At 41.9% G+C, this 280,414-nt stretch overlaps 104 non-coding genes across 104 annotated transcripts; all 104 read left to right on the top strand.

The window, feature by feature from the left end:
- The first annotated feature begins 9,197 nt into the window (after positions 1-9,197).
- TRNAC-GCA (transfer RNA cysteine (anticodon GCA)) lies at positions 9,198-9,269 on the top strand. Its single transcript has one exon. It is a non-coding gene; the product is annotated as a tRNA-Cys (tRNA).
- Positions 9,270-11,352: 2,083 nt separating this feature from the next.
- On the top strand, positions 11,353-11,424 carry TRNAC-GCA (transfer RNA cysteine (anticodon GCA)). Its single transcript has one exon. It is a non-coding gene; the product is annotated as a tRNA-Cys (tRNA).
- Positions 11,425-15,681: 4,257 nt separating this feature from the next.
- TRNAR-GCG (transfer RNA arginine (anticodon GCG)) lies at positions 15,682-15,753 on the top strand. Its single transcript has one exon. It is a non-coding gene; the product is annotated as a tRNA-Arg (tRNA).
- A 2,092-nt stretch (positions 15,754-17,845) lies between these two features.
- Positions 17,846-17,917, top strand: TRNAC-GCA (transfer RNA cysteine (anticodon GCA)). Its single transcript has one exon. It is a non-coding gene; the product is annotated as a tRNA-Cys (tRNA).
- A 2,084-nt stretch (positions 17,918-20,001) lies between these two features.
- Positions 20,002-20,073, top strand: TRNAC-GCA (transfer RNA cysteine (anticodon GCA)). The gene has a single exon. It is a non-coding gene; the product is annotated as a tRNA-Cys (tRNA).
- Positions 20,074-22,164: 2,091 nt separating this feature from the next.
- On the top strand, positions 22,165-22,236 carry TRNAC-GCA (transfer RNA cysteine (anticodon GCA)). Its single transcript has one exon. It is a non-coding gene; the product is annotated as a tRNA-Cys (tRNA).
- Positions 22,237-24,328: 2,092 nt separating this feature from the next.
- Positions 24,329-24,400, top strand: TRNAC-GCA (transfer RNA cysteine (anticodon GCA)). Its single transcript has one exon. It is a non-coding gene; the product is annotated as a tRNA-Cys (tRNA).
- A 2,092-nt stretch (positions 24,401-26,492) lies between these two features.
- TRNAC-GCA (transfer RNA cysteine (anticodon GCA)) lies at positions 26,493-26,564 on the top strand. Its single transcript has one exon. It is a non-coding gene; the product is annotated as a tRNA-Cys (tRNA).
- Positions 26,565-28,646: 2,082 nt separating this feature from the next.
- On the top strand, positions 28,647-28,718 carry TRNAC-GCA (transfer RNA cysteine (anticodon GCA)). Its single transcript has one exon. It is a non-coding gene; the product is annotated as a tRNA-Cys (tRNA).
- A 2,092-nt stretch (positions 28,719-30,810) lies between these two features.
- Positions 30,811-30,882, top strand: TRNAC-GCA (transfer RNA cysteine (anticodon GCA)). Its single transcript has one exon. It is a non-coding gene; the product is annotated as a tRNA-Cys (tRNA).
- Positions 30,883-32,974: 2,092 nt separating this feature from the next.
- TRNAC-GCA (transfer RNA cysteine (anticodon GCA)) lies at positions 32,975-33,046 on the top strand. Its single transcript has one exon. It is a non-coding gene; the product is annotated as a tRNA-Cys (tRNA).
- Positions 33,047-35,137: 2,091 nt separating this feature from the next.
- On the top strand, positions 35,138-35,209 carry TRNAC-GCA (transfer RNA cysteine (anticodon GCA)). Its single transcript has one exon. It is a non-coding gene; the product is annotated as a tRNA-Cys (tRNA).
- A 4,259-nt stretch (positions 35,210-39,468) lies between these two features.
- Positions 39,469-39,540, top strand: TRNAC-GCA (transfer RNA cysteine (anticodon GCA)). Its single transcript has one exon. It is a non-coding gene; the product is annotated as a tRNA-Cys (tRNA).
- Positions 39,541-54,733: 15,193 nt separating this feature from the next.
- TRNAC-GCA (transfer RNA cysteine (anticodon GCA)) lies at positions 54,734-54,805 on the top strand. The gene has a single exon. It is a non-coding gene; the product is annotated as a tRNA-Cys (tRNA).
- Positions 54,806-56,870: 2,065 nt separating this feature from the next.
- TRNAC-GCA (transfer RNA cysteine (anticodon GCA)) lies at positions 56,871-56,942 on the top strand. The gene has a single exon. It is a non-coding gene; the product is annotated as a tRNA-Cys (tRNA).
- Positions 56,943-61,208: 4,266 nt separating this feature from the next.
- TRNAC-GCA (transfer RNA cysteine (anticodon GCA)) lies at positions 61,209-61,280 on the top strand. Its single transcript has one exon. It is a non-coding gene; the product is annotated as a tRNA-Cys (tRNA).
- Positions 61,281-63,169: 1,889 nt separating this feature from the next.
- On the top strand, positions 63,170-63,241 carry TRNAC-GCA (transfer RNA cysteine (anticodon GCA)). Its single transcript has one exon. It is a non-coding gene; the product is annotated as a tRNA-Cys (tRNA).
- Positions 63,242-65,333: 2,092 nt separating this feature from the next.
- TRNAC-GCA (transfer RNA cysteine (anticodon GCA)) lies at positions 65,334-65,405 on the top strand. The gene has a single exon. It is a non-coding gene; the product is annotated as a tRNA-Cys (tRNA).
- Positions 65,406-69,672: 4,267 nt separating this feature from the next.
- Positions 69,673-69,744, top strand: TRNAC-GCA (transfer RNA cysteine (anticodon GCA)). The gene has a single exon. It is a non-coding gene; the product is annotated as a tRNA-Cys (tRNA).
- A 2,092-nt stretch (positions 69,745-71,836) lies between these two features.
- On the top strand, positions 71,837-71,908 carry TRNAC-GCA (transfer RNA cysteine (anticodon GCA)). Its single transcript has one exon. It is a non-coding gene; the product is annotated as a tRNA-Cys (tRNA).
- Positions 71,909-74,000: 2,092 nt separating this feature from the next.
- TRNAC-GCA (transfer RNA cysteine (anticodon GCA)) lies at positions 74,001-74,072 on the top strand. Its single transcript has one exon. It is a non-coding gene; the product is annotated as a tRNA-Cys (tRNA).
- Positions 74,073-76,165: 2,093 nt separating this feature from the next.
- Positions 76,166-76,237, top strand: TRNAC-GCA (transfer RNA cysteine (anticodon GCA)). The gene has a single exon. It is a non-coding gene; the product is annotated as a tRNA-Cys (tRNA).
- A 4,267-nt stretch (positions 76,238-80,504) lies between these two features.
- Positions 80,505-80,576, top strand: TRNAC-GCA (transfer RNA cysteine (anticodon GCA)). The gene has a single exon. It is a non-coding gene; the product is annotated as a tRNA-Cys (tRNA).
- Positions 80,577-82,668: 2,092 nt separating this feature from the next.
- On the top strand, positions 82,669-82,740 carry TRNAR-GCG (transfer RNA arginine (anticodon GCG)). Its single transcript has one exon. It is a non-coding gene; the product is annotated as a tRNA-Arg (tRNA).
- A 2,092-nt stretch (positions 82,741-84,832) lies between these two features.
- Positions 84,833-84,904, top strand: TRNAC-GCA (transfer RNA cysteine (anticodon GCA)). Its single transcript has one exon. It is a non-coding gene; the product is annotated as a tRNA-Cys (tRNA).
- Positions 84,905-86,997: 2,093 nt separating this feature from the next.
- TRNAC-GCA (transfer RNA cysteine (anticodon GCA)) lies at positions 86,998-87,069 on the top strand. The gene has a single exon. It is a non-coding gene; the product is annotated as a tRNA-Cys (tRNA).
- Positions 87,070-89,157: 2,088 nt separating this feature from the next.
- TRNAC-GCA (transfer RNA cysteine (anticodon GCA)) lies at positions 89,158-89,229 on the top strand. Its single transcript has one exon. It is a non-coding gene; the product is annotated as a tRNA-Cys (tRNA).
- A 2,092-nt stretch (positions 89,230-91,321) lies between these two features.
- On the top strand, positions 91,322-91,393 carry TRNAC-GCA (transfer RNA cysteine (anticodon GCA)). Its single transcript has one exon. It is a non-coding gene; the product is annotated as a tRNA-Cys (tRNA).
- A 2,089-nt stretch (positions 91,394-93,482) lies between these two features.
- On the top strand, positions 93,483-93,554 carry TRNAC-GCA (transfer RNA cysteine (anticodon GCA)). Its single transcript has one exon. It is a non-coding gene; the product is annotated as a tRNA-Cys (tRNA).
- A 2,094-nt stretch (positions 93,555-95,648) lies between these two features.
- Positions 95,649-95,720, top strand: TRNAC-GCA (transfer RNA cysteine (anticodon GCA)). Its single transcript has one exon. It is a non-coding gene; the product is annotated as a tRNA-Cys (tRNA).
- Positions 95,721-97,811: 2,091 nt separating this feature from the next.
- TRNAC-GCA (transfer RNA cysteine (anticodon GCA)) lies at positions 97,812-97,883 on the top strand. The gene has a single exon. It is a non-coding gene; the product is annotated as a tRNA-Cys (tRNA).
- Positions 97,884-99,975: 2,092 nt separating this feature from the next.
- Positions 99,976-100,047, top strand: TRNAC-GCA (transfer RNA cysteine (anticodon GCA)). Its single transcript has one exon. It is a non-coding gene; the product is annotated as a tRNA-Cys (tRNA).
- A 2,088-nt stretch (positions 100,048-102,135) lies between these two features.
- On the top strand, positions 102,136-102,207 carry TRNAC-GCA (transfer RNA cysteine (anticodon GCA)). The gene has a single exon. It is a non-coding gene; the product is annotated as a tRNA-Cys (tRNA).
- Positions 102,208-104,299: 2,092 nt separating this feature from the next.
- On the top strand, positions 104,300-104,371 carry TRNAC-GCA (transfer RNA cysteine (anticodon GCA)). Its single transcript has one exon. It is a non-coding gene; the product is annotated as a tRNA-Cys (tRNA).
- A 1,890-nt stretch (positions 104,372-106,261) lies between these two features.
- Positions 106,262-106,333, top strand: TRNAC-GCA (transfer RNA cysteine (anticodon GCA)). Its single transcript has one exon. It is a non-coding gene; the product is annotated as a tRNA-Cys (tRNA).
- Positions 106,334-108,425: 2,092 nt separating this feature from the next.
- TRNAC-GCA (transfer RNA cysteine (anticodon GCA)) lies at positions 108,426-108,497 on the top strand. The gene has a single exon. It is a non-coding gene; the product is annotated as a tRNA-Cys (tRNA).
- A 2,090-nt stretch (positions 108,498-110,587) lies between these two features.
- Positions 110,588-110,659, top strand: TRNAC-GCA (transfer RNA cysteine (anticodon GCA)). The gene has a single exon. It is a non-coding gene; the product is annotated as a tRNA-Cys (tRNA).
- A 1,888-nt stretch (positions 110,660-112,547) lies between these two features.
- On the top strand, positions 112,548-112,619 carry TRNAC-GCA (transfer RNA cysteine (anticodon GCA)). Its single transcript has one exon. It is a non-coding gene; the product is annotated as a tRNA-Cys (tRNA).
- Positions 112,620-114,507: 1,888 nt separating this feature from the next.
- On the top strand, positions 114,508-114,579 carry TRNAC-GCA (transfer RNA cysteine (anticodon GCA)). Its single transcript has one exon. It is a non-coding gene; the product is annotated as a tRNA-Cys (tRNA).
- Positions 114,580-116,467: 1,888 nt separating this feature from the next.
- On the top strand, positions 116,468-116,539 carry TRNAC-GCA (transfer RNA cysteine (anticodon GCA)). The gene has a single exon. It is a non-coding gene; the product is annotated as a tRNA-Cys (tRNA).
- Positions 116,540-118,429: 1,890 nt separating this feature from the next.
- TRNAC-GCA (transfer RNA cysteine (anticodon GCA)) lies at positions 118,430-118,501 on the top strand. The gene has a single exon. It is a non-coding gene; the product is annotated as a tRNA-Cys (tRNA).
- A 1,888-nt stretch (positions 118,502-120,389) lies between these two features.
- Positions 120,390-120,461, top strand: TRNAC-GCA (transfer RNA cysteine (anticodon GCA)). The gene has a single exon. It is a non-coding gene; the product is annotated as a tRNA-Cys (tRNA).
- Positions 120,462-122,349: 1,888 nt separating this feature from the next.
- On the top strand, positions 122,350-122,421 carry TRNAC-GCA (transfer RNA cysteine (anticodon GCA)). The gene has a single exon. It is a non-coding gene; the product is annotated as a tRNA-Cys (tRNA).
- A 1,890-nt stretch (positions 122,422-124,311) lies between these two features.
- On the top strand, positions 124,312-124,383 carry TRNAC-GCA (transfer RNA cysteine (anticodon GCA)). Its single transcript has one exon. It is a non-coding gene; the product is annotated as a tRNA-Cys (tRNA).
- A 2,092-nt stretch (positions 124,384-126,475) lies between these two features.
- On the top strand, positions 126,476-126,547 carry TRNAC-GCA (transfer RNA cysteine (anticodon GCA)). Its single transcript has one exon. It is a non-coding gene; the product is annotated as a tRNA-Cys (tRNA).
- Positions 126,548-128,638: 2,091 nt separating this feature from the next.
- On the top strand, positions 128,639-128,710 carry TRNAC-GCA (transfer RNA cysteine (anticodon GCA)). The gene has a single exon. It is a non-coding gene; the product is annotated as a tRNA-Cys (tRNA).
- A 1,888-nt stretch (positions 128,711-130,598) lies between these two features.
- TRNAC-GCA (transfer RNA cysteine (anticodon GCA)) lies at positions 130,599-130,670 on the top strand. Its single transcript has one exon. It is a non-coding gene; the product is annotated as a tRNA-Cys (tRNA).
- Positions 130,671-132,559: 1,889 nt separating this feature from the next.
- Positions 132,560-132,631, top strand: TRNAC-GCA (transfer RNA cysteine (anticodon GCA)). The gene has a single exon. It is a non-coding gene; the product is annotated as a tRNA-Cys (tRNA).
- A 2,093-nt stretch (positions 132,632-134,724) lies between these two features.
- Positions 134,725-134,796, top strand: TRNAC-GCA (transfer RNA cysteine (anticodon GCA)). Its single transcript has one exon. It is a non-coding gene; the product is annotated as a tRNA-Cys (tRNA).
- A 4,051-nt stretch (positions 134,797-138,847) lies between these two features.
- Positions 138,848-138,919, top strand: TRNAC-GCA (transfer RNA cysteine (anticodon GCA)). The gene has a single exon. It is a non-coding gene; the product is annotated as a tRNA-Cys (tRNA).
- A 1,888-nt stretch (positions 138,920-140,807) lies between these two features.
- Positions 140,808-140,879, top strand: TRNAC-GCA (transfer RNA cysteine (anticodon GCA)). The gene has a single exon. It is a non-coding gene; the product is annotated as a tRNA-Cys (tRNA).
- Positions 140,880-142,971: 2,092 nt separating this feature from the next.
- TRNAC-GCA (transfer RNA cysteine (anticodon GCA)) lies at positions 142,972-143,043 on the top strand. The gene has a single exon. It is a non-coding gene; the product is annotated as a tRNA-Cys (tRNA).
- Positions 143,044-153,071: 10,028 nt separating this feature from the next.
- On the top strand, positions 153,072-153,143 carry TRNAC-GCA (transfer RNA cysteine (anticodon GCA)). Its single transcript has one exon. It is a non-coding gene; the product is annotated as a tRNA-Cys (tRNA).
- Positions 153,144-155,233: 2,090 nt separating this feature from the next.
- TRNAC-GCA (transfer RNA cysteine (anticodon GCA)) lies at positions 155,234-155,305 on the top strand. The gene has a single exon. It is a non-coding gene; the product is annotated as a tRNA-Cys (tRNA).
- A 2,090-nt stretch (positions 155,306-157,395) lies between these two features.
- TRNAC-GCA (transfer RNA cysteine (anticodon GCA)) lies at positions 157,396-157,467 on the top strand. The gene has a single exon. It is a non-coding gene; the product is annotated as a tRNA-Cys (tRNA).
- A 2,092-nt stretch (positions 157,468-159,559) lies between these two features.
- Positions 159,560-159,631, top strand: TRNAC-GCA (transfer RNA cysteine (anticodon GCA)). The gene has a single exon. It is a non-coding gene; the product is annotated as a tRNA-Cys (tRNA).
- Positions 159,632-161,725: 2,094 nt separating this feature from the next.
- Positions 161,726-161,797, top strand: TRNAC-GCA (transfer RNA cysteine (anticodon GCA)). The gene has a single exon. It is a non-coding gene; the product is annotated as a tRNA-Cys (tRNA).
- A 4,258-nt stretch (positions 161,798-166,055) lies between these two features.
- On the top strand, positions 166,056-166,127 carry TRNAC-GCA (transfer RNA cysteine (anticodon GCA)). The gene has a single exon. It is a non-coding gene; the product is annotated as a tRNA-Cys (tRNA).
- An 11,532-nt stretch (positions 166,128-177,659) lies between these two features.
- On the top strand, positions 177,660-177,731 carry TRNAC-GCA (transfer RNA cysteine (anticodon GCA)). The gene has a single exon. It is a non-coding gene; the product is annotated as a tRNA-Cys (tRNA).
- Positions 177,732-179,823: 2,092 nt separating this feature from the next.
- TRNAC-GCA (transfer RNA cysteine (anticodon GCA)) lies at positions 179,824-179,895 on the top strand. Its single transcript has one exon. It is a non-coding gene; the product is annotated as a tRNA-Cys (tRNA).
- A 2,092-nt stretch (positions 179,896-181,987) lies between these two features.
- On the top strand, positions 181,988-182,059 carry TRNAC-GCA (transfer RNA cysteine (anticodon GCA)). Its single transcript has one exon. It is a non-coding gene; the product is annotated as a tRNA-Cys (tRNA).
- Positions 182,060-184,151: 2,092 nt separating this feature from the next.
- On the top strand, positions 184,152-184,223 carry TRNAC-GCA (transfer RNA cysteine (anticodon GCA)). The gene has a single exon. It is a non-coding gene; the product is annotated as a tRNA-Cys (tRNA).
- A 2,092-nt stretch (positions 184,224-186,315) lies between these two features.
- Positions 186,316-186,387, top strand: TRNAC-GCA (transfer RNA cysteine (anticodon GCA)). Its single transcript has one exon. It is a non-coding gene; the product is annotated as a tRNA-Cys (tRNA).
- A 2,092-nt stretch (positions 186,388-188,479) lies between these two features.
- TRNAC-GCA (transfer RNA cysteine (anticodon GCA)) lies at positions 188,480-188,551 on the top strand. The gene has a single exon. It is a non-coding gene; the product is annotated as a tRNA-Cys (tRNA).
- Positions 188,552-190,643: 2,092 nt separating this feature from the next.
- TRNAC-GCA (transfer RNA cysteine (anticodon GCA)) lies at positions 190,644-190,715 on the top strand. Its single transcript has one exon. It is a non-coding gene; the product is annotated as a tRNA-Cys (tRNA).
- Positions 190,716-192,807: 2,092 nt separating this feature from the next.
- Positions 192,808-192,879, top strand: TRNAC-GCA (transfer RNA cysteine (anticodon GCA)). The gene has a single exon. It is a non-coding gene; the product is annotated as a tRNA-Cys (tRNA).
- Positions 192,880-194,969: 2,090 nt separating this feature from the next.
- Positions 194,970-195,043, top strand: TRNAC-GCA (transfer RNA cysteine (anticodon GCA)). The gene has a single exon. It is a non-coding gene; the product is annotated as a tRNA-Cys (tRNA).
- A 2,090-nt stretch (positions 195,044-197,133) lies between these two features.
- On the top strand, positions 197,134-197,205 carry TRNAC-GCA (transfer RNA cysteine (anticodon GCA)). Its single transcript has one exon. It is a non-coding gene; the product is annotated as a tRNA-Cys (tRNA).
- Positions 197,206-199,298: 2,093 nt separating this feature from the next.
- On the top strand, positions 199,299-199,370 carry TRNAC-GCA (transfer RNA cysteine (anticodon GCA)). Its single transcript has one exon. It is a non-coding gene; the product is annotated as a tRNA-Cys (tRNA).
- A 2,090-nt stretch (positions 199,371-201,460) lies between these two features.
- TRNAC-GCA (transfer RNA cysteine (anticodon GCA)) lies at positions 201,461-201,532 on the top strand. The gene has a single exon. It is a non-coding gene; the product is annotated as a tRNA-Cys (tRNA).
- Positions 201,533-203,624: 2,092 nt separating this feature from the next.
- TRNAC-GCA (transfer RNA cysteine (anticodon GCA)) lies at positions 203,625-203,696 on the top strand. Its single transcript has one exon. It is a non-coding gene; the product is annotated as a tRNA-Cys (tRNA).
- A 2,093-nt stretch (positions 203,697-205,789) lies between these two features.
- TRNAC-GCA (transfer RNA cysteine (anticodon GCA)) lies at positions 205,790-205,861 on the top strand. The gene has a single exon. It is a non-coding gene; the product is annotated as a tRNA-Cys (tRNA).
- A 2,090-nt stretch (positions 205,862-207,951) lies between these two features.
- Positions 207,952-208,023, top strand: TRNAC-GCA (transfer RNA cysteine (anticodon GCA)). The gene has a single exon. It is a non-coding gene; the product is annotated as a tRNA-Cys (tRNA).
- Positions 208,024-210,113: 2,090 nt separating this feature from the next.
- On the top strand, positions 210,114-210,188 carry TRNAC-GCA (transfer RNA cysteine (anticodon GCA)). Its single transcript has one exon. It is a non-coding gene; the product is annotated as a tRNA-Cys (tRNA).
- A 2,090-nt stretch (positions 210,189-212,278) lies between these two features.
- On the top strand, positions 212,279-212,350 carry TRNAC-GCA (transfer RNA cysteine (anticodon GCA)). Its single transcript has one exon. It is a non-coding gene; the product is annotated as a tRNA-Cys (tRNA).
- Positions 212,351-214,442: 2,092 nt separating this feature from the next.
- On the top strand, positions 214,443-214,514 carry TRNAC-GCA (transfer RNA cysteine (anticodon GCA)). The gene has a single exon. It is a non-coding gene; the product is annotated as a tRNA-Cys (tRNA).
- A 2,092-nt stretch (positions 214,515-216,606) lies between these two features.
- TRNAC-GCA (transfer RNA cysteine (anticodon GCA)) lies at positions 216,607-216,678 on the top strand. Its single transcript has one exon. It is a non-coding gene; the product is annotated as a tRNA-Cys (tRNA).
- A 2,092-nt stretch (positions 216,679-218,770) lies between these two features.
- On the top strand, positions 218,771-218,842 carry TRNAC-GCA (transfer RNA cysteine (anticodon GCA)). Its single transcript has one exon. It is a non-coding gene; the product is annotated as a tRNA-Cys (tRNA).
- A 2,092-nt stretch (positions 218,843-220,934) lies between these two features.
- On the top strand, positions 220,935-221,006 carry TRNAC-GCA (transfer RNA cysteine (anticodon GCA)). The gene has a single exon. It is a non-coding gene; the product is annotated as a tRNA-Cys (tRNA).
- A 2,092-nt stretch (positions 221,007-223,098) lies between these two features.
- TRNAC-GCA (transfer RNA cysteine (anticodon GCA)) lies at positions 223,099-223,170 on the top strand. Its single transcript has one exon. It is a non-coding gene; the product is annotated as a tRNA-Cys (tRNA).
- Positions 223,171-225,262: 2,092 nt separating this feature from the next.
- Positions 225,263-225,334, top strand: TRNAC-GCA (transfer RNA cysteine (anticodon GCA)). The gene has a single exon. It is a non-coding gene; the product is annotated as a tRNA-Cys (tRNA).
- A 2,092-nt stretch (positions 225,335-227,426) lies between these two features.
- Positions 227,427-227,498, top strand: TRNAC-GCA (transfer RNA cysteine (anticodon GCA)). The gene has a single exon. It is a non-coding gene; the product is annotated as a tRNA-Cys (tRNA).
- A 2,092-nt stretch (positions 227,499-229,590) lies between these two features.
- On the top strand, positions 229,591-229,662 carry TRNAC-GCA (transfer RNA cysteine (anticodon GCA)). Its single transcript has one exon. It is a non-coding gene; the product is annotated as a tRNA-Cys (tRNA).
- Positions 229,663-231,753: 2,091 nt separating this feature from the next.
- TRNAC-GCA (transfer RNA cysteine (anticodon GCA)) lies at positions 231,754-231,828 on the top strand. The gene has a single exon. It is a non-coding gene; the product is annotated as a tRNA-Cys (tRNA).
- Positions 231,829-233,916: 2,088 nt separating this feature from the next.
- On the top strand, positions 233,917-233,991 carry TRNAC-GCA (transfer RNA cysteine (anticodon GCA)). Its single transcript has one exon. It is a non-coding gene; the product is annotated as a tRNA-Cys (tRNA).
- Positions 233,992-236,081: 2,090 nt separating this feature from the next.
- Positions 236,082-236,153, top strand: TRNAC-GCA (transfer RNA cysteine (anticodon GCA)). Its single transcript has one exon. It is a non-coding gene; the product is annotated as a tRNA-Cys (tRNA).
- A 2,092-nt stretch (positions 236,154-238,245) lies between these two features.
- On the top strand, positions 238,246-238,317 carry TRNAC-GCA (transfer RNA cysteine (anticodon GCA)). Its single transcript has one exon. It is a non-coding gene; the product is annotated as a tRNA-Cys (tRNA).
- Positions 238,318-240,409: 2,092 nt separating this feature from the next.
- Positions 240,410-240,481, top strand: TRNAC-GCA (transfer RNA cysteine (anticodon GCA)). Its single transcript has one exon. It is a non-coding gene; the product is annotated as a tRNA-Cys (tRNA).
- Positions 240,482-242,573: 2,092 nt separating this feature from the next.
- Positions 242,574-242,645, top strand: TRNAC-GCA (transfer RNA cysteine (anticodon GCA)). Its single transcript has one exon. It is a non-coding gene; the product is annotated as a tRNA-Cys (tRNA).
- A 2,090-nt stretch (positions 242,646-244,735) lies between these two features.
- TRNAC-GCA (transfer RNA cysteine (anticodon GCA)) lies at positions 244,736-244,810 on the top strand. Its single transcript has one exon. It is a non-coding gene; the product is annotated as a tRNA-Cys (tRNA).
- Positions 244,811-246,900: 2,090 nt separating this feature from the next.
- TRNAC-GCA (transfer RNA cysteine (anticodon GCA)) lies at positions 246,901-246,972 on the top strand. Its single transcript has one exon. It is a non-coding gene; the product is annotated as a tRNA-Cys (tRNA).
- Positions 246,973-249,064: 2,092 nt separating this feature from the next.
- TRNAC-GCA (transfer RNA cysteine (anticodon GCA)) lies at positions 249,065-249,136 on the top strand. The gene has a single exon. It is a non-coding gene; the product is annotated as a tRNA-Cys (tRNA).
- Positions 249,137-251,228: 2,092 nt separating this feature from the next.
- On the top strand, positions 251,229-251,300 carry TRNAC-GCA (transfer RNA cysteine (anticodon GCA)). The gene has a single exon. It is a non-coding gene; the product is annotated as a tRNA-Cys (tRNA).
- Positions 251,301-253,392: 2,092 nt separating this feature from the next.
- Positions 253,393-253,464, top strand: TRNAC-GCA (transfer RNA cysteine (anticodon GCA)). Its single transcript has one exon. It is a non-coding gene; the product is annotated as a tRNA-Cys (tRNA).
- A 2,090-nt stretch (positions 253,465-255,554) lies between these two features.
- Positions 255,555-255,629, top strand: TRNAC-GCA (transfer RNA cysteine (anticodon GCA)). The gene has a single exon. It is a non-coding gene; the product is annotated as a tRNA-Cys (tRNA).
- A 2,090-nt stretch (positions 255,630-257,719) lies between these two features.
- On the top strand, positions 257,720-257,791 carry TRNAC-GCA (transfer RNA cysteine (anticodon GCA)). The gene has a single exon. It is a non-coding gene; the product is annotated as a tRNA-Cys (tRNA).
- Positions 257,792-259,883: 2,092 nt separating this feature from the next.
- TRNAC-GCA (transfer RNA cysteine (anticodon GCA)) lies at positions 259,884-259,955 on the top strand. The gene has a single exon. It is a non-coding gene; the product is annotated as a tRNA-Cys (tRNA).
- Positions 259,956-262,047: 2,092 nt separating this feature from the next.
- TRNAC-GCA (transfer RNA cysteine (anticodon GCA)) lies at positions 262,048-262,119 on the top strand. The gene has a single exon. It is a non-coding gene; the product is annotated as a tRNA-Cys (tRNA).
- A 2,092-nt stretch (positions 262,120-264,211) lies between these two features.
- TRNAC-GCA (transfer RNA cysteine (anticodon GCA)) lies at positions 264,212-264,283 on the top strand. Its single transcript has one exon. It is a non-coding gene; the product is annotated as a tRNA-Cys (tRNA).
- Positions 264,284-266,374: 2,091 nt separating this feature from the next.
- Positions 266,375-266,449, top strand: TRNAC-GCA (transfer RNA cysteine (anticodon GCA)). Its single transcript has one exon. It is a non-coding gene; the product is annotated as a tRNA-Cys (tRNA).
- A 2,090-nt stretch (positions 266,450-268,539) lies between these two features.
- TRNAC-GCA (transfer RNA cysteine (anticodon GCA)) lies at positions 268,540-268,611 on the top strand. The gene has a single exon. It is a non-coding gene; the product is annotated as a tRNA-Cys (tRNA).
- A 2,092-nt stretch (positions 268,612-270,703) lies between these two features.
- On the top strand, positions 270,704-270,775 carry TRNAC-GCA (transfer RNA cysteine (anticodon GCA)). The gene has a single exon. It is a non-coding gene; the product is annotated as a tRNA-Cys (tRNA).
- A 2,092-nt stretch (positions 270,776-272,867) lies between these two features.
- On the top strand, positions 272,868-272,939 carry TRNAC-GCA (transfer RNA cysteine (anticodon GCA)). The gene has a single exon. It is a non-coding gene; the product is annotated as a tRNA-Cys (tRNA).
- Positions 272,940-275,031: 2,092 nt separating this feature from the next.
- On the top strand, positions 275,032-275,103 carry TRNAC-GCA (transfer RNA cysteine (anticodon GCA)). The gene has a single exon. It is a non-coding gene; the product is annotated as a tRNA-Cys (tRNA).
- The last annotated feature ends 5,311 nt before the right edge of the window (positions 275,104-280,414 follow it).

Here is a 280,414-nt window from a genome sequence, read left to right as displayed (position 1 = left end):
CTCTTTTTCTATCACTTTAACTCTCTCTAAAAAATGTCTGGCACAGGCCAAAGTGTTGATCTGTCCAAACTTGCATATGACAACCTTAGCTGGAAAAGAGCAAGGAGTCTCTGTATAGAGAGAGGTTTGAGTGTAGGGAAGAATCCTGCCTTGGAACTGTTAATTAACATGCTTAGAGAACAGGATAAGGCCATAGGTGCCCCATCTGTTGAAAAAGTACCTAATAGTTCCCAATCTGATTCAGGGACTCCCCCAGGAAAAGATTCAGGAAAGAAACTTCCTAGCCTGCCCATTACTAGACAATCTAGCATAGATGGTAATGATGATGAGCCACACCAAATAAACAGTGTTGTCTCACATCATAGCAAAAGCATTTATTCTCACCATACTGGTAGTAATGTTTCTGTAAACCAAGCTGTTAAGTTGGCTTCTGTAAGGGACAGGTCTCCTTCTGTTCATTCCCATCATAGCTCTGTTTCTAGAAATGTCCCTCCCACCAACCCTGATGACAGAATGTTAGAGAGGGAACTCAATAAGTTGAGGGTGGAACAAACCAGACTGAAGCTTAAAAAGCAACATCTGGATTTGGATAGACAGTCTTTTGAATTAGAGAAGGAAAGACAGAAGTTGGGTTTAGATACCCATGGTGGCAGCAGCAGTATTCCCCATAGTCATCCTGCAAAAGAGCATGATTCCAGGAATCTGCACAAGATAGTTCCCCCTTATAAGGAGGGGGATGACATTAACAAGTGGTTTGCTGCACTTGAGAGGGCCTGTGTTGTACAGGATGTCCCTCAAAGGCAGTGGGCTGCTATCCTATGGCTATCATTTAGTGGAAAAGGTAGGGATAGGCTCCTTACTGTGAAAGAAAATGATGCTAATAATTTCCAAGTTCTTAAGAATGCACTCCTGGATGGTTATGGCTTAACCACTGAACAGTACAGGATAAAGTTCAGAGAGACCAAAAAGGAGTCTTCACAAGACTGGGTTGATTTCATTGACCAGGCAGTGAAGGCCTTGGAGGGGTGGTTACATGGCAGTAAAGTTACTGATTATGACAGCCTGTATAACTTGATCCTGAGAGAGCATATTCTTAATAATTGTGTGTCTGATTTGTTGCACCAGTACTTGGTGGACTCTGATCTGACCTCTCCCCAAGAATTGGGAAAGAAGGCAGACAAATGGGTCAGAACAAGAGTGAACAGAAAAGTTCATACAGGGGGTGACAAAGATGGCAACAAAAAGAAGGATGGTAAGTCTTCTGACAAAGGTGGGGACAAATCTAAAAATGAGTCTTCATCAGGCCCACAAAAACACTCTGGTGGGGGTGGTGGGTCCAAATCCTCCTTTAATCAGAACAAGGAAAAGAAACCATGGTGCTATTTATGTAAAATAAAAGGCCATTGGACAACAGATCCCAGTTGTCCAAAGAAAGGCACCACAGCTCCTACCACTACAACCCCTACTGCTACACCTAGTGTCCCTACTAATAGCAGTGGTGGTGGGAGCAAACCTACTAATAGCCAATCCAAGGGAGTAGCTGGGCTCACTTTTGGTCATTTAGTTGGGGTTGGTCTGATTAGGGAGACCACAGAGGCTACTTTAGTCTCTGAAGGGGCTATTGATTTAGCCACTTTGGTTGCTTGCCCCCATAACTTGGAGAAGTACAAGCAACTAACCCTAATAAATGGTGTTGAGGTCCAGGCCTACAGGGACACAGGTGCCAGTGTCACAATGGTGATTGAGAAACTGGTGCACCCTGAACAACACATACTTGGACACCAGTACCAAGTAACCGATGCTCACAACATAACACAAAGGCACCCCATGGCTGTTGTAAATCTCAACTGGGGGGGGGTAACTGGTCCAAAGAAAGTTGTGGTAGCTTCAGATTTACCTGTAGACTGTCTATTAGGGAATGATTTGGAGACATCAGCTTGGTCAGATGTGGAGTTGGAGGCCCATGCAGCAATGCTGGGCATCCCAGGGCATATTTTTGCTTTGACAAGGGCTCAGGCCAAAAAGCAAAAAGGACAGGGAAGCTTGGATCCTGGAACAATGGACCAAGTGCTCCCTAAAGCTAGGGCTAGTAGAAGCAAACCACTTCCTACTATCCCTCCCTCTACAGTGGATTCTACTTCTGAGGAAGAAGAATTCCCTCCCTGTGCAGAACCTACACCAGAGGAGCTGGAAGCAGACACTGCTGAGCTTTTGGGTGAAGGGGGGCCTGCCAGAGAGGAGCTGAGTGTGGCACAGCAAACCTGTCCCACATTAGAGGGTCTCAGACAGCAAGCTGTCAAACAGGCTAATGGGGATGTCAGTGACTCTCACAGAGTTTACTGGGAGGACAACCTCTTGTACACTGAGCATAGGGATCCTAAACCTGGAGCTGCCAGGAGATTAGTGATTCCTCAGGAGTACAGAAAGTTCCTCCTAACACTGGCACATGACATTCCCCTAGCTGGGCACCTGGGTCAAATGAAAACTTGGGACAGATTGGTTCCACTGTTTCATTGGCCTAGGATGTCTGAGGACACAAAGGAATTTTGTAAGTCCTGTGAAACCTGTCAAGCCAGTGGCAAGACAGGTGGCACTCCAAAGGCACCCCTTATCCCACTGCCTGTGGTTGGGGTTCCCTTTGAAAGGGTAGGGGTTGACATAGTTGGCCCCCTTGACCCTCCTACTGCTTCAGGCAATAGGTTTATCTTGGTGGTAGTGGACCATGCCACAAGATACCCTGAAGCAATTCCTTTAAGGACCACTACAGCTCCTGCAGTGGCAAAGGCCCTCCTGGGAATATTTTCCAGGGTGGGCTTCCCAAAGGAAGTAGTATCAGACAGAGGAAGCAATTTCATGTCTGCATACTTAAAGGCCATGTGGAAGGAGTGTGGTGTAACGTACAAGTTCACAACACCCTATCATCCACAAACAAATGGACTGGTGGAGAGATTTAATAAAACTCTCAAAGGCATGATTATGGGACTCCCTGAAAAACTCCGCAGGAGATGGGATATCCTTCTACCATGCCTCCTTTTTGCCTACAGGGAGGTACCCCAGAAAGGAGTGGGCTTCAGCCCCTTTGAACTTCTTTTTGGACACCCTGTTAGGGGTCCACTCACACTTGTAAAGGAGGGTTGGGAACAACCTTTGAAAGCTCCTAAGCAGGATATTGTGGATTATGTACTTGGCCTCAGATCAAGGATGGCTGAGTACATGAAAAAGGCCAGTAAAAACCTTCAGGCCAGCCAAGAGCTCCAGAAGCAATGGCATGATCAGAAGGCTGTTTTGGTTCAGTACCAACCAGGGCAGAAAGTGTGGGTCTTGGAGCCTGTGGCCCCAAGAGCACTCCAAGATAAATGGAGTGGTCCCCACACAATTGTTGAAAAGAAGGGTGAAGTCACCTACTTGGTTGACTTAGGCACTGCCAGGAGTCCCCTTAGGGTGCTCCATGTCAACCGCCTGAAACCCTACTATGACAGGGCTGATCTCACCCTGCTCATGGCAACAGATGAGGGACAGGAAGAAGACAGTGATCCTCTACCTGATCTCTTCTCTTCCACAGATCAAGATGCTCTTGTGGAAGGTGTAGTTTTGGCTGATTGTCTTACTGCTGAGCAGAAAGACAATTGCATAAATCTCCTAGGACAATTTTCAGAACTCTTCTCCACTGTGCCAGGCACCACTTCTTGGTGTGAGCACACTATAGATACTGGAGACAGTTTACCTGTCAAAAGTAAGATCTATAGGCAGCCTGACCATGTCAGGGACTGCATAAAGCAAGAAGTTCAGAAAATGTTGGAACTAGGAGTGGTTGAGCACTCTGACAGTCCATGGGCTTCTCCTGTGGTACTGGTACCAAAACCCAATTCTAAAGATGGAAAGAAAGAATGCGGTTTTGTGTAGACTATAGAGGTCTCAACTTGGTAACCAAAACTGATGCTCACCCTATACCCAGGGCAGATGAGCTCATAGATACACTGGCATCTGCCAAGTATCTAAGCACTTTTGATTTGACTGCAGGGTATTGGCAGATCAAATTATCAGAAGATGCTAAACCTAAGACTGCATTTTCTACCATTGGAGGACATTACCAGTTTACTGTAATGCCTTTTGGTTTGAAAAATGCACCTGCCACTTTTCAGAGGTTGGTGAACACAGTCCTGCAAGGGCTGGAAGCTTTCAGTGCAGCATATTTGGACGATATAGCTGTCTTTAGCTCCAGCTGGGATGATCACCTGGTCCACCTATGGAAAGTTTTGGAGGCCCTGCAAAAGGCAGGCCTCACTATCAAGGCTTCAAAGTGCCAGATAGGGCAGGGTAAGGTGGTTTATCTGGGACACCTTGTTGGTGGGGAACAGATTGCACCACTTCAGGGGAAAATCCAAACTATTATTGATTGGGTTCCCCCTACCACTCAGACTCAGGTGAGAGCCTTCCTAGGCCTCACTGGGTATTACAGGAGGTTCATTAAGAACTATGGCTCCATTGCAGCCCCTCTTAATGACCTCACATCCAAGAAAATGCCTAAAAAGGTATTATGGACAGCAAACTGTCAGAAAGCTTTTGAGGAGCTGAAGCAGGCCATGTGCTCTGCACCTGTCCTGAAAAGCCCTTGTTACTCTAAAAAATTCTATGTCCAAACTGATGCATCTGAATTAGGAGTAGGGGCAGTCCTATCACAACTTAATTCTGAGGGCCAGGATCAACCTGTTGCTTTTATTAGTAGGAGGTTGACCCCTAGAGAAAAGCGTTGGTCTGCCATTGAGAGGGAGGCCTTTGCTGTGGTCTGGGCTCTGAAGAAGTTGAGGCCATACCTGTTTGGCACTCACTTCATTGTTCAGACAGACCACAAACCTCTACTTTGGCTAAAACAAATGAAAGGTGAAAATCCTAAATTGTTGAGGTGGTCCATATCCCTACAGGGAATGGACTATACAGTGGAACATAGACCTGGGAGTAGCCACTCCAATGCAGATGGACTCTCCAGATATTTCCACTTAGACAATGAAGACTCATCAGGTCATGCCTAGTCTTATTGTCCTTCGTTTGGGGGGGGGGGGGTTGTATAGGAAAATACCATCTTGCCTGGCATGTTACCCCCATTTTTCACTGTATATATGTTGTTTTAGTTGTATGTGTCACTGGGACCCTGGTAACCCAGGGCCCCAGTGCTCATAAGTGTGCCTGAATGTGTTACCTGTGTAGTGACTAACTGTCTCACTGAGGCTCTGCTAACCAGAACCTCAGTGGTTATGCTCTCTCATTTCTTTCCAAATTGTCACTGACAGGCTAGTGACCAGTTTTACCAATTTACATTGGCTTACTGGAACACTCTTATAATTCCCTAGTATATGGTACTGAGGTACCCAGGGTATTGGGGTTCCAGGAGATCCCTATGGGCCCCAGCATTTCTTTTGCCACCCATAGGGAGCTCTGACAATTCTTACACAGGCCTGCCACTGCAGCCTGAGTGAAATAACGTCCACGTTATTTCACAGCCATTTTACACTGCACTTAAGTAACTTATAAGTCACCTATATGTCTAACCTTTACCTGGTAAAGGTTAGGTGCAAAGTTACTTAGTGTGAGGGCACCCTGGCACTAGCCAAGGTGCCCCCACATTGTTCAGAGCCAATTCCCTGAACTTTGTGAGTGCGGGGACACCATTACACGCGTGCACTACATATAGGTCACTACCTATATGTAGCTTCACCATGGTAACTCCGAATATGGCCATGTAACATGTCTATGATCATGGAATTGCCCCCTCTATGCCATCCTGGCATAGTTGTCACAATCCCATGATCCCAGTGGTCTGTAGCACAGACCCTGGTACTGCCAAACTGCCCTTCCTGGGGTTTCACTGCAGCTGCTGCTGCTGCCAACCCCTCAGACAGGCATCTGCCCTCCTGGGGTCCAGCCAGGCCTGGCCCAGGATGGCAGAACAAAGAACTTCCTCTGAGAGAGGGCGTGACACCCTCTCCCTTTGGAAAATGGTGTGAAGGCAGGGGAGGAGTAGCCTCCCCCAGCCTCTGGAAATGCTTTGTTGGACACAGATGTGCCCAATTCTGCATAAGCCAGTCTACACCGGTTCAGGGACCCCTTAGCCCCTGCTCTGGCGCGAAACTGGACAAAGGAAAGGGGAGTGACCACTCCCCTGACCTGCACCTCCCCTGGGAGGTGTCCAGAGCTCCTCCAGTGTGCTCCAGACCTCTGCCATCTTGGAAACAGAGGTGCTGCTGGCACACTGGACTGCTCTGAGTGGCCAGTGCCACCAGGTGACCTTCAGAGACTCCTGCTGATAGGCTCCTTCAGGTGTTAGTAGCCTATCCTCTCTCCTAGGTAGCCAAACCCTCTTTTCTGGCTATTTAGGGTCTGTGTCTCTGGGGAAACTTTAGATAATGAATGCATGAGCTCAGCCGAGTTCCTCTGCATCTCTCTCTTCACCTTCTGATAAGGAATCGACCGCTGACCGCGCTGGAAGCCTGCAAACCTGCAACATAGTAGCAAAGACGACTACTGCAACTCTGTAACGCTGATCCTCCCGCCTTCTCGACTGTTTTCCTGCTTGTGCATGCTGTAGGGGTAGCCTGCCTCCTCTCTGCACCAGAAGCTCCGAAGAAATCTCCCGTGGGTCGACGGAATCTTCCCCCTGCAACCGCAGGCACCAAAAAGCTGCATTACCGGTCCCTTGGGTCTCCTCTCAGCACGACGAGCGAGGTCCCTCGAATCCAGCGACGCTGTCCAAGTGACCCCCACAGTCCAGTGACTCTTCAGCCCAAGTTTGGTGGAGGTAAGTCCTTGCCTCACCTCGCTGGGCTGCATTGCTGGGAACCGCGACTTTGCAGCTACTCCGGCCCCTGTGCACTTCCGGCGGAAATCCTTTGTGCACAACCAAGCCTGGGTCCACGGCACTCTAACCTGCATTGCACGACTTTCTAAGTTGGTCTCCGGCGACGTGGGACTCCTTTGTGCAACTTCGTCGAGCACCGTTTCACGCATCCTCGTAGTGCCTGTTTCTGGCACTTCTCCGGCAGCTACCTGCTTCAGTGAGGGCTCTTTGTCTTGCTCGACGTCTCCTCTCTCTTCAGGTCCAATTTGCGACCTCCTGGTCCCTCCTGGGCCCCGGCAGCGTCCAAAAACGCCAAACGAACGATTTGCGCCTAGCAAGGCTTGTTTGCGTCCTTTCGGCGGGAAAATACTTCTGCACGACTCTCCAAGGCGAGAGAGATACGTCCACCAAAGGGGAAGTCTCTAGCCCTTTTTGTTCCTGCAGAAACCTCAGCTTCTTCTGTCCAGTCGAAGCTTCTTTGCACCCGCAGCTGGCATTTCCTGGGCATCTGCCCATCTCCGACTTTTGGACTTGGTCCCCTTGTTCCACAGGTACCCTAGATTGGAAATCCACAGTTGTTGCATTGCTGGTTTGTGTCTTTCCTGCATTATTCCTCTAACATGACTCTTTTGTCCTTAGGGGAACTTTAGTGCACTTTGCACTCACTTTTCAGGGTCTTGGGGAGGGTTATTTTTCTAACTCTCACTATTTTCTAATAGTCCCAGCGACCCTCTACAAGGTCACATAGGTTTGGGGTCCATTCGTGGTTCGCATTCCACTTTTGGAGTATATGGTTTGTGTTGCCCCTATCCCTATGTTTCCCCATTGCATCCTATTGTAACTATACATTGTTTGGACTGTTTTCTAAGACTATACTGCATATTTTTGCTATTGTGTATATATATCTTGTGTATATTTCCTATCCTCTCACTGAGGGTACACTCTAAGGTACTTTGGAATATTGTCATAAAAATAAAGTACCTTTATTTTTAGTATAACTGTGTATTGTGTTTTCTTATGATATTGTGCATATGACACTAAGTGGTACTGTAGTAGCTTCACACGTCTCCTAGTTCAGCCTAAGCTGCTCTGCTAAGCTACCATTATCTATCAGCCTAAGCTGCTAGACACCCTATACTCTAATAAGGGATAACTGGGCCTGGTGCAAGGTGCAAGTACCTCTTGGTACTCACTACAAGCCAGTCCAGCCTCCTACACACTGTGACTGGCCTGTGTACTGTTTCCAGTGTGTTTCACTAGTATCACGCCAGCTTACCGTTACTAGAATGTACAGTAAGACCGGTACAATATGTATACCATATCAAATTGTTTTACCATAAAACAAAGATATAGCATTGTTAAAGACATTACCACGTGACGGACACAGAAATTGCATTTTAAAAGACATCTATGTGAACTTGCATCGATTAGAAGAGATAGTGACTGTGTGAGAGTTGTATGGTACTGCTAACCAAAGCACTGTTAAAAAGAAGTCTTTCCTCACTAGAGTTGTGTCCTGTCAATGTCTGAGGCAGTGGATTTTTAAATGAGCTAGGAGGCTTAGACTGGCTGAGTCACTGACAGCTTTGCACACTTACTGCAGAGAGTGAGCAGACGAGAGACTAAGACTGAAATATAGGGCACAGAGTGATTGCAGAAGAGACTAAGACTCACTCTCACTTCCAGCATGGTGAGTAGACAAGAGAGTAAGCTAGTCCCACAGCTGGAATCCCAGAGTAGGTATAACTCAGTGCTAGTCAGAGTCCATGGTATTATATGTGACGTCTGCACTCTACAGCCTGCTGCACGCAGTAATAAGGTGTGTGTGAAGGCATATTTCTGGAAAAGAGTATGTGTATAGCCCAGCAGTATAGTATGTGACTGCAGATCAAGAGGTCCCCAGTTCAAGTCTTGCTTCCCACTTCTCCTTTTAAGGAACAAAAAAAAAATTCTCTCTTACTTATTTTAATTTCTGGTGATTTCTCGAAAGTATGTCACAGAAAAACCACTAATTAAAAAGAGTTTTAGGTTTTATCTGCGTCCATAAGAGGGTTGTGTGAAAGGACCAGCAGCCGGTCTCCATAGCAGTCCCTGTGACTAGTGAAGCAAGAGTAAGCTTGAGAGTGAATTGGCACCCTTGGCCTAGGACCTGCTGTCATGCTATGTATTTTGGTGTGAATAGTGAAGCAGCAGGTGTGTTGAGTGTGTCCATCAGCTTGTAGCCAGGGGCATGAGACAGGCTCTGTCCCAGACCATGTGACTAATAAATCAGCAGGTGGTATAGAGAGCCTATCAAAGAGGAAGCCGTTCTGATGAGATCCACAGCAGCAGTTTCTAGTCCATCCAGTTCGAGATATTACAACAAGGGGGTATAGCTCAGTGGTAGAGCATTTGACTGCAGATCAAGAGATCCCTGGTTCAAATCCAGGTGCCCCCTTAATACTTTAAAGAAGCTGTCTATTTCTTTCTGTATCGCTTTTTTCAATTCTTGGGGATTTTTTGAAAGTATGTCACACTAAAACGACTAATTAAGCAAAATAGCTCAAAGTTTTATGTGCATCCTTAAGACTCTTGTTGAAAATTAACAGTTTTCACACTCACACCCAGTAACTGCACCATGGATCAATCTGGGTGCCCCCTTCACACATGAAAGAAGCTGTCAATTTCTTTCTATATCACTTTCTACAATTCTTGGGGATTTATTGAAAGTATTTCACACTAAAACGACTATTTAAACAAAATAGCTCAAAGTTTTATGTGCATTCTTAAGACTGTTGTGCGAAAATTAACAGTTTTCACACTCACGCCCAGTAACTGCACCATGGATCAATTCGAGTAAAACAAGAGTTCGTACATTGGCACACAGAGACAAATTGAAATTTGTGTACACAGCATGATACTGTGTACTTTAATACATCTTTCCACATTCTGTAGTGTGCAGCACACAGATAATGTTTTACGGCATGGATTTATTAACAAGCATTGCTTCTAATATTTGAGCATATAGCAGAAATTGCAGATGCAAAGAAAAAATACATGGGTAAACAAATCACAAGTTTCTAAATTCCACTGTATTTACCACAGCACAGCTGATTTGTTGTGCTTTAAGAAACACTGTGTGCCTGTACAGCAGCAAAGATGTGAGTGTGTGGACACTGTATGCCCGTAATGCTTTCACAAATGTCCTTATACTGTAACAGAAGTCTCTGCAGTTTTAGAACTGAGTTTGGACAGTAGCATGTGTGCTTACTGATAGTAATATGTGTAAGAAACAAATGCCTGCATGCTGTTACTTGTGTCTTTCTCCAGTAGCACACCTATTTACTGTAATTAGTATGTAAGGTAACGTCGGCTAGACAAAACTGGACCCAAATGCTGGTACACTGTGACTGGCCTGTGTACTGTTTCCAGTGTGTTTCACTAGTATCACGCCAGCTTACCGTTACTAGAATGTACAGTAAGACCGGTACAATATGTATACCATATCAAATTGTTTTACCATAAAACAAAGATATAGCATTGTTAAAGACATTACCACGTGAGGGACACAGAAATTGCATTTTAAAAGACATCTATGTGAACTTGCATCGATTAGAAGAGATAGTGACTGTGTGAGAGTTGTATGGTACTGCTAACCAAAGCACTGTTAAAAAGAAGTCTTTCCTCACTAGAGTTGTGTTCTGTCAATGTCTGAGGCAGTGGATTTTTAAATGAGCTAGGAGGCTTAGACTGGCTGAGTCACTGACAGCTTTGCACACTTACTGCAGAGAGTGAGCAGACGAGAGACTAAGACTGAAATTTAGGGCACAGAGTGATTGCAGAAGAGAGTAAGACTCACTCTCACTTCCAGCATGGTGAGTAGACAAGAGAGTAAGCTAGTCCCACAGCTGGAATCCCAGAGTAGGTATAACTCAGTGCTAGTCAGAGTCCATGGTATTATATGTGACATCTGCACTCTACAGCCTGCTGCTCGCAGTAATAAGGTGTGTGTGAAGGCATAACACTTGAATGAGGATCTGTATAGCTCAGCAGTAAAGTATGTAACTACAGATCAAGAGGTCCTCAGTTCAAGTCTTGCTTCCCACTTCTCCTTTTAAGGAACAAAAAAAGATTCTCTGTTACTTATTTCAATTTCTGGAGATTTCTTGAAAGTATGTCACAGAAAAACCACTAATTAAATTAGGTTTTCTCTGCGTCCGTAAGAGGGTTGTGTGAAAGGACCAGCAGCCGGTCTCCATAGCAGTCCCTGTCACTAGTGAAGCAAGAGTAAGCTTGAGAGTGAATTGGCACCCTTGGCCTAGGACCTGCTGTCATGCTATGTATTTTGGTGTGAATAGTGAAGCAGCAGGTGTGTTGAGTGTGTCCATCAGCTTGTAGCCAGGGGCATGAGTCAGGCTGTGTCCCAGACCCTGTGACTAATAAATAAGCAGGTGGCATAGAGAGCCTATAAAAGAGGAAGCCGTTCTGATGAGATCCACAGCAGCACTTTCTAGTCCATCCAGTTTTAGCTAGTACAACAAGGGGGTATAGCTCAGTGGTAGAGCATTTGACTGCAGATCAAGAGGTCCCTGGTTCAAATCCGGGTGCCCCCTTAATACTTTAAAGGAGCTGTCAATTTCTTTCTGTATCGCTTTTTTCAATTCTTGGGGATTTTTTTAAAGTGTGTCACACTAAAATGAATAATTAAGCAAAATAGCTCAAAGTTTTTTGTGCATCCTTAAGACTCTTGTTGAAAATTAACAGTTTTCACACTCACACCCAGTAACTGCACCATGGATCAATCTGGGTGCCCCCTTCACACATGAAAGAAGCTGTCAATTTCTTTCTATATAACTTTCTACAATTCTTGATGATTTATTGAAAGTATATCACACTAAAACGACTATTTAAACAAAATAGCTCAAAGTTTTATGTGCATCCTTAAGACTGTTGTGCGAAAATTAACAGTTTTCACACTCACGCCCAGTAACTGCACCATGGATCAATTCGAGTAAAACAAGAGTTCGTACATTGGCACACAGAGACAAATTGAAATTTGTGTACACAGCATGATACTGTGTACTTTAATACATCTTTCTACATTCTGTAGTGTGCAGCACACAGATAATGTTTTACGGCATGGATTTATTAACATGCATTGCTTCTAATAATTGAGCATATAGCAGAAATTGCAGATGCAAAGAAAAAATACATGGGTAAACAAATCACAAGTTTCTAAATTCCACTGTATTTACCACAGCACAGCTGATTTGTTGTGCTTTAAGAAACACTGTGTGCCTGTACAGCAGCAAAGATGTGAGTGTGTGGACACTGTATGCCCGTAATGCTTTCACAAATGTTCTTATACTGTAACAGAAGTCTCTGCAGTGTTAGAACTGAGTTTGGACAGTAGCAGGTGTGCTTACTGATAGTAATATGTGTAAGAAACAAATGCCTGCATGCTGTTACGTGTGTCTTTCTCCAGTAGCACACCTATTTACTGTAATTAGTATGTAAGGTAACGTCGGCTTGACAAAACTGGACCCAAATGCTGGTACACTGTGACTGGCCTGTGTACTGTTTCCACTGTGTTTCACTAGTATCACGCCAGCTTACCGTTACTAGAATGTACAGTAAGACCGGTACAATATGTATACCATATCAAATTGTTTTACCATAAAACAAAGATATAGCATTGTTAAAGACATTACCACGTGACGGACACAGAAATTGCATTTTAAAAGACATCTATGTGAACTTGCATCGATTAGAAGAGATAGTGACTGTGTGAGAGTTGTATGGTACTGCTAACCAAAGCACTGTTAAAAATAAGTCTTTCCTCACTAGAGTTGTGTCCTGTCAATGTCTGAGGCAGTGGATTTTTAAATGAGCTAGGAGGCTTAGACTGGCTGAGTCACTGACAGCTTTGCACACTTACTGCAGAGAGTGAGCAGACAAGAGACTAAGACTGAAATTTAGGGCACAGAGTGATTGCAGAAGAGAGTAAGACTCACTCTCACTTCCAGCATGGTGAGTAGACAAGAGAGTTAGCTAGTCCCACAGCTGGAATCCCAGAGTAGGTATAACTCAGTGCTAGTCAGAGTCCATGGTATTATATGTGACGTCTGCACTCTACAGCCTCCTGCACGCAGTAATAAGGTGTGTGTGAAGGAATATTTCTGGAAAAGAGGATGTGTATAGCCCAGCAGTATAGTATGTGACTGCAGATCAAGAGGTCCCCAGTTCAAGTCTTGCTTCCCACTTCTCTTTTTAAGGAACAAAAAAAAAAATCTCTCTTACTTATTTCAATTTCTGGTGATTTCTAGAAAGTATGTCACAGAAAAACCACTAATTAAAAAGAGTTTTAGGTTTCATCTGCGTCCGTAAGAGGGTTGTGTGAAAGGACCAGCAGCCGGTCTCCATAGCAGTCCCTGTGACTAGTGAAGCAAGAGTAAGCTTGAGAGTGAATTGGCACCCTTGGCCTAAGACCTGCTGTCATGCTATGTATTTTGGTGTGAATAGTGAAGCAGCAGGTGTGTTGAGTGTGTCCATCAGCTTGTAGCCAAGGGCATGAGTCAGGCTCTGTCCCAGACCCTATGACTAATAAATCAGCAGGTGGTATAGAGAGCCTATAAAAGAGGAAGCCGTTCTGATGAGATCCACAGCAGCAGTTTCTAGTCCATCCAGTGTGAGATATTACAACAAGGGGGTATAACTCAGTGGTAGAGCCTTTGACTGCAGATCAAGAGGTCCCTGGTTCAAAACCACGTGTCCCCTTAATACTTTAAAGAAGCTGTCAATTTCTTTCAGTATCGCTTTTTTCAATTCTTGGGGATTTTTTGAAAGTATGTCACACTAAAACGACTAATTAAGTAAAATAGCTCAAAGTTTTATGTGCATCCTTAAGACTCTTGTGGAAAATTAACAGTTTTCACACTCACACCCAGTAACTGCACCATGGATCAATCTGGGTGCCCCCTTCACACATGAAAGAAGCTGTCAATTTCTTTCTATATCACTTTCTACAATTCTTGGGGATTTATTGAAAGTATTTCACACTAAAACGACTATTTAAACAAAATAGCTCAAAGTTTTATGTGCATCCTTAAGACTGTTGTGCGAAAATTAACAGTTTTCACACTCACGCCCAGTAACTGCACCATGGATCAATTCGAGAAAAACAAGAGTTCGTACATTGGTACACAGAGACAAATTGAAATTTGTGTACACAGCATGATACTGTGTACTTTAATACATCTTTCTACATTCTGTAGTGTGCAGCACACAGATATTGTTTTACGGCATGGATTTATTAACATGCATTGCTTCTAATAATTGAGCATATAGCAGAAATTGCAGGTGCAAAGAAAAAATACATGGGTAAACAAATCACAAGTTTCTAAATTCCACTGTATTTACCACAGCACAGCTGATTTGTTGTGCTTTAAGAAACACTGTGTGCCTGTACAGCAGCAAAGATGTGAGTGTGTGGACACTGTATGCCCGTAATGCTTTCACAAATGTCCTTATAATGTAACAGAAGTCTCTGCAGCGTTAGAACTGAGTTTGGACAGTAGCATGTGTGCTTACTGATAGTAATATGTGTAAGAAACAAATGCCTGCATGCTGTTACTTGTGTCTTTCTCCAGTAGCACACCTATTTACTGTAATTAGTATGTAAGGTAACATCGGCTAGACAAAACTGGACCCATATGCTGGTACACTGTGACTGGCATGTGTACTGTTTCCAGTGTGTTTCACTAGTATCACGCCAGCTTACCGTTACTAGAATGTACAGTAAGACCGGTACAATATGTATACCATATCAAATAGTTTTACCATAAAACAAAGATATAGCATTGTTAAAGACATTACCACGTGAGGGACACAGAAATTGCATTTTAAAAGACATCTATGTGAACTTGCATCGATTAGAAGAGATAGTGACTGTGTGAGAGCTGTATGGTACTGCTAACCAAAGCACTGTTAAAAAGAAGTCTTTCCTCACTAGAGTTGTGTTCTGTCAATATCTGAGGCAGTGGATTTTTAAATGAGCTAGGAGGCTTAGACTGGCTGAGTCACTGACAGCTTTGCACACTTACTGCAGAGAGTGAGCAGACGAGAGACTAAGACTGAAAATTAGGGCACAGAGTGATTGCAAAAGAGAGTAAGACTCACTCTCACTTCCAGCATGGTGAGTAGACAAGAGAGTAAGCTAGTCCCACAGATGGAATCCCAGAGTAGGTATAACTCAGTGCTAGTCAGAGTCCATGGTATTATATGTGACGTCTGCACTTTACAGCCTGCTGCACGCAGTAATAAGGTGTGTGTGAAGGCATCTTCCTGGAAAAGAGGATGTGTATAGCTCAGCAGTAAAGTATGTGACTGCAGATCAAAAGGTCCCCAGTTTAAGTCTTGCTTCCCACTTCTCCTTTTAAGGAACAAAAAAAAAACTTCTCTCTTACTTATTTCAATTTCTGGAGATTTCTTGAAAGTATGTCACAGAAAAACCACTAATTAAAAAGAGTTTTAGGTTTTCTCTGCGTCCGTAAGAGGGTTGTGTGAAAGGACCAGCAGCCGGTCTCCATAGCAGTCCCTGTGACTAGTGAAGCAAGAGTAAGCTTGAGAGTGAATTGGCACCCTTGGCCTAGGACCTGCTGTCATGCTATGTATTTTGGTGTGAATAGTGAAGCAGCATGTGTGTTGAGTGTGTCCATCAGCTTGTAGCCAGGGGCATGAGTCAGGCTGTGTCCCAGACCCTGTGACTAATAAATCAGCAGGTGGTATAGAGAGCCTATAAAAGAGGAAGCCGTTCTGATGAGATCCACAGCAGCAGTTTCTAGTCCATCCACTTCCATATATTACAACAAGGGGGTATAGCTCAGTGGTAGAGCATTTGACTGCGGCTCAAGAGGTCCCTGGTTCAAATCCGGGTGCCCCCTTAATACTTTAAAGAAGCTGTCAATTTCTTTCTGTATCGCTTTTTTCAATTCTTGGGGATTTTTTGAAAGTATGTCACACTAAAACGACTAATTAAGCAAAACAGCTCAAAGTTTTATGTGCATCCTTAAGACTCTTGTTGAAAATTAACAGTTTTCACACTCACACCCAGTAACTGCACCATGGATCAATCTGGGTGCCCCCTCCACACATGAAAGAAGCTGTCAATTTCTTTCTATATCACTTTCTACAATTCTTGGGGATTTATTGAAAGTATTTCACACTAAAACGACTAATTACACAAAATAGCTCAAAGTTTTATGTGCATCCTTAAGACTGTTGTGCGAAAATTAACAGTTTTCACACTCACGCCCAGTAACTGCACCATGGATCAATTCGAGTAAAACAAGAGTTTGTACATTGGCACACAGAGACAAATTGAAATTTGTGTACACAGCATGATACTGTGTACTTTAATACATCTTTCTACATTCTGTAGTGTGCAGCACACAGATAATGTTTTACGGCATGGATTTATTAACAAGCATTGCTTCTAATAATTGAGCATATAGCAGAAATTGCAGGTGCAAAGAAAAAATACATGGGTAAACAAATCACAAGTTTCTAAATTCCACTGTATTTACCACAGCACAGCTGATTTGTTGTGCTTTAAGAAACACTGTGTGCCTGTACAGCAGCAAAGATGTAAGTGTGTGGACACTGTATGCCCGTAATGCTTTCACAAATGTCCTTATACTGTAACAGAAGTCTCTGCAGTGTTAGAACTGAGTTTGGACAGTAGCATGTGTGCTTTCTGATAGTAATATGTGTAAGAAACAAATGCCTGAATGCTGTTACTTGTGTCTTTCTCCAGTACCACACCTATTTACTGTAATTAGTATGTAAGGTAACATCGGCTAGACAAAACTGGACCCAAATGCTGGTACACTGTGACTGGCCTGTGTACTGTTTCCAGTGTGTTTCACTAGTATCACGCCAGCTTACCGTTACTAGAATGTACAGTAAGACTGGTCCAATATGTATACCATATCAAATTGCTTTACCATGAAACAAAGATATAGCATTGTTAAAGACATTACCACGTGAGGGACACAGAAATTGCATTTTAAAAGACATCTATGTGAACTTGCATCGATTAGAAGAGATAGTGACTGTGTGAGAGTTGTATGGTACTGCTAACCAAAGCACTGTTAAAAAGAAGTCTTTCCTCACTAGAGTTGTGTTCTGTCAATGTCTGAGGCAGTGGATTTTTAAAGGAGCTAGGAGGCTTAGACTGCCTGAGTCACTGACAGCTTTGCACACTTACTGCAGAGAGTGAGCAGACGAGAGACTAAGACTGAAATTTAGGGCACAGAGTGATTGCAGAAGAGAGTAAGACTCACTCTCACTTCCAGCATGGTGAGTAGACAAGAGAGTAAGCTAGTCCCACAGCTGGAATCCCAGAGTAGGTATAACTCAGTGCTAGTCAGAGTCCATGGTATTATATGTGACGTCTGCACTCTACAGCCTGCTGCACGCAGTAATAAGGTGTGTGTGAAGGCATATTTCTGGAAAAGAGGATGTGTATAGCCCAGCAGTATAGTATGTGACTGCAGATCAAGAGGTCCCCAGTTCAAGTCTCGCTTCCCACTTCTCCTTTTAAGGAACAAAAAAAAAATTCTCTCTTACTTATTTCAATTTCTGGTGATTTCTCGAAAGTATGTCACAGAAAAACCACTAATTAAAAAGAGTTTTAGGTTTTATCTCCGTCCGTAAGAGGGTTGTGTGAAAGGACCAGCAGCCGGTCTCCATAGCAGTCCCTGTGACTAATGAAGCAATAGTAAGCTTGAGAGTGAATTGGCACCCTTGGCCTAGGACCTGCTGTCATGCTATGTATTTTGGTGTGAATAGTGAAGCAGCAGGTGTGTTGAGTGTGTCCATCAGCTTGTAGCCAGGGGCATGAGTCAGGCTGTGTCCCAGACCCTGTGACTAATAAATCAGCAGGTGGTATAGAGAGCCTATAAAAGAGGAAGCCGTTCTGATGAGATCCACAGCAGCAGTTTCTAGTCCATCCAGTTTGAGATAATACAACAAGGGGGTATAGCTCAGTGGTAGAGCATTTGACTGCAGATCAAGAGGTCCCTGGTTCAAATCCGGGTGCCCCCTTAATACTTTAAAGAAGCTGTCAATTTCTTTCTGTATCGCTTTTTTCAATTCTTGGGGATTTTTTGAAAGTATGTCACACTAAAACGACTAATTAAGCAAAATAGCTCAAAGTTTTATGTGCATCCTTAAGACTCTTGTTGAAAATTAACAGTTTTCACACTCACACCCAGTAACTGCACCATGGATCAATCTGGGTGCCCCCTTCACACATGAAAGAAGCTGTCAATTTCTTTCTATATCACTTTCTACAATTCTTGGGTATTTATTGAAAGTATTTCACACTAAAACGACTATTTAAACAAATTAGCTCAAAGTTTTATGTGCATCCTTAAGACTGTTGTGCGAAAATTAACAGTTTTCACACTCACGCCCAGTTACTGCACCATGGATCAATTCGAGTAAAACAAGAGTTCGTACATTGGCACACAGAGACAAATTGAAATTTGTGTACACAGCATGATACTGTGTACTTTAATACATCTTTCTACATTCTGTAGTGTGCAGCACACAGATAATGTTTTACGGCATGGATTTATTAACATGCATTGCTTCTAATAATTGAGCATATAGCAGAAATTGCAGATGCAAAGAAAAAATACATGGGTAAACAAATCACAAGTTTCTAAATTCCAACTGTATTTACCACAGCACAGCTGATTTGTTGTGCTTTAAGAAACACTGTGTGCCTGTTCAGCAGCAAAGATGTGAGTGTGTGGACACTGTATGCCCGTAATGCTTTCACAAATGTTCTTATACTGTAACAGAAGTCTCTGCAGTTTTAGAACTGAGTTTGGACAGTAGCAGGTGTGCTTACTGATAGTAATATGTGTAAGAAACAAAGGCCTGCATGCTGTTACGTGTGTCTTTCTCCAGTAGCACACCTATTTACTGTAATTAGTATGTAAGGTAACGTCGGCTAGACAAAACTGGACCCAAATGCTGGTACACTGTCACTGGCCTGTGTACTGTTTCCAGTGTGTTTCACTAGTATCACGCCAGCTTACCGTTACTAGAATGTACAGTAAGACCGGTCCAATATGTATACCATATCAAATTGTTTTACCATAAAACAAAGATATAGCATTGTTAAAGACATTACCACGTGAGGGACACAGAAATTGCATTTTAAAAGACATCTATGTGAACTTGCATCGATTAGAAGAGATAGTGACTGTGTGAGAGCTGTATGGTACTGCTAACCAAAGCACTGTTAAAAAGAAGTCTTTCCTCACTAGAGTTGTGTTCTGTCAATATCTGAGGCAGTGGATTTTTAAATGAGCTAGGAGGCTTAGACTGGCTGAGTCACTGACAGCTTTGCACACTTACTGCAGAGAGTGAGCAGACGAGAGACTAAGACTGAAATTTAGGGCACAGAGTGATTGCAGAAGAGAGTAAGACTCACTTTCACTTCCAGCATGGTGAGTAGACAAGAGGGTAAGCTGGTCCCACAGCTGGAATCCCAGAGTAAGTATAACTCAGTGCTAGTCAGAGTCCATGGTATTATATATGACGGCTGCACTCTACAGCCTGCTGCATGCAGTAATAAGGTGTGTGTGAAGGCATATTTATGGAAAAGAGGATGTGTATAGCTCAGCAGTAAAGTATGTGACTACAGATCAAGAGGTCCCCAGTTCAAGTCTTGCTTCCCACTTCTCCTTTTAAGGAACAAAAAAGAAATTCTCTCTTACTTATTTCAATTTCTGGAGATTTCTTGAAAGTATGTCACAGAAAAACCACTAATTAAAAAGAGTTTTAGGTTTTATCTGCGTCCGTAAGAGGGTTGTGTGAAAGGACCAGCAGCCGGTCTCCATAGCAGTCCCTGTCACTAGTGAAGCAAGAGTAAGCTTGAGAGTGAATTGGCACCCTTGGCCTAGGACCTGCTGTCATGCTATGTATTTTGGTGTGAATAGTGAAGCAGCAGGTGTTTTGAGTGTGTCCATCAGCATGTAGCCAGGGGCATGAGTCAGGCTGTGTCCCAGACCCTGTGACTAATAAATCAGCAGGTGGTATAGAGAGCCTATAAAAGTTCTGATGAGATCCACAGCAGCAGTTTCTAGTCTATCCACTTCCAGATGCTGCAACAAGGGGGTATAGCTCAGTGGTAGAGCATTTGACTGCAGATCAAGAGGTCCCTGGTTCAAATCCGGGTCCCCCCTTAATACTTTAAAGAAGCTGTCAATTTCTTTCTGTATCGCTTTTTTCAATTCTTGGGGATTTTTTGAAAGTATCTCACACTAAAACGACTAATTAAGCAAAATAGCTCAAAGTTTTATGTGCATCCTTAAGACTCTTGTTGAAAATTAACAGTTTTCACACTCACACCCAGTAACTGCACCATGGATCAATCTGGGTGCCCCCTTCACTCATGAAAGAAGCTGTCAATTTCTTTCTATATCACTTTCTACAATTCTTGGGGATTTATTGAAAGTATTTCACACTAAAACGACTATTTAAACAAATTAGCTCAAAGTTTTATGTGCATCCTTAAGACTGTTGTGCGAAAATTAACAGTTTTCACACTCACGCCCAGTAACTGCACCATGGATCAATTCGAGTAAAACAAGAGTTCGTACATTGGCACACAGAGACAAATTATAATTTGTGTACACAGCATGATACTGTGTACTTTAATACATCTTTCTACATTCTGTAGTGTGCAGCACACAGATAATGTTTTACGGCATGGATTTATTAGCAAGCATTGCTTCTAATAATTGAGCATATAGCTGAAATTGCAGATGCAAAGAAAAAATACATGGGTAAACAAATCACAAGTTTCTAAATTCCACTGTATTTACCACAGCACAGCTGATTTGTTGTGCTTTAAGAAACACTGTGTGCCTGTACAGCAGCAAAGATGTGAGTGTGTGGACACTGTATGCCCGTAATGCTTTCACAAATGTTCTTATACTGTAACAGAAGTCTCTGCAGTTTTAGAACTGAGTTTGGACAGTAGCATGTGTGCTTACTGATAGTAATATGTGTAAGAAACAAATGCCTGCATGCTGTTACGTGTGTCTTTCTCCAGTAGCACACCTATTTACTGTAATTAGTATGTAAGGTAACGTCGGCTAGAGAAAACTGGACCCAAATGCTGGTACATTGTCACTGGCCTGTGTACTGTTTCCAGTGTGTTTCACTAGTATCACGCCAGCTTACCGTTACTAGAATGTACAGTAAGACCGGTACAATATGTATACCATATCAAATTGTTTTACCATAAAATAAAGATATAGCATTGTTAAAGACATTACCACGTGAGGGACACAGAAATTGCATTTTAAAAGACATCTATGTGAACTTGCATCGATTAGAAGAGATAGTGACTGTGTGAGAGCTGTATGGTACTGCTATCCAAAGCACTGTTAAAAAGAAGTCTTTCCTCACTAGAGTTGTGTTCTGTCAATATCTGAGGCAGTGGATTTTTAAATGAGCTAGGAGGCTTAGACTGGCTGAGTCACTGACAGCTTTGCACACTTACTGCAGAGAGTGAGCAGACGAGAGACTAAGACTGAAATTTAGGGCACAGAGTGATTGCAGAAGAGAGTAAGTCTCACTCTCACTTCCAGCATTGTGAGTAGACAAGAGAGTAAGCTAGTCCCACAGATGGAATCCCAGAGTAGGTATAACTCAGTGGTAGTCAGAGTCCATGGTATTATATGTGACGTCTGCACTCTACAGCCTGCTGCACGCAGTAATAAGGTGTGTGTGAAGGCATCTTCCTGAAAAGAGGATGTGTATAGCTCAGCAGTAAAGTATGTGACTGCAGATCAAGAGGTCCCCAGTTGAAGTCTTGCTTCCCACTTCTCCTTTTAAGGAACAAAAAAAAAATTCTCTCTTACTTATTTCAATTTCTGGAGATTTCTTGAAAGTATGTCACAGAAAAACCACTAATTAAAAAGAGTTTTAGGTTTTCTCTGCGTCTGTAAGAGGGTTGTGTGAAAGGACCAGCAGCCGGTCTCCATAGCAGTCCCTGTGACTAGTGAAGCAAGAGTAAGCTTGAGAGTGAATTGGCACATTTGGCCTAGGACCTGCTGTCATGCTATGTATTTTGGTGTGAATAGTGAAGCAGCAGGTGTGTTGAGTGTGTCCATCAGCTTGTAGCCAGGGGCATGAGTCAGGCTGTGTCCCAGACCCTGTGACTAATAAATCAGCAGGTGGTATAGAGAGCCTATAAAAGAGGAAGCCGTTCTGATGAGATACACAGCAGCAGTTTCTAGTCCATCCAGTTCCAGATATTACAACAAGGGGGTATAGCTCAGTGGTAGAGCATTTGACTGCAAATCAAGAGGTCCCTGGTTCAAATCCGGGTGCCCCCTTAATACTTTAAAGAAGCTGTCAATTTCTTTCTGTATCGCTTTTTTCAATTCTTGGGGATTTTTTGAAAGTATGTCACACTAAAACGACTAATTAAGCAAAACAGCTCAAAGTTTTATGTGCATCCTTAAGACTCTTGTTGAAAATTAACAGTTTTCACACTCACACCCAGTAACTGCACCATGGATCAATCTGGGTGCCCCCTCCACACATGAAAGAAGCTGTCAATTTCTTTCTATATCACTTTCTACAATTCTTGGGGATTTATTGAAAGTATTTCACACTAAAACGACTAATTACACAAAATAGCTCAAAGTTTTATGTGCATCCTTAAGACTGTTGTGCGAAAATTAACAGTTTTCACACTCACGCCCAGTAACTGCACCATGGATCAATTCGAGTAAAACAAGAGTTCGTACATTGGCACACAGAGACAAATTGAAATTTGTGTACACAGCATGATACTGTGTACTTTAATACATCTTTCTACATTCTGTAGTGTGCAGCACACAGATAATGTTTTACGGCATGGATTTATTAACATGCATTGCTTCTAATAATTGAGCATATACCAGAAATTGCAGATGTAAAGAAAAAATACATGGGTAAACAAATGACAAGTTTCTAAATTCCGCTGTATTTACCACAGCACAGCTGATTTGTTGTGCTTTAAGAAACACTGTGTGCCTGTACAGCAGCAAAGATGTGAGTGTGTGGACACTGTATGCCCGTAATGCTTTCACAAATGTCCTTATACTGTAACAGAAGTCTCTGCAGTTTTAGAACTGAGTTTGGACAGTAGCATGTGTGCTTACTGATAGTAATATGTGTAAGAAACAAATGCCTGCATGCTGTTACTTGTGTCTTTCTCCAGTAGCACACCTATTTACTGTAATTAGTATGTAAGGTAACATCGGCTAGACAAAACTGGACCCAAATGCTGGTACACTGTGACTGGCCTGTGTACTGTTTCCAGTGTGTTTCACTAGTATCACGCCACCTTACCGTTACTAGAATGTACAGTAAGACCGGTACAATATGTATACCATATCAAATTGTTTTACCATAAAACAAAGATATAGCATTGTTAAAGACATTACCACGTGAGGGACACAGAAATTGCATTTTAAAAGACATCTATGTGAACTTGCATCGATTAGAAGAGATAGTGACTGTGTGAGAGTTGTATGGTACTGCTAACCAAAGCACTGTTAAAAAGAAGTCTTTCCTCACTAGAGTTGTGTCCTGTCAATGTCTGAGGCAGTGGATTTTTAAATGAGCTAGGAGGCTTAGACTGGCTGAGTCACTGACAGCTTTGCACACTTACTGAAGAGAGTGAGCAGACGAGAGACTAAGACTGAAATTTAGGGCACAGAGTGATTGCAGAAGAGAGTAAGACTCACTCTCACTTCCAGCATGGTGAGTAGACAAGAGAGTAAGCTAGTCCCACAGCTGGAATCCCAGAGTAGGTATAACTCAGTGCTAGTCAGAGTCCATGGTATTATATGTGACGTCTGCACTCTACAGCCTGCTGCACGCAGTAATAAGGTGTGTGTGAAGGCATATTTCTGGAAAAGAGGATGTGTATAGCCCAGCAGTATAGTATGTGACTGCAGATCAAGAGGTCCCCAGTTCAAGTCTCGCTTCCCACTTCTCCTTTTAAGGAACAAAAAAAAAATTCTCTCTTACTTATTTCAATTTCTGGTGATTTCTCGAAAGTATGTCACAGAAAAACCACTAATTAAAAAGAGTTTTAGGTTTTATCTCCGTCCGTAAGAGGGTTGTGTGAAAGGACCAGCAGCCGGTCTCCATAGCAGTCCCTGTGACTAATGAAGCAATAGTAAGCTTGAGAGTGAATTGGCACCCTTGGCCTAGGACCTGCTGTCATGCTATGTATTTTGGTGTGAATAGTGAAGCAGCAGGTGTGTTGAGTGTGTCCATCAGCTTGTAGCCAGGGGCATGAGTCAGGCTGTGTCCCAGACCCTGTGACTAATAAATCAGCAGGTGGTATAGAGAGCCTATAAAAGAGGAAGCCGTTCTGATGAGATCCACAGCAGCAGTTTCTAGTCCATCCAGTTTGAGATAATACAACAAGGGGGTATAGCTCAGTGGTAGAGCTTTTGACTGCAGATCAAGAGGTCCCTGGTTCAAATCCGGGTGCCCCCTTAATACTTTAAAGAAGCTGTCAATTTCTTTCTGTATCGCTTTTTTCAATTCTTGGGGATTTTTTGAAAGTATGTCACACTAAAACGACTAATTAAGCAAAATAGCTCAAAGTTTTATGTGCATCCTTAAGACTCTTGTTGAAAATTAACAGTTTTCACACTCACACCCAGTAACTGCACCATGGATCAATCTGGGTGCCCCCTTCACACATGAAAGAAGCTGTCAATTTCTTTCTATATCACTTTCTACAATTCTTGGGTATTTATTGAAAGTATTTCACACTAAAACGACTATTTAAACAAATTAGCTCAAAGTTTTATGTGCATCCTTAAGACTGTTGTGCGAAAATTAACAGTTTTCACACTCACGCCCAGTTACTGCACCATGGATCAATTCGAGTAAAACAAGAGTTCGTACATTGGCACACAGAGACAAATTGAAATTTGTGTACACAGCATGATACTGTGTACTTTAATACATCTTTCTACATTCTGTAGTGTGCAGCACACAGATAATGTTTTACGGCATGGATTTATTAACATGCATTGCTTCTAATAATTGAGCATATAGCAGAAATTGCAGATGCAAAGAAAAAATACATGGGTAAACAAATCACAAGTTTCTAAATTCCAACTGTATTTACCACAGCACAGCTGATTTGTTGTGCTTTAAGAAACACTGTGTGCCTGTTCAGCAGCAAAGATGTGAGTGTGTGGACACTGTATGCCCGTAATGCTTTCACAAATGTTCTTATACTGTAACAGAAGTCTCTGCAGTTTTAGAACTGAGTTTGGACAGTAGCAGGTGTGCTTACTGATAGTAATATGTGTAAGAAACAAAGGCCTGCATGCTGTTACGTGTGTCTTTCTCCAGTAGCACACCTATTTACTGTAATTAGTATGTAAGGTAACGTCGGCTAGACAAAACTGGACCCAAATGCTGGTACACTGTCACTGGCCTGTGTACTGTTTCCAGTGTGTTTCACTAGTATCACGCCAGCTTACCGTTACTAGAATGTACAGTAAGACCGGTCCAATATGTATACCATATCAAATTGTTTTACCATAAAACAAAGATATAGCATTGTTAAAGACATTACCACGTGAGGGACACAGAAATTGCATTTTAAAAGACATCTATGTGAACTTGCATCGATTAGAAGAGATAGTGACTGTGTGAGAGCTGTATGGTACTGCTAACCAAAGCACTGTTAAAAAGAAGTCTTTCCTCACTAGAGTTGTGTTCTGTCAATATCTGAGGCAGTGGATTTTTAAATGAGCTAGGAGGCTTAGACTGGCTGAGTCACTGACAGCTTTGCACACTTACTGCAGAGAGTGAGCAGACGAGAGACTAAGACTGAAATTTAGGGCACAGAGTGATTGCAGAAGAGAGTAAGACTCACTTTCACTTCCAGCATGGTGAGTAGACAAGAGGGTAAGCTGGTCCCACAGCTGGAATCCCAGAGTAAGTATAACTCAGTGCTAGTCAGAGTCCATGGTATTATATATGACGGCTGCACTCTACAGCCTGCTGCATGCAGTAATAAGGTGTGTGTGAAGGCATATTTATGGAAAAGAGGATGTGTATAGCTCAGCAGTAAAGTATGTGACTGCAGCTCAAGAGGTCCCCAGATCAAGTCTTGCTTCCCACTTCTCCTTTTAAGGAACAAAAAAAAATTCTCTGTTACTTATTTCAATTTCTGGTGATTTCTTGAAAGAATGTCACAGAAAAACCACTAATTAAAAAGAGTTTTAGGTTTTATCTGCGTCCGTAAGAGGGTTGTGTGAAACGACCAGCAGCTGGCCTCCATAGCAGTCCCTGTGACTAGTGAAGCAAGAGTAAGCTTGAGAGTGAATTGGCACCCTTGGCCTAGGACCTGCTGTCATGCTATGTATTTTGGTGTGAATAGTGAAGCAGCAGGTGTGTTGAGTGTGTCCATCAGCTTGTAGCCAGGGGCATGAGTCAGGCTGTGTCCCAGACCCTGTGACTAATAAATCAGCAGGTGGTATAGAGAGCCTATAAAAGAGGAAGCTGTTCTGATGAGATCCACAGCAGCAGTTTCTAGTCCATCCGCTTCTAGCTATTACAACAAGGGGGTATAGCTCAGTGGTAGAGCATTTGACTGCAGATCAATAGGTCCCTGGTTCAAATCCGGGTGCCCCCTTAATACTTTAAAGAAGCTGTCAATATCTTTCTGTATCGCTTTTTTCAATTCTTGGGGATTTTTTGAAAGTATGTCACACTAAAACGACTAATTAAGCAAAATAGCTCAAAGTTTTATGTGCATCCTTAAGACTCTTGTTGAAAATTAACAGTTTTCACACTCACACCCAGTAACTGCACCATGGATCAATCTGGGTGCCCCCTTCACACATGAAAGAAGCTGTCAATTTCTTTCTATATCACTTTCTACAATTCTTGATGATTTATTGAAAGTATATCACACTAAAACGACTATTTAAACAAAATACCTCAAAGTTTTATGTGCATCCTTAAGACTGTTGTGCGAAAATTAACAGTTTTCACACTCACGCCCAGTAACTGCACAATGGATCAATTCGAGTAAAACAAGAGTTTGTACATTGGCACACAGAGACAAATTGAAATTTGTGTACACAGCATGGTACTGTGTACTTTAATACATCTTTCTACATTCTGTAGTGTGCAGCACACAGATAATGTTTTATGGCATGGATTTATTATCAAGCATTGCTTCTAATAATTGAGCATAAAGCAGAAATTGCAGGTGCAAAGAAAAAATACATGGGTAAACAAATCACAAGTTTCTAAATTCCACTGTATTTACCACAGCACAGCTGATTTGTTGTGCTTTAAGAAACACTGTGTCCCTGTACAGCAGCCAATATGTGAGTGTGTGGACACTGTATGCCCGTAATGCTTTCACAAATGTCCTTATACTGTAACAGAAGTCTCTGCAGTGTTAGAACTGAGTTTGGACAGTAGCATGTGTGCTTCCTGATAGTAATATGTGTAAGAAACAAATGCCTGCATGCTGTTACTTGTGTCTTTCTCCAGTAGCACACCTATTTACTGTAATTAGTATGTAAGGTAACATCGGCTAGACAAAACTGGACCCAAATGCTGGTACACTGTGACTGGCCTGTGTACTGTTTCCAGTGTGTTTCACTAGTATCACGCCAGCTTACCGGTACTAGAATGTACAGTAAGACTGGTCCAATATGTATACCATATCAAATTGTTTTACCATAAAACAAAGATATAGCATTGTTAAAGACATTACCACGTGAGGGACACAGAAATTGCATTTTAAAAGACATCTATGTGAACTTGCATCGATTAGAAGAGATAGTGACTGTGTGAGAGTTGTATGGTACTGCTAACCAAAGCACTGTTAAAAAGAAGTCTTTCCTCACTAGAGTTGTGTTCTGTCAATGTCTGAGGCAGTGGATTTTTAAATGAGCTAGGAGGCTTAGACTGGCTGAGTCACTGACAGCTTTGCACACTTACTGCAGAGAGTGAGCAGACGAGAGACTAAGACTGAAATTTAGGGCACATAGTGATTGCAGAAGTGAGTAAGACTCACTCTCACTTCCAGCATGGTGAGTAGACAAGAGAGTAAGCTAGTCCCACAGCTGGAATCCCAGAGTAGGTATAACTCAGTGCTAGTCAGAGTCCATGGTATTATATGTGACGTCTGCACTCTACAGCCTGCTGCTCGCAGCAATAAGGTGTGTGTGAAGGCATAATTCTTGAATGAGGATCTGTATAGCTCAGCAGTAAAGTATGTGACTACAGATCAAGAGGTCCCCAGTTCAAGTCTTGCTTCCCACTTCTCCTTTTAAGGAACAAAAAAGAAATTCTCTCTTACTTATTTCAATTTCTGGAGATTTCTTGAAAGTATGTCACAGAAAAACCACTAATTAAAAAGAGTTTTAGGTTTTATCTGCGTCCGTAAGAGGGTTGTGTGAAAGGACCAGCAGCCGGTCTCCATAGCAGTCCCTGTCACTAGTGAAGCAAGAGTAAGCTTGAGAGTGAATTGGCACCCTTGGCCTAGGACCTGCTGTCATGCTATGTATTTTGGTGTGAATAGTGAAGCAGCAGGTGTTTTGAGTGTGTCCATCAGCATGTAGCCAGGGGCATGAGTCAGGCTGTGTCCCAGACCCTGTGACTAATAAATCAGCAGGTGGTATAGAGAGCCTATAAAAGTTCTGATGAGATCCACAGCAGCAGTTTCTAGTCTATCCACTTCCAGATGCTGCAACAAGGGGGTATAGCTCAGTGGTAGAGCATTTGACTGCAGATCAAGAGGTCCCTGGTTCAAATCCGGGTCCCCCCTTAATACTTTAAAGAAGCTGTCAATTTCTTTCTGTATCGCTTTTTTCAATTCTTGGGGATTTTTTGAAAGTATCTCACACTAAAACGACTAATTAAGCAAAATAGCTCAAAGTTTTATGTGCATCCTTAAGACTCTTGTTGAAAATTAACAGTTTTCACACTCACACCCAGTAACTGCACCATGGATCAATCTGGGTGCCCCCTTCACTCATGAAAGAAGCTGTCAATTTCTTTCTATATCACTTTCTACAATTCTTGGGGATTTATTGAAAGTATTTCACACTAAAACGACTATTTAAACAAATTAGCTCAAAGTTTTATGTGCATCCTTAAGACTGTTGTGCGAAAATTAACAGTTTTCACACTCACGCCCAGTAACTGCACCATGGATCAATTCGAGTAAAACAAGAGTTCGTACATTGGCACACAGAGACAAATTGAAATTTGTGTACACAGCATGATACTGTGTACTTTAATACATCTTTCTACATTCTGTAGTGTGCAGCACACAGATAATGTTTTACGGCATGGATTTATTAACATGCATTGCTTCTAATAATTGAGCATATACCAGAAATTGCAGATGTAAAGAAAAAATACATGGGTAAACAAATGACAAGTTTCTAAATTCCGCTGTATTTACCACAGCACAGCTGATTTGTTGTGCTTTAAGAAACACTGTGTGCCTGTACAGCAGCAAAGATGTGAGTGTGTGGACACTGTATGCCCGTAATGCTTTCACAAATGTCCTTATACTGTAACAGAAGTCTCTGCAGTTTTAGAACTGAGTTTGGACAGTAGCATGTGTGCTTACTGATAGTAATATGTGTAAGAAACAAATGCCTGCATGCTGTTACTTGTGTCTTTCTCCAGTAGCACACCTATTTACTGTAATTAGTATGTAAGGTAACATCGGCTAGACAAAACTGGACCCAAATGCTGGTACACTGTGACTGGCCTGTGTACTGTTTCCAGTGTGTTTCACTAGTATCACGCCACCTTACCGTTACTAGAATGTACAGTAAGACCGGTACAATATGTATACCATATCAAATTGTTTTACCATAAAACAAAGATATAGCATTGTTAAAGACATTACCACGTGAGGGACACAGAAATTGCATTTTAAAAGACATCTATGTGAACTTGCATCGATTAGAAGAGATAGTGACTGTGTGAGAGTTGTATGGTACTGCTAACCAAAGCACTGTTAAAAAGAAGTCTTTCCTCACTAGAGTTGTGTCCTGTCAATGTCTGAGGCAGTGGATTTTTAAATGAGCTAGGAGGCTTAGACTGGCTGAGTCACTGACAGCTTTGCACACTTACTGAAGAGAGTGAGCAGACGAGAGACTAAGACTGAAATTTAGGGCACAGAGTGATTGCAGAAGAGAGTAAGACTCACTCTCACTTCCAGCATGGTGAGTAGACAAGAGAGTAAGCTAGTCCCACAGCTGGAATCCCAGAGTAGGTATAACTCAGTGCTAGTCAGAGTCCATGGTATTATATGTGACGTCTGCACTCTACAGCCTGCTGCACGCAGTAATAAGGTGTGTGTGAAGGCATATTTCTGGAAAAGAGGATGTGTATAGCCCAGCAGTATAGTATGTGACTGCAGATCAAGAGGTCCCCAGTTCAAGTCTCGCTTCCCACTTCTCCTTTTAAGGAACAAAAAAAAAATTCTCTCTTACTTATTTCAATTTCTGGTGATTTCTCGAAAGTATGTCACAGAAAAACCACTAATTAAAAAGAGTTTTAGGTTTTATCTCCGTCCGTAAGAGGGTTGTGTGAAAGGACCAGCAGCCGGTCTCCATAGCAGTCCCTGTGACTAATGAAGCAATAGTAAGCTTGAGAGTGAATTGGCACCCTTGGCCTAGGACCTGCTGTCATGCTATGTATTTTGGTGTGAATAGTGAAGCAGCAGGTGTGTTGAGTGTGTCCATCAGCTTGTAGCCAGGGGCATGAGTCAGGCTGTGTCCCAGACCCTGTGACTAATAAATCAGCAGGTGGTATAGAGAGCCTATAAAAGAGGAAGCCGTTCTGATGAGATCCACAGCAGCAGTTTCTAGTCCATCCAGTTTGAGATAATACAACAAGGGGGTATAGCTCAGTGGTAGAGCTTTTGACTGCAGATCAAGAGGTCCCTGGTTCAAATCCGGGTGCCCCCTTAATACTTTAAAGAAGCTGTCAATTTCTTTCTGTATCGCTTTTTTCAATTCTTGGGGATTTTTTGAAAGTATGTCACACTAAAACGACTAATTAAGCAAAATAGCTCAAAGTTTTATGTGCATCCTTAAGACTCTTGTTGAAAATTAACAGTTTTCACACTCACACCCAGTAACTGCACCATGGATCAATCTGGGTGCCCCCTTCACACATGAAAGAAGCTGTCAATTTCTTTCTATATCACTTTCTACAATTCTTGGGTATTTATTGAAAGTATTTCACACTAAAACGACTATTTAAACAAATTAGCTCAAAGTTTTATGTGCATCCTTAAGACTGTTGTGCGAAAATTAACAGTTTTCACACTCACGCCCAGTTACTGCACCATGGATCAATTCGAGTAAAACAAGAGTTCGTACATTGGCACACAGAGACAAATTGAAATTTGTGTACACAGCATGATACTGTGTACTTTAATACATCTTTCTACATTCTGTAGTGTGCAGCACACAGATAATGTTTTACGGCATGGATTTATTAACATGCATTGCTTCTAATAATTGAGCATATAGCAGAAATTGCAGATGCAAAGAAAAAATACATGGGTAAACAAATCACAAGTTTCTAAATTCCAACTGTATTTACCACAGCACAGCTGATTTGTTGTGCTTTAAGAAACACTGTGTGCCTGTTCAGCAGCAAAGATGTGAGTGTGTGGACACTGTATGCCCGTAATGCTTTCACAAATGTTCTTATACTGTAACAGAAGTCTCTGCAGTTTTAGAACTGAGTTTGGACAGTAGCAGGTGTGCTTACTGATAGTAATATGTGTAAGAAACAAAGGCCTGCATGCTGTTACGTGTGTCTTTCTCCAGTAGCACACCTATTTACTGTAATTAGTATGTAAGGTAACGTCGGCTAGACAAAACTGGACCCAAATGCTGGTACACTGTCACTGGCCTGTGTACTGTTTCCAGTGTGTTTCACTAGTATCACGCCAGCTTACCGTTACTAGAATGTACAGTAAGACCGGTCCAATATGTATACCATATCAAATTGTTTTACCATAAAACAAAGATATAGCATTGTTAAAGACATTACCACGTGAGGGACACAGAAATTGCATTTTAAAAGACATCTATGTGAACTTGCATCGATTAGAAGAGATAGTGACTGTGTGAGAGCTGTATGGTACTGCTAACCAAAGCACTGTTAAAAAGAAGTCTTTCCTCACTAGAGTTGTGTTCTGTCAATATCTGAGGCAGTGGATTTTTAAATGAGCTAGGAGGCTTAGACTGGCTGAGTCACTGACAGCTTTGCACACTTACTGCAGAGAGTGAGCAGACGAGAGACTAAGACTGAAATTTAGGGCACAGAGTGATTGCAGAAGAGAGTAAGACTCACTTTCACTTCCAGCATGGTGAGTAGACAAGAGGGTAAGCTGGTCCCACAGCTGGAATCCCAGAGTAAGTATAACTCAGTGCTAGTCAGAGTCCATGGTATTATATATGACGGCTGCACTCTACAGCCTGCTGCATGCAGTAATAAGGTGTGTGTGAAGGCATATTTATGGAAAAGAGGATGTGTATAGCTCAGCAGTAAAGTATGTGACTGCAGCTCAAGAGGTCCCCAGATCAAGTCTTGCTTCCCACTTCTCCTTTTAAGGAACAAAAAAAAATTCTCTGTTACTTATTTCAATTTCTGGTGATTTCTTGAAAGAATGTCACAGAAAAACCACTAATTAAAAAGAGTTTTAGGTTTTATCTGCGTCCGTAAGAGGGTTGTGTGAAACGACCAGCAGCTGGCCTCCATAGCAGTCCCTGTGACTAGTGAAGCAAGAGTAAGCTTGAGAGTGAATTGGCACCCTTGGCCTAGGACCTGCTGTCATGCTATGTATTTTGGTGTGAATAGTGAAGCAGCAGGTGTGTTGAGTGTGTCCATCAGCTTGTAGCCAGGGGCATGAGTCAGGCTGTGTCCCAGACCCTGTGACTAATAAATCAGCAGGTGGTATAGAGAGCCTATAAAAGAGGAAGCTGTTCTGATGAGATCCACAGCAGCAGTTTCTAGTCCATCCGCTTCTAGCTATTACAACAAGGGGGTATAGCTCAGTGGTAGAGCATTTGACTGCAGATCAATAGGTCCCTGGTTCAAATCCGGGTGCCCCCTTAATACTTTAAAGAAGCTGTCAATATCTTTCTGTATCGCTTTTTTCAATTCTTGGGGATTTTTTGAAAGTATGTCACACTAAAACGACTAATTAAGCAAAATAGCTCAAAGTTTTATGTGCATCCTTAAGACTCTTGTTGAAAATTAACAGTTTTCACACTCACACCCAGTAACTGCACCATGGATCAATCTGGGTGCCCCCTTCACACATGAAAGAAGCTGTCAATTTCTTTCTATATCACTTTCTACAATTCTTGATGATTTATTGAAAGTATATCACACTAAAACGACTATTTAAACAAAATACCTCAAAGTTTTATGTGCATCCTTAAGACTGTTGTGCGAAAATTAACAGTTTTCACACTCACGCCCAGTAACTGCACAATGGATCAATTCGAGTAAAACAAGAGTTTGTACATTGGCACACAGAGACAAATTGAAATTTGTGTACACAGCATGGTACTGTGTACTTTAATACATCTTTCTACATTCTGTAGTGTGCAGCACACAGATAATGTTTTATGGCATGGATTTATTATCAAGCATTGCTTCTAATAATTGAGCATAAAGCAGAAATTGCAGGTGCAAAGAAAAAATACATGGGTAAACAAATCACAAGTTTCTAAATTCCACTGTATTTACCACAGCACAGCTGATTTGTTGTGCTTTAAGAAACACTGTGTCCCTGTACAGCAGCCAATATGTGAGTGTGTGGACACTGTATGCCCGTAATGCTTTCACAAATGTCCTTATACTGTAACAGAAGTCTCTGCAGTGTTAGAACTGAGTTTGGACAGTAGCATGTGTGCTTCCTGATAGTAATATGTGTAAGAAACAAATGCCTGCATGCTGTTACTTGTGTCTTTCTCCAGTAGCACACCTATTTACTGTAATTAGTATGTAAGGTAACATCGGCTAGACAAAACTGGACCCAAATGCTGGTACACTGTGACTGGCCTGTGTACTGTTTCCAGTGTGTTTCACTAGTATCACGCCAGCTTACCGGTACTAGAATGTACAGTAAGACTGGTCCAATATGTATACCATATCAAATTGTTTTACCATAAAACAAAGATATAGCATTGTTAAAGACATTACCACGTGAGGGACACAGAAATTGCATTTTAAAAGACATCTATGTGAACTTGCATCGATTAGAAGAGATAGTGACTGTGTGAGAGTTGTATGGTACTGCTAACCAAAGCACTGTTAAAAAGAAGTCTTTCCTCACTAGAGTTGTGTTCTGTCAATGTCTGAGGCAGTGGATTTTTAAATGAGCTAGGAGGCTTAGACTGGCTGAGTCACTGACAGCTTTGCACACTTACTGCAGAGAGTGAGCAGACGAGAGACTAAGACTGAAATTTAGGGCACATAGTGATTGCAGAAGTGAGTAAGACTCACTCTCACTTCCAGCATGGTGAGTAGACAAGAGAGTAAGCTAGTCCCACAGCTGGAATCCCAGAGTAGGTATAACTCAGTGCTAGTCAGAGTCCATGGTATTATATGTGACGTCTGCACTCTACAGCCTGCTGCTCGCAGCAATAAGGTGTGTGTGAAGGCATAATTCTTGAATGAGGATCTGTATAGCTCAGCAGTAAAGTATGTGACTACAGATCAAGAGGTCCCCAGTTCAAGTCTTGCTTCCCACTTCTCCTTTTAAGGAACAAAAAAGAAATTCTCTCTTACTTATTTCAATTTCTGGAGATTTCTTGAAAGTATGTCACAGAAAAACCACTAATTAAAAAGAGTTTTAGGTTTTATCTGCGTCCGTAAGAGGGTTGTGTGAAAGGACCAGCAGCCGGTCTCCATAGCAGTCCCTGTCACTAGTGAAGCAAGAGTAAGCTTGAGAGTGAATTGGCACCCTTGGCCTAGGACCTGCTGTCATGCTATGTATTTTGGTGTGAATAGTGAAGCAGCAGGTGTTTTGAGTGTGTCCATCAGCATGTAGCCAGGGGCATGAGTCAGGCTGTGTCCCAGACCCTGTGACTAATAAATCAGCAGGTGGTATAGAGAGCCTATAAAAGAGGAAGCCGTTCTGATGAGATCCACAGCAGCAGTTTCTAGTCCATCCACTTCCAGATGCTGCAACAAGGGGGTATAGCTCAGTGGTAGAGCATTTGACTGCAGATCAAGAGGTCCCTGGTTCAAATCCGGGTCCCCCCTTAATACTTTAAAGAAGCTGTCAATTTCTTTCTGTATCGCTTTTTTCAATTCTTGGGGATTTTTTGAAAGTATCTCACACTAAAACGACTAATTAAGCAAAATAGCTCAAAGTTTTATGTGCATCCTTAAGACTCTTGTTGAAAATTAACAGTTTTCACACTCACACCCAGTAACTGCACCATGGATCAATCTGGGTGCCCCCTTCACTCATGAAAGAAGCTGTCAATTTCTTTCTATATCACTTTCTACAATTCTTGGGGATTTATTGAAAGTATTTCACACTAAAACGACTATTTAAACAAATTAGCTCAAAGTTTTATGTGCATCCTTAAGACTGTTGTGCGAAAATTAACAGTTTTCACACTCACGCCCAGTAACTGCACCATGGATCAATTCGAGTAAAACAAGAGTTCGTACATTGGCACACAGAGACAAATTGAAATTTGTGTACACAGCATGATACTGTGTACTTTAATACATCTTTCTACATTCTGTAGTGTGCAGCACACAGATAATGTTTTAGGGCATGGATTTATTAACAAGCATTGCTTCTAATAATTGAGCATATAGTAGAAATTGCAGGTGCAAAGAAAAAATACGTGGGTAAACAAATCACAAGTTTCTAAATTCCACTGTATTTACCACAGCACAGCTGATTTGTTGTGCTTTAAGAAACACTGTGTGCCTGTACAGCAGCATAGATGTGAGTGTGTGGACACTGTATGCCCGTAATGCTTTCACAAATGTCCTTATACTGTAACAGAAGTCTCTGCAGTGTTAGAACTGTGTTTGGACAGTAGCATGTGTGCTTACTGATAGTAATATGTGTAAGAAACAAATCCCTGCATGCTGTTACTTGTGTCTTTCTCCAGTAGCACCTATTCACTGTAATTAGTATGTAAGGTAATATCGGCTAGACAAAACTGGACCCAAATGCTGGTACACTGTGACTGGCCTGTGTACTGTTTCCAGTGTGTTTCACTAGTATAACGCCAGCTTACCGTTACTAGAATGTACAGTAAGACCGGTACAATATGTATACCATATCAAATTGTTTTACAATAAAACAAAGATATAGCATTGTTAAAGACATTACCACGTGAGGGACACAGAAATTGCATTTTAAAAGACATCTATGTGAACTTGCATCGATTAGAAGAGATAGTGACTGTGTGAGAGTTGTATGGTACTGCTAACCAAAGCACTGTTAAAAAGAAGTCTTTCCTCACTAGAGTTGTGTTCTGTCAATGTCTGAGGCAGTGGATTTTTAAATGAGCTAGGAGGCTTAGACTGTATGAGTCACTGACAGCTTTGCACACTTACTGCAGAGAGTGAGCAGACCAGAGACTAAGACTGAAATTTAGGGCACAGAGTGATTGCAGAAGAGAGTAAGACTCACTCTCACTTCCAGCATGGTGAGTAGACAAGAGGGTAAGCTTGTCCCACAGCTGGAATCCCAGAGTAAGTATAACTCAGTGCTAGTCAGAGTCCATGGTATTATATATGACGGCTGCACTCTACAGCCTGCTGCACGCAGTAATAAGGTGTGTGTGAAGGCATATTTATGGAAAAGAGGATGTGTATAGCTCAGCAGTAAAGTATGTGACTGCAGCTCAAGAGGTCCCCAGATCAAGTCTTGCTTCCCACTTCTCCTTTTAAGGAACAAAAAAAAAATTCTCTGTTACTTATTTCAATTTCTGGTGATTTCTCGAAAGTATGTCACAGAAAAACCACTAATTAAAAAGAGTTTTAGGTTTTATCTGCGTCCGTAAGAGGGTTGTGTGAAAGGACCAGCAGCCGGTCTCCATAGCGGTCCCTGTGACTAGTGAAGCAAGAGTAAGCTTGAGAGTGAATTGGCACCCTTGGCCTAGGACCTGCTGTCATGCTATGTATTGTGGTGTGAATAGTGAAGCAGCAGGTGTGTTGAGTGTGTCCATCAGCTTGTAGCCAGGGGCATGAGTCAGGCTGTGTCCCAGACCCTGTGACTAATAAATCAGCAGGTGGTATAGAGAGCCTATAAAAGAGGAAGCCGTTCTGATGAGATCCACAGCAGCAGTTTCTATTCCATCCAGTTCCAGATGTTACAACAAGGGGGTATAGCTCAGTGGTAGAGAATTTGACTGTAGATCAAGAGGTCTCTGGTTCAAATCCGGGTGCCCCCTTCATACTTTAAAGAAGTTGTCAATTTCTTTCTGTATCGCTTTTTTCAATTCTTGGGGATTTTTTGAAAGTATGTCACACTAAAACGACTAATTAAGCGAAATAGCTCAAAGTTTTATGTGCATCCTTAAGACTCTTGTTGAAAATTAACAGTTTTCACACTCACACCCAGTAACTGCACCATGGATCAATCTAGGTGCCCCCTTCACACATGAAAGAAGCTGTCAATTTCTTTCTATATCACTTTCTACAATTCTTGGGGATTTATTGAAAGTATTTCACACTAAAACGACGATTTAAACAAAATACCTCAAAGTTTTATGTGCATCCTTAAGACTGTTGTGCGAAAATTAACAGTTTTCACACTCACGCCCAGTAACTGCACCATGGATCAATTCGAGTAAAACAAGAGTTCGTACATTGGCAGACAGAGACAAATTATAATTTGTGTACACAGCATGATACTGTGTACTTTAATACATCTTTCTACATTCTGTAGTGTGCAGCACACAGATAATGTTTTACGGCATGGATTTATTAACATGCATTGCTTCTAATAATTGAGCATATAGCTGAAATTGCAGATGCAAAGAAAAAATACATGGGTAAACAAATCACAAGTTTCTAAATTCCACTGTATTTACCACAGCACAGCTGATTTGTTGTGCTTTAAGAAACACTGTGTGCCTGTACAGCAGCAAAGATGTGAGTGTGTGGACACTGTATGCCCGTAATGCTTTCACAAATGTCCTTATACTGTAACAGAAGTCTCTGCAGTTTTAGAACTGAGTTTGGACAGTAGCATGTGTGCTTACTGATAGTAATATGTGTAAGAAACAAATGCCTGCATGCTGTTACGTGTGTCTTTCTCCAGTAGCACACCTATTTACTGTAATTAGTATGTAAGGTAACGTCGGCTAGAGAAAACTGGACCCAAATGCTGGTACATTGTCACTGGCCTGTGTACTGTTTCCAGTGTGTTTCACTAGTATCACGCCAGCTTACCGTTACTAGAATGTACAGTAAGACCGGTACAATATGTATACCATATCAAATTGTTTTACCATAAAATAAAGATATAGCATTGTTAAAGACATTACCACGTGAGGGACACAGAAATTGCATTTTAAAAGACATCTATGTGAACTTGCATCGATTAGAAGAGATAGTGACTGTGTGAGAGCTGTATGGTACTGCTATCCAAAGCACTGTTAAAAAGAAGTCTTTCCTCACTAGAGTTGTGTTCTGTCAATATCTGAGGCAGTGGATTTTTAAATGAGCTAGGAGGCTTAGACTGGCTGAGTCACTGACAGCTTTGCACACTTACTGCAGAGAGTGAGCAGACGAGAGACTAAGACTGAAATTTAGGGCACAGAGTGATTGCAGAAGAGAGTAAGACTCACTCTCACTTCCAGCATTGTGAGTAGACAAGAGAGTAAGCTAGTCCCACAGATGGAATCCCAGAGTAGGTATAACTCAGTGGTAGTCAGAGTCCATGGTATTATATGTGACGTCTGCACTCTACAGCCTGCTGCACGCAGTAATAAGGTGTGTGTGTGAAGGCATCTTCCTGAAAAGAGGATGTGTATAGCTCAGCAGTAAAGTATGTGACTGCAGATCAAGAGGTCCCCAGTTGAAGTCTTGCTTCCCACTTCTCCTTTTAAGGAACAAAAAAAAAATTCTCTCTTACTTATTTCAATTTCTGGAGATTTCTTGAAAGTATGTCACAGAAAAACCACTAATTAAAAAGAGTTTTAGGTTTTCTCTGCGTCCGTCCGTAAGAGGGTTGTGTGAAAGGACCAGCAGCCGGTCTCCATAGCAGTCCCTGTGACTAGTGAAGCAAGAGTAAGCTTGAGAGTGAATTGGCACATTTGGCCTAGGACCTGCTGTCATGCTATGTATTTTGGTGTGAATAGTGAAGCAGCAGGTGTGTTGAGTGTGTCCATCAGCTTGTAGCCAGGGGCATGAGTCAGGCTGTGTCCCAGACCCTGTGACTAATAAATCAGCAGGTGGTATAGAGAGCCTATAAAAGAGGAAGCCGTTCTGATGAGATACACAGCAGCAGTTTCTAGTCCATCCAGTTCCAGATATTACAACAAGGGGGTATAGCTCAGTGGTAGAGCATTTGACTGCAAATCAAGAGGTCCCTGGTTCAAATCCGGGTGCCCCCTTAATACTTTAAAGAAGCTGTCAATTTCTTTCTGTATCTCTTTTTTCAATTCTTGGGGATTTTTTGAAAGTATGTCACACTAAAACGACTAATTAAGCAAAATAGCTCAAATTTTTATGTGCATCCTTAAGACTCTTGTTGAAAATTAACAGTTTTCACACTCACACCCAGTAACTGCACCATGGATCAATCTGGGTGCCCCCTTCACACATGAAAGAAGCTGTCAATTTCTTTCTATATCACTTTCTACAATTCTTGGGGATTTATTGAAAGTATTTCACACTAAAACGACTATTTAAACAAAATAGCTCAAAGTTTTATGTGCATCCTTAAGACTGTTGTGCGAAAATTAACAGTTTTCACACTCACGCCCAGTAACTGCACCATGGATCAATTCGAGTAAAACAAGAGTTCGTACATTGGCACACAGAGACAAATTGAAATTTGTGTACACAGCATGATACTGTGTACTTTAATACATCTTTCTACATTCTGTAGTGTGCAGCACACAGATAATGTTTTAGGGCATGGATTTATTAACAAGCATTGCTTCTAATAATTGAGCATATAGTAGAAATTGCAGGTGCAAAGAAAAAATACGTGGGTAAACAAATCACAAGTTTCTAAATTCCACTGTATTTACCACAGCACAGCTGATTTGTTGTGCTTTAAGAAACACTGTGTGCCTGTACAGCAGCATAGATGTGAGTGTGTGGACACTGTATGCCCGTAATGCTTTCACAAATGTCCTTATACTGTAACAGAAGTCTCTGCAGTGTTAGAACTGTGTTTGGACAGTAGCATGTGTGCTTACTGATAGTAATATGTGTAAGAAACAAATCCCTGCATGCTGTTACTTGTGTCTTTCTCCAGTAGCACCTATTCACTGTAATTAGTATGTAAGGTAATATCGGCTAGACAAAACTGGACCCAAATGCTGGTACACTGTGACTGGCCTGTGTACTGTTTCCAGTGTGTTTCACTAGTATCACGCCAGCTTACCGTTACTAGAATGTACAGTAAGACCGGTACAATATGTATACCATATCAAATTGTTTTACAATAAAACAAAGATATAGCATTGTTAAAGACATTACCACGTGAGGGACACAGAAATTGCATTTTAAAAGACATCTATGTGAACTTGCATCGATTAGAAGAGATGGTGACTGTGTGAGAGTTGTATGGTACTGCTAACCAAAGCACTGTTAAAAAGAAGTCTTTCCTTACTAGAGTTGTGTTCTGTCAATGTCTGAGGCAGTGGATTTTTAAATGAGCTAGGAGGCTTAGACTGTATGAGTCACTGACAGCTTTGCACACTTACTGCAGAGAGTGAGCAGACCAGAGACTAAGACTGAAATTTAGGGCACAGAGTGATTGCAGAAGAGAGTAAGACTCACTCTCACTTCCAGCATGGTGAGTAGACAAGAGGGTAAGCTTGTCCCACAGCTGGAATCCCAGAGTAAGTATAACTCAGTGCTAGTCAGAGTCCATGGTATTATATATGACGGCTGCACTCTACAGCCTGCTGCACGCAGTAATAAGGTGTGTGTGAAGGCATATTTATGGAAAAGAGGATGTGTATAGCTCAGCAGTAAAGTATGTGACTGCAGCTCAAGAGGTCCCCAGATCAAGTCTTGCTTCCCACTTCTCCTTTTAAGGAACAAAAAAAAAATTCTCTGTTACTTATTTCAATTTCTGGTGATTTCTCGAAAGTATGTCACAGAAAAACCACTAATTAAAAAGAGTTTTAGGTTTTATCTGCGTCCGTAAGAGGGTTGTGTGAAAGGACCAGCAGCCGGTCTCCATAGCAGTCCCTGTGACTAGTGAAGCAAGAGTAAGCTTGAGAGTGAATTGGCACCCTTGGCCTAGGACCTGCTGTCATGCTATGTATTGTGGTGTGAATAGTGAAGCAGCAGGTGTGTTGAGTGTGTCCATCAGCTTGTAGGCAGGGGAATGAGTCAGGCTGTGTCCCAGACCCTGTGACTAATAAATCAGCAGGTGGTATAGAGACAGCCTATAAAAGAGGAAGCCGTTCTGATGAGATCCACAGCAGCAGTTTCTAGTCCATCCAGTTCCAGATGTTACAACAAGGGGGTATAGCTCAGTGGTAGAGAATTTGACTGTAGAACAAGAGGTCTTTGGTTCAAATCGGGGTGCCCCCTTCATATTTTAAAGAAGCTGTCAATTTCTTTCTGTATCGCTTTTTTCAATTCTTGGGGATTTTTTGAAAGTATGTCACACTAAAACGACTAATTAAGCAAAATAGCTCAAAGTTTTATGTGCATCCTTAAGACTATTGTTGAAAATTAACAGTTTACACACTCACACCTAGTAACTGCACCATGGATCAATCTAGGTGCCCCCTTCACACATGAAAGAAGCTGTCAATTTCTTTCTATGTCACTTTCTACAATTCTTGATGATTTATTGAAAGTATATCACACTAAAACGACTATTTAAACAAAATACCTCAAAGTTTTATGTGCAACCTTAAGACTGTTGTGCGAAAATTAACAGTTTTCACACTCACACCCAATAACTGCACCATGGATCAATTCGAGTAAAACAAGAGTTCGTACATTGGCACACAGAGACAAATTGAAATTTGTGTACACAGCATGATACTGTGTACTTTAATACATCTTTCTACATTCTGTAGTGTGCAGCACACAGATAATGTTTTACGGCATGGATTTATTAACATGCATTGCTTCTAATAATTGAGCATATAGCAGAAATTGCAGATGCAAAGAAAAAATACATGGGTAAACAAATCACAAGTTTCTAAATTCCACTGTATTTACCACAGCACAGCTGATTTGTTATGCTTTAACCACTTCGCTGCCAGGCCTTTTCCCCCTCCGATGCCAGGCCTTTTTTTGCCTATTTGGGGCAGTTCGCGCTTAGGCCCTCATAACTTTTTGTCCACATAAGCTAACCAAGCCAAATTTGCGTCCTTTTTTTCCAACATCGTAGCGATTCTAAAGGTACCCAGACTTTGTGGGTTCCCCTGAAGGAGGCCAAGAAATTGGCCAAAATACAGTGAAAATTTCGTTTTTTTCAAAAAAATTGGAAAAAGGAGCTGCAGAAGAAGGCTTGTGGTTTTTCCCCTGAAAATGGCATCAACAAAGGGTTTGTGGTGCTAAACTCAGCAGCTTCCCAGCTTTCAGGAACAGGCAGACTTGAATCCGAAAACCCAATTTTTCAACACAATTTTGGCATTTTACTGGGGCATACCCCATTTGTGCAATTTTTTGTGCTTTCAGCCTCCTTCCAGTCAGTGACCGGAATGGTCATGAAACCAATGCTGGATCCCAGAAACCTAAACATTTCTGAAAAGTAGACAAAATTCTGAATTCAGCAAGGGGTCATTTGTGTAGATCCTACAAGGGTTTCCTACAGAAAATAACAGCTGAAAAAGAAAAATATTGAAATTGAGGTGAAAAAAACATCAATTTTTCTCTACTTTTTACTCTGTAACTTTTCCCTGCAATGTCAGATTATCGAAAGCAATATACCGTTACGTCTGCTGGACTCCTCTGGTTGCGGGGATATATAGGGTTTGTAGGTTCATCAAGAACCCGAGGAACCCAGAGCCAATAAATGAGCTGCACCCTGCAGTGCGTTTTCATTCTATACCGGGTATACAGTAATTCATTTGCTGAAATATAAGGAGTAAAAAATAGCTATCAAGAAAACCTTTGCATTTCCAAAAAGGGCACAAGATAAGGTGTTGAGGAGCATTGGTTATTTGCACATCTCTGAATTCCGGGGTGACCATAGTAGCACGTGAATTACATGGAATTTCTCAAATAGATGTCTTTTTACACACACCCCTATATTTGGAAGGAATAAATGTAGAGAAAGACAAGGGGCAATAACACTTGTTTTGCTATTCTATGGTCCCCCAAGTCTCCCGATAAAAATAATACCTCACTTGTTTGGGTAGGCCTAGCGCCCGCGACAGGATATGCCCCAAAACACAACGTGGACACATCACAGAAAACAGAGCTGTTTTTAGCAAAGTGACTACCTGTAGATTTTGGCCTCTAGCTCAGCCGGCACCTAGGGAAACCTACCAAACCTGTGCATTTCTGAAAACTAGAGACCTAGGGGAATCCAAGGATGGGTGACTTGTGTGGCTCGGACCAGGTTCTGTTACCCAGAATCCTTTGCAAACCTCAAAATTTGGCTAAAAAAACACATGTTCCTCACATTTCTGTGGCAGAAAGTTCTGGAATCTGAGAGGAGCGACAAATTTCCTTCCACCCAGCATTCCCCCACGTCTCCCGATAAAAATGATACCTCACTTGTGTGGGTAGGCCTAGCGCCCGCGACAGGATATGCCCCAAAACACAACCTGGACACATCACAGAAAACAGAGCTGTTTTTAGCATAGTGACTACCTGTAGATTTTGGCCTCTAGCTCAGCCGCCACCTAGGGAAACCTACCAAACCTGTGCATTTCTGAAAACTAGAGACCTAGGGGAATCCAAGGAGGGGTGACTTGTGTGGCTCGGACCAGGTTCGGTTACCCAGAATCCTTTGCAAACCTCAAAATTTGGCTAAAAAAACACATGTTCCTCACATTTCTGTGGCAGAAAGTTCTGGAATCTGAGAGGAGCCACAAATTTCCTTCCACCTAGCGTTCCCCCACGTATCCCGATAAAAATGATACCTCACTTGTGTGGGTAGGCCTAGCGCCCGCGACAGGATATGCCCCAAAACACAACGTGGACATATCACAGAAAACAGAGCTGTTTTTAGCAAAGTGACTACCTGTAGATTTTGGCCTCTAGCTCAGCCGCCACCTAGGGAAACCTACCAAACCTGTGCATTTCTGAAAACTAGAGACCTAGGGGGATCCAAGGAGGGGTGACTTGCGGGGCTCGGACCAGGTTCTGTTACCCAGAATCCTTTGCAAACCTCAAAATTTGGCTAAAAAAACACATGTTCCTCACATTTCTGTGGCAGAAAGTTCTGGAATCTGAGAGGAGCCACAAATTTCCTTCCACCCAGCGTTCCCCCACGTCTCCCGATAAAAATGATACCTCACTTGTGTGGGTAGGCCTAGCGCCCGCGACAGGATATGCCCCAAAACACAACGTGGACATATCACAGAAAACAGAGCTGTTTTTAGCAAAGTGACTACCTGTAGATTTTGGCCTCTAGCTCAGCCGCCACCTAGGGAAACCTACCAAACCTGTGCATTTCTGAAAACTAGAGAGCTAGGGGGATCCAAGGAGGGGTGACTTGCGGGGCTCAGACCAGGTTCTGTTACCCAGAATCCTTTGCAAACCTCAAAATTTGGCTAAAAAAACACATGTCCCTCACATTTCTGTGGCAGAAAGTTCTGGAATCTGAGAGGAGCTACAAATTTCCTTCCACCCAGCGTTCCCCCAAGTCTCCTGATAAAAATGATACCTCACTTGCGTGGGTAGGCCTAGCGCCGGCGACAGGAAACACCCCAAAGCGCAACGTGGACACATCCTAAATTTTGGAAAAAAACAGAGGTGTTTTTTGCGAAGTGCCTACCTGTAGATTTTGGCCTCTAGCTCAGCCGGCACCTAGGGAAACCTACCAAACCTGTGCATTTCTGAAAACTAGAGACCTAGGGGAATCCAAGGAGGGGTGACTTGCGGGGCTCGGACCAGGTTCTGTTACCCAGAATCCTTTGCAAACCTCAAAATTTGGCTAAAATAACACATGTTCCTCACATTTCTGTGGCAGAAAGTTCTGGAATCTGAGAGGAGCTACAAATTTCCTTCCACCCAGCGTTCCCCCACGTCTCCCGATAAAAATGATACCTCACTTGTGTGGGTAGGCCTAGCGCCCGCGACAGGATATGCCCCAAAACACAACGTGGACATATCACAGAAAACAGAGCTGTTTTTAGCAAAGTGACTACCTGTAGATTTTGGCCTCTAGCTCAGCCGCCACCTAGGGAAACCTACCAAACCTGTGCATTTCTGAAAACTAGAGACCTAGGGGGATCCAAGGAGGGGTGACTTGCGGGGCTCGGACCAGGTTCTGTTACCCAGAATCCTTTGCAAACCTCAAAATTTGGCTAAAAAAACACATGTTCCTCACATTTCTGTGGCAGAAAGTTCTGGAATCTGAGAGGAGCCACAAATTTCCTTCCACCCAGCGTTCCCCCACGTCTCCCGATAAAAATGATACCTCACTTGTGTGGGTAGGCCTAGCGCCCGCGACAGGATATGCCCCAAAACACAACATGGACATATCACAGAAAACAGAGCTGTTTTTAGCAAAGTGACTACCTGTAGATTTTGGCCTCTAGCTCAGCCGCCACCTAGGGAAACCTACCAAACCTGTGCATTTCTGAAAACTAGAGACCTAGGGGGATCCAAGGAGGGGTGACTTGCGGGTCTCGGACCAGGTTCTGTTACCCAGAATCCTTTGCAAACCTCAAAATGTGGCTAAAAAAACACATGTCCCTCATATTTCTGTGGCAGAAAGTTCTGGAATCTGAGAGGAGCTACAAATTTGCTTCCACCCAGCGTTCCCCCAAGTCTCCCGATAAAAATGATACCTCACTTGCGTGGGTAGGCCTAGCGCCGGCGACAGGAAACACCCCAAAGCGCAACGTGGACACATCCTAAATTTTGGAAAAAAACAGAGGTGTTTTTTGCGAAGTGCCTACCTGTAGATTTTGGCCTCTAGCTCAGCCGGCACCTAGGGAAACCTACCAAACCTGTGCATTTCTGAAAACTAGAGACCTAGGGGAATCCAAGGAGGGGTGACTTGCGGGGCTCGGACCAGGTTCTGTTACCCAGAATCCTTTGCAAACCTCAAAATTTGGCTAAAATAACACATGTTCCTCACATTTCTGTGGCAGAAAGTTCTGGAATCTGAGAGGAGCTACAAATTTCCTTCCACCCAGCGTTCCCCCACGTCTCCCGATAAAAATGATACCTCACTTGTGTGGGTAGGCCTAGCGCCCACGACAGGATATGCCCCAAAACACAACGTGGACATATCACAGAAAACAGAGCTGTTTTTAGCAAAGTGACTACCTGTAGATTTTGGCCTCTAGCTCAGCCGCCACCTAGGGAAACCTACCAAACCTGTGCATTTCTGAAAACTAGAGACCTAGGGAGATCCAAGGAGGGGTGACTTGCGGGGCTCGGACCAGGTTCTGTTACCCAGAATCCTTTGCAAACCTCAAAATTTGGCTAAAAAACACATGTTCCTCACATTTCTGTGGCAGAAAGTTCTGGAATCTGAGAGGAGCCACAAATTTCCTTCCACCCAGTGTTCCCCCACGTCTCCCGATAAAAATGATACCTCACTTGTGTGGGTAGGCCTAGCTCCCGCGACAGGATATGCCCCAAAACACAACGTGGACATATCACAGAAAACAGAGCTGTTTTTAGCAAAGTGACTACCTGTAGATTTTGGCCTCTAGCTCAGCCGCCACCTAGGGAAACCTACCAAACCTGTGCATTTCTGAAAACTAGAGACCTAGGGGGATCCAAGGAGGGGTGACTTGCGGGGCTCGGACCAGGTTCTGTTACCCAGAATCCTTTGCAAACCTCAAAATTTGGCTAAAAAAACACATGTTCCTCACATTTCTGTGGCAGAAAGTTCTGGAATCTGAGAGGAGCTACAAATTTCCTTCCACCCAGCGTTCCCCCAAGTCTCCCGATAAAAATGATACCTCACTTGCGTGGGTAGGCCTAGCGCCTGCGACAGGAAACACCCCAAAGCGCAACGTGGACACATCCACAATTTTGGGAGAAAACAGTGCCTACCTGCGGATTTTGGCCTGTAGCTCACCCAGCGCCTAGGGAAACCTACCAAACCAGTGCATTTCTGAAAACTAGAGACCTAGGGGAATCCAAGGAGGGGTGACTTGCGGGGCTCGGACCAGGTTCTGTTACCCAGAATCCTTTGCAAACCTCAAAATTTGGCTAAAAAAACACATGTTCCTCACATTTCTGTGGCAGAAAGTTCTGTAATCTGATAGGAGCCACAAATTTCCTTCCACCCAGCGTTCCCCCAAGTCTCCCGATAAAAATGATACCTCACTTGTGTGGGTGGCCCAGGTGCCTGCAACATAATAAGGCCCAAAACCTGAAGGGATAGAAGGGATAGCACAGCAAGTTTATAAGGGCATATTCTTTTATACATCTTTAGACGGACTCTGCTTTGGGGACCCACATAAGTGAGGTGTCATTTTACTTGGGAGACTGAGGGGAAAACTGGGGAGTAGGAATTTTGTGCTGGAGCGGTGATCCTACTAAGAAAAATCAGGAAAATATGCTTTTTTATGCAAATTGTGAGGTTTACAGAGGAGTCTGGGTAAGAAAATGTTGGGGGAGCCACACAATCCACACCTCCCTAGACTCCTTGGGGTGCCTAGTTTTAAAAAGTTTCTGGGTTTTGTAGGTTTCCCTACATGACGGCCGCACCCAGGACCAAAAACATAGGTGGGCCCTCCCCCCCAAACACAGGTATTTTTGGAATATATCACTTTGATGTGTGCACATACGTCCGTGATGTGCCAAACACTAAAATTGTGAAAAGAAACACACCTAGGTTATGTGAAGAAGACCCCTCACCCACCAACCAAGTTGGTGGCATGCTTCATCATCGGGGTCCCACCTGAGGCACCTAGCGTGTCTCAAGTGTGCTGCGACGCCTGATTACAGCGGAGCAGGTTTTGTCATTTGTACCACACATACTGGTTGGATTTGGCACGAGGGTGAGTGATGGTTCAGTAGATCAAATTTTATTAACAAGAGATTTCACAAAAGTGAAATGCACTGGTAATAACTGAAAGGCCAAAAAACTGAACCAATGACTCACAGCTCGTGAGCTGTAAAGCCACGACAAGGCACCAACCGCTTTACAGTCCATTCACACACCTTTCATACATGACATGCACTAGACCATTCACGCCGCCAGCCACGGGCCCAGCACATTACAAGACTCGCATCCACAGACAGCGCCAGTCAAGGGCCCATCACTTTCATACGCCCACATGCCTGATACAGCAATCACACCAGCTGATGAGTGTGTGGACTGGCGTTTGGCCGGCACTGCCAGCCAAGCGCCACCCCACCCACACCACCAGCCAAGCGCCACCCCACACACACCGCCAGCCCAGCGCCACCCCACACACACCGCCAGCCCAGCGCCACCCCACACACACCGCCAGCCAAGCGCCACCCCACACACATCGCCAGCCAAGCGCCACCCCACACACACCGCCAGCCAAGCGCCACCACACCCACGCCGCCAGCCAAGCGCCACTCTACACATGCCATCCCCTTTTTTTTGTTTTTAAACAACAAAGAAACCACTAATCATAAATTAGTACAAAACTACAAACACAAAAGCTCTAACTGAATACATGACTAATGCCAACCGTGAAACCGAACATATAAAAATATAAAACACCAGTTTACGCTCACGGAATTTCCCAATAATTCTTCTGTGTGTGGTAGCTCCTGAAACAGCCACCCACACACAGCCCAGGCTTTGAAGGACAATCAGGGCAGTACATCCTAGTCTCCTTCCTGATACCTCTTCGAGCACAGACTCTACATCTCTTAGCAGGAAAGTTTTTTTTGGCCGTGGGAGGAATGTGCTCAGCAAAGTGACGATCTTTCAATCTAGCCACATCCTCCACCACTGCTTCTCTAGGAACTCTTGCCTGTTCCAGCACAACAAGGCTAGCTATGATAGACTCCTGAAATTTCACAAATGTCATCCTTGACTCTGGAGAACTATCCTTAAACACAACAAAAGCATTAAAAGTTGCCAAGTGGAACAAGTGAAGCGCTAATTTCTTATACCACACATAAGACTTACGAGCAGCAGTGTAAGGTTCTAACCTCTGATCTACTCTATCAACACCACCCATGTGCTTATTATAGTCTAAGATGCACACAGGTTTGCGCACTTCGGCAACCTGACCCCAAACAGCCACAGGTGAAGTACTCTCATCATTATGGTGCTTAGCATGTATACATCCCTCTTGTCTACAAATTTCAGAGCTAGCAGCTCATCATTCCGCAAGGCACTGCACTGTCCCTTCTCAAGTTTTTTACAGACAAGCTCTTTTGGATAGCCTTTCCGATTAGAGCGGATTGTGCCACAAGCAACAGTGTCCACTCTGAACAACTCCTTGAACAATCGAACTCCAGTGTAGAAGTTATCTACATATAAATGGTGACCTTTGTTAAACAGTCGTCTACCAAGTTCCCACACAATTTTCTCACTAACTCCAAAAGTGGGAGGACAACCAGGGGGGTCAATATTGGAATCCCTACCAGTGTGGACCCGGAAATTATAAACATATCCTGTACTACTTTCTGACAGCATATACAATTTAATTCCATACCGTGCCCTCTTGCTAGGAATGTACTGCCTAAAAACCAAACGACCCTTGAACAGGACCAAAGACTCATCTACAGATATTTCTTTCCCTGGAACATAGATCTCTGAAAACCGATCTACCAAATGATCAAGGACAGGTCTAATCTTAAAAAGACGGTCAGAATCAGGATGATCTCGTGGCAAGGCTAAAGCATTATCTACAAAATGCAACATCCGAAGAAGAAGCTCATACCGGTTACGACTCATGATGGCAGGAAATATAGCAGTTGCCATCAAGGGACTAGTAGACCAATATGAAGACAGCGACGGCTTCCTTATCAGCCCCATCAAAAAAGTTAAACCCAAGAACTTTTTCAACTCTTCCAGATTTGTGGGAATCCACCGGCTAGCTCTAGAGTGTGGCCTAAGTCTGGCAGCGTTGTCCCTCAAAAACTGCTCTGCATACAAATTAGTCTGCTCAACAATCTCTTCCAAAAATATATCGTCCATAAACAACTCAAAAAAGTTGACGGGCAAAAAGTTTTCCGTATTAACTCGACACCCTGGAAAACCAGTAAACGCAGGCAACTGTGGCTGCTCCATGTTTGGTGCTACCCATGCGTCAGGTCTTCCAATGGGAAGCCTTTCAGCCGCTGGCTCCTGCACCATTGGCACATCACTGTCCTCCTCTAAAACAGGCCCTTCATCAGCACTGAGAGTGGCTTCATCATCAGATGATTCATCTCTGACAGAAAATTCACTTCCAGAATCCTGCACTTCCTCCTCTGCCTCAGATGCAGAGTCAGTCTCATATTCATGGTCAGAAGATGACTCAAAAAGCACACTAACAACCTGCTGAGCGGTCATCCTACGGCTGGCCATGATCCTTCCTACTAAAATTAACTGGACAAATACACCACCAACAACCAGCACTGTGTAAGATAAGTAACAAAGTATAGGTTTATCACTAAGAATTATAAACTCAAAAACTATACTGCTCACTTGCCTGAAAAAGCTTGACTCACCAGCAACTACTCTGCACAGCCACAGCAATCACCAACGATATCCCACTAAAAAGAGAAAAAAAAAAGCAAATTAGACATAAGACAACACAATAATCATTGTGCATAACTCTAAGGACAATTTCACACACAATCCTGCATTCAGTACACCACCTACAAACATGTCATTCATGCATTGCAACAATACTCACTTGGAGTAAATTTATTTACTTACCTAAAACATGCAACTACGCAAACCGCAGGACAACTACTGCCAAAACTGCAACAAGCCACAGCAAAGTCAGCAAAAGCTTTGAACTAAAACAAAAAGGAGAAAAACTGTTATTATCATAAAAGTAAATACTTCGCCAGTTGACAAACACTCCGCCACTAACCATTTTTTCATTTTCCCGTGTCTAGTCTTCTCTGCTTGGGGGAAGATGGGCCTAAAAAAAAAATAGGCCAATCTACCCCCAAGGGGAGGGGGCAGAAATCACCCAGATTACATTGCACCCTTTGGGGGGGGGGCGACCCTTGCCCAAGGTGCCACACCCCCACACAAAGCACACACACACATACATAGTATCCCTGGCGCTATGGGGATTCTGCCCCCCTTGGGGACAGAAAGGCCTAAAAAATAGGCATATCTGCCCCCTAGGGGGGCAGAACTGCCCAAAAATACATGTGGGCCCCTGGGGGCGACCCTTGCCCAAGGGGCCACCCCCCAACACAAAAAATAAAAATCAACAATAAAATCCCTGGTGTCTAGTGGCTTTCTGCCCCCCTTGGGGGCAGATCGGCCGAAAAATAGGGCCAATCTGCCCCCAAGGGGGGCAGAAACGACAATAAATACATTGCGCCCCTGGGGGGAGCGACCCTTGCCCAAGGGGCCACCCCCCAACACAAAGCACACATACATACATACTATTTCTGGCGCTATTGGGATTCTGCCCCCCTTGGGGGCAGAAAGGCCTAAAAAAAATAGGCCTCTCTGCCCCCAAGGGGGGCAGAACTGCCCAAAAATACATGAGGGCCCCTGGGGGCGACCCTTGCCCAAGGGGCCGCCCCCCAACACAAAAAATACACATCAACAATAAAATCCCTGGTGTCTAGTGGCTTTCTGCCCCCCTTGGGGGCAGATCGGCCTAAAAATAGGGCCAATCTGCCCCCAAGGGGGGCAGAAACGACAATAAATACATTGCGCCCCTGGGGGGAGCGACCCTTGCCCAAGGGGCCACCCCCCAACACAAAGCACACATACATACATACTATTTCTGGCGCTATTGGGATTCTGCCCCCCTTGGGGGCAGAAAGGCCTAAAAAAAATAGGCCTCTCTGCCGCCAAGGGGGGCAGAACTGCCCAAAAATACATGAGGGCCCCTGGGGGCGACCCTTGCCCAAGGGGCCGCCCCCCAACACAAAAAATACACATCAACAATAAAATCCCTGGTGTCTAGTGGCTTTCTGCCCCCCTTGGGGGCAGATCGGCCTAAAAATAGGGCCAATCTGCCCCCAGGGGGGGCAGAAACGACGTAAAATACATTTGCCCCCAAAGGGGAGCGACCCTTGCCCAAGGGGCCGCCCCCCAACACAAAAAATACAAATCAACAATAAAATCCCTGGTGTCTAGTGGCTTTCTGCCCCCCTTGGGGGCAGATCGGCCTAAAAATAGGGCCAATCTGCCCCCAGGGGGGGCAGAAACGACGTAAAATACATGTGCCCCCAAAGGGGAGCGACCCTTGCCCAAGGGGCCGCCCCCCAACACAAAAAATACACAGCAACAATAAAATCCCTGGTGTCTAGTGGCTTTCTGCCCCCCTTGGGGGCAGATCGGCCTAAAAATAGGGCCAATCTGCCCCCAGGGGGGGCAGAAACGACGTAAAAAGCATGTGCCCCCAAAGGGGAGCGACCCTTGCCCAAGGGGTCGCTCCCCTACACTAATATTCACTCACACACACACACATACAGAAATCCCTGGTGTCTAGAGGGCATTCCTGCTGCCCGATCGCATCGCGATCGGGCAGCAGGAATGCTCAAAGAGATATCGAGGGAAAGGAAAACCCTTTCCTTTCCCTCGATGCCTCTCTGAGAGCACCCCCACCCCGCAGGAAGGTGAAATACTCACCTTCTCCCTTGACGCGCTGGAAGCAAATGGCTTCCAGCGCGTCATTCCCCGTTTCCATGAAATCAGCGCGCGATCGCGCGCTGACGTCATGGGGGGGGGGGGGGTGGGGGGGGTGGCCGTGAAAGGGGAAGGGATTCCCCTTTCAGCCCTGGCCTGGGGGTGTTGGGGGGCGGCCCTCGAGGGAAGCGCTAGCGCTTCCCCCGACTGCCAGTCCCTGGACGTAATGGTTACGTCCATGGCGCCACACGGGCGCTGCCATGGACGTAACCATTACGTCCGTGGCGGGGAAGGGGTTAAGAAACACTGTGTGCCTGTACAGCAGCAAAGATGTGAGTGTGTGGACACTGTATGCCCATAATGCTTTCACAAATGTTCTTATACTGTAACAGAAGTCTCTGCAGTTTTAGAACTGAGTTTGGACAGTAGCATGTGTGCTTACTGATAGTAATATGTGTAAGAAACAAATGCCTGCATGCTGTTACGTGTGTCTTTCTCCAGTAGCACACCTATTTACTGTAATTAGTATGTAAGGTAACGTCGGCTAGACAAAACTGGACCCAAATGCTGGTACACTGTCACTGGCCTGTGTACTGTTTCCAGTGTGTTTCACTAGTATCACGCCAGCTTACCGTTACTAGAATGTACAGTAAGACCGGTACAATATGTATACCATATCAAATTGTTTTACCATAAAACAAAGATATAGCATTGTTAAAGACATTACCACGTGAGGGACACAGAAATTGCATTTTAAAAGACATCTATGTGAACTTGCATCGATTAGAAGAGATAGTGACTGTGTGAGAGCTGTATGGTACTGCTAACCAAAGCACTGTTAAAAAGAAGTCTTTCCTCACTAGAGTTGTGTTCTGTCAATATCTGAGGCAGTGGATTTTTAAATGAGCTAGGAGGCTTAGACTGGCTGAGTCACTGACAGCTTTGCACACTTACTGCAGAGAGTGAGCAGACGAGAGACTAAGACTGAAATTTAGGGCACAGAGTGATTGCAGAAGAGAGTAAGACTCACTCTCACTTCCAGCATGGTGAGTAGACAAGAGAGTAAGCTAGTCCCACAGATGGAATCCCAGAGTAGGTATAACTCAGTGGTAGTCAGAGTCCATGGTATTATATGTGACGTCTGCACTCTACAGCCTGCTGCACGCAGTAATAAGGTGTGTGTGAAGGCATCTTCCTGGAAAAGAGGATGTGTATAGCTCAGCAGTAAAGTATGTGACTGCAGATCAAGAGGTCCCCAGTTGAAGTCTTGCTTCCCACTTCTCCTTTTAAGGAACAAAAAAAAAATTCTCTCTTACTTATCTCAATTTCTGGAGATTTCTTGAAAGTATGTCACAGAAAAACCACTAATTAAAAAGAGTTTTAGGTTTTCTCTGCGTCCGTAAGAGGGTTGTGTGAAAGGACCAGCAGCCGGTCTCCATAGCAGTCCCTGTGACTAGTGAAGCAAGAGTAAGCTTGAGAGTGAATTGGCACCCTTGGCCTAGGACCTGCTGTTATGCTATGTATTTTGGTGTGAATAGTGAAGCAGCAGGTGTGTTGAGTGTGTCCATCAGCTTGTAGCCAGGGGCATGAGTCAGGCTGTGTCCCAGACCCTGTGACTAATAAATCAGCAGGTGGTATAGAGAGCCTATAAAAGAGGAAGCCGTTCTGATGAGATACACAGCAGCAGTTTCTAGTCCATCCAGTTCCAGATATTACAACAAGGGGGTATAGCTCAGTGGTAGAGCATTTGACTGCACATCAAGAGGTCCCTGGTTCAAATCCGGGTGCCCCCTTAATACTTTAAAGAAGCTGTCAATTTCTTTCTGTATCTCTTTTTTCAATTCTTGGGTATTTTTTGAAAGCATGTCACACTAAAACGACTAATTAAGCAAAATAGCTCAAAGTTTTATGTGCATCCTTAAGACTCTTGTTGAAAATTAACAGTTTTCACACTCACACCCAGTAACTGCACCATGGATCAATCTGGGTGCCCCCTTCACACATGAAAGAAGCTGTCAATTTCTTTCTATATCACTTTCTACAATTCTTGGGGATTTATTGAAAGTATTTCACACTAAAACGACTATTTAAACAAAATAGCTCAAAGTTTTATGTGCATCCTTAAGACTGTTGTGCGAAAATTAACAGTTTTCACACTCACGCCCAGTAACTGCACCATGGATCAATTCGAGTAAAACAAGAGTTCGTACATTGGCACACAGAGACAAATTGAAATTTGTGTACACAGCATGATACTGTGTACTTTAATACATCTTTCTACATTCTGTAGTGTGCAGCACACAGATAATGTTTTACGGCATGGATTTATCAACATGCATTGCTTCTAATAATTGAGCATATAGCAGAAATTGCAGATGCAAAGAAAAAATACATGGGTAAACAAATCACAAGTTTCTAAATTCCACTCTATTTACCACAGCACAGCTGATTTGTTGTACAGCAGCAAAGATGTGAGTGTGTGGACACTGTATGCCCGTAATGCTTTCACAAATGTTCTTATACTGTAACAGAAGTCTCTGCAGTTTTAGAACTGAGTTTGGACAGTAGCATGTGTGCTTACTGATAGTAATATGTGTAAGAAACAAATGCCTGCATGCTGTTACGTGTGTCTTTCTCCAGTAGCACACCTATTTACTGTAATTAGTATGTAAGGTAACGTCGGCTAGACAAAACTGGACCCAAATGCTGGTACACTGTGACTGGCCTGTGTACTGTTTCCAGTGTGTTTCACTAGTATCACGCCAGCTTACCGTTACTAGAATGTACAGTAAGACTGGTCCAATATGTATACCATATCAAATTGTTTTACCATAAAACAAAGATATAGCATTGTTAAAGACATTACCACGTGAGGGACACAGAAATTGCATTTTAAAAGACATCTATGTGAACTTGCATCGATTAGAAGAGATAGTGACTGTGTGAGAGTTGTATGGTACTGCTAACCAAAGCACTGTTAAAAAGAAGTCTTTCCTCACTAGAGTTGTGTTCTGTCAATGTCTGAGGCAGTGGATTTTTAAATGAGCTAGGAGGCTTAGACTGGCTGAGTCACTGACAGCTTTGCACACTTACTGCAGAGAGTGAGCAGACGAGAGACTAAGACTGAAATTTAGGGCACAGAGTGATTGCAGAAGAGAGTAAGACTCACTCTCACTTCCAGCATGGTGAGTAGACAAGCGAGTAAGCTAGTCCCACAGCTGGAATTCCAGAGTAGGTATAACTCAGTGCTAGTCAGAGTCCATGGTATTATATGTGACGTCTGCACTCTACAGCCTGCTGCTCGCAGTAATAAGGTGTGTGTGAAGGCATATTTCTTGAATAAGGATCTGTATAGCTCAGCAGTAAAGTATGTGACTGCAGATCACGAGGTCCCCAGTTCAAGTATTGCTTCCAATTTCTCCTTTTAAGGAACAAAAAAAAATTCTCTGTTACTTATTTCAATTTCTGGAGATTTCTTGAAAGTATGTCACAGAAAAACCACTAATTAGAAAGAGTTTTAGGTTTTATCTGCGTCCGTAAGAGGGTTGTGTGAAAGGACCAGAAGCTGGTCTCCATAGCAGTCCCTGTGACTAGTGAAGCAAGAGTAAGCTTGAGAGTGAATTGGCACCCTTGGCCTAGGACCTGCTGTCATGCTATGTATTTTGGTGTGAATAGTGAAGCAGCAGGTGTGTTGAGTGTGTCCATCAGCTTGTAGCCAGGGGCATGAGTCAGGCTGTGTCCCAGACCCTGTGACTAATAAATCAGCAGGTGGTATAGAGAGCCTATAAAAGAGGAAGCCGTTCTGATGAGATCCAAAGCAGCAGTTTCTAGTCCATCCACTTCCAGATATCACAACAAGGGGGTATAGCTCAGTGGTAGAGCATTTGACTGCAGATCAAGAGGTCCCTGGGTCAAATCCAGGTGCCCCCTTAATACTTTAAAGAAGCTGTCAATTTCTTTCTGTATCGCTTTTTTCAATTCTTGGGGATTTTTTGAAAGTATGTCACACTAAAACGACTAATTAAGCAAAATAGCTCAAAGTTTTATGTGCATCCTTAAGACTCTTGTTGAAAATTAACAGTTTTCACACTCACACCCAGTAACTGCACCATGGATCAATCTGGGTGCCCCCTTCACACATGAAAGAAGCTGTCAATTTCTTTCTATATACTTTCTACAATTCTTGATGATTTATTGAAAGTATATCACACTAAAACGACTATTTAAACAAAATACCTCAAAGTTTTATGTGCATCCTTAAGACTGTTGTGCGAAAATTAACAGTTTTCACACTCACGCCCAGTAACTGCACAATGGATCAATTCGAGTAAAACAAGTGTTCGTACATTGGCACACAGAGACAAATTGAAATTTGTGTACACAGCATGGTACTGTGTACTTTAATACATCTTTCTACATTCTGTAGTGTGCAGCACACAGATAATGTTTTACGGCATGGATTTATTAACAAGCATTGCTTCTAATAATTGAGCATATAGCAGAAATTGCAGGTGCAAAGAAAAAATACATGGGTAAACAAATCACAAGTTTCTAAATTCCACTGTATTTACCACAGCACAGCTGATTTGTTGTGCTTTAAGAAACACTGTGTGCCTGTACAGCAGCCAAGAAGTGAGTGTGTGGACACTGTATGCCCGTAATGCTTTCACAAATGTCCTTATACTGTAACAGAAGTCTCTGCAGTGTTAGAACTGAGTTTGGACAGTAGCATGTGTGCTTACTGATAGTAATATGTGTAAGAAACAAATGCCTGCATGCTGTTACTTGTGTCTTTCTGCAGTAGCACACCTATTTACTGTAATTAGTATGTAAGGTAACATCGGCTAGACAAAACTGGACCCAAATGCTGGTACACTGTGACTGGCCTGTGTACTGTTTCCAGTGTGTTTCACTAGTATCACGCCAGCTTACCGTTACTAGAATGTACAGTAAGACTGGTCCAATATGTATACCATATCAAATTGTTTTACCATAAAACAAAGATATAGCATTGTTAAAGACATTACCACGTGAGGGACACAGAAATTGCATTTTAAAAGACATCTATGTGAACTTGCATCGATTAGAAGAGATAGTGACTGTGTGAGAGTTGTATGGTACTGCTAATCAAAGCACTGTTAAAAAGAAGTCTTTCCTCACTAGAGTTGTGTTCTGTCAATGTCTGAGGCAGTGGATTTTTAAATGAGCTAGGATGCTTAGACTGGCTGAGTCACTGACAGCTTTGCACACTTACTGCAGAGAGTGAGCAGACGAGAGACTAAGACTGAAATTTAGGGCACAGAGTGATTGCAGAAGAGAGTAAGACTCACTCTCACTTCCAGCATGGTGAGTAGACAAGAGAGTAAGCTAGTCCCACAGCTGGAATCCCAGAGTAGGTATAACTCAGTGCTAGTCAGAGTCCATGGTATTATATGTGACGTCTGCACTCTACAGCCTGCTGCACGCAGTAATAAGGTGTGTGTGAAGGCATATTTCTGGAAAAGAGGATGTGTATAGCTCAGCAGTAAAGTATGTGACTGCAGATCAAGAGGTCCCCAGTTCAAGTCTTGCTTCCCACTTCTCCTTTTAAGGAACAAAAAAAAATTCTCTCTTACTTATTTCAATTTCTGGTGATTTCTCGAAAGTATGTCACAGAAAAACCACTAATTAAAAGAGTTTTGGGTTTTCTCTGCGTCCGTAAGAGGGTTGTGTGAAAGGACCAGCAGCCGGTCTTCATAGCAGTCCCTGTGACTAGTGAAGCAAGAGTAAGCTTGAGAGTGAATTGGCACCCTTGGCCTAGGACCTGCTGTCATGCTATGTATTTTGGTGTGAATAGTGAAGCAGCAGGTGTGTTGAGTGTGTCCATCAGCTTGTAGCCAGGGGCATGAGTCAGGCTGTGTCCCAGACCCTGTGACTAATAAATCAGCAGGTGGTATAGAGACAGCCTATAAAAGAGGAAGCCGTTCTGATGAGATCCACAGCAGAAGTTTCTAGTCCATCCAGTTCCAGATATTACAACAAGGGGGTATAGCTCAGTGGTAGAGCATTTGACTCCAGATCAAGAGGTCCCTGGTTCAAATCCATGTGACCCCTTAATACTTTAAAGAAGCTGTCAATTTCTTTCTGTATTGCTTTTTTCAATTCTTGGGGATTTTTTGAAAGTATTTCTCACTAAAACGACTAATTAAGCAAAATAGCTCAAAGTTTTATGTGCATCCTTATGAGTCTTGTTGAAAATTAACAGTTTTCACACTCACACCCAGTAACTGCACCATGGATCAATCTGGGTGCCCCCTTCACACATGAAAGAAGCTGTCAATTTCTTTCTATATCACTTTCTACAATTCTTGATGATTTATTGAAAGTATATCACACTAAAACGACTATTTAAACAAAATACCTCAAAGTTTTATGTGCATCCTTAAGACTGTTGTGCGAAAATTAACAGTTTTCACACTCACGCCCAGTAACTGCACAATGGATCAATTCGAGTAAAACAAGAGTTCGTACATTGGCACACAGAGACAAATTGTAATTTGTGTACACAGCATGATACTGTGTACTTTAATACATCTTTCTACATTCTGTAGTGTGCAGCACACAGATAATGTTTTACGGCATGGATTTATTAACAAGCATTGCTTCTAATAATTGAGCATATAGCAGAAATTGCAGGTGCAAAGAAAAAATACATGGGTAAACAAATCACAAGTTTCTAAATTCCACTGTATTTACCACAGCACAGCTGATTTGTTGTGCTTTAAGAAACACTGTGTGCCTGTACAGCAGCCAAGATGTGAGTGTGTGGACACTGTATGCCCGTAATGCTTTCACAAATGTCCTTATACTGTAACAGAAGTCTCTGCAGTGTTAGAACTGAGTTTGGACAGTAGCATGTGTGCTTACTGATAGTAATATGTGTACGAAACAAATGCCTGCATGCTGTTACTTGTGTCTTTCTCCAGTAGCACACCTATTTACTGTAATTAGTATGTAAGGTAACATCGGCTAGACAAAACTGGACCCAAATGCTGGTACACTGTGACTGGCCTGTGTACTGTTTCCAGTGTGTTTCACCAGTATCACGCCAGCTTACCGTTACTAGAATGTACAGTAAGACTGGTCCAATATGTATACCATATCAAATTGTTTTACCATAAAACAAAGATATAGCATTGTTAAAGACATTACCACGTGAGGGACACAGAAATTGCATTTTAAAAGATTTTAAAAGACATCTATGTGAACTTGCATCGATTAGAAGAGATAGTGACTGTGTGAGAGTTGTATGGTACTGCTAATCAAAGCACTGTTAAAAAGAAGTCTTTCCTCACTAGAGTTGTGTTCTGTCAATGTCTGAGGCAGTGGATTTTTAAATGAGCTAGGAGGCTTAGACTGGCTGAGTCACTGACAGCTTTGCACACTTACTGCAGAGAGTGAGCAGACAAGAGACTAAGACTGAAATTTAGGGCACAGAGTGATTGCAGAAGAGAGTAAGACTCACTCTCACTTCCAGCATGGTGAGTAGACAAGAGAGTAAGCTAGTCCCACAGCTGGAATCCCAGAGTAGGTATAACTCAGTGCTAGTCAGAGTCCATGGTATTATATGTGACGTCTGCACTCTACAGCCTGCTGCACGCAGTAATAAGGTGTGTGTGAAGGCATATTTCTGGAAACGAGGATGTGTATAGCTCAGCAGTAAAGTATGTCACTGCAGATCAAGAGGTCCCCAGTTCAAGTCTTGCTTCCCACTTCTCCTTTTAAGGAACAAAAAAAAAATTCTCTCTTACTTATTTCAATTTCTGGTGATTTCTCGAAAGTATGTCACAGAAAAAACACTAATTAAAAAGAGTTTTAGGTTTTATCTGCGTCCGTAAGAGGGTTGTGTGAAAGGACCAGCAGCCGGTCTCCATAGCAGTCCCTGTGACTAGTGAAGCAAGAGTAAGCTTGACAGTGAATTGGCACCCTTGGCCTAGGACCTGCTGTCATGCTATATATTTTGGTGTGAATAGTGAAGCAGCAGGTTTTTTCGAGTGTGTCCATCAGCTTGTAGCCAGGGGCATGAGTCAGGCTGTGTCCCAGACCCTGTGACTAATAAATCAGCAGGTGGTATAGAGAGCCTATAAAAGAGGAAGCCGTTCTGATGAGATCCACAGCAGCAGTTTCTAGTCCATCCACTTCCAGATATTACAACAAGGGGGTTTAGCTCAGTGGTAGAGCATTTGACTGCAGATCAAGAGGTCCCTGGTTCAAATCCAAGTGCCCCCTTAATACTTTAAAGAAGCTGTCAATTTCTTTCTGTATCGCTTTTTTCAATTCTTGGGGATTTTTTGAAAGTATGTCACATTAAAACGACTAACTAATCAAAATAGCTCAAAGTTTTATGTGCATCCTTAAGACTGTTGTCCGAAAATTACCAGTTTTCACACTCACGCCCAGTAACTGCACCATGGATCAATTGGAGTAAAACAAGAGTTCGTACATTGGCACACAGAGACAAATTGAAATTTGTGTACACAGCATGGTACTGTGTACTTTAATACATCATTCTACATTGTGTAGTGTGCAGCACACAGATAATGTTTTACGGCATGGATTTATTAACAAGCATTGCTTCTAATAATTGAGCTTATAGCAGAAATTGCAGGTGCAAAGAAAAAATACATGGGTAAACAAATCACAAGTTTCTAAATTCCACTGTATTTACCACAGCACAGCTGATTTGTTGTGCTTTAACAAACACTGTGTGCCTGTACAGCAGCCAAGATGTGAGTGTGTGGACACTGTATGCCCGTAATGCTTTCACAAATGTCCTTATACTGTAACAGAAGTCTCTGCAGTGTTAGAACTGAGTTTGGACAGTAGCATGTGTGCTTACTGATAGTAATATGTGTAAGAAACAAATGCCTGCATGCTGTTACTTGTGTCTTTCTCCAGTAGCACACCTATTTACTGTAATTAGTATGTAAGGTAACATCGGCTAGACAAAACTGGACCCAAATGCTGGTACACTGTGACTGGCCTGTGTACTGTTTCCAGTGTGTTTCACTAGTATCACGCCAGCTTACCGTTACTAGAATGTACAGTAAGACTGGTCCAATATGTACACCATATCAAATTGTTTTACCATAAAACAAAGATATAGCTTTGTTAAAGACATTACCACGTGAGCGACACAGAAATTGCATTTTAAAAGACATCTATGTGAACTTGCATCGATTAGAAGAGATAGTGACTGTGTGAGAGTTGTATGGTACTGCTAACCAAAGCACTGTTAAAAAGAAGTCTTTCCTCACTAGAGTTGTGTTCTGTCAATGTCTGAGGCAGTGGATTTTTAAATGAGCTAGGAGGCTTAGACTGGCTGAGTCACTGACAGCTTTGCACACTTACTGCAGAGAGTGAGCAGACGAGAGACTAAGACTGAAATTTAGGGCACAGAGTGATTGCAGAAGAGTGTAAGACTCACTCTCACTTCCAGCATGGTGAGTAGACAAGAGAGTAAGCTAGTCCCACAGCTGGAATCCCAGAGTAGGTATAACTCAGTGCTAGTCAGAGTCCATGGTATTATATGTGACGTCTGCACTCTACAGCCTGCTGCTCACAGTAATAAGGTGTGTGTGAAGGCATATTTCAGGAAAAGAGGATGTGTATAGCTCAGCAGTAAAGTATGTGACTGCAGATCAAGAGGTCCCCAGTTCAAGTCTTGCTTCCCACTTCTCCTTTTAAGGAACAAAAAAAAAATTCTCTCTTACTTATTTCAATTTCTGGTGATTTCTCGAAAGTATGTCACAGAAAAACCACTAATTAAAAAGAGTTTTAGGTTTTATCTGCGTCCGTAAGAGGGTTGTGTGAAAGGACCAGCAGCCGGTCTCTATAGCAGTCCCTGTGACTAGTGAAGCAAGAGTAAGCTTGAGAGTGAATTGGCACCCTTGGCCTAGGACCTGCTGTCATGCTATGTATTTTGGAGTGAATAGTGAAGCAGCATGTGTGTTGAGTGTGTCCATCAGCTTGTAGCCAGGGGCATGAGTCAGGCTGTGTCCCAGACCCTGTGACTAATAAATCAGCAGGTGGTATAGAGAGCCTATAAAAGAGGAAGCCGTTCTGATGAGATCCACAGCAGCAGTTTCTAGTCCATCCACTTCCAGATATTACAACAAGGGGGTACAGCTCAGTGGTAGAGCATTTGACTGCAGATCAAGAGGTCCTTGGGTCAAATCCAGGTGCCCCCTTAATACTTTAAAGAAGCTGTCAATTTCTTTCTGTATCGCTTTTTTCAATTCTTGGGGATTTTTTGAAAGTATGTCACACTAAAACGAGTAATTAAGCGAAATAACTCAAAGTTTTATGTGCATCCTTAAGACTCTGGTTGAAAATTAACAGTTTTCACACTCACACCCAGTAACTGCACCATGGATCAATCTGGGTGCCCCCTTCACACATGAAAGAAGCTGTCAATTTCTTTCTATATCACTTTCTACAATTCTTGATGATTTATTGAAAGTATATCACACTAAAACGACTATTTGAACAAAATACCTCAAAGTTTTATGTGCATCCTTAAGACTGTTGTGCGAAAATTAACAGTTTTCACACTCACGCCCAGTAACTGCACAATGGATCAATTCGAGTAAAACAAGAGTTCGTACATTGGCACACAGAGACAAATTGAAATTTGTGTACACAGCATGGTACTGTGTACTTTAATACATCACTCTACATTCTGTAATGTGCAGCACACAGATAATGTTTTACGGCATGGATTTATTAACAAGCATTGCTTCTAATAATTGAGCATATAGCAGAAATTGCAGGTGCGAAGAAAAAATACATGGGTAAACAAATCACAAGTTTCTAAATTCAACTGTATTTACCACAGCACATCTGATTTGTTGTGCTTTAAGAAACACTGTGTGCCTGTACAGCAGCCAAGATGTGAGTGTGTGGACACTGTATGCCCGTAATGCTTTCACAAATGTCCTTATACTGTAACAGAAGTCTCTGCAGTGTTAGAACTGAGTTTGGACAGTAGCATGTGTGCTTACTGATAGTAATATGTGTAAGAAACAAATGCCTGCATGCTGTTACTTGTGTCTTTCTCCAGTAGCACACCTATTTACTGTAATTAGTATGTAAGGTAACATCGGCTAGACAAAACTGGACCCAAATGCTGGTACACTGTGACTGACCTGTGTACTGTTTCCAGTGTGTTTCACTAGTATCACGCCAGCTTACCGTTACTAGAATGTACAGTAAGACTGGTCCAATATGTATACCATATCAAATTGTTTTACCATAAAACAAAGATATAGCATTGTTAAAGACATTACCACGTGAGGGACACAGAAATTGCATTTTAAAAGACATCTATGTGAACTTGCATCGATTAGAAGAGATAGTGACTGTGTGAGAGTTGTATGGTACTGCTAACCAAAGCACTGTTAAAAAGAAGTCTTTCCTCACTAGAGTTGTGTTCTGTCAATGTCTGAGGCAGTGGATTTTTAAATGAGCTAGGAGGCTTAGACTGGCTGAGTCACTGACAGCTTTGCACACTTACTGCAGAGAGTGAGCAGACGAGAGACTAAGACTGAAATTTAGGGCACAGAGTGATTGCAGAAGAGAGTAAGACTCACTCTCACTTCCAGCATGGTGAGTAGACAAGAGAGTAAGCTAGTCCCACAGCTGGAATCCCAGAGTAGGTATAACTCAGTGCTAGTCAGAGTCCATGGTATTATATGTGACGTCTGCACTCTACAGCCTGCTCCTCGCAGTAATAAGGTGTGTGTGAAGGCATAATTTTTGAATGAGGATCTGTATAGCTCAGCAGTAAGGTATGTGACTACAGATCAAGAGGTCCCCATTTCAAGTCTTGCTTCCCACTTCTCCTCTTAAGGAACAAAAAAAAAACTTCTCTGTTACTTATTTCAATTTCTGGAGATTTCTTGAAAGTATGTCACAGAAAAACCACTAATTAAAAAGAGTTTTAGGTTTTCTCTGCGTCCGTAAGAGGGTTGTGTGAAAGGACCAGCAGCCGGTCTCCATAGCAGTCCCTGTGACTAGTGAAGCAAGAGTAAGCTTGAGAGTGAATTGGCACCCTTGGCCTAGGACCTGCTGTCATGCTTTGTATTTTGGTGTGAATAGTGAAGCAGCAGGTGTGTTGAGTGTGTCCATCAGCTTGTAGTCAGGGGCATGAGTCAGGCTGTGACCCAGACCCTGTGACTAATAAATCAGCAGGTGGTATAGAGAGCCTATAAAAGAGGAAGCCGTTCTGATGAGATCCACAGCAGCAGTTTCTAGTCCATCCACTTCCAGATATTACAACAAGGGGGTATAGCTCAGTGGTAGAGCATTTGACTGCAGATCAAGAGGTCCCTGGTTCAAATCCGGGTGCCCCCTTAATACTTTAAAGGAGCTGTCAATATCTTTCTGTATCGCTTTTTTCAATTCTTGGGGATTTTTTGAAAGTATGTCACACTAAAACGACTAATTAAGCAAAATAGCTCAAAGTTTTATGTGCATCCTTAAGACTCTTGTTGAAAATTAACAGTTTTCACACTCACACCCAATAACTGCACCATGGATCAATCTGGGTGCCCCCTTCACACATGAAAGAAGCTGTCAATTTCTTTCTATATCACTTTCTACAATTCCTGATGATTTATTGAAAGTATATCACACTAAAACGACTATTTAAACAAAATACCTCAAAGTTTTATGTGCATCCTTAAGACTGTTGTGCGAAAATTACCAGTTTTCACACTCACGCCCAGTAACTGCACCATGGATCAATTGGAGTAAAACAAGAGTTCGTACATTGGCACACAGAGACAAATTGAAATTTGTGTACACAGCATGATACTGTGTACTTTAATACATCTTTCTACATTCTATAGTGTGCAGCACACAGATAATGTTTTACGGCATGGATTTATTAACAAGCATTGCTTCTAATAATTGAGCATATAGTAGAAATTGCAGGTGCAAAGAAATAATACATGGGTAAACAAATCACGAGTTTCTAAATTCCACTGTATTTACCACAGCACAGCTGATTTGTTGTGCTTTAAGAAACACTGTGTGCCTGTACAGCAGCAAAGATGTGAGTGTGTGGACACTGTATGCCCGTAATGCTTTCACAAATGTCCTTATATTGTAACAGAAGTCTCTGCAGTGTTAGAACTGAATTTGGACAGTAGCATGAGTGCTTACTGATAGTAATATGTGTAAGAAACAAATGCCTGCATGCTGTTACTTGTGTCTTTCTCCAGTAGCACACCTATTCACTGTTATTAGCATGTAAGGTAATATCGGCTAGACAAAACTGGACCCAAATGCTGGTACACTGTGACTGGCCTGTGTACTGTTTCCAGTGTGTTTCACTAGTATCACGCCAGCTTACCGTTACTAGAATGTACAGTAAGACCGGTCCAATATGTATACCATATCAAATTGTTTTACCATAAAACAAAGATATAGCATTGTTAAAGACATTACCACGTGAGGGACACAGAAATTGCATTTTAAAAGACATCTATGTGAACTTGCATCGATTAGAAGAGATAGTGACTGTGTGAGAGTTGTATGGTACTGCTAATCAAAGCACTGTTAAAAAGAAGTCTTTCCTCACTAGAGTTGTGTTCTGTCAATGTCTGAGGCAGTGGATTTTTAAATGAGCTAGGATGCTTAGACTGGCTGAGTCACTGACAGCTTTGCACACTTACTGCAGAGAGTGAGCAGACGAGAGACTAAGACTGAAATTTAGGGCACAGAGTGATTGCAGAAGAGAGTAAGACTCACTCTCACTTCCAGCATGGTGAGTAGACAAGAGAGTAAGCTAGTCCCACAGCTGGAATCCCAGAGTAGGTATAACTCAGTGCTAGTCAGAGTCCATGGTATTATATGTGACGTCTGCACTCTACAGCCTGCTGCACGCAGTAATAAGGTGTGTGTGAAGGCATATTTCTGGAAAAGAGGATGTGTATAGCTCAGCAGTAAAGTATGTGACTGCAGATCAAGAGGTCCCCAGTTCAAGTCTTGCTTCCCACTTCTCCTTTTAAGGAACAAAAAAAAATTCTCTCTTACTTATTTCAATTTCTGGTGATTTCTCGAAAGTATGTCACAGAAAAACCACTAATTAAAAGAGTTTTGGGTTTTCTCTGCGTCCGTAAGAGGGTTGTGTGAAAGGACCAGCAGCCGGTCTTCATAGCAGTCCCTGTGACTAGTGAAGCAAGAGTAAGCTTGAGAGTGAATTGGCACCCTTGGCCTAGGACCTGCTGTCATGCTATGTATTTTGGTGTGAATAGTGAAGCAGCAGGTGTGTTGAGTGTGTCCATCAGCTTGTAGCCAGGGGCATGAGTCAGGCTGTGTCCCAGACCCTGTGACTAATAAATCAGCAGGTGGTATAGAGACAGCCTATAAAAGAGGAAGCCGTTCTGATGAGATCCACAGCAGAAGTTTCTAGTCCATCCAGTTCCAGATATTACAACAAGGGGGTATAGCTCAGTGGTAGAGCATTTGACTCCAGATCAAGAGGTCCCTGGTTCAAATCCATGTGACCCCTTAATACTTTAAAGAAGCTGTCAATTTCTTTCTGTATTGCTTTTTTCAATTCTTGGGGATTTTTTGAAAGTATTTCTCACTAAAACGACTAATTAAGCAAAATAGCTCAAAGTTTTATGTGCATCCTTAAGACTCTTGTTGAAAATTAACAGTTTTCACACTCACACCCAGTAACTGCACCATGGATCAATCTGGGTGCCCCCTTCACACATGAAAGAAGCTGTCAATTTCTTTCTATATCACTTTCTACAATTCTTGATGATTTATTGAAAGTATATCACACTAAAACGACTATTTAAACAAAATACCTCAAAGTTTTATGTGCATCCTTAAGACTGTTGTGCGAAAATTAACAGTTTTCACACTCACGCCCAGTAACTGCACCATGGATCAATTCGAGTAAAACAAGAGTTCGTACATTGGCACACAGAGACAAATTGTAATTTGTGTACACAGCATGATACTGTGTACTTTAATACATCTTTCTACATTCTGTAGTGTGCAGCACACAGATAATGTTTTACGGCATGGATTTATTAACAAGCATTGCTTCTAATAATTGAGCATATAGCAGAAATTGCAGGTGCAAAGAAAAAATACATGGGTAAACAAATCACAAGTTTCTAAATTCCACTGTATTTACCACAGCACAGCTGATTTGTTGTGCTTTAAGAAACACTGTGTGCCTGTACAGCAGCCAAGATGTGAGTGTGTGGACACTGTATGCCCGTAATGCTTTCACAAATGTCCTTATACTGTAACAGAAGTCTCTGCAGTGTTAGAACTGAGTTTGGACAGTAGCATGTGTGCTTACTGATAGTAATATGTGTAAGAAACAAATGCCTGCATGCTGTTACTTGTGTCTTTCTCCAGTAGCACACCTATTTACTGTAATTAGTATGTAAGGTAACATCGGCTAGACAAAACTGGACCCAAATGCTGGTTCACTGTGACTGGCCTGTGTACTGTTTCCAGTGTGTTTCACCAGTATCACGCCAGCTTACCGTTACTAGAATGTACAGTAAGACTGGTCCAATATGTATACCATATCAAATTGTTTTACCATAAAACAAAGATATAGCATTGTTAAAGACATTACCACGTGAGGGACACAGAAATTGCATTTTAAAAGATTTTAAAAGACATCTATGTGAACTTGCATCGATTAGAAGAGATAGTGACTGTGTGAGAGTTGTATGGTACTGCTAATCAAAGCACTGTTAAAAAGAAGTCTTTCCTCACTAGAGTTGTGTTCTGTCAATGTCTGAGGCAGTGGATTTTTAAATGAGCTAGGAGGCTTAGACTGGCTGAGTCACTGACAGCTTTGCACACTTACTGCAGAGAGTGAGCAGACAAGAGACTAAGACTGAAATTTAGGGCACAGAGTGATTGCAGAAGAGAGTAAGACTCACTCTCACTTCCAGCATGGTGAGTAGACAAGAGAGTAAGCTAGTCCCACAGCTGGAATCCCAGAGTAGGTATAACTCAGTGCTAGTCAGAGTCCATGGTATTATATGTGACGTCTGCACTCTACAGCCTGCTGCACGCAGTAATAAGGTGTGTGTGCAGGCATATTTCTGGAAACGAGGATGTGTATAGCTCAGCAGTAAAGTATGTCACTGCAGATCAAGAGGTCCCCAGTTCAAGTCTTGCTTCCCACTTCTCCTTTTAAGGAACAAAAAAAAAATTCTCTCTTACTTATTTCAATTTCTGGTGATTTCTCGAAAGTATGTCACAGAAAAAACACTAATTAAAAAGAGTTTTAGGTTTTATCTGCGTCCGTAAGAGGGTTGTGTGAAAGGACCAGCAGCCGGTCTCCATAGCAGTCCCTGTGACTAGTGAAGCAAGAGTAAGCTTGACAGTGAATTGGCACCCTTGGCCTAGGACCTGCTGTCATGCTATATATTTTGGTGTGAATAGTGAAGCAGCAGGTTTTTTCGAGTGTGTCCATCAGCTTGTAGCCAGGGGCATGAGTCAGGCTGTGTCCCAGACCCTGTGACTAATAAATCAGCAGGTGGTATAGAGAGCCTATAAAAGAGGAAGCCGTTCTGATGAGATCCACAGCAGCAGTTTCTAGTCCATCCACTTCCAGATATTACAACAAGGGGGTTTAGCTCAGTGGTAGAGCATTTGACTGCAGATCAAGAGGTCCCTGGTTCAAATCCAAGTGCCCCCTTAATACTTTAAAGAAGCTGTCAATTTCTTTCTGTATCGCTTTTTTCAATTCTTGGGGATTTTTTGAAAGTATGTCACATTAAAACGACTAACTAATCAAAATAGCTCAAAGTTTTATGTGCATCCTTAAGACTCTTGTTGAAAATTAACAGTTTTCACACTCACACCCAATAACTGCACCATGGATCAATCTGGGTGCCCCCTTCACACATGAAAGAAGCTGTCAATTTATTTCTATATCACTTTCTACAATTCTTGATGATTTATTGAAAGTATATCACACTAAAACGACTATTTAAACAAAATACCTCAAAGTTTTATGTGCATCCTTAAGACTGTTGTCCGAAAATTACCAGTTTTCACACTCACGCCCAGTAACTGCACCATGGATCAATTGGAGTAAAACAAGAGTTCGTACATTGGCACACAGAGACAAATTGAAATTTGTGTACACAGCATGGTACTGTGTACTTTAATACATCATTCTACATTGTGTAGTGTGCAGCACACAGATAATGTTTTACGGCATGGATTTATTAACAAGCATTGCTTCTAATAATTGAGCTTATAGCAGAAATTGCAGGTGCAAAGAAAAAATACATGGGTAAACAAATCACAAGTTTCTAAATTCCACTGTATTTACCACAGCACAGCTGATTTGTTGTGCTTTAACAAACACTGTGTGCCTGTACAGCAGCCAAGATGTGAGTGTGTGGACACTGTATGCCCGTAATGCTTTCACAAATGTCCTTATACTGTAACAGAAGTCTCTGCAGTGTTAGAACTGAGTTTGGACAGTAGCATGTGTGCTTACTGATAGTAATATGTGTAAGAAACAAATGCCTGCATGCTGTTACTTGTGTCTTTCTCCAGTAGCACACCTATTTACTGTAATTAGTATGTAAGGTAACATCGGCTAGACAAAACTGGACCCAAATGCTGGTACACTGTGACTGGCCTGTGTACTGTTTCCAGTGTGTTTCACTAGTATCACGCCAGCTTACCGTTACTAGAATGTACAGTAAGACTGGTCCAATATGTACACCATATCAAATTGTTTTACCATAAAACAAAGATATAGCATTGTTAAAGACATTACCACGTGAGGGACACAGAAATTGCATTTTAAAAGACATCTATGTGAACTTGCATCGATTAGAAGAGATAGTGACTGTGTGAGAGTTGTATGGTACTGCTAACCAAAGCACTGTTAAAAAGAAGTCTTTCCTCACTAGAGTTGTGTTCTGTCAATGTCTGAGGCAGTGGATTTTTAAATGAGCTAGGAGGCTTAGACTGGCTGAGTCACTGACAGCTTTGCACACTTACTGCAGAGAGTGAGCAGACGAGAGACTAAGACTGAAATTTAGGGCACAGAGTGATTGCAGAAGAGTGTAAGACTCACTCTCACTTCCAGCATGGTGAGTAGACAAGAGAGTAAGCTAGTCCCACAGCTGGAATCCCAGAGTAGGTATAACTCAGTGCTAGTCAGAGTCCATGGTATTATATGTGACGTCTGCACTCTACAGCCTGCTGCTCACAGTAATAAGGTGTGTGTGAAGGCATATTTCAGGAAAAGAGGATGTGTATAGCTCAGCAGTAAAGTATGTGACTGCAGATCAAGAGGTCCCCAGTTCAAGTCTTGCTTCCCACTTCTCCTTTTAAGGAACAAAAAAAAAATTCTCTCTTACTTATTTCAATTTCTGGTGATTTCTCGAAAGTATGTCACAGAAAAACCACTAATTAAAAAGAGTTTTAGGTTTTATCTGCGTCCGTAAGAGGGTTGTGTGAAAGGACCAGCAGCCGGTCTCTATAGCAGTCCCTGTGACTAGTGAAGCAAGAGTAAGCTTGAGAGTGAATTGGCACCCTTGGCCTAGGACCTGCTGTCATGCTATGTATTTTGGAGTGAATAGTGAAGCAGCATGTGTGTTGAGTGTGTCCATCAGCTTGTAGCCAGGGGCATGAGTCAGGCTGTGTCCCAGACCCTGTGACTAATAAATCAGCAGGTGGTATAGAGAGCCTATAAAAGAGGAAGCCGTTCTGATGAGATCCACAGCAGCAGTTTCTAGTCCATCCACTTCCAGATATTACAACAAGGGGGTACAGCTCAGTGGTAGAGCATTTGACTGCAGATCAAGAGGTCCTTGGGTCAAATCCAGGTGCCCCCTTAATACTTTAAAGAAGCTGTCAATTTCTTTCTGTATCGCTTTTTTCAATTCTTGGGGATTTTTTGAAAGTATGTCACACTAAAACGAGTAATTAAGCGAAATAACTCAAAGTTTTATGTGCATCCTTAAGACTCTGGTTGAAAATTAACAGTTTTCACACTCACACCCAGTAACTGCACCATGGATCAATCTGGGTGCCCCCTTCACACATGAAAGAAGCTGTCAATTTCTTTCTATATCACTTTCTACAATTCTTGATGATTTATTGAAAGTATATCACACTAAAACGACTATTTGAACAAAATACCTCAAAGTTTTATGTGCATCCTTAAGACTGTTGTGCGAAAATTAACAGTTTTCACACTCACGCCCAGTAACTGCACAATGGATCAATTCGAGTAAAACAAGAGTTCGTACATTGGCACACAGAGACAAATTGAAATTTGTGTACACAGCATGGTACTGTGTACTTTAATACATCACTCTACATTCTGTAATGTGCAGCACACAGATAATGTTTTACGGCATGGATTTATTAACAAGCATTGCTTCTAATAATTGAGCATATAGCAGAAATTGCAGATGCGAAGAAAAAATACATGGGTAAACAAATCACAAGTTTCTAAATTCAACTGTATTTACCACAGCACAGTTGATTTGTTGTGCTTTAAGAAACACTGTGTGCCTGTACAGCAGCCAAGATGTGAGTGTGTGGACACTGTATGCCCGTAATGCTTTCACAAATGTCCTTATACTGTAACAGAAGTCTCTGCAGTGTTAGAACTGAGTTTGGACAGTAGCATGTGTGCTTACTGATAGTAATATGTGTAAGAAACAAATGCCTGCATGCTGTTACTTGTGTCTTTCTCCAGTAGCACACCTATTTACTGTAATTAGTATGTAAGGTAACATCGGCTAGACAAAACTGGACCCAAATGCTGGTACACTGTGACTGACCTGTGTACTGTTTCCAGTGTGTTTCACTAGTATCACGCCAGCTTACCGTTACTAGAATGTACAGTAAGACTGGTCCAATATGTATACCATATCAAATTGTTTTACCATAAAACAAAGATATAGCATTGTTAAAGACATTACCACGTGAGGGACACAGAAATTGCATTTTAAAAGACATCTATGTGAACTTGCATCGATTAGAAGAGATAGTGACTGTGTGAGAGTTGTATGGTACTGCTAACCAAAGCACTGTTAAAAAGAAGTCTTTCCTCACTAGAGTTGTGTTCTGTCAATGTCTGAGGCAGTGGATTTTTAAATGAGCTAGGAGGCTTAGACTGGCTGAGTCACTGACAGCTTTGCACACTTACTGCAGAGAGTGAGCAGACGAGAGACTAAGACTGAAATTTAGGGCACAGAGTGATTGCAGAAGAGAGTAAGACTCACTCTCACTTCCAGCATGGTGAGTAGACAAGAGAGTAAGCTAGTCCCACAGCTGGAATCCCAGAGTAGGTATAACTCAGTGCTAGTCAGAGTCCATGGTATTATATGTGACGTCTGCACTCTACAGCCTGCTCCTCGCAGTAATAAGGTGTGTGTGAAGGCATAATTTTTGAATGAGGATCTGTATAGCTCAGCAGTAAGGTATGTGACTACAGATCAAGAGGTCCCCATTTCAAGTCTTGCTTCCCACTTCTCCTCTTAAGGAACAAAAAAAAAACTTCTCTGTTACTTATTTCAATTTCTGGAGATTTCTTGAAAGTATGTCACAGAAAAACCACTAATTAAAAAGAGTTTTAGGTTTTCTCTGCGTCCGTAAGAGGGTTGTGTGAAAGGACCAGCAGCCGGTCTCCATAGCAGTCCCTGTGACTAGTGAAGCAAGAGTAAGCTTGAGAGTGAATTGGCACCCTTGGCCTAGGACCTGCTGTCATGCTTTGTATTTTGGTGTGAATAGTGAAGCAGCAGGTGTGTTGAGTGTGTCCATCAGCTTGTAGTCAGGGGCATGAGTCAGGCTGTGACCCAGACCCTGTGACTAATAAATCAGCAGGTGGTATAGAGAGCCTATAAAAGAGGAAGCCGTTCTGATGAGATCCACAGCAGCAGTTTCTAGTCCATCCACTTCCAGATATTACAACAAGGGGGTATAGCTCAGTGGTAGAGCATTTGACTGCAGATCAAGAGGTCCCTGGTTCAAATCCGGGTGCCCCCTTAATACTTTAAAGGAGCTGTCAATATCTTTCTGTATCGCTTTTTTCAATTCTTGGGGATTTTTTGAAAGTATGTCACACTAAAACGACTAATTAAGCAAAATAGCTCAAAGTTTTATGTGCATCCTTAAGACTCTTGTTGAAAATTAACAGTTTTCACACTCACACCCAATAACTGCACCATGGATCAATCTGGGTGCCCCCTTCACACATGAAAGAAGCTGTCAATTTCTTTCTATATCACTTTCTACAATTCTTGATGATTTATTGAAAGTATATCACACTAAAACGACTATTTAAACAAAATACCTCAAAGTTTTATGTGCATCCTTAAGACTGTTGTGCGAAAATTAACAGTTTTCACACTCACGCCCAGTAACTGCACCATGGATCAATTCGAGTAAAACAAGAGTTCGTACATTGGCACACAGAGACAAATTGAAATTTGTGTACACAGCATGATACTGTGTACTTTAATACATCTTTCTACATTCTGTAGTGTGCATCACACAGATAATGTTTTACGGCATGGATTTATTAACAAGCATTGCTTCTAATAATTGAGCATATAGTAGAAATTGCAGGTGCAAAGAAATAATACGTGGGTAAACAAATCACGAGTTTCTAAATTCCACTGTATTTACCACAGCACAGCTGATTTGTTGTGCTTTAAGAAACACTGTGTGCCTGTACAGCAGCAAAGATGTGAGTGTGTGGACACTGTATGCCCGTAATGCTTTCACAAATGTCCTTATATTGTAACAGAAGTCTCTGCAGTGTTAGAACTGAGTTTGGACAGTAGCATGTGTGCTTACTGATAGTAATATGTGTAAGAAACAAATGCCTGCATGCTGTTACTTGTGTCTTTCTCCAGTAGCACACCTATTCACTGTTATTAGCATGTAAGGTAATATCGGCTAGACAAAACTGGACCCAAATGCTGGTACACTGTGACTGGCCTGTGTACTGTTTCCAGTGTGTTTCACTAGTATCACGCCAGCTTACCGTTACTAGAATGTACAGTAAGACCGGTCCAATATGTATACCATATCAAATTGTTTTACCATAAAACAAAGATATAGCATTGTTAAAGACATTACCACGTGAGGGACACAGGAATTGCATTTTAAAAGACATCTATGTGAACTTGCATCGATTAGAAGAGATAGTGACTGTTGAGAGTTGTATGGTACTGCTAACCAAAGCACTGTTAAAAAGAAGTCTTTCCTCACTAGAGTTGTGTTCTGTCAATGTCTGAGGCAGTGGATTTTTAAATGAGCTAGGAGGCTTAGACTGGCTGAGTCACTGACAGCTTTGCACACTTACTGCAGAGAGTGAGCAGACGAGAGTCTAAGACTGAAATTTAGGGCACAGAGTGATTGCAGAAGAGAGTAAGACTCACTCTCACTTCCAGCATGGTGAGTAGACAAGAGGGTAAGCTGGTCCCACAGCTGGAATCCCAGAGTAAGTATAACTCAGTGCTAGTCAGAGTCCATGGTATTATATATGACGTCTGCACTCTTCAGCCTGCTGCACGCAGTAATAAGGTGTGTGTGAAGGCATATTTATGGGAAAGAGAATGTGTATAGCTCAGCAGTAAAGTATGTGACTGCAGCTCAAGAGGTCCCCCGATCAAGTCTTGCTTCCCACTTCTCCTTTTAAGGAACAAAAAAAAAAATATCTGTTACTTATTTCAATTTCTGGTGATTTCTCGAAAGTATGTCACAGAAAAACCACTAATTAAAAAGAGTTTTAGGTTTTATCTGCGTCCGTAAGAGGGTTGTGTGAAAGGACCAGCAGCCGGTCTCCATAGCAGTCCCTGTGACTAGTGAAGCAAGAGTAAGCTTGAGAGTGAATTGGCACCCTTGGCCTAGGACCTGCTGTCATGCTATGTATTGTGGTGTGAATAGTGAAGCAGCAGGTGTGTTGAGTGTGTCCATCAGCTTGTAGCCAGGGGCATGAGTCAGGCTGTGTCCCAGACCCTGTGACTAATAAATCAGCAGGTGGTATAGAGACAGCCTATAAAAGAGGAAGCCGTTCTGATGAGATCCACAGCAGCAGTTTCTAGTCCATCCAGTTCCAGATGTTACAACAAGGGGGTATAGCTCAGTGGTAGAGCATTTGACTGCAGATCTAGAGGTCTCTGGTTCAAATCTGGGTCCCCCCTTCATACTTTAAAGAAGCTGTCAATTTCTTTCTGTATCGCTTTTTTCAATTCTTGGGGATTTTTGGAAAGTATGTCACACTAAAACGACTCATTAAGCAAAATAGCCCAAAGTTTTATGTGCATCCTTAAGACTCTTGTTGAAAATTAACAGTTTTCACACTCACACCCAGTAACTGCACCATGGATCAATCTGGGTGCCCCCTTCACACATGAAAGAAGCTGTCAATTTCTTTCTATATCACTTTCTACAATTCTTGGGGATTTATTGAAAGTATTTCACACTAAAACGACTATTTAAACAAAATAGCTCAAAGTTTTATATGCATCCTTAAGACTGTTGTGCGAAAATTAACAGTTTTCACACTCACGCCCAGTAACTGCACCATGGATCAATTCGAGTAAAACAAGAGTTCGTACATTGGCACACAGAGACAAATTGAAATTTGTGTACACAGCATGATACTGTGTACTTTAATACATCTTTCTACATTCTGTAGTGTGCAGCACACAGATAATGTTTTACAGCATGGATTTATTAACAAGCATTGCTTCTAATAATTGAGCATATAGCAGAAATTGCAGGTGCAAAGAAAAAATACATGGGTAAACAAATCACAAGTTTCTAAATTCCACTGTATTTACCACAGCACAGCTGATTTGTTGTGCTTTAAGAAACACTGTGTGCCTGTACAGCAGCCAAGAAGTGAGTGTGTGGACACTGTATGCCCGTAATGCTTTCACAAATGTCCTTATACTGTAACAGAAGTCTCTGCAGTGTTAGAACTGAGTTTGGACAGTAGCATGTGTGCTTACTGATAGTAATATGTGTAAGAAACAAATGCCTGCATGCTGTTACTTGTGTCTTTCTGCAGTAGCACACCTATTTACTGTAATTAGTATGTAAGGTAACATCGGCTAGACAAAACTGGACCCAAATGCTGGTACACTGTGACTGGCCTGTGTACTGTTTCCAGTGTGTTTCACTAGTATCACGCCAGCTTACCGTTACTAGAATGTACAGTAAGACTGGTCCAATATGTATACCATATCAAATTGTTTTACCATAAAACAAAGATATAGCATTGTTAAAGACATTACCACGTGAGGGACACAGAAATTGCATTTTAAAAGACATCTATGTGAACTTGCATCGATTAGAAGAGATAGTGACTGTGTGAGAGTTGTATGGTACTGCTAATCAAAGCACTGTTAAAAAGAAGTCTTTCCTCACTAGAGTTGTGTTCTGTCAATGTCTGAGGCAGTGGATTTTTAAATGAGCTAGGATGCTTAGACTGGCTGAGTCACTGACAGCTTTGCACACTTACTGCAGAGAGTGAGCAGACGAGAGACTAAGACTGAAATTTAGGGCACAGAGTGATTGCAGAAGAGAGTAAGACTCACTCTCACTTCCAGCATGGTGAGTAGACAAGAGAGTAAGCTAGTCCCACAGCTGGAATCCCAGAGTAGGTATAACTCAGTGCTAGTCAGAGTCCATGGTATTATATGTGACGTCTGCACTCTACAGCCTGCTGCACGCAGTAATAAGGTGTGTGTGAAGGCATATTTCTGGAAAAGAGGATGTGTATAGCTCAGCAGTAAAGTATGTGACTGCAGATCAAGAGGTCCCCAGTTCAAGTCTTGCTTCCCACTTCTCCTTTTAAGGAACTAAAAAAAATTCTCTCTTACTTATTTCAATTTCTGGTGATTTCTCGAAAGTATGTCACAGAAAAACCACTAATTAAAAGAGTTTTGGGTTTTCTCTGCGTCCGTAAGAGGGTTGTGTGAAAGGACCAGCAGCCGGTCTTCATAGCAGTCCCTGTGACTAGTGAAGCAAGAGTAAGCTTGAGAGTGAATTGGCACCCTTGGCCTAGGACCTGCTGTCATGCTATGTATTTTGGTGTGAATAGTGAAGCAGCAGGTGTGTTGAGTGTGTCCATCAGCTTGTAGCCAGGGGCATGAGTCAGGCTGTGTCCCAGACCCTGTGACTAATAAATCAGCAGGTGGTATAGAGACAGCCTATAAAAGAGGAAGCCGTTCTGATGAGATCCACAGCAGAAGTTTCTAGTCCATCCAGTTCCAGATATTACAACAAGGGGGTATAGCTCAGTGGTAGAGCATTTGACTCCAGATCAAGAGGTCCCTGGTTCAAATCCATGTGACCCCTTAATACTTTAAAAAAGCTGTCAATTTCTTTCTGTATTGCTTTTTTCAATTCTTGGGGATTTTTTGAAAGTATTTCTCACTAAAACGACTAATTAAGCAAAATAGCTCAAAGTTTTATGTGCATCCTTAAGACTCTTGTTGAAAATTAACAGTTTTCACACTCACACCCAGTAACTGCACCATGGATCAATCTGGGTGCCCCCTTCACACATGAAAGAAGCTGTCAATTTCTTTCTATATCACTTTCTACAATTCTTGATGATTTATTGAAAGTATATCACACTAAAACGACTATTTAAACAAAATACCTCAAAGTTTTATGTGCATCCTTAAGACTGTTGTGCGAAAATTAACAGTTTTCACACTCACGCCCAGTAACTGCACAATGGATCAATTCGAGTAAAACAAGAGTTCGTACATTGGGACACAGAGACAAATTGTAATTTGTGTACACAGCATGATACTCTGTACTTTAATACATCTTTCTACATTCTGTAGTGTGCAGCACACAGATAATGTTTTACGGCATGGATTTATTAACAAGCATTGCTTCTAATAATTGAGCATATAGCAGAAATTGCAGGTGCAAAGAAAAAATACATGGGTAAACAAATCACAAGTTTCTAAATTCCACTGTATTTACCACAGCACAGCTGATTTGTTGTGCTTTAAGAAACACTGTGTGCCTGTACAGCAGCCAAGATGTGAGTGTGTGGACACTGTATGCCCGTAATGCTTTCACAAATGTCCTTATACTGTAACAGAAGTCTCTGCAGTGTTAGAACTGAGTTTGGACAGTAGCATGTGTGCTTACTGATAGTAATATGTGTAAGAAACAAATGCCTGCATGCTGTTACTTGTGTCTTTCTGCAGTAGCACACCTATTTACTGTAATTAGTATGTAAGGTAACATCGGCTAGACAAAACTGGACCCAAATGCTGGTACACTGTGACTGGCCTGTGTACTGTTTCCAGTGTGTTTCACCAGTATCACGCCAGCTTACCGTTACTAGAATGTACAGTAAGACTGGTCCAATATGTATACCATATCAAATTGTTTTACCATAAAACAAAGATATAGCATTGTTAAAGACATTACCACGTGAGGGACACAGAAATTGCATTTTAAAAGATTTTAAAAGACATCTATGTGAACTTGCATCGATTAGAAGAGATAGTGACTGTGTGAGAGTTGTATGGTACTGCTAATCAAAGCACTGTTAAAAAGAAGTCTTTCCTCACTAGAGTTGTGTTCTGTCAATGTCTGAGGCAGTGGATTTTTAAATGAGCTAGGAGGCTTAGACTGGCTGAGTCACTGACAGCTTTGCACACTTACTGCAGAGAGTGAGCAGACAAGAGACTAAGACTGAAATTTAGGGCACAGAGTGATTGCAGAAGAGAGTAAGACTCACTCTCACTTCCAGCATGGTGAGTAGACAAGAGAGTAAGCTAGTCCCACAGCTGGAATCCCAGAGTAGGTATAACTCAGTGCTAGTCAGAGTCCATGGTATTATATGTGACGTCTGCACTCTACAGCCTGCTGCACGCAGTAATAAGGTGTGTGTGAAGGCATATTTCTGGAAACGAGGATGTGTATAGCTCAGCAGTAAAGTATGTCACTGCAGATCAAGAGGTCCCCAGTTCAAGTCTTGCTTCCCACTTCTCCTTTTAAGGAACAAAAAAAAAATTCTCTCTTACTTATTTCAATTTCTGGTGATTTCTCGAAAGTATGTCACAGAAAAACCACTAATTAAAAAGAGTTTTAGGTTTTATCTGCGTCCGTAAGAGGGTTGTGTGAAAGGACCAGCAGCCGGTCTCCATAGCAGTCCCTGTGACTAGTGAAGCAAGAGTAAGCTTGACAGTGAATTGGCACCCTTGGCCTAGGACCTGCTGTCATGCTATATATTTTGGTGTGAATAGTGAAGCAGCAGGTTTTTTCGAGTGTGTCCATCAGCTTGTAGCCAGGGGCATGAGTCAGGCTGTGTCCCAGACCCTGTGACTAATAAATCAGCAGGTGGTATAGAGAGCCTATAAAAGAGGAAGCCGTTCTGATGAGATCCACAGCAGCAGTTTCTAGTCCATCCACTTCCAGATATTACAACAAGGGGGTTTAGCTCAGTGGTAGAGCATTTGACTGCAGATCAAGAGGTCCCTGGTTCAAATCCAAGTGCCCCCTTAATACTTTAAAGAAGCTGTCAATTTCTTTCTGTATCGCTTTTTTCAATTCTTGGGGATTTTTTGAAAGTATGTCACATTAAAACGACTAACTAATCAAAATAGCTCAAAGTTTTATGTGCATCCTTAAGACTCTTGTTGAAAATTAACAGTTTTCACACTCACACCCAATAACTGCACCATGGATCAATCTGGGTGCCCCCTTCACACATGAAAGAAGCTGTCAATTTATTTCTATATCACTTTCTACAATTCTTGATGATTTATTGAAAGTATATCACACTAAAACGACTATTTAAACAAAATACCTCAAAGTTTTATGTGCATCCTTAAGACTGTTGTCCGAAAATTACCAGTTTTCACACTCACGCCCAGTAACTGCACCATGGATCAATTGGAGTAAAACAAGAGTTCGTACATTGGCACACAGAGACAAATTGAAATTTGTGTACACAGCATGGTACTGTGTACTTTAATACATCATTCTACATTGTGTAGTGTGCAGCACACAGATAATGTTTTACGGCATGGATTTATTAACAAGCATTGCTTCTAATAATTGAGCTTATAGCAGAAATTGCAGGTGCAAAGAAAAAATACATGGGTAAACAAATCACAAGTTTCTAAATTCCACTGTATTTACCACAGCACAGCTGATTTGTTGTGCTTTAACAAACACTGTGTGCCTGTACAGCAGCCAAGATGTGAGTGTGTGGACACTGTATGCCCGTAATGCTTTCACAAATGTCCTTATACTGTAACAGAAGTCTCTGCAGTGTTAGAACTGAGTTTGGACAGTAGCATGTGTGCTTACTGATAGTAATATGTGTAAGAAACAAATGCCTGCATGCTGTTACTTGTGTCTTTCTCCAGTAGCACACCTATTTACTGTAATTAGTATGTAAGGTAACATCGGCTAGACAAAACTGGACCCAAATGCTGGTACACTGTGACTGGCCTGTGTACTGTTTCCAGTGTGTTTCACTAGTATCACGCCAGCTTACCGTTACTAGAATGTACAGTAAGACTGGTCCAATATGTACACCATATCAAATTGTTTTACCATAAAACAAAGATATAGCATTGTTAAAGACATTACCACGTGAGGGACACAGAAATTGCATTTTAAAAGACATCTATGTGAACTTGCATCGATTAGAAGAGATAGTGACTGTGTGAGAGTTGTATGGTACTGCTAACCAAAGCACTGTTAAAAAGAAGTCTTTCCTCACTAGAGTTGTGTTCTGTCAATGTCTGAGGCAGTGGATTTTTAAATGAGCTAGGAGGCTTAGACTGGCTGAGTCACTGACAGCTTTGCACACTTACTGCAGAGAGTGAGCAGACGAGAGACTAAGACTGAAATTTAGGGCACAGAGTGATTGCAGAAGAGTGTAAGACTCACTCTCACTTCCAGCATGGTGAGTAGACAAGAGAGTAAGCTAGTCCCACAGCTGGAATCCCAGAGTAGGTATAACTCAGTGCTAGTCAGAGTCCATGGTATTATATGTGACGTCTGCACTCTACAGCCTGCTGCTCACAGTAATAAGGTGTGTGTGAAGGCATATTTCAGGAAAAGAGGATGTGTATAGCTCAGCAGTAAAGTATGTGACTGCAGATCAAGAGGTCCCCAGTTCAAGTCTTGCTTCCCACTTCTCCTTTTAAGGAACAAAAAAAAAATTCTCTCTTACTTATTTCAATTTCTGGTGATTTCTCGAAAGTATGTCACAGAAAAACCACTAATTAAAAAGAGTTTTAGGTTTTATCTGCGTCCGTAAGAGGGTTGTGTGAAAGGACCAGCAGCCGGTCTCTATAGCAGTCCCTGTGACTAGTGAAGCAAGAGTAAGCTTGAGAGTGAATTGGCACCCTTGGCCTAGGACCTGCTGTCATGCTATGTATTTTGGAGTGAATAGTGAAGCAGCATGTGTGTTGAGTGTGTCCATCAGCTTGTAGCCAGGGGCATGAGTCAGGCTGTGTCCCAGACCCTGTGACTAATAAATCAGCAGGTGGTATAGAGAGCCTATAAAAGAGGAAGCCGTTCGGATGAGATCCACAGCAGCAGTTTCTAGTCCATCCACTTCCAGATATTACAACAAGGGGGTACAGCTCAGTGGTAGAGCATTTGACTGCGGATCAAGAGGTCCTTGGGTCAAATCCAGGTGCCCCCTTAATACTTTAAAGAAGCTGTCAATTTCTTTCTGTATCGCTTTTTTCAATTCTTGGGGATTTTTTGAAAGTATGTCACACTAAAACGAGTAATTAAGCGAAATAACTCAAAGTTTTATGTGCATCCTTAAGACTCTGGTTGAAAATTAACAGTTTTCACACTCACACCCAGTAACTGCACCATGGATCAATCTGGGTGCCCCCTTCACACATGAAAGAAGCTGTCAATTTCTTTCTATATCACTTTCTACAATTCTTGATGATTTATTGAAAGTATATCACACTAAAACGACTATTTGAACAAAATACCTCAAAGTTTTATGTGCATCCTTAAGACTGTTGTGCGAAAATTAACAGTTTTCACACTCACGCCCAGTAACTGCACCATGGATCAATTCGAGTAAAACAAGAGTTCGTACATTGGCACACAGAGACAAATTGAAATTTGTGTACACAGCATGGTACTGTGTACTTTAATACATCACTCTACATTCTGTAATGTGCAGCACACAGATAATGTTTTACGGCATGGATTTATTAACAAGCATTGCTTCTAATAATTGAGCATATAGCAGAAATTGCAGGTGCGAAGAAAAAATACATGGGTAAACAAATCACAAGTTTCTAAATTCAACTGTATTTACCACAGCACAGCTGATTTGTTGTGCTTTAAGAAACACTGTGTGCCTGTACAGCAGCCAAGATGTGAGTGTGTGGACACTGTATGCCCGTAATGCTTTCACAAATGTCCTTATACTGTAACAGAAGTCTCTGCAGTGTTAGAACTGAGTTTGGACAGTAGCATGTGTGCTTACTGATAGTAATATGTGTAAGAAACAAATGCCTGCATGCTGTTACTTGTGTCTTTCTCCAGTAGCACACCTATTTACTGTAATTAGTATGTAAGGTAACATCGGCTAGACAAAACTGGACCCAAATGCTGGTACACTGTGACTGACCTGTGTACTGTTTCCAGTGTGTTTCACTAGTATCACGCCAGCTTACCGTTACTAGAATGTACAGTAAGACTGGTCCAATATGTATACCATATCAAATTGTTTTACCATAAAACAAAGATATAGCATTGTTAAAGACATTACCACGTGAGGGACACAGAAATTGCATTTTAAAAGACATCTATGTGAACTTGCATCGATTAGAAGAGATAGTGACTGTGTGAGAGTTGTATGGTACTGCTAACCAAAGCACTGTTAAAAAGAAGTCTTTCCTCACTAGAGTTGTGTTCTGTCAATGTCTGAGGCAGTGGATTTTTAAATGAGCTAGGAGGCTTAGACTGGCTGAGTCACTGACAGCTTTGCACACTTACTGCAGAGAGTGAGCAGACGAGAGACTAAGACTGAAATTTAGGGCACAGAGTGATTGCAGAAGAGAGTAAGACTCACTCTCACTTCCAGCATGGTGAGTAGACAAGAGAGTAAGCTAGTCCCACAGCTGGAATCCCAGAGTAGGTATAACTCAGTGCTAGTCAGAGTCCATGGTATTATATGTGACGTCTGCACTCTACAGCCTGCTCCTCGCAGTAATAAGGTGTGTGTGAAGGCATAATTTTTGAATGAGGATCTGTATAGCTCAGCAGTAAGGTATGTGACTACAGATCAAGAGGTCCCCATTTCAAGTCTTGCTTCCCACTTCTCCTCTTAAGGAACAAAAAAAAAACTTCTCTGTTACTTATTTCAATTTCTGGAGATTTCTTGAAAGTATGTCACAGAAAAACCACTAATTAAAAAGAGTTTTAGGTTTTCTCTGCGTCCGTAAGAGGGTTGTGTGAAAGGACCAGCAGCCGGTCTCCATAGCAGTCCCTGTGACTAGTGAAGCAAGAGTAAGCTTGAGAGTGAATTGGCACCCTTGGCCTAGGACCTGCTGTCATGCTTTGTATTTTGGTGTGAATAGTGAAGCAGCAGGTGTGTTGAGTGTGTCCATCAGCTTGTAGTCAGGGGCATGAGTCAGGCTGTGACCCAGACCCTGTGACTAATAAATCAGCAGGTGGTATAGAGAGCCTATAAAAGAGGAAGCCGTTCTGATGAGATCCACAGCAGCAGTTTCTAGTCCATCCACTTCCAGATATTACAACAAGGGGGTATAGCTCAGTGGTAGAGCATTTGACTGCAGATCAAGAGGTCCCTGGTTCAAATCCGGGTGCCCCCTTAATACTTTAAAGGAGCTGTCAATATCTTTCTGTATCGCTTTTTTCAATTCTTGGGGATTTTTTGAAAGTATGTCACACTAAAACGACTAATTAAGCAAAATAGCTCAAAGTTTTATGTGCATCCTTAAGACTCTTGTTGAAAATTAACAGTTTTCACACTCACACCCAATAACTGCACCATGGATCAATCTGGGTGCCCCCTTCACACATGAAAGAAGCTGTCAATTTCTTTCTAAATCACTTTCTACAATTCTTGATGATTTATTGAAAGTATATCACACTAAAACGACTATTTAAACAAAATAGCTCAAAGTTTTATGTGCATCCTTAAGACTGTTGTGCGAAAATTACCAGTTTTCACACTCACGCCCAGTAACTGCACCATGGATCAATTCGAGTAAAACAAGAGTTCGTACATTGGCACACAGGGACAAATTGAAATTTGTGTACACAGCATGATACTGTGTACTTTAATACATCTTTCTACATTCTGTAGTGTGCATCACACAGATAATGTTTTACGGCATGGATTTATTAACAAGCATTGCTTCTAATAATTGAGCATATAGTAGAAATTGCAGGTGCAAAGAAATAATACGTGGGTAAACAAATCACGAGTTTCTAAATTCCACTGTATTTACCACAGCACAGCTGATTTGTTGTGCTTTAAGAAACACTGTGTGCCTGTACAGCAGCAAAGATGTGAGTGTGTGGACACTGTATGCCCGTAATGCTTTCACAAATGTCCTTATATTGTAACAGAAGTCTCTGCAGTGTTAGAACTGAGTTTGGACAGTAGCATGTGTGCTTACTGATAGTAATATGTGTAAGAAACAAATGCCTGCATGCTGTTACTTGTGTCTTTCTCCAGTAGCACACCTATTCACTGTTATTAGCATGTAAGGTAATATCGGCTAGACAAAACTGGACCCAAATGCTGGTACACTGTGACTGGCCTGTGTACTGTTTCCAGTGTGTTTCACTAGTATCACGCCAGCTTACCGTTACTAGAATGTACAGTAAGACCGGTCCAATATGTATACCATATCAAATTGTTTTACCATAAAACAAAGATATAGCATTGTTAAAGACATTACCACGTGAGGGACACAGGAATTGCATTTTAAAAGACATCTATGTGAACTTGCATCGATTAGAAGAGATAGTGACTGTTGAGAGTTGTATGGTACTGCTAACCAAAGCACTGTTAAAAAGAAGTCTTTCCTCACTAGAGTTGTGTTCTGTCAATGTCTGAGGCAGTGGATTTTTAAATGAGCTAGGAGGCTTAGACTGGCTGAGTCACTGACAGCTTTGCACACTTACTGCAGAGAGTGAGCAGACGAGAGTCTAAGACTGAAATTTAGGGCACAGAGTGATTGCAGAAGAGAGTAAGACTCACTCTCACTTCCAGCATGGTGAGTAGACAAGAGGGTAAGCTGGTCCCACAGCTGGAATCCCAGAGTAAGTATAACTCAGTGCTAGTCAGAGTCCATGGTATTATATATGACGTCTGCACTCTTCAGCCTGCTGCACGCAGTAATAAGGTGTGTGTGAAGGCATATTTATGGGAAAGAGAATGTGTATAGCTCAGCAGTAAAGTATGTGACTGCAGCTCAAGAGGTCCCCCGATCAAGTCTTGCTTCCCACTTCTCCTTTTAAGGAACAAAAAAAAAAATATCTGTTACTTATTTCAATTTCTGGTGATTTCTCGAAAGTATGTCACAGAAAAACCACTAATTAAAAAGAGTTTTAGGTTTTATCTGCGTCCGTAAGAGGGTTGTGTGAAAGGACCAGCAGCCGGTCTCCATAGCAGTCCCTGGGACTAGTGAAGCAAGAGTAAGCTTGAGAGTGAATTGGCACCCTTGGCCTAGGACCTGCTGTCATGCTATGTATTGTGGTGTGAATAGTGAAGCAGCAGGTGTGTTGAGTGTGTCCATCAGCTTGTAGCCAGGGGCATGAGTCAGGCTGTGTCCCAGACCCTGTGACTAATAAATCAGCAGGTGGTATAGAGACAGCCTATAAAAGAGGAAGCCGTTCTGATGAGATCCACAGCAGCAGTTTCTAGTCCATCCAGTTCCAGATGTTACAACAAGGGGGTATAGCTCAGTGGTAGAGCATTTGACTGCAGATCTAGAGGTCTCTGGTTCAAATCTGGGTCCCCCCTTCATACTTTAAAGAAGCTGTCAATTTCTTTCTGTATCGCTTTTTTCAATTCTTGGGGATTTTTGGAAAGTATGTCACACTAAAACGACTCATTAAGCAAAATAGCCCAAAGTTTTATGTGCATCCTTAAGACTCTTGTTGAAAATTAACAGTTTTCACACTCACACCCAGTAACTGCACCATGGATCAATCTGGGTGCCCCCTTCACACATGAAAGAAGCTGTCAATTTCTTTCTATATCACTTTCTACAATTCTTGGGGATTTATTGAAAGTATTTCACACTAAAACGACTATTTAAACAAAATAGCTCAAAGTTTTATGTGCATCCTTAAGACTCTTGTTGAAAATTAACAGTTTTCACACTCACGCCCAGTAACTGCACCATGGATCAATTCGAGTAAAACAAGAGTTCGTACATTGGCACACAGAGACAAATTGAAATTTGTGTACACAGCATGATACTGTGTACTTTAATACATCTTTCTACATTCTGTAGTGTGCAGCACACAGATAATGTTTTACAGCATGGATTTATTAACAAGCATTGCTTCTAATAATTGAGCATATAGCAGAAATTGCAGGTGCAAAGAAAAAATACATGGGTAAACAAATCACAAGTTTCTAAATTCCACTGTTTTTACCACAGCACAGCTGATTTGTTGTGCTTTAAGAAACACTGTGTGCCTGTACAGCAGCAAAGATGTGAGTGTGTGGACACTGTATGCCCGTAATGCTTTCACAAATGTCCTTATCCTGTAACAGAAGTCTCTGCAGTGTTAGAACTGAGTTTGGACAGTAGCATGTGTGCTTACTGATAGTAATATGTGTAAGAAACAAATGCCTGCATGCTGTTACTTGTATCTTTCTCCAGTAGCACACCTATTTACTGTAATTAGTATGTACGGTAACATCGGCTAGACAAAACTGGACCCAAATGCTGGTACACTGTGACTGGCCTGTGTACTGTTTCCAGTGTGTTTCACTAGTATCACGCCAGCTTACCGTTACTAGAATGTACAGTAAGACTGGTCCAATATGTATACCATATCAAATTGTTTTACCATAAAACAAAGATATAGCATTGTTAAAGACATTACCACGTGAGGGACACAGAAATTGCATTTTAAAAGACATCTATGTGAACTTGCATCGATTAGAAGAGATAGTGACTGTGTGAGAGTTGTATGGTACTGCTAATCAAAGCACTGTTAAAAAGAAGTCTTTCCTCACTAGAGTTGTGTTCTGTCAATGTCTGAGGCAGTGGATTTTTAAATGAGCTAGGAGGCTTAGACTGGCTGAGTCAATGACAGCTTTGCACTCTTACTGCAGAGAGTGAGCAGACGAGAGACTAAGACTGAAATTTAGGGCACAGAGTGATTGCAGAAGAGAGTAAGACTCACTCTCACTTCCAGCATGGTGAGTAGACAAGAGAGAAAGCTAGTCCCACAGCTGGAATCCCAGAGTAGTATAACTCAGTGCTAGTCAGAGTGCATGGTATTATATGTGACGTCTGCACTCTACAGCCTCCTGCTCGCAGTAATAAGGTGTGTGTGAAAGCATACTTCTTGAATAAGGATCTGTATAGCTCAGCAGTAAAGTATGTGACTGCAGATCAAGAGGTCCCCAGTTCAAGTCTTCCTTCCCACTTCTCCTTTTAAGGAACAAAAAAAAATTCTCTGTTACTTATTTCAATTTCTGGAGATTTCTTGAAAGTATGTCACAGAAAAACCATTAATTAGAAAGAGTTTTAGGTTTTATCTGCGTCCGTAAGAGGGTTGTGTGAAAGGACCAGCAGCCGGTCTCCATAGCAGTCCCTGTGACTAGTGAAGCAAGAGTAAGCTTGAGAGTGAATTGGCACCCTTGGCCTAGGACCTGCTGTCATGCTTTGTATTTTGGTGTGAATAGTGAAGCAGCAGGTGTGTTGAGTGTGTCCATCAGCTTGTAGCCAGGGGCATGAGTCAGGCTGTGTCCCAGACCCTGTGACTAATAAATCAGCAGGTGGTATAGAGAGCCTATAAAAGAGGAAGCCGTTCTGATGAGATCCACAGCAGCAGTTTCTAGTCCATCCACTTCCAGATATTACAACAAGGGGGTATAGCTCAGTGGTAGAGCATTTGACTGCAGATCAAGAGGTCCCTGGTTCAAATCCAGGTGCCCCCTTAATACTTTAAAGGAGCTGTCAATTTCTTTCTGTATCGCTTTTTTCAATTCTTGGGGATTTTTTGAAAGTATCTCACACTAAAACGACTAATTAAGCAAAATAGCTCAAAGTTTTATGTGCATCCTTAAGACTCTTGTTGAAAATTAACAGTTTTCACACTCACACCCAATAACTGCACCATGGATCAATCTGGGTGCCCCCTTCACACATGAAAGAAGCTGTCAATTTCTTTCTATATCACTTTCTACAATTCTTGATGATTTATTGAAAGTATATCATACTAAAACGACTATTTAAACAAAATACCTCAAAGTTTTATGTGCATCCTTAAGACTGTTGTGCGAAAATTAACAGTTTTCACACTCACGCCCAGTAACTGCACCATGGATCAATTCGAGTAAAACAAGAGTTCGTACATTGGCACACAGAGACAAATTGAAATTTGTGTACACAGCATGATACTGTGTACTTTAATACATCTTTCTACATTCTGTAGTGTGCAGCACACAGATAATGTTTTACGGCATGGATTTATTAACAAGCATTGCTTCTAATAATTGAGCATATAGCAGAAATTGCAAGTGCAAAGAAAAAATACGTGGGTAAACAAATCACAAGTTTCTAAATTCCACTGTATTTACCACAGCACAGCTGATTTGTTGTGCTTTAAGAAACACTGTGTGCCTGTACAGCAGCAAAGATGTGAGTGTGTGGACACTGTATGCCCGTAATGCTTTCACAAATGTCCTTATACTGTAACAGAAGTCTCTGCAGTGTTAGAAGTGAGTTTGGACAGTAGCATGTGTGCTTACTGATAGTAATATGTGTAAGAAACAAATGCCTGCATGCTGTTACTTGTGTTTTTCTCCAGTAGCACACCTATTCACTGTTATTAGTATGTATGGTAATATCGGCTAGACAAAACTGGACCCAAATGCTGGTACACTGTGACTGGCCTGTGTACTGTTTCCAGTGTGTTTCACTAGTATCACGCCAGCTTACCGTTACTAGAATGTACAGTAAGACTGGTCCAATATGTATACCATATCAAATTGTTTTACCATAAAACAAAGATATAGCATTGTTAAAGACATTACCACGTGAGGGACTCAGAAATTGCATTTTAAAAGACATCTATGTGAACTTGCATCGATTAGAAGAGATAGTGACTGTGTGAGAGTTGTATGGTACTGCTAATCAAAGCACTGTTAAAAAGAAGTCTTTCCTCACTAGAGTTGTGTTCTGTCAATGTCTGAGGCAGTGGATTTTTAAATGAGCTAGGAGGCTTAGACTGGCTGAGTCACTGACAGCTTTGCACACTTACTGCAGAGAGTGAGCAGACGAGAGACTAAGACTGAAATTTAGGGCACAGAGTGATTGCAGAAGAGAGTAAGACTCACTCTCACTTCCAGCATGGTGAGTAGACAAGAGAGTAAGCTAGTCCCACAGCTGGAATCCCAGAGTAGGTATAACTCAGTGCTAGTCAGAGTCCATGGTATTATATGTGACGTCTGCACTCTACAGCCTGCTCCTCGCAGTAATAAGGTGTGTGTGAAGGCATAATTCTTGAATGAGGATCTGTATAGCTCAGCAGTAAGGTATATGACTACAGATCAAGAGGTCCCCATTTCAAGTCTTGCTTCCCACTTCTCCTATTAAGGAACAAAAAAATAACTTCTCTGTTACTTATTTCAATTTCTGGAGATTTCTTGAAAGTATGTCACAGAAAAACCACTAATTAAAAGGAGTTTTAGGTTTTCTCTGCGTCCATAAGAGGGTTGTGTGAAAGGACCAGCAGCCGGTCTCCATAGCAGTCCCTGTGACTAGTGAAGCAAGAGTAAGCTTGAGAGTGAATTGGCACCCTTGGCCTAGGACCTGCTGTCATGCTATGTATTTTGGTGTGAATAGTGAAGCAGCAGGTGTGTTGAGTGTGTCCATCAGCTTGTAGCCAGGGGCATGAGTCAGGCTGTGTCCCAGACCCTGTGACTAATAAATCAGCAGGTGGTATAGAGAGCCTATAAAAGAGGAAGCCGTTCTGATGAGATCCACAGCAGCAGTTTCTAGTCCATCCACTTCCAGATATTACAACAAGGGGGTATAGCTCAGTGGTAGAGCATTTGACTGCAGATCAAGAGGTCCCTGGTTCAAATCCGGGTGCCCCCTTAATACTTTAAAGGAGCTGTCAATTTCTTTCTGCATCACTTTTTTCAATTCTTGGGGATTTTTTGAAAGTATGTCACACTAAAACGACTAATTAAGCAAAATAGCTCAAAGTTTTATGTGCATCCTTAAGACTCTTGTTGAAAATTAACAGTTTTCACACTCACACCCAATAACTGCCCCATGGATCAATCTGGGTGCCCCCTTCACACATGAAAGAAGCTGTCAATTTCTTTTTCGTATCACTTTCTACAATTCTTGATGATTTATTGAAAGTATATCACACTAAAACGACTATTTAAACAAAATAGCTCAAAGTTTTATGTGCATCCTTAAGACTGTTGTGCGAAAATTACCAGTTTTCACACTCACGCCCAGTAACTGCACCATGGATCAATTCGAGTAAAACAAGAGTTCGTACATTGGCACACAGAGACAAATTGAAATTTGTGTACACAGCATGATACTGTGTACTTTAATACATCTTTCTACATTCTGTAGTGTGCAGCACACAGATAATGTTTTACGGCATGGATTTATTAACAAGCATTGCTTCTAATAATTGAGCATATAGCAGAAATTGCAAGTGCAAAGAAAAAATATGTGGGTAAACAAATCACAAGTTTCTCAATTCCACTGTATTTACCACAGCACAGCTGATTTGTTGTGTTTTAAGAAACACTGTGTGCCTGTACAGCAGCCAAGATGTGAGTGTGTGGACACTGTATGCCCGTAATGCTTTCACAAATGTCCTTATACTGTAACAGAAGTCTCTGCAGTTTTAGATCTGAGTTTGGACAGTAGCATGTGTGCTTACTGATAGTAATATGTGTAAGAAACAAATGCCTGCATGCTGTTACTTGTGTCTTTCTCCAGTAGCACACCTATTTACTGTAATTAGTATGTAAGGTAACATCGGCTAGACAAATCTGGATCCAAATGCTGGTACACTGTGACTGGCCTGTGTACTGTTTCCAGTGTGTTTCACTAGTATCACGCCAGCTTACCGTTACTAGAATGTACAGTAAGACTGGTCCAATATGTATACCATATCAAATTGTTTTACCATAAAACAAAGATATAGCATTGTTAAAGACATTACCACGTGAGGGACACAGAAATTGCATTTTAAAAGACATCTATGTGAACTTGCATCGATTAGAAGAGATAGTGACTGTGTGAGAGTTGTATGGTACTGCTAACCAAAGCACTGTTAAAAAGAAGTCTTTCCTCACTAGAGTTGTGTTCTGTCAATGTCTGAGGCAGTGGATTTTTAAATGAGCTAGGAGGCTTAGACTGGCTGAGTCACTGACAGCTTTGCACACTTACTGCAGAGAGTGAGCAGACGAGAGACTAAGACTGAAATTTAGGGCACAGAGTGATTGCAGAAGAGAGTAAGACTCACTCTCACTTCCAGCATGGTGAGTAGACAAGAGAGTAAGCTAGTCCCACAGCTGGAATCCCAGAGTAGGTATAACTCAGTGCTAGTCAGAGTCCATGGTATTATATGTGACGTCTGCACTCTACAGCCTGCTCCTCGCAGTAATAAGGTGTGTGTGAAGGCATAATTCTTGAATGAGGATCTGTATAACTCAGCAGTAAGGTATGTGACTACAGATCAAGAGGTCCCCATTTCAAGTCTTGCTTCCCACTTCTCCTTTTAAGGAACAAAAAAAAAACTTCTCTGTTACTTATTTCAATTTCTGGAGATTTCTTGAAAGTCACAGAAAAACCACTAATTAAAAAGAGTTTTAGGTTTTCTCTGCGTCCGTAAGAGGGTTGTGTGAAAGGACCAGCAGCCGGTCTCCATAGCAGTCCCTGTGACTAGTGAAGCAAGAGTAAGCTTGAGAGTGAATTGGCACCCTTGGCCTAGGACCTGCTGTCATGCTTTGTATTTTGGTGTGAATAGTGAAGCAGCAGGTGTGTTGAGTGTGTCCATCAGCTTGTAGCCAGGGGCATGAGTCAGGCTGTGTCCCAGACCCTGTGACTAATAAATCAGCAGGTGGTATAGAGAGCCTATAAAAGAGGAAGCCGTTCTGATGAGATCCACAGCAGCAGTTTCTAGTCCATCCACTTCCAGATATTACAACAAGGGGGTATAGCTCAGTGGTAGAGCATTTGACTGCAGATCAAGAGGTCCCTTGTTCAAATCCAGGTGCCCCCTTAATACTTTAAAGGAGCTGTCAATTTCTTTCTGTATCGCTTTTTTCAATTCTTGGGGATTTTTTGAAAGTATCTCACACTAAAACGACTAATTAAGCAAAATAGCTCAAAGTTTTATGTGCATCCTTAAGACTCTTGTTGAAAATTTACAGTTTTCACACTCACACCCAATAACTGCACCATGGATCAATCTGGGTGCCCCCTTCACACATGAAAGAAGCTGTCAATTTCTTTCTATATCACTTTCTACAATTCTTGATGATTTATTGAAAGTATATCACACTAAAACGACTATTTAAACAAAATACCTCAAAGTTTTATGTGCATCCTTAAGACTGTTGTGCGAAAATTACCAGTTTTCACACTCACGCCCAGTAACTGCACCATGGATCAATTCGAGTAAAACAAGAGTTCGTACATTGGCACACAGAGACAAATTGAAATTTGTGTACACAGCATGATACTGTGTACTTTAATACCTCTTTCTACATTCTGTACTGTGCAGCACACAGATAATGTTTTACAGCATGGATTTATTAACAAGCATTGCTTCTAATAATTGAGCATATAGCAGAAATTGCAAGTGGAAAGAAAAAATACGTGGGTAAACAAATCACAAGTTTCTAAATTCCACTGTATTTACCACAGCACAGCTGATTTGTTGTGCTTTAAGAAACACTGTGTGCCTGTACAGCAGCAAAGATGTGAGTGTGTGGACACTGTATGCCCGTAATGCTTTCACAAATGTCCTTATACTGTAACAGAAGTCTCTGCAGTGTTAGAACTGAGTTTGGACAGTAGCATGTGTGCTTACTGATAGTAATATGTGTAAGAAACAAATGCCTGCATGCTGTTACTTGTGTCTTTCTCCAGTAGCACACCTATTTACTGTAATTAGTATGTAAGGTAATATCGGCTAGACAAAACTGGACCCAAATGCTGGTACACTGTGACTGGCCTGTGTACTGTTTCCAGTGTGTTTCACTAGTATCACGCCAGCTTACCGTTACTAGAATGTACAGTAAGACTGGTCCAATATGTATACCATATCAAATTGTTTTACCATAAAACAAAGATATAGCATTGTTAAAGACATTACCACGTGAGGGACTCAGAAATTGTATTTTAAAAGACATCTATGTGAACTTGCATCGATTAGAAGAGATAGTGACTGTGTGAGAGTTGTATGGTACTGCTAATCAAAGCACTGTTAAAAAGAAGTCTTTCCTCACTAGAGTTGTGTTCTGTCAATGTCTGAGGCAGTGGATTTTTAAATGAGCTAGGAGGCTTAGACTGGCTGAGTCACTGACAGCTTTGCACACTTACTGCAGAGAGTGAGCAGACGAGAGACTAAGACTGAAATTTAGGGCACAGAGTGATTGCAGAAGAGAGTAAGACTCACTCTCACTTCCAGCATGGTGAGTAGACAAGAGAGTAAGCTAGTCCCACAGCTGGAATCCCAGAGTAGGTATAACTCAGTGCTAGTCAGAGTCCATGGTATTATATGTGACGTCTGCACTCTACAGCCTGCTGCACGCAGTAATAAGGTGTGTGTGAAGGAATATTTCTGGAAAAGAGGATGTGTATAGCTCAGCAGTAAAGTATGTGACTGCAGATCAAGAGGTCCCCAGTTGAAGTCTTGCTTCCCACTTCTCCTTTTAAGGAACAAAAAAAAAATTCTCTCTTACTTATTTCAATTTCTGGTGATTTCTCGAAAGTATGTCACAGAAAAACCACTAATTAAAAAGAGTTTTAGGTTTTATCTGCGTCCGTAAGAGGGTTGTGTGAAAGGACCAGCAGCCGGTCTCCATAAAAGTCCCTGTGACTAGTAAAGCAAGAGTAAGCTTGAGAGTGAATTGGCACCCTTGGCCTAGGACCTGCTGTCATGCTATGTATTGTGGTGTGAATAGTGAAGCAGCAGGTGTGTTGAGTGTGTCCATCAGCTTGTAGCCAGGGGCATGAGTCAGGCTGTGTCCCAGACCCTGTGACTAATAAATCAGCAGGTGGTATAGAGACAGCCTATAAAAGAGGAAGCCGTTCTGATGAGATCCACAGCAGCAGTTTCTAGTCCATCCAGTTCCAGATGTTACAACAAGGGGGTATAGGTCAGTGGTAGAGCATTTGACTGCAGATCTAGAGATCTCTGGTTCAAATCCGGGTGTCCCCTTTATACTTTAAAGAAGCTGTCAATTTCTTTCTGTATCGCTTTTTTCAATTCTTGGGGATTTTTGGAAAGTATGTCACACTAAAACGACTCATTAAGCAAAATAGCCCAAAGTTTTATGTGCATCCTTAAGACTCTTGTTGAAAATTAACAGTTTTCACACTCACACCCAGTAACTGCACCATGGATCAATCTGGGTGCCCCCTTCACACATGAAAGAAGCTGTCAATTTCTTTCTATATCACTTTCTACAATTCTTGGGGATTTATTGAAAGTATTTCACACTAAAACGACTATTTAAACAAAATAGCTCAAAGTTTTATATGCATCCTTAAGACTGTTGTGCGAAAATTAACAGTTTTCACACTCACGCCCAGTAACTGCACCATGGATCAATTCGAGTAAAACAAGAGTTCGTACATTGGCACACAGAGACAAATTGAAATTTGTGTACACAGCATGATACTGTGTACTTTAATACATCTTTCTACATTCTGTAGTGTGCAGCACACAGATAATGTTTTACAGCATGGATTTATTAACAAGCATTGCTTCTAATAATTGAGCATATAGCAGAAATTGCAGGTGCAAAGAAAAAATACATGGGTAAACAAATCACAAGTTTCTAAATTCCACTGTTTTTACCACAGCACAGCTGATTTGTTGTGCTTTAAGAAACACTGTGTGCCTGTACAGCAGCAAAGATGTGAGTGTGTGGACACTGTATGCCCGTAATGCTTTCACAAATGTCCTTATACTGTAACAGAAGTCTCTGCAGTGTTAGAACTGAGTTTGGACAGTAGCATGTGTGCTTACTGATAGTAATATGTGTAAGAAACAAATGCCTGCATGCTGTTACTTGTATCTTTCTCCAGTAGCACACCTATTTACTGTAATTAGTATGTACGGTAACATCGGCTAGACAAAACTGGACCCAAATGCTGGTACACTGTGACTGGCCTGTGTACTGTTTCCAGTGTGTTTCACTAGTATCACGCCAGCTTACCGTTACTAGAATGTACAGTAAGACTGGTCCAATATGTATACCATATCAAATTGTTTTACCATAAAACAAAGATATAGCATTGTTAAAGACATTACCACGTGAGGGACACAGAAATTGCATTTTAAAAGACATCTATGTGAACTTGCATCGATTAGAAGAGATAGTGACTGTGTGAGAGTTGTATGGTACTGCTAATCAAAGCACTGTTAAAAAGAAGTCTTTCCTCACTAGAGTTGTGTTCTGTCAATGTCTGAGGCAGTGGATTTTTAAATGAGCTAGGAGGCTTAGACTGGCTGAGTCACTGACAGCTTTGCACTCTTACTGCAGAGAGTGAGCAGACGAGAGACTAAGACTGAAATTTAGGGCACAGAGTGATTGCAGAAGAGAGTAAGACTCACTCTCACTTCCAGCATGGTGAGTAGACAAGAGAGAAAGCTAGTCCCACAGCTGGAATCCCAGAGTAGTATAACTCAGTGCTAGTCAGAGTGCATGGTATTATATGTGACGTCTGCACTCTACAGCCTCCTGCTCGCAGTAATAAGGTGTGTGTGAAAGCATACTTCTTGAATAAGGATCTGTATAGCTCAGCAGTAAAGTATGTGACTGCAGATCAAGAGGTCCCCAGTTCAAGTCTTCCTTCCCACTTCTCCTTTTAAGGAACAAAAAAAAATTCTCTGTTACTTATTTCAATTTCTGGAGATTTCTTGAAAGTATGTCACAGAAAAACCATTAATTAGAAAGAGTTTTAGGTTTTATCTGCGTCCGTAAGAGGGTTGTGTGAAAGGACCAGCAGCCGGTCTCCATAGCAGTCCCTGTGACTAGTGAAGCAAGAGTAAGCTTGAGAGTGAATTGGCACCCTTGGCCTAGGACCTGCTGTCATGCTATGTATTTTGGTGTGAATAGTGAAGCAGCAGGTGTGTTGAGTGTGTCCATCAGCTTGTAGCCAGGGGCATGAGTCAGGCTGTGTCCGAGACCCTGTGACTAATAAATCCTCAGGTGGTATAGAGACAGCCTATAAAAGAGGAAGCCGTTCTGATGAGATCCACAGCAGAAGTTTCTAGTCCATCCAGTTCCAGATATTACAACAAGGGGATATAGCTCAGTGGTAGAGCATTTGACTGCAGATCAAGAGGTCCCTGGTTCAAATGCAGGTGCCCCCTTAATACTTTAAAGAAGCTGTCAATTTCTTTCTGTATCGCTTTTTTCAATTCTTGGGGATTTTTTGAAAGTATGTCACACTAAAACGACTAACTAAGCAAAATAGCTCAAAGTTTTATGTGCATCCTTAAGACTCTTGTTGAAAATTAACAGTTTTCACACTCACACCCAGTAACTGCACCATGGATCAATCTGGGTGCCCCCTTCACACATGAAAGAAGCTGTCAATTTCTTTCTATATCACTTTCTACAATTCTTGATGATTTATTGAAAGTATATCACACTAAAACGACTATTTAAACAAAATACCTCAAAGTTTTATGTGCATCCTTAAGACTGTTGTGCGAAAATTAACAGTTTTCACACTCACGCCCAGTAACTGAACAATGGATCAATTCGAGTAAAACAAGAGTTCGTACATTGGCACACAGAGACAAATTGAAATTTGTGTACACAGCATGGTACTGTGTACTTTAATACATCATTCTACATTCTGTAGTGTGCAGCACACAGATAATGTTTTACGGCATGGATTTATTAACAAGCATTGCTTCTAATAATTGAGCATATAGCAGAAATTGCAGGTGCAAAGAAAAAATACATGGGTAAACAAATCACAAGTTTCTAAATTCCACTGTATTTACCACAGCACAGCTGATTTGTTGTGCTTTAAGAAACACTGTGTGCCTGTACAGCAGCCAAGATGTGAGTGTGTGGACACTGTATGCCCGTAATGCTTTCACAAATGTCCTTTTACTGTAACAGAAGTCTCTGCAGTGTTAGAACTGAGTTTGGACAGTAGCATGTGTGCCTACTGATAGTAATATGTGTAAGAAACAAATGCCTGCATGCTGTTACTTGTGTCTTTCTCCAGTAGCACACCTATTTACTGTAATTAGTATGTAAGGTAACATCGGCTAGACAAAACTGGACCCAAATGCTGGTACACTGTAACTGGCCTGTGTACTGTTTCCACTGTGTTTCACTAGTATCACGCCAGCTTACCGTTACTAGAATGTACAGTAAGACTGGTCCAATATGTATACCATATCAAATTGTTTTACCATAAAACAAAGATATAGCATTGTTAAAGACATTACCACGTGAGGGACACAGAAATTGCATTTTAAAAGACATCTATGTGAACTTGCATCGATTAGAAGAGATAGTGACGGTGTGAGAGTTGTATGGTACTGCTAACCAAAGCACTGTTAAAAAGAAGTCTTTCCTCACTAGAGTTGTGTTCTGTCAATGTCTGAGGCAGTGGATTTTTAAATGAGCTAGGAGGCTTAGACTGGCTGAGTCACTGACAGCTTTGCACACTTACTGCAGAGAGTGAGCAGACGAGAGTCTAAGACTGAAATTTAGGGCACAGAGTGATTGCAGAAGAGAGTAAGACTCACTCTCACTTCCAGCATGGTGAGTAGACAAGAGGGTAAGCTGGTCCCACAGCTGGAATCCCAGAGTAAGTATAACTCAGTGCTAGTCAGAGTCCATGGTATTATATATGACGTCTGCACTCTTCAGCCTGCTGCACGCAGTAATAAGGTGTGTGTGAAGGCATATTTATGGGAAAGAGAATGTGTATAGCTCAGCAGTAAAGTATGTGACTGCAGATCAAGAGGTCCCCAGTTGAAGTCTTGCTTCCCACTTCTCCTTTTAAGGAACAAAAAAAAAATTCTCTCTTACTTATTTCAATTTCTGGTGATTTCTCGAAAGTATGTCACAGAAAAACCACTAATTAAAAAGAGTTTTAGGTTTTATCTGCGTCCGTAAGAGGGTTGTGTGAAAGGACCAGCAGCCGGTCTCCATACCAGTCCCTGTGACTAGTGAAGCAAGAGTAAGCTTGAGAGTGAATTGGCACCCTTGGCCTAGGACCTGCTGTCATGCTATGTATTGTGGTGTGAATAGTGAAGCAGCAGGTGTGTTGAGTGTGTCCATCAGCTTGTAGCCAGGGGCATGAGTCAGGCTGTGTCCCAGACCCTGTGACTAATAAATCAGCAGGTGGTATAGAGAGCCTATAAAAGAGGAAGCCGTTCTGATGAGATCCACAGCAGCAGTTTCTAGTCCATCCACTTCCAGATATTACAACAAGGGGGTATAGCTCAGTGGTAGAGCATTTGACTGCAGATCAAGAGGTCCCTGGTTCAAATCCGGGTGCCCCCTTAATACTTTAAAGGAGCTGTCAATTTCTTTCTGTATTGCTTTTTTCAATTCTTGGGGATTTTTTGAAAGTATCTCACACTAAAACGACTAATTAAGCAAAATAGCTCAAAGTTTTATGTGCATCCTTAAGACTCTTGTTGAAAATTAACAGTTTTCACACTCACACCCAATAACTGCACCATGGATCAATCTGGGTGCCCCCTTCACACATGAAAGAAGCTGTCAATTTCTTTCTATATCACTTTCTACAATTCTTGATGATTTATTGAAAGTATATCATACTAAAACGACTATTTAAACAAAATACCTCAAAGTTTTATGTGCATCCTTAAGACTGTTGTGCGAAAATTAACAGTTTTCACACTCACGCCCAGTAACTGCACCATGGATCAATTCGAGTAAAACAAGAGTTCGTACATTGGCACACAGAGACAAATTGAAATTTGTGTACACAGCATGATACTGTGTACTTTAATACATCTTTTTACATTCTGTAGTGTGCAGCACACAGATAATGTTTTACGGCATGGATTTATTAACAAGCATTGCTTCTAATAATTGAGCATATAGCAGAAATTGCAAGTGCAAAGAAAAAATACGTGGGTAAACAAATCACAAGTTTCTAAATTCCACTGTATTTACCACAGCACAGCTGATTTGTTGTGCTTTAAGAAACACTGTGTGCCTGTACAGCAGCAAAGATGTGAGTGTGTGGACACTGTATGCCCGTAATGCTTTCACAAATGTCCTTATACTGTAACAGAAGTCTCTGCAGTGTTAGAAGTGAGTTTGGACAGTAGCATGTGTGCTTACTGATAGTAATATGTGTAAGAAACAAATGCCTGCATGCTGTTACTTGTGTTTTTCTCCAGTAGCACACCTATTCACTGTTATTAGTATGTATGGTAATATCGGCTAGACAAAACTGGACCCAAATGCTGGTACACTGTGACTGGCCTGTGTACTGTTTCCAGTGTGTTTCACTAGTATCACGCCAGCTTACCGTTACTAGAATGTACAGTAAGACTGGTCCAATATGTATACCATATCAAATTGTTTTACCATAAAACAAAGATATAGCATTGTTAAAGACATTACCACGTGAGGGACACAGAAATTGCATTTTAAAAGACATCTATGTGAACTTGCATCGATTAGAAGAGATAGTGACTGTGTGAGAGTTGTATGGTACTGCTAACCAAAGCACTGTTAAAAAGAAGTCTTTCCTCACTAGAGTTGTGTTCTGTCAATGTCTGAGGCAGTGGATTTTTAAATGAGCTAGGAGGCTTAGACTGGCTGAGTCACTGACAGCTTTGCACACTTACTGCAGAGAGTGAGCAGACGAGAGACTAAGACTGAAATTTAGGGCACAGAGTGATTGCAGAAGAGAGTAAGACTCACTCTCACTTCCAGCATGGTGAGTAGACAAGAGAGTAAGCTAGTCCCACAGCTGGAATCCCAGAGTAGGTATAACTCAGTGCTAGTCAGAGTCCATGGTATTATATGTGACGTCTGCACTCTACAGCCTGCTCCTCGCAGTAATAAGGTGTGTGTGAAGGCATAATTCTTGAATGAGGATCTGTATAACTCAGCAGTAAGGTATGTGACTACAGATCAAGAGGTCCCCATTTCAAGTCTTGCTTCCCACTTCTCCTTTTAAGGAACAAAAAAAAAACTTCTCTGTTACTTATTTCAATTTCTGGAGATTTCTTGAAAGTCACAGAAAAACCACTAATTAAAAAGAGTTTTAGGTTTTCTCTGCGTCCGTAAGAGGGTTGTGTGAAAGGACCAGCAGCCGGTCTCCATAGCAGTCCCTGTGACTAGTGAAGCAAGAGTAAGCTTGAGAGTGAATTGGCACCCTTGGCCTAGGACCTGCTGTCATGCTTTGTATTTTGGTGTGAATAGTGAAGCAGCAGGTGTGTTGAGTGTGTCCATCAGCTTGTAGCCAGGGGCATGAGTCAGGCTGTGTCCCAGACCCTGTGACTAATAAATCAGCAGGTGGTATAGAGAGCCTATAAAAGAGGAAGCCGTTCTGATGAGATCCACAGCAGCAGTTTCTAGTCCATCCACTTCCAGATATTACAACAAGGGGGTATAGCTCAGTGGTAGAGCATTTGACTGCAGATCAAGAGGTCCCTGGTTCAAATCCAGGTGCCCCCTTAATACTTTAAAGGAGCTGTCAATTTCTTTCTGTATCGCTTTTTTCAATTCTTGGGGATTTTTTGAAAGTATCTCACACTAAAACGACTAATTAAGCAAAATAGCTCAAAGTTTTATGTGCATCCTTAAGACTCTTGTTGAAAATTTACAGTTTTCACACTCACACCCAATAACTGCACCATGGATCAATCTGGGTGCCCCCTTCACACATGAAAGAAGCTGTCAATTTCTTTCTATATCACTTTCTACAATTCTTGATGATTTATTGAAAGTATATCACACTAAAACGACTATTTAAACAAAATACCTCAAAGTTTTATGTGCATCCTTAAGACTGTTGTGCGAAAATTACCAGTTTTCACACTCACGCCCAGTAACTGCACCATGGATCAATTCGAGTAAAACAAGAGTTCGTACATTGGCACACAGAGACAAATTGAAATTTGTGTACACAGCATGATACTGTGTACTTTAATACATCTTTCTACATTCTGTACTGTGCAGCACACAGATAATGTTTTACGGCATGGATTTATTAACAAGCATTGCTTCTAATAATTGAGCATATAGCAGAAATTGCAAGTGCAAAGAAAAAATACATAGGTAAACAAATCACAAGTTTCTAAATTCCACTGTATTTACCACAGCACAGCTGATTTGTTGTGCTTTAAGAAACACTGTGTGCCTGTACAGCAGCAAAGATGTGAGTGTGTGGACACTGTATGCCCGTAATGCTTTCACAAATGTCCTTATACTGTAACAGAAGTCTCTGCAGTGTTAGAACTGAGTTTGGACAGTAGCATGTGTGCTTACTGATAGTAATATGTGTAAGAAACAAATGCCTGCATGCTGTTACTTGTGTCTTTCTCCAGTAGCACACCTATTTACTGTAATTAGTATGTAAGGTAATATCGGCTAGACAAAACTGGACCCAAATGCTGGTACACTGTGACTGGCCTGTGTACTGTTTCCAGTGTGTTTCACTAGTATCACGCCAGCTTACCGTTACTAGAATGTACAGTAAGACTGGTCCAATATGTATACCATATCAAATTGTTTTACCATAAAACAAAGATATAGCATTGTTAAAGACATTACCACGTGAGGGACACAGAAATTGCATTTTAAAAGACATCTATGTGAACTTGCATCGATTAGAAGAGATAGTGACTGTGTGAGAGTTGTATGGTACTGCTAACCAAAGCACTGTTAAAAAGAAGTCTTTCCTCACTAGAGTTGTGTTCTGTCAATGTCTGAGGCAGTGGATTTTTAAATGAGCTAGGAGGCTTAGACTGGCTGAGTCACTGACAGCTTTGCACACTTACTGCAGAGAGTGAGCAGACGAGAGACTAAGACTGAAATTTAGGGCACAGAGTGATTGCAGAAGAGAGTAAGACTCACTCTCACTTCCAGCATGGTGAGTAGACAAGAGAGTAAGCTTGTCCCACAGCTGGAATCCCAGAGTAGGTATAACTCAGTGCTAGTCAGAGTCCATGGTATTATATGTGACGTCTGCACTCTACAGCCTCCTGCTCGCAGTAATAAGGTGTGTGTGAAGGAATATTGCTTTAATGAGGATCTGTATACCTCAGCAGTAAAGTATGTGACTGCAGATCAAGAGGTCCCCAGTTCAAGTCTTGCTTCCCACTTCTCCTTTTAAGGAACAAAAAAAAATTCTCTGTTACTTATTTCAATTTCTGGAGATTTCTTGAAAGTATGTCACAGAAAAACCACTAATTAGAAAGAGTTTTAGGTTTTATCTGCGTCCGTAAGAGGGTTGTGTGAAAGGACCAGCAGCTGGTCTCCATAGCAGTCCCTGTGACTAGTGAAGCAAGAGTAAGCTTGAGAGTGAATTGGCACCCTTGGCCTAGGACCTGCTGTCATGCTATGTATTTTGGTGTGAATAGTGAAGCAGCAGGTGTGTTGAGTGTGTCCATCAGCTTGTAGCCAGGGGCATGAGTCAGGCTGTGTCCCAGACCCTGTGACTAATAAATCAGCAGGTGGTATAGAGACAGCCTATAAAAGAGGAAGCCGTTCTGATGAGATCCACAGCAGCAGTTTCTAGTCCATCCAGTTGCAGATATTACAACAAGGGGGTATAGCTCAGTGGTAGAGCAGTTGACTGCAGATCAACAGGTCCCTGGTTCAAATCCGGGTGCCCCCTTAATACTTTAAAGAAGCTGTCAATTTCTTTCTGTATCGCTTTTTTCAATTCTTGGGGATTTTTTGAAAGTATGTCACACTAAAACGACTAATTAAGCAAAATAGCTCAAAGTTTTATGTGCATCCTTAAGACTCTTGTTGAAAATTAACAGTTTTCACACTCACACCCAGTAACTGCACCATGGATCAATTCGAGGAAAACAAGAGTTCCTACATTGGCACACAGAGACAAATTGAAATTTGTGTACACAGCATGATACTGTGTACTTTAATACATCTTTCTACATTCTGTAGTGTGCAGCACACAAATAATGTTTTACGGCATGGATTTATTAACAAGCATTGCTTCTAATAATTGAGCATATAGCAGATATTGCAGGTGCAAAGAAAAAATACATGGGTAAACAAATCACAAGTTTCTAAATTCCACTGTTTTTACCACAGCACAGCTGATTTGTTGTGCTTTAAGAAACACTGTGTGCCTGTACAGCAGCAAAGATGTGAGTGTGTGGACACTGTATGCCCGTAATGCTTTCACAAATGTCCTTATACTGTAACAGAAGTCTCTGCAGTGTTAGAACTGAGTTTGGACAGTAGCATGTGTGCTTACTGATAGTAATATGTGTAAGAAACAAATGCCTGCATGCTGTTACTTGTGTCTTTCTCCAGTACCACACCTATTTACTGTAATTAGTATGTAAGGTAACATCGGCTAGACAAAACTGGACCCAAATGCTGGAACACTGTGACTGGCCTGTGTACTGTTTCCAGTGTGTTTCACTAGTATCACACCAGTTTACCGTTACTAGAATGTACAGTAAGACTAGTCCAATATGTATATCATATCAAATTGTTTTACCATAAAACAAAGATATAGCATTGTTAAAGACATTACCATGTGAGGGACACAGAAATTGAATTTTAAAAGACATCTATGTGAACTTGCATTGATTAGAAGAGATAGTGACTGTGTGAGAGTTGTATGGTACTGCTAATCAAAGCACTGTTAAAAAGAAGTCTTTCCTCACTAGAGTTGTGTTCTGTCAATGTCTGAGGCAGTAGATTTTTAAATGAGCTAGGAGGCTTAGACTGGCTGAGTCACTGACAGCTTTGCACACTTACTGCAGAGAGTGAGCAGACGAGAGATTAAGACTGTAATTTAGGGCACAGAGTGATTGCAGAAGAGAGTAAGACTCACTCTCACTTCCAGCATGGTGAGTAGACAAGAGAGTAAGCTAGTCCCACAGCTGGAATCCCAGAGTAGGTATAACTCAGTGCTAGTCAGAGTCCATGGTATTATATGTGACGTCTGCACTCTACAGCCTGCTGCACGCAGTAATAAGGTGTGTGTGAAGGCATATTTCTGGAAAAGAGGATGTGTATAACTCAGCAGTAAAGTATGTGACTGCAGATCAAGAGGTCCCCAGTTCAAGTCTTGCTTCCCACTTCTCCTTTTAAGGAACAAAAAAAAAATTCTCTGTTACTTATTTCAATTTCTGGTGATTTCTCGAAAGTATGTCACAGAAAAACCACTAATTAAAAAGAGTTTTAGGTTTTATCTGCGTCCGTAAGAGGGTTGTGTGAAAGGACCAGCAGCCGGTCTCCATAGCAGTCCCTGTGACTAGTGAAGCAAGAGTAAGCTTGAGAGTGAATTGGCACCCTTGGCCTAGGACCTGCTGTCATGGTATGTATTTTGGTGTGAATAGTGAAGCCGCAGGTGTGTTGAGTGTGTCCATCAGCTTGTAGCCAGGGGCATGAGTCAGGCTGTGTCCCAGACCCTGTGACTAATAAATCAGCAGGTGGTATAGAGACAGCCTATAAAGGAGGAAGCCGTTCTGATGAGATCCACAGCAGCAGTTTCTAGTCCATCCAGTTCCAAATATTACAACAAGGGGGTATAGCTCAGTGGTAGAGCATTTGACTGCAGATCAAGAGGTCCCTGGTTCAAATCCGGGTGCCCCCTTAATACTTTAAAGAAGCTGTCAATTTCTTTCTGGATCGCTTTTTTCAATTCTTGGGGATTTTTTGAAAGTATGTCACACTAAAACGACTAATTAAGCAAAATAGCTCAAAGTTTTATGTGCATCCTTAAGACTCTTGTTGAAAATTAACAGTTTTCACACTCACACCCAGTAACTGCACCATGGATCAATCTGGGTGCCCCCTTCACACATGAAAGAAGCTGTCAATTTCTTTCTATATCACTTTCTACAATTCTTGATGATTTATTAAAAGTATATCACACTAAAACGACTATTTAAACAAAATAGCTCAAAGTTTTATGTGCATCCTTAAGACTGTTGTGCGAAAATTAACAGTTTTCACACTCACGCCCAGTAACTGCACAATGGATCAATTCGAGTAAAACAAGAGTTCGTACATTGGCACACAGAGACAAATTGAAATTTGTGTACACAGCATTATACTGTGTACTTTAATACATCTTTCTACATTCTGTAGTGTGCAGCACACAGATAATGTTTTACGGCATGGATTTATTAACAAGCATTGCGTCTAATAATTGAGCATATAGCAGAAATTGCAGGTGCAAAGAAAAAAGACGTGGGTAAACAAATCACAAGTTTCTAAATTCCACTGTATTTACCACAGCACAGCTGATTTATTGTGCTTTAAGAAACACTGTGTGCCTGTACAGCAGCAAAGATGTGAGTGTGTGGACACTGTATGCCCGTAATGCTTCCACAAATGTCCTTATACTGTAACAGAAGTCTCTGCAGTGTTAGAACTGAGTGTGGACAGTAGCATGTGTGCTTACTGATAGTAATATGTGTAAGAAACAAATGCCTGCATGCTGTTACTTGTGTCTTTCTCCAGTAGCACACCTATTTACTGTAATTAGTATGTAAGGTAACATCGGCTAGACAAAACTGGACCCAAATGCTGGTACACTGTGACTGGCCTGTGTACTGTTTCCAGTGTGTTTCACTAGTATCACGCCAGCTTACCGTTACTAGAATGTACAGTAAGACTGGTCCAATATGTATACCATATCAAATTGTTTTACCATAAAACAAAGATATAGCATTGTTAAAGACATTACCACGTGAGGGACACAGAAATTGTATTTTAAAAGACATCTATGTGAACTTGCATCGATAAGAAGAGATAGTGACTGTGTGAGAGTTGTATGGTACTGCTAATCAAAGCACTGTTAAAAAGAAGTCTTTCCTCACTAGAGTTGTGTTCTGTCAATGTCTGAGGCAGTGGATTTTTAAATGAGCTAGGAGGCTTAGACTGGCTGAGTCACTGACAGCTTTGCACTCTTACTGCAGAGAGTGAGCAGACGAGAGACTAAGACTAAAATTTAGGGCACAGAGTGATTGCAGAAGAGAGTAAGACTCACTCTCACTTCCAGCATGGTGACTAGACAAGAGAGTAAGCTAGTCCCACAGCTGGAATCCCAGAGTAGGTATAACTCAGTGCTAGTCAGAGTCCATGGTATTATATGTGACGTCTGCACTCTACAGCCTCCTGCTAGCAGTAATATGGTGTGTGTGAAGGCATTTCTCTGGGAAGGGGGATGTGTATAGCCCAGCAGTAAAGTATGTGACTGCAGATCAAGAGGTCCCCAGTTCAAGTCTTGCTTCCCACTTCTCCTTTTAATGAACAAAAAAAAAATTCTCTGTTACTTATTTCAATTTCTGGAGATTTCTTGAAAGTATGTCACAGAAAAACCACTAATTAAAAAGAGTTTTAGGTTTTATCTGCGTCCGTAAGAGGATTGTGTGAAAGGTCCAGCAGCCGGTCTCCATAGCAGTCCCTGTGACTAGTGAAGCAAGAGTAAGCTTGACAGTGAATTGGCACCCTTGGCCTAGGACCTGCTGTCATGCTATGTATTTTGGTGGGAATAGTGAAGCAGCAGGTGTGTTGAGTGTGTCCATCAGCTTGTAGCCAGGGGCATGAGTCAGGCTGTGTCCCAGACCCTGTGACTAATAAATCAGCAGGTGGTATAGAGAGCCTATAAAAGAGGAAGCCGTTCTGATGAGATCCACAGCAGCAGTTTCTAGTCCATCCACTTCCAGATATTATGACAAGGGGGTATAGCTCAGTGGTAGAGCATTTGACTGCAGATCAAGAGGTCCCTGGTTCAAATCCGGGTGCCCCCTTAATACTTTAAAGAAGCTGTCAATTTCTTTCTGTATCGCTTTTTTCAATTCTTGGGGATTTTTTGAAAGTATGTCACACTAAAACGACTTATTAAGCAAAATAGCTCAAAGTTTTATGTGCATCCTTAAGACTCTTGTTGAAAATTAACAGTTTTCACACTCACACCCAGTAACTGCACCATGGATCAATCTGGGTGCCCCCTTCACACATGAAAGAACTGTCAATTTCTTTCTATATCACTTTCTACAATTCTTGATGATTTAATGGAAGTAAATCACACTAAAACGACTATTTAAACAAAACACCTCAAAGTTTTATGTGCATCCTTAAGACTGTTGTGCGAAAATTAACAGTTTTCACACTCACCCCCAGTAACTGCACCATGGATAAATTCGAGTAAAACAAGAGTTCGTACATTGGCACACAGAGACAAATTGAAATTTGTGTACACAGCATGATACTGTGTACTTTAATACATCTTTCTACATTCTGTAGTGTGCAGCACACAGATAATGTTTTACGGCATGGATTTATTAACAAGCATTGCTTCTAATAATTAAGCATATAGCAGAAATTGCAGGTGCAAAGAAAAAATACATGGGTAAACAAATCACAAGTTTCTAAAATCCACTGTATTTACCACAGCACAACTGATTAGCTGTGCTTTAAGAAACACTGTGTGCCTGTACAGCAGCAAAGATGTGAGTGTGTGGACACTGTATGCCCGTAATGCTTTCACATATGTCCTTATACTGTAACTGAAGTCTCTGCAGTGTTAGAACTGAGTTTGGACAGTAGCATGTGTGCTTACTGATAGTAATATGTGTAAGAAACAAATGCCTACATTTGTTACTTGTGTCTTTCTCCAGTAGCACACCTATTTACTGTAATTAGTATGTAAGGTAATATCGGCTAGACAAAAGTGGACCCAAATGCTGGTACACTGTGACTGGCCTGTGTACTGTTTCCAGTGTGTTTCACTAGTATCACGCCAGCTTACCGTTACTAGAATGTACAGTAAGACTGGTCCAATATGTATACCATATCAAATTGTTTTACCATAAAACAAAGATATAGCATTGTTAAAGACATTACCACGTGAGGGACACAGAAATTGCATTTTAAAAGACATCTATGTGAACTTGCATCGATTAGAAGAGATAGTGACTGTGTGAGAGTTGTATGGTACTGCTAATCAAAGCACTGTTAAAAAGAAGTCTTTCCTCACTAGAGTTGTGTTCTGTCAATGTCTGAGGCAGTGTATTTTTAAATGAGCTAGGAGGCTTAGACTGGCTGAGTCACTGACAGCTTTGCACACTTACTGCAGAGAGTGAGCAGACGAGAGACTATGACTGAAATTTAGGGCACAGAGTGATTGCAGAAGAGAGTAAGACTCACTCTCACTTCCAGCATGGTGAGTAGACAAGAGAGTAAGCTAGTCCCACAGCTGGAATCCCAGAGTAGGTATAACTCAGTGCTAGTCAGAGTCCATGGTATTATATGTGACGTCTGCACTCTATAGCCTGCTGCACGCAGTAATAAGGTGTGTGTGAAGGGATATTGCTGGAAAAGAGGATGTGTATAGCTCAGCAGTAAAGTATGTGACTGCAGATCAAGAGGTCCCCAGTTCAAGTCTTGCTTCCCACTTCTCCTTTTAAGGAAAAAAAAAAAATCTCTCTTACTTATTTCAATTTCTGGTGATTTCTCGAAAGTATGTCACAGAAAAACCACTAATTAAAAAGAGTTTTAGGTTTTCTCTGCGTCCGTAAGAGGGTTGTGTGAAAGGACCAGCAGCCGGTCTCCATAGCTGTCCCTGTGACTAGTGAAGCAAGAGTAAGCTTGAGAGTGAATTGGCACCCTTGGCCTAGGACCTGCTGTCATGCTATGTATTTTGGTGTGAATAGTGAAGCAGCAGGTGTGTTGAGTGTGTCCATCAGCTTGTAGCCAGGGGCATGAGTCAGGCTGTGTCCCAGACCCTGTGACTAATAAATCAGCAGGTGGAATAGAGACAGCCTATAAAAGAGGAAGACGTTCTGATGAGATCCACAGCAGAAGTTTCTAGTCCATCCAGTTCCAGATATTACAACAAGGGGGTATAGCTCAGTGGTAGAGCATTTGACTGCAGATCAAGAGGTCCCTGGTTCAAATCCAGGTGCCCCCTTAATTATTTAAAGAAGCTGTCAATTTCTTTCTGTATCGCTTTTTTCAATTCTTGGGGATTTTTTGAAAGTATGTCACACTAAAACGACTAATTAAGCAAAATAGCTCAAAGTTCTATGTGCATCCTTTAGACTGTTGTGCGAAAATTAACAGTTTTCACACTCACGCCCAGTAACTGCACCATGGATCAATTCGAGTAAAACAAGAGTTCGTACATTGGCACACAGAGACAAATTGAAATTTGTGTACACAGCATGATACTGTGTACTTTAATACATCTTTCTACATTCTGTAGTGTGCAGCACACAGATAATGTTTTACGGCATGGATTTATTAACAAGCATTGCTTCTAATAATTAAGCATATAGCAGAAATTGCAGGTGCAAAGAAAAAATACATGGGTAAACAAATCACAAGTTTCTAAATTCCACTGTATTTACCACAGCACAGCTGATTTGTTGTGCTTTAAGAAACACTGTGTGCCTGTACAGCAGCAAAGATGTGAGTGTGTGGACACTGTATGCCCGTAATGCTTTCACATATGTCCTTATACTGTAACTGAAGTCTCTGCAGTGTTAGAACTGAGTTTGGACAGTAGCATGTGTGCTTACTGATAGTAATATGTGTAAGAAACAAATGCTTACATTTGTTACTTGTATCTTTCTCCAGTAGCACACCTATTTACTGTAATTAGTATGTAAGGTAACATCGGCTAGACAAAACTGGACCCAAATGCTGGTACACTGTGACTGGCCTGTGTACTGTTTCCAGTGTGTTTCACTAGTATCACGCCAGCTTACCATTACTAGAATGTACAGTAAGACTGGTCCAATATGTATACCATATCAAATTGTTTTACCATAAAACAAAGATATAGCATTGTTAAAGACATTACCACGTGAGGGACACAGAAATTGCATTTTAAAAGACATCTATGTGAACTTGCATCGATTAGAAGAGATAGTGACTGTGTGAGAGTTGTATGGTACTGCTAACCAAAGCACTGTTAAAAAGAAGTCTTTCCTCACTAGAGTTGTGTTCTGTCAATGTCTGAGGCAGTGGATTTTTAAATGAGCTAGGAGGCTTAGACTGGCTGAGTCACTGACAGCTTTGCACACTTACTGCAGAGAGTGAGCAGACGAGAGACTAAGACTGAAATTTAGGGCACAGAGTGATTGCAGAAGAGAGTAAGACTCACTCTCACTTCCAGCATGGTGAGTAGACAAGAGAGTAAGCTAGTCCCACAGCTGGAATCCCAGAGTAGGTATAACTCAGTGCTAGTCAGAGTCCATGGTATTATATGTGACGTCTGCACTCTACAGCCTCCTGCTCGCAGTAATAAGGTGTGTGTGAAGGCATATTGCTGGAAAAGAGGATGTGTATAGCTCAGCAGTAAAGTATGTGACTGCAGATCAAGAGGTCCCCAGTTCAAGTCTTGCTTCCCACTTCTCCTTTTAAGGAAAAAAAAAAAATCTCTCTTACTTATTTCAATTTCTGGTGATTTCTCGAAAGTATGTCACAGAAAAACCACTAATTAAAAAGAGTTTTAGGTTTTCTCTGCGTCCGTAAGAGGGTTGTGTGAAAGGACCAGCAGCCGGTCTCCATAGCTGTCCCTGTGACTAGTGAAGCAAGAGTAAGCTTGAGAGTGAATTGGCACCCTTGGCCTAGGACCTGCTGTCATGCTATGTATTTTGGTGTGAATAGTGAAGCAGCAGGTGTGTTGAGTGTGTCCATCAGCTTGTAGCCAGGGGCATGAGTCAGGCTGTGTCCCAGACCCTGTGACTAATAAATCAGCAGGTGGAATAGAGACAGCCTATAAAAGAGGAAGACGTTCTGATGAGATCCACAGCAGAAGTTTCTAGTCCATCCAGTTCCAGATATTACAACAAGGGGGTATAGCTCAGTGGTAGAGCATTTGACTGCAGATCAAGAGGTCCCTGGTTCAAATCCGGGTGCCCCCTTAATACGTTAAAGAAGCTGTCAATTTCTTTCTGTATCGCTTTTTTCAATTCTTGGGGATTTTTTGAAAGTATGTCACACTAAAACGACTAATTAAGCAAAATAGCTCAAAGTTTTATGTGCATCCTTAAGACTCTTGTTGAAAATTAACAGTTTTCACACTCACACCCAGTAACTGCACCATGGATCAATTCGAGGAAAACAAGAGTTCCTACATTGGCACACAGAGACAAATTGAAATTTGTGTACACAGCATGATACTGTGTACTTTAATACATCTTTCTACATTCTGTAGTGTGCAGCACACAAATAATGTTTTACGGCATGGATTTATTAACAAGCATTGCTTCTAATAATTGAGCATATAGCAGATATTGCAGGTGCAAAGAAAAAATACATGGGTAAACAAATCACAAGTTTCTAAATTCCACTGTTTTTACCACAGCACAGCTGATTTGTTGTGCTTTAAGAAACACTGTGTGCCTGTACAGCAGCAAAGATGTGAGTGTGTGGACACTGTATGCCCGTAATGCTTTCACAAATGTCCCTATACTGTAACAGAAGTCTCTGCAGTGTTAGAACTGAGTTTGGACAGTAGCATGTGTGCTTACTGATAGTAATATGTGTAAGAAACAAATGCCTGCATGCTGTTACTTGTGTCTTTCTCCAGTAGCACACCTATTTACTGTAATTAGTATGTAAGGTAACATCGGCTAGACAAAACTGGACCCAAATGCTGGTACACTGTGACTGGCCTGTGTACTGTTTCCAGTGTGTTTCACTAGTATCACGCCAGCTTACCGTTACTAGAATGTACAGTAAGACTGGTCCAATATGTATACCATATCAAATTGTTTTACCATAAAACAAAGATATAGCATTGTTAAAGACATTACCACGTGAGGGACACAGAAATTGCATTTTAAAAGACATCTATGTGAACTTGCATCGATTAGAAGAGATAGTGACTGTGTGAGAGTTGTATGGTACTGCTAACCAAAGCACTGTTAAAAAGAAGTCTTTCCTCACTAGAGTTGTGTTCTGTCAATGTCTGAGGCAGTGGATTTTTAAATGAGCTAGGAGGCTTAGACTGGCTGAGTCACTGACAGCTTTGCACACTTACTGCAGAGAGTGAGCAGACGAGAGACTAAGACTGAAATTTAGGGCACAGAGTGATTGCAGAAGAGAGTAAGACTCACTCTCACTTCCAGCATGGTGAGTAGACAAGAGAGTAAGCTAGTCCCACAGCTGGAATCCCAGAGTAGGTATAACTCAGTGCTAGTCAGAGTCCATGGTATTATATGTGACGTCTGCACTCTACAGCCTCCTGCTCGCAGTAATAAGGTGTGTGTGAAGGAATATTGCTTGAATGAGGATCTGTATACCTCAGCAGTAAAGTATGTGACTGCAGATCAAGAGGTCACCAGTTCAAGTCTTGCTTCCCACTTCTCCTTTTAAGGAACAAAAAAAAATTCTCTGTTACTTATTTCAATTTCTGGAGATTTCTTGAAAGTATGTCACAGAAAAACCACTAATTAGAAAGAGTTTTAGGTTTTATCTGCGTCCGTAAGAGGGTTGTGTGAAAAGACCAGCAGCTGGTCTCCATAGCAGTCCCTGTGACTAGTGAAGCAAGAGTAAGCTTGAGAGTGAATTGGCACCCTTGGCCTAGGACCTGCTGTCATGCTATGTATTTTGGTGTGAATAGTGAAGCAGCAGGTGTGTTGAGTGTGTCCATCAGCTTGTAGCCAGGGGCATGAGTCAGGCTGTGTCCCAGACCCTGTGACTAATAAATCAGCAGGTGGTATAGAGATAGCCTATAAAAGAGGAAGCCGTTCTGATGAGATCCACAGCAGCAGTTTCTAGTCCATCCAGTTGCAGATGTTACAACAAGGGGGTATAGCTCAGTGGTAGAGCATTTGACTGCAGATCAAGAGGTCCCTGGTTCAAATCCGGGTGCCCCCTTAATACTTTAAAGAAGCTGTCAATTTCTTTCTGTATCGCTTTTTTCAATTCTTGGGGATTTTTTGAAAGTATGTCACACTAAAACGACTAATTAAGCAAAATAGCTCAAAGTTTTATGTGCATCCTTAACACTCTTGTTGAAAATTAACAGTTTTCACACTCACACCCAGTAACTGCACCATGGATCAATTCGAGGAAAACAAGAGTTCCTACATTGGCACACAGAGACAAATTGAAATTTGTGTACACAGCATGATACTGTGTACTTTAATACATCTTTCTACATTCTGTAGTGTGCAGCACACAAATAAGGTTTTACGGCATGGATTTATTAACAAGCATTGCTTCTAATAATTGAGAATATAGCAGATATTGCAGGTGCAAAGAAAAAATACATGGGTAAACAAATCACAAGTTTCTAAATTCCACTGTTTTTACCACAGCACAGCTGATTTGTTGTGCTTTAAGAAACACTGTGTGCCTGTACAGCAGCAAAGATGTGAGTGTGTGGACACTGTATGCCCGTAATGCTTTCACAAATGTCCTTATACTGTAACAGAAGTCTCTGCAGTGTTAGAACTGAGTTTGGACAGTAGCATGTGTGCTTACTGATAGTAATATGTGTAAGAAACAAATGCCTGCATGCTGTTACTTGTGTCTTTCTCCAGTAGCACACCTATTAACTGTAATTAGTATGTAAGGTAACATCGGCTAGACAAAACTGGACCCAAATTCTGGTACACTGTGACTGGCCTGTGTACTGTTTCCAGTGTGTTTCACTAGTATCACGCCAGCTTACCGTTACTAGAATGTACAGTAAGACTGGTCCAATATGTATACCATATCAAATTGTTTTACCATAAAACAAAGATATAGCATTGTTAAAGACATTACCACGTGAGGGACACAGAAATTGCATTTTAAAAGACATCTATGTGAACTTGCATCGATTAGAAGAGATAGTGACTGTGTGAGAGTTGTATGGTACTGCTAACCAAAGCACTGTTAAAAAGAAGTCTTTCCTCACTAGAGTTGTGTTCTGTCAATGTCTGAGGCAGTGGATTTTTAAATGAGCTAGGAGGCTTGGACTGGCTGAGTCACTGACAGCTTTGCACACTTACTGCAGAGAGTGAGCAGACGAGAGACTAAGACTGAAATTTAGGGCACAGAGTGATTGCAGAAGAGAGTAAGACTCACTCTCACGTCCAGCATGGTGAGTAGACAAGAGAGTAAGCTAGTCCCACAGCTGGAATCCCAGAGTAGGTATAACTCAGTGCTAGTCAGAGTCCATGGTATTATATGTGACGTCTGCACTCTACAGCCTCCTGCTCGCAGTAATAAGGTGTGTGTGAAGGCATATTGCTTGAATGAGGATCTGTATACCTCAGCAGTAAAGTATGTGACTGCAGATCAAGAGGTCCCCAGTTCAAGTCTTGCTTCCCACTTCTCCTTTTAAGGAACAAAAAAAAATTCTCTGTTACTTATTTCAATTTCTGGAGATTTCTTGAAAGTATGTCACAGAAAAACCACTAATTAGAAAGAGTTTTAGGTTTTATCTGCGTCCGTAAGAGGGTTGTGTGAAAGGACCAGCAGCTGGTATCCATATCAGTCCCTGTGACTAGTGAAGCAAGAGTAAGCTTGAGAGTGAATTGGCACCCTTGGCCTAGTACCTGCTGTCATGCTATGTATTTTGGTGTGAATAGTGAAGCAGCAGGTGTGTTGAGTGTGTCCATCAGCTTGTAGCCAGGGGCATGAGTCAGGCTGTGTCCCAGACCCTGTGACTAATAAATCAGCAGGTGGTATAGAGACAGCCTATAAAAGAGGAAGCATTTCTGATGAGATCCACAGCAGCAGTTTCTAGTCCATCCAGTTCCAGATATTACAACAAGGGGGTATAGCTCAGTGGTAGAGCATTTGACTGCAGATCAAGAGATCCCTGGTTCAAATCCGGATGCCCCCTGAATACTTTAAAGAAGCTGTCAATTTCTTTCTGTATCGCTTTTTTCAATTCTTGGGGATTTTTTGAAAGTATGTCACACTAAAATGACTAATTAAGCAAAATAGCTCAAAGTTTTATGTGCATCCTTAAGACTCTTGTTGAAAATTAACAGTTTTCACACTCACACCCAGTAACTGCACCATGGATCAATTCGAGGAAAACAAGAGTTTCTACATTGGCACACAGAGACAAATTGAAATTTGTGTACACAGCATGATACTGTGTACTTTAATACATCTTTCTACATTCTGTAGTGTGCAGCACACAAATAATGTTTTACGGCATGGATTTATTAACAAGCATTGCTTCTAATAATTGAGCATATAGCAGATATTGCAGGTGCAAAGAAAAAATACATGGGTAAACAAATCACAAGTTTCTAAATTCCACTGTTTTTACCACAGCACAGCTGATTTGTTGTGCTTTAAGAAACACTGTGTGCCTGTACAGCAGCAAAGATGTGAGTGTGTGGACACTGTATGCCCGTAATGCTTTCACAAATGTCCTTATACTGTAACAGAAGTCTCTGCAGTGTTAGAACTGAGTTTGGACAGTAGCATGTGTGCTTACTGATAGTAATATGTGTAAGAAACAAATGCCTGCATGCTGTTACTTGTGTCTTTCTCCAGTACCACACCTATTTACTGTAATTAGTATGTAAGGTAACATCGGCTAGACAAAACTGGACCCAAATGCTGGAACACTGTGACTGGCCTGTGTACTGTTTCCAGTGTGTTTCACTAGTATCACACCAGTTTACCGTTACTAGAATGTACAGTAAGACTAGTCCAATATGTATATCATATCAAATTGTTTTACCATAAAACAAAGATATAGCATTGTTAAAGACATTACCATGTGAGGGACACAGAAATTGAATTTTAAAAGACATCTATGTGAACTTGCATTGATTAGAAGAGATAGTGACTGTGTGAGAGTTGTATGGTACTGCTAATCAAAGCACTGTTAAAAAGAAGTCTTTCCTCACTAGAGTTGTGTTCTGTCAATGTCTGAGGCAGTAGATTTTTAAATGAGCTAGGAGGCTTAGACTGGCTGAGTCACTGACAGCTTTGCACACTTACTGCAGAGAGTGAGCAGACGAGAGACTAAGACTGTAATTTAGGGCACAGAGTGATTGCAGAAGAGAGTAAGACTCACTCTCACTTCCAGCATGGTGAGTAGACAAGAGAGTAAGCTAGTCCCACAGCTGGAATCCCAGAGTAGGTATAACTCAGTGCTAGTCAGAGTCCATGGTATTATATGTGACGTCTGCACTCTACAGACTGCTGCACGCAGTAATAAGGTGTGTGTGAAGGCATATTTCTGGAAAAGAGGATGTGTATAACTCAGCAGTAAAGTATGTGCCTGCAGATCAAGAGGTCCCCAGTTCAAGTCTTGCTTCCCACTTCTCCTTTTAAGGAACAAAAAAAAAATTCTCTGTTACTTATTTCAATTTCTGGTGATTTCTCGAAAGTATGTCACAGAAAAACCACTAATTAAAAAGAGTTTTAGGTTTTCTCTGCGTCCGTAAGAGGGTTGTGTGAAAGGACCAGCAGCCGGTCTCCATAGCAGTCCCTGTGACTAGTGAAGCAAGAGTAAGCTTGAGAGTGAATTGGCACCCTTGGCCTAGGACCTGCTGTCATGGTATGTATTTTGGTGTGAATAGTGAAGCCGCAGGTGTGTTGAGTGTGTCCATCAGCTTGTAGCCAGGGGCATGAGTCAGGCTGTGTCCCAGACCCTGTGACTAATAAATCAGCAGGTGGTATAGAGACAGCCTATAAAGGAGGAAGCCGTTCTGATGAGATCCACAGCAGCAGTTTCTAGTCCATCCAGTTGCAGATATTACAACAAGGGGGTATAGCTCAGTGGTAGAGCATTTGACTGCAGATCAAGAGGTCCCTGGTTCAAATCCGGGTGCCCCCTTAATACTTTAAAGAAGCTGTCAATTTCTTTCTGTATCGCTTTTTTCAATTCTTGGGGATTTTTTGAAAGTATGTCACACTAAAACGACTAATTAAGCAAAATAGCTCAAAGTTTTATGTGCATCCTTAAGACTCTTGTTGAAAATTAACAGTTTTCACACTCACACCCAGTAACTGCACCATGGATCAATTCGAGGAAAACAAGAGTTCCTACATTGGCACACAGAGACAAATTGAAATTTGTGTACACAGCATGAAACTGAGTACTTTAATACATCTTTCTACATTCTGTAGTGTGCAGCACACAAATAATGTTTTACGGCATGGATTTATTAACAAGCATTGCTTCTAATAATTGAGCATATAGCAGATATTGCAGGTGCAAAGAAAAAATACATGGGTAAACAAATCACAAGTTTCTAAATTCCACTGTTTTTACCACAGCACAGCTAATTTGTTGTGCTTTAAGAAACACTGTGTGCCTGTACAGCAGCAAAGATGTGAGTGTGTGGACACTGTATGCCCGTAATGCTTTCACAAATGTCCCTATACTGTAACAGAAGTCTCTGCAGTGTTAGAACTGAGTTTGGACAGTAGCATGTGTGCTTACTGATAGTAATATGTGTAAGAAACAAATGCCTGCATGCTGTTACTTGTGTCTTTCTCCAGTAGCACACCTATTTACTGTAATTAGTATGTAAGGTAACATCGGCTAGACAAAACTGGACCCAAATGCTGGTACACTGTGACTGGCCTGTGTACTGTTTCCAGTGTGTTTCACTAGTATCACGCCAGCTTACCGTTACTAGAATGTACAGTAAGACTGGTCCAATATGTATACCATATCAAATTGTTTTACCATAAAACAAAGATATAGCATTGTTAAAGACATTACCACGTGAGGGACACAGAAATTGCATTTTAAAAGACATCTATGTGAACTTGCATCGATTAGAAGAGATAGTGACTGTGTGAGAGTTGTATGGTACTGCTAACCAAAGCACTGTTAAAAAGAAGTCTTTCCTCACTAGAGTTGTGTTCTGTCAATGTCTGAGGCAGTGGATTTTTAAATGAGCTAGGAGGCTTAGACTGGCTGAGTCACTGACAGCTTTGCACACTTACTGCAGAGAGTGAGCAGACGAGAGACTAAGACTGAAATTTAGGGCACAGAGTGATTGCAGAAGAGAGTAAGACTCACTCTCACTTCCAGCATGGTGAGTAGACAAGAGAGTAAGCTAGTCCCACAGCTGGAATCCCAGAGTAGGTATAACTCAGTGCTAGTCAGAGTCCATGGTATTATATGTGACGTCTGCACTCTACAGCCTCCTGCTCGCAGTAATAAGGTGTGTGTGAAGGAATATTGCTTGAATGAGGATCTGTATACCTCAGCAGTAAAGTATGTGACTGCAGATCAAGAGGTCACCAGTTCAAGTCTTGCTTCCCACTTCTCCTTTTAAGGAACAAAAAAAATTTCTCTGTTACTTATTTCAATTTCTGGAGATTTCTTGAAAGTATGTCACAGAAAAACCACTAATTAGAAAGAGTTTTAGGTTTTATCTGCGTCCGTAAGAGGGTTGTGTGAAAAGACCAGCAGCTGGTCTCCATAGCAGTCCCTGTGACTAGTGAAGCAAGAGTAAGCTTGAGAGTGAATTGGCACCCTTGGCCTAGGACCTGCTGTCATGCTATGTATTTTGGTGTGAATAGTGAAGCAGCAGGTGTGTTGAGTGTGTCCATCAGCTTGTAGCCAGGGGCATGAGTCAGGCTGTGTCCCAGACCCTGTGACTAATAAATCAGCAGGTGGTATAGAGATAGCCTATAAAAGAGGAAGCCGTTCTGATGAGATCCACAGCAGCAGTTTCTAGTCCATCCAGTTGCAGATATTACAACAAGGGGGTATAGCTCAGTGGTAGAGCATTTGACTGCAGATCAAGAGGTCCCTGGTTCAAATCCGGGTGCCCCCTTAATACTTTAAAGAAGCTGTCAATTTCTTTCTGTATCGCTTTTTTCAATTCTTGGGGATTTTTTGAAAGTATGTCACACTAAAACGACTAATTAAGCAAAATAGCTCAAAGTTTTATGTGCATCCTTAACACTCTTGTTGAAAATTAACAGTTTTCACACTCACACCCAGTAACTGCACCATGGATCAATTCGAGGAAAACAAGAGTTCCTACATTGGCACACAGAGACAAATTGAAATTTGTGTACACAGCATGATACTGTGTACTTTAATACATCTTTCTACATTCTGTAGTGTGCAGCACACAAATAAGGTTTTACGGCATGGATTTATTAACAAGCATTGCTTCTAATAATTGAGAATATAGCAGATATTGCAGGTGCAAAGAAAAAATACATGGGTAAACAAATCACAAGTTTCTAAATTCCACTGTTTTTACCACAGCACAGCTGATTTGTTGTGCTTTAAGAAACACTGTGTGCCTGTACAGCAGCAAAGATGTGAGTGTGTGGACACTGTATGCCCGTAATGCTTTCACAAATGTCCTTATACTGTAACAGAAGTCTCTGCAGTGTTAGAACTGAGTTTGGACAGTAGCATGTGTGCTTACTGATAGTAATATGTGTAAGAAACAAATGCCTGCATGCTGTTACTTGTGTCTTTCTCCAGTAGCACACCTATTTACTGTAATTAGTATGTAAGGTAACATCGGCTAGACAAAACTGGACCCAAATTCTGGTACACTGTGACTGGCCTGTGTACTGTTTCCAGTGTGTTTCACTAGTATCACGCCAGCTTACCGTTACTAGAATGTACAGTAAGACTGGTCCAATATGTATACCATATCAAATTGTTTTACCATAAAACAAAGATATAGCATTGTTAAAGACATTACCACGTGAGGGACACAGAAATTGCATTTTAAAAGACATCTATGTGAAGTTGCATCGATTAGAAGAGATAGTGACTGTGTGAGAGTTGTATGGTACTGCTAACCAAAGCACTGTTAAAAAGAAGTCTTTCCTCACTAGAGTTGTGTTCTGTCAATGTCTGAGGCAGTGGATTTTTAAATGAGCTAGGAGGCTTGGACTGGCTGAGTCACTGACAGCTTTGCACACTTACTGCAGAGAGTGAGCAGACGAGAGACTAAGACTGAAATTTAGGGCACAGAGTGATTGCAGAAGAGAGTAAGACTCACTCTCACGTCCAGCATGGTGAGTAGACAAGAGAGTAAGCTAGTCCCACAGCTGGAATCCCAGAGTAGGTATAACTCAGTGCTAGTCAGAGTCCATGGTATTATATGTGACGTCTGCACTCTACAGCCTCCTGCTCGCAGTAATAAGGTGTGTGTGAAGGCATATTGCTTGAATGAGGATCTGTATACCTCAGCAGTAAAGTATGTGACTGCAGATCAAGAGGTCCCCAGTTCAAGTCTTGCTTCCCACTTCTCCTTTTAAGGAACAAAAAAAAATTCTCTGTTACTTATTTCAATTTCTGGAGATTTCTTGAAAGTATGTCACAGAAAAACCACTAATTAGAAAGAGTTTTAGGTTTTATCTGCGTCCGTAAGAGGGTTGTGTGAAAGGACCAGCAGCTGGTATCCATATCAGTCCCTGTGACTAGTGAAGCAAGAGTAAGCTTGAGAGTGAATTGGCACCCTTGGCCTAGGACCTGCTGTCATGCTATGTATTTTGGTGTGAATAGTGAAGCAGCAGGTGTGTTGAGTGTGTCCATCAGCTTGTAGCCAGGGGCATGAGTCAGGCTGTGTCCCAGACCCTGTGACTAATAAATCAGCAGGTGGTATAGAGACAGCCTATAAAAGAGGAAGCATTTCTGATGAGATCCACAGCAGCAGTTTCTAGTCCATCCAGTTCCAGATATTACATCAAGGGGGTATAGCTCAGTGGTAGAGCATTTGACTGCAGATCAAGAGATCCCTGGTTCAAATCCGGATGCCCCCTGAATACTTTAAAGAAGCTGTCAATTTCTTTCTGTATCGCTTTTTTCAATTCTTGGGGATTTTTTGAAAGTATGTCACACTAAAATGACTAATTAAGCAAAATAGCTCAAAGTTTTATGTGCATCCTTAAGACTCTTGTTGAAAATTAACAGTTTTCACACTCACACCCAGTAACTGCACCATGGATCAATTCGAGGAAAACAAGAGTTTCTACATTGGCACACAGAGACAAATTGAAATTTGTGTACACAGCATGATACTGTGTACTTTAATACATCTTTCTACATTCTGTAGTGTGCAGCACACAAATAATGTTTTACGGCATGGATTTATTAACAAGCATTGCTTCTAATAATTGAGCATATAGCAGATATTGCAGGTGCAAAGAAAAAATACATGGGTAAACAAATCACAAGTTTCTATATTCCACTGTTTTTACCACAGCACAGCTGATTTGTTGTGCTTTAAGAAACACTGTGTGCCTGTACAGCAGCAAAGATGTGAGTGTGTGGACACTGTATGCCCGTAATGCTTTCACAAATGTCCTTATACTGTAACAGAAGTCTCTGCAGTGTTAGAACTGAGTTTGGACAGTAGCATGTGTGCTTACTGATAGTAATATGTGTAAGAAACAAATGCCTGCATGCTGTTACTTGTGTCTTTCTCCAGTACCACACCTATTTACTGTAATTAGTATGTAAGGTAACATCGGCTAGACAAAACTGGACCCAAATGCTGGAACACTGTGACTGGCCTGTGTACTGTTTCCAGTGTGTTTCACTAGTATCACACCAGTTTACCGTTACTAGAATGTACAGTAAGACTAGTCCAATATGTATATCATATCAAATTGTTTTACCATAAAACAAAGATATAGCATTGTTAAAGACATTACCATGTGAGGGACACAGAAATTGAATTTTAAAAGACATCTATGTGAACTTGCATTGATTAGAAGAGATAGTGACTGTGTGAGAGTTGTATGGTACTGCTAATCAAAGCACTGTTAAAAAGAAGTCTTTCCTCACTAGAGTTGTGTTCTGTCAATGTCTGAGGCAGTAGATTTTTAAATGAGCTAGGAGGCTTAGACTGGCTGAGTCACTGACAGCTTTGCACACTTACTGCAGAGAGTGAGCAGACGAGAGACTAAGACTGTAATTTAGGGCATAGAGTGATTGCAGAAGAGAGTAAGACTCACTCTCACTTCCAGCATGGTGAGTAGACAAGAGAGTAAGCTAGTCCCACAGCTGGAATCCCAGAGTAGGTATAACTCAGTGCTAGTCAGAGTCCATGGTATTATATGTGACGTCTGCACTCTACAGGCTGCTGCACGCAGTAATAAGGTGTATGTGAAGGCATATTTCTGGAAAAGAGGATGTGTATAACTCAGCAGTAAAGTATGTGACTGCAGATCAAGAGGTCCCCAGTTCAAGTCTTGCTTCCCACTTCTCCTTTTAAGGAACAAAAAAAAAATTCTCTGTTACTTATTTCAATTTCTGGTGATTTCTCGAAAGTATGTCACAGAAAAACCACTAATTAAAAAGAGTTTTAGGTTTTCTCTGCGTCCGTAAGAGGGTTGTGTGAAAGGACCAGCAGCCGGTCTCCATAGCAGTCCCTGTGACTAGTGAAGCAAGAGTAAGCTTGAGAGTGAATTGGCACCCTTGGCCTAGGACCTGCTGTCATGGTATGTATTTTGGTGTGAATAGTGAAGCCGCAGGTGTGTTGAGTGTGTCCATCAGCTTGTAGCCAGGGGCATGAGTCAGGCTGTGTCCCAGACCCTGTGACTAATAAATCAGCAGGTGGTATAGAGACAGCCTATAAAGGAGGAAGCCGTTCTGATGAGATCCACAGCAGCAGTTTCTAGTCCATCCAGTTCCAAATATTACAACAAGGGGGTATAGCTCAGTGGTAGAGCATTTGACTGCAGATCAAGAGGTCCCTTGTTCAAATCCGGGTGCCCCCTTAATACTTTAAAGAAGCTGTCAATTTCTTTCTGTATCGCTTTTTTCAATTCTTGGGGATTTTTTGAAAGTATGTCACACTAAAACGACTAATTAAGCAAAATAGCTCAAAGTTTTATGTGCACCCTTAAGACTCTTGTTGAAAATTAACAGTTTTCACACTCACACCCAGTAACTGCACCATGGATCAATCTGGGTGCCCCCTTCACACATGAAAGAAGCTGTCAATTTCTTTCCATATCACTTTCTACAATTCTTGATGATTTATTAAAAGTATATCACACTAAAACGACTATTTAAACAAAATAGCTCAAAGTTTTATGTGCATCCTTAAGACTGTTGTGCGAAAATTAACAGTTTTCACACTCACGCCCAGTAACTGCACAATGGATCAATTCGAGTAAAACAAGAGTTCGTACATTGGCACACAGAGACAAATTGAAATTTGTGTACACAGCATGATACTGTGTACTTTAATACATCTTTCTACATTCTGTAGTGTGCAGCACACAGATAATGTTTTACGGCATGGATTTATTAACAAGCATTGCTTCTAATAATTGAGCATATAGCAGAAATTGCAGGTGCAAAGAAAAAAGACATGGGTAAACAAATCACAAGTTTCTAAATTCCACTGTATTTACCACAGCACAGCTGATTTATTGTGCTTTAAGAAACACTGTGTGCCTGTACAGCAGCAAAGATGTGAGTGTGTGGACACTGTATGCCCGTAATGCTTCCACAAATGTCCTTATACTGTAACAGAAGTCTCTGCAGTGTTAGAACTGAGTGTGGACAGTAGCATGTGTGCTTACTGATAGTAATATGTGTAAGAAACAAATGCCTGCATGCTGTTACTTGTGTCTTTCTCCAGTAGCACACCTATTTACTGTAATTAGTATGTAAGGTAACATCGGCTAGACAAAACTGGACCCAAATGCTGGTACACTGTGACTGGCCTGTGTACTGTTTCCAGTGTGTTTCACTAGTATCACGCCAGCTTACCGTTACTAGAATGTACAGTAAGACTGGTCCAATATGTATACCATATCAAATTGTTTTACCATAAAACAAAGATATAGCATTGTTAAAGACATTACCACGTGAGGGACACAGAAATTGTATTTTAAAAGACATCTATGTGAACTTGCATCGATTAGAAGAGATAGTGACTGTGTGAGAGTTGTATGGTACTGCTAATCAAAGCACTGTTAAAAAGAAGTCTTTCCTCACTAGAGTTGTGTTCTGTCAATGTCTGAGGCAGTGGATTTTTAAATGAGCTAGGAGGCTTAGACTGGCTGAGTCACTGACAGCTTTGCACTCTTCCTGCAGAGAGTGAGCAGACGAGAGACTAAGACTAAAATTTCGGGCACAGAGTGATTGCAGAAGAGAGTAAGACTCACTCTCACTTCCAGCATGGTGACTAGACAAGAGAGTAAGCTAGTCCCACAGCTGGAATCCCAGAGTAGGTATAACTCAGTGCTAGTCAGAGTCCATGGTATTATATGTGACGTCTGCACTCTACAGCCTCCTGCTAGCAGTAATATAGTGTGTGTGAAGGCATATCTCTGGAAAGGGGCATGTGTATAGCCCAGCAGTAAAGTATGTGACTGCAGATCAAGAGGTCCCCAGTTCAAGTCTTGCTTCCCACTTCTCCTTTTAAGGAACAAAAAAAAAATTCTCTGTTACTTATTTCAATTTCTGGAGATTTCTTGAAAGTATGTCACAGAAAAACCACTAATTAAAAAGAGTTTTAGGTTTTATCTGCGTCCGTAAGAGGATTGTGTGAAAGGTCCAGCAGCCGGTCTCCATAGCAGTCCCTGTGACTAGTGAAGCAAGAGTAAGCTTGACAGTGAATTGGCACCCTTGGCCTAGGACCTGCTGTCATGCTATGTATTTTGGTGTGAATAGTGAAGCAGCAGGTGTGTTGAGTGTGTCCATCAGCTTGTAGCCAGGGGCATGAGTCAGGCTGTGTCCCAGAACCTGTGACTAATAAATCAGCAGGTGGTATAGAGAGCCTATAAAAGAGGAAGCCGTTCTGATGAGATCCACAGCAGCAGTTTCTATTCCATCCACTTCCAGATATTACAACAAGGGGGTATAGCTCAGTGGTAGAGCATTTGACTGCAGATCAAGAGGTCCCTGGTTCAAATCCGGGTGCCCCCTTAACACCTTAAAGAAGCTGTCAATTTCTTTCTGTATCGCTTTTTTCAATTCTTGGGGATTTTTTGAAAGTATGTCACACTAAAACGACTCATTAAGCAAAATAGCTCAAAGTTTTATGTGCATCCTTAAGACTCTTGTTGAAAATTAACAGTTTTCATACTCATACCCAGTAACTGCACCATGGATCAATCTGGGTGCCCCCTTCACACATGAAAGAACTGTCAATTTCTTTCTATATCACTTTCTACAATTCTTGATGATTTAATGGAAGTAAATCACACTAAAACGACTATTTAAACAAAATATCTCAAAGTTTTATGTGCATCCTTAAGACTGTTGTGCGAAAATTAACAGTTTTCACACTCACGCCCAGTAACTGCACCATGGATAAATTCGAGTAAAACAAGAGTTCGTACATTGGCACACAGAGACAAATTGAAATTTGTGTACACAGCATGATACTGTGTACTTTAATACATCTTTCTACATTCTGTAGTGTGCAGCACACAGATAATGTTTTACGGCATGGATTTATTAACAAGCATTGCTTCTAATAATTAAGCATATAGCAGAAATTGCAGGTGCAAAGAAAAAATACATGGGTAAACATATCACAAGTTTCTAAATTCCACTGTATTTACCACAGCACAGCTGATTTGTTGTGCTTTAAGAAACACTGTGTGCCTGTACAGCAGCCAAGATGTGAGTGTGTGGACACTGTATGCCCGTAATGCTTTCACAAATGTCCTTATACTGTAACAGAAGTCTCTGCAGTGTTAGAACTGAGTTTGGACAGTAGCATGTGTGCTTACTGATAGTAATATGTGTAAGAAACAAATGCCTGCATGCTGTTACTTGTGTCTTTCTCCAGTAGCACACCTATTTACTGTAATTAGTATGTAAGGTAACATCGGCTAGACAAAACTGGACCCAAATGCTGGTACACTGTGACTGGCCTGTGTACTATTTCCAGTGTGTTTCACTAGTATCACGCCAGCTTACCGTTACTAGAATGTACAGTAAGACTGGTCCAATATGTATACCATATCAAATTGTTTTACCATAAAACAAAGATATAGCATTGTTAAAGACATTACCACGTGAGGGACACAGAAATTGCATTTTAAAAGACATCTATGTGAACTTGCATCGATTAGAAGAGATAGTGACTGTGTGAGAGTTGTATGGTACTGCTAACCAAAGCACTGTTAAAAAGAAGTCTTTCCTCACTAGAGTTGTGTTCTGTCAATGTCTGAGGCAGTGGATTTTTAAATGAGCTAGGAGGCTTAGACTGGCTGAGTCACTGACAGCTTTGCACACTTACTGCAGAGAGTGAGCAGACGAGAGACTAAGACTGAAATTTAGGGCACAGACTGATTGCAGAAGAGAGTAAGACTCACTCTCACTTCCAGCATGGTGAGTAGACAAGAGAGTAAGCTAGTCCCACAGCTGGAATCCCAGAGTAGGTATAACTCAGTGCTAGTCAGAATCCATGGTATTATATGTGACGTCTGCACTCTACAGCCTCCTGCTCGCAGTAATAAGGTGTGTGTGAAGGAATATTTCTTGACTGAGGATCTGTCTAGCTCAGCAGTAAAGTATGTCACTGCAGATCAAGAGATCCCTAGTTCAAGTCTTCCTTCCCACTTCTCCTTTTAAGGAACAAAACAAAATTCTCTGTTACTTATTTCAATTTCTGGAGATTTCTTGAAAGTATGTCACAGAAAAAACACTAATTAGAATTAGTTTTAGGTTTTATCTGCGTCCGTAAGAGGGTTGTGTGAAAGGACCAGCAGCTGGTCTCCATAGCAGTCCCTGTGACTAGTGAAGCAAGAGTAAGCTTGAGAGTGAATTGGCACCCTTGGCCTAGGACCTGCTGTCATGCTATGTATTTTGGGGTGAATAGTGAAGCAGCAGGTGTGTTGAGTGTGTCCATCAGCTTGTAGCCAGGGGCATGAGTCAGGCTGTGTCCCAGACCCTGTGACTAATAAATCAGCAGGTGGTATAGAGACAGCCTATAAAAGAGGAAGCCGTTCTGATGAGATCCACAGCAGCAGTTTCTAGTCCATCCAGTTGCAGATATTACAACAAGGGGGTATAGCTCAGTGGTAGATCATTTGACTGCAGATCAAGAGGTCCCGGGTTCAAATCCGGGTGCCCCCTTAATACTTTAAAGAAGCTGTCAATTTCTTTCTGTATCGCTTTTTTCAATTCTTGGGGATTTTTTGAAAGTATGTCACACTAAAACGACTAATTAAGCAAAATAGCTCAAAGTTTTATGTGCATCCTTAAGACTCTTGTTGAAAATTAACAGTTTTCACACTCACACCCAGTAACTGCACCATGGATCAATTCGAGGAAAACAAGAGTTCCTACATTGGCACACAGAGACAAATTGAAATTTGTGTACACAGCATGATACTGTGTACTTTAATACATCTTTCTACATTCTGTAGTGTGCAGCACACAAATAATGTTTTACGGCATGGATTTATTAACAAGCATTGCTTCTAATAATTGAGCATATAGCAGATATTGCAGGTGCAAAGAAAAAATACATGGGTAAACAAATCACAAGTTTCTAAATTCCACTGTTTTTACCACAGCACAGCTGATTTGTTGTGCTTTAAGAAACACTGTGTGCCTGTACAGCAGCAAAGATGTGAGTGTGTGGACACTGTATGCCCGTAATGCTTTCACAAATGTCCTTATACTGTAACAGAAGTCTCTGCAGTGTTAGAACTGAGTTTGGACAGTAGCATGTGTGCTTACTGATAGTAATATGTGTAAGAAACAAATGCCTGCATGCTGTTACTTGTGTCTTTCTCCAGTAGCACACCTATTTACTGTAATTAGTATGTAAGGTAACATCGGCTAGACAAAACTGGACCCAAATGCTGGTACACTGTGACTGGCCTGTGTACTGTTTCCAGTGTGTTTCACTAGTATCACGCCAGCTTACCGTTACTAGAATGTACAGTAAGACTGGTCCAATATGTATACCATATCAAATTGTTTTACCATAAAACAAAGATATAGCATTGTTAAAGACATTACCACGTGAGGGACACAGAAATTGCATTTTAAAAGACATCTATGTGAACTTGCATCGATTAGAAGAGATAGTGACTGTGTGAGAGTTGTATGGTACTGCTAACCAAAGCACTGTTAAAAAGAAGTCTTTCCTCACTAGAGTTGTGTTCTGTCAATGTCTGAGGCAGTGGATTTTTAAATGAGCTAGGAGGCTTAGACTGGCTGAGTCACTGACAGCTTTGCACACTTACTGCAGAGAGTGAGCAGACGAGAGACTAAGACTGAAATTTAGGGCACAGAGTGATTGCAGAAGAGAGTAAGACTCACTCTCACTTCCAGCATGGTGAGTAGACAAGAGAGTAAGCTAGTCCCACAGCTGGAATCCCAGAGTAGGTATAACTCAGTGCTAGTCAGAGTCCATGGTATTATATGTGACGTCTGCACTCTACAGCCTCCTGCTCGCAGTAATAAGGTGTGTGTGAAGGCATATTGCTTGAATGAGGATCTGTATACCTCAGCAGTAAAGTATGTGACTGCGGATCAAGAGGTCCCCAGTTCAAGTCTTGCTTCCCACTTCTCCTTTTAAGGAACAAAAAAAAATTCTCTGTTACTTATTTCAATTTCTGGAGATTTCTTGAAAGTATGTCACAGAAAAACCACTAATTAGAAAGAGTTTTAGGTTTTGTCTGCGTCCGTAAGAGGGTTGTGTGAAAGGACCAGCAGCTGGTCTCCATAGCAGTCCCTGTGACTAGTGAAGCAAGAGTAAGCTTGAGAGTGAATTGGCACCCTTGGCCTAGGACCTGCTGTCATGCTATGTATTTTGGTGTGAATAGTGAAGCAGCAGGTGTGTTGAGTGTGTCCATCAGCTTGTAGCCAGGGGCATGAGTCAGGCTGTGTCCCAGACCCTGTGACTAATAAATCAGCAGGTGGTATAGAGACAGCCTATAAAAGAGGAAGCCGTTCTGATGAGATCCACAGCAGCAGTTTCTAGTCCATCCAGTTGCAGATATTACAACAAGGGGGTATAGCTCAGTGGTAGAGCATTTGACTGCAGATCAAGAGGTCCCTGGTTCAAATCCGGGTGCCCCCTTAATACTTTAAAGAAGCTGTCAATTTCTTTCTGTATCGCTTTTTTCAATCCTTGGGGATTTTTTGAAAGTATGTCACACTAAAACGACTAATTAAGCAAAATAGCTCAAAGTTTTATGTGCATCCTTAAGACTCTTGTTGAAAATTAACAGTTTTCACACTCACACCCAGTAACTGCACCATGGATCAATTCGAGGAAAACAAGAGTTCCTACATTGGCACACAGAGACAAATTGAAATTTGTGTACACAGCATGATACTGTGTACTTTAATACATCTTTCTACATTCTGTAGTGTGCAGCACACAAATAATGTTTTACGGCATGGATTTATTAACAAGCATTGCTTCTAATAATTGAGAATATAGCAGATATTGCAGGTGCAAAGAAAAAATACATGGGTAAACAAATCACAAGTTTCTAAATTCCACTGTTTTTACCACAGCACAGCTGATTTGTTGTGCTTTAAGAAACACTGTGTGCCTGTACAGCAGCAAAGATGTGAGTGTGTGGACACTGTATGCCCGTAATGCTTTCAGAAATGTCCTTATACTGTAACAGAAGTCTCTGCAGTGTTAGAACTGAGTTTGGACAGTAGCATGTGTGCTTACTGATAGTAATATGTGTAAGAAACAAATGCCTGCATGCTGTTACTTGTGTCTTTCTCCAGTAGCACACCTATTTACTGTAATTAGTATGTAAGGTAACATCGGCTAGACAAAACTGGACCCAAATGCTGGTACACTGTGACTGGCCTGTGTACTGTTTCCAGTGTGTTTCACTAGTATCACGCCAGCTTACCGTTACTAGAATGTACAGTAAGACTGGTCCAATATGTATACCATGTCAAATTGTTTTACCATAAAACAAAGATATAGCATTGTTAAAGACATTACCACGTGAGGGACACAGAAATTGCATTTTAAAAGACATCTATGTGAACTTGCATCCATTAGAAGAGATAGTGACTGTGTGAGAGTTGTATGGTACTGCTAACCAAAGCACTGTTAAAAAGAAGTCTTTCCTCACTAGAGTTGTGTTCTGTCAATGTCTGAGGCAGTGGATTTTTAAATGAGCTAGGAGGCTTAGACTGGCTGAGTCACTGACAGCTTTGCACACTTACTGCAGAGAGTGAGCAGACGAGAGACTAAGACTGAAATTTAGGGCACAGAGTGATTGCAGAAGAGAGTAAGACTCACTCTCATGTCCAGCATGGTGAGTAGACAAGAGAGTAAGCTAGTCCCACAGCTGGAATCCCAGAGTAGGTATAACTCAGTGCTAGTCAGAGTCCATGGTATTATATGTGACGTCTGCACTCTACAGCCTGCTGCACGCAGTAATAAGGTGTGTGTGAAGGCATATTACTGGAAAAGAGGATGTGTATAGCTCAGCAGTAAAGTATGTGACTGCAGATCAAGAGGTCCCCAGTTCAAGTCTTGCTTCCCACTTCTCCTTTTAAGGAACAAAAACAAATTCTCTCTTACTTATTTCAATTTCTGGTGATTTCTCGAAAGTATGTCACAGAAAAAACACTAATTAAAAAGAGTTTTAGGTTTTATCTGCGTCCGTAAGAGGGTTGTGTGAAAGGACCAGCAGCCGGTCTCCATAGCAGTCCCTGTGACTAGTGAAGCAAGAGTAAGCTTGAGAGTGAATTGGCACCCTTGGCCTAGGACCTGCTGTCATGCTATGTATTTTGGTGTGAATAGTGAAGTAGCAGGTGTGTTGAGTGTGTCCATCAGCTTGTAGCCAGGGGCATGAGTCAGGCTGTGTCCCAGACCCTGTGACTAATAAATCAGCAGGTGGTATAGAGACAGCCTATAAAAGAGGAAGCCGTTCTGATGAGATCCACAGCAGAAGTTTCTAGTCCATCCAGTTCCAAATATTACAACAAGGGGGTATACCTCAGTGGTAGAGCATTTGACTGCAGATCAAGAGGTCCCTGGTTCAAATCCAGGTACCTCCTTAATATTTTAAAGAAGCTGTCAATTTCTTTCAGTATCGCTTTTTTCAATTCTTGGGGATTTTTTGAAAGTATGTCACACTAAAACGACTAATTAAGCAAAATAGCTCAAAGTTTTATGTGCATCCTTAAGACTCTTGTTGAAAATTAACAGTTTTCACACTCACACCCAGTAACTGCACCATGGATCAATCTGGGTGCCCCCTTCACACATGAAAGAAGCTGTCAATTTCTTTCTATATTACTTTCTACAATTCTTGATGATTTATTGAAAATATATCACACTAAAACGACTATTTAAACAAAATAGCTCAAAGTTTTATGTGCATCCTTAAGACTGTTGTGCGAAAATTAACAGTTTTCACACTCACTCCCAGTAACTGCACAATTGATCAATTCGAGTAAAACAAGAGTTCGTACATTGGCACACAGAGACAAATTGAAATTTGTGTACACAGCATGATACTGTGTACTTTAATACATCTTTCTACATTCTGTAGTGTGCAGCACACAGATAATGTTTTACGGCATGGATTTATTAACAAGCATTGCTTCTAATAATTGAGCATATAGCAGAAATTGCAGGTGCAAAGAAAAAATACATGGGTAAACATATCACAAGTTTCTAAATTCCACTGTATTTACCACAGCACAGCTGATTTGTTGTGCTTTAAGAAACACTGTGTGCCTGTACAGCAGCCAACATGTGAGTGTGTGGACACTGTATGCCCGTAATGCTTTCACAAATGTCCTTATACTGTAACAGAAGTCTCTGCAGTGTTAGAACTTAGTTTGGACAGTAGCATGTGTGCTTACTGATAGTAATATGTGTAAGAAACAAATGCCTGCATGCTGTTACTTGTGTCTTTCTCCAGTAGCACACCTATTTACTGTAATTAGTATGTAAGGTAACATCGGCTAGACAAAACTGAACCCAAATGCTGGTACACTCTGACTGGCCTGTGTACTGTTTCCAGTGTGTTTCACTAGTATCACACCAGCTTACCGTTACTAGAATGTACAGTAAGACTGGTCCAATATGTATACCATATCAAATTGTTTTACCATAAAACAAAGACATAGCATTGTTAAAGACATTACCACGTGAGGGACACAGAAATTGCATTTTAAAAGACATCTATGTGAACTTGCATCGATTAGAAGAGATAGTGACTGTGTGAGAGTTGTATGGTACTGCTAACCAAAGCACTGTTAAAAAGAAGTCTTTCCTCACTAGAGTTGTGTTCTGTCAATGTCTGAGGCAGTGGATTTTTAAATGAGCTAGGAGGCTTAGACTGGCTGAGTCACTGACAGCTTTGCACTCTTACTGCAGAGAGTGAGCAGACGAGAGACTAAGACTAAAATTCAGGGCACAGAGTGATTGCAGAAGAGAGTAAGACTCACTCTCACTTCCAGCATGGTGACTAGACAAGAGAGTAAGCTAGTCCCACAGCTGGAATCCCAGAGTAGGTATAACTCAGTGCTAGTCAGAGTCCATGGTATTACATGTGACGTCTGCACTCTACAGCCTCCTGCTAGCAGTAATAAGGTGTGTGTGAAGGCATATCTCTGGAAAGGGGGATGTGTATAGCCCAGCAGTAAAGTATGTGACTGCAGATCAAGAGGTCCCCAGTTCAAGTCTTGCTTCCCACTTCTCCTTTTAAGGAACAAAAAAAAATTCTCTGTTACTTATTTCAATTTCTGGAGATTTCTTGAAAGTATGTCACAGAAAAACCACTAATTAGAAAGAGTTTTAGGTTTTATCTGCGTCCGTAAGAGGGTTGTGTGAAAGGACCAGCAGCTGGTCTCCATAGCAGTCCCTGTGACTAGTGAAGCAAGAGTAAGCTTGAGAGTGAATTGGCACCCTTGGCCTAGGACCTGCTGTCATGCTATGTATTTTGGTGTGAATAGTGAAGCAGCAGGTGTGTTGAGTGTGTCCATCAGCTTGTAGCCAGGGGCATGAGTCAGGCTGTGTCCCAGACCCTGTGACTAATAAATCAGCAGGTGGTATAGAGACAGCCTATAAAAGAGGAAGGCGTTCTGATGAGATCCACAGCAGCAGTTTCTAGTCCATCCAGTTCCAGATATTACAACAAGGGGGTATAGCTCAGTAGTAGAGCATTTGACTGCAGATCAAGAGGTCCCTAGTTCAAATCCAGGTGCCCCCTTAATACTTTAAAGAAGCTGTCAATTTCTTTCTGTATCGCTTTTTTCAATTCTTGGGGATTTTTTGAAAGTATGTCACACTAAAACGACTAATTAAGCAAAATAGCTCAAAGTTTTATGTGCATCCTTAAGACTCTTGTTGAAAATTAACAGTTTTCACACTCACACCCAGTAACTGCACCATGGATCAATTCGAGGAAAACAAGAGTTCCTACATTGGCACACAGAGACAAATTGAAATTTGTGTACACAGCATGATACTGTGTACTTTAATACATCTTTCTACATTCTGTAGTGTGCAGCACACAAATAATGTTTTACGGCATGGATTTATTAACAAGCATTGCTTCTAATAATTGAGCATATAGCAGATATTGCAGGTGCAAAGAAAAAATACATGGGTAAACAAATCACAAGTTTCTAAATTCCACTGTTTTTACCACAGCACAGCTGATTTGTTGTGCTTTAAGAAACACTGTGTGCCTGTACAGCAGCAAAGATGTGAGTGTGTGGACACTGTATGCCCGTAATGCTTTCACAAATGTCCTTATACTGTAACAGAAGTCTCTGCAGTGTTAGAACTGAGTTTGGACAGTAGCATGTGTGCTTACTGATAGTAATATGTGTAAGAAACAAATGCCTGCATGCTGTTACTTGTGTCTTTCTCAGTAGCACACCTATTTACTGTAATTAGTATGTAAGGTAACATCGGCTAGACAAAACTGGACCCAAATGCTGGTACACTGTGACTGGCCTGTGTACTGTTTCCAGTGTGTTTCACTAGTATCACGCCAGCTTACCGTTACTAGAATGTACAGTAAGACTGGTCCAATAGGTATACCATATCAAATTGTTTTACCATAAAACAAAGATATAGCATTGTTAAAGACATTACGACGTGAGGGACACAGAAATTGCATTTTAAAAGACATCTATGTGAACTTGCATCGATTAGAAGAGATAGTGACTGTGTGAGAGTTGTATGGTACTGCTAACCAAAGCACTGTTAAAAAGAAGTCTTTCCTCACTAGAGTTGTGTTCTGTCAATGTCTGAGGCAGTGGATTTTTAAATGAGCTAGGAGGCTTAGACTGGCTGAGTCACTGACAGCTTTGCACACTTACTGCAGAGAGTGAGCAGACGAGAGACTAAGACTAAAATTTAGGGCACAGAGTGATTGGAGAAGAGAGTAAGACTCACTCTCACTTCCAGCATGGTGACTAGACAAGAGAGTAAGATAGTCCCACAGCTGGAATCCCAGAGTAGGTATAACTCAGTGCTAGTCAGAGTCCATGGTATTATATGTGACGTCTGCACTCTACAGCCTCCTGCTAGCAGTAATAAGGTGTGTGTGAAGGCATATCTCTGTAAAGGGGGATGTGTATAGCCCAGCAGTAAAGTATGTGACTGCAGATCAAGAGGTCCCCAGTTCAAGTCTTGCTTCCCACTTCTCCTTTTAAGGAACAAAAAAAAAATTCTCTGTTACTTATTTCAATTTCTGGAGATTTCTTGAAAGTATGTCACAGAAAAACCACTAATTAAAAAGAGTTTTAGGTTTTATCTGCGTCCGTAAGAGGATTGTGTGAAAGGACCAGCAGCCGGTCTCCATAGCAGTCCCTGTGACTAGAGAAGCAAGAGTAAGCTTGAGAGTGAATTGGCACCCTTGGCCTAGGACCTGCTGTCATGCTATGTATTTTGGTGTGAATAGTGAAGCAGCAGGTGTGTTGAGTGTGTCCATCAGCTTGTAGCCAGGGGCATGAGTCAGGCTGTGTCCCAGACCCTGTGACTAATAAATCAGCAGGTGGTATAGAGAGCCTATAAAAGAGGAAGCCGTTCTGATGAGATCCACAGCAGCAGTTTCTAGTCCATCCAGTTCCCAGTATTACAACAAGGGGTTATAGCTCAGTGGTAGAGCGTTTGACTGCCGATCAAGAGTTCCCTGGTTCAAATCCGGGTGCCCCCTTAATACTTTAAAGAAGCTGTCAATTTCTTTCTGTATCGCTTTTTTCAATTCTTGGGGATTTTTTGAAAGTATGTCACACTAAAACGACTAATTAAGCAAAATAGCTCAAAGTTTTATGTGCATCCTTAAGACTCTTGTTGAAAATTAACAGTTTTCACACTCACACCCAGTAACTGCACCATGGATCAATCTGGGTGCCCCCTTCACACATGAAAGAAGCTGTCAATTTCTTTCTATATTACTTTCTACAATTCTTGATGATTTATTGAAAATATATCACACTAAAACGACTATTTAAACAAAATAGCTCAAAGTTTTATGTGCATCCTTAAGACTGTTGTGCGAAAATTAACAGTTTTCACACTCACGCCCAGTAACTGCACAATTGATCAATTCGAGTAAAACAAGAGTTCGTACATTGGCACACAGAGACAAATTGAAATTTGTGTACACAGCATGATACTGTGTACTTTAATACATCTTTCTACATTCTGTAGTGTGCAGCACACAGATAATGTTTTACGGCATGGATTTATTAACAAGCATTGCTTCTAATAATTGAGCATATAGCAGAAATTGCAGGTGCAAGAAAAAATACATGGGTAAACATATCACAAGTTTCTAAATTCCACTGTATTTACCACAGCACAGCTGATTTGTTGTGCTTTAAGAAACACTGTGTGCCTGTACAGCAGCCAAGATGTGAGTGTGTGGACACTGTATGCCCGTAATGCTTTCACAAATGTCCTTATACTGTAACAGAAGTCTCTGCAGTGTTAGAACTTAGTTTGGACAGTAGCATGTGTGCTTACTGATAGTAATATGTGTAAGAAACAAATGCCTGCATGCTGTTACTTGTGTCTTTCTCCAGTAGCACACCTATTTACTGTAATTAGTATGTAAGGTAACATCGGCTAGACAAAACTGAACCCAAATGCTGGTACACTGTGACTGGCCTCTGTACTGTTTCCAGTGTGTTTCACTAGTATCACACCAGCTTACCGTTACTAGAATGTACAGTAAGACTGGTCCAATATGTATACCATATCAAATTGTTTTACCATAAAACAAAGACATAGCATTGTTAAAGACATTACCACGTGAGGGACACAGAAATTGCATTTTAAAAGACATCTATGTGAACTTGCATCGATTAGAAGAGATAGTGACTGTGTGAGAGTTGTATGGTACTGCTAACCAAAGCACTGTTAAAAAGAAGTCTTTCCTCACTAGAGTTGTGTTCTGTCAATGTCTGAGGCAGTGGATTTTTAAATGAGCTAGGAGGCTTAGACTGGCTGAGTCAATGACAGCTTTGCACTCTTACTGCAGAGAGTGAGCAGACGAGAGACTAAGACTAAAATTTAGGGCACAGAGTGATTGCAGAAGAGAGTAAGACTCACTCTCACTTCCAGCATGGTGACTAGACAAGAGAGTAAGCTAGTCCCACAGCTGGAATCCCAGAGTAGGTATAACTCAGTGCTAGTCAGAGTCCATGGTATTATATGTGACGTCTGCACTCTACAGCCTCCTGCTAGCAGTAATAAGGTGTGTGTGAAGGCATATCTCTGGAAAGGGGGATGTGTATAGCCCAGCAGTAAAGTATGTGACTGCAGATCAAGAGGTCCCCAGTTCAAGTCTTGCTTCCCACTTCTCCTTTTAAGGAACAAAAAAAAATTCTCTGTTACTTATTTCAATTTCTGGAGATTTCTTGAAAGTATGTCACAGAAAAACCACTAATTAGAAAGAGTTTTAGGTTTTATCTGCGTCCGTAAGAGGGTTGTGTGAAAGGACCAGCAGCTGGTCTCCATAGCAGTCCCTGTGACTAGTGAAGCAAGAGTAAGCTTGAGAGTGAATTGGCACCCTTGGCCTAGGACCTGCTGTCATGCTATGTATTTTGGTGTGAATAGTGAAGCAGCAGGTGTGTTGAGTGTGTCCATCAGCTTGTAGCCAGGGGCATGAGTCAGGCTGTGTCCCAGACCCTGTGACTAATAAATCAGCAGGTGGTATAGAGACAGCCTATAAAAGAGGAAGCCGTTCTGATGAGATCCACAGCAGCAGTTTCTAGTCCATCCAGTTCCAGATATTACAACAAGGGGGTATAGCTCAGTTGTAGAGCATTTGACTGCAGATCAAGAGGTCCCTGGTTCAAATCCAGGTGCCCCCTTAATACTTTAAAGAAGCTGTCAATTTCTTTCTGTATCGCTTTTTTCAATTCTTGGGGATTTTTTGAAAGTATGTCACACTAAAACGACTAATTAAGCAAAATAGCTCAAAGTTTTATGTGCATCCTTAAGACTCTTGTTGAAAATTAACAGTTTTCACACTCACACCCAGTAACTGCACCATGGATCAATTCGAGGAAAACAAGAGTTCCTACATTGGCACACAGAGACAAATTGAAATTTGTGTACACAGCATGATACTGTGTACTTTAATACATCTTTCTACATTCTGTAGTGTGCAGCACACAAATAATGTTTTACGGCATGGATTTATTAACAAGCATTGCTTCTAATAATTGAGCATATAGCAGATATTGCAGGTGCAAAGAAAAAATACATGGGTAAACAAATCACAAGTTTCTAAATTCCACTGTTTTTACCACAGCACAGCTGATTTGTTGTGCTTTAAGAAACACTGTGTGCCTGTACAGCAGCAAAGATGTGAGTGTGTGGACACTGTATGCCCGTAATGCTTTCACAAATGTCCTTATACTGTAACAGAAGTCTCTGCAGTGTTAGAACTGAGTTTGGACAGTAGCATGTGTGCTTACTGATAGTAATATGTGTAAGAAACAAATGCCTGCATGCTGTTACTTGTGTCTTTCTCCAGTAGCACACCTATTTACTGTAATTAGTATGTAAGGTAACATCGGCTAGACAAAACTGGACCCAAATGCTGGTACACTGTGACTGGCCTGTGTACTGTTTCCAGTGTGTTTCACTAGTATCACGCCAGCTTACCGTTACTAGAATGTACAGTAAGACTGGTCCAATATGTATACCATATCAAATTGTTTTACCATAAAACAAAGATATAGCATTGTTAAAGACATTACGACGTGAGGGACACAGAAATTGCATTTTAAAAGACATCTATGTGAACTTGCATCGATTAGAAGAGATAGTGACTGTGTGAGAGTTGTATGGTACTGCTAACCAAAGCACTGTTAAAAAGAAGTCTTTCCTCACTAGAGTTGTGTTCTGTCAATGTCTGAGGCAGTGGATTTTTAAATGAGCTAGGAGGCTTAGACTGGCTGAGTCACTGACAGCTTTGCACACTTACTGCAGAGAGTGAGCAGACGAGAGACTAAGACTAAAATTTAGGGCACAGAGTGATTGGAGAAGAGAGTAAGACTCACTCTCACTTCCAGCATGGTGACTAGACAAGAGAGTAAGCTAGTCCCACAGCTGGAATCCCAGAGTAGGTATAACTCAGTGCTAGTCAGAGTCCATGGTATTATATGTGACGTCTGCACTCTACAGCCTCCTGCTCGCAGTAATAAGGTGTGTGTGAAGGCATATCTCTGTAAAGGGGGATGTGTATAGCCCAGCAGTAAAGTATGTGACTGCAGATCAAGAGGTCCCCAGTTCAAGTCTTGCTTCCCACTTCTCCTTTTAAGGAACAAAAAAAAAATTCTTTGTTACTTATTTCAATTTCTGGAGATTTCTTGAAAGTATGTCACAGAAAAACCACTAATTAAAAAGAGTTTTAGGTTTTATCTGCGTCCGTAAGAGGATTGTGTGAAAGGACCAGCAGCCGGTCTCCATAGCAGTCCCTGTGACTAGAGAAGCAAGAGTAAGCTTGAGAGTGAATTGGCACCCTTGGCCTAGGACCTGCTGTCATGCTATGTATTTTGGTGTGAATAGTGAAGCAGCAGGTGTGTTGAGTGTGTCCATCAGCTTGTAGCCAGGGGCATGAGTCAGGCTGTGTCCCAGACCCTGTGACTAATAAATCAGCAGGTGGTATAGAGAGCCTATAAAAGAGGAAGCCGTTCTGATGAGATCCACAGCAGCAGTTTCTAGTCCATCCAGTTCCAGGTATTACAACAAGGGGGTATAGCTCAGTGGTAGAGCGTTTGACTGCAGATCAAGAGGTCCCTGGTTCAAATCCGGGTGCCCCCTTAATACTTTAAAGAAGCTGTCAATTTCTTTCTGTATCGCTTTTTTCAATTCTTGGGGATTTTTTGAAAGTATGTCACACTAAAACGACTCATTAAGCAAAATAGCTCAAAGTTTTATGTGCATCCTTAAGACTCTTGTTGAAAATTAACAGTTTTCACACTCACACCCAGTAACTGCACCATGGATCAATCTGGGTGCCCCCTTCACACATGAAAGAAGCTGTCAATTTCTTTCTATATCACTTTCTACAATTCTTGATGATTTAATGGAAGTATATCACACTAAAACGACTATTTAAACAAAATACCTCAAAGTTTTATGTGCATCCTTAAGACTGTTGTGCGAAAATTAACAGTTTTCACACTCACGCCCAGTAACTGCACCATGGATAAATTCGAGTAAAACAAGAGTTCGTACATTGGCACACAGAGCCAAATTGAAATTTGTGTACACAGCATGATACTGTGTACTTTAATACATCTTTCTACATTCTGTAGTGTGCAGCACACAGATAATGTTTTACGGCATGGATTTATTAACAAGCATTGCTTCTAATAATTAAGCATATAGCAGAAATTGCAGGTGCAAAGAAAAAATACATGGGTAAACAAATCACAAGTTTCTAAATTCCACTGTATTTACCACAGCACAACTGATTAGTTGTGCTTTAAGAAACACTGTGTGCCTGTACAGCAGCAAAGATGTGAGTGTGGGGACACTGTATGCCCGTAATGCTTTCACATATGTCCTTATACTGTAACTGAAGTCTCTGCAGTGTTAGAACTGAGTTTGGACAGTAGCATGTGTGCTTACTGATAGTAATATGTGTAAGAAACAAATGCCTACATTTGTTACTTGTGTCTTTCTCCAGTAGCACACTTATTTACTGTAATTAGTATGTAAGGTAATATCGGCTAGACAAAACTGGACCCAAATGCTGGTACACTGTGACTGGCCTGTGTACTGTTTCCAGTGTGTTTCACTAGTATCACGCCAGCTTACCGTTACTAGAATGTACAGTAAGACTGGTCCAATATGTATACCATATCAAATTGTTTTACCATAAAACAAAGATATAGCATTGTTAAAGACATTACCACGTGAGGGACACAGAAATTGCATTTTAAAAGACATCTATGTGAACTTGCATCGATTAGAAGAGATAGTGACTGTGTGAGAGTTGTATGGTACTGCTAATCAAAGCACTGTTAAAAAGAAGTCTTTCCTCACTAGAGTTGTGTTCTGTCAATGTCTGAGGCAGTGGATTTTTAAATGAGCTAGGAGGCTTAGACTGGCTGAGTCACTCACAGCTTTGCACACTTACTGCAGAGAGTGAGCAGACGAGAGACTATGACTGAAATTTAGGGCACAGAGTGATTGCAGAAGAGAGTAAGACTCACTCTCACTTCCAGCATGGTGAGTAGACAAGAGAGTAAGCTAGTCCCACAGCTGGAATCCCAGAGTAGGTATAACTCAGTGCTAGTCAGAGTCCATGGTATTATATGTGACGTCTGCACTCTACAGCCTGCTGCACGCAGTAATAAGGTGTGTGTGAAGGCATATTTCTGGAAAAGAGGATGTGTATAGCTCAGCAGTAAAGTATGTGACTGCAGATCAAGAGGTCCCCAGTTCAAGTCTTGCTTCCCATTTCTCCTTTTAAGGAACAAAAAAATATTCTCTCTTACTTATTTCAATTTCTGGTGATTTCTCGAAAGTATGTCACAGAAAAAACACTAATTAAAAAGAGTTTTAGGTTTTATCTGCGTCCGTAAGAGGGTTGTGTGAAAGGACCAGCAGCCGGTCTCCATAGCAGTCCCTGTGACTAGTGAAGCAAGAGTAAGCTTGAGAGTGAATTGGCACCCTTGGCCTAGGACCTGCTGTCATGCTATGTATTTTGGTGTGAATAGTGAAGCAGCAGGTGTGTTGAGTGTGTCCATCAGCTTGTAGCCAGGGGCATGAGTCAGGCTGTGTCCCAGACCCTGTGACTAATAAATCAGCAGGTGGAATAGAGACAGCCTATAAAAGAGGAAGCCGTTCTGATGAGATCCACAGCAGAAGTTTCTAGTCCATCCAGTTCCAGATATTGCAACAAGGGGGTATAGCTCAGTGGTAGAGCATTTGACTGCAGATCAAGAGGTCCCTGATTCAAATCCAGGTGCCCCCTTAATAATTTAAAGAAGCTGTCAATTTCTTTCTGTATCGCTTTTTTCAATTCTTGGGGATTTTTTGAAAGTATGTCACACTAAAACGACTAATTAAGCAAAATAGCTCAAAGTTTTATGTGCATCCTTAAGACTCTTGTTGAAAATTAACAGTTTTCACACTCACACCCAGTAACTGCACCATGGATCAATTCGAGGAAAACAAGAGTTCCTACATTGGCACACAGAGACAAATTGAAATTTGTGTACACAGCATGATACTGTGTACTTTAATACATCTTTCTACATTCTGTAGTGTGCAGCACACAAATAATGTTTTACGGCATGGATTTATTAACAAGCATTGCTTCTAATAATTGAGCATATAGCAGATATTGCAGGTGCAAAGAAAAAATACATGGGTAAACAAATCACAAGTTTCTAAATTCCACTGTTTTTACCACAGCACAGCTGATTTGTTGTGCTTTAAGAAACACTGTGCACCTGGAGTCTCTGGAGAGACTCCTGCTCTGACAAGTGGTGCCCGATCCAGTCCCTGGGCCGTTGAAAGAAAAGCTGGTGGAAATCCAAGAAAATCGACTTCGGACGACTCCGGACCGACGCCGCTGCTGAATCCGGTAACGCCTCCTGCACCTGACGCCGTGACCTTCGCTGGAACGCGATGCTCTTCGCAGGCCCGACGCCGCTGCAGCCCCGCTGAAGTCCGTGACTCCGTGGAAGTCACCGCACCACGTCGTGACAGACGCCGCTCGAAGTGCACCGATTCAACGTTTCGCATAGACGCCGCGATCCCCGACTTCGCGCATCGGTTTGTTTTCACTCTTCACCAAAGGTACTGTACTTGGGGGTCTACACGACTCCGTGTCCGGCGCCGCTGGTGTCGGCTTGTTGGGAACGACTCCGTCACGACGCCGTGTTAACATCTCATTGAAGCATTTTTTGTTTCTAAGCGCTATTTTTGAGTTTAATCTTTAAAAATTCATAACTTGACTTGTGTATGTCAGATTTTTGTAGTTTTGGTCTTGTTTTGTTTAGATAAATATTTCCTATTTTTCTAAACCGGTGTTGTGTCATTTTGTAGTGTTTTCATTAAGTTACTGTGTGTGTTGGTACACATACTTTACACCTAGCACTCTGAGGTTAAGCCTACTGCTCTGCCAAGCTACCAAGGGGGTAAGCAGGGGTTAGCTGAGGGTGATTCTCTTTAACCCTGACTAGAGTGAGGGTCCTTGCTTGAACAGGGGGTAACCTGACTGTCAACCAAAGACCCCATTTCTAACATTGGTGATCAGCGGTTGGGATTTGGACTTGTATTTGTGCTTGACATACAGTAATTAAGTGTACACTACTGTTTGAGTTCAGACCACTACGTGACCACATACTACTAGTCTTGTGATTTTTGTTTTTTTCTATTTGGACTGTTTTTGCTCTGCATTCAGTTTCTTTTTTCGCTGATCCGGTGATTGACTTTTCTGGAACTTCATTTGAGAACTTGCTTTTCTGCATTTGGAACTTTGCACTCTTTTAACCTTTTATCATGTCTCTACTTGGAGATGCATCAGTTGAAGCTGTTTTTGACCTGAAGCAATTGGATAGTTATAACAAGGCTCAGCTAAAGCAGTTTTGTAAAAATTTTGGTTGTCCCATTAAGAGCTCTTCCAAGAAGGATGAGCTGAAAAAGGCGCTGAGGGCCTGGGTGACAACCAGAAGCACTGGAGGGCACACTGAGGATGAGGAGGAGGATGAGGATCAGGAGGGAGAGCAATCAGTACATAATGGTATATTGGGGGGACCTGTTATTCCCAGGGAAAGAGTCTCTAGGGCAAGTAGCAGTGTATCCTCCAAGGGTCTGACACCTGGAGAGTTACAGGACAGACAGGCAGAGAGGGATTACCAATTGGAGCTGAAAAAGCTCAGTCTAGAGATGGAACAGAGAAGGCTGGCCATTGAGGAAAGGAAGTTAGCAATGGCTCATGAGCTCAGTTTAAAAGAGATAGATCAGAGGAGTCAGCCCAGTAGGGATGGTGGCAGCAATCCTACAGTGCAGCCTGAGAGAAGGGTACACATCCCAAAAGACCTTGTGAGGGATTATAAGAGGGAGGATGATATCTACTTGTGGTTCAAGGGTTATGAGTCAGCTCTCCACATGAACCTGGTCCCTGAAGCTCATTGGGGGGCAGCCCTGTGGAAGCATTTTGAGGCAGAGGGGAGGGACACACTGACAGCCTTAGGGGATGCTCAGGATCTCACCTATCCTGTCATGAAGGAGGCCTTACTCACCAGGTATGGTCTTACCCCTGAGCAGTACAAGGAGAAGTTTAGATCCTACAAGAGAAAGGAATCCAAAACATGGTTGGAATGTGTTGATTCTTTTTGCAGGTCACTGGATGGTTGGGTGAAGGGCAGTAAGGTAAACACGTATGAGGGGCTTTACAATTTAATTGCTTGGGAGCACTTGTACAGTTTATGTTTTCCAGAGCTGCGCCAGCACCTCATTGACAGCAAGCTGACTGACAGTAGGAAGCTTGCACAGGAAGCGGACCGCTGGGAGAGCACCAGGGTCCAAAAGAGGTATGGGGGAGACCATGCCAAGGGTGGACAGGGTCCCTCTCAGAAGAAAGGGGGGGGGGGTAAGGGCAAACAGGGGGAGTTCTCTAAAGGGCCCCAAACTGATTCCCAGGGTAAGGATTCCCAACCCCCCAGTGAAAAGAAGCCATGGTTGTCCAAAGGGAAGCCAGTGGCAGGTGGTCCCCCACGTAAGTGCTATGCATGTGACCATGTGGGTCATGTGAGGAGGGACCCCAAATGCCCCAAAAGTACACCGGCACCCACTGGTGCACCGTCCCAGGGTTTGGCCAGTGTAGTGCTTGGGGAGGAGTTGGTTTCAGGTGGGTGGGAACCAGCAGAAATGACCCTTGTCTCATTAGGGGACAGTGAGATGGTCCAGAGAAACCTAGTGCCTGATAACACTAAGAAGTACAGGCAATGGGTGACCATCAATGGACAGAGGGTAGAGGCTCTGAGAGACACAGGAGCCAGTGTGACTACAGTGAGGAGTCACCTGATGTCTGAAGAGCAGATTGATCCCCGGATACTTCACCAAGTAGTTGCGGTAGACAACTCTGAGCGCCTCTGCAGAGTGGCGCAGGTTCCCTTTGAATGGGGGGGGTCTCAGGTTCCTGGAAAGTAGCTGTGAGTCCAACCATGCCTGTTGATTGTTTGCTAGGTAACGACCTGGAGGATTCCCCTTGGAAGGAGGTGGAACACAGGTCTCATTTGGAGATGTTGGGTCTGCCTGGGTGGGTATGCGTATCCACCCGGTCTATGGCAGCCAATCAGGGTAGTCAAGAGCCCCTGGAGCCTGAAACAGTGGCCCAGGGGACTGCCAAGAAGAGGAAGGGCAGGGGGCACGGGAAACCGGCCCCAGAAGTTCCCACGGTCCGGGAGGAGGCAGAGCCTGAGGGTGATGCCCCGGAGCCTACAGGGGAACAGGTGGCTGAACTGGGGGAGGTCCCTGAGCTGTCGCAGTGGCAGCAGGAAGGGGGACCCACCAGGGAAGCATTCTGCACAGCGCAGAAGGATTGCCCTACTCTTGAGGGGCTGCGGCAGCAGGCTGCAGCCCAGGCGGCTGGCGAGGCGCCAGGTACTCACCTGATTTATTGGGAGGATGGCCTCCTGTACAGTGAGCCTAAGGTTCCTGAGCCTGGGTCAGCTCGTATGCTGGTGGTACCCCAGTACTTCAGGGCCTTCCTACTGGGTTTGGCTCATGATGTGCCTTTGGCAGGACATCTAGGGCAGGACAAGACCTATAAGAGGCTTGTCTCCCACTTTTACTGGCCCTTGATGCACAAGCAGTCAGCTGCTTATTGTAGGTCTTGTCAGTCAAGTGGCAAGAGTGGGAAGAAATGCAAAGCTCCCCTCCAACCTTTACCTGTAGTCAGTACTCTCTTTGAAAGGGTAGGAATTGACATTGTGGGGCCTCTGGATCCCAAGACAGCCATGGGCAACAGGTTCATCCTGGTCTTGGTGGACCATGCCACACGGTACCCAGAAGCCATTCCTCTAAGGACGGTCACTGCACCCGTGGTGGGACGTGCCTTGATGGGGGTTTTTACCCGCATGGGGTTCCCCAAGGAGGTGGTATCTGATAGAGGTACAAACTTCATATCTACTTATATGAAGTCTCTGTGGAAGGTGTGTGGGGTAACCTACAAGTTCACCACCCCTTACCACCCCCAAAGTAATGGTCTGGTTGATAGATTCAACCACACCTTGAAAGGCATGATTCAGGGCCTGTCAAAGCCCTTGAGGCGTAAGTGGGACGTTCTCTTGCCATGCCTTCTGTTCGCTTACAGGGAGGTGCCTCAAAAGGGACTTGGCTTTAGCCCCTTTGAGCTCATCTATGGCCACCCTGTGAGGGGACCGCTCAGTCTGGTGAAGGAGGCTTTGGAGAAAGCTCCTAGTAAACCACCCCAGGATGTATTTAGCTACATGCTGGCACTAAGAAACCAGACTGCCCGCTTCAGGAGTCTCGCTCAGGAGAACCTGGAAGCAAGCCAGGAGGATATGAAACGGTGGTACGACCAGAATGCCACTCTGGTTGAGTTTCAGCCTGGACAAAAAGTGTGGGTCATGGCACCAGTGGAGCCTAGGGCTCTCCAAGATAAGTGGACTGGGCCTTTTGAGGTGGTGGAAAGAAAGAGCGAGGTCACCTATCTGGTAGACTTGCAATCCCCCAGAAACCCTTTGAGGGTCCTACATGTCAACCGCCTCAAACCACACTTTGAGCGAACTGAGCTATCCATGCTCCTAGCGACAGATGACGGGGTGGAGGAAGAGAGTGAGCCTCTTCCTGACCTCCTGTCTGCAGGAGAGAAAGATGGGTCTGTGGAGGGAGTGATCCTCTCCCCCTCCCTGACTGAGGAACAGCAGAGGGACTGTCGCCACGTGCTGGGACAGTTCGCCTCGCTGTTATCCCTGATCCCAGGAGTCACACACCTGTGCACACATGATGTGGACACTGGGGACAGTACACCTGTTAAACATAAGGTTTACAGGGTGACTGACAGGGTCAGGGCTTGCATTAAGGAGGAAGTCTCCAAAATGTTAACCCTAGGGGTTATTGAGAACTCCAGCAGTCCTTGGGCTAGCCCAGTGGTCTTGGTCCCAAAGGCTGCTGCTCCTGGTGCCACTCCAGAACTTAGCTTCTGTGTGGACTACCGGGGTCTCAATGTGGTCAGCAAGACTGACGCACACCCCATCCCCGAGCTGATGAGCTCATTGATCAGTTAGGAGCTGCCAAGTACCTCAGTACGTTTGATTTAACATCTGGGTACTGGCAGATTGCCTTAACTGAGGGGGCAAAGGAGAGGTCAGCATTCTCTACCCCAGATGGGCACTTCCACTTCAATGTGATGCCCTTTGGGATGAAGAATGCCCCTGCCACCTTTCAGAGGTTGGTCAACCAGGTGTTGGCAGGACTGGATGAGTTCAGTGCCGCCTACCTGGATGACATTGCTGTGTTTAGTTCCACATGGGAGGAACACCTGCAACACCTCTGGAGAGTGTTAGAGGCCCTGCAGAAGGCAGGCCTCACTATTAAGGCAAGCAAGTGCCAAATAGGGCAGGGTTCTGTGGTGTACTTAGGACACCAGGTGGGGAGTGGCCAGTTGGCACCCCTACAGCCTAAGATTGACACGATTCTGGCTTGGGAGCCTCCCAAGACCCAGACTGAAGTGAGAGCCTTTTTAGGTCTCACAGGATATTACAGGAGGTTTGTTAAGGGATATGGTACCATTGTTACCCCCTTTACGGAGTTGACTTCTAAGAAGCAACCCAAGAAAGTGATCTGGACAGAGGCTTGCCAGAACGCTTTTGATGCCCTGAAGGCTGCCATGTGCACAGCACCTGTGCTGCAGGCACCTGACTACTCCAAGGAGTTTGTTGTGCAAACAGACGCCTCAGAGCATGGTATTGGAGCAGTACTCTCACAGCTTAATGAAGAGGGCCTAGATCAACCCGTAGCCTTCATTAGCAGGAGGTTACTACCCAGGGAACGTAGGTGGAGTGCCATAGAACGTGAAGCGTTTGCTGTGGTCTGGGCACTTAAGAAGCTAAGACCCTACTTGTTTGGGGCTCACTTCCGAGTTCAGACCGACCACAGGCCCCTCAGATGGTTAATGCAGATGAGGGGTGAGAATCCAAAACTGTTGAGGTGGTCCATTTCCCTACAGGGGATGGACTTTACGGTGGAACATCGTCCTGGTACAGAGCACGCCAATGCTGATGGTCTGTCCAGGTTCTTCCGCCTTAGTGATGAGAACTCCCATGAGGTTGGGTAGTTGCTCCCCACTTTTAGCTGGGGGGGACACGTGTTAGACTTTTCATCCTTGGCGTGGTCTCCCTTAACTTTTTGCCTCTGTTCCCCAGGTTGTTGATGGGTGCTGGACTCTGATTTTATTGTTTTTGTTACTCTGGGCACTTTACCACTGCTAACCAGTGCTAAAGTGCAAGTGCTCCTGTTTAAAATGTGTACGTAATTGATTCTCCATGATTGGCATATTTGTTTTACTGTTAAGTCCCTAGTAAAGTGCACTAGAGGTGCCCAGGGCCTGTAAATCAAATGTTACTAGTGGGCCTGCAGCACTGGTTGTGCCACCCACACAAGTAACCCTGTAATCATGTCTCACACCTGCCACTGCAGTGTCTGTGTGTGTATTTTTACTCTGTAAATTCGACTTGGCAAGTGTACCCACTTGCCAGGCCTAAACCTTCCCTTTTCTTACATGTAAGGCACCCCTAAGGTAGGCCCTAGGTAGCCCCAAGGGCAGGGTGCAGTGTATGGTTAAGGTAGGACATATAGTAATGTGGTTTATATGTCCTGACAGTGAAATATTGTTAAATTAGTTTTTCACTGTTGCAAGGACTGTCTCTCTCATAGGATAATATGGGGGCTACCTTTATATATGATTAAAGCGTAGACTCCCCTAGAGAGTAGATGGACATGTGGAGTTTGGGGTCCCTGAACTCACAATTTAAAAATACATCTTTTAGTAAAGTTGATTTTGAGATTGTGCGTTTGAAAATGCCACTTTTAGAAAGTGAGCATTTTCTTGCTTAAACCATTCTGTGACTCTGCCGTGTTTGTGGATTCCCTGTCTGGGTCAGTTTGACAGTTGGGTTGTTTTTCACCTCACACCAGACAGTGACACAAAGGGGGCTGGGGTGTAACCTGCATTTCCATCTCTGCTAGGAGGGAGGGGTGGAGTGGTCACTCTTATCTGAAAGGACTGTGCCTGCCTCTGACAATGCCGGCTCCAACCCCCTGCTGTGTGTCTGATGACTTGCCTGGGCAAGGCAGGATTTCACAAGTAGGTGTGAGTCCCCTTTGAAGAAAGGTGACTTCAAAGACTAAAATGGGTATAAGAAGGGCACCCAAATCTACAGACTTTAGAAACACTTCTGGAATCAAGAGGAACCTCTGCCTGGAGAAGAACTGATAGCTGAGGAAGAAGTGCTGCCCTGCCTGTGACTGTGCTTTGTGGAGCTTTCCTGCAGTGCTGCTTCTGCCAGAGTAAGAGGGCAAAGACTGGACTTTGTGTGCCTTCCATCTTGTGAAGAAATCTCCAAGGGCTTGATTTAGAGCTTGCCTCCTGTTGTTTGAAGTCTCAGGGACAGCAAAGACTTCTCTCTGCCAGCACCTGGAGTCTCTGGAGAGACTCCTGCTCTGACAAGTGGTGTCCGATCCAGTCCCTGGGCCCTTGAAAGAAAAGCTGGTGGAAATCCAAGAAAATCGACTTTGGACGACTCCGGACCGACGCCGCTGCTGAATCCGGTAACGCCGCCTGCACCTGAAGCCGTGACCTTCGCTGGAACGCGATGCTCTTCGCAGGCCCGACGCCGCTGCAGCCCCGCTGAAGTCCATGACTCCGTGGAAGTCACCGCACCACGTCGTGACAGACGCCGCTCGAAGTGCACCGATTCAACGTTTCGCACAGACGCCGCGATCCCCGACTTCGCGCATCGGCTTGTTTTCACTCTTCACCAAAGGTACTGTACTTGGGGGTCTACACGACTCCGTGTCCGGCGCCGCTGGTGTCGGCTTGTTGGGAACGACTCCGTCACGACGCCGTGTTAACATCTCATTGAAGCATTTTTTGTTTCTAAGCGCTATTTTTGAGTTTAATCTTTAAAAATTCATAACTTGACTTGTGTATGTCGGATTTTTGTAGTTTTGGTCTTGTTTTGTTTAGATAAATATTTCCTATTTTTCTAAACCGGTGTTGTGTCATTTTGTAGTGTTTTCATTAAGTTACTGTGTGTGTTGGTACAAATACTTTACACCTAGCACTCTGAGGTTAAGCCTACTGCTCTGCCAAGCTACCAAGGGGGTAAGCAGGGGTTAGCTGAGGGTGATTCTCTTTTACCCTGACTAGAGTGAGGGTCCTTGCTTGAACAGGGGGTAACCTGACTGTCAACCAAAGACCCCATTTCTAACATTGAGCATATAGCAGAAATTGCAGGTGCAAAGAAAAAATACATGGGTAAACAAATCACAAGTTTCTAAATTCCACTGTTTTTACCACAGCACAGCTGATTTGTTGTGCTTTAAGAAACACTGTGTGCCTGTACAGCAGCAAAGATGTGAGTGTGTGGACACTGTATGCCCGTAATGCTTTCACAAATGTCCTTATACTGTAACAGAAGTCTCTGCAGTGTTAGAACTGAGTGTGGACAGTAGCATGTGTGCTTACTGATAGTAATATGCGTAAGAAACAAATGCCTGCATGCTGTTACTTGTGTCTTTCTCCAGTAGCACACCTATTTACTGTAATTAGTATGTAAGGTAACATCGGCTAGACAAAACTGGACCCAAATGCTGGTACGCTGTGACTGGCCTGTGTACTGTTTCCAGTGTGTTTCACTAGTATCACGCCAGCTTACCGTTACTAGAATGTACAGTAAGACTGGTCCAATATGTATACCATATCAAATTGTTTTACCATAAAACAAAGATATAGCATTGTTAAAGACATTACCACGTGAGGGACACAGAAATTGCATTTTAAAAGACATCTATGTGAACTTGCATCGATTAGAAGAGATAGTGACTGTGTGAGAGTTGTATGGTACTGCTAACCAAAGCACTGTTAAAAAGAAGTCTTTCCTCACTAGAGTTGTGTTCTGTCAATGTCTGAGGCAGTGGATTTTTAAATGAGCTAGGAGGCTTAGACTGGCTGAGTCACTGACAGCTTTGCACACTTACTGCAGAGAGTGAGCAGACGAGAGACTAAGACTGAAATTTAGGGCACAGAGTGATTGCAGAAGAGAGTAAGACTCACTCTCACTTCCAGCATGGTGAGTAGACAAGAGAGTAAGCTAGTCCCACAGCTGGAATCCCAGAGTAGGTATAACTCAGTGCTAGTCAGAGTCCATGGTATTATATGTGACGTCTGCACTCTACAGCCTCCTGCTCGCAGTAATAAGGTGTATGTGAAGGCATATTTCGTGAATGAGGATCTGTATAGCTCAGCAGTAAAGTATGTGACTGCAGATCAAGAGGTCCGCAGTTCAAGTCTTGCTTCCCACTTCTCCTTTTAAGGAACAAAAACAAATTCTCTGTTACTTATTTCAATTTCTGGAGATTTCTTGAAAGTATGTCACAGAAAAACCACTAATTAGAAAGAGTTTTAGGTTTTATCTGCGTCCGTAAGTGGGTTGTGTGAAAGGACCAGCAGCTGGTCTCCATAGCAGTCCCTGTGACTAGTGAAGCAAGAGTAAGCTTGAGAGTGAATTGGCACCCTTGACCTAGGACCTGCTGTCATGCTATGTATTTTGGTGTGAATAGTGAAGCAGCAGGTGTGTTGAGTGTGTCCATCAGCTTGTAGCCAGGGGCATGAGTCAGGCTGTGTCCCAGACCCTGTGACTAATAAATCAGAAGGTGGTATAGAGAGCCTTTAAAAGAGGAAGCCGTTCTGAAGAGATCCAAAGCAGCAGTTTCTAGTCCATCCAGTTCCAGATATTACAACAAGGGGGTATAGCTCAGTGGTAGAGCATTTGACTGCAGATCAAGAGGTCCCTGGTTCAAATCCAGGTGCCCCCTTAATACTTTAAAGAAGCTGTCAATTTCTTTCTGTATCGCTTTTTTCAATACCTCGGGATTTTTGGAAAGTATGTCGCACTAAAACGACTAATTAAGCAAAATAGCTCAAAGTTTTATGTGCATCCTTAAGACTCTTGTTGAAAATTAACAGTTTTCAAACTCACACCCAGTAACTGCACCATGGATCAATCTGGGTGCCCCCTTCACACATGAAAGAAGCTGTCAATTTCTTTCTATATCACTTTCTACAATTCTTGATGATTTATTGAAAGTATATCACACTAAAACGACTATTTAAACAAAATAGCTCAAAGTTTTATGTGCATCCTTAAGACTGTTGTGCGAAAATTAACAGTTTTCACACTCACGCCCAGTAACTGCACCATGGATCAATTCGAGTAAAACAAGAGTTCGTACATTGGCACACAGAGACAAATTGAAATTTGTGTACACAGCATGATACTGTGTACTTTAATACATCTTTCTACATTCTGTAGTGTGCAGCACACAGATAATGTTTTACGGCATGGATTTATTAACAAGCATTGCTTCTAATAATTGAGCATATAGCAGAAATTGCAGGTGCAAAGAAAAAATACATGGGTAAACAAATCACAAGTTTCTAAATTCCACTGTATTTACCACACCACAGCTGATTTGTTGTGCTTTAAGAAACACTGTGTGCCTGTGCAGCAGCCAAGATGTGAGTGTGTGGACACTGTATGCCCATAATGCTTTCACAAATGTCCTTATACTGTAACAGAAGTCTCTGCAGTGTTAGAACTGAGTTTGGACAGTAGCATGTGTGCTTACTGATAGTAATATGTGTAAGAAACAAATGCCTGCATGCTGTTACTTGTGTCTTTCTCCAGTAGCACACCTATTTACTGTAATTAGTATGTAAGGTAACATCGGCTAGACAAAACTGGACCCAAATGCTGGTACACTGTGACTGGCCTGTGTACTGTTTCCAGTGTGTTTCACTAGTATCACGCCAGCTTACCGTTACTAGAATGTACAGTAAGACTGGTCCAATATGTATACCATATCAAATTGTTTTACCATAAAACAAAGATATAGCATTGTTAAAGACATTACCACGTGAGGGACACAGAAATTGCATTTTAAAAGACATCTATTTGAACTTGCATCGATTAGAAGAGATAGTGACTGTGTGAGAGTTGTATGGTACTGCTAACCAAAGCACTGTTAAAAAGAAGTCGTTCCTCACTAGAGTTGTGTTCTGTCAATGTCTGAGGCAGTGGATTTTTAAATGAGCTAGGAGGCTTAGACTGGCTGAGTCACTGACAGCTTTGCACTCTTACTGCAGAGAGTGAGCAGACGAAAGACTAAGACTGAAATTTAGGGCATAGAGTGATTGCAGAAGAGAGTAAGGCTCACTCTCACTTCAAGCATGGTGAGTAGACAAGAGAGTAAGCTAGTCCCACAGCTGGAATCCCAGAGTAGGTATAACTCAGTGCTAGTCAGAGTCCATGGTATTATATGTGACGTCTGCACTCTACAGCCTGCTGCATGCAGTAATAAGGTGTGTGTGAAGGCATATCTGGAAAAAAGGATGTGTATAGCCCAGCAGTAAAGTATGTGACTGCAGATCAAGAGGTCCCCCGTTCAAGTCTTGCTTCCCACTTCTCCTTTTAAGGAACAAAAAAAAAATTCTCTCTTACTTATTTCAATTTCTGGTGATTTCTCGAACGTATGTCACAGAAAAAACAGTAATTAAAAAGAGTTTTAGGTTTTATCTGCGTCCGTAAGAGGGTTGTGGGAAAGGACCTGCAGCCGGTCTCCATAGCAGTCCCTGTGACTAGTGAAGCAAGAGTAAGCTTGAGAGTGAATTGGCACCCTTGGCCTAGGACCTGCTGTCATGCTATGTATTTTGGTGTGAATAGTGAAGCAGCAGGTGTGTTGAGTGTGTCCATCAGCTTGTAGCCAGGGGCATGAGTCAGGCTGTGTTCCAGACCCTGTGACTAATAAATCAGAAGGTGGTATAGAGAGCCTATAAAAGAGGAAGCCGTTCTGATGAGATCCACAGCAGCAGTTTCTAGTCCATCCATTTCCAGACATTACAGCAAGGGGGTATAGCTCAGTGGTAGAGCATTTGACTGCAGATCAAGAGGTCCCTGGTTCAAATCCGGGTGCCCCCTTAATACTTTAAAGAAGCTGTCAATTTCTTTCTGTATCGCTTTTTTCAATACCTGGGGATTTTTTGAAAGTATGTCACACTAAAACGACTAATTAAGCAAAATAGCTCAAAGTTTTATGTGCATCCTTAAGACTCTTGTTGAAAATTAACAGTTTTCACACTCACACCCAGTAACTGCACCATGGATCAATCTGGGTGCCCCCTTCACACATGAAAGAAGCTGTCAATTTCTTTCTATATCACTTTCTAATATTCTTGATGATTTATTGAAAGTATATCACACTAAAACGACTATTTAAACAAAATAGCTCAAAGTTTTATGTGCATCCTTAAGACTGTTGTGCGAAAATTAACAGTTTTCACACTCACGCCCAGTAACTGCACCATGGATCAATTCGAGTAAAACAAGAGTTCGTACATTGGCACACAGAGACAAATTGAAATTTGTGTACACAGCATGATACTGTGTACTTTAATACATCTTTCTACATTCTGTAGTGTGCAGCACACAGATAATGTTTTACAGCATGGATTTATTAAGAAGCATTGCTTCTAATAATTGAGCATATAGCAGAAATTGCAGGAGCAAAGAAAAAATACATGGGTAAACAAATCACAAGTTTCTAAATTCCACTGTATTTACCACACCACAGCTGATTTGTTGTGCTTTAAGAAACACTGTGTGCCTGTACAGCAGCCAAGATGTGAGTGTGTGGACACTGTATGCCCATAATGCTTTCACAAATGTGCTTATACTGTAACAGAAGTCTCTGCAGTGTTAGAACTGAGTTTGGACAGTAGCATGTGTGCTTACTGATAGTAATATGTGTAAGAAACAAATGCCTGCATGCTGTTACTTGTGTCTTTCTCCAGTAGCACACCTATTTACTGTAATTAGTATGTAAGGTAACATCGGCTAGACAAAACTGGACCCAAATGCTGGTACACTGTGACTGGCCTGTGTACTGTTTCCAGTGTGTTTCACTAGTATCACGCCAGCTTACCGTTACTAGAATGTACAGTAAGACTGGTCCAATATGTATACCATATCAAATTGTTTTACCATAAAACAAAGATATAGCATTGTTAAAGACATTACCACGTGAGGGACACAGAAATTGCATTTTAAAAGACATCTATTTGAACTTGCATCGATTAGAAGAGATAGTGACTGTGTGAGAGTTGTATGGTACTGCTAACCAAAGCACTGTTAAAAAGAAGTCTTTCCTCACTAGAGTTGTGTTCTGTCAATGTCTGAGGCAGTGGATTTTTAAATGAGCTAGGAGGCTTAGACTGGCTGAGTCACTGACAGCTTTGCACTCTTACTGCAGAGAGTGAGCAGACGAAAGACTAAGACTGAAATTTAGGGCATAGAGTGATTGCAGAAGAGAGTAAGGCTCACTCTCACTTCCAGCATGGTGAGTAGACAAGAGAGTAAGCTAGTCCCACAGCTGGAATCCCAGAGTAGGTATAACTCAGTGCTAGTCAGAGTCCATGGTATTATATGTGACGTCTGCACTCTACAGCCTGCTGCATGCAGTAATAAGGTGTGTGTGAAGGCATATCTGGAAAAAAGGATGTGTATAGCCCAGCAGTAAAGTATGTGACTGCCGATCAAGAGGTCCCCCGTTCAAGTCTTGCATCCCACTTCTCCTTTTAAGGAACAAAAAAAAAATTCTCTCTTACTTATTTCAATTTCTGGTGATTTCTCGAAAGTATGTCACAGAAAAACCACTAATTAAAAAGAGTTTTAGGTTTTATCTGCGTCCGTAAGAGGGTTGTGGGAAAGGACCAGCAGCCGGTCTCCATAGCAGTCCCTGTGACTAGTGAAGCAAGAGTAAGCTTGAGAGTGAATTGGCACCCTTGGCCTAGGACCTGCTGTCATGCTATGTATTTTGGTGTGAATAGTGAAGCAGCAGGTGTGTTGAGTGTGTCCATCAGCTTGTAGCCAGGGGCATGAGTCAGGCTGTGTCCCAGACCCTGTGACTAATAAATCAGAAGGTGGTATAGAGAGCCTATAAAAGAGGAAGCCGTTCTGATGAGATCCACAGCAGCAGTTTCTAGTCCATCCAGTTCCAGATATTACAACAAGGGGGTAGAGCTCAGTGGTAGAGCATTTGACTGCACGTCAAGAGGTCCCTGGTTCAAATCCGGGTGCCCCCTTAATACTTTAAAGAAGCTGTCAATTTCTTTCTGTATCGCTTTTTTCAATACCTGGGGATTTTTTGAAAGTATGTCACACTAAAACGACTAATTAAGCAAAATAGCTCAAAGTTTTATGGGCATCCTTAAGACTCTTGTTGAAAATTAACAGTTTTCACACTCACACCCAGTAACTGCACCATGGATCAATCTGGGTGCCCCCTTCACACATGAAAGAAGCTTTCAATTTCTTTCTATATCACTTTCTACAATTCTTGATGATTTATTGAAAGTATATCACACTAAAACGACTATTTAAACAAAATAGCTCAAAGTTTTATGTGCATCCTTAAGACTGTTGTGCGAAAATTAACAGTTTTCACACTCACGCCCAGTAACTGCACCATGGATCAATTCGAGGAAAACAAGAGTTCGTACATTGGCACACAGAGACAAATTGAAATTTGTGTACACAGCATGATACTGTGTACTTTAATACATCTTTCTACATTCTGTAGTGTGCAGCACACAGATAATGTTTTACGGCATGGATTTATTAACAAGCATTGCTTCTAATAATTGAGCATATAGCAGAAATTGCAGGTGCAAAGAAAAAATACATGGGTAAACAAATCACAAGTTTCTAAATTCCACTGTATTTACCACAGCACAGCTGATTTGTTGTGCTTTAAGAAACACTGTGTGCCTGTACAGCAGCCAAGATGTGAGTGTGTGGACACTATATGCCCGTAATGCTTTCACAAATGTCTTTATACTGTAACAGAAGTCTCTGCAGTGTTAGAACTGAGTTTGGACAGTAGCATGTGTGCTTACTGATAGTAATATGTGTAAGAAACAAATGCCTGCATGCTGTTACTTGTGTCTTTCTCCAGTAGCACACCTATTTACTGTAATTAGTATGTAAGGTAACATCGGCTAGACAAAACTGGACCCAAATGCTGGTACACTGTGACTGGCCTGTGTACTGTTTCCAGTGTGTTTCACTAGTATCACGCCAGCTTACCGTTACTAGAATGTACAGTAAGACTGGTCCAATATGTATACCATATCAAATTGTTTTACCATAAAACAAAGATATAGCATTCTTAAAGACATTACCACGTGAGGGACACAGAAATTGCATTTTAAAAGACATCTATTTGAACTTGCATCGATTAGAAGAGATAGTGACTGTGTGAGAGTTGTATGGTACTGCTAACCAAAGCACTGTTAAAAAGAAGTCTTTCCTCACTAGAGTTGTGTTCTGTCAATGTCTGAGGCAGTGGATTTTTAAATGAGCTAGGAGGCTTAGACTGGCTGAGTCACAGACAGCTTTGCACTCTTACTGCAGAGAGTGAGCAGACGAAAGACTAAGACTGAAATTTAGGGCACAGAGTGATTGCAGAAGAGAGTAAGACTCACTCTCACTTCCAGCATGGTGAGTAGACAAGAGAGTAAGCTAGTCCCACAGCTGGAATCCCAGAGTAGGTATAACTCAGTGCTAGTCAGAGTCCATGGTATTATATGTGACGTCTGCACTCTACAGCCTGCTGCATGCAGTAATAAGGTGTGTGTGAAGGCATATCTGGAAAAAAGGATGTGTATAGCCCAGCAGTAAAGTATGTGACTGCAGCTCAAGAGGTCCCCCGTTCAAGTCTTGCTTCCCACTTCTCCTTTTAAGGAACAAAAAAAAAATTCTCTCTTACTTATTTCAATTTCTGGTGATTTCTCGAAAGTATGTCACAGAAAAAACACTAATTAAAAAGAGTTTTAGGTTTTATCTGCGTCCCTAAGAGGGTTGTGGGAAAGGACCAGCAGCCGGTCTCCATAGCAGTCCCTGTGACTAGTGAAGCAAGAGTAAGCTTGAGAGTGAATTGGCACCCTTGGCCTAGGACCTGCTGACATGCTATGTATTTTGGTGTGAATAGTGAAGCAGCAGGTGTGTTGAGTGTGTCCATCAGCTTGTAGCCAGGGGCATGAGTCAGGCTGTGTCCCAGACCCTGTGACTAATAAATCAGCAGGTGGTGTAGAGACAGCCTATAAAAGAGGAAGCCGTTCTGATGAGATCCACAGCAGCAGTTTCTAGTCCATCCAGTTCCAGATATTACATCAAGGGGGTATAACTCAGTGGTAGAGCATTTGACTGCAGATCAAGAAGTCCCTGGTTCAAATCTGGGTGCCCCCTTAATACTTTAAAGAAGCTGTCAATTTCTTTCTGTATCCCTTTTTTCAATTCTTGGGGATTTTTTGAAAGTATGTCACACTAAAACGACTAATTAAGCAAAACAGCTCAAAGTTTTATGTGCATCCTTAAGACTCTTGTTGAAAATTAACAGTTTTCACACTCACACCCAGTAGCTGCACCATGGATCAATCTGGGTGCCCCCTTCACACATGAAAGAAGCTGTCAATTTCTTTCTATATCACTTTCTACAATTCTTGGGAATTTATTGAAAGTATTTCACACTAAAACGACTATTTAAACAAAATAGCTCAAAGTTTTATGTGCATCCTTAAGACTGTTGTGCGAAAATTAACAGTTTTCACACTCACGCCCAGTAACTGCACCATGGATCAATTCGAGTAAAACAAGAGTTCGTACATTGGCACACAGAGACAAATTGAAATTTGTGTACACAGCATGATACTGTGTACTTTAATACATCTTTCTACATTCTGTAGTGTGCAGCACACAAATAAAGTTTTACGGCATGGATTTATTAACAAGCATTGCTTCTAATAATTGAGCATATAGCAGATATTGCAGGTGCAAAGAAAAAATACATGGGTAAACAAATCACAAGTTTCTAAATTCCACTGTTTTTACCACAGCACAGCTGATTTGTTGTGCTTTAAGAAACACTGTGTGCCTGTACAGCAGCCAAGATGTGAGTGTGTGGACACTGTATGCCCGTAATGCTTTCACAAATGTCCTTATACTGTAACAGAAGTCTCTGCAGTGTTAGAACTGAGTTTGGACAGTAGCATGTGTGCTTACCGATAGTAATATGTGTAAGAAACAAATGCCTGCATGCTGTTACTTGTGTCTTTCTCCAGTAGCACACCTATTTACTGTAATTAGTATGTAAGGTAACATCGGCAAGACAAAACTGGACCCAAATGCTGGTACACTGTGACTGGCCTGTGTACTGTTTCCAGTGTGTTTCACTAGTATCACGCCAGCTTACCGTTACTAGAATGTAAAGTAAGACTGGTCCAATATGTATACCATATCAAATTGTTTTACCATAAAACAAAGATATAGCATTGTTAAAGACATTACCACGTAAGGGAAACAGAAATTGCATTTTAAAAGACATCTATGTGAACTTGCCTCGATTAGAAGAGATAGTGACTGTGTGAGAGTTGTATGGTACTGCTAAGCAAAGCACTGTTAAAAAGAAGTCTTTCCTCACTAGAGTTGTGTTCTGTCAATGTCTGAGGCAGTGGATTTTTAAATGAGCTAGGAGGCTTAGACTGGCTGAGTCACTGACAGCTTTGCACACTTACTGCAGAGAGTGAGCAGACGAGAGACTAAGACTGAAATTTAGGGCACAGAGTGATTGCAGAAGAGAGTAAGACTCACTCTCACTTCCAGCATGGTGAGTAGAAAAGAGAGTAAGCTAGTCCCACAGCTGGAATCCCAGAGTAGGTATAACTCAGTGCTAGTCAGAGTCCATGGTATTATATGTGACGTCTGCACTCTACAGCCTGCTGCTCGCAGTAATAAGGTGTGTGTGAAGGCATTTTTCTCAAATGAGGATCCGTATAGCTCAGCAGTAAAGTATGTGACTGCAGATCAAGAGGTCCCCAGTTCAAGTCTTGCTTCCCACTTCTCCTTTTAAGGAACAAAAAAAAAAATTCTCTCTTACTTATTTCAATTTCTGGAGATTTCTCGAAAGTATGTCACAGAAAAACCTCTAATTAAAAAGAGTTTTAGGTTTTATCTGCGTCCGTAAGAGGGTTGTGTGAAAGGACCAGCAGCCGGTCTCCATAGCAGTTCCTGTGACTAGTGAAGCAAGAGCAAGCTTGAGAGTGAATTGGCACCCTTGGCCTAGGACCTGCTGTCATGCTATGTATTTTGGTGTGAATAGTGAAGCAGCAGGTGTGTTGAGTGTGTCCATCAGCTTGTAGCCAGGGGCATGAGTCAGGCTGTGTCCCAGACCCTGTGACTAATAAATCAGCAGGTGGTATAGAGACAGCCTATAAAAGAGGAAGCCGTTCTGATGAGATCCACAGCAGCAGTTTCTAGTCCATCCAGTTCCAGATCTTACAACAAGTGGGTATAGCTCAGTGGTAGAGCATTTGACTGCAGATCAAGAGGTCCATGGTTCAAATCTGGGTGCCCCCTTAATACTTTAAAGAAGCTGTCAATTTCTTTCTCAATCGCTTTTTTCAATTCTTGGGGATTTTTTGAAAGTATGTCACACTAAAACGACTCATTAAGCAAAATAGCTCAAAGTTTTATGTGCATCCTTAAGACTCTTGTTGAAAATTAACAGTTTTCACACTCACACCCAGTAACTGCACCATGGATCAATCTGGGTGCCCCCTTCACACATAAAAGAAGCTGTCAATTTCTTTCTATATCTCTTTCTACAATTCTTGGGGATTTATTGAAAGTATTTCACACTAAAACAACTATTTAAACAAAATAGCTCAAAGTTTTATGTGCATCCTTAAGACTGTTGTGCGAAAATTAACAGTTTTCACACTCACGCCCCGTAACTGCACCATGGATCAATTCGAGTAAAACAAGAGTTCGTACATTGGCACACAGAGACAAATTGAAATTTGTGTACACAGTATCATACTGTGTACTTTAAGACATCTTTCTACATTCTGTAGTGTGCAGCACACAGATAATGTTTTACGGCATGGATTTATTAACAAGCATAGCTTCTAATAATTGAGCATATAGCTGAAATTGCAGGTGCAAAGAAAAAATACATGGGTAAACAAATCACAAGTTTCTAAATTCCACTGTATTTACCACAGCACAGCTGATTTGTTGTGCTTTAAGAAACACTGTGTGCCTGTACAGCAGCAAAGATGTGAGTGTGTGGACACTGTATGCCCGTAATGCTTTCACAAATGTCCTTATACTGTAAGAGAAGTCTCTGCAGTGTTAGAACTGAGTTTGGACAGTAGCATGTGTGCTTACTGATAGTAATATGTGTAAGAAACAAATGCCTGCATGCTGTTACTTGTGTCTTTGTCCAGTACCACACCTATTTACTGTAATTAGTATGTAAGGTAACATCGGCTAGACAAAACTGGACCCAAATGCTGGTACACTGTGACTGGCCTGTGTACTGTTTCCGGTGTGTTTCACTAGTATCACACCAGCTTACCGTTGCTAGAATGTACAGTAAGACTGGTCCAATATGTATACCATATCAAATTGTTTTACCATAAAACAAAGATATAGCATTGTTAAAGACATTACCACGTGAGGGACACAGAAATTGCATTTTAAAAGACATCTATGTGAACTTGCATCGATTAGAAGGGATAGTGACTGTGTGAGAGTTGTATGGTACTGCTAACCAAAGCACTGTTAAAAAGAAGTGTTTCCTCACTAGAGTTGTGTTCTGTCAATGTCTGAGGCAGTGGATTTTTAAATGAGCTAGGAGGCTTAGACTGGCTGAGTCACTGACAGCTTTGCACACTTACTGCAGAGAGAAAGCAGACGAGAGAATAAGACTGAAATTTAGGGCACAGAGTGATTGCAGAAGAGAGTAAGACTCACTCTCACTTCCAGCATGGTGAGTAGACAAGAGAGTAAGCTAGTCCCACAGCTGGAATCCCAGAGTAGGTATAACTCAGTGCTAGTCAGAGTCCATGGTATTATATGTGACGTCTGCACTCTACAGCCTGCTGCTCGCAGTAATAAGGTGTGTGTGAAGGCATATTTCTCAAATGAGGATCTGTATAGCTCAGCAGTAAAGTATTCTTACTGCAGATCAAGAGGTCCCCAGTTCAAGTCTTGCTTCCCACTTCTCCTTTTAAGGAACAAAAAAATGTTTTATCTCTTACTTATTTCAATTTCTGGAGATTTCTCGAAAGTATGTCACAGAAAAACCTCTAATTAAAAAGAGTTTAAGGTTTTATGTGCGTCCGTAAGAGGGTTGTGTGAAAGGACCAGCAGCCGGTCTCCATAGCAGTCCCTGTGACTAGTGAAGCAAGAGTAAGCTTGAGAGTGAATTGGCACCCTTGGCCTAGGACCTGCTGTCATGCTATGTATTTTGGTGTGAATAGTGAAGCAGCAGGTGTGTTGAGTGTGTCCATCAGCTTGTAGCCAGGGGCATGAGTCAGGCTGTGTCCCAGACCCTGTGACTAATAAATCAGCAGGTGGTATAGAGACAGCCTATAAAAGAGGAAGCCGTTCTGATGAGATCCACAGCAGCAGTTTCTAGTCCATCCAGTTCCAGATATTACAACAAGTGGGTATACCTCAGTGGTAGAGCATTTGACTGCAGATAAAGAGGTCCCTGGTTCAAATCCGGGTGCCCCCTTAATACTTTAAAGAAGCTGTCAATTTCTTTCTGTATCGCTTTTTTCAATTCTTGGGGATTTTTTTAAAGTATGTCACACTAAAACGACTCATTAAGCAAAATAGCTCAAAGTTTTATGTGCATCCTTAAGACTCTTGTTGAAAATTAACAGTTTTCACACTCACACCCAGTAACTGCACCATGGATCAATCTGGGTGCCCCCTTCACACATGAAAGAAGCTGTCAATTTCTTTCTATATCACTTTCTACAATTCTTGGGGATTTATTGAAAGTATTTCACACTAAAACGACTATTTAAACAAAATAGCTCAAAGTTTTATGTGCATCCTTAAGACTGTTGTGCGAAAATTAACAGTTTTCACACTCACGTCCAGTAACTGCACCATGGATCAATTCGAGTAAAACAAGAGTTCGTACATTGGCACACAGAGACAAATTGAAATTTGTGTACACAGCATGATACTGTGTACTTTAATACATCTTTCTACATTCTGTAGTGTGCAGCACACAAATAATGTTTTACGGCATGGATTTATTAACAAGCATTGCTTCTAATAATTGAGCATATAGCAGATATTGCAGGTGCAAAGAAAAAACACATGGGTAAACAAATCACAAATTTCTAAATTCCACTGTTTTTGCCACAGCACAGCTGATTTGTTGTGCTTTAAGAAACACTGTGTGCCTGTACAGCAGCAAAGATGTGAGTGTGTGGACACTGTATGCCCGTAATGCTTTCACAAATGTCCTTTTACTGTAACAGAAGTCTCTGCAGTGTTAGAACTGAGTTTGGACAGTAGCATGTGTGCTTACTGATAGTAATATGTGTAAGAAACAAATGCCTGCATGCTGTTACTTGTGTCTTTCTCCAGTAGCACACCTATTTACTGTAATTAGTATGTAAGGTAACATCGGCTAGACAAAACTGGACCCAAATGCTGGTACACTGTGACTGGCCTGTGTACTGTTTCCAGTGTGTTTCACTAGTATCACGCCAGCTTACCATTACTAGAATGTACAGTAAGACTGGTCCAATATGTATACCATATCAAATTGTTTTACCCTAAAACAAAGATATAGTATTGTTAAAGACATTACCACGTGAGGGACACAGAAATTGCATTTTAAAAGACATCTATGTGAACTTGCATCGATAAGAAGAGATAGTGACTGTTTGAGAGTTGTATGGTACTGCTAACCAAAGCACTGTTAAAAAGAAGTCTTTCCTCACTAGAGTTGTGTTCTGTCAATGTCTGAGGCAGTGGATTTTTAAATGATCTAGGAGGCTTAGACTGGCTGCGTCACTGACAGCTTTGCACACTTACTGCAGAGAGTGAGCAGACGAGAGACTAAGACTGAAATCTAGGGCACAGAGTGATTGCAGAAGAGAGTAAGACTCACTCTCACTTCCAGCATGGTGAGTAGACAAGAGAGTAAGCTAGTCACACAGCTGGAATCCCAGAGTAGGTATAACTCAGTGCTAGTCAGAGTCCATGGTATTATATGTGACGTCTGCACTCTACAGCCTGCTGCTCGCAGTAATAAGGTGTGTGTGAAGGCATGTTTCTTGAATGAGGATCTGTATAGCTCAGCAGTAAAGTATGTGACTGCAGATCAAGCGGTCCCCCGTTCAAGTCTTGCTTTCCACTTCTCCTTTTTAAGGAACAAAAAAAAATTCTCTCTTACTTATTTCAATTTCTGGAGATTTCTTGAAAGTATGTCACAGAAAAACCACTAATTAGAAAGAGTTTTAGGTTTTATCTGCGTCCGTAAGAGGGTTGTGTGAAAGGACCAGCAGCTGGTCTCCATAGCAGTCCCTGTGACTAGTGAAGCAAGAGTAAGCTTGAGAGTGAATTGCCACCCTTGGCCTAGGACCTGCTGTCATGCTATGTATTTTGGTGTGAATAGTGAAGCATCAGGTGTGTTGAGTGTGTCCATCAGCTTGTAGCCAGGGACATGAGTCAGGCTGTGTCCCAGACCCTGTGACTAATAAATCAGCAGGTGGTATAGAGAGCCTATAAAAGAGGAAGCCGTTCTGATGAGATCCACAGCAGCAGTTTCTAGTCCATCCACTTCCAGATATTACAACAAGGGGGTATAGCTCAGTGGTAGAGCATTCGACTGCAGATCAAGAGGTCCCTGGTTCAAATCCGGGTGCCCCCTTGATACTTTAAAGAAGCTGTCAATTTCTCTCTGTATTGCTTTTTTCAATACCTGGGGATTTTTTGAAAGTATGTCACACTAAAACGACTAATTAAGCAAAATAGCTCAAAGTTTTATGTGCATCCTTAAGACTCTTGTTGAAAATTAACAGTTTTCACACTCACACCCAGTAACTGCACCATGGATCAATCTGGGTGCCCCCTTCACACATGAAAGAAGCTGTCAATTTCTTTCTATATCACTTTCTACAATTCTTGGGGATTTATTGAAAGTATTTCACACTAAAACGACTATTTAAACAAAATAGCTCAAAGTTTTATGTGCATCCTTGTTAGAAATGGGGTTTTTGGTTGGCAGTCAGGTTACCCCCTATTCAAGCAAAAGCCCTCACTCTAGTCAGGGTAAGTCACACACAATCCAAGATTATCCTGTGCCCACCCTCTGGTAGCTTGGCACGAGCAGTCAGGCTTAACTTAGAAGGCAATGTGTAAAGTATTTGTGCAATAAATCATACAATACCACCATATAGCACCACAAAAATACACCACACAGTGTTTAGAAAAATACATAATATTTATCAGGATAATTGTAGGTCAAAAAGAATAAGGTTGCAATGGAAACTTGTAGAAATATCACAGAAAAGTGATATAAAATGTCTTAAGTCTTTAGAATATAAACAAAGTCTCTTTCAAGCACAAAGTACCTGGTTTCTGGTGGAAAATCTCCTCAGAGGGCCACAGGAGAAGAGGTGCGTGGAAAACTGGTGTGTGCGTCGATTTCTCCTCAGCACACACGGACTTGCGTCGTTATTTTTCACGCGGGGAAGTCGGCGTCGTTTTCCGGCACGTGGACAGTCTCTTTCTGTGGATCGTGGGGATTACCAGATGTCCCGGGTCTGTGCGTGGATTTTCCTGCTTGTTCTCCGGCTGCGCGTCGGTCTGCGGGGCTGCGCGTCGAAATTACGATCTCACGGCAGGCGTCGCGTCGATTTCTCCTCTAGACTTCGATCTGCGGGGCTGCGCGTTGAAATTACGATCTCACGGCAGGCGTCGCGTCGATTTCTCCTCTAGAGGTCGGGCGGCGTTGTCCTTGCGAAGCCGTGCGTCGGATCTTCGATCGTCCCCAGAGCGTCGCGTTGATCAGCGTCGGAGTGCGGCGTTTTTCTCGCTGCGAAACAAGTTGTGCGTCGAAATTTTCGGCGCACGGAGCGTCCAAGTAAAATAGAGAAGTCTTTTTGGCCCTGAGACTTCAAGGAACAGGAGGCAAGCTCTATCCAAGCCCTTGGAGAGCACTTTCACAGCCAGACAAGAGTTCAGCAAGGCAGCAGGGCAACAGCAAGGCAGCAGTCCTTTGTAGAAAGCAGACAGGTGAGTCCTTTGAGAAGCCAGGCAGTTCTTCTTGGCAGGATGTAGTTTCTGGTTCAGGTTTCTTCTCCAGCAAGTGTCTGATGAGGTAGGGCAGAGGCCCTGTTTTATACCCAAATGTGCCTTTGAAGTGGGGGAGACTTCAAAGAGTGGCTAAGAAGTGCACCAGGTCCCCTTTCAGTTCAATCCTGTCTGCCAGGGTCCCAGTAGGGGGTGTGGCAGTCCTTTGTGTGAGAGCAGGCCCTCCACCCTCCCAGCCCAGGAAGACCCATTCAAAATGCAGATGTATGCAAGTGAGGCTGAGTACCCTGTGTTTGGGGTGTGTCTGAGTGAATGCACAAGGAGCTGTCAACCAAGCCCAGCCAGACGTGGATTGTAAGGCACAGAAAGATTTAAGTGCAAAGAAATGCTCACTTTCTAAAAGTGGCATTTCTAGAATAGTAATATTAAATCCGACTTCACCAGTCAGCAGAATTTTGTATTACCATTCTGGCCATACTAAATATGACCTTCCTGCTCCTTTCTGATCAGCAGCTGCCACTTCAACAGTGTATGAGGGCAGCCCCAATGTTAGCCTATGAAGGGAGCAGGTCTCACAGTAGTGTAAAAACGAATTTAGGAGTTTTACACTACCAGGACATATAACTACACAAGTACATGTCCTGCCTTGTACCTTCACAGCAGCCTGCCCTAGGGGTTACCTAGGGCCCACATTAAGGGTGACTTATATGTAGAAAAAGGGGAGTTCTAGGCTTGGCAAGTACTTTTAAATGCCAAGTCGAGGTGGCAGTGAAACTGCACACACAGGCCTTGCAATGGCAAGCCTGAGACAAGGTTAAGGGGGCTACTTAAGTGGGTGGCACAACCAGTGCTGCAGGTCCACTAGTAGCATTTAATCTACAGGCCCTAGGCACATGTAGTGCACATTACTAGGGACTTATAAGTAGATTAAATAGTCCAATCAGGTATGAGCCAGGGTTACCGTTTTTGAAAAGGAAGAGAGCATATGCACTTTAGCACTGGTTAGCAGTGGTAAAGTGCGCAGAGTCTAAAAGCCAGCAAAACAGGGTCCAAAAAGTGGAGGGAGGCAGGCAAAAAGTTAGGGGTGACCACCCTAAGGCATGTCAGGTCTAACATGTGTCCCCCCCAGCTGAAAGTGGGGAGAGCTACCCGACCTCCTGGGAGCTCTCATCGCTAAGGTGGAAGTATCTGGAGAGACCATCAGCATTGTCGTGGTCAGCCCCTGGGCGATGCTCCACCGTAAAGTCCATCCCCTGTAGGGAAATGGACCATCTCAAGAGTTTTGGATTCTCACCCCTCATCTGCATGAGCCATCTGAGGGGCCTGTGGTCTGTCTGAACCCGGAAGTGAGTCCCAAACAGGTAGGGTCTTAGCTTCTTCAGTGCCCAGACCACAGCAAATGCTTCTCTCTCAATAGCACTCCACTTTTGTTCCCGTGGTAATAGTCTTCTGCTAATAAAGACTACTGGTAGGTCTGAGCCCTCCTCATTCAGCTGTGCTAGAACAGCCCCTATGCCATGCTCTGAAGCGTCTGTCTGAACAATAAATTCCTGGGAGTAGTCAGGGGCCCTGAGCACGGGGGCCGTGCACATGGCTTCCTTCAGAGAATCAAAGGCTTTCTGACAGGCCTCTGTCCAATTCACCAACCTAGGTTGTTTCTTGGAAGTGAGTTCAGTCAAGGGTGTCACAATGGTGCCATAGCCCTTGACGAACCTGCGGTAGTATCCAGTGAGGCCCAAAAAGGCTCTCACCTCAGTCTGTGTTCTAGGTGGTTGCCAGGCCTTGATAGTTTCAATCTTGGCCTGGAGCGGCTGCACCCTTCCACCACCTATGAGGTGTCCCAAGTACACCACGGAACCCTGCCCAATCTGGCACTTACTAGCCTTGATAGTCAGGCCTGCCAGTTGCAGGGCCTGAAGCACCTCCTTGAGGTGGAGCAGGTGTTCCTCCCAGCTGGAACTGTAGACAGCTATGTCGTCTAGGTAAGCTGCACAGAAGGCATCTTTACCAGCTAGGACCCCGTTAACCAACCGTTGGAAGGTAGCGGGGGCATTTTTCAGCCCAAATGGCATCACCCGGAATTGGTAATGGCCATCAGGGGTGGAAAAAGCCGATCTTTCTTTAGCCCCCTTAGTCAGGCCAATCTGCCAGTACCCGGAAGTAAGATCGAACGTACTCAGGAACTTGGCAGCGCCTAGCCTGTCAACGAGCTCATCAGCTCGGGGGATGGGGTGAGCATCAGTCCGGGTGACTGAATTGAGACCCCGGTAGTCCACACAGAACTGGAGTTCTGGTTTCGCACCTGGGGCAGTAGCCTTGGGAACCAATACCACAGGACTGGCCCAGGGACTACTGGATTTCTCAATAACCCCCAAAGTCAACATCTTGGAGACCTCCTCCTTGATGCTGGCCTTCACTTTATCTGACAACCTGTACATTTTGTTCTTTACAGGAGCACTGTCACCTGTGTCAATGTCATGCACACAGAGGTGGGTTAGTCCAGGTGTAAGGGAGAACAGGGGGGAGAACTGCTCTAGCAACTCATAGCAGTCCCCTCTTTGTGTTGGAGTCAGGGAGTCAGAGAGAATGACACCCCCTACTGACCCATCCCCTTCTTTGACAGCGAGGAGGTCGGGGAGAGGTTCACTCTCCTCTTCCATGCCCTCATCGGTGACTAGGAGCATACTGACCTCAGACCTCTCAAAGTGAGGTTTGAGCCGGTTGTGATGGAGGACCCTTAGGGGTTGCCTGGGGGTCTTGAGGTCCACTAAGTAAGTGGCTTCCCCTTTACGCTCCTTGATCTCAAAGGGGCCAGTCCAGCGGTCCTGGAGAGCCCTGGGCTCTACTGGCTCCATCACCCAAACTTTGTCTCCAGGTGAGAACTCAACTAGAGTGGCCTTTTGGTCGTACCACTCCTTCATCACCTCTTGACTGGCCTCGAGGTTACTCTGGGCCTCTTTCCAGAAGCGTTGGGTTTGTTTGCAGAGGGCCAGCATGTAGCTGACCACATCCTGGGGAGGGGCTTGGGGAGCTCTCTCCCAGCCCTCCTTAACGATGCTTAGGGGTCCCCTGACAGGGTGACCATAGAGAAGCTCAAAGGGGCTGAACCCCACCCCTTTCTGGGTCACCTCTCTATAAGCAAACAACAGGCAAGGTAAGAGAACGTCCCACTTACGCCTCATGGCCTCAGTCAGGCCACCAATCATGCCTTTCAGGGTCTGGTTGAATCTCTCAACCAGCCCGTTGGTTTGAGGATGATAAGGGGTGGTAAACCGGTAGGTCACCCCACACTCATCCCACAGGGTCTTCATGTATACAGACATGAAGTTTGTGCCCCTGTCAGACACGACCTCCTTAGGGAATCCCACACGGGTAAATATTCCCATCAGGGCTCGGGTCACCACCTTTGCAGTCACTGTTCTCAGAGGGATTGTCTCTGGATAGCGGGTGGCATGGTCCACCAAAACCAGGATAAACCTGTTGCCCAGGGCAGTTTTGGGGTCCAAGGGACCAACAATGTCGATGCCCACCCTTTCAAAGGGGGTGCCAACGACTGGGGGTGGGATCAGGGGAGCTTTAAGCCGTTTCCCTGCCTTCCCACTAGCCTGGCAGGTGGGGCAAGCTCTGCAGAAGTTATCTGAGGCTTTCCTCATTCTGGGCCAATGAAAGTGGGTGTTAAGCCTGTCAAAGGTCTTGTCTTGGCCCAGGTGTCCTGCCAGGGGAATGTCGTGAGCCAGGCCTAGTAGGAATTTCCGGTAACACTGGGGGACCACCAGCACACGGTGTGGCCCAGGACCTGGAATTCTACGCTCACTGTAAAGGAGATCATTCTCCCAGTAAATATGGTGAGCGCCAGAGGCCTCACCTGCTGCGTGGTCTGTGGCCTGCTTCCTCAGACCCTCAAGGGTGGGGCATTCTCTCTGCGCCTTGCAGAATGCTTCCCTGGTAGGCCCCCCCTCTACTTGCCAGCCAGCAAGTTCAGGTAGGTTACCCAGGGCAGCTATGTCCTCCCCGGTTGGCTCGGGGGCCTCCTCTTCCTCAGGGACCTCGTCTACCCCCGTGGGAACATTGGAGGCAGGTTTCCCGCGCCCCGGGCCCCCCTCTTGGGCGGCTGTCTGGGCCATTTTTCCAGGCTCCAGACGCCCTTGACTCCCTTCCCGGGCAGCCATGGACCTGGTGGTCATGCAGACCCACTCAGGTAACCCTAACATCTCCAGGTGAGATTTGAGCTCTACTTCTTTCCAAGCAGTGTGCTCAAGATCATTGCCTAACAGATAATCTACAGGCATGGCAGGACTCACAGCTACTTTCAGAGTACCAGAGACCCCCCCCCCACTCAAAGGGAACCAGAGCCACCGGTAGGTGACTCTCACGATTGTCAGCGACTATGACCTGGTGGAATGTATTAGGGACTATCTGCTCTGGGGACACCAGCTGACTCTGGATAGTAGTCATACTGGCTCCTGTGTCACGCAGAGCCTCCACCTTCTGCCCATTAATGGTGACCCACTGCCTGTACTTGGAAGTATTTCGGGGCATGTGGGCTTTGGGCACCATTTCTCTTTCTCCCAGGGACACTAGGGAAATCTCTACTTGCTCCCCCAAGCTATCTGGGTCCATCTCCCCTCCAAGCGCTACACTAGTTATCCCAGGTGTCTGTCCGGTAGTGGACGGTGCCCTTTTGGAGCACTGGGGGTCGCCTTTATAGTGACCATACTGGTAACACTCCATACATTTGGGGTTGGATCTCCCTGACTTATCAAATGTCCCTGGCTTCCTCCCAAATCTAGAGAAGGAATGGTTGCCACCCCCTCCCTGGGAATTCTTTTGGGGGCCTTTTGAGAGTTCCTTATCTGTAAGTTTATCTCCCCCCTCTTTCTTCTGTTGGGAACCCTGACCACCTTTGTGTGAGTCCCCCCCAGGTACCTTTTTGGACACTCTGGTGCTAACCCAGAGGTCCGCCTCCTCAGCAAGCTTCCTGGGATCAGTCAGCTTACTATCTACCAAGTGCTGGCGCAACTCTGTAAAAGTAGTATTAAGCATATGCTCTCTCAGAATCAAGTCATATAACCCTTTATAGTCATTTACTTTGTTGCCCCGCACCCATCCATTCAGTGCCTTACTGGAAAAGTCAAAGAAATCTACCCATGTTTGTGTGTGTTGTTTGGTGCTGTCCCTGAACCTCTGACGGTATCCCTCAGGAGTCAGCCCAAACTTGGCAAGTAAAGGGGCTTTCTGAAGTGGGTATGTGTTTTGATCAGGTTGATCCAGTGTGAGAAGTGTGTCCCTCCCCAAAGGTGGCACATAACCCCACTTAGCTACCCCCCATTGCCCTTCAGGAACCTCATGAGACCTTAGTGCAACTTCATAAGCAGCTAACCATTTATCTATGTCATCTCCCACCACAAAACTGGGCACCACATTTTTGGGTATACGAACCTTCTTTTCTCCAGCAGGTCCTGTCTGTATGCTGCCACCATTATTGCTGGATTCAGACTGTCTCGCCTTGATCTCCAGCTCCTTGAGACTCAGTTCATGAGCCAACAATAGTTTCTTTTCAGCCAAAGCTCTTTCAGCTTCCACCTGTTTGGCTGCTCTTTCAGCTTCTGCTTGTTTGGCTGTTCTTTCAGCTTCAATCTGTTTGGCTGTTCTTTCAGCTTCAATCTGTTTGGCTGCTCTTTCAGCCTCAGCTTGTTTGGCCTCAATTTTCAGTTTTGCCATTTGCAATTGGAACTCCCTTTCCTCTCTCCTTTCCTCTGCGGTCAGGCTTTGCATAGAGACACTGCTCCCTGGTCTGGAAGGGGGCACAATTGCAGTGGTAACACCATCCACAGATAGTGAAAATTCCTCTGAGGTGCCATTTTCTGGCTCCTCTTCCTCATCATCCTCTAAATGGGCTTCTGCCCAGGCCCTCAGCGCCACTTGAAAGTCCTCCTTTCTGGAGGCCCCTTGGGTGGGTACCCTCAGTGCCCTGCAGAATCCTCTTAGTTGTTTGACCGTATATGTATCCAACTGGACTAGGTCAAAGTCCCCTGTCTGAGACCCAGTCAGAGACATGTTGAGTGAGGATTTAGTTTTTGAAAATTGTCAGGAAAAAAATCGGGTTTTCAAAAAGAGATAAAGACCAAGTTGACCTTCAACTGTGGGTAGGTAGTGAAATACTTAGCTACTGTATGTCACTGCACAAATACAAGTCCTATCCTCACCGCTGATCACCAATGTTAGAAATGGGTTTTTTGGTTGGCAGTCAGGTTACCCCCTATCCAAGCAAAAGCCCTCACTCTAGTCAGGGTAAGTCACACACAATCCAAGATTATCCTGTGCCCACCCTCTGGTAGCTTGGCACGAGCAGTCAGGCTTAACTTAGAAGGCAATGTGTAAAGTATTTGTGCAATAAATCATACAATACCACCATATAGCACCACAAAAATACACCACACAGTGTTTAGAAAAATATATAATATTTATCAGGATAATTGTAGGTCAAAAAGAATAAGGTTGCAATGGAAACTTGTAGAAATATCACGGAAAAGTGATATAAAATGTCTTAAGTCTTTAGAATATAAACAAAGTCTCTTTCAAGCACAAAGTACCTGGTTTCTGGTGGAAAATCTCCTCAGAGGGCCACAGGAGAAGAGGTGCGTGGAAAACTGGTGTGTGCGTCGATTTCTCCTCAGCACACACGGACTTGCGTCGTTATTTTTCACGCGGGGAAGTCGGCGTCGTTTTCCGGCGCGTGGACAGTCTCTTTCTGTGGATCCCGGGGATTACCAGATGTTCCGGGTCTGTGCGTGGATTTTCCTGCTTGTTCTCCGGCTGCGCGTCGGTCTGCGGGGCTGCGCGTCGAAATTACGATCTCACGGCAGGCGTCGCGTCGATTTCTCCTCTAGACTTCGATCTGCGGGGCTGCGCGTTGAAATTACGATCTCACGGCAGGCGTCGCGTCGATTTCTCCTCTAGAGGTCGGGCGGCGTTGTCCTTGCGAGGCCGTGGGTCGGATCTTCGATCGTCCCCAGAGCGTCGCGTTGATCAGCGTCGGAGTGCGGCGTTTTTCTCGCCGCGAAACAAGTTGTGCGTCGAAATTTTCGGCGCACGGAGCGTCCAAGTAAAAGAGAGAAGTCTTTTTGGCCCTGAGACTTCAAGGAACAGGAGGCAAGCTCTATCCAAGCCCTTGGAGAGCACTTTCACAGCCAGACAAGAGTTCAGCAAGGCAGCAGGCCAACAGCAAGGCAGCAGTCCTTTGTAGAAAGCAGACAGGTGAGTCCTTTGAGAAGCCAGGCAGTTCTTCTTGGCAGGATGTAGTTTCTGGTTTATGTTTCTTCTCCAGCAAGTGTCTGATGAGGTAGGGCAGAGGTCCTGTTTTATACCCAAATGTGCCTTTGAAGTGGGGGAGACTTCAAAGAGTGGCTAAGAAGTGCACCAGGTCCCCTTTCAGTTCAATCCTGTCTGCCAGGGTCCCAGTAGGGGGTGTGGCAGTCCTTTGTGTGAGAGCAGGCCCTCCACCCTCCCAGCCCAGGAAGACCCATTCAAAATGCAGATGTATGCAAGTGAGGCTGAGTACCCTGTGTTTGGGGTGTGTCTGAGTGAATGCACAGGGAGCTGTCAACCAAGCCCAGCCAGACGTGGATTGTAAGGCACAGAAAGATTTAAGTGCAAAGAAATGCTCACTTTCTAAAAGTGGCATTTCTAGAATAGTAATATTAAATCCGACTTCACCAGTCAGCAGGATTTTGTATTACCATTCTGGCCATACTAAATATGACCTTCCTGCTCCTTTCTGATCAGCAGCTGCCACTTCAACAGTGTATGAGGGCAGCCCCAATGTTAGCCTATGAAGGGAGCAGGTCTCACAGTAGTGTAAAAACGAATTTAGGAGTTTTACACTACCAGGACATATAACTACACAAGTACATGTCCTGCCTTTTACCTTCACAGCACCCTGCCCTAGGAGTTACCTAGGGCCCACATTAAGGGTGACTTATATGTAGAAAAAGGGGAGTTCTAGGCTTGGCAAGTACTTTTAAATGCCAAGTCGAGGTGGCAGTGAAACTGCACACACAGGCCTTGCAATGGCAAGCCTGAGACAAGGTTAAGGGGGCTACTTAAGTGGGTGGCACAACCAGTGCTGCAGGTCCACTAGTAGCATTTAATCTACAGGCACTAGGCACATGTAGTGCACATTACTAGGGACCTATAAGTAGATTAAATAGTCCAATCAGGTATGAGCCAGGGTTACTAAGGAAGAGAGCATATGCACTTTAGCACTGGTTAGCAGTGGTAAAGTGCGCAGAGTCTAAAAGCCAGCAAAACAGGGTCCAAAAAGTGGAGGGAGGCAGGCAAAAAGTTAGGGGTGACCACCCTAAGGCATGTCAGGTCTAACAATCCTTAAGACTGTTGTGCGAAAATTAACAGTTTTCACACTCACGCCCAGTAACTGCACCATGGATCAATTCGAGTAAAACAAGAGTTCGTACATTGGCACACAGAGACAAAATGAAATTTGTGTACACAGCATGATACTGTGTACTTTAATACATCTTTCTACATTCTGTAGTGTGCAGCACACAGATAATGTTTTACGGCATGGATTTATTAACAAGCATTGCTTCTAATAATTGAGCATATAGCAGAAATTGCAGGTGCAAAGAAAAAATACATGGGTAAACAAATCACAAGTTTCTAAATTCCACTGTATTTACCACAGCACAGCTGATTTGTTGTGCTTTAAGAAACACTGTGTGCCTGTACAGCAGCAAAGATGTGAGTGTGTGGACACTGTATGCCCGTAATGCTTTCACAAATGTCCTTATACTGTAACAGAAGTCTCTGCAGTGTTAGAACTGAGTTTGGACAGTAGCATGTGTGCTTACTGATAGTAATATGTGTAAGAAACAAATGCCTGCATGCTGTTACTTGTGTCTTTCTCCAGTACCACACCTATTTACTGTAATTAGTATGTAAGGTAACATCGGCTAGACAAAACTGGACCCAAATGCTGGTACACTGTGACTGGCCTGTGTACTGTTTCCGGTGTGTTTCACTAGTATCACACCAGCTTACCGTTACTAGAATGTACAGTAAGACTGGTCCAATATGTATACCATATCAAATTGTTTTACCATAAAACAAAGATATAGCATTGTTAAAGACATTACCACGTGAGGGACACAGAAATTGCATTTTAAAAGACATCTATGTGAACTTGCATCGATTAGAAGAGATAGTGACTGTGTGAGAGTTGTATGGTACTGCTAACCAAAGCACTGTTAAAAAGACGTCTTTCCTCACTAGAGTTGTGTTCTGTCAATGTCTGAGGCAGTGGATTTTTAAATGAGCTAGGAGGCTTAGACTGGCTGCGTCACTGACAGCTTTGCACACTTACTGCAGAGAGTGAGCAGACGAGAGACTAAGACTGAAATCTAGGGCACAGAGTGATTGCAGAAGAGAGTAAGACTCACTCTCACTTCCAGCATGGTGAGTAGACAAGAGAGTAAGCTAGTCCCACAGCTGGAATCCCAGAGTAGGTATAACTCAGTGCTAGTCAGAGTCCATGGTATTATATGTGACGTCTGCACTCTACAGCCTGCTGCTCGCAGTAATAAGGTGTGTGTGAAGGCATATTTCTTGAATGAGGATCTGTATAGCTCAGCAGTAAAGTATGTGACTGCAGATCAAGCGGTCCCTAGTTCAAGTCTTGCTTTCCACTTCTCCTTTTAAGGAACAAAAAAAAATTCTCTCTTACTTCTTTCAATTTCTGGAGATTTCTTGAAAGTATGTCACAGAAAAACCACTAATTAGAAAGAGTTTTAGGTTTTATCTGCGTCCGTAAGAGGGTTGTGTGAAAGGACCAGCAGCTGGTCTCCATAGCAGTCCCTGTGACTAGTGAAGCAAGAGTAAGCTTGAGAGTGAATTGGCACCCTTGGCCTAGGACCTGCTGTCATGCTATGTATTTTGGTATGAATAGTGAAGCAGCAGGTGTGTTGAGTGTGTCCATCAGCTTGTAGCCAGGGGCATGAGTCAGACTGTGTCACAGACCCTGTGACTAATAAATCAACAGGTGGTATAGAGAGCCTATAAAAGAGGAAGCCGTTCTGATGAGATCCACAGCAGCAGTTTCTAGTCCATCCAGTTCCAGATATTACAACAAGGGGGTATAACTCAGTGGTAGAGCATTTGACTGCAGATCAAGAGGTCCCTGGTTCAAATCTGGGTGCCCCCTTAATACTTTAAAGAAGCTGTCAATTTCTTTCTGTATCGCTTTTTTCAATACCTGGGGATTTTTTGAAAGTATGTCACACTAAAACGACTAATTAAGCAAAATAGCTCAAAGTTTTATGTGCATCCTTAAGACTCTTGTTGAAAATTAACAGTTTTCACACTCACACCCAGTAACTGCACAATGGGTCAATTTGGGTGCCCCCTTCACACATGAAAGAAGCTGTCAATTTCTTTCTATATCACTTTCTACAATTCTTGGGGATTTATTGAAAGTATTTCACACTAAAACGACTATTTAAACAAAATAGCTCAAAGTTTTATGTGCATCCTTAAGACTGTTGTGCGAAAATTAACAGTTTTCACACTCACGCCCCGTAACTGCACCATGGATCAATTCGAGTAAAACAAGAGTTCGTACATTGGCACACAGAGACAAATTGAAATTTGTGTACACAGCATCATACTGTGTACTTTAATACATCTTTCTACATTCTGTAGTGTGCAGCACACAGATAATGTTTTACGGCATGGATTTATTAACAAGCATTGCTTCTAATAATTGAGCATATAGCAGAAATTGCAGGTGCAAAGAAAAAATACATGGGTAAACAATTCACAAGTTTCTAAATTCCACTGTATTTACCACAGCACAGCTGATTTGTTGTGCTTTAAGAAACACTGTGTGCCTGTACAGCAGCAAAGATGTGAGTGTGTGGACACTGTATGCCCGTAATGCTTTCACAAATGTCCTTATACTGTAACAGAAGTCTCTGCAGTGTTAGAACTGAGTTTGGACAGTAGCATGTGTGCTTACTGATAGTAATATGTGTAAGAAACAAATGCCTGCATGCTGTTACTTGTGTCTTTCTCCAGTACCACACCTATTTACTGTAATTAGTATGTAAGGTAACATCGGCTAGACAAAACTGGACCCAAATGCTGGTACACTGTGACTGGCCTGTGTACTGTTTTCGGTGTGTTTCACTAGTATCACACCAGCTTACCGTTACTAGAATGTACAGTAAGACTGGTCCAATATGTATACCATATCAAATTGTTTTACCATAAAACAAAGATATAGCATTGTTAAAGACATTACCACGTGAGGGACACAGAAATTGCATTTTAAAAGACATCTATGTGAACTTGCATCGATTAGAAGAGATAGTGACTGTGTGAGAGTTGTATGGTACTGCTAACCAAAGCACTGTTAAAAAGAAGTCTTTCCTCACTAGAGTTGTGTTCTGTCAATGTCTGAGGCAGTGGATTTTTAAATGAGCTAGGAGGCTTAGACTGGCTGAGTCACTGACAGCTTTGCACACTTACTGCAGAGAGAGAGCAGACGAGAGACTAAGACTGAAATTTAGGGCACAGAGTGATTGCAGAAGAGAGTAAGACTCACTCTCACTTCCAGCATGGTGAGTAGACAAGAGAGTAAGCTAGTCCCACAGCTGGAATCCCAGAGTAGGTATAACTCAGTGCTAGTCAGAGTCCATGGTATTATATGTGACGTCTGCACTCTACAGCCTGCTGCTCGCAGTAATAAGGTGTGTGTGAAGGCATATTTCAGGAAAAGAGGATGTGTATAGCTCAGCAGTAAAGTATGTGACTGCAGATCAAGAGGTCCCCAGCTCAAGTCTTGCTTCCCACTTCTCCTTTTAAGGAACAAAAAAAAAATTCTCTGTTACTTATTTCAATTTCTGGAGATTTCTTGAAAGTATGTCACAGAAAAACCACTAATTAAAAAGAGTTTTAGGTTTTATCTGCGTCCGTAAGAGGGTTGTGTGAAAGGACCAGCAGCCGGTCTCCATAGCAGTCCCTGTGACTAGTGAAGCAAGAGTAAGCTTGAGAGTGAATTGGCACCCTTGGCCTAGGACCTGCTGTCATGCTATGTATTTTGGTGTGAATAGTGAAGCATCAGGTGTGTTGAGTGTGTCCATCAGCTTGTAGCCAGGGGCATGAGTCAGGCTGTGTCCCAGACCCTGTGACTAATAAATCAGCAGGTGGTATAGAGAGCCTATAAAAGAGGAAGCCGTTCTGATGAGATCCACAGCAGCAGTTTCTAGTCCATCCACTTCCAGATAGTACAACAAGGGGGTATAGCTCAGTGGTAGAGCATTTGACTGCAGATCAAGAGGTCCCTGGTTCAAATCCGGGTGCCCCCTTAATACTTTAAAGAAGCTGTCAATTTCTTTCTGTATTGCTTTTTTCAATTCTTGGGGATTTATTGAAAGTATGTCACACTAAAACGACTAATTAAGCAAAATAGCTCAAAGTTTTATGTGCATCCTTATGACTCTTGTTGAAAATTAACAGTTTTCACACTCACACCCAGTAACTGCACCATGGATCAATCTGGGTGCCCCCTTCACACATGAAAGAAGCTTTCAATTTCTTTCTATATCACTTTCTACAATTCTTGGGGATTTATTGAAAGTATTTCACACTAAAACGACTATTGAAACAAAATAGCTCAAAGTTTTATGTGCATCCTTAAGACTGTTGTGCGAAAATTGACAGTTTTCACACTCACGCCCAGTAACTGCACCATGGATCAATTCGAGTAAAACAAGAGTTCGTACATTGGCAGACAGGGACAAATTGAAATTTGTGTACACAGCATGATACTGTGTACTTTAATACATCTTTCTACATTCTGTAGTGTGCAGCACACAGATAATGTTTTACGGCATGGATTTATTAACAAGCATTGCTTCTAATAATTGAGCATATAGCAGAAATTGCAGGTGCAAAGAAAAAATACATAGGTAAACAAATCACGAGTTTCTAAATTCCACTGTATTTACCACAGCACAGCTGATTTGTTGTGCTTTAAGAAACACTGTGTGCCTGTACAGCAGCAAAGATGTGAGTGTGTGGACACTGTATGCCCGTAATGCTTTCACAAATGTCCTTATACTGTAACAGAAGTCTCTGCAGTTTTAGAACTGAGTTTGGACAGTAGCATGTGTGCTTACTGATAGTAATATGTGTAAGAAACAAATGCCTGCATGCTGTTACTTGTGTCTTTCTCCAGTAGCACACCTATTTACTGTAATTAGTATGTAAGGTAACGTCGGCTAGACAAAACTGGACCCAAATGCTGGTACACTGTGACTGGCCTGTGTACTGTTTCCAGTATGTTTCACTAGTATCACGCCAGCTTACCGTTACTAGAATGTACAGTAAGACTGGTCCAATATGTATACCATATCAAATTGTTTTACCATAAAACAAAGATATAGCATTGTTAAAGACATTACCACGTGAGGGACACAGAAATTGCATTTTAAAAGACATCTATGTGAACTTGCATCGATTAGAAGAGATAGTGACTGTGTGAGAGTTGTATGGTACTGCTAACCAAAGCACTGTTAAAAAGAAGTCTTTCCTCACTAGAGTTGTGTTCTGTCAATGTCTGAGGCAGTGGATTTTTAAATGAGCTAGGAGGCTTAGACTGGCTGAGTCACTGACAGCTTTGCACACTTACTGCAGAGAGTGAGCAGACGAGAGACTAAGACTGAAATTTAGGGCACAGAGTGATTGCAGAAGAGAGTAAGACTCACTCTCACTTCCAGCATGGTGAGTAGACAAGAGAGTAAGCTAGTCCCACAGCTGGAATCCCAGAGTAGGTATAACTCAGTGCTAGTCAGAGTCCATGGTATTATATGTGACGTCTGCACTCCACAGCCTGCTGCTCGCAGTAATAAGGTGTGTGTGAAGGCATATTTCAGGAAAAGAGGATGTGTATAGCTCAGCAGTAAAGTATGTGACTGCAGATCAAGAGGTCCCCAGCTCAAGTCTTGCTTCCCACTTCTCCTTTTAAGGAACAAAAAAAAAATTCTCTGTTACTTATTTCAATTTCTGGAGATTTCTTGAAAGTATGTCACAGAAAAACCACTAATTAAAAAGAGTTTTAGGTTTTATCTGCGTCCGTAAGAGGGTTGTGTGAAAGGACCAGCAGCCGGTCTCCATAGCAGTCCCTGTGACTAGTGAAGCAAGAGTAAGCTTGAGAGTGAATTGGCACCCTTGGCCTAGGACCTGCTGTCATGCTATGTATTTTGGTGTGAATAGTGAAGCATCAGGTGTGTTGAGTGTGTCCATCAGCTTGTAGCCAGGGGCATGAGTCAGGCTGTGTCCCAGACCCTGTGACTAATAAATCAGCAGGTGGTATAGAGAGCCTATAAAAGAGGAAGCCGTTCTGATGAGATCCACAGCAGCAGTTTCTAGTCCATCCACTTCCAGATAGTACAACAAGGGGGTATAGCTCAGTGGTAGAGCATTTGACTGCAGATCAAGAGGTCCCTGGTTCAAATCCGGGTGCCCCCTTAATACTTTAAAGAAGCTGTCAATTTCTTTCTGTATCGCTTTTTTCAATTCTTGGGGATTTATTGAAAGTATGTCACACTAAAACGACTAATTAAGCAAAATAGCTCAAAGTTTTATGTGCATCCTTATGACTCTTGTTGAAAATTAACAGTTTTCACACTCACACCCAGTAACTGCACCATGGATCAATCTGGGTGCCCCCTTCACACATGAAAGAAGCTTTCAATTTCTTTCTATATCACTTTCTACAATTCTTGGGGATTTATTGAAAGTATTTCACACTAAAACGACTATTTAAACAAAATAGCTCAAAGTTTTATGTGCATCCTTAAGACTGTTGTGCGAAAAATAACAGTTTTCACACTCACGCCCAGTAACTGCACCATGGATCAATTGGAGTAAAACAAGAGTTCGTACATTGGCACACAGGGACAAATTGAAATTTGTGTACACAGCATGATACTGTGTACTTTAATACATCTTTCTACATTCTGTAGTGTGCAGCACACAGATAATGTTTTACGGCATGGATTTATTAACAAGCATTGCTTCTAATAATTGAGCATATAGCAGAAATTGCAGGTGCAAAGAAAAAATACATAGGTAAACAAATCACGAGTTTCTAAATTCCACTGTATTTACCACAGCACCGCTGATTTGATGTGCTTTAAGAAACACTGTGTGCCTGTACAGCAGCAAAGATGTGAGTGTGTGGACACTGTATGCCCGTAATGCTTTCACAAATGTCCTTATACTGTAACAGAAGTCTCTGCAGTTTTAGAACTGAGTTTGGACAGTAGCATGTGTGCTTACTGATAGTAATATGTGTAAGAAACAAATGCCTGCATGCTGTTACTTGTGTCTTTTTCCAGTAGCACACCTATTTACTGTAATTAGTATGTAAGGTAACGTCGGCTAGACAAAACTGGACCCAAATGCTGGTACACTGTGACTGGCCTGTGTACTGTTTCCAGTATGTTTCACTAGTATCACGCCAGCTTACCGTTACTAGAATGTACAGTAAGACTGGTCCAATATGTATACCATATCAAATTGTTTTACCATAAAACAAAGATATAGCATTGTTAAAGACATTACCACGTGAGGGACACAGAAATTGCATTTTAAAAGACATCTATGTGAACTTGCATCGATTAGAAGAGATAGTGACTGTGTGAGAGTTGTATGGTACTGCTAACCAAAGCACTGTTAAAAAGAAGTCTTTCCTCACTAGAGTTGTGTTCTGTCAATGTCTGAGGCAGTGGATTTTTAAATGAGCTAGGAGGCTTAGACTGGCTGAGTCACGGACAGCTTTGCACACTTCCTGCAGAGAGTGAGCAGACGAGAGACTAAGACTGAAATTTAGGGCACAGAGTGATTGCAGAAGAGAGTAAGACTCACTCTCACTTCCAGCATGGTGAGTAGACAAGAGAGTAAGCTAGTCCCACAGCTGGAATCCCAGAGTAGGTATAACTCAGTGCTAGTCAGAGTCCATGGTATTATATGTGACGTCTGCACTCTACAGCCTGCTGCTCGCAGTAATAAGGTGTGTGTGAAGGCATATTTCAAGAAAAGAGGATGTGTATAGCTCAGCAGTAAAGTATGTGACTGCAGATCAAGAGGTCCCCAGCTCAAGTCTTGCTTCCCACTTCTCCTTTTAAGGAACAAAAAAAAAATTCTCTGTTACTTATTTCAATTTCTGGAGATTTCTTGAAAGTATGTCACAGAAAAACCACTAATTAAAAAGAGTTTTAGGTTTTATCTGCGTCCGTAAGAGGGTTGTGTGAAAGGACCAGCAGCCGGTCTCCATAGCAGTCCCTGTGACTAGTGAAGCAAGAGTAAGCTTGAGAGTGAATTGGCACCCTTGGCCTAGGACCTGCTGTCATGCTATGTATTTTGGTGTGAATAGTGAAGCATCAGGTGTGTTGAGTGTGTCCATCAGCTTGTAGCCAGGGGCATGAGTCAGGCTGTGTCCCAGACCCTGTGACTAATAAATCAGCAGGTGGTATAGAGAGCCTATAAAAGAGGAAGCCGTTCTGATGAGATCCACAGCAGCAGTTTCTAGTCCATCCACTTCCAGATAGTGCAACAAGGGGGTATAGCTCAGTGGTAGAGCATTTGACTGCAGATCAAGAGGTCCCTGGTTCAAATCCGGGTGCCCCCTTAATACTTTAAAGAAGCTGTCAATTTCTTTCTGTATCGCTTTTTTCAGTTCTTGGGGATTTATTGAAAGTATGTCACACTAAAACGACTAATTAAGCAAAATAGCTCAAAGTTTTATGTGCATCCTTATGACTCTTGTTGAAAATTAACAGTTTTCACACTCACACCCAGAAACTGCACCATGGATCAATCTGGGTGCCCCCTTCACACATGAAAGAAGCTTTCAATTTCTTTCTATATCACTTTCTACAATTCTTGGGGATTTATTGAAAGTATTTCACACTAAAACGACGATTTAAACAAAATAGCTCAAAGTTTTATGTGCATCCTTAAGACTGTTGTGCGAAAATTAACAGTTTTCACACTCACGCCCAGTAACTGCACCATGGATCAATTCGAGTAAAACAAGAGTTCGTACATTGGCACACAGGGACAAATTGAAATTTGTGTACACAGCATGATACTGTGTACTTTAATACATGTTTCTACGTTCTGTAGTGTGCAGCACACAGATAATGTTTTACGGCATGGATTTATTAACAAGCATTGCTTCTAATAATTGAGCATATAGCACAAATTGCAGGTGCAAAGAAAAAATGCATAGGTAAACAAATCACAAGTTTCTAAATTCCACTGTATTTACCACAGCACAGCTGATTTGTTGTGCTTTAAGAAACACTGTGTGCCTGTACAGCAGCAAAGATGTGAGTGTGTGGACACTGTATGCCCGTAATGCTTTCACAAATGTCCTTATACTGTAACAGAAGTCTCTGCAGTTTTAGAACTGAGTTTGGACAGTAGCATGTGTGCTTACTGATAGTAATATGTGTAAGAAACAAATGCCTGCATGCTGTTACTTGTGTCTTTCTCCAGTAGAACACCTATTTACTGTAATTAGTATGTAAGGTAACGTCGGCTAGACAAAACTGGACCCAAATGCTGGTACACTGTGACTGGCCTGTGTACTGTTTCCAGTGTGTTTCACTAGTATCACGCCAGCTTACCGTTACTAGAATGTACAGTAAGACTGGTCCAATATGTATACCATATCAAATTGTTTTACCATAAAACAAAGATATAGCATTGTTAAAGACATTACCACGTGAGGGACACAGAAATTGCATTTTAAAAGACATCTATGTGAACTTGCATCGATTAGAAGAGATAGTGACTGTGTGAGAGTTGTATGGTACTGCTAACCAAAGCACTGTTAAAAAGAAGTCTTTCCTCACTAGAGTTGTGTTCTGTCAATGTCTGAGGCAGTGGATTTTTAAATGAGCTAGAAGGCTTAGACTGGCTGAGTCACTGACAGCTTTGCACACTTACTGCAGAGAGTGAGCAGACGAGAGACTAAGACTGAAATTTAGGGCACAGAGTGATTGCAGAAGAGAGTAAGACTCACTCTCACTTCCAGCATGGTGAGTAGACAAGAGAGTAAGCTAGTCCCACAGCTGGAATCCCAGAGTAGGTATAACTCAGTGCTAGTCAGAGTCCATGGTATTATATGTGACGTCTGCACTCTACAGCCTGCTGCTCGCAGTAATAAGGTGTGTGTGAAGGCATATTTCAGGAAAAGAGGATGTGTATAGCTCAGCAGTAAAGTATGTGACTGCAGATCAAGAGGTCCCCAGTTCAAGTCTTGCTTCCCACTTCTCCTTTTAAGGAACAAAAAAAAAATTCTCTGTTACTTATTTCAATTTCTGGAGATTTCTTGAAAGTATGTCACAGAAAAACCACTAATTAAAAAGAGTTTTAGGTTTTATCTGCGTCCGTAAGAGGGTTGTGTGAAAGGACCAGCAGCCGGTCTCCATAGCAGTCCCTGTGACTAGTGAAGCAAGAGTAAGCTTGAGAGTGAATTGGCACCCTTGGCCTAGGACCTGCTGTCATGCTATGTATTTTGGTGTGAATAGTGAAGCAGCAGGTGTGTTGAGTGTGTCCATCAGCTTGTAGCCAGGGGCATGAGTCAGGCTGTGTCCCAGACCCTGTGACTAATAAATCAGCAGGTGGTATAGAGAGCCTATAAAAGATGAAGCCGTTCTGATGAGATCCACAGCAGCAGTTTCTAGTCCATCCACTTCCAGATAGTACAACAAGGGGGTATAGCTCAGTGGTAGAGCATTTGACTGCAGATCAAGAGGTCCCTGGTTCAAATCCGGGTGCCCCCTTAATACTTTAAAGAAGCTGTCAATTTCTTTCTGTATCGCTTTTTTCAATTCTTGGGGATTTTTTGAAAGTATGTCACACTAAAACGACTAATTAAGCAAAATAGCTCAAAGTTTTATGTGCATCCTTATGACTCTTGTTGAAAATTAACAGTTTTCACACTCACACCCAGTAACTGCACCATGGATCAATCTGGGTGCCCCCTTCACACATGAAAGAAGCTTTCAATTTCTTTCTATATCACTTTCTACAATTCTTGGGGATTTATTGAAAGTATTTCACACTAAAACGACTATTTAAACAAAATAGCTCAAAGTTTTATGTGCATCCTTAAGACTGTTGTGCGAAAATTAACAGTTTTCACACTCACGCCCAGTAACTGCACCATGGATCAATTCGAGTAAAACAAGAGTTCGTACATTGGCACAAAGGGACAAATTGAAATTTGTGTACACAGCATGATACTGTGTACTTTAATACATCTTTCTACATTCTGTAGTGTGCAGCACACAGATAATGTTTTACGGCATGGATTTATTAACAAGCATTGCTTCTAATAATTGAGCATATAGCAGAAATTGCAGGTGCAAAGAAAAAATACATAGGTAAACAAATCACCAGTTTCTAAATTCCACTGTATTTACCACAGCACAGCTGATTTGTTGTGCTTTAAGAAACACTGTGTGCCTGTACAGCAGCAAAGATGTGAGTGTGTGGACACTGTATGCCCGTAATGCTTTCACAAATGTCCTTATACTGTAACAGAAGTCTCTGCAGTTTTAGAACTGAGTTTGGACAGTAGCATGTGTGCTTACTGATAGTAATATGTGTAAGAAACAAATGCCTGCATGCTGTTACTTGTGTCTTTCTCCAGTAGCACACCTATTAACTGTAATTAGTATGTAAGGTAACGTCGGCTAGACAAAACTGGACCCAAATGCTGGTACACTGTGACTGGCCTGTGTACTGTTTCCAGTATGTTTCACTAGTATCACGCCAGCTTACCGTTACTAGAATGTACAGTAAGACTGGTCCAATATGTATACCATATCAAATTGTTTTACCATAAAACAAAGATATAGCATTGTTAAAGACATTACCACGTGAGGGACACAGAAATTGCATTTTAAAAGACATCTATGTGAAGTTGCATCGATTAGAAGAGATAGTGACTGTGTGAGAGTTGTATGGTACTGCTAACCAAAGCACTGTTAAAAAGAAGTCTTTCCTCACTAGAGTTGTGTTCTGTCAATGTCTGAGGCAGTGGATTTTTAAATGAGCTAGGAGGCTTAGACTGGCTGAGTCACTGACAGCTTTGCACACTTACTGCAGAGAGTGAGCAGACGAGAGACTAAGACTGAAATTTAGGGCACAGAGTGATTGCAGAAGAGAGTAAGACTCACTCTCACTTCCAGCATGGTGAGTAGACAAGAGAGTAAGCTAGTCCCACAGCTGGAATCCCAGAGTAGGTATAACTCAGTGCTAGTCAGAGTCCATGGTATTATATGTGACGTCTGCACTCTACAGCCTGCTGCTCGCAGTAATAAGGTGTGTGTGAAGGCATATTTCAAGAAAAGAGGATGCGTATAGCTCAGCAGTAAAGTATGTGACTGCAGATCAAGAGGTCCCCAGCTCAAGTCTTGCTTCCCACTTCTCCTTTTAAGGAACAAAAAAAATATTCTCTGTTACTTATTTCAATTTCTGGAGATTTCTTGAAAGTATGTCACAGAAAAACCACTAATTAAAAAGAGTTTTAGGTTTTATCTGCGTCCGTAAGAGGGTTGTGTGTAAGGACCAGCAGCCGGTCTCCATAGCAGTCCCTGTGACTAGTGAAGCAAGAGTAAGCTTGAGAGTGAATTGGCACCCTTGGCCTAGGACCTGCTGTCATGCTATGTATTTTGGTGTGAATAGTGAAGCATCAGGTGTGTTGAGTGTGTCCATCAGCTTGTAGCCAGGGGCTTGAGTCAGGCTGTGTCCCAGACCCTGTGACTAATAAATCAGCAGGTGGTATAGAGAGCCTATAAAAGAGGAAGCCGTTCTGATGAGATCCACAGCAGCAGTTTCTAGTCCATCCACTTCCAGATAGTGCAACAAGGGGGTATAGCTCAGTGGTAGAGCATTTGACTGCAGATCAAGAGGTCCCTGGTTCAAATCCGGGTGCCCCCTTAATACTTTAAAGAAGCTGTCAATTTCTTTCTGTATTGCTTTTTTCAATTCTTGGGGATTTATTGAAAGTATGTCACACTAAAACGACTAATTATGCAAAATAGCTCAAAGTTTTATGTGCATCCTTATGACTCTTGTTGAAAATTAACAGTTTTCACACTCACACCCAGTAACTGCACCATGGATCAATCTGGGTGCCCCCTTCACACATGAAAGAAGCTTTCAATTTCTTTCTATATCACTTTCTACAATTCTTGGGGATTTATTGAAAGTATTTCACACTAAAACGACTATTTAAACAAAATAGCTCAAAGTTTTATGTGCATCCTTAAGACTGTTGTGCGAAAATTAACAGTTTTCACACTCACGCCCAGTAACTGCACCATGGATCAATTCGAGTAAAACAAGAGTTCGTACATTGGCACACAGGGACAAATTGAAATTTGTGTACACAGCATGATACTGTGTACTTTAATACATCTTTCTACATTCTGTAGTGTGCAGCACACAGATAATGTTTTACGGCATGGATTTATTAACAAGCATTGCTTCTAATAATTGAGCATATAGCAGAAATTGCAGGTGCAAAGAAAAAATACATAGGTAAACAAATCACAAGTTTCTAAATTCCACTGTATTTACCACAGCACAGCTGATTTGTTGTGCTTTAAGAAACACTGTGTGCCTGTACAGCAGCAAAGATGTGAGTGTGTGGACACTGTATGCCCGTAATGCTTTCACAAATGTCCTTATACTGTAGCAGAAGTCTCTGCAGTTTTAGAACTGAGTTTGGACAGTAGCATGTGTGCTTACTGATAGTAATATGTTTAAGAAACAAATGCCTGCATGCTGTTACTTGTGTCTTTCTCCAGTAGCACACCTATTTACTGTAATTAGTATGTAAGGTAACGTCGGCTAGACAAAACTGGACCCAAATGCTGGTACACTGTGACTGGCCTGTGTACTGTTTCCAGTGTGTTTCACTAGTATCACGCCAGCTTACTGTTACTAGAATGTACTGTAAGACTGGTCCAATATGTATACCATATCAAATTGTTTTACCATAAAACACAGATATAGCATTGTTAAAGACATTACCACGTGAGGGACACAGAAATTGCATTTTAAAAGACATCTATGTGAACTTGCATCGATTAGAAGAGATAGTGACTGTGTGAGAGTTGTATGGTACTGCTAACCAAAGCACTGTTAAAAAGAAGTCTTTCCTCACTAGAGTTGTGTTCTGTCAATGTCTGAGGCAGTGGATTTTTAAATGAGCTAGGAGGCTTAGACTGGCTGAGTCACTGACAGCTTTGCACACTTACTGCAGAGAGTGAGCAAACGAGAGACTAAGACTGAAATTTAGGGCACAGAGTGATTGCAGAAGAGAGTAAGACTCACTCTCACTTCCAGCATGGTGAGTAGACAAGAGAGTAAGCTAGTCCCACAGCTGGAATCCCAGAGTAGGTATAACTCAGTGCTAGTCAGAGTCCATGGTATTATATGTGACGTCTGCACTCTACAGCCTGCTGCTCGCAGTAATAAGGTGTGTGTGAAGGCATATTTCAGGAAAAGAGGGTGTGTATAGCTCAGCCGTAAAGTATGTGACTGCAGATTAAGAGGTCCCCAGTTCAAGTCTTGCTTCCCACTTCTCCTTTTAAGGAACAAAAAAAAAATTATCTGTTACTTATTTCAATTTCTGGAGATTTCTTGAAATTATGTCACAGAAAAACCACTAATTAAAAAGAATTTCAGGTTTTATCTGCGTCCGTAAGAGGGTTGTGTGAAGGGACCAGCAGCCGGTCTCCATAGCAGTCCCTGTGACTAGTGAAGCAAGAGTAAGCCTGAGAGTGAATTGGCACCCTTGGCCTAGGACCTGCTGTCATGCTATGTATTTTGGTGTGAATAGTGAAGCATCAGGTGTGTTGAGTGTGTCCATCAGCTTGTAGCCAGGGGCATGAGTCAGGCTGTGTCCCAGACCCTGTGACTAATAAATCAGCAGGTGGTATAGAGAGCCTATTAAAGAGGAAGCCGTTCTGATGAGATCCACAGCAGCAGTTTCTAGTCCATCCACTTCCAGATAGTACAACAAGGGGGTATAGCTCAGTGGTAGAGCATTTGACTGCATATCAAGAGGTCTCTGGTTCAAATCCGAGTGCCCCCTTAATACTTTAAAGAAGCTGTCAATTTCTTTCTGTATCGCTTTTTTCAATTCTTGGGGATTTTTTGAAAGTATGTCACACTAAAACGACTAATTAAGCAAAATAGCTCAAAGTTTTATGTGCATCCTTATGACTCTTTTTGAAAATTAACAGTTTTCACACTCACACCCAGTAACTGCACCATGGATCAATCTGGGTGCCCCCTTCACACATGAAAGAAGCTTTCAATTTCTTTCTATATCACTTTCTACAATTCTTGGGGATTTATTGAAAGTATTTCACACTAAAACGACTATTTAAACAAAATAGCTCAAAGTTTTATGTGCATCCTTAAGACTGCTGTGCGAAAATTAACAGTTTTCACACTCACGCCCAGTAACTGCACCATGGATCAATTCGAGTAAAACAAGAGTTCGTACATTGGCACACAGGGACAAATTGAAATTTGTGTACACAGCATGATACTGTGTACTTTAATACATCTTTCTACATTCTGTAGTGTGCAGCACACAGATAATGTTTTACGGCATGGATTTATTAACAAGCATTGCTTCTAATAATTGAGCATATAGCAAAAATTGCAGGTGCAAAGAAAAAATACATAGGTAAACAAATCACAAGTTTCTAAATTCCACTGTATTTACCACAGCACAGCTGATTTGTTGTGCTTTAAGAAACACTGTGTGCCTGTACAGCAGCAAAGATGTGAGTGTGTGGATACTGTATGCCCGTAATGCTTTCACAAATGTCCTTATTCTGTAACAGAAGTCTCTGCAGTTTTAGAACTGAGTTTGGACAGTAGCATGTGTGCTTACTGATAGTAATATGTGTAAGAAACAAAAGCCTGCATGCTGTTACTTGTGTCTTTCTCCAGTAGCACACCTATTTACTGTAATTAGTATGTAAGGTAACATCGGCTAGACAAAACTGGACCCAAATGCTGGTACACTGTGACTGGCCTGTGTACTGTTTCCAGTGTGTTTCACTAGTATCACGCCAGCTTACCGTTACTAGAATGTACAGTAAGACTGGTCCAATATGTATACCATATCAAATTGTTTTACCATAAAACAAAGATATAGCATTGTTAAAGACATTACCACGTGAGGGACACAGAAATTGCATTTTAAAAGACATCTATGTGAACTTGCATCGATTAGAAGAGATAGTGACTGTGTGAGAGTTGTATGGTACTGCTAACCAAAGCACTGTTAAAAAGAAGTCTTTCCTCACTAGAGTTGTGTTCTGTCAATGTCTGAGGCAGTGGATTTTTAAATGAGCTAGGAGGCTTAGACTGGCTGGGACACTGACAGCTTTGCACACTTACTGCAGAGAGTGAGCAGACGAGAGACTAAGACTGAAATTTAGGGCACAGAGTGATTGCAGAAGAGAGTAAGACTCACTCTCACTTCCAGCATGGTGAGTAGACAAGAGAGTAAGCTAGTCCCACAGCTGGAATCCCAGAGTAGGTATAACTCAGTGCTAGTCAGAGTCCATGGTATTATATGGGACGTCTGCACTCTACAGCCTGCTGCTCGCAGTAATAAGGTGTGTGTGAAGGCATATTTCAGGTAAAGAGGATGTGTATAGCTCAGCAGTAAAGTATGTGATTGCAGATCAAGAGGTCCCCAGTTCAAGTCTTGCTTCCCACTTCTCCTTTTAAGGAACAAAAAAAAAATTCTCTGTTACTTATTTCAATTTCTGGAGATTTCTTGAAAGTATGTCACAGAAAAACCACTAATTAAAAAGAGTTTTAGGTTTTATCTGCGTCCGTAAGAGGGTTGTGTGAAAGGACCAGCAGCCGGTCTCCATAGCAGTCCCTGTGACTAGTGAAGCAAGAGTAAGCTTGAGAGTGAATTGGCACCCTTGGCCTAGGACCTGCTGTCATGCTATGTATTTTGGTGTGAATAGTGAAGCATCAGGTGTGTTGAGTGTGTCCATCAGCTTGTAGCCAGGGGCATGAGTCAGGCTGTGTCCCAGACCCTGTGACTAATAAATCAGCAGGTGGTATAGAGAGCCTATAAAAGAGGAAGCCGTTCTGATGAGATCCACAGCAGCAGTTTCTAGTCCATCCACTTCTAGATAGTACAACAAGGGGGTATAGCTCAGTGGTAGAGCATTTGACTGCAGATCAAGAGGTCCTTGGTTCAAATCCGGGTGCCCTCTTAATACTTTAAAGAAGCTGTCAATTTCTTTCTGTATCGCTTTTTTCAATTCTTGGGGATTTTTTGAAAGTATGTCACACTAAAACGACTAATTAAGCAAAATAGCTCAAAGTTTTATGTGCATCCTTATGACTCGTTGAAAATTAACAGTTTTCACACTCACACCCAGTAACTGCACCATGGATCAGTCTGGGTGCCCCCTTCACACATGAAAGAAGCTTTCAATTTCTTTCTATATCACTTTCTACAATTCTTGGGGATTTATTGAAAGTATTTCACACTAAAACGACGATTTAAACAAAATAGCTCAAAGTTTTATGTGCATCCTTAAGACTGTTGTGCGAAAATTAACAGTTTTCACACTCACGCCCAGTAACTGCACCATGGATCAATTTGAGTAAAACAAGAGTTCGTACATTGGCACACAGGGACAAATTGAAATTTGTGTACACAGCATGATACTGTGTACTTTAATACATCTTTCTACATTCTGTAGTGTGCAGCACACAGATAATGTTTTACGGCATGGATTTATTAACAAGCATTGCTTCTAATAATTGAGCATATAGCAGAAATTGCAGGTGCAAAGAAAAAATACATAGGTAAACAAATCACAAGTTTCTAAATTCCACTGTATTTACCACAGCACAGCTGATTTGTTGTGCTTTAAGAAACACTGTGTGCCTGTACAGCAGCAAAGATGTGAGTGTGTGGACACTGTATGCCCGTAATGCTTTCACAAATGTCCTTATACTGTAACAGAAGTCTCTGCAGTTTTAGAACTGAGTTTGGACAGTAGCATGTGTGCTTACTGATAGTAATATGTGTAAGAAACAAATGCCTGCATGCTGTTACTTGTGTCTTTCTCCAGTAGCACACCTATTTACTGTAATTAGTATGTAAGGTAACGTCGGCTAGACAAAACTGGACCCAAATGCTGGTACACTGTGACTGGCCTGTGTACTGTTTCCAGTGTGTTTCACTAGTATCACGCCAGCTTACCGTTACTAGAATGTACAGTAAGACTGGTCCAATATGTATACCATATCAAATTGTTTTACCATAAAACAAAGATATAGCATTGTTAAAGACATTACCACGTGAGGGACACAGAAATTGCATTTTAAAAGACATCTATGTGAACTTGCATCGATTAGAAGAGATAGTGACTGTGTGAGAGTTGTATGGTACTGCTAACCAAAGCACTGTTAAAAAGAAGTCTTTCCTCACTAGAGTTGTGTTCTGTCAATGTCTGAGGCAGTGGATTTTTAAATGAGCTAGGAGGCTTAGACTGGCTGAGTCACTGACAGCTTTGCACACTTACTGCAGAGAGTGAGCAGACGAGAGACTAAGACTGAAATTTAGGGCACAGAGTGATTGCAGAAGAGAGTAAGACTCACTCTCACTTCCAGCATGGTGAGTAGACAAGAGAGTAAGCTAGTCCCACAGCTGGAATCCCAGAGTAGGTATAACTCAGTGCTAGTCAGAGTCCATGGTATTATATGTGACGTCTGCACTCTACAGCCTGCTGCTCGCAGTAATAAGGTGTGTGTGAAGGCATATTTCAGGAAAAGAGGGTGTGTATAGCTCAGCTGTAAAGTATGTGACTGCAGATTAAGAGGTCCCCAGTTCAAGTCTTGCTTCCCACTTCTCCTTTTAAGGAACAAAAAAAAAATTATCTGTTACTTATTTCAATTTCTGGAGATTTCTTGAAAGTATGTCACAGAAAAACCACTAATTAAAAAGAGTTTTAGGTTTTATCTGCGTCCGTAAGAGGGTTGTGTGAAGGGACCAGCAGCCGGTCTCCATAGCAGTCCCTGTGACTAGTGAAGCAAGAGTAAGCCTGAGAGTAAATTGGCACCCTTGGCCTAGGACCTGCTGTCATGCTATGTATTTTGGTGTGAATAGTGAAGCATCAGGTGTGTTGAGTGTGTCCATCAGCTTGTAGCCAGGGGCATGAGTCAGGCTGTGTCCCAGACCCTGTGACTAATAAATCAGCAGGTGGTATAGAGAGCCTATAAAAGAGGAAGCCGTTCTGATGAGATCCACAGCAGCAGTTTCTAGTCCATCCACTTCCAAATAGTACAACAAGGGGGTATAGCTCAGTGGTAGAGCATTTGACTGCAGATCAAGAGGTCCCTGGTTCAAATCCGAGTGCCCAATTAATACATTACAGAAGGTGTCAATTTCTTTCTGTATCGCTTTTTTCAATTCTTGGGGATTTTTTGAAAGTATGTCACACTAAAACGACTAATTAAGCAAAATAGCTCAAACTTTTATGTGCATCCTTATGACTCTTGTTGAAAATTAACAGTTTTCACACTCACACCCAGTAACTGCACCATGGATCAATCTGGGTGGCCCCTTCACACATGAAAGAAGCTTTCAATTTCTTTCTATATCACTTTCTACAATTCTTGGGGATTTATTGAAAGTATTTCACACTAAAACGACTATTTAAACAAAATAGCTCAAAGTTTTATGTGCATCCTTAAGACTGTTGTGCGAAAATTAACAGTTTTCACACTCACGCCCAGTAACTGCACCATGGATCAATTCGAGTAAAACAAGAGTTCGTACATTGGCACACAGGGACAAATTGAAATTTGTGTACACAGCATGATACTGTGTACTTTAATACATCTTTCTACATTCTGTAGTGTGCAGCACACAGATAATGTTTTACGGCATGGATTTATTAACAAGCATTGCTTCTAATAATTGAGCATATAGCAGAAATTGCAGGTGCAAAGAAAAAATACATAGGTAAACAAATCACGAGTTTCTAAATTCCACTGTATTTACCACAGCACAGCTGATTTGTTGTGCTTTAAGAAACACTGTGTGCCTGTACAGCAGCAAAGATGTGAGTGTGTGGACACTGTATGCCCGTAATGCTTTCACAAATGTCCTTATACTGTAACAGAAGTCTCTGCAGTTTTAGAACTGAGTTTGGACAGTAGCATGTGTGCTTACTGATAGTAATATGTGTAAGAAACAAATGCCTGCATGCTGTTACTTGTGTCTTTCTCCAGTAGCACACCTATTTACTGTAATTAGTATGTAAGGTAACGTCGGCTAGACAAAACTGGACCCAAATGCTGGTACACTGTGACTGGCCTGTGTACTGTTTCCAGTGTGTTTCACTAGTATCACGCCAGCTTACCGTTACTAGAATGTACAGTAAGACTGGTCCAATATGTATACCATATCAAATTGTTTTACCATAAAACAAAGATATAGCATCGTTAAAGACATTACCACGTGAGGGACACAGAAATTGCATTTTAAAAGACATCTATGTGAACTTGCATCGATTAGAAGAGATAGTGACTGTGTGAGAGTTGTATGGTACTGCTAACCAAAGCACTGTTAAAAAGAAGTCTTTCCTCACTAGAGTTGTGTTCTGTCAATGTCTGAGGCAGTGGATTTTTAAATGAGCTAGGAGGCTTAGACTGGCTGAGTCACTGACAGCTTTGCACACTTACTGCAGAGAGTGAGCAGATGAGAGACTAAGACTGAAATTTAGGGCACAGAGTGATTGCAGAAGAGAGTAAGACTCACTCTCACTTCCAGCATGGTGAGTAGACAAGAGAGTAAGCTAGTCCCACAGCTGGAATCCCAGAGTAGGTATAACTCAGTGCTAGTCAGAGTCCATGGTATTATATGTGACGTCTGCACTCTACAGCCTGCTGCTCGCAGTAATAAGGTGTGTGTGAAGGCATATTTCAGGTAAAGAGGATGTGTATAGCTCAGCAGTAAAGTATATGACTGCAGATCAAGAGGTCCCCAGTTCAAGTCTTGCTTCCCACTTCTCCTTTTAAGGAACAAAAAAAAAATTCTCTGTTACTTATTTCAATTTCTGGAGATTTCTTGAAAGTATGTCACAGAAAAACCACTAATTAAAAAGAGTTTTAGGTTTTATCTGCGTCCGTAAGAGGGTTGTGTGAAAGGACCAGCAGCCGGTCTCCATAGCAGTCCCTGTGACTAGTGAAGCAAGAGTAAGCTTGAGAGTGAATTGGCACCCTTGGCCTAGGACCTGCTGTCATGCTATGTATTTTGGTGTGAATAGTGAAGCATCAGGTGTGTTGAGTGTGTCCATCAGCTTGTAGCCAGGGGCATGAGTCAGGCTGTGTCCCAGACCCTGTGACTAATAAATCAGCAGGTGGTATAGAGAGCCTATAAAAGAGGAAGCCGTTCTGATGAGATCCACAGCAGCAGTTTCTAGTCCATCCACTTCCAGATAGTACAACAAGGGGGTATAGCTCAGTGGTAGAGCATTTGACTGCAGATCAAGAGGTCCCTGGTTCAAATCCGGGTGCCCCCTTAATACTTTAAAGAAGCAGTCAATTTCTTTCTGTATACGCTTTTTTCAATTCTTGGGGATTTTTTGAAAGTATGACACACTAAAACGACTAATTAAGCAAAATAGCTCAAAGTTTTATGTGCATCCTTATGACTCTTGTTGAAAATTAACAGTTTTCACACTCACACCCAGTAACTGCACCATGGATCAATCTGGGTGCCCCCTTCACACATGAAAAAAGCTTTCAATTTCTTTCTATATCACTTTCTACAATTCTTGGGGATTTATTGAAAGTATTTCACACTAAAACGACTATTTAAACAAAATAGCTCAAAGTTTTATGTGCATCCTTAAGACTGTTGTGCGAAAATTAACAGTTTTCACACTCACACCCAGTAACTGCACCATGGATCAATTCGAGTAAAACAAGAGTTCGTACATTGGCACACAGGGACAAATTGAAATTTGTGTACACAGCATGATACTGTGTACTTTAATACATCTTTCTACATTCTGTAGTGTGCAGCACACAGATAATGTTTTACGGCATGGATTTATTAACAAGCATTGCTTCTAATAATTGAGCATATAGCAGAAATTGCAGGTGCAAAGAAAAAATACATAGGTAAATAAATCACGAGTTTCTAAATTCCACTGTATTTACCACAGCACAGCTGATTTGTTGTGCTTTAAGAAACACTGTGTGCCTGTACAGCAGCAAAGATGTGAGTGTGTGGACACTGTATGCCCGTAATGCTTTCACAAATGTCCTTATACTGTAACAGAAGTCTCTGCAGTTTTAGAACTGAGTTTGGACAGTAGCATGTGTGCTTACTGATAGTAATATGTGTAAGAAACAAATGCCTGCATGCTGTTACTTGTGTCTTTCTCCAGTAGCACACCTATTTACTGTAATTAGTATGTAAGGTAACGTCGGCTAGACAAAACTGGACCCAAATGCTGGTACACTGTGACTGGCCTGTGTACTGTTTCCAGTGTGTTTCACCAGTATCACGCCAGCTTACCGTTACTAGAATGTACAGTAAGACTGGTCCAATATGTATACCATATCAAATTGTTTTACCATAAAACAAAGATATAGCATTGTTAAAGACATTACCACGTGAGGGACACAGAAATTGCATTTTAAAAGACATCTATGTGAACTTGCATCGATTAGAAGAGATAGTGACTGTGTGAGAGTTGTATGGTACTGCTAACCAAAGCACTGTTAAAAAGAAGTCTTTCCTCACTAGAGTTGTGTTCTGTCAAAGTCTGAGGCAGTGGATTTTTAAATGAGCTAGGAGGCTTAGACTGGCTGAGTCACTGACAGCTTTGCACACTTACAGCAGAGAGTGAGCAGACGAGAGACTAAGACTGAAATTTAGGGCACAGAGTGATTGCAGAAGAGAGTAAGACTCACTCTCACTTCCAGCATGGTGAGTAGACAAGAGAGTAAGCTAGTCCCACAGCTGGAATCCCAGAGTAGGTATAACTCAGTGCTAGTCAGAGTCCATGGTATTACATGTGACGTCTGCACTCTACAGCCTGCTGCTCGCAGTAATAAGGTGTGTGTGAAGGCATATTTCAGGAAAAGAGGATGTGTATAGCTCAGCAGTAAAGTATGTGACTGCAGATCAAGAGGTCCCCAGCTCAAGTCCTGCTTCCCACTTCTCCTTTTAAGGAACAAAAAAAAAATTCTCTGTTACTTATTTCAATTTCTGGAGATTTCTTGAAAGTATGTCACAGAAAAACCACTAATTAAAAAGAGTTTTAGGTTTTATCTGCGTCCGTAAGAGGGTTGTGTGAAAGGACCAGCAGCCGGTCTCCATAGCAGTCCCTGTGACTAGTGAAGCAAGAGTAAGCCTGAGAGTGAATTGGCACCCTTGGCCTAGGACCTGCTGTCATGCTATGTATTTTGGTGTGAATAGTGAAGCATCAGGTGTGTTGAGTGTGTCCATCAGCTTGTAGCCAGGGGCATGAGTCAGGCTGTGTCCCAGACCCTGTGACTAATAAATCAGCAGGTGGTATAGAGAGCCTATAAAAGAGGAAGCCGTTCTGATGAGATCCACAGCAGCAGTTTCTAGTCCATCCACTTCTAGATAGTACAACAAGGGGGTATAGCTCAGTGGTAGAGCATTTGACTGCAGATCAAGAGGTCCTTGGTTCAAATCCGGGTGCCCTCTTAATACTTTAAAGAAGCTGTCAATTTCTTTCTGTATCGCTTTTTTCAATTCTTGGGGATTTTTTGAAAGTATGTCACACTAAAACGACTAATTAAGCAAAATAGCTCAAAGTTTTATGTGCATCCTTATGACTCGTTGAAAATTAACAGTTTTCACACTCACACCCAGTAACTGCACCATGGATCAGTCTGGGTGCCCCCTTCACACATGAAAGAAGCTTTCAATTTCTTTCTATATCACTTTCTACAATTCTTGGGGATTTATTGAAAGTATTTCACACTAAAACGACGATTTAAACAAAATAGCTCAAAGTTTTATGTGCATCCTTAAGACTGTTGTGCGAAAATTAACAGTTTTCACACTCACGCCCAGTAACTGCACCATGGATCAATTCGAGTAAAACAAGAGTTCGTACATTGGCACACAGGGACAAATTGAAATTTGTGTACACAGCATGATACTGTGTACTTTAAAACATCTTTCTACATTCTGTAGTGTGCAGCACACAGATAATGTTTTACGGCATGGATTTATTAACAAGCATTGCTTCTAATAATTGAGCATATAGCAGAAATTGCAGGTGCAAAGAAAAAATACATAGGTAAACAAATCACAAGTTTCTAAATTCCACTGTATTTACCACAGCACAGCTGATTTGTTGTGCTTTAAGAAACACTGTGTGCCTGTACAGCAGCAAAGATGTGAGTGTGTGGACACTGTATGCCCGTAATGCTTTCACAAATGTCCTTATACTGTAACAGAAGTCTCTGCAGTTTTAGAACTGAGTTTGGACAGTAGCATGTGTGCTTACTGATAGTAATATGTGTAAGAAACAAATGCCTGCATGCTGTTACTTGTGTCTTTCTCCAGTAGCACACCTATTTACTGTAATTAGTATGTAAGGTAACGTCGGCTAGACAAAACTGGACCCAAATGCTGGTACACTGTGACTGGCCTGTGTACTGTTTCCAGTGTGTTTCACTAGTATCACGCCAGCTTACCGTTACTAGAATGTACAGTAAGACTGGTCCAATATGTATACCATATCAAATTGTTTTACCATAAAACAAAGATATAGCATTGTTAAAGACATTACCACGTGAGGGACACAGAAATTGCATTTTAAAAGACGTCTATGTGAACTTGCATCGATTAGAAGAGATAGTGACTGTGTGAGAGTTGTATGGTACTGCTAACCAAAGCACTGTTAAAAAGAAGTCTTTCCTCACTAGAGTTGTGTTCTGTCAATGTCTGAGGCAGTGGATTTTTAAATGAGCTAGGAGGCTTAGACTGGCTGAGTCACTGACAGCTTTGCACACTTACTGCAGAGAGTGAGCAGACGAGAGACTAAGACTGAAATTTAGGGCACAGAGTGATTGCAGAAGAGAGTAAGACTCACTCTCACTTCCAGCATGGTGAGTAGACAAGAGAGTAAGCTAGTCCCACAGCTGGAATCCCAGAGTAGGTATAACTCAGTGCTAGTCAGAGTCCATGGTATTATATGTGACGTCTGCACTCTACAGCCTGCTGCTCGCAGTAATAAGGTGTGTGTGAAGGCATATTTCAGGAAAAGAGGGTGTGTATAGCTCAGCTGTAAAGTATGTGACTGCAGATTAAGAGGTCCCCAGTTCAAGTCTTGCTTCCCACTTCTCCTTTTAAGGAACAAAAAAAAAATTATCTGTTACTTATTTCAATTTCTGGAGATTTCTTGAAAGTATGTCACAGAAAAACCACTAATTAAAAAGAGTTTTAGGTTTTATCTGCGTCCGTAAGAGGGTTGTGTGAAGGGACCAGCAGCCGGTCTCCATAGCAGTCCCTGTGACTAGTGAAGCAAGAGTAAGCCTGAGAGTAAATTGGCACCCTTGGCCTAGGACCTGCTGTCATGCTATGTATTTTGGTGTGAATAGTGAAGCATCAGGTGTGTTGAGTGTGTCCATCAGCTTGTAGCCAGGGGCATGAGTCAGGCTGTGTCCCAGACCCTGTGACTAATAAATCAGCAGGTGGTATAGAGAGCCTATAAAAGAGGAAGCCGTTCTGATGAGATCCACAGCAGCAGTTTCTAGTCCATCCACTTCCAAATAGTACAACAAGGGGGTATAGCTCAGTGGTAGAGCATTTGACTGCAGATCAAGAGGTCCCTGGTTCAAATCCGGGTGCCCCATTAATACATTAAAGAAGCTGTCAATTTCTTTCTGTATCGCTTTTTTCAATTCTTGGGGATTTTTTGAAAGTATGTCACACTAAAACGACTAATTAAGCAAAATAGCTCAAACTTTTATGTGCATCCTTATGACTCTTGTTGAAAATTAACAGTTTTCACACTCACACCCAGTAACTGCACCATGGATCAATCTGGGTGGCCCCTTCACACATGAAAGAAGCTTTCAATTTCTTTCTATATCACTTTCTACAATTCTTGGGGATTTATTGAAAGTATTTCACACTAAAACGACTATTTAAACAAAATAGCTCAAAGTTTTATGTGCATCCTTAAGACTGTTGTGCGAAAATTAACAGTTTTCACACTCACGCCCAGTAACTGCACCATGGATCAATTCGAGTAAAACAAGAGTTCGTACATTGGCACACAGGGACAAATTGAAATTTGTGTACACAGCATGATACTGTGTACTTTAATACATCTTTCTACATTCTGTAGTGTGCAGCACACAGATAATGTTTTACGGCATGGATTTATTAACAAGCATTGCTTCTAATAATTGAGCATATAGCAGAAATTGCAGGTGCAAAGAAAAAATACATAGGTAAACAAATCACGAGTTTCTAAATTCCACTGTATTTACCACAGCACAGCTGATTTGTTGTGCTTTAAGAAACACTGTGTGCCTGTACAGCAGCAAAGATGTGAGTGTGTGGACACTGTATGCCCGTAATGCTTTCACAAATGTCCTTATACTGTAACAGAAGTCTCTGCAGTTTTAGAACTGAGTTTGGACAGTAGCATGTGTGCTTACTGATAGTAATATGTGTAAGAAACAAATGCCTGCATGCTGTTACTTGTGTCTTTCTCCAGTAGCACACCTATTTACTGTAATTAGTATGTAAGGTAACGTCGGCTAGACAAAACTGGACCCAAATGCTGGTACACTGTGACTGGCCTGTGTACTGTTTCCAGTGTGTTTCACTAGTATCACGCCAGCTTACCGTTACTAGAATGTACAGTAAGACTGGTCCAATATGTATACCATATCAAATTGTTTTACCATAAAACAAAGATATAGCATCGTTAAAGACATTACCACGTGAGGGACACAGAAATTGCATTTTAAAAGACATCTATGTGAACTTGCATCGATTAGAAGAGATAGTGACTGTGTGAGAGTTGTATGGTACTGCTAACCAAAGCACTGTTAAAAAGAAGTCTTTCCTCACTAGAGTTGTGTTCTGTCAATGTCTGAGGCAGTGGATTTTTAAATGAGCTAGGAGGCTTAGACTGGCTGAGTCACTGACAGCTTTGCACACTTACTGCAGAGAGTGAGCAGATGAGAGACTAAGACTGAAATTTAGGGCACAGAGTGATTGCAGAAGAGAGTAAGACTCACTCTCACTTCCAGCATGGTGAGTAGACAAGAGAGTAAGCTAGTCCCACAGCTGGAATCCCAGAGTAGGTATAACTCAGTGCTAGTCAGAGTCCATGGTATTATATGTGACGTCTGCACTCTACAGCCTGCTGCTCGCAGTAATAAGGTGTGTGTGAAGGCATATTTCAGGAAAAGAGGATGTGTATAGCTCAGCAGTAAAGTATATGACTGCAGATCAAGAGGTCCCCAGTTCAAGTCTTGCTTCCCACTTCTCCTTTTAAGGAACAAAAAAAAAATTCTCTGTTACTTATTTCAATTTCTGGAGATTTCTTGAAAGTATGTCACAGAAAAACCACTAATTAAAAAGAGTTTTAGGTTTTATCTGCGTCCGTAAGAGGGTTGTGTGAAAGGACCAGCAGCCGGTCTCCATAGCAGTCCCTGTGACTAGTGAAGCAAGAGTAAGCTTGAGAGTGAATTGGCACCCTTGGCCTAGGACCTGCTGTCATGCTATGTATTTTGGTGTGAATAGTGAAGCATCAGGTGTGTTGAGTGTGTCCATCAGCTTGTAGCCAGGGGCATGAGTCAGGCTGTGTCCCAGACCCTGTGACTAATAAATCAGCAGGTGGTATAGAGAGCCTATAAAAGAGGAAGCCGTTCTGATGAGATCCACAGCAGCAGTTTCTAGTCCATCCACTTCCAGATAGTACAACAAGGGGGTATAGCTCAGTGGTAGAGCATTTGACTGCAGATCAAGAGGTCCCTGGTTCAAATCCGGGTGCCCCCTTAATACTTTAAAGAAGCAGTCAATTTCTTTCTGTATACGCTTTTTTCAATTCTTGGGGATTTTTTGAAAGTATGACACACTAAAACGACTAATTAAGCAAAATAGCTCAAAGTTTTATGTGCATCCTCATGACTCTTGTTGAAAATTAACAGTTTTCACACTCACACCCAGTAACTGCACCATGGATCAATCTGGGTGCCCCCTTCACACATGAAAAAAGCTTTCAATTTCTTTCTATATCACTTTCTACAATTCTTGGGGATTTATTGAAAGTATTTCACACTAAAACGACTATTTAAACAAAATAGCTCAAAGTTTTATGTGCATCCTTAAGACTGTTGTGCGAAAATTAACAGTTTTCACACTCACACCCAGTAACTGCACCATGGATCAATTCGAGTAAAACAAGAGTTCGTACATTGGCACACAGGGACAAATTGAAATTTGTGTACACAGCATGATACTGTGTACTTTAATACATCTTTCTACATTCTGTAGTGTGCAGCACACAGATAATGTTTTACGGCATGGATTTATTAACAAGCATTGCTTCTAATAATTGAGCATATAGCAGAAATTGCAGGTGCAAAGAAAAAATACATAGGTAAATAAATCACGAGTTTCTAAATTCCACTGTATTTACCACAGCACAGCTGATTTGTTGTGCTTTAAGAAACACTGTGTGCCTGTACAGCAGCAAAGATGTGAGTGTGTGGACACTGTATGCCCGTAATGCTTTCACAAATGTCCTTATACTGTAACAGAAGTCTCTGCAGTTTTAGAACTGAGTTTGGACAGTAGCATGTGTGCTTACTGATAGTAATATGTGTAAGAAACAAATGCCTGCATGCTGTTACTTGTGTCTTTCTCCAGTAGCACACCTATTTACTGTAAATAGTATGTAAGGTAACGTCGGCTAGACAAAACTGGACCCAAATGCTGGTACACTGTGACTGGCCTGTGTACTGTTTCCAGTGTGTTTCACCAGTATCACGCCAGCTTACCGTTACTAGAATGTACAGTAAGACTGGTCCAATATGTATACCATATCAAATTGTTTTACCATAAAACAAAGATATAGCATTGTTAAAGACATTACCACGTGAGGGACACAGAAATTGCATTTTAAAAGACATCTATGTGAACTTGCATCGATTAGAAGAGATAGTGACTGTGTGAGAGTTGTATGGTACTGCTAACCAAAGCACTGTTAAAAAGAAGTCTTTCCTCACTAGAGTTGTGTTCTGTCAAAGTCTGAGGCAGTGGATTTTTAAATGAGCTAGGAGGCTTAGACTGGCTGAGTCACTGACAGCTTTGCACACTTACAGCAGAGAGTGAGCAGACGAGAGACTAAGACTGAAATTTAGGGCACAGAGTGATTGCAGAAGAGAGTAAGACTCACTCTCACTTCCAGCATGGTGAGTAGACAAGAGAGTAAGCTAGTCCCACAGCTGGAATCCCAGAGTAGGTATAACTCAGTGCTAGTCAGAGTCCATGGTATTACATGTGACGTCTGCACTCTACAGCCTGCTGCTCGCAGTAATAAGGTGTGTGTGAAGGCATATTTCAGGAAAAGAGGATGTGTATAGCTCAGCAGTAAAGTATGTGACTGCAGATCAAGAGGTCCCCAGCTCAAGTCCTGCTTCCCACTTCTCCTTTTAAGGAACAAAAAAAAAATTCTCTGTTACTTATTTCAATTTCTGGAGATTTCTTGAAAGTATGTCACAGAAAAACCACTAATTAAAAAGAGTTTTAGGTTTTATATGCGTCCGTAAGAGGGTTGTGTGAAAGGACCAGCAGCCGGTCTCCATAGCAGTCCCTGTGACTAGTGAAGCAAGAGTAAGCTTGAGAGTGAATTGGCACCCTTGGCCTAGGACCTGCTGTCATGCTATGTATTTTGGTGTGAATAGTGAAGCATCAGGTGTGTTGAGTGTGTCCATCAGCTTGTAGCGAGGGGCATGAGTCAGGCTGTGTCCCAGACCCTGTGACTAATAAATCAGCAGGTGGTATAGAGAGCCTATAAAAGAGGAAGCCGTTCTGATGAGATCCACAGCAGCAGTTTCTAGTCCATCCACTTCTAGATAGTACAACAAGGGGGTATAGCTCAGTGGTAGAGCATTTGACTGCAGATCAAGAGGTCCTTGGTTCAAATCCGGGTGCCCTCTTAATACTTTAAAGAAGCTGTCAATTTCTTTCTGTATCGCTTTTTTCAATTCTTGGGGATTTTTTGAAAGTATGTCACACTAAAACGACTAATTAAGCAAAATAGCTCAAAGTTTTATGTGCATCCTTATGAGTCGTTGAAAATTAACAGTTTTCACACTCACACCCAGTAACTGCACCATGGATCAGTCTGGGTGCCCCCTTCACACATGAAAGAAGCTTTCAATTTCTTTCTATATCACTTTCTACAATTCTTGGGGATTTATTGAAAGTATTTCACACTAAAACGACGATTTAAACAAAATAGCTCAAAGTTTTATGTGCATCCTTAAGACTGTTGTGCGAAAATTAACAGTTTTCACACTCACGCCCAGTAACTGCACCATGGATCAATTCGAGTAAAACAAGAGTTCGTACATTGGCACACAGGGACAAATTGAAATTTGTGTACACAGCATGATACTGTGTACTTTAATACATCTTTCTACATTCTGTAGTGTGCAGCACACAGATAATGTTTTACGGCATGGATTTATTAACAAGCATTGCTTCTAATAATTGAGCATATAGCAGAAATTGCAGGTGCAAAGAAAAAATACATAGGTAAACAAATCACAAGTTTCTAAATTCCACTGTATTTACCACAGCACAGCTGATTTGTTGTGCTTTAAGAAACACTGTGTGCCTGTACAGCAGCAAAGATGTGAGTGTGTGGACACTGTATGCCCGTAATGCTTTCACAAATGTCCTTATACTGTAACAGAAGTCTCTGCAGTTTTAGAACTGAGTTTGGACAGTAGCATGTGTGCTTACTGATAGTAATATGTGTAAGAAACAAATGCCTGCATGCTGTTACTTGTGTCTTTCTCCAGTAGCACACCTATTTACTGTAATTAGTATGTAAGGTAACGTCGGCTAGACAAAACTGGACCCAAATGCTGGTACACTGTGACTGGCCTGTGTACTGTTTCCAGTGTGTTTCACTAGTATCACGCCAGCTTACCGTTACTAGAATGTACAGTAAGACTGGTCCAATATGTATACCATATCAAATTGTTTTACCATAAAACAAAGATATAGCATTGTTAAAGACATTACCACGTGAGGGACACAGAAATTGCATTTTAAAAGACATCTATGTGAACTTGCATCGATTAGAAGAGATAGTGACTGTGTGAGAGTTGTATGGTACTGCTAACCAAAGCACTGTTAAAAAGAAGTCTTTCCTCACTAGAGTTGTGTTCTGTCAATGTCTGAGGCAGTGGATTTTTAAATGAGCTAGGAGGCTTAGACTGGCTGAGTCACTGACAGCTTTGCACACTTACTGCAGAGAGTGAGCAGACGAGAGACTAAGACTGAAATTTAGGGCACAGAGTGATTGCAGAAGAGAGTAAGACTCACTCTCACTTCCAGCATGGTGAGTAGACAAGAGAGTAAGCTAGTCCCACAGCTGGAATCCCAGAGTAGGTATAACTCAGTGCTAGTCAGAGTCCATGGTATTATATGTGATGTCTGCACTCTACAGCCTGCTGCTCGCAGTAATAAGGTGTGTGTGAAGGCATATTTCAGGAAAAGAGGGTGTGTATAGCTCAGCTGTAAAGTATGTGACTGCAGATTAAGAGGTCCCCAGTTCAAGTCTTGCTTCCCACTTCTCCTTTTAAGGAACAAAAAAAAAATTATCTGTTACTTATTTCAATTTCTGGAGATTTCTTGAAAGTATGTCACAGAAAAACCACTAATTAAAAAGAGTTTTAGGTTTTATCTGCGTCCGTAAGAGGGTTGTGTGAAGGGACCAGCAGCCGGTCTCCATAGCAGTCCCTGTGACTAGTGAAGCAAGAGTAAGCCTGAGAGTAAATTGGCACCCTTGGCCTAGGACCTGCTGTCATGCTATGTATTTTGGTGTGAATAGTGAAGCATCAGGTGTGTTGAGTGTGTCCATCAGCTTGTAGCCAGGGGCATGAGTCAGGCTGTGTCCCAGACCCTGTGACTAATAAATCAGCAGGTGGTATAGAGAGCCTATAAAAGAGGAAGCCGTTCTGATGAGATCCACAGCAGCAGTTTCTAGTCCATCCACTTCCAAATAGTACAACAAGGGGGTATAGCTCAGTGGTAGAGCATTTGACTGCAGATCAAGAGGTCCCTGGTTCAAATCCGGGTGCCCCATTAATACTTTAAAGAAGCTGTCAATTTCTTTCTGTATCGCTTTTTTCAATTCTTGGGGATTTTTTGAAAGTATGTCACACTAAAACGACTAATTAAGCAAAATAGCTCAAACTTTTATGTGCATCCTTATGACTCTTGTTGAAAATTAACAGTTTTCACACTCACACCCAGTAACTGCACCATGGATCAATCTGGGTGGCCCCTTCACACATGAAAGAAGCTTTCAATTTCTTTCTATATCACTTTCTACAATTCTTGGGGATTTATTGAAAGTATTTCACACTAAAACGACTATTTAAACAAAATAGCTCAAAGTTTTATGTGCATCCTTAAGACTGTTGTGCGAAAATTAACAGTTTTCACACTCACGCCCAGTAACTGCACCATGGATCAATTCGAGTAAAACAAGAGTTCGTACATTGGCACACAGGGACAAATTGAAATTTGTGTACACAGCATGATACTGTGTACTTTAATACATCTTTCTACATTCTGTAGTGTGCAGCACACAGATAATGTTTTACGGCATGGATTTATTAACAAGCATTGCTTCTAATAATTGAGCATATAGCAGAAATTGCAGGTGCAAAGAAAAAATACATAGGTAAACAAATCACGAGTTTCTAAATTCCACTGTATTTACCACAGCACAGCTGATTTGTTGTGCTTTAAGAAACACTGTGTGCCTGTACAGCAGCAAAGATGTGAGTGTGTGGACACTGTATGCCCGTAATGCTTTCACAAATGTCCTTATACTGTAACAGAAGTCTCTGCAGTTTTAGAACTGAGTTTGGACAGTAGCATGTGTGCTTACTGATAGTAATATGTGTAAGAAACAAATGCCTGCATGCTGTTACTTGTGTCTTTCTCCAGTAGCACACCTATTTACTGTAATTAGTATGTAAGGTAACGTCGGCTAGACAAAACTGGACCCAAATGCTGGTACACTGTGACTGGCCTGTGTACTGTTTCCAGTGTGTTTCACTAGTATCACGCCAGCTTACCGTTACTAGAATGTACAGTAAGACTGGTCCAATATGTATACCATATCAAATTGTTTTACCATAAAACAAAGATATAGCATCGTTAAAGACATTACCACGTGAGGGACACAGAAATTGCATTTTAAAAGACATCTATGTGAACTTGCATCGATTAGAAGAGATAGTGACTGTGTGAGAGTTGTATGGTACTGCTAACCAAAGCACTGTTAAAAAGAAGTCTTTCCTCACTAGAGTTGTGTTCTGTCAATGTCTGAGGCAGTGGATTTTTAAATGAGCTAGGAGGCTTAGACTGGCTGAGTCACTGACAGCTTTGCACACTTACTGCAGAGAGTGAGCAGATGAGAGACTAAGACTGAAATTTAGGGCACAGAGTGATTGCAGAAGAGAGTAAGACTCACTCTCACTTCCAGCATGGTGAGTAGACAAGAGAGTAAGCTAGTCCCACAGCTGGAATCCCAGAGTAGGTATAACTCAGTGCTAGTCAGAGTCCATGGTATTATATGTGACGTCTGCACTCTACAGCCTGCTGCTCGCAGTAATAAGGTGTGTGTGAAGGCATATTTCAGGAAAAGAGGATGTGTATAGCTCAGCAGTAAAGTATATGACTGCAGATCAAGAGGTCCCCAGTTCAAGTCTTGCTTCCCACTTCTCCTTTTAAGGAACAAAAAAAAAATTCTCTGTTACTTATTTCAATTTCTGGAGATTTCTTGAAAGTATGTCACAGAAAAACCACTAATTAAAAAGAGTTTTAGGTTTTATCTGCGTCCGTAAGAGGGTTGTGTGAAAGGACCAGCAGCCGGTCTCCATAGCAGTCCCTGTGACTAGTGAAGCAAGAGTAAGCTTGAGAGTGAATTGGCACCCTTGGCCTAGGACCTGCTGTCATGCTATGTATTTTGGTGTGAATAGTGAAGCATCAGGTGTGTTGAGTGTGTCCATCAGCTTGTAGCCAGGGGCATGAGTCAGGCTGTGTCCCAGACCCTGTGACTAATAAATCAGCAGGTGGTATAGAGAGCCTATAAAAGAGGAAGCCGTTCTGATGAGATCCACAGCAGCAGTTTCTAGTCCATCCACTTCTAGATAGTACAACAAGGGGGTATGCTCAGTGGTAGAGCATTTGACTGCAGATCAAGAGGTCTCTGGTTCAAATCCGGGTGCCCCCTTAATACTTTAAAGAAGCTGTCAATTTCTTTCTGTATCGCTTTTTTCAATTCTTGGGGATTTTTTGAAAGTATGTCACACTAAAACGACTAATTAAGCAAAATAGCTCAAAGTTTTATGTGCATCCTTATGACTCTTTTTGAAAATTAACAGTTTTCACACTCACACCCAGTAACTGCACCATGGATCAATCTGGGTGCCCCCTTCACACATGAAAGAAGCTTTCAATTTCTTTCTATATCACTTTCTACAATTCTTGGGGATTTATTGAAAGTATTTCACACTAAAACGACGATTTAAACAAAATAGCTCAAAGTTTTATGTGCATCCTTAAGACTGTTGTGCGAAAATTAACAGTTTTCACACTCACGCCCAGTAACTGCACCATGGATCAATTCGAGTAAAACAAGAGTTCGTACATTGGCACACAGGGACAAATTGAAATTTGTGTACACAGCATGATACTGTGTACTTTAATACATCTTTCTACATTCTGTAGTGTGCAGCACACAGATAATGTTTTACGGCATGGATTTATTAACAAGCATTGCTTCTAATAATTGAGCATATAGCAGAAATTGCAGGTGCCAAGAAAAAATACATAGGTAAACAAATCACGAGTTTCTAAATTCCACTGTATTTACCACAGCACAGCTGATTTGTTGTGCTTTAAGAAACACTGTGTGCCTGTACAGCAGCAAAGATGTGAGTGTGTGGACACTGTATGCCCGTAATGCTTTCACAAATGTCCTTATACTGTAACAGAAGTCTCTGCAGTTTTAGAACTGAGTTTGGACAGTAGCATGTGTGCTTACTGATAGTAATATGTGTAAGAAACAAATGCCTGCATGCTGTTACTTGTGTCTTTCTCCAGTAGCACACCTATTTACTGTAATTAGTTTGTAAGGTAACGTCGGCTAGACAAAACTGGACCCAAATGCTGGTACACTGTGACTGGCCTGTGTACTGTTTCCAGTGTGTTTCACTGTTATCACGCCAGCTTACCGTTACTAGAATGTACAGTAAGACTGGTCCAATATGTATACCATATCAAATTGTTTTACCATAAAACAAAGATATAGCATTGTTAAAGACATTACCACGTGAGGGACACAGAAATTGCATTTTAAAAGACATCTATGTGAACTTGCATCGATTAGAAGAGATAGTGACTGTGTGAGAGTTGTATGGTACTGCTAACCAAAGCACTGTTAAAAAGAAGTCTTTCCTCACTAGAGTTGTGTTCTGTCAATGTCTGAGGCAGTGGATTTTTAAATGAGCTAGGAGGCTTAGACTGGCTGAGTCACTGACAGCTTTGCACACTTACTGCAGAGAGTGAGCAGACGAGAGACTAAGACTGAAATTTAGGGCACAGAGTGATTGCAGAAGAGAGTAAGACTCACTCTCACTTCCAGCATGGTGAGTAGACAAGAGAGTAAGCTAGTCCCACAGCTGGAATCCCAGAGTAGGTATAACTCAGTGCTAGTCAGAGTCCATGGTATTATAGGTGACGTCTGCACTCTACAGCCTGCTGCTCGCAGTAATAAGGTGTGTGTGAAGGCATATTTCAGGAAAAGAGGATGTGTATAGCTCAGCAGTAAAGTATGTGACTGCAGATCAAGAGGTCCCCAGTTCAAGTCTTGCTTCCCACTTCTCCTTTTAAGGAACAAAAAAAAAATTATCTGTTATTTATTTCAATTTCTGGAGATTTCTTGAAAGTATGTCACAGAAAAACCACTAATTAAAAAGAGTTTTAGGTTTTATCTGCGTCCGTAAGAGGGTTGTGTGAAAGGACCAGCAGCCGGTCTCCATAGCAGTCCCTGTGACTAGTGAAGCAAGAGTAAGCTTGAGAGTGAATTGGCACCCTTGGCCTAGGACCTGCTGTCATGCTATGTATTTTGGTGTGAATAGTGAAGCATCAGGTGTGTTGAGTGTGTCCATCAGCTTGTAGCCAGGGGCATGAGTCAGGCTGTGTCCCAGACCCTGTGACTAATAAATCAGCAGGTGGTATAGAGAGCCTATAAAAGAGGAAGCCGTTCTGATGAGATCCACAGCAGCAGTTTCTAGTCCATCCACTTCCAGATAGTACAACAAGGGGGTATAGCTCAGTGGTAGAGCATTTGACTGCAGATCAAGAGGTCCCTGGTTCAAATCCGGGTGCCCCCTTAATACTTTAAAGAAGCAGTCAATTTCTTTCTGTATCGCTTTTTTCAATTCTTGGGGATTTTTTGAAAGTATGTCACACTAAAACGACTAATTAAGCAAAATAGCTCAAAGTTTTATGTGCATCCTTATGACTCTTGTTGAAAATTAACAGTTTTCACACTCACACCCAGTAACTGCACCATGGATCAATCTGGGTGCCCCCTTCACACATGAAAGAAGCTTTCAATTTCTTTCTATATCACTTTCTACAATTCTTGGGGATTTATTGAAAGTATTTCACACTAAAATGACTATTTAAACAAAATAGCTCAAAGTTTTATGTGCATCCATAAGACTGTTGTGCGAAAATTAACAGTTTTCACACTCACGCCCAGTAATTGCACCATGGATCAATTCGAGTAAAACAAGAGTTCGTACATTGGCACACAGGGACAAATTGAAATTTGTGTACACAGCATGATACTGTGTACTTTAATACATCTTTCTACATTCTGTAGTGTGCAGCACACAGATAATGTTTTACGGCATGGATTTATTAACAAGCATTGCTTCTAATAATTGAGCATATAGCAGAAATTGCAGGTGCCAAGAAAAAATACATAGGTAAACAAATCACGAGTTTCTAAATTCCACTGTATTTACCACAGCACAGCTGATTTGTTGTGCTTTAAGAAACACTGTGTGCCTGTACAGCAGCAAAGATGTGAGTGTGTGGACACTGTATGCCCGTAATGCTTTCACAAATGTCCTTATACTGTAACAGAAGTCTCTGCAGTTTTAGAACTGAGTTTGGACAGTAGCATGTGTGCTTACTGATAGTAATATGTGTAAGAAACAAATGCCTGCATGCTGTTACTTGTGTCTTTCTCCAGTAGCACACCTATTTACTGTAATTAGTATGTAAGGTAACGTCGGCTAGACAAAACTGGACCCAAATGCTGGTACACTGTGACTGGCCTGTGTACTGTTTCCAGTGTGTTTCACTAGTATCACGCCAGCTTACCGTTACTAGAATGTACAGTAAGACTGGTCCAATATGTATACCATATCAAATTGTTTTACCATAAAACAAAGATATAGCATTGTTAAAGACATTACCACGTGAGGGACACAGAAATTGCATTTTAAAAGACATCGATGTGAACTTGCATCGATTAGAAGAGATAGTGACTGTGTGAGAGTTGTATGGTACTGCTAACCAAAGCACTGTTAAAAAGAAGTCTTTCCTCACTAGAGTTGTGTTCTGTCAATGTCTGAGGCAGTGGATTTTTAAATGAGCTAGGAGGCTTAGACTGGCTGAGTCACTGACAGCTTTGCACACTTACTGCAGAGAGTGAGCAGACGAGAGACTAAGACTGAAATTTAGGGCACAGAGTGATTGCAGAAGAGAGTAAGACTCACTCTCACTTCCAGCATGGTGAGTAGACAAGAGAGTAAGCTAGTCCCACAGCTGGAATCCCAGAGTAGGTATAACTCAGTGCTAGTCAGAGTCCATGGTATTATATGTGACGTCTGCACTCTACAGCCTGCTGCTCGCAGTAATAAGGTGTGTGTGAAGGCATATTTCAGGAAAAGAGGGTGTGTATAGCTCAGCAGTAAAGTATGTGACTGCAGATTAAGAGGTCCCCAGTTCAAGTCTTGCTTCCCACTTCTCCTTTTAAGGAACAAAAAAAAAATTATCTGTTACTTATTTCAATTTCTGGAGATTTCTTGAAAGTATGTCACAGAAAAACCACTAATTAAAAAGAGTTTTAGGTTTTATCTGCGTCCGTAAGAGGGTTGTGTGAAGGGACCAGCAGCCGGTCTCCATAGCAGTCCCTGTGACTAGTGAAGCAAGAGTAAGCCTGAGAGTAAATTGGCACCCTTGGCCTAGGACCTGCTGTCATGCTATGTATTTTGGTGTGAATAGTGAAGCATCAGGTGTGTTGAGTGTGTCCATCAGCTTGTAGCCAGGGGCATGAGTCAGGCTGTGTCCCAGACCCTGTGACTAATAAATCAGCAGGTGGTATAGAGAGCCTATAAAAGAGGAAGCCGTTCTGATGAGATCCACAGCAGCAGTTTCTAGTCCATCCACTTCCAGATAGTACAACAAGGGGGTATAGCTCAGTGGTAGAGCATTTGACTGCAGATCAAGAGGTCCCTGGTTCAAATCCGGGTGCCCCATTAATACATTAAAGAAGCTGTCAATTTCTTTCTGTATCGCTTTTTTCAATTCTTGGGGATTTTTTGAAAGTATGTCACACTAAAACGACTAATTAAGCAAAATAGCTCAAACTTTTATGTGCATCCTTATGACTCTTGTTGAAAATTAACAGTTTTCACACTCACACCCAGTAACTGCACCATGGATCAATCTGGGTGGCCCCTTCACACATGAAAGAAGCTTTCAATTTCTTTCTATATCACTTTCTACAATTCTTGGGGATTTATTGAAAGTATTTCACACTAAAACGACTATTTAAACAAAATAGCTCAAAGTTTTATGTGCATCCTTAAGACTGTTGTGCGAAAATTAACAGTTTTCACACTCACGCCCAGTAACTGCACCATGGATCAATTCGAGTAAAACAAGAGTTCGTACATTGGCACACAGGGACAAATTGAAATTTGTGTACACAGCATGATACTGTGTACTTTAATACATCTTTCTACATTCTGTAGTGTGCAGCACACAGATAATGTTTTACGGCATGGATTTATTAACAAGCATTGCTTCTAATATTTGAGCATATAGCAGAAATTGCAGGTGCAAAGAAAAAATACATAGGTAAACAAATCACGAGTTTCTAAATTCCACTGTATTTACCACAGCGCAGCTGATTTGTTGTGCTTTAAGAAACACTGTGTGCCTGTACAGCAGCAAAGATGTGAGTGTGTGGACACTGTATGCCCGTAATGCTTTCACAAATGTCCTTATACTGTAACAGAAGTCTCTGCAGTTTTAGAACTGAGTTTGGACAGTAGCATGTGTGCTTACTGATAGTAATATGTGTAAGAAACAAATGCCTGCATGCTGTTACTTGTGTCTTTCTCCAGTAGCACACCTATTTACTGTAATTAGTATGTAAGGTAACGTCGGCTAGACAAAACTGGACCCAAATGCTGGTACACTGTGACTGGCCTGTGTACTGTTTCCAGTGTGTTTCACTAGTATCACGCCAGCTTACCGTTACTAGAATGTACAGTAAGACTGGTCCAATATGTATACCATATCAAATTGTTTTACCATAAAACAAAGATATAGCATCGTTAAAGACATTACCACGTGAGGGACACAGAAATTGCATTTTAAAAGACATCTATGTGAACTTGCATCGATTAGAAGAGATAGTGACTGTGTGAGAGTTGTATGGTACTGCTAACCAAAGCACTGTTAAAAAGAAGTCTTTCCTCACTAGAGTTGTGTTCTGTCAATGTCTGAGGCAGTGGATTTTTAAATGAGCTAGGAGGCTTAGACTGGCTGAGTCACTGACAGCTTTGCACACTTACTGCAGAGAGTGAGCAGATGAGAGACTAAGACTGAAATTTAGGGCACAGAGTGATTGCAGAAGAGAGTAAGACTCACTCTCACTTCCAGCATGGTGAGTAGACAAGAGAGTAAGCTAGTCCCACAGCTGGAATCCCAGAGTAGGTATAACTCAGTGCTAGTCAGAGTCCATGGTATTATATGTGACGTCTGCACTCTACAGCCTGCTGCTCGCAGTAATAAGGTGTGTGTGAAGGCATATTTCAGGAAAAGAGGATGTGTATAGCTCAGCAGTAAAGTATATGACTGCAGATCAAGAGGTCCCCAGTTCAAGTCTTGCTTCCCACTTCTCCTTTTAAGGAACAAAAAAAAAATTCTCTGTTACTTATTTCAATTTCTGGAGATTTCTTGAAAGTATGTCACAGAAAAACCACTAATTAAAAAGAGTTTTAGGTTTTATCTGCGTCCGTAAGAGGGTTGTGTGAAAGGACCAGCAGCCGGTCTCCATAGCAGTCCCTGTGACTAGTGAAGCAAGAGTAAGCTTGAGAGTGAATTGGCACCCTTGGCCTAGGACCTGCTGTCATGCTATGTATTTTGGTGTGAATAGTGAAGCATCAGGTGTGTTGAGTGTGTCCATCAGCTTGTAGCCAGGGGCATGAGTCAGGCTGTGTCCCAGACCCTGTGACTAATAAATCAGCAGGTGGTATAGAGAGCCTATAAAAGAGGAAGCCGTTCTGATGAGATCCACAGCAGCAGTTTCTAGTCCATCCACTTCCAGATAGTACAACAAGGGGGTATAGCTCAGTGGTAGAGCATTTGACTGCAGATCAAGAGGTCTCTGGTTCAAATCCGGGTGCCCCCTTAATACTTTAAAGAAGCTGTCAATTTCTTTCTGTATCGCTTTTTTCAATTCTTGGGGATTTTTTGAAAGTATGTCACACTAAAACGACTTATTAAGCAAAATAGCTCAAAGTTTTATGTGCATCCTTATGACTCTTTTTGAAAATTAACAGTTTTCACACTCACACCCAGTAACTGCACCATGGATCAATCTGGGTGCCCCCTTCACACATGAAAGAAGCTTTCAATTTCTTTCTATATCACTTTCTACAATTCTTGGGGATTTATTGAAAGTATTTCACACTAAAACGACGATTTAAACAAAATAGCTCAAAGTTTTATGTGCATCCTTAAGACTGTTGTGCGAAAATTAACAGTTTTCACACTCACGCCCAGTAACTGCACCATGGATCAATTCGAGTAAAACAAGAGTTCGTACATTGGCACACAGGGACAAATTGAAATTTGTGTACACAGCATGATACTGTGTACTTTAATACATCTTTCTACATTCTGTAGTGTGCAGCACTCAGATAATGTTTTACGGCATGGATTTATTAACAAGCATTGCTTCTAATAATTGAGCATATAGCAGAAATTGCAGGTGCAAAGAAAAAATACATAGGTAAACAAATCACGAGTTTCTAAATTCCACTGTATTTACCACAGCACAGCTGATTTGTTGTGCTTTAAGAAACACTGTGTGCCTGTACAGCAGCAAAGATGTGAGTGTGTGGACACTGTATGCCCGTAATGCTTTCACAAATGTCCTTATACTGTAACAGAAGTCTCTGCAGTTTTAGAACTGAGTTTGGACAGTAGCATGTGTGCTTACTGATAGTAATATGTGTAAGAAACAAATGCCTGCATGCTGTTACTTGTGTCTTTCTCCAGTAGCACACCTATTTACTGTAATTAGTATGTAAGGTAACGTCGGCTAGACAAAACTGGACCCAAATGCTGGTACACTGTGACTGGCCTGTGTACTGTTTCCAGTGTGTTTCACTAGTATCACGCCAGCTTACCGTTACTAGAATGTACAGTAAGACTGGTCCAATATGTATACCATATCAAATTGTTTTACCATAAAACAAAGATATAGCATTGTTAAAGACATTACCACGTGAGGGACACAGAAATTGCATTTTAAAAGACATCTATGTGAACTTGCATCGATTAGAAGAGATAGTGACTGTGTGAGAGTTGTATGGTACTGCTAACCAAAGCACTGTTAAAAAGAAGTCTTTCCTCACTAGAGTTGTGTTCTGTCAATGTCTGAGGCAGTGGATTTTTAAATGAGCTAGGAGGCTTAGACTGGCTGAGTCACTGACAGCTTTGCACACTTACTGCAGAGAGTGAGCAGACGAGAGACTAAGACTGAAATTTAGGGCACAGAGTGATTGCAGAAGAGAGTAAGACTCACTCTCACTTCCAGCATGGTGAGTAGACAAGAGAGTAAGCTAGTCCCACAGCTGGAATCCCAGAGTAGGTATAACTCAGTGCTAGTCAGAGTCCATGGTATTATATGTGACGTCTGCACTCTGCAGCCTGCTGCTCGCAGTAATAAGGTGTGTGTGAAGGCATATTTCAGGAAAAGAGGGTGTGTATAGCTCAGCAGTAAAGTATGTGACTGCAGATTAAGAGGTCCCCAGTTCAAGTCTTGCTTCCCACTTCTCCTTTTAAGGAACAAAAAAAAAATTATCTGTTACTTATTTCAATTTCTGGAGATTTCTTGAAAGTATGTCACAGAAAAACCACTAATTAAAAAGAGTTTTAGGTTTTATCTGCGTCCGTAAGAGGGTTGTGTGAAGGGACCAGCAGCCGGTCTCCATAGCAGTCCCTGTGACTAGTGAAGCAAGAGTAAGCCTGAGAGTAAATTGGCACCCTTGGCCTAGGACCTGCTGTCATGCTATGTATTTTGGTGTGAATAGTGAAGCATCAGGTGTGTTGAGTGTGTCCATCAGCTTGTAGCCAGGGGCATGAGTCAGGCTGTGTCCCAGACCCTGTGACTAATAAATCAGCAGGTGGTATAGAGAGCCTATAAAAGAGGAAGCCGTTCTGATGAGATCCACAGCAGCAGTTTCTAGTCCATCCACTTCCAGATAGTACAACAAGGGGGTATAGCTCAGTGGTAGAGCATTTGACTGCAGATCAAGAGGTCCCTGGTTCAAATCCGGGTGCCCCCTTAATACATTAAAGAAGCTGTCAATTTCTTTCTGTATCGCTTTTTTCAATTCTTGGGGATTTTTTGAAAGTATGTCACACTAAAACGACTAATTAAGCAAAATAGCTCAAAGTTTTATGTGCATCCTTATGACTCTTGTTGAAAATTAACAGTTTTCACACTCACACCCAGTAACTGCACCATGGATCAATCTGGGTGGCCCCTTCACACATGAAAGAAGCTTTCAATTTCTTTCTATATCACTTTCTACAATTCTTGGGGATTTATTGAAAGTATTTCACACTAAAACGACGATTTAAACAAAATAGCTCAAAGTTTTATGTGCATCCTTAAGACTGTTGTGCGAAAATTAACAGTTTTCACACTCACGCCCAGTAACTGCACCATGGATCAATTCGAGTAAAACAAGAGTTCGTACATTGGCACACAGGGACAAATTGAAATTTGTGTACACAGCATGATACTGTGTACTTTAATACATCTTTCTACATTCTGTAGTGTGCAGCACACAGATAATGTTTTACGGCATGGATTTATTAACAAGCATTGCTTCTAATAATTGAGCATATAGCAGAAATTGCAGGTGCAAAGAAAAAATACATAGGTAAACAAATCACGAGTTTCTAAATTCCACTGTATTTACCACAGCACAGCTGATTTGTTGTGCTTTAAGAAACACTGTGTGCCTGTACAGCAGCAAAGATGTGAGTGTGTGGACACTGTATGCCCGTAATGCTTTCACAAATGTCCTTATACTGTAACAGAAGTCTCTGCAGTTTTAGAACTGAGTTTGGACAGTAGCATGTGTGCTTACTGATAGTAATATGTGTAAGAAACAAATGCCTGCATGCTGTTACTTGTGTCTTTCTCCAGTAGCACACCTATTTACTGTAATTAGTATGTAAGGTAACGTCGGCTAGACAAAACTGGACCCAAATGCTGGTACACTGTGACTGGCCTGTGTACTGTTTCCAGTGTGTTTCACTAGTATCACGCCAGCTTACCGTTACTAGAATGTACAGTAAGACTGGTCCAATATGTATACCATATCAAATTGTTTTACCATAAAACAAAGATATAGCATCGTTAAAGACATTACCACATGAGGGACACAGAAATTGCATTTTAAAAGACATCTATGTGAACTTGCATCGATTAGAAGAGATAGTGACTGTGTGAGAGTTGTATGGTACTGCTAACCAAAGCACTGTTAAAAAGAAGTCTTTCCTCACTAGAGTTGTGTTCTGTCAATGTCTGAGGCAGTGGATTTTTAAATGAGCTAGGAGGCTTAGACTGGCTGAGTCACTGACAGCTTTGCACACTTACTGCAGAGAGTGAGCAGATGAGAGACTAAGACTGAAATTTAGGGCACAGAGTGATTGCAGAAGAGAGTAAGACTCACTCTCACTTCCAGCATGGTGAGTAGACAAGAGAGTAAGCTAGTCCCACAGCTGGAATCCCAGAGTAGGTATAACTCAGTGCTAGTCAGAGTCCATGGTATTATATGTGACGTCTGCACTCTACAGCCTGCTGCTCGCAGTAATAAGGTGTGTGTGAAGGCATATTTCAGGAAAAGAGGATGTGTATAGCTCAGCAGTAAAGTATATGACTGCAGATCAAGAGGTCCCCAGTTCAAGTCTTGCTTCCCACTTCTCCTTTTAAGGAACAAAAAAAAAATTCTCTGTTACTTATTTCAATTTCTGGAGATTTCTTGAAAGTATGTCACAGAAAAACCACTAATTAAAAAGAGTTTTAGGTTTTATCTGCGTCCGTAAGAGGGTTGTGTGAAAGGACCAGCAGCCGGTCTCCATAGCAGTCCCTGTGACTAGTGAAGCAAGAGTAAGCTTGAGAGTGAATTGGCACCCTTGGCCTAGGACCTGCTGTCATGCTATGTATTTTGGTGTGAATAGTGAAGCATCAGGTGTGTTGAGTGTGTCCATCAGCTTGTAGCCAGGGGCATGAGTCAGGCTGTGTCCCAGACCCTGTGACTAATAAATCAGCAGGTGGTATAGAGAGCCTATAAAAGAGGAAGCCGTTCTGATGAGATCCACAGCAGTAGTTTCTAGTCCATCCACTTCCAGATAGTACAACAAGGGGGTATAGCTCAGTGGTAGAGCATTTGACTGCAGATCAAGAGGTCTCTGGTTCAAATCCGGGTGCCCCCTTAATACTTTAAAGAAGCTGTCAATTTCTTTCTGTATCGCTTTTTTCAATTCTTGGGGATTTTTTGAAAGTATGTCACACTAAAACGACTAATTAAGCAAAATAGCTCAAAGTTTTATGTGCATCCTTATGACTCTTTTTGAAAATTAACAGTTTTCACACTCACACCCAGTAACTGCAGCATGGATCAATCTGGGTGCCCCCTTCACACATGAAAGAAGCTTTCAATTTCTTTCTATATCACTTTCTACAATTCTTGGGGATTTATTGAAAGTATTTCACACTAAAACGACTATTTAAACAAAATAGCTCAAAGTTTTATGTGCATCCTTAAGACTGTTGTGCGAAAATTAACAGTTTTCACACTCACGCCCAGTAACTGCACCATGGATCAATTCGAGTAAAACAAGAGTTCGTACATTGGCACACAGGGACAAATTGAAATTTGTGTACACAGCATGATACTGTGTACTTTAATACATCTTTCTACATTCTGTAGTGTGCAGCACACAGATAATGTTTTACGGCATGGATTTATTAACAAGCATTGCTTCTAATAATTTAGCATATAGCAGAAATTGCAGGTGCAAAGAAAAAATACATAGGTAAACAAATCACGAGTTTCTAAATTCCACTGTATTTACCACAGCACAGCTGATTTGTTGTGCTTTAAGAAACACTGTGTGCCTGTACAGCAGCAAAGATGTGAGTGTGTGGACACTGTATGCCCGTAATGCTTTCACAAATGTCCTTATACTGTAACAGAAGTCTCTGCAGTTTTAGAACTGAGTTTGGACAGTAGCATGTGTGCTTACTGATAGTAATATGTGTAAGAAACAAATGCCTGCATGCTGTTACTTGTGTCTTTCTCCAGTAGCACACCTATTTACTGTAATTAGTATGTAAGGTAACGTCGGCTAGACAAAACTGGACCCAAATGCTGGTACACTGTGACTGGCCTGTGTACTGTTTCCAGTGTGTTTCACTAGTATCACGCCAGCTTACCGTTACTAGAATGTACAGTAAGACTGGTCCAATATGTATACCATATCAAATTGTTTTACCATAAAACAAAGATATAGCATCGTTAAAGACATTACCACGTGAGGGACACAGAAATTGCATTTTAAAAGACATCTATGTGAACTTGCATCGATTAGAAGAGATAGTGACTGTGTGAGAGTTGTATGGTACTGCTAACCAAAGCACTGTTAAAAAGAAGTCTTTCCTCACTAGAGTTGTGTTCTGTCAATGTCTGAGGCAGTGGATTTTTAAATGAGCTAGGAGGCTTAGACTGGCTGAGTCACTGACAGCTTTGCACACTTACTGCAGAGAGTGAGCAGATGAGAGACTAAGACTGAAATTTAGGGCACAGAGTGATTGCAGAAGAGAGTAAGACTCACTCTCACTTCCAGCATGGTGAGTAGACAAGAGAGTAAGCTAGTCCCACAGCTGGAATCCCAGAGTAGGTATAACTCAGTGCTAGTCAGAGTCCATGGTATTATATGTGACGTCTGCACTCTACAGCCTGCTGCTCGCAGTAATAAGGTGTGTGTGAAGGCATATTTCAGGAAAAGAGGATGTGTATAGCTCAGCAGTAAAGTATATGACTGCAGATCAAGAGGTCCCCAGTTCAAGTCTTGCTTCCCACTTCTCCTTTTAAGGAACAAAAAAAAAATTCTCTGTTACTTATTTCAATTTCTGGAGATTTCTTGAAAGTATGTCACAGAAAAACCACTAATTAAAAAGAGTTTTAGGTTTTATCTGCGTCCGTAAGAGGGTTGTGTGAAAGGACCAGCAGCCGGTCTCCATAGCAGTCCCTGTGACTAGTGAAGCAAGAGTAAGCTTGAGAGTGAATTGGCACCCTTGGCCTAGGACCTGCTGTCATGCTATGTATTTTGGTGTGAATAGTGAAGCATCAGGTGTGTTGAGTGTGTCCATCAGCTTGTAGCCAGGGGCATGAGTCAGGCTGTGTCCCAGACCCTGTGACTAATAAATCAGCAGGTGGTATAGAGAGCCTATAAAAGAGGAAGCCGTTCTGATGAGATCCACAGCAGCAGTTTCTAGTCCATCCACTTCCAGATAGTACAACAAGGGGGTATAGCTCAGTGGTAGAGCATTTGACTGCAGATCAAGAGGTCTCTGGTTCAAATCCGGGTGCCCCCTTAATACTTTAAAGAAGCTGTCAATTTCTTTCTGTATCGCTTTTTTCAATTCTTGGGGATTTTTTGAAAGTATGTCACACTAAAACGACTTATTAAGCAAAATAGCTCAAAGTTTTATGTGCATCCTTATGACTCTTTTTGAAAATTAACAGTTTTCACACTCACACCCAGTAACTGCACCATGGATCAATCTGGGTGCCCCCTTCACACATGAAAGAAGCTTTCAATTTCTTTCTATATCACTTTCTACAATTCTTGGGGATTTATTGAAAGTATTTCACACTAAAACGACGATTTAAACAAAATAGCTCAAAGTTTTATGTGCATCCTTAAGACTGTTGTGCGAAAATTAACAGTTTTCACACTCACGCCCAGTAACTGCACCATGGATCAATTCGAGTAAAACAAGAGTTCGTACATTGGCACACAGGGACAAATTGAAATTTGTGTACACAGCATGATACTGTGTACTTTAATACATCTTTCTACATTCTGTAGTGTGCAGCACTCAGATAATGTTTTACGGCATGGATTTATTAACAAGCATTGCTTCTAATAATTGAGCATATAGCAGAAATTGCAGGTGCAAAGAAAAAATACATAGGTAAACAAATCACGAGTTTCTAAATTCCACTGTATTTACCACAGCACAGCTGATTTGTTGTGCTTTAAGAAACACTGTGTGCCTGTACAGCAGCAAAGATGTGAGTGTGTGGACACTGTATGCCCGTAATGCTTTCACAAATGTCCTTATACTGTAACAGAAGTCTCTGCAGTTTTAGAACTGAGTTTGGACAGTAGCATGTGTGCTTACTGATAGTAATATGTGTAAGAAACAAATGCCTGCATGCTGTTACTTGTGTCTTTCTCCAGTAGCACACCTATTTACTGTAATTAGTATGTAAGGTAACGTCGGCTAGACAAAACTGGACCCAAATGCTGGTACACTGTGACTGGCCTGTGTACTGTTTCCAGTGTGTTTCACTAGTATCACGCCAGCTTACCGTTACTAGAATGTACAGTAAGACTGGTCCAATATGTATACCATATCAAATTGTTTTACCATAAAACAAAGATATAGCATTGTTAAAGACATTACCACGTGAGGGACACAGAAATTGCATTTTAAAAGACATCTATGTGAACTTGCATCGATTAGAAGAGATAGTGACTGTGTGAGAGTTGTATGGTACTGCTAACCAAAGCACTGTTAAAAAGAAGTCTTTCCTCACTAGAGTTGTGTTCTGTCAATGTCTGAGGCAGTGGATTTTTAAATGAGCTAGGAGGCTTAGACTGGCTGAGTCACTGACAGCTTTGCACACTTACTGCAGAGAGTGAGCAGACGAGAGACTAAGACTGAAATTTAGGGCACAGAGTGATTGCAGAAGAGAGTAAGACTCACTCTCACTTCCAGCATGGTGAGTAGACAAGAGAGTAAGCTAGTCCCACAGCTGGAATCCCAGAGTAGGTATAACTCAGTGCTAGTCAGAGTCCATGGTATTATATGTGACGTCTGCACTCTGCAGCCTGCTGCTCGCAGTAATAAGGTGTGTGTGAAGGCATATTTCGGGAAAAGAGGGTGTGTATAGCTCAGCAGTAAAGTATGTGACTGCAGATTAAGAGGTCCCCAGTTCAAGTCTTGCTTCCCACTTCTCCTTTTAAGGAACAAAAAAAAAATTATCTGTTACTTATTTCAATTTCTGGAGATTTCTTGAAAGTATGTCACAGAAAAACCACTAATTAAAAAGAGTTTTAGGTTTTATCTGCGTCCGTAAGAGGGTTGTGTGAAGGGACCAGCAGCCGGTCTCCATAGCAGTCCCTGTGACTAGTGAAGCAAGAGTAAGCCTGAGAGTAAATTGGCACCCTTGGCCTAGGACCTGCTGTCATGCTATGTATTTTGGTGTGAATAGTGAAGCATCAGGTGTGTTGAGTGTGTCCATCAGCTTGTAGCCAGGGGCATGAGTCAGGCTGTGTCCCAGACCCTGTGACTAATAAATCAGCAGGTGGTATAGAGAGCCTATAAAAGAGGAAGCCGTTCTGATGAGATCCACAGCAGCAGTTTCTAGTCCATCCACTTCCAGATAGTACAACAAGGGGGTATAGCTCAGTGGTAGAGCATTTGACTGCAGATCAAGAGGTCCCTGGTTCAAATCCGGGTGCCCCCTTAATACATTAAAGAAGCTGTCAATTTCTTTCTGTATCGCTTTTTTCAATTCTTGGGGATTTTTTGAAAGTATGTCACACTAAAACGACTAATTAAGCAAAATAGCTCAAAGTTTTATGTGCATCCTTATGACTCTTGTTGAAAATTAACAGTTTTCACACTCACACCCAGTAACTGCACCATGGATCAATCTGGGTGGCCCCTTCACACATGAAAGAAGCTTTCAATTTCTTTCTATATCACTTTCTACAATTCTTGGGGATTTATTGAAAGTATTTCACACTAAAACGACGATTTAAACAAAATAGCTCAAAGTTTTATGTGCATCCTTAAGACTGTTGTGCGAAAATTAACAGTTTTCACACTCACGCCCAGTAACTGCACCATGGATCAATTCGAGTAAAACAAGAGTTCGTACATTGGCACACAGGGACAAATTGAAATTTGTGTACACAGCATGATACTGTGTACTTTAATACATCTTTCTACATTCTGTAGTGTGCAGCACACAGATAATGTTTTACGGCATGGATTTATTAACAAGCATTGCTTCTAATAATTGAGCATATAGCAGAAATTGCAGGTGCAAAGAAAAAATACATAGGTAAACAAATCACGAGTTTCTAAATTCCACTGTATTTACCACAGCACAGCTGATTTGTTGTGCTTTAAGAAACACTGTGTGCCTGTACAGCAGCAAAGATGTGAGTGTGTGGACACTGTATGCCCGTAATGCTTTCACAAATGTCCTTATACTGTAACAGAAGTCTCTGCAGTTTTAGAACTGAGTTTGGACAGTAGCATGTGTGCTTACTGATAGTAATATGTGTAAGAAACAAATGCCTGCATGCTGTTACTTGTGTCTTTCTCCAGTAGCACACCTATTTACTGTAATTAGTATGTAAGGTAACGTCGGCTAGACAAAACTGGACCCAAATGCTGGTACACTGTGACTGGCCTGTGTACTGTTTCCAGTGTGTTTCACTAGTATCACGCCAGCTTACCGTTACTAGAATGTACAGTAAGACTGGTCCAATATGTATACCATATCAAATTGTTTTACCATAAAACAAAGATATAGCATCGTTAAAGACATTACCACATGAGGGACACAGAAATTGCATTTTAAAAGACATCTATGTGAACTTGCATCGATTAGAAGAGATAGTGACTGTGTGAGAGTTGTATGGTACTGCTAACCAAAGCACTGTTAAAAAGAAGTCTTTCCTCACTAGAGTTGTGTTCTGTCAATGTCTGAGGCAGTGGATTTTTAAATGAGCTAGGAGGCTTAGACTGGCTGAGTCACTGACAGCTTTGCACACTTACTGCAGAGAGTGAGCAGATGAGAGACTAAGACTGAAATTTAGGGCACAGAGTGATTGCAGAAGAGAGTAAGACTCACTCTCACTTCCAGCATGGTGAGTAGACAAGAGAGTAAGCTAGTCCCACAGCTGGAATCCCAGAGTAGGTATAACTCAGTGCTAGTCAGAGTCCATGGTATTATATGTGACGTCTGCACTCTACAGCCTGCTGCTCGCAGTAATAAGGTGTGTGTGAAGGCATATTTCAGGAAAAGAGGATGTGTATAGCTCAGCAGTAAAGTATATGACTGCAGATCAAGAGGTCCCCAGTTCAAGTCTTGCTTCCCACTTCTCCTTTTAAGGAACAAAAAAAAAATTCTCTGTTACTTATTTCAATTTCTGGAGATTTCTTGAAAGTATGTCACAGAAAAACCACTAATTAAAAAGAGTTTTAGGTTTTATCTGCGTCCGTAAGAGGGTTGTGTGAAAGGACCAGCAGCCGGTCTCCATAGCAGTCCCTGTGACTAGTGAAGCAAGAGTAAGCTTGAGAGTGAATTGGCACCCTTGGCCTAGGACCTGCTGTCATGCTATGTATTTTGGTGTGAATAGTGAAGCATCAGGTGTGTTGAGTGTGTCCATCAGCTTGTAGCCAGGGGCATGAGTCAGGCTGTGTCCCAGACCCTGTGACTAATAAATCAGCAGGTGGTATAGAGAGCCTATAAAAGAGGAAGCCGTTCTGATGAGATCCACAGCAGTAGTTTCTAGTCCATCCACTTCCAGATAGTACAACAAGGGGGTATAGCTCAGTGGTAGAGCATTTGACTGCAGATCAAGAGGTCTCTGGTTCAAATCCGGGTGCCCCCTTAATACTTTAAAGAAGCTGTCAATTTCTTTCTGTATCGCTTTTTTCAATTCTTGGGGATTTTTTGAAAGTATGTCACACTAAAACGACTAATTAAGCAAAATAGCTCAAAGTTTTATGTGCATCCTTATGACTCTTTTTGAAAATTAACAGTTTTCACACTCACACCCAGTAACTGCAGCATGGATCAATCTGGGTGCCCCCTTCACACATGAAAGAAGCTTTCAATTTCTTTCTATATCACTTTCTACAATTCTTGGGGATTTATTGAAAGTATTTCACACTAAAACGACTATTTAAACAAAATAGCTCAAAGTTTTATGTGCATCCTTAAGACTGTTGTGCGAAAATTAACAGTTTTCACACTCACGCCCAGTAACTGCACCATGGATCAATTCGAGTAAAACAAGAGTTCGTACATTGGCACACAGGGACAAATTGAAATTTGTGTACACAGCATGATACTGTGTACTTTAATACATCTTTCTACATTCTGTAGTGTGCAGCACACAGATAATGTTTTACGGCATGGATTTATTAACAAGCATTGCTTCTAATAATTTAGCATATAGCAGAAATTGCAGGTGCAAAGAAAAAATACATAGGTAAACAAATCACGAGTTTCTAAATTCCACTGTATTTACCACAGCACAGCTGATTTGTTGTGCTTTAAGAAACACTGTGTGCCTGTACAGCAGCAAAGATGTGAGTGTGTGGACACTGTATGCCCGTAATGCTTTCACAAATGTCCTTATACTGTAACAGAAGTCTCTGCAGTTTTAGAACTGAGTTTGGACAGTAGCATGTGTGCTTACTGATAGTAATATGTGTAAGAAACAAATGCCTGCATGCTGTTACTTGTGTCTTTCTCCAGTAGCACACCTATTTACTGTAATTAGTATGTAAGGTAACGTCGGCTAGACAAAACTGGACCCAAATGCTGGTACACTGTGACTGGCCTGTGTACTGTTTCCAGTGTGTTTCACTAGTATCACGCCAGCTTACCGTTACTAGAATGTACAGTAAGACTGGTCCAATATGTATACCATATCAAATTGTTTTACCATAAAACAAAGATATAGCATCGTTAAAGACATTACCACGTGAGGGACACAGAAATTGCATTTTAAAAGACATCTATGTGAACTTGCATCGATTAGAAGAGATAGTGACTGTGTGAGAGTTGTATGGTACTGCTAACCAAAGCACTGTTAAAAAGAAGTCTTTCCTCACTAGAGTTGTGTTCTGTCAATGTCTGAGGCAGTGGATTTTTAAATGAGCTAGGAGGCTTAGACTGGCTGAGTCACTGACAGCTTTGCACACTTACTGCAGAGAGTGAGCAGATGAGAGACTAAGACTGAAATTTAGGGCACAGAGTGATTGCAGAAGAGAGTAAGACTCACTCTCACTTCCAGCATGGTGAGTAGACAAGAGAGTAAGCTAGTCCCACAGCTGGAATCCCAGAGTAGGTATAACTCAGTGCTAGTCAGAGTCCATGGTATTATATGTGACGTCTGCACTCTACAGCCTGCTGCTCGCAGTAATAAGGTGTGTGTGAAGGCATATTTCAGGAAAAGAGGATGTGTATAGCTCAGCAGTAAAGTATATGACTGCAGATCAAGAGGTCCCCAGTTCAAGTCTTGCTTCCCACTTCTCCTTTTAAGGAACAAAAAAAAAATTCTCTGTTACTTATTTCAATTTCTGGAGATTTCTTGAAAGTATGTCACAGAAAAACCACTAATTAAAAAGAGTTTTAGGTTTTATCTGCGTCCGTAAGAGGGTTGTGTGAAAGGACCAGCAGCCGGTCTCCATAGCAGTCCCTGTGACTAGTGAAGCAAGAGTAAGCTTGAGAGTGAATTGGCACTCTTGGCCTAGGACCTGCTGTCATGCTATGTATTTTGGTGTGAATAGTGAAGCATCAGGTGTGTTGAGTGTGTCCATCAGCTTGTAGCCAGGGGCATGAGTCAGGCTGTGTCCCAGACCCTGTGACTAATAAATCAGCAGGTGGTATAGAGAGCCTATAAAAGAGGAAGCCGTTCTGATGAGATCCACAGCAGCAGTTTCTAGTCCATCCACTTCCAGATAGTACAACAAGGGGGTATAGCTCAGTGGTAGAGCATTTGACTGCAGATCAAGAGGTCCCTGGTTCAAATCCGGGTGCCCCCTTAATACTTTAAAGAAGCAGTCAATTTCTTTCTGTATACGCTTTTTTCAATTCTTGGGGATTTTTTGAAAGTATGTCACACTAAAACGACTAATTAAGCAAAATAGCTCAAAGTTTTATGTGCATCCTTATGACTCTTGTTGAAAATTAACAGTTTTCACACTCACACCCAGTAACTGCACCATGGATCAATCTGGGTGCCCCCTTCACACATGAAAAAAGCTTTCAATTTCTTTCTATATCACTTTCTACAATTCTTGGGGATTTATTGAAAGTATTTCACACTAAAACGACTATTTAAACAAAATAGCTCAAAGTTTTATGTGCATCCTTAAGACTGTTGTGCGAAAATTAACAGTTTTCACACTCACACCCAGTAACTGCACCATGGATCAATTCGAGTAAAACAAGAGTTCGTACATTGGCACACAGGGACAAATTGAAATTTGTGTACACAGCATGATACTGTGTACTTTAATACATCTTTCTACATTCTGTAGTGTGCAGCACACAGATAATGTTTTACGGCATGGATTTATTAACAAGCATTGCTTCTAATAATTGAGCATATAGCAGAAATTGCAGGTGCAAAGAAAAAATACATAGGTAAATAAATCACGAGTTTCTAAATTCCACTGTATTTACCACAGCACAGCTGATTTGTTGTGCTTTAAGAAACACTGTGTGCCTGTACAGCAGCAAAGATGTGAGTGTGTGGACACTGTATGCCCGTAATGCTTTCACAAATGTCCTTATACTGTATCAGAAGTCTCTGCAGTTTTAGAACTGAGTTTGGACAGTAGCATGTGTGCTTACTGATAGTAATATGTGTAAGAAACAAATGCCTGCATGCTGTTACTTGTGTCTTTCTCCAGTAGCACACCTATTTACTGTAATTAGTATGTAAGGTAACGTCGGCTAGACAAAACTGGACCCAAATGCTGGTACACTGTGACTGGCCTGTGTACTGTTTCCAGTGTGTTTCACTAGTATCACGCCAGCTTACCGTTACTAGAATGTACAGTAAGACTGGTCCAATATGTATACCATATCAAATTGTTTTACCATAAAACAAAGATATAGCATTGTTAAAGACATTACCACGTGAGGGACACAGAAATTGCATTTTAAAAGACATCTATGTGAACTTGCATCGATTAGAAGAGATAGTGACTGTGTGAGAGTTGTATGATACTGCTAACCAAAGCACTGTTAAAAAGAAGTCTTTCCTCACTAGAGTTGTGTTCTGTCAAAGTCTGAGGCAGTGGATTTTTAAATGAGCTAGGAGGCTTAGACTGGCTGAGTCACTGACAGCTTTGCACACTTACAGCAGAGAGTGAGCAGACGAGAGACTAAGACTGAAATTTAGGGCACAGAGTGATTGCAGAAGAGAGTAAGACTCACTCTCACTTCCAGCATGGTGAGTAGACAAGAGAGTAAGCTAGTCCCACAGCTGGAATCCCAGAGTAGGTATAACTCAGTGCTAGTCAGAGTCCATGGTATTACATGTGACGTCTGCACTCTACAGCCTGCTGCTCGCAGTAATAAGGTGTGTGTGAAGGCATATTTCAGGAAAAGAGGATGTGTATAGCTCAGCAGTAAAGTATGTGACTGCAGATCAAGAGGTCCCCAGCTCAAGTCCTGCTTCCCACTTCTCCTTTTAAGGAACAAAAAAAAAATTCTCTGTTACTTATTTCAATTTCTGGAGATTTCTTGAAAGTATGTCACAGAAAAACCACTAATTAAAAAGAGTTTTAGGTTTTATATGCGTCCGTAAGAGGGTTGTGTGAAAGGACCAGCAGCCGGTCTCCATAGCAGTCCCTGTGACTAGTGAAGCAAGAGTAAGCTTGAGAGTGAATTGGCACCCTTGGCCTAGGACCTGCTGTCATGCTATGTATTTTGGTGTGAATAGTGAAGCATCAGGTGTGTTGAGTGTGTCCATCAGCTTGTAGCGAGGGGCATGAGTCAGGCTGTGTCCCAGACCCTGTGACTAATAAATCAGCAGGTGGTATAGAGAGCCTATAAAAGAGGAAGCCGTTCTGATGAGATCCACAGCAGCAGTTTCTAGTCCATCCACTTCTAGATAGTACAACAAGGGGGTATGCTCAGTGGTAGAGCATTTGACTGCAGATCAAGAGGTCTCTGGTTCAAATCCGGGTGCCCCCTTAATACTTTAAAGAAGCTGTCAATTTCTTTCTGTATCGCTTTTTTCAATTCTTGGGGATTTTTTGAAAGTATGTCACACTAAAACGACTAATTAAGCAAAATAGCTCAAAGTTTTATGTGCATCCTTATGACTCTTTTTGAAAATTAACAGTTTTCACACTCACACCCAGTAACTGCACCATGGATCAATCTGGGTGCCCCCTTCACACATGAAAGAAGCTTTCAATTTCTTTCTATATCACTTTCTACAATTCTTGGGGATTTATTGAAAGTATTTCACACTAAAACGACGATTTAAACAAAATAGCTCAAAGTTTTATGTGCATCCTTAAGACTGTTGTGCGAAAATTAACAGTTTTCACACTCACGCCCAGTAACTGCACCATGGATCAATTCGAGTAAAACAAGAGTTCGTACATTGGCACACAGGGACAAATTGAAATTTGTGTACACAGCATGATACTGTGTACTTTAATACATCTTTCTACATTCTGTAGTGTGCAGCACACAGATAATGTTTTACGGCATGGATTTATTAACAAGCATTGCTTCTAATAATTGAGCATATAGCAGAAATTGCAGGTGCCAAGAAAAAATACATAGGTAAACAAATCACGAGTTTCTAAATTCCACTGTATTTACCACAGCACAGCTGATTTGTTGTGCTTTAAGAAACACTGTGTGCCTGTACAGCAGCAAAGATGTGAGTGTGTGGACACTGTATGCCCGTAATGCTTTCACAAATGTCCTTATACTGTAACAGAAGTCTCTGCAGTTTTAGAACTGAGTTTGGACAGTAGCATGTGTGCTTACTGATAGTAATATGTGTAAGAAACAAATGCCTGCATGCTGTTACTTGTGTCTTTCTCCAGTAGCACACCTATTTACTGTAATTAGTATGTAAGGTAACGTCGGCTAGACAAAACTGGACCCAAATGCTGGTACACTGTGACTGGCCTGTGTACTGTTTCCAGTGTGTTTCACTGTTATCACGCCAGCTTACCGTTACTAGAATGTACAGTAAGACTGGTCCAATATGTATACCATATCAAATTGTTTTACCATAAAACAAAGATATAGCATTGTTAAAGACATTACCACGTGAGGGACACAGAAATTGCATTTTAAAAGACATCTATGTGAACTTGCATCGATTAGAAGAGATAGTGACTGTGTGAGAGTTGTATGATACTGCTAACCAAAGCACTGTTAAAAAGAAGTCTTTCCTCACTAGAGTTGTGTTCTGTCAAAGTCTGAGGCAGTGGATTTTTAAATGAGCTAGGAGGCTTAGACTGGCTGAGTCACTGACAGCTTTGCACACTTACAGCAGAGAGTGAGCAGACGAGAGACTAAGACTGAAATTTAGGGCACAGAGTGATTGCAGAAGAGAGTAAGACTCACTCTCACTTCCAGCATGGTGAGTAGACAAGAGAGTAAGCTAGTCCCACAGCTGGAATCCCAGAGTAGGTATAACTCAGTGCTAGTCAGAGTCCATGGTATTACATGTGACGTCTGCACTCTACAGCCTGCTGCTCGCAGTAATAAGGTGTGTGTGAAGGCATATTTCAGGAAAAGAGGATGTGTATAGCTCAGCAGTAAAGTATGTGACTGCAGATCAAGAGGTCCCCAGCTCAAGTCCTGCTTCCCACTTCTCCTTTTAAGGAACAAAAAAAAAATTCTCTGTTACTTATTTCAATTTCTGGAGATTTCTTGAAAGTATGTCACAGAAAAACCACTAATTAAAAAGAGTTTTAGGTTTTATATGCGTCCGTAAGAGGGTTGTGTGAAAGGACCAGCAGCCGGTCTCCATAGCAGTCCCTGTGACTAGTGAAGCAAGAGTGAGCTTGAGAGTGAATTGGCACCCTTGGCCTAGGACCTGCTGTCATGCTATGTATTTTGGTGTGAATAGTGAAGCATCAGGTGTGTTGAGTGTGTCCATCAGCTTGTAGCGAGGGGCATGAGTCAGGCTGTGTCCCAGACCCTGTGACTAATAAATCAGCAGGTGGTATAGAGAGCCTATAAAAGAGGAAGCCGTTCTGATGAGATCCACAGCAGCAGTTTCTAGTCCATCCACTTCTAGATAGTACAACAAGGGGGTATGCTCAGTGGTAGAGCATTTGACTGCAGATCAAGAGGTCTCTGGTTCAAATCCGGGTGCCCCCTTAATACTTTAAAGAAGCTGTCAATTTCTTTCTGTATCGCTTTTTTCAATTCTTGGGGATTTTTTGAAAGTATGTCACACTAAAACGACTAATTAAGCAAAATAGCTCAAAGTTTTATGTGCATCCTTATGACTCTTTTTGAAAATTAACAGTTTTCACACTCACACCCAGTAACTGCACCATGGATCAATCTGGGTGCCCCCTTCACACATGAAAGAAGCTTTCAATTTCTTTCTATATCACTTTCTACAATTCTTGGGGATTTATTGAAAGTATTTCACACTAAAACGACGATTTAAACAAAATAGCTCAAAGTTTTATGTGCATCCTTAAGACTGTTGTGCGAAAATTAACAGTTTTCACACTCACGCCCAGTAACTGCACCATGGATCAATTCGAGTAAAACAAGAGTTCGTACATTGGCACACAGGGACAAATTGAAATTTGTGTACACAGCATGATACTGTGTACTTTAATACATCTTTCTACATTCTGTAGTGTGCAGCACACAGATAATGTTTTACGGCATGGATTTATTAACAAGCATTGCTTCTAATAATTGAGCATATAGCAGAAATTGCAGGTGCCAAGAAAAAATACATAGGTAAACAAATCACGAGTTTCTAAATTCCACTGTATTTACCACAGCACAGCTGATTTGTTGTGCTTTAAGAAACACTGTGTGCCTGTACAGCAGCAAAGATGTGAGTGTGTGGACACTGTATGCCCGTAATGCTTTCACAAATGTCCTTATACTGTAACAGAAGTCTCTGCAGTTTTAGAACTGAGTTTGGACAGTAGCATGTGTGCTTACTGATAGTAATATGTGTAAGAAACAAATGCCTGCATGCTGTTACTTGTGTCTTTCTCCAGTAGCACACCTATTTACTGTAATTAGTATGTAAGGTAACGTCGGCTAGACAAAACTGGACCCAAATGCTGGTACACTGTGACTGGCCTGTGTACTGTTTCCAGTGTGTTTCACTGTTATCACGCCAGCTTACCGTTACTAGAATGTACAGTAAGACTGGTCCAATATGTATACCATATCAAATTGTTTTACCATAAAACAAAGATATAGCATTGTTAAAGACATTACCACGTGAGGGACACAGAAATTGCATTTTAAAAGACATCTATGTGAACTTGCATCGATTAGAAGAGATAGTGACTGTGTGAGAGTTGTATGGTACTGCTAACCAAAGCACTGTTAAAAAGAAGTCTTTCCTCACTAGAGTTGTGTTCTGTCAATGTCTGAGGCAGTGGATTTTTAAATGAGCTAGGAGGCTTAGACTGGCTGAGTCACTGACAGCTTTGCACACTTACTGCAGAGAGTGAGCAGACGAGAGACTAAGACTGAAATTTAGGGCACAGAGTGATTGCAGAAGAGAGTAAGACTCACTCTCACTTCCAGCATGGTGAGTAGACAAGAGAGTAAGCTAGTCCCACAGCTGGAATCCCAGAGTAGGTATAGCTCAGTGCTAGTCAGAGTCCATGGTATTATAGGTGACGTCTGCACTCTACAGCCTGCTGCTCGCAGTAATAAGGTGTGTGTGAAGGCATATTTCAGGAAAAGAGGATGTGTATAGCTCAGCAGTAAAGTATGTGACTGCAGATCAAGAGGTCCCCAGTTCAAGTCTTGCTTCCCACTTCTCCTTTTAAGGAACAAAAAAAAAATTATCTGTTATTTATTTCAATTTCTGGAGATTTCTTGAAAGTATGTCACAGAAAAACCACTAATTAAAAAGAGTTTTAGGTTTTATCTGCGTCCGTAAGAGGGTTGTGTGAAAGGACCAGCAGCCGGTCTCCATAGCAGTCCCTGTGACTAGTGAAGCAAGAGTAAGCTTGAGAGTGAATTGGCACCCTTGGCCTAGGACCTGCTGTCATGCTATGTATTTTGGTGTGAATAGTGAAGCATCAGGTGTGTTGAGTGTGTCCATCAGCTTGTAGCCAGGGGCATGAGTCAGGCTGTGTCCCAGACCCTGTGACTAATAAATCAGCAGGTGGTATAGAGAGCCTATAAAAGAGGAAGCCGTTCTGATGAGATCCACAGCAGCAGTTTCTAGTCCATCCACTTCCAGATAGTACAACAAGGGGGTATAGCTCAGTGGTAGAGCATTTGACTGCAGATCAAGAGGTCCCTGGTTCAAATCCGGGTGCCCCCTTAATACTTTAAAGAAGCAGTCAATTTCTTTCTGTATCGCTTTTTTCAATTCTTGGGGATTTTTTGAAAGTATGTCACACTAAAACGACTAATTAAGCAAAATAGCTCAAAGTTTTATGTGCATCCTTATGACTCTTGTTGAAAATTAACAGTTTTCACACTCACACCCAGTAACTGCACCATGGATCAATCTGGGTGCCCCCTTCACACATGAAAGAAGCTTTCAATTTCTTTCTATATCACTTTCTACAATTCTTGGGGATTTATTGAAAGTATTTCACACTAAAACGACTATTTAAACAAAATAGCTCAAAGTTTTATGTGCATCCATAAGACTGTTGTGCGAAAATTAACAGTTTTCACACTCACGCCCAGTAATTGCACCATGGATCAATTCGAGTAAAACAAGAGTTCGTACATTGGCACACAGGGACAAATTGAAATTTGTGTACACAGCATGATACTGTGTACTTTAATACATCTTTCTACATTCTGTAGTGTGCAGCACACAGATAATGTTTTACGGCATGGATTTATTAACAAGCATTGCTTCTAATAATTGAGCATATAGCAGAAATTGCAGGTGCCAAGAAAAAATACATAGGTAAACAAATCACGAGTTTCTAAATTCCACTGTATTTACCACAGCACAGCTGATTTGTTGTGCTTTAAGAAACACTGTGTGCCTGTACAGCAGCAAAGATGTGAGTGTGTGGACACTGTATGCCCGTAATGCTTTCACAAATGTCCTTATACTGTAACAGAAGTCTCTGCAGTTTTAGAACTGAGTTTGGACAGTAGCATGTGTGCTTACTGATAGTAATATGTGTAAGAAACAAATGCCTGCATGCTGTTACTTGTGTCTTTCTCCAGTAGCACACCTATTTACTGTAATTAGTATGTAAGGTAACGTCGGCTAGACAAAACTGGACCCAAATGCTGGTACACTGTGACTGGCCTGTGTACTGTTTCCAGTGTGTTTCACTAGTATCACGCCAGCTTACCGTTACTAGAATGTACAGTAAGACTGGTCCAATATGTATACCATATCAAATTGTTTTACCATAAAACAAAGATATAGCATTGTTAAAGACATTACCACGTGAGGGACACAGAAATTGCATTTTAAAAGACATCGATGTGAACTTGCATCGATTAGAAGAGATAGTGACTGTGTGAGAGTTGTATGGTACTGCTAACCAAAGCACTGTTAAAAAGAAGTCTTTCCTCACTAGAGTTGTGTTCTGTCAATGTCTGAGGCAGTGGATTTTTAAATGAGCTAGGAGGCTTAGACTGGCTGAGTCACTGACAGCTTTGCACACTTACTGCAGAGAGTGAGCAGACGAGAGACTAAGACTGAAATTTAGGGCACAGAGTGATTGCAGAAGAGAGTAAGACTCACTCTCACTTCCAGCATGGTGAGTAGACAAGAGAGTAAGCTAGTCCCACAGCTGGAATCCCAGAGTAGGTATAACTCAGTGCTAGTCAGAGTCCATGGTATTATATGTGACGTCTGCACTCTACAGCCTGCTGCTCGCAGTAATAAGGTGTGTGTGAAGGCATATTTCAGGAAAAGAGGGTGTGTATAGCTCAGCAGTAAAGTATGTGACTGCAGATTAAGAGGTCCCCAGTTCAAGTCCTGCTTCCCACTTCTCCTTTTAAGGAACAAAAAAAAAATTATCTGTTACTTATTTCAATTTCTGGAGATTTCTTGAAAGTATGTCACAGAAAAACCACTAATTAAAAAGAGTTTTAGGTTTTATCTGCGTCCGTAAGAGGGTTGTGTGAAGGGACCAGCAGCCGGTCTCCATAGCAGTCCCTGTGACTAGTGAAGCAAGAGTAAGCCTGAGAGTAAATTGGCACCCTTGGCCTAGGACCTGCTGTCATGCTATGTATTTTGGTGTGAATAGTGAAGCATCAGGTGTGTTGAGTGTGTCCATCAGCTTGTAGCCAGGGGCATGAGTCAGGCTGTGTCCCAGACCCTGTGACTAATAAATCAGCAGGTGGTATAGAGAGCCTATAAAAGAGGAAGCCGTTCTGATGAGATCCACAGCAGCAGTTTCTAGTCCATCCACTTCCAGATAGTACAACAAGGGGGTATAGCTCAGTGGTAGAGCATTTGACTGCAGATCAAGAGGTCCCTGGTTCAAATCCGGGTGCCCCATTAATACATTAAAGAAGCTGTCAATTTCTTTCTGTATCGCTTTTTTCAATTCTTGGGGATTTTTTGAAAGTATGTCACACTAAAACGACTAATTAAGCAAAATAGCTCAAACTTTTATGTGCATCCTTATGACTCTTGTTGAAAATTAACAGTTTTCACACTCACACCCAGTAACTGCACCATGGATCAATCTGGGTGGCCCCTTCACACATGAAAGAAGCTTTCAATTTCTTTCTATATCACTTTCTACAATTCTTGGGGATTTATTGAAAGTATTTCACACTAAAACGACTATTTAAACAAAATAGCTCAAAGTTGTATGTGCATCCTTAAGACTGTTGTGCGAAAATTAACAGTTTTCACACTCACGCCCAGTAACTGCACCATGGATCAATTCGAGTAAAACAAGAGTTCGTACATTGGCACACAGGGACAAATTGAAATTTGTGTACACAGCATGATACTGTGTACTTTAATACATCTTTCTACATTCTGTAGTGTGCAGCACACAGATAATGTTTTACGGCATGGATTTATTAACAAGCATTGCTTCTAATAATTGAGCATATAGCAGAAATTGCAGGTGCAAAGAAAAAATACATAGGTAAACAAATCACGAGTTTCTAAATTCCACTGTATTTACCACAGCACAGCTGATTTGTTGTGCTTTAAGAAACACTGTGTGCCTGTACAGCAGCAAAGATGTGAGTGTGTGGACACTGTATGCCCGTAATGCTTTCACAAATGTCCTTATACTGTAACAGAAGTCTCTGCAGTTTTAGAACTGAGTTTGGACAGTAGCATGTGTGCTTACTGATAGTAATATGTGTAAGAAACAAATGCCTGCATGCTGTTACTTGTGTCTTTCTCCAGTAGCACACCTATTTACTGTAATTAGTATGTAAGGTAACGTCGGCTAGACAAAACTGGACCCAAATGCTGGTACACTGTGACTGGCCTGTGTACTGTTTCCAGTGTGTTTCACTAGTATCACGCCAGCTTACCGTTACTAGAATGTACAGTAAGACTGGTCCAATATGTATACCATATCAAATTGTTTTACCATAAAACAAAGATATAGCATCGTTAAAGACATTACCACGTGAGGGACACAGAAATTGCATTTTAAAAGACATCTATGTGAACTTGCATCGATTAGAAGAGATAGTGACTGTGTGAGAGTTGTATGGTACTGCTAACCAAAGCACTGTTAAAAAGAAGTCTTTCCTCACTAGAGTTGTGTTCTGTCAATGTCTGAGGCAGTGGATTTTTAAATGAGCTAGGAGGCTTAGACTGGCTGAGTCACTGACAGCTTTGCACACTTACTGCAGAGAGTGAGCAGATGAGAGACTAAGACTGAAATTTAGGGCACAGAGTGATTGCAGAAGAGAGTAAGACTCACTCTCACTTCCAGCATGGTGAGTAGACAAGAGAGTAAGCTAGTCCCACAGCTGGAATCCCAGAGTAGGTATAACTCAGTGCTAGTCAGAGTCCATGGTATTATATGTGACGTCTGCACTCTACAGCCTGCTGCTCGCAGTAATAAGGTGTGTGTGAAGGCATATTTCAGGAAAAGAGGATGTGTATAGCTCAGCAGTAAAGTATATGACTGCAGATCAAGAGGTCCCCAGTTCAAGTCTTGCTTCCCACTTCTCCTTTTAAGGAACAAAAAAAAAATTCTCTGTTACTTATTTCAATTTCTGGAGATTTCTTGAAAGTATGTCACAGAAAAACCACTAATTAAAAAGAGTTTTAGGTTTTATCTGCGTCCGTAAGAGGGTTGTGTGAAAGGACCAGCAGCCGGTCTCCATAGCAGTCCCTGTGACTAGTGAAGCAAGAGTAAGCTTGAGAGTGAATTGGCACCCTTGGCCTAGGACCTGCTGTCATGCTATGTATTTTGGTGTGAATAGTGAAGCATCAGGTGTGTTGAGTGTGTCCAGCAGCTTGTAGCCAGGGGCATGAGTCAGGCTGTGTCCCAGACCCTGTGACTAATAAATCAGCAGGTGGTATAGAGAGCCTATAAAAGAGGAAGCCGTTCTGATGAGATCCACAGCAGCAGTTTCTAGTCCATCCACTTCCAGATAGTACAACAAGGGGGTATAGCTCAGTGGTAGAGCATTTGACTGCAGATCAAGAGGTCTCTGGTTCAAATCCGGGTGCCCCCTTAATACTTTAAAGAAGCTGTCAATTTCTTTCTGTATCGCTTTTTTCAATTCTTGGGGATTTTTTGAAAGTATGTCACACTAAAACGACTTATTAAGCAAAATAGCTCAAAGTTTTATGTGCATCCTTATGACTCTTTTTGAAAATTAACAGTTTTCACACTCACACCCAGTAACTGCACCATGGATCAATCTGGGTGCCCCCTTCACACATGAAAGAAGCTTTCAATTTCTTTCTATATCACTTTCTACAATTCTTGGGGATTTATTGAAAGTATTTCACACTAAAACGACGATTTAAACAAAATAGCTCAAAGTTTTATGTGCATCCTTAAGACTGTTGTGCGAAAATTAACAGTTTTCACACTCACGCCCAGTAACTGCACCATGGATCAATTCGAGTAAAACAAGAGTTCGTACATTGGCACACAGGGACAAATTGAAATTTGTGTACACAGCATGATACTGTGTACTTTAATACATCTTTCTACATTCTGTAGTGTGCAGCACACAGATAATGTTTTACGGCATGGATTTATTAACAAGCATTGCTTCTAATAATTGAGCATATAGCAGAAATTGCAGGTGCAAAGAAAAAATACATAGGTAAACAAATCACGAGTTTCTAAATTCCACTGTATTTACCACAGCACAGCTGATTTGTTGTGCTTTAAGAAACACTGTGTGCCTGTACAGCAGCAAAGATGTGAGTGTGTGGACACTGTATGCCCGTAATGCTTTCACAAATGTCCTTATACTGTAACAGAAGTCTCTGCAGTTTTAGAACTGAGTTTGGACAGTAGCATGTGTGCTTACTGATAGTAATATGTGTAAGAAACAAATGCCTGCATGCTGTTACTTGTGTCTTTCTCCAGTAGCACACCTATTTACTGTAATTAGTATGTAAGGTAACGTCGGCTAGACAAAACTGGACCCAAATGCTGGTACACTGTGACTGGCCTGTGTACTGTTTCCAGTGTGTTTCACTAGTATCACGCCAGCTTACCGTTACTAGAATGTACAGTAAGACTGGTCCAATATGTATACCATATCAAATTGTTTTACCATAAAACAAAGATATAGCATTGTTAAAGACATTACCACGTGAGGGACACAGAAATTGCATTTTAAAAGACATCTATGTGAACTTGCATCGATTAGAAGAGATAGTGACTGTGTGAGAGTTGTATGGTACTGCTAACCAAAGCACTGTTAAAAAGAAGTCTTTCCTCACTAGAGTTGTGTTCTGTCAATGTCTGAGGCAGTGGATTTTTAAATGAGCTAGGAGGCTTAGACTGGCTGAGTCACTGACAGCTTTGCACACTTACTGCAGAGAGTGAGCAGACGAGAGACTAAGACTGAAATTTAGGGCACAGAGTGATTGCAGAAGAGAGTAAGACTCACTCTCACTTCCAGCATGGTGAGTAGACAAGAGAGTAAGCTAGTCCCACAGCTGGAATCCCAGAGTAGGTATAACTCAGTGCTAGTCAGAGTCCATGGTATTATATGTGACGTCTGCACTCTGCAGCCTGCTGCTCGCAGTAATAAGGTGTGTGTGAAGGCATATTTCAGGAAAAGAGGGTGTGTATAGCTCAGCAGTAAAGTATGTGACTGCAGATTAAGAGGTCCCCAGTTCAAGTCTTGCTTCCCACTTCTCCTTTTAAGGAACAAAAAAAAAATTATCTGTTACTTATTTCAATTTCTGGAGATTTCTTGAAAGTATGTCACAGAAAAACCACTAATTAAAAAGAGTTTTAGGTTTTATCTGCGTCCGTAAGAGGGTTGTGTGAAGGGACCAGCAGCCGGTCTCCATAGCAGTCCCTGTGACTAGTGAAGCAAGAGTAAGCCTGAGAGTAAATTGGCTCCCTTGGCCTAGGACCTGCTGTCATGCTATGTATTTTGGTGTGAATAGTGAAGCATCAGGTGTGTTGAGTGTGTCCATCAGCTTGTAGCCAGGGGCATGAGTCAGGCTGTGTCCCAGACCCTGTGACTAATAAATCAGCAGGTGGTATAGAGAGCCTATAAAAGAGGAAGCCGTTCTGATGAGATCCACAGCAGCAGTTTCTAGTCCATCCACTTCCAGATAGTACAACAAGGGGGTATAGCTCAGTGGTAGAGCATTTGACTGCAGATCAAGAGGTCCCTGGTTCAAATCCGGGTGCCCCCTTAATACATTAAAGAAGCTGTCAATTTCTTTCTGTATCGCTTTTTTCAATTCTTGGGGATTTTTTGAAAGTATGTCACACTAAAACGACTAATTAAGCAAAATAGCTCAAAGTTTTATGTGCATCCTTATGACTCTTGTTGAAAATTAACAGTTTTCACACTCACACCCAGTAACTGCACCATGGATCAATCTGGGTGGCCCCTTCACACATGAAAGAAGCTTTCAATTTCTTTCTATATCACTTTCTACAATTCTTGGGGATTTATTGAAAGTATTTCACACTAAAACGACGATTTAAACAAAATAGCTCAAAGTTTTATGTGCATCCTTAAGACTGTTGTGCGAAAATTAACAGTTTTCACACTCACGCCCAGTAACTGCACCATGGATCAATTCGAGTAAAACAAGAGTTCGTACATTGGCACACAGGGACAAATTGAAATTTGTGTACACAGCATGATACTGTGTACTTTAATACATCTTTCTACATTCTGTAGTGTGCAGCACACAGATAATGTTTTACGGCATGGATTTATTAACAAGCATTGCTTCTAATAATTGAGCATATAGCAGAAATTGCAGGTGCAAAGAAAAAATACATAGGTAAACAAATCACGAGTTTCTAAATTCCACTGTATTTACCACAGCACAGCTGATTTGTTGTGCTTTAAGAAACACTGTGTGCCTGTACAGCAGCAAAGATGTGAGTGTGTGGACACTGTATGCCCGTAATGCTTTCACAAATGTCCTTATACTGTAACAGAAGTCTCTGCAGTTTTAGAACTGAGTTTGGACAGTAGCATGTGTGCTTACTGATAGTAATATGTGTAAGAAACAAATGCCTGCATGCTGTTACTTGTGTCTTTCTCCAGTAGCACACCTATTTACTGTAATTAGTATGTAAGGTAACGTCGGCTAGACAAAACTGGACCCAAATGCTGGTACACTGTGACTGGCCTGTGTACTGTTTCCAGTGTGTTTCACTAGTATCACGCCAGCTTACCGTTACTAGAATGTACAGTAAGACTGGTCCAATATGTATACCATATCAAATTGTTTTACCATAAAACAAAGATATAGCATCGTTAAAGACATTACCACATGAGGGACACAGAAATTGCATTTTAAAAGACATCTATGTGAACTTGCATCGATTAGAAGAGATAGTGACTGTGTGAGAGTTGTATGATACTGCTAACCAAAGCACTGTTAAAAAGAAGTCTTTCCTCACTAGAGTTGTGTTCTGTCAAAGTCTGAGGCAGTGGATTTTTAAATGAGCTAGGAGGCTTAGACTGGCTGAGTCACTGACAGCTTTGCACACTTACAGCAGAGAGTGAGCAGACGAGAGACTAAGACTGAAATTTAGGGCACAGAGTGATTGCAGAAGAGAGTAAGACTCACTCTCACTTCCAGCATGGTGAGTAGACAAGAGAGTAAGCTAGTCCCACAGCTGGAATCCCAGAGTAGGTATAACTCAGTGCTAGTCAGAGTCCATGGTATTACATGTGACGTCTGCACTCTACAGCCTGCTGCTCGCAGTAATAAGGTGTGTGTGAAGGCATATTTCAGGAAAAGAGGATGTGTATAGCTCAGCAGTAAAGTATGTGACTGCAGATCAAGAGGTCCCCAGCTCAAGTCCTGCTTCCCACTTCTCCTTTTAAGGAACAAAAAAAAAATTCTCTGTTACTTATTTCAATTTCTGGAGATTTCTTGAAAGTATGTCACAGAAAAACCACTAATTAAAAAGAGTTTTAGGTTTTATATGCGTCCGTAAGAGGGTTGTGTGAAAGGACCAGCAGCCGGTCTCCATAGCAGTCCCTGTGACTAGTGAAGCAAGAGTAAGCTTGAGAGTGAATTGGCACCCTTGGCCTAGGACCTGCTGTCATGCTATGTATTTTGGTGTGAATAGTGAAGCATCAGGTGTGTTGAGTGTGTCCATCAGCTTGTAGCGAGGGGCATGAGTCAGGCTGTGTCCCAGACCCTGTGACTAATAAATCAGCAGGTGGTATAGAGAGCCTATAAAAGAGGAAGCCGTTCTGATGAGATCCACAGCAGCAGTTTCTAGTCCATCCACTTCTAGATAGTACAACAAGGGGGTATGCTCAGTGGTAGAGCATTTGACTGCAGATCAAGAGGTCTCTGGTTCAAATCCGGGTGCCCCCTTAATACTTTAAAGAAGCTGTCAATTTCTTTCTGTATCGCTTTTTTCAATTCTTGGGGATTTTTTGAAAGTATGTCACACTAAAACGACTAATTAAGCAAAATAGCTCAAAGTTTTATGTGCATCCTTATGACTCTTTTTGAAAATTAACAGTTTTCACACTCACACCCAGTAACTGCACCATGGATCAATCTGGGTGCCCCCTTCACACATGAAAGAAGCTTTCAATTTCTTTCTATATCACTTTCTACAATTCTTGGGGATTTATTGAAAGTATTTCACACTAAAACGACGATTTAAACAAAATAGCTCAAAGTTTTATGTGCATCCTTAAGACTGTTGTGCGAAAATTAACAGTTTTCACACTCACGCCCAGTAACTGCACCATGGATCAATTCGAGTAAAACAAGAGTTCGTACATTGGCACACAGGGACAAATTGAAATTTGTGTACACAGCATGATACTGTGTACTTTAATACATCTTTCTACATTCTGTAGTGTGCAGCACACAGATAATGTTTTACGGCATGGATTTATTAACAAGCATTGCTTCTAATAATTGAGCATATAGCAGAAATTGCAGGTGCCAAGAAAAAATACATAGGTAAACAAATCACGAGTTTCTAAATTCCACTGTATTTACCACAGCACAGCTGATTTGTTGTGCTTTAAGAAACACTGTGTGCCTGTACAGCAGCAAAGATGTGAGTGTGTGGACACTGTATGCCCGTAATGCTTTCACAAATGTCCTTATACTGTAACAGAAGTCTCTGCAGTTTTAGAACTGAGTTTGGACAGTAGCATGTGTGCTTACTGATAGTAATATGTGTAAGAAACAAATGCCTGCATGCTGTTACTTGTGTCTTTCTCCAGTAGCACACCTATTTACTGTAATTAGTATGTAAGGTAACGTCGGCTAGACAAAACTGGACCCAAATGCTGGTACACTGTGACTGGCCTGTGTACTGTTTCCAGTGTGTTTCACTGTTATCACGCCAGCTTACCGTTACTAGAATGTACAGTAAGACTGGTCCAATATGTATACCATATCAAATTGTTTTACCATAAAACAAAGATATAGCATTGTTAAAGACATTACCACGTGAGGGACACAGAAATTGCATTTTAAAAGACATCTATGTGAACTTGCATCGATTAGAAGAGATAGTGACTGTGTGAGAGTTGTATGGTACTGCTAACCAAAGCACTGTTAAAAAGAAGTCTTTCCTCACTAGAGTTGTGTTCTGTCAATGTCTGAGGCAGTGGATTTTTAAATGAGCTAGGAGGCTTAGACTGGCTGAGTCACTGACAGCTTTGCACACTTACTGCAGAGAGTGAGCAGACGAGAGACTAAGACTGAAATTTAGGGCACAGAGTGATTGCAGAAGAGAGTAAGACTCACTCTCACTTCCAGCATGGTGAGTAGACAAGAGAGTAAGCTAGTCCCACAGCTGGAATCCCAGAGTAGGTATAACTCAGTGCTAGTCAGAGTCCATGGTATTATAGGTGACGTCTGCACTCTACAGCCTGCTGCTCGCAGTAATAAGGTGTGTGTGAAGGCATATTTCAGGAAAAGAGGATGTGTATAGCTCAGCAGTAAAGTATGTGACTGCAGATCAAGAGGTCCCCAGTTCAAGTCTTGCTTCCCACTTCTCCTTTTAAGGAACAAAAAAAAAATTATCTGTTATTTATTTCAATTTCTGGAGATTTCTTGAAAGTATGTCACAGAAAAACCACTAATTAAAAAGAGTTTTAGGTTTTATCTGCGTCCGTAAGAGGGTTGTGTGAAAGGACCAGCAGCCGGTCTCCATAGCAGTCCCTGTGACTAGTGAAGCAAGAGTAAGCTTGAGAGTGAATTGGCACCCTTGGCCTAGGACCTGCTGTCATGCTATGTATTTTGGTGTGAATAGTGAAGCATCAGGTGTGTTGAGTGTGTCCATCAGCTTGTAGCCAGGGGCATGAGTCAGGCTGTGTCCCAGACCCTGTGACTAATAAATCAGCAGGTGGTATAGAGAGCCTATAAAAGAGGAAGCCGTTCTGATGAGATCCACAGCAGCAGTTTCTAGTCCATCCACTTCCAGATAGTACAACAAGGGGGTATAGCTCAGTGGTAGAGCATTTGACTGCAGATCAAGAGGTCCCTGGTTCAAATCCGGGTGCCCCCTTAATACTTTAAAGAAGCAGTCAATTTCTTTCTGTATCGCTTTTTTCAATTCTTGGGGATTTTTTGAAAGTATGTCACACTAAAACGACTAATTAAGCAAAATAGCTCAAAGTTTTATGTGCATCCTTATGACTCTTGTTGAAAATTAACAGTTTTCACACTCACACCCAGTAACTGCACCATGGATCAATCTGGGTGCCCCCTTCACACATGAAAGAAGCTTTCAATTTCTTTCTATATCACTTTCTACAATTCTTGGGGATTTATTGAAAGTATTTCACACTAAAACGACTATTTAAACAAAATAGCTCAAAGTTTTATGTGCATCCATAAGACTGTTGTGCGAAAATTAACAGTTTTCACACTCACGCCCAGTAATTGCACCATGGATCAATTCGAGTAAAACAAGAGTTCGTACATTGGCACACAGGGACAAATTGAAATTTGTGTACACAGCATGATACTGTGTACTTTAATACATCTTTCTACATTCTGTAGTGTGCAGCACACAGATAATGTTTTACGGCATGGATTTATTAACAAGCATTGCTTCTAATAATTGAGCATATAGCAGAAATTGCAGGTGCCAAGAAAAAATACATAGGTAAACAAATCACGAGTTTCTAAATTCCACTGTATTTACCACAGCACAGCTGATTTGTTGTGCTTTAAGAAACACTGTGTGCCTGTACAGCAGCAAAGATGTGAGTGTGTGGACACTGTATGCCCGTAATGCTTTCACAAATGTCCTTATACTGTAACAGAAGTCTCTGCAGTTTTAGAACTGAGTTTGGACAGTAGCATGTGTGCTTACTGATAGTAATATGTGTAAGAAACAAATGCCTGCATGCTGTTACTTGTGTCTTTCTCCAGTAGCACACCTATTTACTGTAATTAGTATGTAAGGTAACGTCGGCTAGACAAAACTGGACCCAAATGCTGGTACACTGTGACTGGCCTGTGTACTGTTTCCAGTGTGTTTCACTAGTATCACGCCAGCTTACCGTTACTAGAATGTACAGTAAGACTGGTCCAATATGTATACCATATCAAATTGTTTTACCATAAAACAAAGATATAGCATTGTTAAAGACATTACCACGTGAGGGACACAGAAATTGCATTTTAAAAGACATCGATGTGAACTTGCATCGATTAGAAGAGATAGTGACTGTGTGAGAGTTGTATGGTACTGCTAACCAAAGCACTGTTAAAAAGAAGTCTTTCCTCACTAGAGTTGTGTTCTGTCAATGTCTGAGGCAGTGGATTTTTAAATGAGCTAGGAGGCTTAGACTGGCTGAGTCACTGACAGCTTTGCACACTTACTGCAGAGAGTGAGCAGACGAGAGACTAAGACTGAAATTTAGGGCACAGAGTGATTGCAGAAGAGAGTAAGACTCACTCTCACTTCCAGCATGGTGAGTAGACAAGAGAGTAAGCTAGTCCCACAGCTGGAATCCCAGAGTAGGTATAACTCAGTGCTAGTCAGAGTCCATGGTATTATATGTGACGTCTGCACTCTACAGCCTGCTGCTCGCAGTAATAAGGTGTGTGTGAAGGCATATTTCAGGAAAAGAGGGTGTGTATAGCTCAGCAGTAAAGTATGTGACTGCAGATTAAGAGGTCCCCAGTTCAAGTCCTGCTTCCCACTTCTCCTTTTAAGGAACAAAAAAAAAATTATCTGTTACTTATTTCAATTTCTGGAGATTTCTTGAAAGTATGTCACAGAAAAACCACTAATTAAAAAGAGTTTTAGGTTTTATCTGCGTCCGTAAGAGGGTTGTGTGAAGGGACCAGCAGCCGGTCTCCATAGCAGTCCCTGTGACTAGTGAAGCAAGAGTAAGCCTGAGAGTAAATTGGCACCCTTGGCCTAGGACCTGCTGTCATGCTATGTATTTTGGTGTGAATAGTGAAGCATCAGGTGTGTTGAGTGTGTCCATCAGCTTGTAGCCAGGGGCATGAGTCAGGCTGTGTCCCAGACCCTGTGACTAATAAATCAGCAGGTGGTATAGAGAGCCTATAAAAGAGGAAGCCGTTCTGATGAGATCCACAGCAGCAGTTTCTAGTCCATCCACTTCCAGATAGTACAACAAGGGGGTATAGCTCAGTGGTAGAGCATTTGACTGCAGATCAAGAGGTCCCTGGTTCAAATCCGGGTGCCCCATTAATACATTAAAGAAGCTGTCAATTTCTTTCTGTATCGCTTTTTTCAATTCTTGGGGATTTTTTGAAAGTATGTCACACTAAAACGACTAATTAAGCAAAATAGCTCAAACTTTTATGTGCATCCTTATGACTCTTGTTGAAAATTAACAGTTTTCACACTCACACCCAGTAACTGCACCATGGATCAATCTGGGTGGCCCCTTCACACATGAAAGAAGCTTTCAATTTCTTTCTATATCACTTTCTACAATTCTTGGGGATTTATTGAAAGTATTTCACACTAAAACGACTATTTAAACAAAATAGCTCAAAGTTTTATGTGCATCCTTAAGACTGTTGTGCGAAAATTAACAGTTTTCACACTCACGCCCAGTAACTGCACCATGGATCAATTCGAGTAAAACAAGAGTTCGTACATTGGCACACAGGGACAAATTGAAATTTGTGTACACAGCATGATACTGTGTACTTTAATACATCTTTCTACATTCTGTAGTGTGCAGCACACAGATAATGTTTTACGGCATGGATTTATTAACAAGCATTGCTTCTAATAATTGAGCATATAGCAGAAATTGCAGGTGCAAAGAAAAAATACATAGGTAAACAAATCACGAGTTTCTAAATTCCACTGTATTTACCACAGCACAGCTGATTTGTTGTGCTTTAAGAAACACTGTGTGCCTGTACAGCAGCAAAGATGTGAGTGTGTGGACACTGTATGCCCGTAATGCTTTCACAAATGTCCTTATACTGTAACAGAAGTCTCTGCAGTTTTAGAACTGAGTTTGGACAGTAGCATGTGTGCTTACTGATAGTAATATGTGTAAGAAACAAATGCCTGCATGCTGTTACTTGTGTCTTTCTCCAGTAGCACACCTATTTACTGTAATTAGTATGTAAGGTAACGTCGGCTAGACAAAACTGGACCCAAATGCTGGTACACTGTGACTGGCCTGTGTACTGTTTCCAGTGTGTTTCACTAGTATCACGCCAGCTTACCGTTACTAGAATGTACAGTAAGACTGGTCCAATATGTATACCATATCAAATTGTTTTACCATAAAACAAAGATATAGCATCGTTAAAGACATTACCACGTGAGGGACACAGAAATTGCATTTTAAAAGACATCTATGTGAACTTGCATCGATTAGAAGAGATAGTGACTGTGTGAGAGTTGTATGGTACTGCTAACCAAAGCACTGTTAAAAAGAAGTCTTTCCTCACTAGAGTTGTGTTCTGTCAATGTCTGAGGCAGTGGATTTTTAAATGAGCTAGGAGGCTTAGACTGGCTGAGTCACTGACAGCTTTGCACACTTACTGCAGAGAGTGAGCAGATGAGAGACTAAGACTGAAATTTAGGGCACAGAGTGATTGCAGAAGAGAGTAAGACTCACTCTCACTTCCAGCATGGTGAGTAGACAAGAGAGTAAGCTAGTCCCACAGCTGGAATCCCAGAGTAGGTATAACTCAGTGCTAGTCAGAGTCCATGGTATTATATGTGACGTCTGCACTCTACAGCCTGCTGCTCGCAGTAATAAGGTGTGTGTGAAGGCATATTTCAGGAAAAGAGGATGTGTATAGCTCAGCAGTAAAGTATATGACTGCAGATCAAGAGGTCCCCAGTTCAAGTCTTGCTTCCCACTTCTCCTTTTAAGGAACAAAAAAAAAATTCTCTGTTACTTATTTCAATTTCTGGAGATTTCTTGAAAGTATGTCACAGAAAAACCACTAATTAAAAAGAGTTTTAGGTTTTATCTGCGTCCGTAAGAGGGTTGTGTGAAAGGACCAGCAGCCGGTCTCCATAGCAGTCCCTGTGACTAGTGAAGCAAGAGTAAGCTTGAGAGTGAATTGGCACCCTTGGCCTAGGACCTGCTGTCATGCTATGTATTTTGGTGTGAATAGTGAAGCATCAGGTGTGTTGAGTGTGTCCATCAGCTTGTAGCCAGGGGCATGAGTCAGGCTGTGTCCCAGACCCTGTGACTAATAAATCAGCAGGTGGTATAGAGAGCCTATAAAAGAGGAAGCCGTTCTGATGAGATCCACAGCAGCAGTTTCTAGTCCATCCACTTCCAGATAGTACAACAAGGGGGTATAGCTCAGTGGTAGAGCATTTGACTGCAGATCAAGAGGTCTCTGGTTCAAATCCGGGTGCCCCCTTAATACTTTAAAGAAGCTGTCAATTTCTTTCTGTATCGCTTTTTTCAATTCTTGGGGATTTTTTGAAAGTATGTCACACTAAAACGACTTATTAAGCAAAATAGCTCAAAGTTTTATGTGCATCCTTATGACTCTTTTTGAAAATTAACAGTTTTCACACTCACACCCAGTAACTGCACCATGGATCAATCTGGGTGCCCCCTTCACACATGAAAGAAGCTTTCAATTTCTTTCTATATCACTTTCTACAATTCTTGGGGATTTATTGAAAGTATTTCACACTAAAACGACGATTTAAACAAAATAGCTCAAAGTTTTATGTGCATCCTTAAGACTGTTGTGCGAAAATTAACAGTTTTCACACTCACGCCCAGTAACTGCACCATGGATCAATTCGAGTAAAACAAGAGTTCGTACATTGGCACACAGGGACAAATTGAAATTTGTGTACACAGCATGATACTGTGTACTTTAATACATCTTTCTACATTCTGTAGTGTGCAGCACACAGATAATGTTTTACGGCATGGATTTATTAACAAGCATTGCTTCTAATAATTGAGCATATAGCAGAAATTGCAGGTGCAAAGAAAAAATACATAGGTAAACAAATCACGAGTTTCTAAATTCCACTGTATTTACCACAGCACAGCTGATTTGTTGTGCTTTAAGAAACACTGTGTGCCTGTACAGCAGCAAAGATGTGAGTGTGTGGACACTGTATGCCCGTAATGCTTTCACAAATGTCCTTATACTGTAACAGAAGTCTCTGCAGTTTTAGAACTGAGTTTGGACAGTAGCATGTGTGCTTACTGATAGTAATATGTGTAAGAAACAAATGCCTGCATGCTGTTACTTGTGTCTTTCTCCAGTAGCACACCTATTTACTGTAATTAGTATGTAAGGTAACGTCGGCTAGACAAAACTGGACCCAAATGCTGGTACACTGTGACTGGCCTGTGTACTGTTTCCAGTGTGTTTCACTAGTATCACGCCAGCTTACCGTTACTAGAATGTACAGTAAGACTGGTCCAATATGTATACCATATCAAATTGTTTTACCATAAAACAAAGATATAGCATTGTTAAAGACATTACCACGTGAGGGACACAGAAATTGCATTTTAAAAGACATCTATGTGAACTTGCATCGATTAGAAGAGATAGTGACTGTGTGAGAGTTGTATGGTACTGCTAACCAAAGCACTGTTAAAAAGAAGTCTTTCCTCACTAGAGTTGTGTTCTGTCAATGTCTGAGGCAGTGGATTTTTAAATGAGCTAGGAGGCTTAGACTGGCTGAGTCACTGACAGCTTTGCACACTTACTGCAGAGAGTGAGCAGACGAGAGACTAAGACTGAAATTTAGGGCACAGAGTGATTGCAGAAGAGAGTAAGACTCACTCTCACTTCCAGCATGGTGAGTAGACAAGAGAGTAAGCTAGTCCCACAGCTGGAATCCCAGAGTAGGTATAACTCAGTGCTAGTCAGAGTCCATGGTATTATATGTGACGTCTGCACTCTGCAGCCTGCTGCTCGCAGTAATAAGGTGTGTGTGAAGGCATATTTCAGGAAAAGAGGGTGTGTATAGCTCAGCAGTAAAGTATGTGACTGCAGATTAAGAGGTCCCCAGTTCAAGTCTTGCTTCCCACTTCTCCTTTTAAGGAACAAAAAAAAAATTATCTGTTACTTATTTCAATTTCTGGAGATTTCTTGAAAGTATGTCACAGAAAAACCACTAATTAAAAAGAGTTTTAGGTTTTATCTGCGTCCGTAAGAGGGTTGTGTGAAGGGACCAGCAGCCGGTCTCCATAGCAGTCCCTGTGACTAGTGAAGCAAGAGTAAGCCTGAGAGTAAATTGGCTCCCTTGGCCTAGGACCTGCTGTCATGCTATGTATTTTGGTGTGAATAGTGAAGCATCAGGTGTGTTGAGTGTGTCCATCAGCTTGTAGCCAGGGGCATGAGTCAGGCTGTGTCCCAGACCCTGTGACTAATAAATCAGCAGGTGGTATAGAGAGCCTATAAAAGAGGAAGCCGTTCTGATGAGATCCACAGCAGCAGTTTCTAGTCCATCCACTTCCAGATAGTACAACAAGGGGGTATAGCTCAGTGGTAGAGCATTTGACTGCAGATCAAGAGGTCCCTGGTTCAAATCCGGGTGCCCCCTTAATACATTAAAGAAGCTGTCAATTTCTTTCTGTATCGCTTTTTTCAATTCTTGGGGATTTTTTGAAAGTATGTCACACTAAAACGACTAATTAAGCAAAATAGCTCAAAGTTTTATGTGCATCCTTATGACTCTTGTTGAAAATTAACAGTTTTCACACTCACACCCAGTAACTGCACCATGGATCAATCTGGGTGGCCCCTTCACACATGAAAGAAGCTTTCAATTTCTTTCTATATCACTTTCTACAATTCTTGGGGATTTATTGAAAGTATTTCACACTAAAACGACGATTTAAACAAAATAGCTCAAAGTTTTATGTGCATCCTTAAGACTGTTGTGCGAAAATTAACAGTTTTCACACTCACGCCCAGTAACTGCACCATGGATCAATTCGAGTAAAACAAGAGTTCGTACATTGGCACACAGGGACAAATTGAAATTTGTGTACACAGCATGATACTGTGTACTTTAATACATCTTTCTACATTCTGTAGTGTGCAGCACACAGATAATGTTTTACGGCATGGATTTATTAACAAGCATTGCTTCTAATAATTGAGCATATAGCAGAAATTGCAGGTGCAAAGAAAAAATACATAGGTAAACAAATCACGAGTTTCTAAATTCCACTGTATTTACCACAGCACAGCTGATTTGTTGTGCTTTAAGAAACACTGTGTGCCTGTACAGCAGCAAAGATGTGAGTGTGTGGACACTGTATGCCCGTAATGCTTTCACAAATGTCCTTATACTGTAACAGAAGTCTCTGCAGTTTTAGAACTGAGTTTGGACAGTAGCATGTGTGCTTACTGATAGTAATATGTGTAAGAAACAAATGCCTGCATGCTGTTACTTGTGTCTTTCTCCAGTAGCACACCTATTTACTGTAATTAGTATGTAAGGTAACGTCGGCTAGACAAAACTGGACCCAAATGCTGGTACACTGTGACTGGCCTGTGTACTGTTTCCAGTGTGTTTCACTAGTATCACGCCAGCTTACCGTTACTAGAATGTACAGTAAGACTGGTCCAATATGTATACCATATCAAATTGTTTTACCATAAAACAAAGATATAGCATCGTTAAAGACATTACCACATGAGGGACACAGAAATTGCATTTTAAAAGACATCTATGTGAACTTGCATCGATTAGAAGAGATAGTGACTGTGTGAGAGTTGTATGATACTGCTAACCAAAGCACTGTTAAAAAGAAGTCTTTCCTCACTAGAGTTGTGTTCTGTCAAAGTCTGAGGCAGTGGATTTTTAAATGAGCTAGGAGGCTTAGACTGGCTGAGTCACTGACAGCTTTGCACACTTACAGCAGAGAGTGAGCAGACGAGAGACTAAGACTGAAATTTAGGGCACAGAGTGATTGCAGAAGAGAGTAAGACTCACTCTCACTTCCAGCATGGTGAGTAGACAAGAGAGTAAGCTAGTCCCACAGCTGGAATCCCAGAGTAGGTATAACTCAGTGCTAGTCAGAGTCCATGGTATTACATGTGACGTCTGCACTCTACAGCCTGCTGCTCGCAGTAATAAGGTGTGTGTGAAGGCATATTTCAGGAAAAGAGGATGTGTATAGCTCAGCAGTAAAGTATGTGACTGCAGATCAAGAGGTCCCCAGCTCAAGTCCTGCTTCCCACTTCTCCTTTTAAGGAACAAAAAAAAAATTCTCTGTTACTTATTTCAATTTCTGGAGATTTCTTGAAAGTATGTCACAGAAAAACCACTAATTAAAAAGAGTTTTAGGTTTTATATGCGTCCGTAAGAGGGTTGTGTGAAAGGACCAGCAGCCGGTCTCCATAGCAGTCCCTGTGACTAGTGAAGCAAGAGTAAGCTTGAGAGTGAATTGGCACCCTTGGCCTAGGACCTGCTGTCATGCTATGTATTTTGGTGTGAATAGTGAAGCATCAGGTGTGTTGAGTGTGTCCATCAGCTTGTAGCGAGGGGCATGAGTCAGGCTGTGTCCCAGACCCTGTGACTAATAAATCAGCAGGTGGTATAGAGAGCCTATAAAAGAGGAAGCCGTTCTGATGAGATCCACAGCAGCAGTTTCTAGTCCATCCACTTCTAGATAGTACAACAAGGGGGTATGCTCAGTGGTAGAGCATTTGACTGCAGATCAAGAGGTCTCTGGTTCAAATCCGGGTGCCCCCTTAATACTTTAAAGAAGCTGTCAATTTCTTTCTGTATCGCTTTTTTCAATTCTTGGGGATTTTTTGAAAGTATGTCACACTAAAACGACTAATTAAGCAAAATAGCTCAAAGTTTTATGTGCATCCTTATGACTCTTTTTGAAAATTAACAGTTTTCACACTCACACCCAGTAACTGCACCATGGATCAATCTGGGTGCCCCCTTCACACATGAAAGAAGCTTTCAATTTCTTTCTATATCACTTTCTACAATTCTTGGGGATTTATTGAAAGTATTTCACACTAAAACGACGATTTAAACAAAATAGCTCAAAGTTTTATGTGCATCCTTAAGACTGTTGTGCGAAAATTAACAGTTTTCACACTCACGCCCAGTAACTGCACCATGGATCAATTCGAGTAAAACAAGAGTTCGTACATTGGCACACAGGGACAAATTGAAATTTGTGTACACAGCATGATACTGTGTACTTTAATACATCTTTCTACATTCTGTAGTGTGCAGCACACAGATAATGTTTTACGGCATGGATTTATTAACAAGCATTGCTTCTAATAATTGAGCATATAGCAGAAATTGCAGGTGCCAAGAAAAAATACATAGGTAAACAAATCACGAGTTTCTAAATTCCACTGTATTTACCACAGCACAGCTGATTTGTTGTGCTTTAAGAAACACTGTGTGCCTGTACAGCAGCAAAGATGTGAGTGTGTGGACACTGTATGCCCGTAATGCTTTCACAAATGTCCTTATACTGTAACAGAAGTCTCTGCAGTTTTAGAACTGAGTTTGGACAGTAGCATGTGTGCTTACTGATAGTAATATGTGTAAGAAACAAATGCCTGCATGCTGTTACTTGTGTCTTTCTCCAGTAGCACACCTATTTACTGTAATTAGTATGTAAGGTAACGTCGGCTAGACAAAACTGGACCCAAATGCTGGTACACTGTGACTGGCCTGTGTACTGTTTCCAGTGTGTTTCACTGTTATCACGCCAGCTTACCGTTACTAGAATGTACAGTAAGACTGGTCCAATATGTATACCATATCAAATTGTTTTACCATAAAACAAAGATATAGCATTGTTAAAGACATTACCACGTGAGGGACACAGAAATTGCATTTTAAAAGACATCTATGTGAACTTGCATCGATTAGAAGAGATAGTGACTGTGTGAGAGTTGTATGGTACTGCTAACCAAAGCACTGTTAAAAAGAAGTCTTTCCTCACTAGAGTTGTGTTCTGTCAATGTCTGAGGCAGTGGATTTTTAAATGAGCTAGGAGGCTTAGACTGGCTGAGTCACTGACAGCTTTGCACACTTACTGCAGAGAGTGAGCAGACGAGAGACTAAGACTGAAATTTAGGGCACAGAGTGATTGCAGAAGAGAGTAAGACTCACTCTCACTTCCAGCATGGTGAGTAGACAAGAGAGTAAGCTAGTCCCACAGCTGGAATCCCAGAGTAGGTATAACTCAGTGCTAGTCAGAGTCCATGGTATTATAGGTGACGTCTGCACTCTACAGCCTGCTGCTCGCAGTAATAAGGTGTGTGTGAAGGCATATTTCAGGAAAAGAGGATGTGTATAGCTCAGCAGTAAAGTATGTGACTGCAGATCAAGAGGTCCCCAGTTCAAGTCTTGCTTCCCACTTCTCCTTTTAAGGAACAAAAAAAAAATTATCTGTTATTTATTTCAATTTCTGGAGATTTCTTGAAAGTATGTCACAGAAAAACCACTAATTAAAAAGAGTTTTAGGTTTTATCTGCGTCCGTAAGAGGGTTGTGTGAAAGGACCAGCAGCCGGTCTCCATAGCAGTCCCTGTGACTAGTGAAGCAAGAGTAAGCTTGAGAGTGAATTGGCACCCTTGGCCTAGGACCTGCTGTCATGCTATGTATTTTGGTGTGAATAGTGAAGCATCAGGTGTGTTGAGTGTGTCCATCAGCTTGTAGCCAGGGGCATGAGTCAGGCTGTGTCCCAGACCCTGTGACTAATAAATCAGCAGGTGGTATAGAGAGCCTATAAAAGAGGAAGCCGTTCTGATGAGATCCACAGCAGCAGTTTCTAGTCCATCCACTTCCAGATAGTACAACAAGGGGGTATAGCTCAGTGGTAGAGCATTTGACTGCAGATCAAGAGGTCCCTGGTTCAAATCCGGGTGCCCCCTTAATACTTTAAAGAAGCAGTCAATTTCTTTCTGTATCGCTTTTTTCAATTCTTGGGGATTTTTTGAAAGTATGTCACACTAAAACGACTAATTAAGCAAAATAGCTCAAAGTTTTATGTGCATCCTTATGACTCTTGTTGAAAATTAACAGTTTTCACACTCACACCCAGTAACTGCACCATGGATCAATCTGGGTGCCCCCTTCACACATGAAAGAAGCTTTCAATTTCTTTCTATATCACTTTCTACAATTCTTGGGGATTTATTGAAAGTATTTCACACTAAAACGACTATTTAAACAAAATAGCTCAAAGTTTTATGTGCATCCATAAGACTGTTGTGCGAAAATTAACAGTTTTCACACTCACGCCCAGTAATTGCACCATGGATCAATTCGAGTAAAACAAGAGTTCGTACATTGGCACACAGGGACAAATTGAAATTTGTGTACACAGCATGATACTGTGTACTTTAATACATCTTTCTACATTCTGTAGTGTGCAGCACACAGATAATGTTTTACGGCATGGATTTATTAACAAGCATTGCTTCTAATAATTGAGCATATAGCAGAAATTGCAGGTGCCAAGAAAAAATACATAGGTAAACAAATCACGAGTTTCTAAATTCCACTGTATTTACCACAGCACAGCTGATTTGTTGTGCTTTAAGAAACACTGTGTGCCTGTACAGCAGCAAAGATGTGAGTGTGTGGACACTGTATGCCCGTAATGCTTTCACAAATGTCCTTATACTGTAACAGAAGTCTCTGCAGTTTTAGAACTGAGTTTGGACAGTAGCATGTGTGCTTACTGATAGTAATATGTGTAAGAAACAAATGCCTGCATGCTGTTACTTGTGTCTTTCTCCAGTAGCACACCTATTTACTGTAATTAGTATGTAAGGTAACGTCGGCTAGACAAAACTGGACCCAAATGCTGGTACACTGTGACTGGCCTGTGTACTGTTTCCAGTGTGTTTCACTAGTATCACGCCAGCTTACCGTTACTAGAATGTACAGTAAGACTGGTCCGATATGTATACCATATCAAATTGTTTTACCATAAAACAAAGATATAGCATTGTTAAAGACATTACCACGTGAGGGACACAGAAATTGCATTTTAAAAGACATCGATGTGAACTTGCATCGATTAGAAGAGATAGTGACTGTGTGAGAGTTGTATGGTACTGCTAACCAAAGCACTGTTAAAAAGAAGTCTTTCCTCACTAGAGTTGTGTTCTGTCAATGTCTGAGGCAGTGGATTTTTAAATGAGCTAGGAGGCTTAGACTGGCTGAGTCACTGACAGCTTTGCACACTTACTGCAGAGAGTGAGCAGACGAGAGACTAAGACTGAAATTTAGGGCACAGAGTGATTGCAGAAGAGAGTAAGACTCACTCTCACTTCCAGCATGGTGAGTAGACAAGAGAGTAAGCTAGTCCCACAGCTGGAATCCCAGAGTAGGTATAACTCAGTGCTAGTCAGAGTCCATGGTATTATATGTGACGTCTGCACTCTACAGCCTGCTGCTCGCAGTAATAAGGTGTGTGTGAAGGCATATTTCAGGAAAAGAGGGTGTGTATAGCTCAGCAGTAAAGTATGTGACTGCAGATTAAGAGGTCCCCAGTTCAAGTCCTGCTTCCCACTTCTCCTTTTAAGGAACAAAAAAAAAATTATCTGTTACTTATTTCAATTTCTGGAGATTTCTTGAAAGTATGTCACAGAAAAACCACTAATTAAAAAGAGTTTTAGGTTTTATCTGCGTCCGTAAGAGGGTTGTGTGAAGGGACCAGCAGCCGGTCTCCATAGCAGTCCCTGTGACTAGTGAAGCAAGAGTAAGCCTGAGAGTAAATTGGCACCCTTGGCCTAGGACCTGCTGTCATGCTATGTATTTTGGTGTGAATAGTGAAGCATCAGGTGTGTTGAGTGTGTCCATCAGCTTGTAGCCAGGGGCATGAGTCAGGCTGTGTCCCAGACCCTGTGACTAATAAATCAGCAGGTGGTATAGAGAGCCTATAAAAGAGGAAGCCGTTCTGATGAGATCCACAGCAGCAGTTTCTAGTCCATCCACTTCCAGATAGTACAACAAGGGGGTATAGCTCAGTGGTAGAGCATTTGACTGCAGATCAAGAGGTCCCTGGTTCAAATCCGGGTGCCCCATTAATACATTAAAGAAGCTGTCAATTTCTTTCTGTATCGCTTTTTTCAATTCTTGGGGATTTTTTGAAAGTATGTCACACTAAAACGACTAATTAAGCAAAATAGCTCAAACTTTTATGTGCATCCTTATGACTCTTGTTGAAAATTAACAGTTTTCACACTCACACCCAGTAACTGCACCATGGATCAATCTGGGTGGCCCCTTCACACATGAAAGAAGCTTTCAATTTCTTTCTATATCACTTTCTACAATTCTTGGGGATTTATTGAAAGTATTTCACACTAAAACGACTATTTAAACAAAATAGCTCAAAGTTTTATGTGCATCCTTAAGACTGTTGTGCGAAAATTAACAGTTTTCACACTCACGCCCAGTAACTGCACCATGGATCAATTCGAGTAAAACAAGAGTTCGTACATTGGCACACAGGGACAAATTGAAATTTGTGTACACAGCATGATACTGTGTACTTTAATACATCTTTCTACATTCTGTAGTGTGCAGCACACAGATAATGTTTTACGGCATGGATTTATTAACAAGCATTGCTTCTAATAATTGAGCATATAGCAGAAATTGCAGGTGCAAAGAAAAAATACATAGGTAAACAAATCACGAGTTTCTAAATTCCACTGTATTTACCACAGCACAGCTGATTTGTTGTGCTTTAAGAAACACTGTGTGCCTGTACAGCAGCAAAGATGTGAGTGTGTGGACACTGTATGCCCGTAATGCTTTCACAAATGTCCTTATACTGTAACAGAAGTCTCTGCAGTTTTAGAACTGAGTTTGGACAGTAGCATGTGTGCTTACTGATAGTAATATGTGTAAGAAACAAATGCCTGCATGCTGTTACTTGTGTCTTTCTCCAGTAGCACACCTATTTACTGTAATTAGTATGTAAGGTAACGTCGGCTAGACAAAACTGGACCCAAATGCTGGTACACTGTGACTGGCCTGTGTACTGTTTCCAGTGTGTTTCACTAGTATCACGCCAGCTTACCGTTACTAGAATGTACAGTAAGACTGGTCCAATATGTATACCATATCAAATTGTTTTACCATAAAACAAAGATATAGCATCGTTAAAGACATTACCACATGAGGGACACAGAAATTGCATTTTAAAAGACATCTATGTGAACTTGCATCGATTAGAAGAGATAGTGACTGTGTGAGAGTTGTATGGTACTGCTAACCAAAGCACTGTTAAAAAGAAGTCTTTCCTCACTAGAGTTGTGTTCTGTCAATGTCTGAGGCAGTGGATTTTTAAATGAGCTAGGAGGCTTAGACTGGCTGAGTCACTGACAGCTTTGCACACTTACTGCAGAGAGTGAGCAGATGAGAGACTAAGACTGAAATTTAGGGCACAGAGTGATTGCAGAAGAGAGTAAGACTCACTCTCACTTCCAGCATGGTGAGTAGACAAGAGAGTAAGCTAGTCCCACAGCTGGAATCCCAGAGTAGGTATAACTCAGTGCTAGTCAGAGTCCATGGTATTATATGTGACGTCTGCACTCTACAGCCTGCTGCTCGCAGTAATAAGGTGTGTGTGAAGGCATATTTCAGGAAAAGAGGATGTGTATAGCTCAGCAGTAAAGTATATGACTGCAGATCAAGAGGTCCCCAGTTCAAGTCTTGCTTCCCACTTCTCCTTTTAAGGAACAAAAAAAAAATTCTCTGTTACTTATTTCAATTTCTGGAGATTTCTTGAAAGTATGTCACAGAAAAACCACTAATTAAAAAGAGTTTTAGGTTTTATCTGCGTCCGTAAGAGGGTTGTGTGAAAGGACCAGCAGCCGGTCTCCATAGCAGTCCCTGTGACTAGTGAAGCAAGAGTAAGCTTGAGAGTGAATTGGCACCCTTGGCCTAGGACCTGCTGTCATGCTATGTATTTTGGTGTGAATAGTGAAGCATCAGGTGTGTTGAGTGTGTCCATCAGCTTGTAGCCAGGGGCATGAGTCAGGCTGTGTCCCAGACCCTGTGACTAATAAATCAGCAGGTGGTATAGAGAGCCTATAAAAGAGGAAGCCGTTCTGATGAGATCCACAGCAGTAGTTTCTAGTCCATCCACTTCCAGATAGTACAACAAGGGGGTATAGCTCAGTGGTAGAGCATTTGACTGCAGATCAAGAGGTCTCTGGTTCAAATCCGGGTGCCCCCTTAATACTTTAAAGAAGCTGTCAATTTCTTTCTGTATCGCTTTTTTCAATTCTTGGGGATTTTTTGAAAGTATGTCACACTAAAACGACTAATTAAGCAAAATAGCTCAAAGTTTTATGTGCATCCTTATGACTCTTTTTGAAAATTAACAGTTTTCACACTCACACCCAGTAACTGCAGCATGGATCAATCTGGGTGCCCCCTTCACACATGAAAGAAGCTTTCAATTTCTTTCTATATCACTTTCTACAATTCTTGGGGATTTATTGAAAGTATTTCACACTAAAACGACTATTTAAACAAAATAGCTCAAAGTTTTATGTGCATCCTTAAGACTGTTGTGCGAAAATTAACAGTTTTCACACTCACGCCCAGTAACTGCACCATGGATCAATTCGAGTAAAACAAGAGTTCGTACATTGGCACACAGGGACAAATTGAAATTTGTGTACACAGCATGATACTGTGTACTTTAATACATCTTTCTACATTCTGTAGTGTGCAGCACACAGATAATGTTTTACGGCATGGATTTATTAACAAGCATTGCTTCTAATAATTTAGCATATAGCAGAAATTGCAGGTGCAAAGAAAAAATACATAGGTAAACAAATCACGAGTTTCTAAATTCCACTGTATTTACCACAGCACAGCTGATTTGTTGTGCTTTAAGAAACACTGTGTGCCTGTACAGCAGCAAAGATGTGAGTGTGTGGACACTGTATGCCCGTAATGCTTTCACAAATGTCCTTATACTGTAACAGAAGTCTCTGCAGTTTTAGAACTGAGTTTGGACAGTAGCATGTGTGCTTACTGATAGTAATATGTGTAAGAAACAAATGCCTGCATGCTGTTACTTGTGTCTTTCTCCAGTAGCACACCTATTTACTGTAATTAGTATGTAAGGTAACGTCGGCTAGACAAAACTGGACCCAAATGCTGGTACACTGTGACTGGCCTGTGTACTGTTTCCAGTGTGTTTCACTAGTATCACGCCAGCTTACCGTTACTAGAATGTACAGTAAGACTGGTCCAATATGTATACCATATCAAATTGTTTTACCATAAAACAAAGATATAGCATCGTTAAAGACATTACCACGTGAGGGACACAGAAATTGCATTTTAAAAGACATCTATGTGAACTTGCATCGATTAGAAGAGATAGTGACTGTGTGAGAGTTGTATGGTACTGCTAACCAAAGCACTGTTAAAAAGAAGTCTTTCCTCACTAGAGTTGTGTTCTGTCAATGTCTGAGGCAGTGGATTTTTAAATGAGCTAGGAGGCTTAGACTGGCTGAGTCACTGACAGCTTTGCACACTTACTGCAGAGAGTGAGCAGATGAGAGACTAAGACTGAAATTTAGGGCACAGAGTGATTGCAGAAGAGAGTAAGACTCACTCTCACTTCCAGCATGGTGAGTAGACAAGAGAGTAAGCTAGTCCCACAGCTGGAATCCCAGAGTAGGTATAACTCAGTGCTAGTCAGAGTCCATGGTATTATATGTGACGTCTGCACTCTACAGCCTGCTGCTCGCAGTAATAAGGTGTGTGTGAAGGCATATTTCAGGAAAAGAGGATGTGTATAGCTCAGCAGTAAAGTATATGACTGCAGATCAAGAGGTCCCCAGTTCAAGTCTTGCTTCCCACTTCTCCTTTTAAGGAACAAAAAAAAAATTCTCTGTTACTTATTTCAATTTCTGGAGATTTCTTGAAAGTATGTCACAGAAAAACCACTAATTAAAAAGAGTTTTAGGTTTTATCTGCGTCCGTAAGAGGGTTGTGTGAAAGGACCAGCAGCCGGTCTCCATAGCAGTCCCTGTGACTAGTGAAGCAAGAGTAAGCTTGAGAGTGAATTGGCACCCTTGGCCTAGGACCTGCTGTCATGCTATGTATTTTGGTGTGAATAGTGAAGCATCAGGTGTGTTGAGTGTGTCCATCAGCTTGTAGCCAGGGGCATGAGTCAGGCTGTGTCCCAGACCCTGTGACTAATAAATCAGCAGGTGGTATAGAGAGCCTATAAAAGAGGAAGCCGTTCTGATGAGATCCACAGCAGCAGTTTCTAGTCCATCCACTTCCAGATAGTACAACAAGGGGGTATAGCTCAGTGGTAGAGCATTTGACTGCAGATCAAGAGGTCCCTGGTTCAAATCCGGGTGCCCCCTTAATACTTTAAAGAAGCAGTCAATTTCTTTCTGTATACGCTTTTTTCAATTCTTGGGGATTTTTTGAAAGTATGTCACACTAAAACGACTAATTAAGCAAAATAGCTCAAAGTTTTATGTGCATCCTTATGACTCTTGTTGAAAATTAACAGTTTTCACACTCACACCCAGTAACTGCACCATGGATCAATCTGGGTGCCCCCTTCACACATGAAAAAAGCTTTCAATTTCTTTCTATATCACTTTCTACAATTCTTGGGGATTTATTGAAAGTATTTCACACTAAAACGACTATTTAAACAAAATAGCTCAAAGTTTTATGTGCATCCTTAAGACTGTTGTGCGAAAATTAACAGTTTTCACACTCACACCCAGTAACTGCACCATGGATCAATTCGAGTAAAACAAGAGTTCGTACATTGGCACACAGGGACAAATTGAAATTTGTGTACACAGCATGATACTGTGTACTTTAATACATCTTTCTACATTCTGTAGTGTGCAGCACACAGATAATGTTTTACGGCATGGATTTATTAACAAGCATTGCTTCTAATAATTGAGCATATAGCAGAAATTGCAGGTGCAAAGAAAAAATACATAGGTAAATAAATCACGAGTTTCTAAATTCCACTGTATTTACCACAGCACAGCTGATTTGTTGTGCTTTAAGAAACACTGTGTGCCTGTACAGCAGCAAAGATGTGAGTGTGTGGACACTGTATGCCCGTAATGCTTTCACAAATGTCCTTATACTGTATCAGAAGTCTCTGCAGTTTTAGAACTGAGTTTGGACAGTAGCATGTGTGCTTACTGATAGTAATATGTGTAAGAAACAAATGCCTGCATGCTGTTACTTGTGTCTTTCTCCAGTAGCACACCTATTTACTGTAATTAGTATGTAAGGTAACGTCGGCTAGACAAAACTGGACCCAAATGCTGGTACACTGTGACTGGCCTGTGTACTGTTTCCAGTGTGTTTCACTAGTATCACGCCAGCTTACCGTTACTAGAATGTACAGTAAGACTGGTCCAATATGTATACCATATCAAATTGTTTTACCATAAAACAAAGATATAGCATTGTTAAAGACATTACCACGTGAGGGACACAGAAATTGCATTTTAAAAGACATTTATGTGAACTTGCATCGATTAGAAGAGATAGTGACTGTGTGAGAGTTGTATGATACTGCTAACCAAAGCACTGTTAAAAAGAAGTCTTTCCTCACTAGAGTTGTGTTCTGTCAAAGTCTGAGGCAGTGGATTTTTAAATGAGCTAGGAGGCTTAGACTGGCTGAGTCACTGACAGCTTTGCACACTTACAGCAGAGAGTGAGCAGACGAGAGACTAAGACTGAAATTTAGGGCACAGAGTGATTGCAGAAGAGAGTAAGACTCACTCTCACTTCCAGCATGGTGAGTAGACAAGAGAGTAAGCTAGTCCCACAGCTGGAATCCCAGAGTAGGTATAACTCAGTGCTAGTCAGAGTCCATGGTATTACATGTGACGTCTGCACTCTACAGCCTGCTGCTCGCAGTAATAAGGTGTGTGTGAAGGCATATTTCAGGAAAAGAGGATGTGTATAGCTCAGCAGTAAAGTATGTGACTGCAGATCAAGAGGTCCCCAGCTCAAGTCCTGCTTCCCACTTCTCCTTTTAAGGAACAAAAAAAAAATTCTCTGTTACTTATTTCAATTTCTGGAGATTTCTTGAAAGTATGTCACAGAAAAACCACTAATTAAAAAGAGTTTTAGGTTTTATATGCGTCCGTAAGAGGGTTGTGTGAAAGGACCAGCAGCCGGTCTCCATAGCAGTCCCTGTGACTAGTGAAGCAAGAGTAAGCTTGAGAGTGAATTGGCACCCTTGGCCTAGGACCTGCTGTCATGCTATGTATTTTGGTGTGAATAGTGAAGCATCAGGTGTGTTGAGTGTGTCCATCAGCTTGTAGCGAGGGGCATGAGTCAGGCTGTGTCCCAGACCCTGTGACTAATAAATCAGCAGGTGGTATAGAGAGCCTATAAAAGAGGAAGCCGTTCTGATGAGATCCACAGCAGCAGTTTCTAGTCCATCCACTTCTAGATAGTACAACAAGGGGGTATGCTCAGTGGTAGAGCATTTGACTGCAGATCAAGAGGTCTCTGGTTCAAATCCGGGTGCCCCCTTAATACTTTAAAGAAGCTGTCAATTTCTTTCTGTATCGCTTTTTTCAATTCTTGGGGATTTTTTGAAAGTATGTCACACTAAAACGACTAATTAAGCAAAATAGCTCAAAGTTTTATGTGCATCCTTATGACTCTTTTTGAAAATTAACAGTTTTCACACTCACACCCAGTAACTGCACCATGGATCAATCTGGGTGCCCCCTTCACACATGAAAGAAGCTTTCAATTTCTTTCTATATCACTTTCTACAATTCTTGGGGATTTATTGAAAGTATTTCACACTAAAACGACGATTTAAACAAAATAGCTCAAAGTTTTATGTGCATCCTTAAGACTGTTGTGCGAAAATTAACAGTTTTCACACTCACGCCCAGTAACTGCACCATGGATCAATTCGAGTAAAACAAGAGTTCGTACATTGGCACACAGGGACAAATTGAAATTTGTGTACACAGCATGATACTGTGTACTTTAATACATCTTTCTACATTCTGTAGTGTGCAGCACACAGATAATGTTTTACGGCATGGATTTATTAACAAGCATTGCTTCTAATAATTGAGCATATAGCAGAAATTGCAGGTGCCAAGAAAAAATACATAGGTAAACAAATCACGAGTTTCTAAATTCCACTGTATTTACCACAGCACAGCTGATTTGTTGTGCTTTAAGAAACACTGTGTGCCTGTACAGCAGCAAAGATGTGAGTGTGTGGACACTGTATGCCCGTAATGCTTTCACAAATGTCCTTATACTGTAACAGAAGTCTCTGCAGTTTTAGAACTGAGTTTGGACAGTAGCATGTGTGCTTACTGATAGTAATATGTGTAAGAAACAAATGCCTGCATGCTGTTACTTGTGTCTTTCTCCAGTAGCACACCTATTTACTGTAATTAGTATGTAAGGTAACGTCGGCTAGACAAAACTGGACCCAAATGCTGGTACACTGTGACTGGCCTGTGTACTGTTTCCAGTGTGTTTCACTGTTATCACGCCAGCTTACCGTTACTAGAATGTACAGTAAGACTGGTCCAATATGTATACCATATCAAATTGTTTTACCATAAAACAAAGATATAGCATTGTTAAAGACATTACCACGTGAGGGACACAGAAATTGCATTTTAAAAGACATCTATGTGAACTTGCATCGATTAGAAGAGATAGTGACTGTGTGAGAGTTGTATGGTACTGCTAACCAAAGCACTGTTAAAAAGAAGTCTTTCCTCACTAGAGTTGTGTTCTGTCAATGTCTGAGGCAGTGGATTTTTAAATGAGCTAGGAGGCTTAGACTGGCTGAGTCACTGACAGCTTTGCACACTTACTGCAGAGAGTGAGTAGACGAGAGACTAAGACTGAAATTTAGGGCACAGAGTGATTGCAGAAGAGAGTAAGACTCACTCTCACTTCCAGCATGGTGAGTAGACAAGAGAGTAAGCTAGTCCCACAGCTGGAATCCCAGAGTAGGTATAACTCAGTGCTAGTCAGAGTCCATGGTATTATAGGTGACGTCTGCACTCTACAGCCTGCTGCTCGCAGTAATAAGGTGTGTGTGAAGGCATATTTCAGGAAAAGAGGATGTGTATAGCTCAGCAGTAAAGTATGTGACTGCAGATCAAGAGGTCCCCAGTTCAAGTCTTGCTTCCCACTTCTCCTTTTAAGGAACAAAAAAAAAATTATCTGTTATTTATTTCAATTTCTGGAGATTTCTTGAAAGTATGTCACAGAAAAACCACTAATTAAAAAGAGTTTTAGGTTTTATCTGCGTCCGTAAGAGGGTTGTGTGAAAGGACCAGCAGCCGGTCTCCATAGCAGTCCCTGTGACTAGTGAAGCAAGAGTAAGCTTGAGAGTGAATTGGCACCCTTGGCCTAGGACCTGCTGTCATGCTATGTATTTTGGTGTGAATAGTGAAGCATCAGGTGTGTTGAGTGTGTCCATCAGCTTGTAGCCAGGGGCATGAGTCAGGCTGTGTCCCAGACCCTGTGACTAATAAATCAGCAGGTGGTATAGAGAGCCTATAAAAGAGGAAGCCGTTCTGATGAGATCCACAGCAGCAGTTTCTAGTCCATCCACTTCCAGATAGTACAACAAGGGGGTATAACTCAGTGGTAGAGCATTTGACTGCAGATCAAGAGGTCCCTGGTTCAAATCCGGGTGCCCCCTTAATACTTTAAAGAAGCAGTCAATTTCTTTCTGTATCGCTTTTTTCAATTCTTGGGGATTTTTTGAAAGTATGTCACACTAAAACGACTAATTAAGCAAAATAGCTCAAAGTTTTATGTGCATCCTTATGACTCTTGTTGAAAATTAACAGTTTTCACACTCACACCCAGTAACTGCACCATGGATCAATCTGGGTGCCCCCTTCACACATGAAAGAAGCTTTCAATTTCTTTCTATATCACTTTCTACAATTCTTGGGGATTTATTGAAAGTATTTCACACTAAAACGACTATTTAAACAAAATAGCTCAAAGTTTTATGTGCATCCATAAGACTGTTGTGCGAAAATTAACAGTTTTCACACTCACGCCCAGTAATTGCACCATGGATCAATTCGAGTAAAACAAGAGTTCGTACATTGGCACACAGGGACAAATTGAAATTTGTGTACACAGCATGATACTGTGTACTTTAATACATCTTTCTACATTCTGTAGTGTGCAGCACACAGATAATGTTTTACGGCATGGATTTATTAACAAGCATTGCTTCTAATAATTGAGCATATAGCAGAAATTGCAGGTGCCAAGAAAAAATACATAGGTAAACAAATCACGAGTTTCTAAATTCCACTGTATTTACCACAGCACAGCTGATTTGTTGTGCTTTAAGAAACACTGTGTGCCTGTACAGCAGCAAAGATGTGAGTGTGTGGACACTGTATGCCCGTAATGCTTTCACAAATGTCCTTATACTGTAACAGAAGTCTCTGCAGTTTTAGAACTGAGTTTGGACAGTAGCATGTGTGCTTACTGATAGTAATATGTGTAAGAAACAAATGCCTGCATGCTGTTACTTGTGTCTTTCTCCAGTAGCACACCTATTTACTGTAATTAGTATGTAAGGTAACGTCGGCTAGACAAAACTGGACCCAAATGCTGGTACACTGTGACTGGCCTGTGTACTGTTTCCAGTGTGTTTCACTAGTATCACGCCAGCTTACCGTTACTAGAATGTACAGTAAGACTGGTCCAATATGTATACCATATCAAATTGTTTTACCATAAAACAAAGATATAGCATTGTTAAAGACATTACCACGTGAGGGACACAGAAATTGCATTTTAAAAGACATCGATGTGAACTTGCATCGATTAGAAGAGATAGTGACTGTGTGAGAGTTGTATGGTACTGCTAACCAAAGCACTGTTAAAAAGAAGTCTTTCCTCACTAGAGTTGTGTTCTGTCAATGTCTGAGGCAGTGGATTTTTAAATGAGCTAGGTGGCTTAGACTGGCTGAGTCACTGACAGCTTTGCACACTTACTGCAGAGAGTGAGCAGACGAGAGACTAAGACTGAAATTTAGGGCACAGAGTGATTGCAGAAGAGAGTAAGACTCACTCTCACTTCCAGCATGGTGAGTAGACAAGAGAGTAAGCTAGTCCCACAGCTGGAATCCCAGAGTAGGTATAACTCAGTGCTAGTCAGAGTCCATGGTATTATATGTGACGTCTGCACTCTACAGCCTGCTGCTCGCAGTAATAAGGTGTGTGTGAAGGCATATTTCAGGAAAAGAGGGTGTGTATAGCTCAGCAGTAAAGTATGTGACTGCAGATTAAGAGGTCCCCAGTTCAAGTCCTGCTTCCCACTTCTCCTTTTAAGGAACAAAAAAAAAATTATCTGTTACTTATTTCAATTTCTGGAGATTTCTTGAAAGTATGTCACAGAAAAACCACTAATTAAAAAGAGTTTTAGGTTTTATCTGCGTCCGTAAGAGGGTTGTGTGAAGGGACCAGCAGCCGGTCTCCATAGCAGTCCCTGTGACTAGTGAAGCAAGAGTAAGCCTGAGAGTAAATTGGCACCCTTGGCCTAGGACCTGCTGTCATGCTATGTATTTTGGTGTGAATAGTGAAGCATCAGGTGTGTTGAGTGTGTCCATCAGCTTGTAGCCAGGGGCATGAGTCAGGCTGTGTCCCAGACCCTGTGACTAATAAATCAGCAGGTGGTATAGAGAGCCTATAAAAGAGGAAGCCGTTCTGATGAGATCCACAGCAGCAGTTTCTAGTCCATCCACTTCCAGATAGTACAACAAGGGGGTATAGCTCAGTGGTAGAGCATTTGACTGCAGATCAAGAGGTCCCTGGTTCAAATCCGGGTGCCCCATTAATACATTAAAGAAGCTGTCAATTTCTTTCTGTATCGCTTTTTTCAATTCTTGGGGATTTTTTGAAAGTATGTCACACTAAAACGACTAATTAAGCAAAATAGCTCAAACTTTTATGTGCATCCTTATGACTCTTGTTGAAAATTAACAGTTTTCACACTCACACCCAGTAACTGCACCATGGATCAATCTGGGTGGCCCCTTCACACATGAAAGAAGCTTTCAATTTCTTTCTATATCACTTTCTACAATTCTTGGGGATTTATTGAAAGTATTTCACACTAAAACGACTATTTAAACAAAATAGCTCAAAGTTTTATGTGCATCCTTAAGACTGTTGTGCGAAAATTAACAGTTTTCACACTCACGCCCAGTAACTGCACCATGGATCAATTCGAGTAAAACAAGAGTTCGTACATTGGCACACAGGGACAAATTGAAATTTGTGTACACAGCATGATACTGTGTACTTTAATACATCTTTCTACATTCTGTAGTGTGCAGCACACAGATAATGTTTTACGGCATGGATTTATTAACAAGCATTGCTTCTAATAATTGAGCATATAGCAGAAATTGCAGGTGCAAAGAAAAAATACATAGGTAAACAAATCACGAGTTTCTAAATTCCACTGTATTTACCACAGCACAGCTGATTTGTTGTGCTTTAAGAAACACTGTGTGCCTGTACAGCAGCAAAGATGTGAGTGTGTGGACACTGTATGCCCGTAATGCTTTCACAAATGTCCTTATACTGTAACAGAAGTCTCTGCAGTTTTAGAACTGAGTTTGGACAGTAGCATGTGTGCTTACTGATAGTAATATGTGTAAGAAACAAATGCCTGCATGCTGTTACTTGTGTCTTTCTCCAGTAGCACACCTATTTACTGTAATTAGTATGTAAGGTAACGTCGGCTAGACAAAACTGGACCCAAATGCTGGTACACTGTGACTGGCCTGTGTACTGTTTCCAGTGTGTTTCACTAGTATCACGCCAGCTTACCGTTACTAGAATGTACAGTAAGACTGGTCCAATATGTATACCATATCAAATTGTTTTACCATAAAACAAAGATATAGCATCGTTAAAGACATTACCACGTGAGGGACACAGAAATTGCATTTTAAAAGACATCTATGTGAACTTGCATCGATTAGAAGAGATAGTGACTGTGTGAGAGTTGTATGGTACTGCTAACCAAAGCACTGTTAAAAAGAAGTCTTTCCTCACTAGAGTTGTGTTCTGTCAATGTCTGAGGCAGTGGATTTTTAAATGAGCTAGGAGGCTTAGACTGGCTGAGTCACTGACAGCTTTGCACACTTACTGCAGAGAGTGAGCAGATGAGAGACTAAGACTGAAATTTAGGGCACAGAGTGATTGCAGAAGAGAGTAAGACTCACTCTCACTTCCAGCATGGTGAGTAGACAAGAGAGTAAGCTAGTCCCACAGCTGGAATCCCAGAGTAGGTATAACTCAGTGCTAGTCAGAGTCCATGGTATTATATGTGACGTCTGCACTCTACAGCCTGCTGCTCGCAGTAATAAGGTGTGTGTGAAGGCATATTTCAGGAAAAGAGGATGTGTATAGCTCAGCAGTAAAGTATATGACTGCAGATCAAGAGGTCCCCAGTTCAAGTCTTGCTTCCCACTTCTCCTTTTAAGGAACAAAAAAAAAATTCTCTGTTACTTATTTCAATTTCTGGAGATTTCTTGAAAGTATGTCACAGAAAAACCACTAATTAAAAAGAGTTTTAGGTTTTATCTGCGTCCGTAAGAGGGTTGTGTGAAAGGACCAGCAGCCGGTCTCCATAGCAGTCCCTGTGACTAGTGAAGCAAGAGTAAGCTTGAGAGTGAATTGGCACCCTTGGCCTAGGACCTGCTGTCATGCTATGTATTTTGGTGTGAATAGTGAAGCATCAGGTGTGTTGAGTGTGTCCATCAGCTTGTAGCCAGGGGCATGAGTCAGGCAGTGTCCCAGACCCTGTGACTAATAAATCAGCAGGTGGTATAGAGAGCCTATAAAAGAGGAAGCCGTTCTGATGAGATCCACAGCAGCAGTTTCTAGTCCATCCACTTCCAGATAGTACAACAAGGGGGTATAGCTCAGTGGTAGAGCATTTGACTGCAGATCAAGAGGTCTCTGGTTCAAATCCGGGTGCCCCCTTAATACTTTAAAGAAGCTGTCAATTTCTTTCTGTATCGCTTTTTTCAATTCTTGGGGATTTTTTGAAAGTATGTCACACTAAAACGACTAATTAAGCAAAATAGCTCAAACTTTTATGTACATCCTTATGACTCTTGTTGAAAATTAACAGTTTTCACACTCACACCCAGTAACTGCACCATGGATCAATCTGGGTGGCCCCTTCACACATGAAAGAAGCTTTCAATTTCTTTCTATATCACTTTCTACAATTCTTGGGGATTTATTGAAAGTATTTCACACTAAAACGACTATTTAAACAAAATAGCTCAAAGTTTTATGTGCATCCTTAAGACTGTTGTGCGAAAATTAACAGTTTTCACACTCACGCCCAGTAACTGCACCATGGATCAATTCGAGTAAAACAAGAGTTCGTACATTGGCACACAGGGACAAATTGAAATTTGTGTACACAGCATGATACTGTGTACTTTAATACATCTTTCTACATTCTGTAGTGTGCAGCACACAGATAATGTTTTACGGCATGGATTTATTAACAAGCATTGCTTCTAATAATTGAGCATATAGCAGAAATTGCAGGTGCAAAGAAAAAATACATAGGTAAACAAATCACGAGTTTCTAAATTCCACTGTATTTACCACAGCACAGCTGATTTGTTGTGCTTTAAGAAACACTGTGTGCCTGTACAGCAGCAAAGATGTGAGTGTGTGGACACTGTATGCCCGTAATGCTTTCACAAATGTCCTTATACTGTAACAGAAGTCTCTGCAGTTTTAGAACTGAGTTTGGACAGTAGCATGTGTGCTTACTGATAGTAATATGTGTAAGAAACAAATGCCTGCATGCTGTTACTTGTGTCTTTCTCCAGTAGCACACCTATTTACTGTAATTAGTATGTAAGGTAACGTCGGCTAGACAAAACTGGACCCAAATGCTGGTACACTGTGACTGGCCTGTGTACTGTTTCCAGTGTGTTTCACTAGTATCACGCCAGCTTACCGTTACTAGAATGTACAGTAAGACTGGTCCAATATGTATACCATATCAAATTGTTTTACCATAAAACAAAGATATAGCATCGTTAAAGACATTACCACGTGAGGGACACAGAAATTGCATTTTAAAAGACATCTATGTGAACTTGCATCGATTAGAAGAGATAGTGACTGTGTGAGAGTTGTATGGTACTGCTAACCAAAGCACTGTTAAAAAGAAGTCTTTCCTCACTAGAGTTGTGTTCTGTCAATGTCTGAGGCAGTGGATTTTTAAATGAGCTAGGAGGCTTAGACTGGCTGAGTCACTGACAGCTTTGCACACTTACTGCAGAGAGTGAGCAGATGAGAGACTAAGACTGAAATTTAGGGCACAGAGTGATTGCAGAAGAGAGTAAGACTCACTCTCACTTCCAGCATGGTGAGTAGACAAGAGAGTAAGCTAGTCCCACAGCTGGAATCCCAGAGTAGGTATAACTCAGTGCTAGTCAGAGTCCATGGTATTATTTGTGACGTCTGCACTCTACAGCCTGCTGCTCGCAGTAATAAGGTGTGTGTGAAGGCATATTTCAGGAAAAGAGGATGTGTATAGCTCAGCAGTAAAGTATATGACTGCAGATCAAGAGGTCCCCAGTTCAAGTCTTGCTTCCCACTTCTCCTTTTAAGGAACAAAAAAAAAATTCTCTGTTACTTATTTCAATTTCTGGAGATTTCTTGAAAGTATGTCACAGAAAAACCACTAATTAAAAAGAGTTTTAGGTTTTATCTGCGTCCGTAAGAGGGTTGTGTGAAAGGACCAGCAGCCGGTCTCCATAGCAGTCCCTGTGACTAGTGAAGCAAGAGTAAGCTTGAGAGTGAATTGGCACCCTTGGCCTAGGACCTGCTGTCATGCTATGTATTTTGGTGTGAATAGTGAAGCATCAGGTGTGTTGAGTGTGTCCATCAGCTTGTAGCCAGGGGCATGAGTCAGGCTGTGTCCCAGACCCTGTGACTAATAAATCAGCAGGTGGTATAGAGAGCCTATAAAAGAGGAAGCCGTTCTGATGAGATCCACAGCAGCAGTTTCTAGTCCATCCACTTCCAGATAGTACAACAAGGGGGTATAGCTCAGTGGTAGAGCATTTGACTGCAGATCAAGAGGTCTCTGGTTCAAATCCGGGTGCCCCCTTAATACTTTAAAGAAGCTGTCAATTTCTTTCTGTATCGCTTTTTTCAATTCTTGGGGATTTTTTGAAAGTATGTCACACTAAAACGACTAATTAAGCAAAATAGCTCAAAGTTTTATGTGCATCCTTATGACTCTTTTTGAAAATTAACAGTTTTCACACTCACACCCAGTAACTGCACCATGGATCAATCTGGGTGCCCCCTTCACACATGAAAGAAGCTTTCAATTTCTTTCTATATCACTTTCTACAATTCTTGGGGATTTATTGAAAGTATTTCACACTAAAACGACGATTTAAACAAAATAGCTCAAAGTTTTATGTGCATCCTTAAGACTGTTGTGCGAAAATTAACAGTTTTCACACTCACGCCCAGTAACTGCACCATGGATCAATTCGAGTAAAACAAGAGTTCGTACATTGGCACACAGGGACAAATTGAAATTTGTGTACACAGCATGATACTGTGTACTTTAATACATCTTTCTACATTCTGTAGTGTGCAGCACACAGATAATGTTTTACGGCATGGATTTATTAACAAGCATTGCTTCTAATAATTGAGCATATAGCAGAAATTGCAGGTGCAAAGAAAAAATACATAGGTAAACAAATCACGAGTTTCTAAATTCCACTGTATTTACCACAGCACAGCTGATTTGTTGTGCTTTAAGAAACACTGTGTGCCTGTACAGCAGCAAAGATGTGAGTGTGTGGACACTGTATGCCCGTAATGCTTTCACAAATGTCCTTATACTGTAACAGAAGTCTCTGCAGTTTTAGAACTGAGTTTGGACAGTAGCATGTGTGCTTACTGATAGTAATATGTGTAAGAAACAAATGCCTGCATGCTGTTACTTGTGTCTTTCTCCAGTAGCACACCTATTTACTGTAATTAGTATGTAAGGTAACGTCGGCTAGACAAAACTGGACCCAAATGCTGGTACACTGTGACTGGCCTGTGTACTGTTTCCAGTGTGTTTCACTAGTATCACGCCAGCTTACCGTTACTAGAATGTACAGTAAGACTGGTCCAATATGTATACCATATCAAATTGTTTTACCATAAAACAAAGATATAGCATTGTTAAAGACATTACCACGTGAGGGACACAGAAATTGCATTTTAAAAGACATCTATGTGAACTTGCATCGATTAGAAGAGATAGTGACTGTGTGAGAGTGTAGGAGGCTGGACTGGCTTGTAGTGAGTACCAAGGGGTACTTGCACCTTGCACCAGGCCCAGTTATCCCTTATTAGTGTATAGGGTGTCTAGCAGCTTAGGCTGATAGATAATGGTAGCTTAGCAAAGCAGCTCAGGCTGAACTAGGAGACGTGTGAAGCTACTACAGTACCACTTAGTGTCATATGCACAATATCATAAGAAAACACAATACACAGTTATACTAAAAATAAAGGTACTTTATTTTTATGACAATATGCCAAAGTATCTTAGAGTGTACCCTCAGTGAGAGGATAGGAAATATACACAAGATATATATACACAATAGCAAAAATATGCAGTATAGTCTTAGAAAACAGTGCAAACAATGTATAGTTACAATAGGATGCAATGGGGAAACATAGGGATAGGGGCAACACAAACCATATACTCCAAAAGTGGAATGTGAACCACGAATGGACCCCAAACCTATGTGACCTTGTAGAGGGTCGCTGGGACTATCAGAAAATAGTGAGAGTTAGAAAAATAACCCTCCCCAAGACCCTGAAAAGTGAGTGCAAAGTGCACCAAAGTTCCCCTAAGGACAAAATAGTCGTGTTAGAGGGAGAATGCAAGGAAAACACAAATCAGCAATGCAACAACGATGGATTCCTGTCTGAAGGTACCTGTGGAACAAGGGGACCAAGTCCAAAAGTCACAAGCAGCTCGGAGATGGGCAGATGCCCAAGAAATGCCAGCGGTTGGTGCAAAGAAGCTCTTACTAGGCTGAAGAACTGTGAATACTGCAGGAACGACAAGGGCTAGAGACTTCCCCTTTGGAGGATGGATCCCCCACGCCTTGGAGAGTCGTGCAGAAGTGTTTTCCCGCCGGACGGACGCCAACAAGCCTTGCTACACGCAAATCGTGCGTTTGGCGTTTTTGGACGCTGCTGGGGCCCAGGAGGGACCAGAAGGTCGCAAATTGGACCTGCAGAGAGAGGGGACGTCGAGCAAGACAAAGAGCCCTCACTGAAGCAGGTAGCACCCGGAGAAGTGCCAGAAACAGGCACTACGAGGATGCGTGAAACGGTGCTCGCCGAAGTTGCACAAAGGAGTCCCACGTCGCCGGAGACCAACTTAGAAAGTCGTGCAATGCAGGTTAGAGTGCCGTGGACCCAGGCTTGGCTGTGCACACAGGATTTCCGCCGGAAGTGCACAGGGGCCGGAGAAGCTTGCAAAGTCGCGGTTCCCAGCAATGCAGCCCAGCGAGGTGAGGCAAGGACTTACCTCCACCAAACTTGGGCTGAAGAGTCACTGGACTGTGGGGGTCACTTGGACGGTGTCGCTGGATTCGAGGGACCTCGCTCGTCGTGCTGAGAGGAGACCCAAGGGACCGGAGATGCAGCTTTTTGGTGCCTGCGGTTGCAGGGGGAAGATTCCGTCGACCCACGGGAGATTTCTTCGGAGCTTCTGGTGCAGAGAGGAGGCAGACTACCCCCACAGCATGCACAAGCAGGAAAACAGTCGAGAAGGCGGCAGGATCAGCGTTACAGAGTTGCAGTAGTCGTCTTTGCTACTATGTTGCAGGTTTGCAGGCTTCCAGCGCGGTCAGCGGTCGATTCCTTATCAGAAGGTGAAGAGGGAGATGCAGAGGAACTCGGCTGAGCTCATGCATTCGTTATCTGAAGTTTCCCCAGAGACAGAGACCCTAAATAGCCAGAAAAGAGGGTTTGGCTACCTAGGAGAGAGGAAAGGCTACTAACACCTGAAGGAGCCTATCACAAGGAGTCTCTGACGTCACCTGGTGGCACTGGCCACTCAGAGCAGTCCAGTGTGCCAGCAGCACCTCTGTTTCCAAGATGGCAGAGGTCTGGAGCACACTGGAGGAGCTCTGGACACCTCCCAGGGGAGGTGCAGGTCAGGGGAGTGGTCACTCCCCTTTCCTTTGTCCAGTTTCGCGCCAGAGCAGGGGCTAAGGGGTCCCTGAACCGGTGTAGACTGGCTTATGCAGAATTGGGCACCTCTGTGCCCAACAAAGCATTTCCAGAGGCTGGGGGAGGCTACTCCTCCCCTGCCTTCACACCATTTTCCAAAGGGAGAGGGTGTCACACCCTCTCTCAGAGGAAGTTCTTTGTTCTGCCATCCTGGGCCAGGCCTGGCTGGACCCCAGGAGGGCAGATGCCTGTCTGAGGGGTTGGCAGCAGCAGCAGCTGCAGAGAAACCCCAGGAAGGGCAGTCTGGCAGTACCAGGGTCTGTGCTACAGACCACTGGGATTATGGAATTGTACCAACAATGCCAGGATGGCATAGAGGGGGCAATTCCATGATCATAGACATGTTACATGGCCATATTCGGAGTTACCATGGTGAAGCTACATATAGGTAGTGACCTATATGTAGTGCACGCGTGTAATGGTGTCCCCGTACTCACAAAGTTCAGTGAATTGGCTCTGAACAATGTGGGGGCACCTTGGCTAGTGCCAGGGTGCCCTCACACTAAGTAACTTTGCACCTAACCTTTACCAGGTAAAGGTTAGACATATAGGTGACTTATAAGTTACTTAAGTGCAGTGTAAAATGGCTGTGAAATAACGTGGACGTTATTTCACTCAGGCTGCAGTGGCAGGCCTGTGTAAGAATTGTCAGAGCTCCCTATGGGTGGCAAAAGAAATGCTGCAGCCCATAGGGATCTCCTGGAACCCCAATACCATGGGTACCTCAGTACCATATACTAGGGGATTATAAGGGTGTTCCAGTAAGCCAATGTAAATTGGTAAAAATGGTCACTAGCCTGTCAGTGACAATTTGGAAAGAAATGAGAGAGCATAACCACTGAGGTTCTGATTAGCAGAGCCTCAGTGAGACAGTTAGTCACTACACAGGTAACACATACAGGCACACTTATGAGCACTGGGGCCCTGGGTTACCAGGGTCCCAGTGACACATACAACTAAAACAACATATATACAGTGAAAAATGGGGGTAACATGCCAGGCAAGATGGTACTTTCCTACACAACCCCCCCCCAAACGAAGGACAATAAGACTAGCCATTACCTGATGAGTCTTCATTGTCTAAGTGGAAATATCTGGAGAGTCCATCTGCATTGGAGTGGCTACTCCCAGGTCTATGTTCCACTGTATAGTCCATTCCCTGTAGGGATATGGACCACCTCAACAATTTAGGATTTTCACCTTTCATTTGTTTTAGCCAAAGTAGAGGTTTGTGGTCTGTCTGAACAATGAAGTGAGTGCCAAACAGGTATGGCCTCAACTTCTTCAGAGCCCAGACCACAGCAAAGGCCTCCCTCTCAATGGCAGACCAACGCTTTTCTCTAGGGGTCAACCTTCTACTAATAAAAGCAACAGGTTGATCCTGGCCCTCAGAATTAAGTTGTTATAGGACTGCCCCTACTCCTAATTCAGATGCATCAGTTTGGACATAGAATTTTTTAGAGTAACAAGGGCTTTTCAGGACAGGTGCAGAGCACATGGCCTGCTTCAGCTCCTCAAAAGCTTTCTGACAGTTTGCTGTCCATAATACCTTTTTAGGCATTTTCTTGGATGTGAGGTCATTAAGAGGGGCTGCAATGGAGCCATAGTTCTTAATGAACCTCCTGTAATACCCAGTGAGGCCTAGGAAGGCTCTCACCTGAGTCTGAGTGGTAGGGGGAATCCAATCAATAATAGTTTGGATTTTCCCCTGAAGTGGTGCAATCTGTTCCCCACCAACAAGGTGTCCCAGATAAACCACCTTACCCTGCCCTATCTGGCACTTTGAAGCCTTGATAGTGAGGCCTGCCTTTTGCAGGGCCTCCAAAACTTTCCAAAGGTGGACCAGGTGATCATCCCAGCTGGAGCTAAAGACAGCTATATCATCCAAATATGCTGCACTGAAAGCTTCCAGCCCTTGCAGGACTGTGTTCACCAACCTCTGAAAAGTGGCAGGTGCATTTTTCAAACCAAAAGGCATTACAGTAAACTGGTAATGTCCTCCAATGGTAGAAAATGCAGTCTTAGGTTTAGCATCTTCTGACATTTTGATCTGCCAATACCCTGCAGTCAAATCAAAAGTGCTTAGATACTTGGCAGATGCCAGTGTATCTATTAGCTCATCTGCCCTGGGTATAGGGTGAGCATCTGTTTTGGTT

This window comes from Pleurodeles waltl, chromosome 4_1 (assembly GCF_031143425.1).
Source record: "Pleurodeles waltl isolate 20211129_DDA chromosome 4_1, aPleWal1.hap1.20221129, whole genome shotgun sequence".
Lineage (NCBI taxonomy): Eukaryota > Metazoa > Chordata > Amphibia > Caudata > Salamandridae > Pleurodeles > Pleurodeles waltl.
Note: the sequence above shows the minus strand (reverse complement) of the source record. Positions and strands in the feature narration are given on the sequence as shown.